This window comes from Meriones unguiculatus, chromosome 20 (assembly GCF_030254825.1).
Source record: "Meriones unguiculatus strain TT.TT164.6M chromosome 20, Bangor_MerUng_6.1, whole genome shotgun sequence".
In the NCBI taxonomy this organism is placed as follows: domain Eukaryota; kingdom Metazoa; phylum Chordata; class Mammalia; order Rodentia; family Muridae; genus Meriones; species Meriones unguiculatus.
This window is the reverse complement of record NC_083367.1, coordinates 22117609-22382500: the sequence shown is the minus strand read 5'-3', so window position 1 is coordinate 22382500 and position 264892 is coordinate 22117609. Positions and strand designations below refer to the sequence as shown.

Below are 264892 nucleotides of genomic sequence, written 5' to 3'. Positions count from 1 at the left end.
CCTTCCTCCTTCCTTCCTTCCTTCCTTCCTTCCTTCCTTTCCTTCCTTCCTTCCCTCCCTCCTTCCTCCTTCCCTCCCTCCTTCCTCCTTCCTTCCTTCCTTCCTTCCCTTCCTTCCTTCCTTCCCTTCCTTCCTTCCTTCCCTCCCTCCTTCCTCCTTCCCTCCCTCCTTCCTCCTTTCCTCCCTCCTTCCTCCTTCCCTCCCTCCTTCCTCCTTCCTTCCTGCCTTCCTTCCTTCCCTCCCTCCTTCCTCCCCTCCCTCCTTTCTCCTTCCTTCTTTCCTTCCTTCCTTCCTTCCTTCCTCCCTGCTTTCTATTCTGTGGAGGCTTTTGATCAGAATGGGAGGCTTCTTGATGGGACAGTTCTGGTTGATCACCCCTTTGTACAAACATGTGTGCAGTCCCGAGCGATGGTAGGTAACACAGTCACCCTGTGCTCAGTGAGTTCTTAGACACTTCGTGTGAACTGCAGCTACCCCTGTGCCCACTGCCTCTTAGAACAGGAATATACATTTAAAACCTTAAATAAAAGCGCAGTTACCGTCTACATTCTTCACAAGTGAAGATAAATCCGGTTATCATGATGGGTTTCTTTCCCCAAATAGCATTGTTTTTATTGTTGCTTTTTTTTTTTAATCACTTCTAGAATGAAACCCAAACTGTCAATACACAGAGAGTTGGGCTTTTATAAAGCAAGTCTAAGATTACCTCTCCAACTTTGTCCTCTCCCGCTTTCCACCGCTTCCACCCTCCGGCAAACATGCTTATCTGCTACCCAGAAGTAGCCATCTGAGAGTAGTTCTGCCCAGAAGGCTAGCTGGAGGTCAGTAGCTGCACCCAGTCCCAGCAGTACTTTATCTGGTCCTCTGAGTGTTGGTGAAGATTTTAGGGTACATTACAGGATTTCTTTATTCTTGTCAAAAATGGAAGATGGGCCACATCAGCCAATATTTGTGCACAGCAGCTTCCAGTAACAGATAAGCAATGGCTGCCTGATTGACAGGAGGTGTGGGCTCTAGTAACCCGAAGTACCTGCCCCTTCACTTGCATCACTTCCTGTCTGGTCATTCATATTCTGTGTATGACTTGTTCCTGTAGGGATGCTTACACAGCTATATTGCTCCCTCAGGCTCACTCCTCACTGGCAAAGTGTCTTCTGGGTTTCCTTCAGATAGCACCTGCCGAGGCTAGCTCCTCTCCAGCAGCCCCTTCCTCTGTCCTCTTGACTAACACTCGACACTGATGACGCTGCTCACACATATTTCAGTACAGTCTTTCCTATTCCTGGCTCCTGGCTTTTTGAGCTTAAGGCGCTGGTGCGCTTATCTCGATGCTGCCAACATGTGGCACATGGTGATGAATGAATAAATATTCAAGGGTCATAATGAGATAGAAAAAAAAATGAGCTGATTCCCACAACAAGGAGTGGAGAGTGGTGTTGTTTTTTCCGAGCCTGGCGTGAGTGGTATTAAGTGGCTGGGAGTAGGGCAGAAAAAGTAGGTTAGGCATGAGAGAATACATGTAGAATCCTTCCTTAAGAGCAAATTTAGAAATCAGGACACAAATTTGTATATGCCCTCAAATACAGATGTATGGAGGGGGGAGAGAAAAAGATTATAGTGAGCTGGGGGAAATGTTGTTTGTGTTTTATTCTCTAACTGGAACACGTCCACATGCACTCACGTTGCTCTTACAGTTGAAGAAAGACTTTCAGGAATCATGTGTAAACTTACTCATATATATATCGTAAGAGTTTCAAACTACCAGATGTGGGTCATGGAGAAGCCTCTCTCTCTCTCTCTCTCTCTCAAGCCTTTAAGAAAGAATGGATTAGGGAAAGGAAGTATTGAAGCCATTACCATTTAAGTTGTTTGACTTCTAAGTAAACGAGATGTCAACTCTATACCTCTCCTTTGCTACCGTTACGTGGCTTTAAAGTCCTTCATGCTTGTGCTATGAGTTAATTCTAGTGAGCAACAAAAATATGGAGAAAAAGGCAAGCACCTGCTGACTGAATGAAACATATAAAAAGTAAATACGTATATAATAAGTATATGTGTGTGTGTGTGTGTGTGTATGAAACTGTAGAAACAAAGCCAACGCCCACACTTGCGAAGGAGAGTAGAAAGGAGTGTTTTCTGCTGCTGCTATTGATGCTCCTGAATACACTCTCCTGAATAACCCAGAGCCACCATTTTAGCTGAAATCCTGTGACAAATGCATACTCGCATTCAGATGTATCTTTATGTTGCCTACTGTCAATCTACTCCCACTTCTTTTCCATTATCTGCTCAGAGGAAAAAGAAAAAAAAATCGTGTAGAAATTGCCCTAGAAAGGCAAGGTGGCGACAGCTTCGCGTGGGAGGTCTGTTCGAATGATCCTAAGAACGCTCCTGTTTGTCTAGTACAGCTGTGAGCTAATGGCACACTCCTGATTTTTTTATAAAATAACTTCTTGCCCTCTTACAAAACCCTTGCTGAAGAAATAAAACATACCCATCCAAGCACAAGATACTAATTTCCTCAAGTGTCTTCTACAGAGTTACAAAAGCGGTGATGAAATAACAGCCTCTTCAAGCACCCTGTTCAATATCTCCCACTTCAGTTTGTGCCGTTAGAAGGCCCCTGCATCAGCTCACCCTCCTCGGTTCTAGGCCTCAGACTTCTCGGGCGAAGAGGGGGTAGAAATGTGAAGAGGAAGAGGGACATATCTTCTGGGAGGAAGAAAGTATGTCTCTCTGTTATCATTCTGAAACATCAATGGCCATAAGTCAAATCCCTTCCTGTCACCAATTTTTAAACCTAAACGCCTCATTTTACTTAAATGAGACAGAAACACAGAGTAACTCCACAGCCTCTCTCTCTCTCTTTCTCCTCTCTCTCTCCTCTCTCTCTCTCTTCCCCCATGTGTGTATGTCTGAATGTGTGTAGGTGTGCATGTGTGCATGCAATACAAGTGTGCATATACCTGCATTTGTGCATAACATATATATATAAATGTATTCTTGAGCTGTGTTGCAGGTCCTAGGGAGCTAAGTTTCTTCTTTTGGGGAAAACTGGCTAAAATTTCACCAAGCAAGTTAAGACAATTTGACATGAATGGCAAGCGTCTTGTCTTCTATTTCTGTTCTCTGAAGTAACATAACTTTTGACGCTTCCGTCTGTCATGTTTGAGACTAGGTCTCAGGAAACCCAGAGTGGCCTCCAATTCACTATATAGCTTAGGATAACCTCAAACTCTTTATCCTCCTATCCCCACCTCGTCAGTTCCGGGATTGCAGGCATGCCCCCACTCTGCCTAGCTTAGCCTTTAACTGTTGTGTATCTGTACATGCATGTCTGCAGGCGTGTGATTATGTTTGCTGTGTTCACGCTCATGACGGTGTGGCCGTGCATGCGGATGAGCAAAGGACAACCTCGAGTGACATTCCTCTACCTCTTCATTTGACAGAGTCTCTCTGGCTGGGAACTCGCCAGGTTGGAACAGGTGCTGGAATGATAGGAGCATGACACAAGCGTAGGTTTTTCACGTAGGTTTGAGTGTGAACGCAGGTCCACGTGTGTGCCAGGTGAGCCCTGTGCCAGATGAGTGCTCCCTCCAGCCCCTCGTGCCCTAGCCCTTGAGAATACTAAGTTTACCATCTCCTTTTCAATAAATTAGTCAGCATGAACTGTTGCCCATCATCTGCCACCGAAGAAACACCTCCTAAATGCAACCGCATCTGCTACGCTTCAGCTTACATCACGTGGCTTGTTTTGAACGGGATGTTTTGGGTTATCATGGAGGCTTCATTCGGTACTTGGCCTCATCACATCACAGGTTACCCATTTGAGTCCAAACCATCTTCACAAGTGGATCTTGTGGATGCACCATAAGTGCAGAGCAAGTGTGTTTTAGTGGACAAATAAGGAGTTGTGAAAATAAGGAAGAGTGAGTGACTATATTGCGCATTAGAAAGTGGTCAAGTCCCTAAAAGAAAACTAAGCAATGAAGGGGAAGAGGGAATGTGGTGGTAGAGAGCCAGAGTGTTACTGTGCCCAGGAAGTTTTCACCAAAAAGGAAAGTTTAAATGCAGACTACAGGAAGTAGAAGAGTAAGTCATGTCACTAAAGGAGGGATGTGCAAGCTAAAGAACAAACACGTGTAGAGCGACCTTAGGTGAGCAAGCTTAGCATGTTTCAGGACCAGCCTGGATGTCACAGGGAGAGGAATGGCCTGGAAAAAAAAACACAACAGGGAATCGAAAGGTGAGACGTCCTTATGGGAGACTAGACTGAAGCCAGCCAATCAGAAAACAGTGCATCATTACAGGTACAGACGTTGAGGCTGCACAGAATGGCAGCAACGGAGTGCTGAGGCGTGGTCACATTCTTAGTAATGCCTAAAAGTGGAGTCAATATGTCTTCCTCATGAATGATGAAGAAAGAAATCAAGGATAACCATAAAGTTTTCGAACTGGCAGAATTTTACCAAGGAAAGACATGGAAAGAGCCAGAGTAGACAGAAACATCCAGCAGCACCTGTGTGAATCTGGAAGTCAAAGACAAAACACCCAAACAAGAGATTCAGTTTCAGAATCAAAAACATACAGAAAATATAACTGGCACATAAAAGAAACTCTGAAGCCACAGAGGGATAAAACAGACTGTGGGTAGAGACGGACAGAGCAGCCTACCTTTAACCACTGAGCAATCTCTCCAGCCACTAGAAAGAATATTTTTTTATCCACCCACTTCCAGTGTAAATAAAATGTTATGCTCCCGATGGCCTTTGTCTGTGTTTGTATGGACTCTTTCTAGGTTTGTACCAGTGGATCTCTGAATGGTCCAACCTAAGTTATCATAACCCATGGCTTGGGAAACCAGGAGCTCAAGGCTTTCTGCCCACGTCCTGTTCTCTGCCACCTTTTCCCTTCTCACCCCAGGAGCCTCGCTCCTCTTTACTCGTTCTGCATATCCTCTCAGAAAAGTAAACACCCCATAGGCCTGTCATGGTATCTATGAACGTCCCTTGCTCATGGCATTCCATTCTGTGAGATCAATGCAGCGATGGTCTTCCTCATCATCTCTTATGGGCATCTCAAAGGCCACACATATCCAAACATCATTTCTTCTCTCCAAACCCTTTTCACATACTTCAGAAATTTCCCTCCCACACCAAACGTTGTCATTGGTGATACCTTTTCAAAGCCAGGAATCTCAGAACAGCCTGATACTCTATCTCCCCTCAGCCCGTTTCCCAGTTGGTATTATTCACTCTACAATGTAAGCGTTACCCACTGTGAGCCATCTCTGTAACGCCCACCTTCTTCTCTCACTGCATATATCACAGGGTTTAGCAAGTTCTTACTTTCATGCCTGTGTCCGCTGTAGTCTGTACATTTCTTAGAGGAAGTTTCAAGAATTTCCCATGGGTGTGATACAGATGTCAGTGGCTCCATACGCCAGGAAAGGAATGAGATGTCCTGTGACAATAAAAGCTTTGCAAAGTCTTTATTAGTGGTGACCATGTGTATGCAGAGATCCTGATTAAATTAATCAGGACTAATTACATTAATCCATTAGATTAATTAATTTAACTATATTTCTTAAATCAGTGGATAACAGATACTGAATGGACGATAAGTGTCTTGGTTAGAGCTACTATCAACAGTGAGCCACCATGACCAAAAGCAACTTAGGGAGAAAAGCATTTATTTGGCTTATGTATTCTGAATCACAGTCCACTGAGGGAAGCCAAGGCAGAGACTCAAAGCAGGTGGGAATCTGGAAGCAGGAGCTGAATCAGAAGCCACAGAGGGATGCTGCCTACTGACCTGCTCATCATGGCTTGCTCAACGTGCTTTCTCACAAAACCCAGGACCACCAGCTCAGGAATGACACCACCCACAGTGGGCTGGGCCTCCCTCTTCAATTGCAAGTACCCTACAGGCTCAGTGACAGCCTGATTCTCTCAGTTGGGGTTCTCTCCTTTCTGCTTGTGTGAAGCTGATTTAAACTCTAGCCAGCACAACAAGCATCCAGCGTTATGAAGCGAGAGCAGTCAGGAAAGTGCTTGTCACCCAGCATAAGGACTCCAGTTTGGTGCCCAGATCCCACATAGAAAAGCTGGGCACGGCACTGAACAGACTGACACAGACAGATTCCAGAGGCTCTCTGGCCAGCCAGCCTAGCACAGTCAGAGAGCTCCATGACAAAGCAGAGACCTCGTTTCAGAAACAAAATTAGATGGCACTGCAGGTTGTTCTCTGCACACAAATTCATACACACACACACACACACACACACACATACACACACACAACACTGAACCGACCCAGTGGTCCTGTCCACAGAAGAATCCCATCAAGCTGGGAGAGGAGGTAGAGAGACGATGCATAACAGTATAGGCACGAAAATTTCGCATGGTCGAGCCCAGGCATGCACAACCCATTCACGGCATGTATCCCAGGGTAGAATGTAGCCCAACACATTTGTAGATGAAAATGTCTTGTAGGTGATTTTGCATTGCCTGGGGCATCCCTGGGCTCGCCTGTGTCCTGAAAGGTAGAATTCAGTGAAATTAGTTAAAGGCTTGAAGCAGAAGGCAAACTTAACAAGGGGTTTAAGTGGGTGATATCCAGTAGAAGTTGAGGTTTAAAACCGATATGAACACATAGGTTTGAGACAGTCCAGAGTCTGGCCTGATTGAAGAGGAAGGTGGGAAATGCATTAGGACAGGAAGAAGAGTGGAAAGGTGGGCGGAGGACAGATATTCAAGCCTACGGGAGTGGTCACTTTTCTAGAGCTGTAGTTAAAATTTGACTCCATATTCTCCCCAAAGCTAATATTTCTTTTATCCCACTTACATATTTTTAGGTCTTTCTTACAGATGAGTGTGATGCCTCAGCTCCCATGGTCTGCCAAATTAAAGAGAGAGGGGGAGCGAGCACGCCTGACGTCAGTCATGGAGACACTGCAGCTGACGCAGGGGGAGAGGAGGCGATGCCTTCCTCCTTGGGAATAAAGAAGGATGGACGGACCCGCGTGATGGGCAGCCAGAGTTAGAACTGCAGGGTAGAGCGCCAACCGCCAGCTCTTCACGCTGGTTCTAAGGAGCGCTGGGAGACTGGCCGCTCCAGAGGAACGTGCTGTGCACCACGGTGATGGAAACAGACGACACCAGAGAAAGAAAAGGCGAGAAAGGAAAAGAAAGAGAGGTTCGAGGCTTGCCAAACCCAAACACCCTCTCTAGTTCTCAGCTAAGGCGACGGCACTGCCCCCCTTGACACAAAACTCATCAGGAAGCCCCGAGCCAGCGGCGGGGCAGCGTGAGCAACACCATTGCTGACCGAGCTTCGTTCTGATGTGAAACTTCGGGAAGGAAGAAAATAGCCGTGAAACCTCCAACAGTTCCACTCTGCCTGCCTGTAGAGGCCTCATGGCTGTACGCGGAAACCTCGGATGTCAATGTTTGCCTTTTATACGCTTGCTTAGACACTGATACACACCAGACTCTAGGAGATATTTTTTTCTGTAATTTGTTGTGCATTATCAGCTATTTACGTAATTACTCTAATTAAGCTAGTTATAGCAGTTCCTGTAAATATGTGAGAGATCACTGAAACGTGTAATTATGTCCTTATATCATTAATTAAACTCTATCAGCTGGGAAAATTACTGTAAATATGTCTGGAGGTGTCATTAGTCTGTGTAATGGAGACACAGAGGTCTTTATTGAACTACAATAAAATGCTCAGCATTAATAATTCATTTAAAACAGCATTTGCTATTTATTTTAAAGTTCTGGATCTCTGTGTAAAAGAGAAAAAAAAATACATTACTCTTTCTCCCCTCATGGTCTGAAACACTGATAGCGTGTGGAGCTTCTTTATTGTGGGTTAAGGGGAAAGGAAACGGTCGGTGTGTTTTCCTCCCTAGTGGTCATTGCTAGAATTGCAGGAGAGGGCCTTAGGAGGTCCTCCCTCCTGGACCACTCTCAGCTGAGGCCAAGGCTGGGGAAAACCCACAGGGGACGCGTCAGCCTTTGACACAGAGAACACACAACTCTTCCCACCTACATGCTCACCTCCAACCAAGCAAGTTTTTTTTCCCCTCAAGGTTTAGGTGTACATCAGCGCCCCAGTACCCTTAGCCAAAGCATCCATGAACACAAAAGAGTGCTTTTCAAGAGACACAGGGTGAGAAGGTAGGAAAATCTCCTCAAAATATGTTTGGTGGAGGTAAGTTACTAAAGAGAGAACTCCAGACAGGGCTAGTATGTCAAAAGGCAGCTGAGAATCTGGGACCTTGTCCCTTCAGGGCAGCTTCTGCCTCCTTTTTGGGGGGAGGGAGCACTGCAGTCTTCACCTGTGGCTCCACCAGGCCAGCAGCCAAGAAATGGTGCCCTGACTCAGTTAAGAAGAATGTGGATGGCTCTTGGAAGAGACGGTCGCAGAAGCCCTTATTGATCCAAAGATGGCCCTTGTGAAGAAAGGCTGCCGGGGAGTGGACAGAGGTGGGGATCCCCGGAGCACGAGAGACACACACAGGAAACCCCCTCCTTCAGAAAATAACAGAGAAACCTTTCAGTTCTTCAAGTGCAGAAAATAAGGGCTTATGACTAGAATTCTGATTCTCTTTAGTTGAAGCTGTAGTTCTGGGAGTGGAAAAGGTTAACTGCTCTTATACAAAACCTGCAAGTTTTTATCTTTTTTTTTTCAATCAACATCTACACATTAAAAGTGAATTCTTTGAAGTAGATGTTTTTTAAGTTTTGGAAGAAAGAATATTTTAGTTTTTTAAACATAAAATATAATACTTCTCTGTGCTTTTTGCTTTTGTAAGTAACGAATAATAGACGTTAATGTCTTTGCATCGGATTCATTTATAGTTATTTTAACAACGAGGTTTGGATTAGAATTTCTGCCTCTTAACTTCACTTCATGAAGCATAATTAAACCCACGTTCAGTTCTCTGCCTAATCACATGTAAAATATGCATAACGACAGGGCCACGGCTTTTCACTCCACCATTCATTTTATGAGCCTATGACCATTGAGGAAATGGAAATGATGAAAATTTGCACATAGGTTTATTGTGCTTCACATAGGTTCCAGGGTTTCCTAACTTCTTGTAAGCCCAGATCTTACTTTGTATTGTGTGTTGGGTCCTCTGTATCAGAACGCTGGGATAAACTGTAAATTACCCCAGAACTCTCCCACCCCCATTTTCCTTTCTTTCTATGTTTTCTGGTGTGTTTCGTTTGTTGTTCGACAGGGTCTGGCCTTGTAGCCCAGAGTGAATTGCTGGACCTCAGCAACCTCCTGTGTTAGCCTCCAGAGTGTAAGTACCAATATCGTACTTGGCAAACAAACACACTGAATAAAACATGGCTGATAGTAATATGCACTATAGAATGCTGACCAGCTCATAGTACGTAGAAATACATGGCCAGTGGTTCCATTTCCCTACCCTTCCTTCACTTGTATGTGTGTGTGTGTGTGTGTGTGTGTGTGTGTGTGTGTGTGTGTGTGTGCGAGCTATCTCCCAAAGATTCCTTCAGCAGTCTCATCTCTCTGGCTTGGCAGTGTGACAGCCTTTCTTGTTTGGCAACCTCAGGAGACCCATTACCCGGCACAGACTGCCAGCTTCTGTCTTGAATTCAACATTACATTTTCTCCCCAAAACAGTCTTGTCTTCTCGAAGTGAGAGATTACTCATACGACAGTCTCTCCCTGGCCCAGCAGAAGCAGAGGATGCTATGGCGAGAAGACAGAAAGCGGGGAGGCCTCACTTGTCCTCTGAACCCCTCGCAGCTGATAACAGCTCCTAGCTGTAACTCACTAAACAGACACCAAGGACTTAGCACAGTCCACCCCTGAGGCAGAACTTAGCTTTCTGGATGTGCCTGTGGCTTTCAACTGGGGACAGCCAAACCATGTTCTCTTTTGGAAGCCCTCAGTTGAGCTGTTGGTCGCTACCATCAAAAATTAAGCTTCTCTTCTAGCTCTACAGAGACAGAGAAACAACTTTTCTGAATAGTGCTCTGGACCTGGATTAGTCATGAGTGAAGTGAATTTCAGGTCACTAGATTAATAGACCTTTAGGGTCACATGCTTGCCTGGCTAGGGGGTCCATCCCCAGAGACTGTGTGACAGTCAGAGTTCCCTGTAATCATCAATGAGTTAGCTCATTCCCCTTGAACACACCATAGTCCAACAAGATTTATCATGACTGTTTATGCTAAAGAAAACAAGAAACTGATACTGTAATTTGAAACACTTCAATATCTGATGAGTATACGGATGGAAACATTTTACAATGTTCACAGTACAGTTTCCTACAGACAGTGAAAATGAAAACACAGGTTCATTGTTTTTACTCCTTCCTAGTCTTCCTAAATGTATGGGATATACTTACTTGGGTTTATATGGTACTTAATACAATTTTTCATGGACCTCTTCACAATGAAATTCCCAGCTCAAAAAAAAAAATGGATGCTCAGAATGATAGTGCATATTTTATGTAATCACAGCACTAGAGAGGCTGAGGCAGGAAGATCACTCCAAAATTGAGCCAACACAAACAGTTCTAGGACAGCCTGGGCTCCAAACTGAGGCTCTGATTCAAGAATAAAAGGAAAGAAAAGCAAATGAATGCATACTATTAATAATAAATAGGCCAATATGTTGTTTTTTTTTTTTTTAAAAAAGCAGTAATTGAAAGAATATTTTGGCTTCCCTTTGGGGTTATTGTCAGAGAGACAGAAACAGTATCTCTGTTTAGGCTGTGGGGTCCTAGTTTGAACTCTGCTACTGTGATGAAGGCCATGGCAAATGCCACTTGGGGAAAGGAGAGTTTATTTCATCTATAGTTCTCAGTCTCACTATGAAAGTCAGGGCAGGAAATTAAGGCAAGAACCCAGAGGCAGGAACTCAAGCAGAAGCCGTGGAGGAACGGTGCTCGCTGGCTTTCTCCCCACAACTTGTTCAGCTTACTTTCTCTTCATCCAGGACTACCTACCTTCCCAAAGTTGGTACTGGTCACAGCAGACATGGCCCTCCCACATCAATCATGAGTCAAGAAAATTCCCCCACATACTTGCTTCTAGGCCAACCTGGTAGTAGCGATCCTTCAGCTAGGGTTTCCTTTCTCCTGATGACTTCAACTGGTGTCAAGTTGACAAGAACTAATCAGCACACTGCAGAAGGAACCAATGTCATTACCAGTGTCAACCAACCCATAACCAATATAACCTCATCTTTCATGGAACTTTGTGCTTGAGAACCACCTGGGTTGGTCTTCCTGAAGGAGCATCTTCAGCCAGAGACTTGGCCACTTAATTTTGACTCCATCTCCTTATAAGTGTTCATCACATGACAAATCCTGGGCAAATATTTCCTATTGCCCTCCAAAGAAGCGATAAAGTCCTGAACATTATTTTCTAAATCTCAAAAGAAAAAAAAAGGCAATGGCATTTCTTTCCTACTATAAAGTGAAAACATGGATATTCTAAGTCACTAATATTGTCGATGTAGCCTTACCTGTTTCTCTCCCCTTTCTTCCTTTCTTTCATAGGGCCTTATTGTTTACCCCGGGCTGGTGTAGACCTCAGAACCCTGCCTCAGACTCCAAAGTACTTCATGATGAGACTTCAGGTGTGTTTTAGCATACTCAACCAAACAGAATCATTTTATTTACCCGAGTGGCTATGATATGGCAAATGCTTAATAAGCAGTAATTATGAGTCTAGTATTTCAGTCTGTTAGTTGACAGCCATATTTATGTTCTTGCTAACTTATTCAGTCTCCAAGACACGTTGACTTACACTGCTATACTTAGAGTTCCCTTCTGTTCGGTGTGGTCCTGCACAGAAGAGGTGCCATCTCTACTACCCAGATGAAGCTAGGATGCTCAAACACTAAGCAGACTGCAATTTGTTTGGGAGTGCTCTGAATCAAAATCAGACGCTGACCTCCTACCCTCATGTTGCCTTCGGTCCCTGGGGAAGATATTAAGTGGTTCAGCAAAATTCTAAGGTTGAATAAAGTGAGAGCTATTGGGAGAAAGTTCCTCATTTGTAGCATCCAAGAATGGATCAAGAGTCTTCATAACTCATATCTTTCAGAGATGTTATTTTCTTTGACTCAACCCAACAGAAGGCAAGAATGTGGGTAGGGGAGCAGGGAAGGGATGGATAAATAGACAAAGACTAGTTCAAATCCAGTTTCAATTCCTGAAACTGGATGCCTCCAATCCTTAGGGAACGCTTACAATGAGCAAGGTTCTAGTTGGATGAGGGTGAACTGAACCCTACATACAGTTTTCTAGGGTACTTACAGTCAAGTATAGTGTTCCTCTGAAAGCATTGCCTCGTTCTATCGACACTACACAGCCCCAGATCTCACTGAGGTCTACTGAATCAGACCTCTGAACATTGATGAGGTATACATGTCACATTATAGTTTTAGTCCATGAAAGCAGATGCCATACTGTACAGCATTGGAGGGATGCCAAGCACACACCAGGCATGATGCTGGTGTTCTGCCAGTCAATGAAGAACTTAGCTTGTCTTCAAAGAAGACATTTTGAACAGTCAAGGCCAGTGAAATAAGCAGGAATTAGTCACTGAAGAAGGATGGGCAGAAGACCCAGATGAGCCAGGTAAGCTGGGCATGGCAAGGCATGTCTTTACCTCACAGCACTCAGGAACCTGAGGTGGGAGGATCTTGAGTTGAGTTCAGCATTGGACCAGGCTGGACTACATAGACAGATCTGTTTCAAACAAATCAACAACTCCAAAATAAAGTACCTGGACACAGAGTTTATGGAATTTGGGAGATCTTATTAGCTATGGTTTGGTACTTATGCATGTTTGAGAGATTTTGAAGAATCTTGGATGCAGAGAAAAGAGCTATCCTCTTTCATCTCTACAGCACTGTAGAGACTGGTTTTTAAAGTGAAGAAGACATTGGTGGCTTGTGAGTTTGGAATGTTCCCAGGTGAACTTCTTGTTCTTCTGGTCAAGAGTCGTTTCTACAAACAAGGTTCTAAAAAACCTGAGTTTTATGACTAGGACTGTGTGACGATGGTTAAGAGAATGATTTTTGAGAAGACTAGCTCCAGCATCAGGAAGGTGGTTAGAGTATAGTCTGGAGTAGTTGGTAGCAGGGACAAAAAAGAGGGACACTACTGGGCAGTTTCAAGGAGTAAACTTAGCAGGAGTTTCTCCTTGATTAAATGTTGGGCAGGGAGAGTTTAGGGTGGCTCCAAGTTCCTGGCTTGACTACAACCGAAAGGGTGGTAATGCCACTTGTTCGGAGAGAGTAGCTACAAGCCAGCCTGCTGTAATTTCAAAACTACTTGGCAAGTTCTGTTCAATGAGTCATCTACACGAGAGCTCTTAATAGTCTGAAAAATGACCAATGAAGAGATAACATGGCACAAAAGCCAAAAACTACTCCACAGGAGTGCCACCAGTTTTTACACTCATAACCTCTGTTTAGATTTTCGGCAAAGGCCTATTTACCACTTTGGGAATCTTAAACATTGTCATCATGAGAGCTCCTAGCGCTACATATTTAAAGGTGTGCAGTGTACCTATCCGCGCTTTACAGTAAGGTTTCTCCCACCCTCTCAAGCTTAGCAACAAATGCTTCCCATGTCCACATGTATGTCAAACTGTTAACTAAGAAGAATGTAGCATGTCATGGTGGTACACATCCATAATCTCAGGCCTGGGCAGACGGCAGCAACAGGATGGGTGGTTGGAGGTCAGCGTGGGCTACAAGAAAAAGAGGAGGAGATAAGGTCATGCTAAAAGTCATTGTCTTTAAAAACTCGTTTTGTATATATGTTGTTCTCTAATGTTCAGGGTGACACCACTAAGTCTCTGTGATTTAAAATAAAAGACAATATCAAAGGATCTCCCTACTTTTATTTTTATTCAGGCGTGCATGTGTGCGTGGGAGTTTGCGAGTGGATGTGTGTCAGAGCACGTGTGTGGAGTTGGACCTCCCTCGGTTGGTCCTTCCACCTTGGTTAAGAAAGAATTACTCCTGCTGCTCACTGCTGCTCTGGTTCGCTGCTGCTACGGCAGGCCAGCTGACCTGGGAGCCTCTGGGAGTTCTCCGGCCTCCATCCCCCATCTTGCCTTAGGAAAAGTTTTCAAACAAAATGCTGCCTCTCCGTGGCAGAGTGTCGCCAGGCCCTGAGCTAAAGTAGAACCAGGTGATCTTCCCCAACCTCCTGACAGAGTTGCTACCTTAGAATATTTTTCCAAGTTTTCGTGTAACGGATGTAAGTACTTTGATCCAGTTTCTTCAAAAAGGGTATTTGATTTACAAAAGTAAAATGCTTGATTAACATAAATTCTTACACTTAACATAAAGACAAAACAAGATAATTTTGGAAACATTTTTCTATCAGCTGGCTATTTTTGCTAAATTTGTATCACTGCTGTTACTTGGCTGTAAAGCAGGGCAGCATCTACGTCACAACTTTGTGGTACTGGCTTTACGTATTCCCACACTTTTTCTATTTCTACTAATAAATTTAAATTCAGAGTGGGGTGATGGAGTACCTTATTCTAACAGGGTTTACATTCAAATTATGTCATTTACGTAATATGAAGGGTCCAAAGTCTATATAACTTCCTTACGGCTACTTTCTCCTTGGACTGTTTGAGTTAAAACATCATGTTTTTAAGACTTTGAACGAAGAGGAGGAGGAGGAGGAGGAGGAGGAGCAACAATAGCGCCCCCAGTGGTTAGGACAAACTAGCAGTTAGGAAACATGCAAGTATACCAAATGGATTTTTACAACTAAGAAATCTCTCTTCAGTTGTTGGAATTAAGCCTCATTCCCATATAAATGTTCATAACTAGCTTCAAATGGATGGCCACTTGAATTTTGATCACATACATCCAACATTACAAAAGATACGTTACAATAAATAAATGGAGGTAAATGTGCAACAGTGGAGTACGAGGGGGAAACAAGATTCAGAAACACGATATGACAAACAACGTGCTTAAAGGAAACCGTTTCTGAGCCACATGGATGAAAGGGCTGCACTCTACAGACAGCTTGGAGACAAAGCCATGCTACTTAGGTCAATTGCAAGCACTGTCTGAGCTTACCAACTTCCACCCTCGGAGAGCAGTGTATCCGTCTGTGGGCCCCGCAGTTTGAGAGAACCTACAAGAATACATAGGCATGGAACTAAAAGCTGGAGGCTCTCACCGAGAGTGACTAGAGTGAAGGACAGTTAATAGAGTTAAGCAGTTAATAGAGATAAAAAGCCCAGGCTTACACGCCAGCTCTGCCATTAGCCATCTGGGAGATCCAGGAAAACCACCTTGTCTTTCTCCGGCTCGGTAATAAGACATGAAAACAGAAACATAATAATTGCAGTGGCGGACTAGGACAGCCCAGTGGTAGAGCATTTACCTGGTGTGTAGAAGGCCCCGAGTTTAACTAGAGGCACTGAAGCAAACCAGAGGGAAACGGGTAGTAGACGGGAGAAACAGGACCTGCTGAATGAGCTGAGGTAATATACCATCAACCTGTTGAAAGTCTAAAACCCAAAGGTGAGACGTTACCATGTTTTCCAAAGGGCTGCACAGATGCCTTCGCAGGTAAGAGCCCGTACTCCTCTCACAGAGGACCCTAGTTCAGTTCCTAGCACCTGAGCCAACAGTTTCACAAGTGCCTGCAACTCCAGCTCCAAGGTACCCAACACCCCCTTCTGGCATCCACAGGCAACTGCACTCAGTTTCACACATTCCCACACAGACACACAAGCATATACATAATTAAGATGAGAGTGAGAAGAAGAGGCTGGAGAGGTGGCTCAGAAGCCAGGCTCAACAACCCATTACTTTAGTTCCAGGGGATCTGACATGGATGTGATACGCATATTCACAATCAAGCAAATCGCTCATATACATAAAATAGAGCAAAAGAGTATCTTAAAGATTTTAAATCTTTAAAATTTTCTAAAAGAAAACAATAATAAAAAAAATGAAACAAACCCTTCAAAGAGGTATGTCTAAAATAAACAAACACGTTAAGTAGTTCCAACTAGTTCCCATCAATTGTCAACAGTCCAGCCAGCACTCGTGTGCATACTGCATCATGTACTCACGTTCCAAGAACTGAGTATGTAGAAAGATTAAAGATAGGACAATTGCTGCCCTCCAGCTTACACTAAGACTCCTTGAGGAGGCTGACAAAACACATTTGTGAAAATAAATAGAGGGGTAAATAAATAGCCTCACGGTGAGGTGGGAAGGCTGGGGGTATGACTTAGTTGCTGAAGTGCTTTCCCGACATGCACAAAACCTTGGGCTGGATCCACAGAGAAGCATAGGCCAGGCATGTCTGCATCTGAACACTTGGGTGCGGGGTAGAGGCCAAAAATCAGAAACTCAAGGTCGTCTTTGGCTTTCCAGAGAGTTTGAGGCCAGCCTGGGCTCCATAGGTACTGTCTCCAAAGAGATGGGGGCTGTGCAGCAAAGGAAGGGCTAGCCCAGCACTCATATGCCAGGGTCAACTATGGGTTACAGAAGTGTGGGGAGGCTTCTGCAGAAAGGTTTAGCTTCAGGGTATGTGGTAGTTTGAATGAGAACTCATGTCACCAGGCCCAGGCATTTGCATACTTTCTCTCTCGTTGGTGGCACCGTTTGGGAAGGATACCCAGGGGAGGTACAGACTTACCGGAGGAAGCACATTGTAGGGGTGAGCTTTGAGAGTTTATGGCCTCACCTCAGTTCTAGTTTCCTCTCCCTTTGTTTGCACTTGAAGATGTGATCTCTCAGCTTCCTGCTTGCCACGCCTCTGCTGCCACTATGAACTCTCCCTCTTGAACCATAAGATAAAATAGACCCTTCCCTAAGCTGTTTTCAGTCATGGATGCCCAGCACATACAGAAGCAGAGAGGTGCAAGGCAGGCATTTCCAGCTGGAGGCATGCTGGAGGCAAAGGCCTCAGAGTGCCAAGGATCATTTTGGGTTTTGATAGGGGAGTTAAGGGTGGAAGGTAAGTTGGTTGTGAGGCAAAATGGCATCCTGCCAGTGTCCCCAGAGAAGCTTTGCAGGCTGTCCACAGCTAAGCCCCTTCTGATTGGCTACTGCATGAGCCATCTCAGTTATTACGTACCATCTCCCCTGGGGGTAAGGTTGTGTAGGCACAGAGGCCAAGCAAGCTCAAGACAGGGATGCCAAGTTAAGGAGTTCAGATCTTATCTTGTCAGTTACAGGCCTTTACCCAGATGACTAAGTCGCTGAAAGTGCTCCTAATGAGACCATCAAGCAGTGGGATGTGGACTGATGGCAGCGAGAGAAGCCATAAGGTGGGGAGCAATTAGGAGGCTGTGAGGCAGCTCAGGGATGAAAAAGAGGTCTCGTGTGTGTGTGTGTGTGTGTGTGTGTGTGTGTGTGTGTGCAGGAGTTACATAACAAAAGGCTTGCTTCTTTCTTTTCAAAAGCCCATGGCTGGTACGGATTGTACTGCTGAGCAGACTCTTCATTTGTTTATCTGTGATAGGAACTATGGGAACAGAGTCGGGTACACAGAGGTGAAAGAAGGGCCTGCGGATTTCACAGGGAGAATATTAAAGTCGAGAAACTCTCTTGGTTGCTGTTGCTGGAGTAAAACGTCATGGCCAACAAAAGTGACGTAGGGAAGAAGGGGTTTATGTTGACCTCCAGATGCTGGGAAATAAGAGTCTGTCGTGGTGGCAAACATGGCAGAAGCGGAGGAATGGTGTCTGGAGCAGGAAGCCAGCTGCAAGCAGAAAGTGGAGAGAGCAAGCTGGAAGTAAGGCGAGGCTGCAAGGCCTAAGAGCTAGCCTCCAGCAACCTGCTTCCTCCAGCAAGGCTGGTTTCTAAGCCTCCGCACATAGTAACACTAAGTGGACACCAAATAATTCAAATAAGCCAGCCCGTGGGCTCCCTTTCTCATTTAAACCATCAAAACTGCATTCTTCAGGCTTGAAGGCATAGAACGTAAAGCCTAGAGAAATTCCATTCTGCCCTTATGTACGATGGATGTGACTTAGGAAACTACTTGCTCACATTATTCACCGAGCCCCTAAATGTCATTGGCTTTTTCTGCTGTCATTTGTAGCTCTTTCTCTTTAAAAGTTGGTGTGTTTGAGTGTTTTGCCTGCATGTCATCAGATCCCCTAGGTCTGGAGTTATATATAGTGATGAGCTGCCATGTTGGTGCTGGAAATAGAACCTAGGTCCTCTGGAAAAACACACAGTGCTCTTAACCACTGAGCAATCCTTCCCCCCACCACACACAATATTTGCATTTCTAAGAGTGAAAGCTTGTATTTCATGGACTGCTATCTTACACTTGTTCTGTACATGGGAGACTTGTAAAGGAGGAAAAACAAACTTAAGAGTGATTGAAAGGAGAGATGGTAGAGATATTTCTTCTGTAAATGAATTTTAGGAATTTCCTTAAAGCTTTAAAAAGATGGTGTGGAGAAAACTTAGTGGCTCTGCAAAGCAGGCTTATAAAGAAAGAAAGAGGTGCTGCCTCCATCACCGTTTGTACCGTGCTCTAAATTGTGGTTTGCTACCTGTAAATTACAAAAGTAATAAGGGGTTCCTGGCGAAGGTATACAGACAGAACAGAGGAGTTCGCAGCCTCAGGAATGAGCATTGCTTTTGTTTTGTCTTGATTTGTTCTGCTTAGCTTTGTTGTTGAGATGTAATCTCCAAACTCATTTGTCGCTGACCTACAACTCACTAAGTTGACCAGGCCAGCCTTGAACTCAAGACTGTTCTCCTGGGATGAGATGAGTTAATCGTATCCTGCTCAGCCTGGGTACGCACTGTTTTGTAAGGGACCTGTTTTGTTTAGTGCCCACAGAGCAAACAAACACTCCACAACTGATCTAGAACCCCAGCCCTAAAACTTATTTCTAAGTGTGTGTCCCTGTGGGCATGTGTGTGCAGACACCCGGGGAGTCCAGAAGAGGGCATGAGCCACCCTGGAGCTGGCATTGCAGGAGCTTATGAGCCTATCAGGTGCGGGTGCTGAGAACCAAACTCCAGTCCTTTGTGAGAGTGGTGACTACTTTATCACCCAAAGATGTGTTCCTTAAGAGACAATTTAAAATGTTTAAAAGCCACTGCCCAATATCATTTTTTTTCTCAAAGCAAATAAGTCTTCTAAATCAGTTAACAAAACTGCATTAAATTAAAAAGTCTTGGCGGGGGATGTAGCTGAGAGGCGCAACACAACTCTAGTCTACACAAAGTCCTGGGTTCAATCCCAGTTCCATACATACCATATTACACTATACATAATATGGTATAAATTATTTTATCACGTTTACATAGTATATATTATTGTATTATATTATTATTGTTTAATTATATATTGTAATATATAACTATTGTTTAATCTTGAGTTCAATTATTTTATATATTATTATATTATTGTTCAATTATATATTATCATATTTATTATTGTTTATAATATGCTTATATTATACATATTATTGTTCAATCTTGAGTTCAATTATTATATATTATGTTAATTACATACCTATCACTATTATATATTTGTTATTATGCTGTTGTATTGTTAATATAATTATATAATGTATTAGTTATTTATCCTCACCTAACCTCTATTTCCCTGTCTCGGTCCCTCTGTCAACCTTCTACGCATTCTCAATGACTTAACCTTGCTCTCATCTTCTACATAGTAGGTTTGCATATCAGCAAGCTTGTGATAGGAGGTGATTGTGGCCTTCACACAAACAAACCCCTGAAGCCAGGATTGCCCAGTGGGGCGCTTGTTTAACAGACATTAAATGGTGAGTTTTCCAAAGGAAACAGCCCCTGAGTGTAGAATGTGCTACTTCCTGTGGTGTGAGCACTCAAGCCATAGCCAATTTCAAGCTAAGATAATTTGCTGAATTCAAAATTAGAAAGAGACAGCGTGTGTATAGTATTTCCATCATGGAGGTGTATCAGAAGAAAATATAGTAAACTTGAAAGGGGTGAAGGCTGAATGTTGTCTTTTAAGGTATGTTACTTATAAGTTATTAACTTGTTTCTTTTTGTGGTGAGGATCTGGCCTAGGGCCTCACACCTGCTGGACAAGTGTTTTTTTCGCTGAGATATACTCCAGCCTTTTGCTTTACTTGCTTGTGTGCTTGTGTCTAACAAGTGGCTGGTGATATTTAGCTCCAACAATCCTGTCCTGGTTCCCCCTCCAGCAGGTTCTGAGCCCTCAGCCTCCACTGCATACCGACAAACCACAAACTTAACAGACTGAAATCTAAAATTCTTCTTTGAAATTCCTAGTTCACAAGTTCCTTCCCTTCTTGACTCCACCATTTCTTGTAACTGTGTCTTCAGAATCCAATTCAATGAGCTACTGACTCTAAAAGGCTCTGCGTATAATCTGCCTCCTGGCTTACTGTTTTCTTCAGACCAGCTAACTGGCCTCTTCCAGTCTCTTTTCATTCCAATCTATCTGATAGTTACGCTGAATTAATATTCCAAATGCACAGTTCAAACAGTATAGATTGTCCATTCAAAACACACACACACACACAGAGAGAGAGAGAGAGAGAGAGAGAGAGAGAGAGAGAGAGAAAGAGAGAGGTCTGCCAAGTTCTCCTCAAGTCAAGTAACTAACCAGCTGGACAGCTCCATGCTCCCTAAGCTTGGAGCATGTCCTGTGATTCATGATTCCGTTCTTTTGTCCAAATCACTCTCCTTTCTTCTGGTTCCTAGAAAAGACTCAAATCTTTGATTCAAGGCTCGGCTCAAGCCTTAATGACAATACGTGTGTTGGTTGTTACGGGACACATAAATCAATGGAAGTGTGCAGAGCAGAAACAAACCAGATGTGCCTGATCCAGTGCTCACTGAAAAAGCTTTCGCTCATCACCCTTTCTGGAGGCTCCGTGATCCCTACTGCTCTGAGGCAGGGCTTGCCTCTTCACCATGATTACAAAGTTTGCTGGGAGTCAACACAAGGTTTATCTCAAGCCTGTGGATGTCAATTATACACGCCACAGCTGTTCTTCATTACCTGGCAGGACCAAGAATTGTCCGGACTTTAACCATTTGGTATTTACTGTAATTATTTCTCTTTTAATGTTGTGAGCGAAATCTGGTTGAGGGGGTGGGGAAAGGTTGGTGGCAGACACGTGGAACCCCTGGACGCAGGGCTGTAACTAACATTGATAACATTCGTCTTTGAGATGCTGATTGAAGTTATTAAGGATCAGAAGCAAAGTGTCAGGAATTCAGATCTTTCTCTAGGCATTTCTTCCTTTAGCCTTCCTCCAACGTTGAAAGCAAAGTGAAATGCTTCTGAGGCTTGTTTTTGTGAGAGGGAAAACCACAAAGGCCTGCAAGGGACCAGCGATTCCTTTTCCTCTGTGCTTCAGATAAGAAGCTGAAGTTCACTGGTATGGGGAGGCGAACAGGTGGTCACAGCCCTCTTGGCCACTGACAACAACCTCCTTACAAAGATGAATAATTCTGAGCCATGGAGAGCTGGAATACTTGGCCAAGGAGAGATGAAAGGCTATGAAAACAAAACAAAAAACAGCAGAGGTAAAAAAGATTATGGATACAGTGGGGATTGTCAGGAGGTGCCCAGACATTTCTCCCAGGGAAACCATTTGAACACTTGTTGAGCTGCGGACTATCTGGTACTGCCCCAAACTCACTGAGCAGAGTCCTCACGGGAGAGATGGGGACTGTGAGTTTTCCCTACGTATGGCCTGGGATTCTGATGCACACTCAAGATGTCAGCATGGCCTGCAGGTGGGCAACAAACTTGGAGTTAAAAAGAAAAATAAGGCTTGGGGTTGGAGAGATGGCTCAGTGGTTAAGAGCACTGTCTGCTCTTCCCAATGGACCTGGGTTCAATTCCCAGCACCCACAAAGCAACTCACAACTGTCTAGATCTCCAGTTTCAAGGGATCTGACACCTAAACACCAATGCACATGAAGTAAAACTAAATAAAAATTATTTAAAAATAATAAGTTTACAAAAAGAAAAAATAAGGTTTTGTTTTGTTTTATATGATTGGGGTTTGGGGAGAAAGAGAAGAAGTCAGAATAAGGGGGAAATACACAGCCCAACCATCAAAGCCTAAACCATCTCCCTTTAACCTCCCGTCCTTTACAGGAACATTCTCCTCTCTGTGCTGTGCCTCCCAATCAAAAGCTGCATCTGAACTGAGTCCTACCCCATCCTGCCACAGGTAAAATACCCAACTCAGGAGATTATAAATGTAAGTAAACAGAAACTGAGAGAAAGGCAATACATAAAGCCGTTAGCTAAAATGCTTTTGCCATGCTCATGAGTGGAGGCGCAAATGGATAAATACATAATATGCATTCTACAACATCTCCGCTCAGACAGGAATTTTGATAGTGACATTTGATTATTTCCCTTCCATAGTTTAAGGTGGCAATATACCACAAATTTGCCTAGTAAAAAGATAGTGCTGTGTTTTTATTGGATTATGCATCTCCTCTGCACTTATTGCTTTGACATGTAAGGAGAGAATTGTAAAATTATAGAGTAAAACATCTGGGGAATAAGAATACTATGACTCCCCAAGCCACGTACATTTAAAAAAAAATGTACAAAGGCAATAAAGAGATGGTGAAATAAGTATCTTTTTTTTTCTCTCTTAAGAATCATAAAATACAGTTGTACCTTTTAAGAACACTGTGTGAAGGAGGCTGTGAAATCGCTGTAGGGAGGGCCCAAAGGCTCAGGAATGGAAGCTGGTCCAGTTAGATGTATGAAGCGACACGGACAGATTACAGCCCCTTGAGCGGTGAACGATTCCTAGATATTGACCTTAGATTTGTAGAAGCTTATTGTCCATGCCCAGAAAGTGCAGTATAGACTCTGTAAATAAGTATTGGCTTCAGATGTACATCAACTTGCAAGTCCCTTGCCCCCACGAGGCAGCGCCTCACAGTAACTTTCTTCTTTCTTTCCTCTTGAAGAAAACACTGCAAAACCCCAGGAGCAACTGACATGTTCTGAAATGTTTTCATAAAGATTAAACTATATAGCTAACTTTAAGGAGCAACGTTTCTAACACCAGATAAAGTCTTGAAACCCAGCTTGCTTCACCATTCAATAAAATTATGACTCATTTCAGTAAGAACATGCTTTTTTAGTAAGAAAAAAAAAAGAGCTTTCTGAGCTATGTTTGAACTCCTAGAGCACTTGAGACAGTCACAAACCCAGTCAGCAGAAGTCTCAGACTTCTAAAAGATTAAAGGCAAAATTAATTGGTGTGTATTGAGAATGAAAAAAAAAAAATCCCCAAGGGTACTGGTTTATAAACAGAAGTAACACTAAAACTCCCCTAAAATCCCCCAATCGCCAATCCTTATAAATTCAGCACTTTCGCACATCGCTCCTTTGGGAGCCTGTAGCTCAAGTAACAGGAATGTCTTTGCTGACTTATACAGCTGGTAAAACTCTCCGAATCACACCCACCGACACTGTTTAGCTCAGTGGTTCTCAGCCTTGCTAATGCTGCGACCCTTTCATACAGTTCCTCATGTTGTGGTGAACCCCCAAACATAAAATTGTTTTTGGTTACTACTTCATAGCTGTAATTTTGCTGGTTACGAATCCTAATATAAATATTGGATATGCAGGCTAACTAATATGAGATCCTGTGAACCAGGCGATCGGCCCCGGAGGGTCGAGACCCACAGGTTGAGAAAGGCTGGTGTAGCTGCGCGCAGAGAGAGAGAGAGAGAGAGAGAGTGTGTGTGTGTGTGTGTGTGTGTGTGTGTGTGTTGGGGGGGGGGGTCCTGAGAATTGCTAGGGGCTGTGTGTTTGGGATCCAGTGGGTTTGTCCAGCAGGTGTGTGAAGCAGGACGCCAGCGCACTATGCAGGAGGCAGAGGTGCGTGGTGGGCATCGCCTGGCGTGGGTGGGGCCGGGCATGTGTCTAAGTGGGGGAGGAAGGGCTTGGGACTAAAGGTTGGTGCTGAGTGGGGTGTAGGATCTGGGGGGGGGGGAGAGCTGAGCCCGAGACCCTGTCTGTCAAGGGCTGCAGCCACCCGTCTGCTTGGATTTAAGTGTCCTCGGTCACTTATCAGTGGATTGAAGATGTCCCTTCAAAACTAAAAGTGAAAAAGTAGAACTGGCCAAAAAACGTTGGCGGGGGAGGGGGCGGGCCGTGCTTCCACTCTCTATTCAACCGGTCATCCCTCATCCCGCTCCCGGGTGTGTTGGGGGCGGGGGGGGGGAGGGCGCAGCCGAAACTGCCAGCGCAGGAGGGTCCCCCACGCATCTGGGTGCCCAGGAGTGGAAGCGCTGCTGCTCGGGGCTCGGAGCCCTCGGCGCCCGCGGAGCGGAGCGGCCGAGCCCCGGGAAGCGGCTCCGGCCGGACCGGGGGTGTGTGAGCCGGCGCCACCCGGCCGAGGAGCGGGGTTGGCGCAGGAAAAGGCGCCGCGGCGGGGCCCGGGCGCCCCTCCCCAGCTCGGGCTCCCGGCCCGCCCGCCCGCCGTCCCGGGCGCGCTGCGCGCCAGGAGCGGCCCCGCGGCGCGGGAGGCGAGCGCGAGCCGCGGCCAGGCGGGCTTGCGGCTCGGGCGAGCGCGGAGGCGGCCGGCAGGGCGCGTGCGCACTGCAGGGGCGCCAGATTTGGCGGGAGGGGGAGTGTCCAAAGCTCTTTGTTTGATGGCATCTGTTTACAGAGTTACACTTTAATATCAACCTGTTTCCTCCTCCTCCTTCTTCTCCTCCTCCTCCTCCTCCTCCTCCTCCGCGACCTCCTTCTCCTCCCCTTTCTCCAGAGAAACTTGGCCCCGGCGGCGGTGCGGAGCGCCGCTGCGCAGCCGGGGAAGGACGCAGGCGAGGCGGAGGGCAGCGGGAGGAGGCGACCGGTGCGGACCCCGGGGCTCTTGGCGGAGCCCCGGCCCGCCTCACCATGGCCCGGAGACCCCGGCACAGGTAACGGGAAGCCTGGGCAGGCGGCCTCGGGCCGGCGCGCGCGGGGATCCCGGTCCCCGGGAGCAGGTGGGGATTGCCTCCCCGGTTGTTTGCGGGGCTGTCAGCGGGTACCAGGGTGGCAGGAGTCACTCTGGACATGGAAGGATGGACAGCTCTGCGAGAAGCGCACGGTGCAGTGAGAAGCGTGCCCAGAGGCTCATTCCTCCTTCTTCTTAGTATTATTTTATTTAATTAATTTATTTTTTTGCAAGTTGCACGGAGCTAGGTTTCTCTTTGGTGGTGGCGGGGATCCGGCGCTTTTCAGTCAAGGGCAGAACGGGTCCCCGAGGAGCCCACCAGGTGTTTGGCTTGACGCCCCGGGTGTCGGGGAGGGAGCCGCAGCCTAATTGCTGCACGCCTTGAGCTGTGTTTGCACTTGGAGTTGAAGAGCATATGGCAGATCTAGGGAGAGGCCGGCTTGCTTAGTGGCTGCAGGTAGTTCATTTAAATTTCATTCATTCATTCCGGAGGCCGGAGAGGTGTCATCTGACAGGCAGCTGCAAAGACTTCAGGGGGGCCAAACGGGGCTGCAGCTCGTTTTCCACCCTGTTTCTGGGGATTCGGGCACTTGCTCTGTGACAAGCTTTTATTTCTCCTGCAAAGGTTGCGCGCGCCCGCGTCGCACATGTCACCGCACCGGCCGGGGTGAAGGGGTGCGCTCGCTTCCCACTCGGGCCCCACGTTGGGAGAGAGGGACCTCGTCGGGAGGTCAGTGGTTGGCCGCCCGGGGGCTGCGGGATCGGGACTGGCCGGGGCGCCCGGACAGCAACGGCTGCTGCGGGGCTTAGCTCGGTGGAGGACGCCCCGGGGTGCAAAGCGCTGCAGGCCAGCGGCCCCCGAGGCAGCGGCGGCGCCCCTGGGCCGGTGTCGCCTTCTCCCGAACCGGAGCTCCCTGCGCCCCGCGCACACGTGGACGCCGCTGCAGCAGGCGCCGTCCCGGCCCTCTGCCCCAGCTAGCTGCCCTCGGTAGCCCGCCTCTGCCAGGGCACGGGACCACCCTAGAGAAGACTCTGGCCACAAATAAAAAATAAAATAAAATACACATATATTAACTTTTCTTTTTTAAGTGCGTGGAGACCAAGTCCATCCTCCCGGCTTCCCAGCCAGAGTTTGATTTTTGCTAAATTTAATCTGGGTTTTCTGTTTTGTTTGGTTCGGTTGGGTTTGGGGGGTTTTGGACGCGGCAGGTACCGGTCCTGGCCCTACCCGGCGCCGGCACTGGGAAGTTGCAGGGCGCGTGGGCGTGGGCCCTGCGGCGCAGCCCCGGGCTAGGCCGGGCGGGGAGCGGCGGCCGCTAGGCGTCGGGACGGGAGGGGGGTGGATTTGGGGAGACCTTGGATGTTGGCTCCCGGTGCCTGGCCCCGGGCCTGGCGCGCCGGTCCAAGGGCCGCCCCCTGAAGACGGTTCGCCTTTCGCTTTTGGGACCCAACCCGACTGCACCGGGGTCACCTGTTCCGCGGAGGAGAGAGCAGGGAAGGGGTGCTCCGAGGAGGAGGCGCGGCCCGGCCCGGGCGCCCCAAGGTTCAGGCTGCGCGGGGCGTGGCCGCGCAGCTTCCCCGAGGCTCCCAGGTAGCCGGGAGCGGGGGCGGCGGGGAGGGGCGGGAGCCTTGAACTTGACTCAGGGGGGAAGAGAAACCCGGCTGCGGCCTCGGAGCCGTTTCTGGCTGGGCGAGCGTCGACTCGGCAGGGATTATTAACCAGGTCAGCGAAATGAGTCTGAACCCCCTTTTCTAGAATCACGTAGCGGCCACAGGCACTTCCTCCCGTTCCCCTCCCTCTTCCCAACCCCCCTCCGCCCCCCCAGCAACTCATTTTCGTTTCTTTGCACAGTTTGTTTCCTTGATAGAACGTAATATTCATAGTTGTAGTCTTGTAACCACACCGGCTCTCGCAGGTGGAGGAGTGGAGGGCGTCTGGCTTGAAATCAGCCTTTGAAAGTCCTTTGACTGTTGGGTCTGAGATCTTGTCAGGGCAGATAAGGAGAAGTTATTTCAGGGTCCTTTGTCGAAATTAATCATGCTACTGAGGAGACCAGGTCAATTTAGAGCAAGGAAATCGCATGCAAAGCTGGAAGGCGAGCCCCTTGCGAAGCTGCTGACAGCACCTGGACTCGCCTTGCTGCTTCTCACAGCCCCTCTGGGTCTGCAAAACTCTCCAGCCACTGTTCACTTTGGCTTTGCACAGCTGCTCAGCGCTTGCTTTTGAAGAGGCACAGGAGGCCGTGGAGGCATGCGCTCTGGAAAGTACCTTATAGATAGAATCCACGCCCTAATGCGTAGGACAGGATCCACGAGGTGGTTGGGGGGGGGGGGAGATTTGTCCAAATCAAACGGCTCTCGGTGCAGGCAGAGCTTTGCTGGTCCCGGTCCTCCGTGAGCCCAGTTCTCCTCACCTGACTGTCGACTGCCCCCTGTGGGCGACTGCGGGTGTTGCTGGATTTTAGCTTAAGTTTTGACCAGAGTAAAAAGCCAGTTGCTTGCTTGGAAGATAACGCACAGTTCTGCAAGTGACATCTCCGTATCCAGACAAACCTAAAAGGCTAACCAAAGGAGAGTTAAGCCTGCAGCCCCACTCTCGGATTCTGTTGGCTTTCTTGGTATCCCTGTTACTTCTTCACAACGAGGCTGCTTTCCAAGTTCCTCAGCGAAAAAGGAATTGTCACCCAAAGACAGTTCTGGGCTCATAACTTTCTTTTTATGCTTTATAACCTGTGTTTCATATTAAGGAGACGTTTGTAATTATTGTTGCTCAGAAGTTTACTGCTCCTGTTTACTGTAGGAAACTAAACTGTTCTTCTTTCAAAGGATTGACACTAAGTGGAAAAAAAATGATTGCACATCCTGAATACAGTTTAGTGGGATTTTTTTTTTTTTGCTGATGTTATTTTAAGGTTAGATTACATCCTGTCATTATGCAGCTTGAACCATCAGTTTGCTTTTTAAAAATAAATTTCATTTTGATATCTTATATCAGTTTATTGGTCTGGGTTTGATGGGTTTTTCAATTTTACAATGGTGAATATTAGTGAAGTTGTTAAGCATATAAATTTTCATACCTTAGGTTTTTATAGAGAATGATAACAAAAACTAAACTGTAGAATTACTGTGTTCAGTGTATGATTGGTTAAGTTTGGAGTTGCTTCAGCCGTCATCAAAATTCATGATGTTACTCAACTCAGAAAAAGAAAAGGGCTGTTTTCAAAACAGTAATTTTTTCAACCTGTAGATTTTGTCGGGGGAACCCCTTGGTTTTTAATTAGACGCATTGTAAGTTATTTTAGACACCATTCAGTCAGAGACAGAGAAAACAAGAGTGAGTAGGATTCTGACTAGTCAGTGCCCCAGTGATGTGCTTAGTTACTCTGGAAACAGCACTGTAAACACAGTTACAAAGTTAGGTGGACCAGACCTTGGGTTTTGAATGATTTGATATTTATGTGAATCACAAAACAGTTTAATGGCTGCAACCCTTCCTGGGTCCTGACACCCTTCCTGCTTAGCCGCCGCCTTCTTCTTCTTCTTCTTCTTCTTCTTCTTCTTCTTCTTCTTCTTCTTCTTCTTCTTCTTCTTCTCCTTCTTTTCTACTTTTATGGCCTTAAAGGGATGGTCACAATTAAGCTTTTGAATGGATTATGTCTTTTTTTTTATTTACTTTAACAGACTACCAGCACTATAAGGGCATAATTGATTGCTTTGTTGTGTTCAGGATTTATGTGAATGCTTTGACACATGCCAAAGAGTTTGAGTATGTGCTTATGTAAAGGACATGGGCTCCTGTTCCTTTTATTGTCCTTAACATTGAATTTTAAACTTCAGCGTCAATTGGTTGGGAGGTTGCCAGAAGTGTCGTTTGTCACTGGTCTAACAGTAACAGCAGGTTCAAACATGCAGAGCGAGAGCAAGCGCCAGGGCTTCCGAGTCTCTGTGGATACCAGCAACAGCAGAGCCAGTTCACAAACACTGCAGCAACAGAATGCAAAGAACAGCCTCATTGCGCAAGTTTGCCAAGTTCTGTCTTTGTAGAACTTTTAAAAGCTCGCTGAAGAGTTTTTGTGTGAGTTTCGATGCTCCAGTAGCTTAGATCCCATGCCTTCAGCCCATGTCTGTCCATTCTTATTTCTGCAGCATATACAGTAGCGATGAGGATGATGAAGACATTGAGATGTGTGACCATGACTATGATGGGCTGCTTCCCAAGTCTGGAAAGCGTCACTTGGGGAAAACTAGGTGGACAAGGGAAGAGGTAACTAGTCATTTTTTATTAAAACATAGAAAAAATGTAGCATCTGTAGTTGGTGAAACTGAAATCTTTGCTTCATGAGCTCATCTGATGCTTGAAGAGGCCCCCCTCCCCCTGCCCTTGGCATGCTATACAGAATGCTCACCCCTCACCTCTCTCAATATTTTCTGTTTCCAAGCCATTTATAGATTTGGGATGTTCTCTCCTTTTCTCCTTATGGTTTGCCTGTCTATTTCTCAGTCTGGAGCCCACTGCTTTTTATTCTTTTTTACCATGTCTTAACACGTTGCCTCTTCTGTGGAAACATTGCTTGCTGCCATCTTTAAGGCTGGACGTGCCTTCCTGGGTTCCCCTGACACTGGGCACATGCTTGCCTTTGTTGTGTTGTACATGTATGTCTTTCCCGACACACTGCAAGCCTACTGAGGGTTAGGACTAAAGTGTTTCTTCATCTTTGTGGGGTTTTTTGTACCCAAAATAACTTGTAGGACAGTAATGTTCTCTAAATAAACTGGTTCATTGCTATTCCCTGAATTAGAGCAGTCCTAGAGCTCATTGTCATAATCTATTCGTGTAATTTCCTTACATATCATATTTCACAGGCTATGCACATGAGAGGTTACTCTAAACACTTCCAATAGTGAGTGACGATATCCCCATTTCAAGAGCAAAATCATTAATGTATGAAGAAAGGGTTCTTCCTTCTTTACTGAACTATGAAATTCACTGTGTGCTAAAATCAGAGCTCCAGAGAACAGGTGGACAGGACTCCCAGGGAGGTACTTAGGAAATGCATACTCCACCTATTAAGGTCAGGTGCTCAGGTGCTTCCGTGGACTATGGAAGTTCCATTGTTAGCCATGGAGTCCCAGTTCCTGTCTGTCTTGTCACTATATGTGAGTGGCATCTTTGCAGAAACCTGTGGAAGGCTTGTGTGATCTGGTAGTCCAATGAGCTGGTAGCATTGAGAATGTATTCTATGCTCTGACACACGTGGTCATCCATAAACCCTGAACACATGGATACAAATCTTAATGACTTTACTGCAGTGAGATCACCTTCAAGTTTAAGGCCATCAAATAGCTTCTGCTTTTCATGTGAAGGAGGTTGGACCCATGGGAGATTGTCTTGTCCACCATTTTATCTTTTTCCAGGTTGAACAGCAACTAAGTCTAGCATTGGAATTCATTTCCCCCCAGTCAGCAAACGTGTCAACAGTTACCATCTATTAAACAGTAACATAGGCCAGGCTCTGCTATTTTATGTAATGGTGTTGTGTGATCTCCAGATAACCACATTGGTATTTATTGATATTCCTATTTTATAGATGACAGTATGAATCTGTTTATATTGCTACTCAACAGCAGTGCCAAAGTAAAAGCTTTACTGTGTCTGTAAATAAATCTATGCCCAGAACAGTATATTACACTGATACTGACTTTATTTGAATAGTTTTGAAAGTTTTTTTTTTCCTGAACTGGATTATGAGGTTGGTTCCTTTGTTCATGATAACTTGGACAGTACTATTCAGTAAACAACTGATATCCTAGGATTGCCTTTAAATGCCTTAGGATGAAAAGCTGAAGAAGCTAGTGGAACAAAATGGAACAGATGACTGGAAGGTGATTGCCAATTACCTGCCGGTAAGTTGGATATTATTTCTTTTTTGAGAAAGAAAAACTTTCTCCGGATTTAAGGAGATGGTCTTGGAGAGTTTATTAAAATATTATGCATTCATTCATGGAGATGTAAAGGGGAGACAGACATCTATAATTTTTGTTTCTGACTGTACAACATATAATTGAGGTTTCTAGATGTACTATCAAGAGATTTTTATTTTTTCCAATTGCTTCTTGTTTTGTTTCCATTTATCCTGATATTATAAGTTAACATTTTGATGGGTTGTTACAGGGTAGAATGTTAAACTTGCTATTTTCTCTAAGCCAGTTTCTAAATTCCTCATTTTCATCAACAATGATTTTTTGGTGTATGGAATTACAGTTCTAGAGTGCCTTTTGACCGTACTCCCCCAGCCTCCATCTCAATGATGGGTTGGGAGCTTAGGGCTCCTTTAAAGTCCTCCTCCTTCTTTTCATTGCTATGGTCTGGTCACAGGCTGGCTGTCCTGCCCTCACTATCGCAGCGGCTTCCTGCCTTTTCACTCTTCCATCCATTCCCAGCACGATTTGCTGTGGAGCTTCCTAAACCGCAGCTATCCCTAACTGCTGTGCTGGCCCGGAGTGTCTGAGTGCCCAGGTTTGGTCTCCTGTGCCACATTAAAACAAACAAACAAAAACCCCACAACAACAAATAAAGCCCCACCACTGTTGACAGAGGTTCTCACAAAGCAAGGGACCTGGCGCACAGAAGCTCTCTCTCCCATCTGGCCCTGACTTACCGCACCGCTGTCCTCTCTCCCTCCACTACCAGCTCTCTTTTCCTCCGCACAAGAGGTTTGCTTGTATTCATTTCTGCTTTTTTTCCTCTGGGCTTTTCTTCCTGGTGATTTCATCTCCTAGAATGTTCTCTGTTTCGTCTCCAGCTAGACATTTGGAGCATCTTCCAAAGGCCACTCAAAGAGCTCCCGAATGCCTCCGAAGGGGGCAATGCTCATCTTCAGGACCCTTCTCTCCTTACACAAGCTGCTCTTGAACTTTTCTTGAAGATAAATTCAGCCTTCTGTGACAATCATTTGTGCGCTCATCTTTTCCTTCTTCTAAGATCATAAGGTCTGAGGAAATGAGAACCCTTTCTTGTTCTCATTCTGTTTAAGGGTGAGGGCCTGTGCTCCTGACCCAAGCGCTGAAAGGTTTGAATGGGAGGTGCTTTAGTTCTTCTGAATAGGTTTTCATTGAAGCCTGGCAATGTGGAATCTCTAACGCGTCTTAAGCCACAGACTGAAGTTAAATTATATTGGCATATATGTCTGTAATATGTCCGTCTAGTCATGTGACAGAATATTCCCTTCAGAAGACACAGACTCCAATCCTAGCTGTAACTTGGGTGTATTCTCTAGTCTGTAAGCAGTGTGTGATAGGTGGACTCTGTACAAGCCTCAAAATGTTCTTGGATGTTTTCGCTATGTATTGTGCACGTGTAATTCATATTGAAAAAGTCTTCATGCGCTCATCACATCTTTTCTTTGTGACGGGGAACACTTTGTCTAGAACCGGACGGATGTGCAGTGCCAACACCGATGGCAGAAAGTGCTAAACCCTGAACTTATCAAGGGTCCCTGGACCAAAGAAGAAGATCAGAGAGTAAGTTCTGTTTCCACAGATGTATGAGTTGTCGTTAAGAATATTACTAAAATGTGTTCCTTACCCCAAGGAAGCAATTCAAACGTACAAATGGGAAGTAGAGGGCTCACTCCCGTATGTCCAGCGCATGAGAGCAGATTTTTGTAGTTCTCTTAAGATCTTGTAACATTGAAGCTGGATGACACTGACTCTTTCTGTAACATTAAAACACAGATTATTTTTGTGTTTATCTGAAGGTGATAGAGCTTGTACAGAAATACGGTCCGAAACGTTGGTCTGTTATTGCCAAGCACTTAAAAGGGAGAATTGGAAAACAATGTAGGGAGAGGTGGCATAACCACTTGAACCCAGAAGTTAAGAAAACCTCGTGGACAGAAGAGGAAGACAGGATTATTTACCAGGCACACAAGAGGCTGGGGAACAGATGGGCGGAAATCGCAAAGCTACTGCCTGGACGGTAATACTTTGTCAAAAACTGCATTGATTGGGAAAAAAAAGGGGTGGCCATTAAACATTCTCTGTGTGTGAATGAACTGCATTCTATAAGCATTTTCTTGGATAAACCAGAACCATCGATATTTAGAAGTGATCTTGGTTTGTTTCATCGGACAGTCTTAGTGTCACAGCATTGGTGAGCCTTGGGCCAAACCTTTCAACTTTCCTCAACCTTCTCCATTTGCAAAATAGCTAACAGTGTATTTCATGAGCTGATTTTAGGGTCAAGTAAAATGAACTTCAAAGCACTTTGTAAGTTAAAGAACTCTAAATGCCTACAAGGAAACCACAGACACATAGATTGCTTTTTGGTCTGAGTTTACGCAGCCAGTTCAGTGACCAGCAATCATTTTGGCCACTCTAGTAATTTCCATTTTCCTAACACCTACATTCACCTCATTTTATCATTATGTTACTAGTTTTTTCCTGTGACTAAAAAAAGGCTGTGCCTACTTCAGGTTTTTAACTAATTTCTATGTGATGTCTTCTTTGTCCCTCTGTGAAGGATAATTGTAAAAGCTCACCTTTGACTCTTTCTCTATTTATATAAATGATTTTATCTATTTTGAGAAATACTTTTACTATAGTTTTTAAAATAAAAAAGTACTAAAAGTATTTTTATTTTTGAGCTTCTTAACCCCAAAGTAGGGAATGGAATGTTTCACAGATGGCTTCCCCAGTATTTCTGAGTGTTGCACCAACACACCTCCTCCCCCGTGGCTTGAGAGCTGTAAGAAGTCATGGATCTGGTCAAAGAAGGAGATCTTTCCTCCCATGTGGCCTCAGAGGATATACTGTAGGCTTTTCTAAAAACCAAAGGGGCAACTGAACTTCCTCTTTCTTTAGCACACATTTCCCTACCCCCATGGAAATAGTAAAAATGTTTTTACTTGAATTTTTTGTTTTTTTTTTTTTTTGAGCTGAGAAACTTTTCCAGAGAATGAAATTTTAATTTAAAAAAACAAAAGAAAACAATCAAACAAACACACTTGGCAGTTTGAAACTCTCCTAGGGAGTCAAGTGTGGTAGCACATGCCTGTAGTTCCACCGTTCAGGAGGTAGAGGCAGAGGGACCTGGAATTCAAGGCCAATCAGACTACTACCCTGTCTCAGGAAAACAGCCGCTACTCCTCCCAAAAGAAAGAAAATATACCTGGGCTAGCATCTTTCATTTGGGATCCTCCTGAGTGTCGTGGTGGAGAATGCCCACTTTTCTCTTTATGTAATTATAAGAATAATCAGAGTGGTTTCCAAGAGGTAAGGACATTTGCTGTTGTTATTTTTGTTTTTGCTTTTCAAGACAAGGTTTCTCTGTGTACCCTTGGCTGTTCTTGACTCACTCTGTAGACCAGGCTGGCCTTGAACGCACAGAGATCTGCCTGCCTCTGCCTCTGCCTCCCAGAGTGTTAGGAATATAGGCGTGTGCCACTGCACCAGCCTGTAAGAGGGATTTTTGACTCAAACTTTGTATATAGAGTTTATGGGAGATAGACAGCCGGTGCTGAAGCTTTCTCACTGCTGTCGCCATGCTTTGCTAAGTCCCTGCTGTGGTGCATCAACCCTGCCAAGCCACGGTGCAAGGGCTTTCTAACAGCAGAGACCTGTTATATTCAAGCCCAGGAGCACTCGAAGGGTGAGAGCCTAGAGAAGGGTTATCATATTAGAAAAGACCAAGACAATTAAAAAGAAAAAATAAGTTAGTGGAACCACAGAAAAGATATCTTTTAGAAACAGTTTTTCTGTCAACCGACTGTGATCTGAGTTAAAAATTTTTGTAACGTTGGTATGTGGTCCATTTCCACACAGGACTGATAATGCTATCAAGAACCACTGGAATTCCACCATGCGTCGCAAGGTGGAACAGGAAGGCTACCTGCAGGAGCCCTCGAAAGCCAGCCAGACGCCAGTGGCCACCGGCTTCCAGAAGAACAATCATTTGATGGGTTTTGCTCATGCCACGAGTTCATCTCAGCTCTCTCCAACGGGCCAGCCCTCAGTTACCAGTGACTATCCCTATTACCACATTTCCGAAGCACAAAATGTAAGCCACCCCTGAGAACCCGGTGGGAGGAGAGAGAGGGTTATGTCAGTCCAGGTCATAGAACTTCTTTACAGTTGTATGCTTTGCATGGAAATTGTACGGTCACAGATTGTCCTCAGCTAGACCCACTGGAGGGGGCAGGAGAAGATACACTTGAGTCTGACTTATGTTTCTGGAAGCAAGAATGAGAAGTCGTTTGTCCTGTGTTCACAGCCCATAGAAGTAATGCTGACTAGAATCTAAATCATTTGATTCTAATTTGCTGTCCCAAATCTGGTTTAAAGTTACATTTTGAATGTAAATGTACTTAAAATGTTGCTAAGTCTTATGAATGGGTGAATGAAGACAGATGTATAATCCAGTAGCTTTCTTTTCCAAACTCCATGTAATGTTACATTTAAAGTCATAAAGAAGAGGTAGCTAAACTCTGAAACACAAAAGGAGGTTGCAGGTTCAGTTCTGGCAGTGATCTAAAGGAAAAGTATTCATGTAGACATCCAGTAAAGGTTTACTTTCTCACTGAGTCACGGGCAGGACTGTGACATCCGTTCAGAGCTGTCTCCCTTTACCCTCGCTTGGATTGGTATGGCTCCTTCCTCATTTCTAGACATTCATATCTGGGGAAAGAAATCCGTTATGGCACACAGGGAGGAAGGCTAAGGAGGAGACTATCAAGAAATGCTTATCATAGGGCTGATGATAAAAAAAAATGACAAAACTCACCCACAAATTACAAAGATCGTATGCAAATGTTATGTAAAACATATTCATGAACAGTTTTTACTTGGCTCTATCTGTTTCTTAGATTTGACTACAGAATTTTCAGAAAGGTCTCTGGTGAATGAATTATCATACAGGCTTCTGTGCTTTTTATTAAAACTGAGCATTATTCTAAGCAAAGTCTCCCTGGTGACAAACAGCTAGCAGTGCAAATGTCTGTCAAAACTTCTTCCACACATCCATGAACACCCTTTCTATTGTTGTTTTCTTCGATTGAGGAATGCTTTCTGTTGGGACAGACAGACCTTTGGGCCTCTTTCCCTATGTTTCTCGAGCTCCTTAGCCACTTTAAAAATATCTGGCTAAATTTCAAGTTAGAGAAGTTTTGCTTTCGTTTTGTAATCATTCAGTGAATCTTATCCACAAAGTACTTTCCCCCTTGGTCCCAGAACAAAACCTTAGGGAGCTGAGACACTTGTGAAGCGTGAATGACTTAGCCTTCGCTTTGCTCTCCGGTCTAGATCTCCGGCCACGTTCCGTACCCTGTAGCTCTGCATGTAAATATCGTCAATGTCCCTCAGCCAGCTGCTGCAGCCATCCAGGTGAGGCTGTCTGATGGGCAAGCCCGTTAGCTGAGCGCCACACCGCTTTTCGGGAGTTCTTTGTGCCTCCCACATAAACACGTAGTTTACAACCTGTAACAGAAAGAAAAGCACACGGCATTGAGGGCCTACTTTGGTCCAGCCATTTACCAGTGGTGGGTTCTGATGCCTCCAGGAGCCCGTGCTCTGGCCTCCGCTTCCCCCCTTGTTGCCTTAAGCCCCATGTCACTTTGAGCAGGTGGGGGTGAATCCTGTGGGGGGTGGTTCCTCGTGGCAGCTCTCCGGGCTTTGGAAGGTACCGCACTCCGACCGTGTCTTTTCCTGCCTCACTTGTAACTCTAGAGACACTATAACGATGAAGATCCCGAGAAAGAGAAGCGGATAAAGGAACTAGAGCTGCTCCTGATGTCGACGGAGAATGAGCTGAAAGGACAGCAGGCGCTGCCAGTAAGCGTGTTCCGTGTGCCGGGCGCCTTGTCCCAGTGCTCTTCTCTGGCTGTCTCTCCTCCCCTAAATATCACATCATCCAAGTTCTGTGTATCCACTAGCAACGCTCTGCACCGGAAACTGCTACTGATTGCAGCCTATTAGTCTTAGAATGTGCAGGAGCTGAACTGGAAGTAGCCGTTTGTGTCCCATCTTCATTTTAACAAAGCTTTATACCTCCCTGCAGTGACCCCGTTTGCTTGCTTCTTTCACTGTTGTTTCTTAGCCTGTGCTTACATATCTTACAACCTCAAACTCCATTTGAAGCATGTTTACCGTACACAGGTTTTAAATACGTGCTACTATCTTTTTTTTACATGTATGAAAGCCGTGTGGGCCATCCCTGTTAGCAGTGGTAGTGTGTTTGTGTACATACATACATGTTCCCAAAGGTGTGCGTACATGTACAGGCAGGGGCGTGTGCCCGCAAGTGTCCAGGCCAGAGGTTGACATCAAGTGTCTTCCTTGATAGGTCTCCACATTAAACGTTTTATTGCGATTGTGTGTGCACGCTTGTATGCACTCTTGGAGGTAAAAGGACAACTTCCCAGAATCAATTCTCTCCTTCTATGGGCTCTGGGGATCAAGCTCTTCTTTAACTTCCTACCCATCTTGCTGGCCATCCACCTCATATTTTTGAGACAGGGTCACGTGAAACCCGGAGCTTGCCCATTTGGCGAGGCTTCCTGGCCAGTGAGCTCAGAGGTCTGCCTGTCTCTCCCCCTCCAGTGCTGGGGTGACAGGCTTGAACTGCTGTGGAAGCTTGGGGATCAATCGCAGGGTCCTGTGCTTACAGCAGGCAGACTGAGACATCTCCCCACCCTCCGCCCCTTCTTCTTTTTCGCACTGACAATTGAAGCAGGCCCCCACACAGGCTACATTGCACTCTGCCCCCGACCTGCAGTCCTAGCCCTTGGGTGAACCATTTCTGAATCCTTGGTTGGGCAGCAAACTGGGAAAGCATCTTGCTCCACTTTGGAGGATTTGTAGTTTAGCCAAAAAGTGAGTTAGGGGAGAAGTGATACCCAGTAGGGATTCTTCAGGTGAAATTTCCTTTTTTGATATTGCTGTTAAATAATAAATAATGCGCACACATGATGGTTCAACCACTTTTGAACTTTAGTTACTGTTTTGCAATTTCTCCTCTTGCATGGTCATGCTGTAAGGGGACTTCTGTTAACTTGATCTACTTTCCTAACCACATAAACTCTGCAGCCCCACCTTGCATTGGTGCAACCTGTAGCCTTAAAAAAAGATAGGAGCAACAGGATATATGCAGATAAAAGCAGCTCTAACCATTGACTCCTTTCAATGGTTTGGCATGCACATTGGATCATTCTGATGTCACAGCAAATGGACAGTTTGCAAACTAAACTCAAATGGGTTTCTAAGACACCTAAGACTTCTGTACTTTGTAGCAGTCCCAAGGTTTAACATTTGAGTAAAATCATAGTGACTGAAGCAATCCTGTAGGTATAAATTGGAGGGCTATTGCAAAGCTGTGAAAAAGGAAACATCTTGACAACTGTCTGCCAGGCCTGAGTTTTGGATGAAGCAACTCCTTTTTATCTTGCCTCCTGCAGCATCTGATGCCTTGTGCAACATTGTTGCTAAGTTTCTTCTTCCTTTCTTCTCCCCATCCTTATTTCTACACACCCCCTTCCTCAGAACCATACTTGCAGCTATCCAGGGTGGCACAGCACCTCCATTGTGGACCAGGCCAGACCTCATGGAGACAGTGCACCTGTTTCCTGTTTGGGAGAAGCCCACGCCACTCCTTCTCTGCCTGCAGATCCCGGCTCCCTCCCCGAGGAAAGCGCCTCGCCAGCAAGGTGCATGATCCTGCACCAGGGAACCATTCTGGACAATGTTAAGAACCTCTTAGAATTTGCAGAAACACTCCAATTTATAGATTCTGTAAGTAGAACTGCTAAGGTGCATTCATGAGTACTGGCATCATAAATCATAGCCATTTTCTATAGCAATATGGTTTGGGCCTACGTGCATGTAAAGTGACAGGATTTTAGTTTTGGTGACTCCACTCTCTCAGTGGTCTGAAAAGGCGGCTTTTGACGGTTTGCTTTCCAAGCATAAATTTCCTTAAGAAATAAAGAAGTTCTGACTTACCACAGGAGGGCTCAGGATAAGAGCTGCGTCTTCCAGTGCTCTGATTATTTTTAAGAGAATTTCTTGTGTTTTGCTTACTTCTTTGTGATTCTCTAGAAATTTTGGGGTTTGGTTTGTATGGCTTTTTGTTTTCTTTTGTCTTTTTTTGTTTTGTTTTGTTTTTGGACAGTGCATTTGGATTTAAGTTTCTCTGGGGTGTTACGCTTTCTGCTCAGGGGCATAGCTTTCTCTACAGAATACTGAACATTGATTAGTAATCTCATTGGTTCTCCAAAATAACCTTCTTCAGTGAAACAAATTTAAGTTCAGCAGTCACTCAGTTCATTTTCTTGGTCTCCTAGTTGGTTAAAAAGCATGTATTGCCTACAAGGGGGTCAGGGCTAGCTATTGCCATAATGTATCGTATAGAAAGGTTTTCTGCTTGCTTTAAATTGCATCCAAAAGAGAGTGTCTGAGCTCCCACAGTAGACGTGCAAGGCCAGTGGCAGAGCAGCCCATGGACCCCGCTGACCCCTGAGCTGGAAGTCCAGGTGCCTGCAGCTCCCTCCTTCGCTCAGTGCTGTCTATCGGGTGATGGTGGCACTCATGCCATGCTCACGCCGTCTCAAAGCTCTGTGCCTCCCACATTGTTTCAGGAGTCTTCATGGTGTGATCTCAGCAGTTTTGAATTCTCTGAAGAAGCGGCAGCTTTTTCACCTAGCCAGCAGCACACAGGCAAAGCCTTCCAGCTTCAGCAAAGAGAGGGCCGTGGGACTAGACCTGCGGGAGAGCCTGTGAGGGTGAACAGACTGCTGAGCGAGGCTTCCCTTGGCCCAGCCAAAGCCTCACCTCCGAGGAGGCACAGCATGGTTCCGCTGGTCATCCTTCGGCGGGGCCAGGCCAGCCCCATAGCCACGGGAGACTCTAGCTCCTTCCTCTTTGCTGACATCAGCAGCTCAACTCCCAAGCCGTCCCCTGTCAAAAGCCTACCCTTCTCTCCCTCGCAGGTAGAGCACAATTCCTGCACAGCTGTTACTAATTTTCAGCAGACACCTGAGCCTCAATAATTAGAAACTAATCTTTTGAACCAATGACTAATGACTGCTGTCCTGGCCGATTTAATTCTGTGCTGAATCTAGCTGGGATGAAGGCAATGGCCTCCCACCATATGGGCTGGCTGCGGGCCCACTCATGACTTTATCACTTCTCTTTCTCTCTTACTCTTGGTGGTTTGGAAGGTGGATGGATAGTTGCATGAGATGTGTTTTCATTTCCTTCTCCATTAGAACTTAACATTTCTGTCCCTCCCATATCATCCCTGCCTCTTTTAAATCCTAACATATTTTTTTGCCTCTTTGTTCGTTTATTACTAAGTGATTTGCTGACCCCGGGGAGAAGGGAACCAAATTATGATTACATAACGTTTGGATTACAACTAGAAAACGAAACCATTACGATCCATCTGTAAATGGAAATGTTTGGGGGAGACAATGAAAAACAGATGCTTCCGTGAAATAATTTAACATTTTCAATATTGGCTCTTTTAAATTGTACCATGATAACTTACCAGGGCACTGTTTGCCAAAGAACATTCTTACTTCCTATAGTGCTTTTAAGGCGTGAAGTACAATGTGTAGCAGAGCCATGAGTTTCTAAATTATAATTAACACACAATTTGGCTTCTTAAAAATAATTTTCCCAGTTATGTCTGTGAGGGTTTTGTACTTTGTGGTTCTGGGACTCTAACCCGTGGCCTCATGCACGCTACGGAAGTGCTCTACCACTGAGCTAGACCCTGGTCATCTTACAAACAGAGCTTTAAGCGTAGACAAATGATCTCCCCATGTCCCAGAACAGGTGTTGCTTTCCCCATAGTCTCCTAAACTGTGCTCTGTGAAAATAGTTCTGCAAAACCTAACAGATGTCTCAGGAAGAAGGAAAAGTCTAGATAGGCACAAAAGTTTGGGAAATGCCACCTCGAGGTTCTGAAAGGATTCTTTACTAAGGATCCCTAAGACTGCATCTGTTTGGATTTCTCGTCTTTTAATTTTTGACTCGCAGACAGCCTTTATGCTGCCAGGCTTTGCCCATTATTCCTGTGCTCAGGGGACAATCTTGCCTCTGAATAACTGTGACAACCAGCAGCAGCCACTGTGCCCGGCTCGCCTGAGCGTTTTAAGTGACTTTGTAGGAGATCGGAGCTGCTACCCTTCCCGCCTTGGGAACGTGAGGATCCTGACAGACAAACCTTCTTCCTCAATAATTCTCCACATGAGGCAAACCTTACATAAGAATAGTCTCGGTTACTAGATCAGCAAACCGAGAAAACCAAATATGAAAGAAAAATCAAATAATGTTGAGAGCACATCTCATTCTCTTCAATGGCGAGTGGCATTTACGGAGGAGATTTTCTCTGAGTTTTGCAAGGCTTTTGGCGTTGACCCTCTACATCTTATAAATAACGCGCCAGACTCTGACTACTCAGCTGAAGTTAATCAGTCCCCTCGCCAACACTGCACGATTGTTAGCGTTTGCTGTGTGGGTGTTTGCTGTGGGTGAGCGCAGACTCATTATTTAATCTAAGGGTTTTTCTTGCTTCCATATTTAGTTTTTGAACACTTCCAGCAACCATGAGAACTCGGGCTTAGATCCGCCGACTTTAACCTCCACTCCTCTCGGCGGTCACAAACTCACACCGTGTCACAGAGACCAGTCTGGGAAAACCCAGAAGGAGAATTCCATGTAAGTCCTCAGTTCAATAAGGAAAACATTTATCTTATCTGTTTATATTAATAGAAGCATAGTTCCAGAAGTCTGACCCTCCTGTGGGCTTGTAAGTCCTTCACTGTGCATTCCCAGAGTGAACAGACCCTGAGAAGAGCACAACGGATAGAAAGCAGGAGCTAAGCTCAGCTGCCTTTTGTGGTGCACTCTAACGTCTCATGTGCGTGCAGTCCTAGTTTTCACACAACACTTCCCACACATTTTCCTTCCCGCTGTTTTTCAATTGTAGTCTTTAAAAATATAGAATAAAGGCTAAGTGTGGTGGCGCATGCCTTGAATCCCAGCACTCGGGAGGCAGAGGCAAGCAGTTCTTGGTGAGTTCGAGGCCAGCCTGGTCTACAAAGCAACTCCACGGCAGCCAGGGCTACACAGAGAAACCCTGTCTCAAAAAAAACTAACAAAACAACAACAAAAACATTAAGACTAAAGCATTCAGAAGAAAATTGAGAGTGGTTCATGGTTTATATTTTTTAATCTTATTTTTTTCTTTTTATAGCATAAATACATTAGACTCTCTTTAGATACTCATAGGAATGAAGATGTAGGTAGTATATGTGTGTATGTATGTATGGTTGTACAGTTGCATAGTTGTGTGTGTGTGTGTGTGTGTGTGTGTGTGTGTATTTCAAAGCCCAGGGATGATTAACTAAAAAGAAATAAATTTTCTGAAAGAAATTCATTCTTATTACTTTCAAGTAAAAACAAAGTTTTAGACATTAGCTTGTTTCCTGGTTTTGGCCCCATTTGAGAGAGTAGATAGGAGTGATTTGTAACCAATACCAGATATCATGGTGCCTTTGGTCATTATACAAATCCAGGGCCATTATCTGTGTCTTCAGGACCATTCTCGAAAGGTGGGAACTACTTTAGTGCTCTTAGTCTTAGGGCATAGTATTCTGAAATATTTGTAAATCTGCAACATAACTTAAAACAGATCCATTTTTCCTTCTGGTTAAATGAGCTGTTCCCCATTCCTGTCACTAACAGCCTTTCGGTGTGTGTGCTGACAGCAATGGAAGGGACAGCCATCTTTCCTATTGAGCCTTTGCTTGTTCTGTTCTTTAGCTTTAGAACTCCAGCTATCAAGAGGTCAATCCTCGAAAGCTCTCCAAGAACTCCCACACCATTCAAGCACGCGCTCGCAGCTCAAGAAATTAAATACGGTCCCCTGAAGATGCTAGTAAGTTCGAGAAAGGCCCTTGGATTTAGTGGGCTTATGAGTGTAGACAAGAAGTTTGCTCTGATCCAGAACTATCCACTCTTCCCTTAGCCTCAGACACCCTCTCACTTAGTTGAAGACCTACAGGATGTGATCAAGCAGGAATCCGATGAATCTGGAATGGTTGCTGAGTTTCAAGAGAATGGTCCACCATTACTGAAGAAAATCAAACAGGAGGTAGGTCACCTGGCTCCTTTGTGCACTGTGAACTGCTTGACATCAACATACTTTTCATACAAAGAAGTTGAAAGGCACTGCCATATGTGGATTCCAACCTTAAATTTGGAAAGCTACTTCTGTCAATTTCTTTAGACAGAAAAGATGCTGGAGAGGAGAAAGGGAAGAGAGGGCAGCAGGTTTCTACTCTACTTTCAAAAAGTATTGATGCTAGACAGTGGGAATCACACAGATGTGAAGAGAAAGACTACCAACCCAAATCATGGCAAAATTAGAACAGCGTGTGTGTGTGTGTCTGAACTCTCCGTAAGGCAGAGTTCAAGAGATCGGCATTAGACATGAGAAAAATAAGGGCTTTTATGGCTCAGGAGTCAGGGGTTGGGGAGTCCAAATGGGGAATTTGGCAGGCACATAGGCGGGGTTATGGGAGCAGAACATAATCATAACAAATTGGTCATAACAACCTCCTGAAACAAAGACATGTTTGCAAGGTGGTCATGACAAGGTGGTCATAATAACCTTTAAAACAAAGGCATTGGTTGCTGTTTCCTTGAAGAAGCAGTACAGTACCATTTGTAGTTAAGGTTACAGGTGAAGCATAGCCCAATCCTTGAGAAACAGATTTAATTATAAACAGGAATGAGTCTAATTTGTTTTTAGTATAAGGTAGCTTTCAAGCCCAAGATGGAGGCAGAAGAGGATGGATGGGTGGATAGATATACAAACAGACGACAGATGAATAGATGGTAGATTCCTTCTGTTTTTGTTTTGTTTTAAGGACCAAGAAATAGTTTGTTCTACTCTAGACCTTGGCCAGAGAATGTAGAGTCAAGTTATCATGAATGGCACGTTCCCTTAGAGAACGGGAATTTACAAGTGCAAAAGAATGAAATTTTAACCATCAAGAATCAAAGCGTTAGCTTGTTGGAAAGAGACTGGTCTTCTTTCATCTAAGACTTTGTATTTGAAGGACTGGGGAGACATTTAGACTTGGGAGTAAATGTTTCCTGGAAATCTCTCTTCCATACAAAGCACTTCCTGTTTGCTTTTAGGTGGAATCGCCAACCGATAAAGCTGGAAATTTCTTCTGTTCAAACCACTGGGAAGGGAACAGCCTGAGCACCCAGCTGTTCGCTCAGGCATCTCCTGTGGCAGATGCCCCAGTAAGTATCACGTTGGAACACTGACTTTCGTGATTTGTGTCCCACAGAGTCCTGTGTGTGGCATGTGGGAGCATGGTGCCTTCCCCACTCACTCTCTAGCGCACCCTGTTTCTAGAGATTCACACCCACATGATCCTTTGGTGTTTACTTTATTTGCCATCTGAATGTATTTCCTTCTAGTTGAGCAATCTGTTGCCTGGCTCCATTTGCTATCTAGCACAGTGGCAATCATGGTGTGTAGCAAATACTTGGCATTCTGGGACCCTAGCATAGGAGTCCTTACCTAGCCGCAGGAGAATGGCCTGATGCTCACATTCCTTAATTACAATGGCACAGCATTTGCATATAACCCATGCAATCCTCCTTTGTACTTTAAGTTGTTTTTGATTAACTCATATCTCACATGGTGTAAATGCTGTGTGAATGACACTTTTGTACCTGAGTGTTTTGATTGGTGAATCCATGGATACCAAGCAGATGCTCTATCACTTTGCTGTGGTCATCGCATTCTAACAGTTAATCTGTGGATAGCATCTCCCACAACTTAGGGACAACCAGAGCCAATGAAAATTGTTAATATTTACTCAGTGTGTACCATCTGGTAAGTACTGTTTCAAGGTCTTTAGATGAATTAATTCATGTAATCCTCAAAAATAATGTTAATAACATTTTCACTTTCATTGAAGCAGCTGAGCAGTTGGGTAACCCAGGGATTTGGCTGTTCAATATTACATACTTAGCTGGGTGGTGCTGCATTAGAACTGTAAAAGTGTGTTTGTAAATGCGACACTTTCACCGCTGTACGGTAACTGCTGTTGATTCATAGATTTCGAATGCCTCTGTGCCAATACGTAACAAAGAGTTCTCATTAGTCCATCTCTTGTTTTTAGAAGCACGGATTAATAAGTTCATTTAGTAGATGGATTTTGTGTACATGCCACATGCTTAAAATTAGGATTTTTATTGTTTTGGTGATATTTGGCGATGTCGATGGGCTGAGGGGCTAGTATAGAGCTGGCTCCTTTTTAGCTCAGGGAGAAGGGACCTTCTGGCAGAGTCCTGTGTTTCTTCATGCTAATGTCTGTCATCTCACAGTAGTCTCTCTAGAGTTGGGTTTGTGTTCACTCTTGTCTTATCCCACCTCATTTAAATTTCAAATGATTCCTTTCCCTTTAGAATATTCTTACCAGCTCTGTTTTAATGACACCGGTATCGGAAGAGGAAGACAATGTTCTCAAAGCCTTCACAGTCCCTAAGAACAGGCCCCTAGTGGGTCCCTTGCAGGTAATGACTGTTCGAACATTTGGTGTCTTAAAATTTCCTGGCCGAAAACCTTACGTCGTCTTTAATGTTTTGATATAAAGGAATGCTGCTTTAAAGCAACTCCATCTCTAGAAGTCACCCTATGGTGTTTTTGTTATTGTCCATGTGAAACACAGGAAATTCTCGTCCAATCAGGGCCCTCAGACATGTTGATGTGAAACATTTTTTTTTTAAACTGCGACTGAGACTAAGATTAAGTGTTGCCCTAGGCCGTGTCAGTCTCTCCCGCTTTTAAACAATCTTTAAAATGTGTATCTCTGTAGTTTATTTTTGCTGTTTCAGAACTTTATTATGTGTGTTCTATCAGTAAGCAACCAAGAACCCAGAGACTAGATTTCCACCGAAATGTGAAATTAGGTAGAAAATAATTACAATGCATTTGACTGTGAGAACAGAAAGGCCGCCGTCAGTGTTGGTGAGCCATCTGTTATCAAGCTTTACTATCAAAAGAGATTTCCCTTGTAACTCTGAAGTGGGTGTGTGTCGCTGAAATGCAACAAGTTCCAAATGAATCCTGAGCCAAGTGTAAATAAGAATGCAAAATTGTACCCTCAAATTATTTAAAGCTGTTCCCAACATTAAATAGCCTAGCACCCCGTCAGCTGCAATTCTCTCTCCTCTATTCCCCTTTCGTTACTCAGAGAGAAACTCTACCTGAGCAGGTAGATAGCCTGGTTAGAAGTGAGAAAGTCATACTTGATGGGGTAAGTGCAAAGACAAGGTAAAGGGATGGTAGACTTTGGGGGGACCTCTTCGCTTATGGACCTCCCCACATGCGATACGCCAGCTCATTCCAAGTTGTGAGAATCCTAAGATCTAGCTGTCTTTAAGTATTTGTGACATTTGCTATCATTCAAAAGTTATTTTTAATTCTTGGAGGGTTTCATGTGGTGTATTTTGATCATACCTGTTCCCAACTTCTCCTCTTAACTCCTCTGAGGTCCACCTCCGCCTCCCTCGTCCCCTACCTCTTGTCTTCTTTTATTCAGTCACCTACTCACTTTAACTTGTGTCACTCAAAATACTTGCGGGAGTGGAGCCACCGCTGCACCATGGTCCACCTGCCGGGAGTCTCACACCCTTAAAGAAAAACTGACCTTCCCTTCACAGAAGCCATCCACTATCCAGAGCTCCGCAGGCAGGAGGAGGGTTTGCAAGCCTCTTCCCGCCTTACAGTGTTGACTGGCATGATCTTGTGTGGTCAGCTTCAGCCTCCATGAGTTCATGAGTGCCATGGTCCTGTCATGCCCAGAAGTCACTATTTTGCTTCAGACCTCCCGAGTCTGTGGCTCTTACAATCATTCTATCCCTTCTTCGGTGGTGGTTCTCAAGTCAAGTTGTGAATTGGGTATTCCATTTGCCACTGAGGGCTCAGCCCCTTACTCTCCATACTCAATGCCCTATTGACTCCAGTGTGACCCCTTGTGAGCTTCTGCATCTGCCACCATCCAGAACACCAAGAAACATCTCTGATGAGGTCTGAGAGCTTCACTAATACACTGGTAGGGAAATATGAATTTAGAGGGCAGCTTAATATACTGTTCCCATTTAGCAAATAGTAGTGGATTTATATGTGGGGCCTGTGTACTCCCAAACCACGTGGCCAAATCTGCAGTCATATGCTTACTTCTATGAAGCAGGACTTAACTTTAATAAGAAAATAGTTGGTTACCCCTATAACATCTGTGCCACTGTTGCAGTCATGGCCATCTCTTGTCATGTGAATCATTCTTGCAGGTCACAGTGTTCACAGCTAGGTAACACTGATGGCAACTTTCTGTCCTCTTAGCAGACTGCCTAGCATCTTTCAGTGCTATGAAAACTAGCCAGTATGGAGGAAGCTTCCTGGTCAGTACTAACCCAGAAAGACAAACATGTCATGTGGATTTTACTGCTGAATCTTTATATTTGTGTGTTTAATTTGGATTACCTGTATAATCTAGGAATCTAGAAAGGGTTCATTGCAGGGGGAGGGGGAGAAGAACGTTCTCAAGGAGAGGAATAGTAGGACAAGTGTGATATGAAGGGGAAAATGGGGAATAACGAGAGGGAGATTTTAGTTGGAGAGAGATGGGAGATAGAACAGAGGATGGAATTAAGAGAAAGGTTTGGAAAAGCCATGTGGATGCCTACTATTTTATAAACTATGTAATAATGTATATAATTTAAGTTACCGCACAATGAGGATTATGCTCATTTTAGAAGCTGTCGGTTGCTAAATTAAAAAGCCCCTCTAGCTGTTGGTCAGAGGTGTCCCGAGACCCCCCAAAAATACAGGCTATTGCCATGACTCCTGGTTGATATGAAGATTCTGCTGGTGGTGATAGCACATGCCTTGGTCACAGGACACGGAGAAATCCTTTGGCATTTGCTATCGCTGTTTAGGTAATACAGACAACTGCATGAGTTGGAGGTACAGTGATTTACTAATTCGGCTGGATCAATTCCCTGTTGCTTTCCTCAGATACTAACTGCTTACTTACTAACAGTATAGTAATTCCATACTATAAGATGGGTGTGGGCAGGAGTAGGCGAGAGGGAAGGCCAATATTTATGCCAAGTCAGTTCTTAAGGCAGTCAGTCTTGGCTTGGCCTAATGTAGAGAAAGCTCAGAAAACCACAAAGGTATGGGAGGTAAAGAAAGGAGCACAATTCATGCAGGCCTAGTGGGACACAGAAAAGGAATTAAAAGGATGGCAGGGCAAGGGTAGCTATGTCATCCAGAGCTGGTCCTTGGTACAGAAGGAACCCTTGCTTTGTTCTTTGGCCCTTTGTTTTCAAAGCATAGAATTTGACTGATGCTGCTTGTACTTAAAAATAAATTAAGTTTTATACATATTTTATAACCTAACTTGAGATTCAGCCTGTGTTTACTGAAGTATAAATAAGTGTCACCTAGTGTGGGGCTGCATGTTTTTAATCTTAGCATTTTGGAAGCAGAGGCAGGCGGATCTCTGGGTTTGAGGCCAGGCTGGTTTACCTAGAGTGTTCCATACCAGCAAAGCTACATTGTGTGAGCATAGCTGAAAAAAAGAACAGGAAGAAAAGGATGAAAGGGAGGGAGGGAAGAAGGAACATTTGAATTTCAGAGTAAATGTGTGAGTATATTTGGTGACAGTAATCATTCCGTATATTGAAAACTCATGATTATGCTCCTAAAATCTAATCCTATCAGTTTTCAGCTTAACCAAACAATGGTTAGGCCTAAGTCTTCAGGGCTGAACATGGGATAGATAGAAAACTCAATGAGAAATAGGCAGGCTTGCTGAGAGAGTCCGTCCTTGCCTTCCTGTCTTGTCGAGGTCTCTATGCCACTGTGTAGCCAGGCTGGCTGGCCATGAGCTTCACCAAGCTGCACCCCACGGTCTCTACACGGGGAAGACATAAGCTTGTGTTACTTCCTCTGGATTTCACGTGCACTTTGGGAACCCAGACTCAGGTCCCCAGGCTTCTGCAGCAAGCATTTTCACCCACTGAGCCAGTTCTCCAGCTCCCTGCCACAGATTTTTTTAATGCTATCTACATTTTAAAAACTAGCACGGGGACTTTCTCAACATGGGTGTCGAGCCTCTGAGACTGCAGGCACACACATGTGATTTCTAAAATGTGTCAAATTCCTGAGGGGTGCATCAAGTGATCCTGAATATTTAAACATCTCTAATATTCGTATTAATCTCAATCCAACATTTGTACGGTGCTCTTCCATACCTGTGAGGATATGCTGGTCTTCTTACCTGAACTGTGGTTGATATCAAACATCGAATATACTGAGTTTTTACATACGTATCATAACTTCTAATTTGTGAATTAGGCAATAAGAGATTAACAACAACAATGAAATGCAGCAAGTATTAAGATACACTGTACTATAAGTTTAACTCTATGAGTTGTTTATTTCTGGCTTCTCTAATATCATCTGACTGCAGCTGCCCCCAAGTACCATAGGGAGATCCACTGTTGTTTCAAGCGATGGTAATTTTGTTTGTTTAAACATAAAGCCATTTCCTGTGTTCCCACTGATAATTCAACTGGATCTAATTAGGCAGGTTTCTCATACATGCTACTGGTGAACATACTGTGCATTTACTAAACAGTCTGGCTGTTTGACATCCTTTCACTGTGAAATATCTGACAAAAGCTAACTAAAGAAGGAAGGGCATGTGCTGGCTCATAGTTTAAGGGTGCCAGCCATCAGGGCAGCCGGAGCTGAAAGTGGCTGGTCACGTCTCACCAATCAGGAAGCACAGAGCAGTGCGCGACAGTGATCAGCTCCCTCCCTCCTTTCATGCAGCCCAGGGCCGCAGCCTGAATCCAGCCTGGATTAGTGCCGCCCATGGTTGGAGTGTGGCCTCCCTGTTCAATTAACTGGTCAGAGAACCTCCCAAAGGCTAGCTCTGCTTAGATAATCCCTCACATGGATGCCCAAAGGCTAGCCTCAGTGATTCCAGATCTTGTCAAGTTGTTGATCACTGTCAACCCTATCATTGAATAAATATCATTTTATATAATCCATAACTTTTCTGATTGTACTTTTAATAAAGTAAATATTAAGTAGATCTTTAGCCAAACCATCTATATATTTTTGTTACAGCCCAATTTTTCATGACTTTGGTTTTACGTTCTTGAAATGGGCTCTTACTATACTATGTAGCCCAAGTTGGCCCCAAATTTATGATGATTCCTCCTGCCTCAGCCTCCCAAGTCTGGGGTTACATATTATAATTCACTGTGCTCAGCTTTCAACTGAGACAACAAAGTACAACTCCCCAAATATTTTACAATTTGAATGTTTTATGAAATGTAAAACATTTGCCACTTATGTAGTATAATTAATTGCAAATATAATTCAACGTAATTTTAATTATCACAGGCTTGATTATGAGGACAAATTTTTAGACAGAACAGTTATCATGTCAAGGTTTGACATGATATATACTGAGTGTTTTATACCTTTGTTTCTAATGGAGGCACTGCAACTGAATAAACACACCTATATGCAAACATCTGACATTTAAAGTTAGAAATACAGGAAGCTGGGGCGGAGGTATATTGATGGCAGAGCACTCGCAAAGCATATGAATGCCCTGGTTCAAGCCACTGGGGAAGGGAGGGAGGAAGGGAAGGAGGGAGGGACGGAAGGAAGGAGAGAAGGAGGGAGAATAAAGGGAAGGAGAGAGGGGAAAGGTGGGAGGGAGAGACAGATGGAGGGAGGGAGAGAAAGGGAAAGGGAGGGAAGGGAAGAGGGAGGGAGAAAAAGTGAAGTGCAAGGAACTAAAGAATTGCATTTTATTATGATAAATGTCTAACATACAGAGATACAGAAACTATTATGTCCTCAGAAGCTGTTACTAGTTTGCCATGCTTATTTTTGTGAACCATTGAATGTAATCCCAGACAATATTATATCTTATTCAGATGTATTTTTAGCATCTAAAAAGAGACATTTTCCTATATAATACCATACTATTACTGTACATTGTTAACAATCATTCCTTAATATTCTGATTCCCAGAATTAAATTTTATTTAGTTTTCTTCATTAATCAAAAGAAAGGTGTCTATTTTACTTGTTTGAGTAAATAGAGGCATAAACAAGTTTCTGAGTTACTGAGCTCAGGCATGTGCTATTTGTGTATTAGATCATAGTTTTTACCCTGTTTTAAGAAGGATTTGTTGAGCTGCTGAAGCATAATTGCTGGGTTCCTTTTTCTACTAATCATTTTCTTTCATTTTAAACTGTAAGAGTGGATGTGCTGATATAGCTCAAGACACATTTGGGCTCTTTGCCTTTCGACTGGTTCTCATTTTGTCTTTATTGGCACTTTGGCTGTTCCCCAAGTTAAGTGGGGTACAGGCCGGAGTCTAGAAATGGACATAGTGATCACAAATAGAGAAGCAGAGAGAATATCATCTTGGAAAGCTTGCAGATTTGAGCAGAAAGTCAGATTTACTTTGGGAGGTCACAGTGTTCTGCCAGCTCAGCCTGATAGAGCGGAGGGCGACACCCCAAGAGAGCTGGGGGAGGATTTACCTGCTTGCCTGTGTTTTCAGTTTCCTTTACAGATTGAAAAGCATAATTTATGATAACAGACATTTCTCAAGGCAAACATTTCTATTGCCAGATTCAAAACCATATTCATGATATAAGCTGCCTGAGCTTATTTTTCTCTTAAATTATAATTTCCTTTTTATCTTTTATTCCTGTTTAAAACTCAAGTGTAAAAGCTGTGTTCATATGCTTTTTTAGCCACTCACTTTCCTTTCTCTCTCTCTCTCTCTCCTCTCTCTTTAGAAACCACAGAATGACAGCCTTAAATTTTAATTTCCTGACTTAATTTGTCAGAGCTTTAGTGTTTTGTTTTTGTTGTTTTTTATACAATGAGTTTAAATAATTTTCTTGCTTTTATTACCTAAACACATTCTCAAAAGATCAAAGAGCTTCACAGGACTGTTACCAGAAATTGAAACTCGCTTTTCTCTTGGCTTTTGGGCTCTGTGTGTTACAGCTGGGGCTCATCTTTGCATGACTTGTGTATAAATGTTTTTATGTTTCAAACAGTGAGGCTGACTCTCTCCTCATGACAGATATTGCTCAGAAGTGCCATGAATTCTCGAGTGGGCAACAGAGCCTGGGCTCTGCTGTGGGCTCCATCACTTCCTAGCTGGGTGACTTGAATTCATGAAAGGAAGTAAATTCAATGAATTAAATTCCTCTTGGCTATAAACTGAGGCCCACGCTATCTCCTCCACTGATCCCTTAAGACTGTTGTGAAGATCAAATGGTTTTGATGTTGTTTCCAAGATGGCACACAAGGCTTGTGTTCCCATGGCATTTATTACCAGAGAAAAACTGCGCACAGTCTCTGCCCTATGAAAAGGACATAGATCAGTTGGTAGAGTGATTACCTAGCATCATGAAGCCCTGGGTTTCATCCAGCACCACATACACCAGGTGTAGTAATGTGTGTCTGTACTCCCAGCACTCTAGAAAGTCAGGAGTTTAAGGTCATCTGTGACTACATAATAAGTTTCTACATAGCCTTGGCTTCATGTGACCACATCTAAAAAAGAAGTCACAATAAATTAACTAAAGGGCAAATGAAGAGGTCTCTCTATCACCAGGTCTTCTTTCTTCTGGCCTACTGACCCCTGCTCCACCTTAGAGAACCATGTCAGTGGTCACTAAAAGAAATAGCTGACCAAACACTCAGAAGTTCAGGTGGTCAGGCCTCTTGGAAAGTGGAGATGGAGCAGCCGGTGGCCTGGGCTGCTTTCCTTTTCTGCTGCTGTGTGGTAGCAGGAAGACAGACAGGGACACACATTGTGAGTGTGTCTCTCTCCTGTGCTGCTGGTCCTCTCCCCAGGGTGCCTTCCCAGCCCTTGGTACTCCGTCTGATCAGCATGTTCCCACTTCTGTTGACGGAAATTCATGTCACTGTCGGAAGTATTTCAGTGACCTGCTTTTAATTGGTGATATGAATTAAGTGAGCTTTCTGTGTGTGTGTCTGTGGAATGGAACTGAAAGAGGCCAAGCAAAAGGTGGCCCTCTGATGAGCTGCCCTGCCCCAGTCATTCCAAGACATGGACTCTTCATATTCTTTGTTTGGTTACATTTAAAATAAACACGAGATAGAATCTGTCTCGGGGAGGCGGGGAAAGATACATTGCTTCAGAGCAATGTGCCGATTGTCTGACTGTTAATAATCAGACTCTAGGAGGAGTCCAAGAAAAGAGCTGTTCTTCCAAAAACTTGGAGTACCACAAACCTATAAGTTATTGGGACACCTATAAACATGTGAGAATAAAAACCTCTAGAGAGACATCTGGGTCAAAGCCCATATCTGCAAAAGATCCATCTGCGCTAATCAAGTATGTACTAGTGAGGGGCGTTTGGTACCAGTGATCTTACCTTAGCAACCTCTTGACTTAAGATACAATGAAGATTTTCTATGATATCCTTTAAACAGATGTCCCTTTGGGAAGGAAGTCTGACTTTCGGAATTTCATTCAGGAGAAGATAAGTTGTATTTTGTCTGGGTGAATTAAATAGAATCAGAGAATTCTGATTTTTCACATACCATCTAGCCATGCTTATTAGTTAAAAACAAAATTTAAAATATAATGTTATCTCACAAGTTTATACATAGTAGATTCATACAGATGTATTAAAATAGAGCTTCGCAGGCACCTTGGCCTCAGCAGGTACTGCATGAGGTTACTGTATGAATGCGATAATGCTGGCACTTGCTTGGCATGATGGAAAAACTATCTGAAGTCTAAGTGAAAATGCTAAGATAATCTAATTCTGGCAGAAAACCACCTGTGGACGTGGCCTTGTCTCCTTTCATTTATTCTGCTTTTGCAAAGGGTCTGGGTTTTGTTTTTTTCAAAGTGTTTTAACAGGATATCCCGGTCACATTTTTGACAGGCTGTTTATAGTTCACTTCTGCCCAGGGGCAGTGAAAGACACATTACAGGATAAGCAAGGTGGCTCTTTCCGTGTCAGAGAGAGGATGGAGGGTAGGATTATTCCCGTTTAAATGAATTCCGACAGGCTGACATCTGCAGAGCACCATGGGCTAGTAACAGAGCCAGAATTCATGCGCAGGGACTGCCGTGCCCATCAGCTCCCTTCAAGTAAATGTAGGGAGCGAAAACAAGAACTCGCAGAGACTGAGGTGACACTATTCAAAAAATCGTCTTTCACAGTAAGACACCTAATCCTGTTTTGTCAGAGCTGTCAGCTGCTTGAGAAGTTGCTGTAGGGCCCTGGCCAGGTTCAAGAAGGGGGAAGCTGCTCCTCTCTCTCTCACTCTCTCTCTCTCTCTCTCTCTCTCTCTCTATCTCTTTTTCTCTGTGTGTGTGGAGGGGGGGCGGAGAAGCACACACGTGCGAATGTAGCAGCCTGAGGACAACCTTGGGTGTTGGGCACTGTCCATCCGACCCTGCCCCCTCTTTTTTGAGACACTGGCCTGGAATTCATCCAGTAGTCAAGTAAGCTAGGCTGGCCAGAGAGACCAGGCGGCCCCTCCGTGTTCCTGCCCGCTTAGTGCTAGGATGTCAAGGACATACTACCATGCCCAGTATTTTTTTTTTTTTAACACAGCTTCTGGAAATCAAACTTTGCTCTTCCTCATTGCAAAGCAAACCCTTTCCTCAGCGGGGCTGTCTCCCTCTCTTGAGCAGTCCTTCCTCTTAGCCACAGCGCTCAGGCATCTGACCGCACTTTGCTTTCACACCATTGGCTTGAGTCCTTCTCCTCGTTTGTTGCACTCACTGTGGAAAGTGCCTACTGTGTGTTCTCCTGGTGCAGGAGTCGCTGCTGGGCCCCTGCTAGCCGGCCTCTCTGCCCGCAGTGATTCTTGCACACAGCAGCTCCTGCACACTCTTGTTTACACACGGGGAACCAGGTGTCCTGGGTCTTCTCCGTAGCCCAAGGCTCTGAGCCTCTGGCAGTGTGCTGAGGAATTCGGTTGTTTTCATTGTTTCGGGTTTTTGCTTTATACGTTCTCTTTTGTAGGAGAACCTGATTATTTGAAAACTTGCCACAAATACACATGAAAAATACATGGTACCTTCTTTGTATATTGATTTCATCTTAAATAACTAGTCCTGAAAGAAGAACAAAATCTGAATGCAGGGATGATCATGTAGGAGTTTTGTCATGATCATATTCAGATTGAATGTTTAGGTTGCTAAGATTCTCCTGAATGTACTTAGACCGTGTAAGTCACCCAAAGTATGACTCCGGTACTACAAAGAATCAGAATGTGGCCAGCATCACGAAGCATAAATAAAAGCAAACATAACTTACATTGTTGTGGGAGGTTAGGACACCTAATCTGCATGTTTAGAAATTTTATTTTGTACTAAGGGAAACCAGGTAGAAAAGTTTGCTTCTTAAGTAGAAAAATTCTTGGAGAAAAGTAGAAATAATCCTTTTCTGCTTCTAGGTTTTCTTTCTTCATTCCTCTTTCTCCTCCACTTTTTGAAGTTACTGTTTTCCTTCTTGTATGTCTCTGTAATTTTAAATCTCCACACAGAATAACATTAGCTTAGGACGCTGCATTAGGTTCCCTCGTTCGCCATTTGCTTTTCAGGCCTGGCCTCTTGTTCTCTTGAGTCTTCACTGGTTGTGCCTGAGCACTGCACACGGCTTCTGGGTAGGAGGTACACCATATTGAATTATTGCCCCTCAATCACTAAATCATATTTTGCTACAAGAACTATAAGCACTAACTCAGTAATTGAAAATGAATCATTAAATTGTATTATTTTAGGTGATTTCATGTGCTGGTCTGTATTTCTGTGCTATAATGGAAAACTTTAGCTCCAGGGAAACATTCATTTCACAGTGGTTCTCAACCTTCCTCTTTTGAGACTATTTATACAGCTCCTCATGTTGTGGTGACCCCCAACCATATAATTATTTTGTTGCTACTTCATGACTGTAATTTTGCTACTGTTATGAATTGTAATATGTGAACCTGTGTTTTGCATTTGTCTTAGGAGACCCCAATGTAAGGGTCATTCGACCTCCAAAGGGGTTGAGAACTGGGGTTTACGGTCATTTCAAAGAATGTTGAAAGTAAGCCTATTGTTTGGGAAATATTAAATGTGGCTTTCTGTTAGGAGTCAGCCCGGAATGGCTGCCATCTTTGCTGTATCGTGTCTGTGGTCCCCTGAAAGCCTGTGGGATAGTCCCTTTGCTATGGAGCACGTCAAGCTGCACCCGAACATTTAGAGCACACTTGTGTGCTTGACTGTTGTGGTGGCACCAAAGTAGGAGGCCACCGGGCAGGCTAAGCAGTGGTGGCTCAGGGCCTCAGAATGCAGCACCGCAACCTGTGAGCAGCTGGGACTTGAGGCCAGTTAGGCTCTCCCTGCTCTCGGTGGGGAAACCTCAGCGCTATGCCAGCAGGATGCTCTCAGAGCTGTCCCAGCTCTTCACCAGCAAGCTCACTGCCTCTCAGTCCACGTGCCCACAGCCCTGTCTGCCCTGGAAGGTCTTGGTGATTGAACCCCATCAACCTCCTTGCTACGTTCTTGACAATGGGTCTCTAGGAGCAGCATCCACACTTAGGGGTGTGGGCTGCCATGTTCCACCTCACTTCAGATTCTCCCTCCACCATTATCTCAGTGACGTGCTCTTGAGCATGTTCTTCATGTGCTTGCTTCCGTGTTAGCTTCCCGGTGTGTGAACCGGTGGGTTACTGCAGGGGTAGCCATACTGTGGGTAGTCTGTGTGAGAGTTAAAGTATGACAGTGTGGGCAGTACAGTGTAAAGGCCCGTTCCATGCTATAACGGCCATATCCTTTGTCTCTTCATAGTTGATGTTGGAGGCAAGGCACAGCTACGTAGCCCACTCTGGCCTTGAACTCACTAGCTTAGACTGGCCCCAGAATCTTAATGTTCCTATTTCTAACTGTTAAACGTTGGGTTACTGTGGTTCACCGCTGTTCCTGGATATGGTCTTTATTTTCTTTTGTTCCATGGAAAATAATTCCTGTTAGAAAGCAACTCCAGGACAGCCAACACTACACAGAGAAACCCTGTCTGAAAAAATCAATAATTAATAATAATAATAATGATAATTCCTGTTAGATGTCAATACCAGGAATAGTGTTTTCCCTAAACTGATGGCTCTGTTTTGATTTGGGGGCTTCTGTTTGTCTTCCTCTCTGAAAGGACTGCTGGAGAGCTGGGTGGCGGTTCACCTGTGTCTAGACACTGAACTGTTCAATGCATGTTTTGTGTGCAAATCGTTCCCCATCTTCATACTTGCTTTCCCATTCATTTCCCTATGCTCTGGCTTTTTTGCCCTTTAAAAAAATGGTTTGTTATCTATTTTATGTGCATTGGTATCCTGCCTGCACGTATGTCTGTGTGAAAGTGTTGGACCCCCTGGAACTGCAGTTACAGACAGTTGTGAGCTGTCATGTTGGTGCTGGGGATTGAACCTGGTTCCCCTGGAAGAACAGTCAGTGCTCTTAATCACTGAGCCATCTTTCCAGCCCTACTTCGTGCACTTTTGAAGCACTGGTGTGTTTATGCTGTGTACATTGTAAATGTTTCTGAGAACTAAGTCGGAAGCAGATTACATGTTTTGGTTTGAGCTGACCTGGGGAAACAGCAGGAGCCAGGAGGTACAGCAGGCAGACCAGGGCTCAGCTGTCTACACATCATGGCACAGGCGTGGGCAAGTTACCTCCAAACCTCACCTCTTCATTTTCCAGTCCAACTACAGTTCGTCTGAACCTTCCTCATTGGATGACTGTCCTATATACATGTGTCTGTGTATGCATGCACGCGTATATGCTCTGTACATGTGATAGGCCCCGAGTGTCTAGACAGTGTTCTTTATTAGTTCTGTCTTGTGACTTCAAGTGTTTCCTTGAAAGTTCAGCTAAAGTATGACTGAAGGTATAGCTCGGTCAGTAGAATACGTCTCTGCCACACACTAGGGAGGTTGAGGTGAGAACATTAGGAGTTCAAGGTCAGCTCAGAGCTGACAGAGCGTTACAGAAGTTAAGTAAGCTTCTTGGCTCCGGCGCCCATCAGCCTGTGGAGTGAATAAAGGCCCAGACCCTACCTTAGAAATCCATGACACCCAATCCCGTCTCCAACCTTGTTAAACTGCCTAGGAGGCAGAAGGCATTCCAGTAACAAGAGGTAGCATCTTCTGAAGCTGTGCTCAGTTCTGAGGGACCAAGGCTTCCTAGCATGGACGGCTTCCCGCCTGGCAGTCCAGTCCGAGGAGGCCGTCGTGCTGGGTGGGGAAGCCCTTTTGGACTGCAACCTGTGTGTGACCCTGTTGTCTCCCTGTCCTCCCCTGTCAGCCCTGCAGCAGCGCCTGGGAACCAGCGTCCTGTGGGAAGACGGAGGATCAGATGGCAGCCTCCGGGCAGACTCGAAAATACGTGAACGCATTCTCAGCTCGGACTCTGGTCATGTGAGACATTTCCAGAAAAGCATTATGGTTTTCAGAACACTTAAAATTGACTTTTGACATATCATTCCTCAACATGGAGCTCTTCCTGGTTGAGAGAAGAATATTTTTGTTGTGGTACAACAGTTCAGAGCAGCACCAGGTGCGCTGTAGTTGCATGAAATCTCACCGGATTTCACCCAACTAAAAAGGATTTTTTTAAAAAAATTAATGAATAACAGTCTTACCTAAATTATTAGGTAATGAATTGTAACCATTTGTGTAATATCAGAATCAGATTTTTAAAGAAATATATAAAATGGTTTATTTGTATTTTAGAGGATCCAACAGATCAGTATTTTTTTGACTGTGGTTTTGAATTTTTTTTAAAAAAAAATGTACACAAAGAAATATCCCAGTATTTCATGTTGCTCAATCGTTAAACATACACATTGATATTTTTATAAACCAGTAAAAGCATTATTATGAATGTTGGCTGAATGGCAAGCGATAGTCAACAGAGCCTGTAAGAGCTCATTTGTGGTTGGTAATATTGGAAATGCATTCATTGTACTAAATCATTTCAGGAGGGGTTTTATTTTTTGTTGTTAGCTTGCTTTAAAAATTATTACTGTATGAAATAGTTTTATAAAAAATATATTTTTATTCAGTAACTTAATTTTGTAAATGCCAAATGAACGCTGCTATGGAGTTAGCCTGTAGACATGCTGCTAGGGTCAGACAGGGCAGTAGAGCTTGGATGAAAAGAAAAGAACGTTGGTGTTAGGTAATTGACTATGCACTAGTATTTCAGACATTTTTATTTTTATATGTATGCCTTTTTTTTTCTTTTGTAATTGAAAACTTATTTGGGAGATTTTTGCATTTGTTGTACATTTTCAGTTTTTTTTAGGAAAGTCTTTGTTGTTATTGTTGGTTTATAAAAGCATGCATTGCACTTCTTTTTTTTGGGAGATTTATGTTGTTCATGTCATGTGTTTTGTTTTGAGTTCAGCCTGACTGTTCATTCACTCAGGCATTCTGAGTTTGTCTGCATTTCCCGTAGTCTTTGAGTATGTGGATCCAGAACTGCCTCATGGTTCCTGTGCTTTCGGGGAAGACAAATATGGAAGTCAGTAGCCAGTTCTGCCTTGAGAACATTTGCTGCAGGGTGGCTGGCCCTGAACTTCTGAAATGACAGTTAACTTACTGCCTGGTAGCAAAATAAAGCTGTGCCCTTATTTTACATACTTCCTGACGTCTCTCGTTTCTGTGATTTGGGGTGATGGTTACACATTCAAGAAGATGAAACAAACTCAAAATACTCTTTTCTTTCAAAAATGTGCTTACTGTTTAAAATTAATTGTGGAGAGTCATGGCTACAGGTAAAGACAAGTGAAGTTAAACATTCACACAAGGATCACAGTGACAATTAGAAGATTTCCACAGTGTGCTAAGAGCACAAAAGCTCTTGAACTGGAAAAAAAAAAAAAAAAGAAAAGCCCTTCTAGAAGGTACTGGTATGTGAGGTGGGGAGATGGCTCAGCATGGAAGGTGTTTCCCACGTAGAAAAGGGGCTGACTTCCCATCTCCAGAAGCCATGTAAAACCAGAAGAGGCACCTATGTCTGTAATCCCAGCACTCCTGTGGCAAGATGGGATATGAAGACAGAGGAGTCCCAGGAAATTTGCATCCAGCAAAGTCACACAGGAAATGGCAAAGAACTAAGAGACCCTGTCTCACCTAAGGTGAGACCTGAAAGCCAAGGTTGCCCTTACCAGCTGTGGTAGGCATGTACCCTGGCCACTCTCATGTAAACTGCTCTGTTCTGCCTTCATAATGGGCTGACACCTCTGAATCTGTGAGCAAAAAAAAAAAAAGCCATCTTTCCTCAAACCGCTTCTATATTTTATCACAGTGCTGAAAAGTAACAAACACAGACATTCCACACAGTCAGTGCTCATAAAGCCAAGGATGTGTTAGCGCTACGCAACCATGTCATAATCTTTTGATTGTCCTGATGAGTAACATGTTTTCTGAGTGTTGGGAGGCACCTGGCAGCTTATGTCAGAAAATGGAGCCTTGATGATCACTTGGTTATCTCTGCATGTCAAACTAAATGCTAGAGATGATGAATGTGTGATAAACGAGGAGCTTTGTCTAGGAGAGGGTTAAGGGTGTGGCTCAGTCGTTGGGCAAGAGCTGAGCATATAAAGGTCTGGGTTTAATCCTCTATAAACCCTTACCTATATGTAAACCACAGTTGTGTGGACGGCAACTCTGGATGGCTATTTTACTACCCAGACTGTTCTAGTAGCTTCAGGAAGGCACAGGTTTCCAACTGATTGCCTTAAAGTATGTTGTTCTCTATGATAGTTCTAGGTGCTAGGAAGCTCAAGACCATTGTCCTGCAGGCAGCTTCAGTGTCTAGTCAGAGCTTACTTCCTGTCTCACACAAGGCACTGTTTCATTGTGTTTTCTGTTTTCACGTAACAGAAGGGCCTGAATTATTTTCTTGATTGGTTAGTTGGTTTGCTTATTTGAAGCAGGATCACCTGTAGCCCAGGCTGGCCTTGAATTCCTGAGCCTCTTACCTGCAGTTCCCAAGTGTTGTGATTGCAGGCATGGGACAGGACACACAAGTCTTGCTTGTTTGTTTTTGTCATCTTCGTGTTTTAGTGACCCTGCTCTCTGTGACAGAAACTGTAGCCAAAAAAAAAAAAAGGAAGTAATGTATTTACTACCTAAATGAGAAGCTGCTCTCCAGGTTGCTGTATAGTAAATTAGCGTGAAGTGGCCTCTAAGGACAGGAGAGACACAGGGAGGACCAGTATCGGAGATGCCAAGGCCCTCTGTCCTCAGACCAGACTGGTAGATGCAAGAGATGCCAAGGGATACGGTCCTGGAGGACTTCAGCATTACCGAGGTCTTCCTGGGACCTGGTGCATCGCCTCTTCTGCTCTGGAGTCTGACAAAATATGGTTGTCCTTCAGACTTTGCCTTCTACCATCTTTCTGACCTCCGAAAGTCTTATTTCACCTCTCTAACTTCATTTTACTTACACTGGACATGAAAGTACACATCAGGGCTGCTGGTCATGATGCAGACGATGTGAAACAGGAAATACGTTCATGGATCTCCAAAAGACTCCACCATGCCTGTCCCTTAGGCACATCACTAGGACATCTGAGCAGACAGGGTCTGTGTCTACTGCCCGGTGATGGGGAAGGAAAGCTTTCTGAGACTCATATCCCTGGCTATAAATTAAATATATTCAAATATAAATATTCTTTCCTAATAGTCTCAGTCATTCTAGCACAGGACTAATCCTTCTTAGATAACATATATGTGAATGATAGGGCAATTTTCCTTCAGTTTCTTGGTTTCTAATGTAGCATGTCTTATATGGGCTCATTCTCATCCACTGCTCGCAGTGAAATCGGTGGCGAGAGAGCGTTGGCCAAGTGCTTACTGCGTGCTGTCAGTGAGGGCAGGAGGGAAGCTTCCAGCAGTGAGAAGCATAATGGTGAAAGCCAAGGGGCCGGAGTGTTGAGAAACTGAAAGGGAAATCTGGCAAAAAAGGGGAAAGATAGGAGGCCATGAATTGAGGCTTGAACTTTGTTCTTTGCGATATGGAGAGTTATTAAAGGCTTTTAGGTAGAGAAATAAAATGATTAATTTATATCTGACTTCTAGAAATCATCCTGTTCAAACCCTTTATTCACATATAGTATAAAATTAATTCTCAGATTAGTAGGAGGACATGATTAGAGTCCAAATTCCATGCCAGTTAATTTATTTTTCATATATTTCCTGCTGCTTAATTTCAAAAGGATGCGCTTTAATCCTAGAAAATCTAACTGCACTCACACACACACAATCTTTGATCTGTGCTTCATGAAAAGTCATTTCAAATTTCATAATCCATAAAGTAAAAATTGACTCAGGAAGAAGGGATTGTACAGAACACTTTTCTCTTTTAGAAGTGAAATATTTTCAACCAGCAATTTATCTAAAACCTCCCATAGCAAACCATCCACTGAATCTTTGTGTGGCATAATCTATGATTCTTTTGCTGTATTGTTATATTATTTGATCAGCGGTTCTCAGGTTTTCTTGTACATCAGAGACTTAAAACACTGTTAGACTGGAAATCATCCTACCCTCAGGAATTTAAGTCAGGGCTGAGTGGTATATGGACCAGTGTCTAGGAGCCACAGGTGGTTCCCACACAGGTGGTTTAAGGGCACTGAACTGCAGAAACCCTGCCTTGTGAACAAGCTGCAGCCTGGCCTTTGTATCGGACCATTCTTCAAGACTTTCTAATGAGAATGTCCACTGATCTACAACAGAACATTAGACAAAACAGTCCACAGCTCTAGGATTTTCTTAACTCTAGAGGTTTAGTATGCTACCAGTGTTGGTAATTAGGTCTGTCTTTTGTCTGGATTTTACAACTGTAGGAAGCGTAATTTCACTCCCAGCACGTTTGGACCTCTTTTATCACATTGCTCATGTTCTATCAAAAGGGAATCTGTGTATTGATGGATTTAACATGGAAACAAAGCATCACCCATCACAGGCTTGGAGTCCTCCATTACAGTTTTCAAACAGCAACGGACTATTTCCGGAGTCCTGCTTCCAACCCCTCTCTCTCAGAGTCAGCCCCTCCTCCTCCCTCTCCCTGGGTTGCGCTGCCTGCTCTCCCTAGCTCTACATGTGTTTCTCAGTTTTCAGTGCTCACTGCATTTCGCCTTTTATCCTGGACACCTACCCGACTGGCAGAGTCACAGGGCTGGTTTCTGTCATCCTACATACCGTAAGCCCTTGATCTTCGTCCTTGATTATATTTGATTTTATCACGAGTGAGAAGGAAGTCCCAGAGGTTTTCTTTTTTCTTAATAAATGGATTGGGGAGCTCAGACTATGACTCAGAGTTAGAACATCAATAAGGAACCTTCTCTAGGCTAGCAGACAGGAGTTGCATTCTTGCCAATCGTTTCTAAGAGCAGGCAGGCAAGGCCTCCAATTCATCCTGCCTAAGTCATCTTGAAACCGAGGGTAGCCGATGCATTTATTGACATCCTCCCTTTGAAGTGACTTTTCAGATCACCGGTGCTTTTGGCTTTTCAGATCCTGGCGATGAGGGGAAGAGGCAAAACTTTGCCCACAGTGCAACATTCTTAGCATGCATGTCTCCTCCGTTACTGAACATCCGACCACGGGTAGATAAAGATGGATGAAGGCTATGACGGTAGACAGATGAGATGACAGAGCACTGACATACAGTCCAGTGTTAATCGTAGGATCCAGACAAGGAGTGTATGGATACCTGCTTTAACTTCAAGTTTTTCCCTACACTCAAAATGTAGAGCTGGGCGTGGTGCTGAACACCTTTGATCCCAGCAGTTGGCAGGCAGAGACAGGTGGATCCCTGAGTTTGAGGCCAGCCTGGTCTATAGAGTTCCAGGACAGCCAGGGCTACATAGAGAAATCTTTTCTTGAAAAAACAAGAACAAAACAAACCCCTCAGAATGTGGAGAGGAAACCAAATACATCAGCAGTGAAAAGTCAGTAGCAGATTAGAAACACAGGAAAGTTGAGCATGATTACAAGTATGAGTTTTTTAAATTAAGTGGCTTTTTTATGATTTTGCCATTCAGTGTTTTCAGGATTAAAGAGATGTTACATAAGAAATAAATCATATTTTGAAGGCCTTTGATGGAACATGCTAGCCAAGATCCACACCGGTAGTCATTTATTAAGATTTGGAAGAGGTGTGGGTTTCAGTGTGTGATGACCACAAGGATTAAACATTGACTCAGTGATGCTCCCTCTGATCTAAAGATCCTGAAACTCATCATACATGAAGTTTTGTTTGTTTGTTCATTGTTAGGTATGTTCCTGTGATTATACAACATGGAAACCCATGCTTTTTCCAAATCTCAATAAATAATCAACTGGTTTGGAATTTGATGGAAGCTATAGTTGTACTATTACAGTAAGATAATTCGCATGCTCTGAAAGACATACTTTACACTACACTTGCAAAGTTCCTGTGAGAATATTGTCCCAGATTACAATTTAATGTCACTAGAAGCAGGGACAATTACAATTACAATAGGATTACAATTACAGTAGGATTACAATTTAATCCACCATTTAAGAAGACTAGAGCTACGGTAAAACAACAGAGTATTCCAAAATTGGCTATCTTTTTCTTTTCAAAGACAGAGCTTCAGGCTGGCCTAGAACTCACGATGTAGCCCTGACTAGCCTTGAACCTGTAACCATCCTTCTGTCTCAGCCTTCTGAGTATGTTTGTTTATGGATGTGGGCTACCAGACCCAACTCAATTTGTTAAAATAACAGCCGATTGTAGTCTCTTGTGAGTCAACAGTCTTGTTGACCTCAGCTGGGTTTCTTCAGGAGTCTGTATCTTGCTCAGTTTCTGGCCGTGGGTGTGGTGAGAGTTGGCAGAGCTCCCCAGGGGTGGGGAGAGGGTACAGTTTTTACTGATAGGGCTCAGAGCACCTCAGCATCCCAGATCAGCTGAGCATCACAGAGAGGGCCCTGGGTTCTACCTCCTATTGGTAAGTAACAGGCTCATATTGCTGAGGAGTCAGATTGGCATCAGCCAGTTTTGGACTCAGTGCAATCACCTCCTCAGCACTTCAGCTTTAACAGAATCATTCAAGGCACTGGAGAAATGGCTCAGTCGTTATGGGACAGTGGTTATGGAGGAAGCGTTCACATTTAACGTTTACCCGTCACAGTGAGAGAGGTGTGATTAGCAAAGAAACACTGACAAATACAGTTATAAATTTAACATCTTTCTACCTCCCCTCCTTCCTTTAAATGTAGAAATAGATGCTTGCATTTATAAATATACAATAGTCTCTATTCTCATCTGTACTTTGCTCTCTGAGGCTTAAGGTAACCTGAAGTCAACCACAGGCCAAGAATATTAAGAGGATAATTCTAGGAATAAACAATTCCCACATTTAAAATTGCTTCTATTACAGCATAGTATAATAATTACTATATGTTGTTAATATCACGGTATGTAGTTTATAACTTTAATTTTACCTAGGTTTGTAGATACTGCGAAGTTATATACTAACCCTATATATATATAGGGTTTCCTTCGGTATGCGGCACCCATCGTGGATCTCAGAACATAGCCCTTGTGGATAAGTGAAGCTTAAAGCTATAAAAAACACATTGCAAAAGATAACACATTCACATGGACATAAAGCCTCTTTAGTACCAAAAAGTTACCCAAAGAGATATGTGTTGTGACTGCCTATTACTACCATGTTAGTTAGGGTAATGCCCACCAGGAACAAGAACATGGTTCTGCCTGCCCGGCTTGATTCTGGTGGACCTGCCTTCCAGCCCTGTCACCACACTGAGTGCTGCAGGATCTCTGCTCTCTGAGCATCTGCTCCCAAGGAAGGTAGACAGAGGAGCCTGGAGCGTCTCTTTCCATCCCTGAGCCCACACTCCCCCAGGCTCCTTGATTTTAGTGCAAAGAGTGTGGTGTGCAAATAAGCACTGAGCCAGAACCAGTGAAAAAAGTAAGAAACGTGTATGAGAGACGGCCACTGTGGCCTACCAGCGCGCGTCCCCCTGTCCTCCAAACAGTCTGTACTATGTGCCGGGTGGGCGCAGAACACGAAGGGGCACATGATGGGGAAAAGGCAGATGCCCTCCAACTGCTTTGAGACAAATGGTACTTTTCTGCTAGACATATGAAAGACTGACCAATGCAAAACCCAGTGGGTGGAACATAAACCATGGCTCCATGGACCATTTACCGCTACAAGCAGCTTCTTCCCTGACAATTATCACCCTGGTGTCGCTTACAGCACGGGTGCCCGGTGACAACACTAGCTCTTTTTTGTTGTTTTATTTTGTTTGTTTGTTTGTTTTTGTTTTTTTTGAGACAGGGTTTCTCTGTGTAGCTATGGCTTTCCTGGAACTCACTTTGTAGACCAGGCTGGCCTCAAACTCAGAAATCCAACTGCCTCTGCCTCCTGAGTGCTGGGATTAAAGGTGTGTGCCACCACCGCTGGACACCAGCTCTTTCTTATGTGACCACATTCCCATGAACTTCCTGTTCAAAGACATTCCCACAATTGTGTGTATGTTCCCAACTTGGCAATGTGTCTTTTTAAAGCTTGTTTATCTGATCAGTTCTGATTTGCTTTTTGGTAACTGTTTATTTGGAAGGGGGATTAGATTTATGTATATATATATATATATATATATATATTTATTTCTGATCTCAACTAGATCATTTCTATTTGCCTGGAAGAGTGATGAGCAACCCAAAAGAGTTTAGTTCTCATAGAACCATCAGCGTGCTTGTGATGTTAACATAGCCTGGACCAAACACATCCCAGAACAACTGGAAAAAGTAGTTGGGGACAAGGTCTGGCCTTCTAGGAGGTGTCCTCGTGACCTCCCTCCTCTAACTATCCACCCCCACCGACCCCTACTGCCTTCTGCTATCATTCACATCATCTCCCAATAGTCCATTCAAATTTTCACTCCATCAGTCGACTGCTCCACTGATGACATCAGTGCTCTCAGGAGCCAATCAACCCCCAAAGCTGATCAGCTGGTAACCACACCCTGAACTGATGAGTCCTGAGGGGGCACTTTATATCTAAACCATAATGCCAACGGTGCGTTTGTGTCTTGTTCTGTTTCCCCATAATCTGGTCTTCGGCATTTGGGAGCTTTGATCTGACGGGACTCTAAGTATCATAAGCACATCTTTCCAAGGGTAGGAGAGGAGACAGCCTCAGAGACAGGTGAAGGCAGAGCCTGCAGCACCATCAGGGTGGTTTGTGCTTCAGTCTGTAGGTCCATCCACCTCCAGCTTCCAAGCCATCAGCAGCTGCAGACTCCCATTCTGATAAGAGTCTGTCCCATGGCTCCAGGCAATAAGCCCAGTAGCTCAGGCTCAGCCACGGCTGAGTCGGTCATAGTCCCCTCGAGTGAAACCTGTGATGAGGCTGTGTGTGCAAATGCAATGTGTAATGAAAGGCTGTTGGGAAGAAGGAAATGGGGAGGGGATGGAGGGAGGGTAAAGGAAGGTTGGATTCTGCAAGGGAATTCTAAAGTGCAAATAGTGTCTGAGTTTCTCAGACACAGGCAACCTCACTGAGTTTTTGAACTCGCAGACCATCCACTGGCTAATGACCACACTGAGAAGCGTAGGTAGCTGGTTCTTTTGAAACCAGTTGCATTTGGCTTCAGATGATGCATCAAGGGAAACTTAGTCTAAGCCAGGCTCGTGAAAGTCACGGGTGGGCTCTCCCAGGTGCACAGGGCTTCATCACTGAAGTGTGCGGACACAGTTTTCCCAGAGGATTAAAGGACCAATAATGCCACCAACCCAACTTTCAGGATCAAACGCTCTGATCAGTATCCACAAAATTCGGGAGTCCACGTACCTCTCATCGATTGCTCTGGACCAGTCAACTGCAGCCAAGGTGGTGGGACTGCTCATGAAGATGACGCAGTTACTACCAACCAGGTCAGCGTGGAGGGAGGAGAAGCTCCCACAGAGGGGGGTGATGGGTAGCTGGCCTGCAGTCATGTACAGCGGCGGAGCCTCCTCAAAGCAAACCTCAACCAAGGGCACTGGTGTCTTCCGAGGAGGCTGCTGCTGCGGGCTAGCATTAGGACGCAAGATCAGAAAGAACCCAGGTCTTCGTGGTACTTGTTCTTTTCAATGTTCACTCATGGAGACGCCATTTGTAAAAAGCGTTTACAGTAGGAACGAACTAAAAACTGTCGTAAAGCATTGATAAAAACATATTTAAACGTCGAGCAATGCTTGAGGACAGGGAGCTTGTCTGACACGTTATTCTGTTTATCTGGAGTTGGATTTCAGAAAAGAGAATACACCTGAATATTTTTGTTGAAAATTCTTGATTCCCTGTGCTTACACTTAGGAGAACGGCACGTGCCTTTTTGATGATTAAAAAAAAAAAAGAGTTAAATGAAAAAAAAAAGATAATGGTAAATATTATTATTATTACGCCACAGTTGGTCCCAAAAGGGAGCATATTTCTGAAAAAAAAAAAAAAAAATGATGATTCTTTTTTTTTTTTCAGGATGATTCTTCAGTTCACTCGGAACGCTGCAGAGAAGCACCAGCAGCGAGCACGCTGAGAAGTGGCGTGGAATCCCCCACACGTCTTTCTGGACCGAGTCCTTGCAGAGATGCTTGGGTACGTTGACGCAGACCATGTCCACAGAATCGTAAGAGCTCGCTGCCTGCTGGCAAAATGTGCAGCCAGGCCCATAGCGCTGCTACCACTACCAGGAGGAAGCAAAGTCCCCACCCGTCCCCCGGATCTCCACCACCGTTGGTTTCCTGAGTTGTTCTGTGCTCCTGGTTTTCCTAACATTTTCCCCACATTAAAGTGTAACACATTCCCCGCAGACCTGAATCTTGACATTTTCCTCTGGGCTGTACTTGGTGACCATCTCTGAGTTCGGGCTTCGGGCTGTTCTGAACAGATATTGGTTCGTCCATCGTGACTCAGGGTCTCTGCTGCTACCCACTCGCCACCTGCTCCAGGCAGCCTAAGAAAGAGCCTCTGAAATGACAGCAGTGCCATCAAACCCCTACACGGTGCTTTCAGAGTTGATGACGTGCTTTCAAATTTTAAGAAAGGAGAGGCAAAGGTATCAGAGAATGTTCTAGGAAAAGAAAGAGCTGAAAAGAAAGCTAGTCCTGACTGCCCTATGTCTTAGCATACCCCAAAGCTAAGCTACATGATAAATACGTATGGAACATGGGTTAGGACAGGTGATGGTCAGTGTTAACTGTCAGCTTAACAGAACCTAGAATCACATTGGTTGACAGGCCTTTGGGCATGCCTGTGGGGAGTTTCCTTGACTGCGTTAACTGCGTCCTGTGAGTGGGACCATTTCCTGCACTCCATCCTGGATGTGTCAAAGGGAGATGGCAGGAGTCCGTGTGCACTCGCTGCTCTCCGAGTCTGTGAATGCAGTGTGGCCAGCTGCTACAACTCCATGATGCACCCTTGAACTGTGAGCCAAAGCAGGCCCTTTCTCCCGTAGATTGCTGTGGTCATAGCATTTTATCATAGCAACAGAAAAATAATCTAAGACGGGAGAGCCTCAAAGTTGTAAGAATTTAGTATATCGTAGAAGAGGCCTCATAAAATGACCGGGAAGGAAAGAAGAGTGGTTAGTAGTGATATGTGGGTGCAGAGAATCTATATTACATCACACAGGGATCTCCATAGCCCAAGATAACCTAGAACCTAGCTGAGGATGACTCCTGACCCTGCTGCCTTCATCCCTGCCTACATCCTCCAAGCCTGGCTGCTGCAAAAATTTGGAGAAAGTATTTTAACAATACAAGTTAAAGAACAACAAAACATTGTGTTTGCCTTGACACTGGCATGCCACTTCAGGTAACTAGGAAGCAAACAGTCAAAATAAAGAAGAAACACTGGAATTTAATATGAAAAGAAATGAAGAAACAGTGGTCAGAAGATAACTGAGACAAAGAAGGAATGGTCCCTGTTCAGAAGTAGCATAGGAATTAAACATTGGCCAGTACAGCCATTTGAAACCCTCTGTAGCCCACAGAAAGCAGGGAAAATGCTTCCAGTGGACTTGGAAAAGAAAGCAGGCTACTTCCTTACACACGCATTCAGTGAGCTCCAGAAAACAAGCATGTCCATTAATGAACTAACCTAGAAAAGAATCCTTAAGGGAAAGCAGCTGGAGTTGACTCTGTCAGGTGTGGTTGCCTGTTTCTTTCTGGTTGTGCCGAGCACAGAGACGGTGCAAACATTAGCTGCCTCTTCTTCACTGTTCATGGAGACAGAAATATCTTTGAACTGTCCGTGGATGTTACTGGAGTAGACAGAAACAATACAATCATGGGAAACATAGGAGAGTCAACTGCTCTGCTCCTTTACACACTTGTCTTGTAATGAGCATAACTACAGCCACCATCAACACACAGAAGTGTGACTCTTGTGCTCCCGTGTGGGCCGGAGTCTGAATCAACACTGAGGGTCTCATAAATTGCAGACAGGCTCTTTGTTATGGTAATTGTCTCCATCCCATAGTAACCTGTTGCCACTCAGGGCTACAAGCTGCCTACTGCCCTTCATCTGGTAGCAATGTACTCCACCCTCAGAGAGATACTTTTTCTAAGAAAAGGGAGGAATTTGACTTCAGAGCTTTGTCCTGCCTCCTATCCGCTGTCCACTTGTCCAGTTGTGTAGGTGACGGGAGTGGTCAGAGGGGAGGAGCCGGGACTGAGCCCCCTGCTGTACTGAGTTCGCTGCTGACATCAGGGGAAATCTTCCCCATTTTCTCCATTAATAACTGCACGGTGGGGTTTTCCCATTGTTCTGCTGTCATCTCTAAGCTCTGCATCGCTGTCACCCTGACAGCCTCCAAGGCCACTGCTATGGCTTGGGATCAATGAGCAGTGCTGTTAAGCTGACAGCTCTGCCTGCAAAGAGAAGTGAGAGTTAGGGCTGTGTACCTCTTCTCTTCTCCCCAACCCTGAAATAGCGAGGGGCTCTTTCCTCCCAGGACCCGAGCCCAGACTGCAACCCACGAAAAGAGTTTCTTATTTTCTGACTCCTGTTTCCGAAGCTGCTAAAACTGTCTTTGTGATGGGTTATTAAAACTTTCACAGTGGATTTAGCTTTTCTTTTCCCTTTTTAAAGACAGCTCTTAGGGATAGCTGACATACACAACTTTCCTTTAAAACATTATTATTATTACTACTACTACAGCTCCTAACTAGGGGTAGGCTCTGTGATTAAAGGCCAGCAGCTCCTTCTGTCTGCTTCACACTGCTGTTAAGGATGTAATCTCTCAGCCACCATGCCTGCCACTTTGCTGCCCTGCCTCCCTTCCCATGATGGACTCTTATCCCCATAGAATCGTAAGCCCAAATATACCTTTTCCCTTCTGCTGCCTTTCTTGGTGTTCTGCCATAGCAACAGGGAAATAATTAATCCACTCTGTCATATAGCCAATAGGATTTTGCTCTTGGTCACGAATTTACTGTCTGCCCAGGGTGCTGGTGAATAGCTGTAGTTATAGCTACTGGGAAGCTTAAGGTGAGAAGATCACCTGGGGCCAGGGGTGTCAGAACAGTCTGGGTAGCATAGCGGTGCCTTGTCCCGAGAAAACACACAGACAAAACCGAAAGCAAGCAACCAAAACGTAACTCTATCCCTGCTGAGAAACTGGTATGGACGGTCAACGAAAACGGAGCAAAACTCATGAATAGATATATGTCCTGAAGCCATGGGCCTTTTAAAATCCATACCGAGGGATGGGATTTGGACCATGCTACCTGATACGGCCGTGAGGAAACAGTAGAGACAGGAGGCCTCTCTGCCTTTCTCACTCTTCTCTACAGCAGCTAATTCTTCCACCCCAGAGGTACTTTCACTCCAATCAGAAGAAAGAAGCATCCTTCTAAGAACAGGGGTCCTGAGGATATCTGCACACACAGGCCTTGCGCAGTCCCCCTGCTAACTGCGTTAGTCTCTCCTCTTTGTTCCCTCGAGCCTATTTACAACTGTCTGCACCTCCAAATTGTACATAAAATATCCTGGTTTCCCTGTTTTTTAGGATTAGCACTTTTGAAGATTCTCCTGTCACATAAAAACTGAACGAAATAAATCTGCCAGGATATTTTCTTATTTACCCATCTTTTGTTATGGGGACCAAAGGTAAAAATGAAAGATGGAAGAGAAAAATAATATATTTTCTCTCCCCTAAAGTTTCTGGTGCCCGACATGGGGGCACTCTGGAGCAGTGACTTGTCGTCGGCGTGAGCCAAAGCCAGCGAACGGTGAGAGCCCTCTCTGGGATCAGTGTCTGAAGTGATTGGTCGAAGATAAAATCAGAGTTCTTATAGCCTTCCTTTAACAGCTCATTTTCTTTCTTAAAGGAGTAAATTTCTTAATGATTTATGTATTCATGTTCGTTGGTGTTTTGCCTCCATGTGTGTCTGTACGAGGATGTCAGAGCCCCTAGAACTGCAATTACAGGCAGGTGTGAGCTGCCATGTGGGTGCTGGGAATTGAACCTGGGTCCATCTGGAAGAGCAATCAGTGTAGGTGTGCTTGTCATCCTGTGCATGTGGAAGTCAGAGGGCAGCTTGGAGGAGCCTGCTTTCCCTTTCCACCACGTACGTCCTGGGGCTAGAACCCAGCTGGTCAAGCTTGCTGGCAACTGACTGCCTGATGAGGCATCTCACTGGCTTCTTAATGCATTTTCTGCTGCTAATAACACAGTTCCACAGACTGGTAAGTTATCAAGCAACGAGGATTGTTTTGGTTCAACCCTGGGTCAGGGTCAAGGAATTATATTTGGTAGTGCCATTTTTTTTTTTTTTAATTTCTGAATCCTCAAACATTGACCAAGTGAACTAGCTAAATCAGCACTTACATCAAACCTGCTGTCAAAATAATCCATTAACCCTTTGTGGAGGTTTGAGAGAGAATGGCCCCCATAGGCTCAGATTTGAACGCTTGGTCTCTTCATTTGGTGAAACTATTTGGGAAGGGTTAGGAGGTGTGGCCTCATTGAGGAGGTGTGTCCCTGGAGGTAGCCTCAAGGTTTCAAAAGCCTATGCCATTTCCCATGAGCTCTCTCTGCCTCCTGCTTGGGGACCCGAGTGTGAGCTGTCAGCTACTGCTACAGCTCTGAGGCTGCAGGCTTCTGCGCTCCCTAGCATGATGGTCGTGGACTCTAACCCTCTGGAACCCCCAAATTAAATGCTTTCTGTTATAAGTTGCCTTGGTCGTGGTGCTTTGTCACAGTGACATAAAAGTAACTGAGACATCCTTCAATGCATTAATCTGTTCGTGGTGGCAAAGCCATCTTTAACCTCTTACTCAGAGCAGTTGTTTTATTTCAACAAGTTTTTGGAAGAGTCAAACCAACATGGCTCAATCAGTGGCACTTTCCAAATTCAGGAGCAAACGTTTATTTGGACTGTGATTGTAAAATTGGTCACTTTTATGTTGCTAATCTGTCTGTGGCTACAAGTCCCTTATCTGAGAACTAGAGGTAGATGAGAAAAAACAAAAAAAAAACCCACCTTGTCTTTTCTCCCTATACTACCAGTCAAAAGGAATTAAAACTTGTGTTTTGTTTGTAGATTAGGAAATACAACTCCACATCAGCCTCACCAAGGCAATCTTTTCTTTTTAGAACGTGAAAGCACGTTCTCATTTTTTTTTAATTCCCTCCTACCCTACAGTGTAAATATTTTATGAGATACCATGTATTTCTAAAAATCAAAAATGTACAACTATAATCATGTTCCTAAAGAGAGAAGTGGTTTTAAGAAATCTGATTGTGTCTCTGGAGTCTAGAATCATAGATAAATGTTTATGTTGCCAGGAGTGATGGCAGAGAAGGACCTGTGGCTGCTGAGATCTTCACCAGAACTTCCCCAGCTCCCCGATCCTGGGCACCAAGTCCTTCAGTCTGTCCTTCCACCAGTCTTTCCACCAGGAAAGGCTGGTAACAACAGGAAACATGCCACTTTGGGGCAAGAGAGAGCCAGGCCATTTCTTGTTTCTTCCTTGATGTAGACAGAAAGCTTCAGTTTCCTCCTCTGTAGTGCGGACAGGGCAGCTTCCACTTTGTGTGACTGTTCTGAGGAATAAAGTAGTATAGTGCCCAGTCTGTACAAATGACAGACAAACCAGCAGGGATGCGTTTTACCTCGTAGGAGTGTTTGTTTGTTTGTTTGTTACAAGCTAGGGCCATTTAGGAAGAGGGAACTCAATTGAGAAAATGCTTTCATCAGGTTGACCTATAGGCAAATCTGTGGGACATTTTGTTGATTAATGATTGATGTAGAAGGGTCCAGTTCATAGTGGGTGTTGCCATGCCTGGGCACGTGGTCCTGGGTTGTATAAGGAAGAAGACAAGGTAAGAGGAACAAGCTAGGAAGTGGTGTTCCTCCATGGCCTGCTCTTCAGTTTCTGTCTCGTGGTTCCTGCCCTGGGTTCTTGCCTTGATTTTCCTTGATGATGTACTGTGGTGTGGAAGTATAAGTCAAGTAGCCATTTTCTCCCCGAGTGGCTTCTGGCCATAGCGTTTCTCGCAGCAACAGAACGCAGACTGGGGTGGAACTGTTAGGTGAGGCCATTGCTGTGCTCAGAGGCAAACCTGGAAGATGTGGGTCACACGCTCCATGTGGGCTCGTGAAGCAGGAGGCTTGTCGGTGTGGTGGAGCGTGCCTGTCTGTCTCAGAGCACGCTGCATCGGCCTATGTGATACAGTCTGAGAGAGCAAAAAATGTCATTAACAAAAGAGAGAAAGAAAGAAAGAACAAAGAAACCGACGACCCAGGACCTAGTCGTCTGTCATGACCTAACACTGCGTGCTGTGCAGGATTCTGCGTGTCGCTCTTGGAGAGTTCACACCAGCCTCCGCCCCAATCCCAGGAGCAAGCGCATAGGGCCATCGTGACACAGCTGCACCGCTAGACAATGGCCATTTGTCAGCTGATTTAATCTTACAGGACCACTTGGGTAAAATGTTGTCATGTGTATGGCATATGTCTGCATTAAGAACATTTAAACACAACAAGACGTACGTGATTCGACAATTTATTTACAGAAACCTATTCTCTATTTCCTACGTCATCAGCAATTTCTACACAATCTTGAATATGGTAGCAGTACATAGGTATACGTAATTCATTCTTATTTTGTACATCTACACTTAATATTCCTTGAACTATTGTGGAGGATTATCCAAAACTGTATCTTACTACCAGAACTCAGGTTCTTTCTTATTAAAAAAAAAAAAAGTACTACTTCCAGACAGTTAGCTGAAAACATAGACAACCCTCTTCACTTTGTCCCGTGTGCCTTTGACTCCATCCCACCAGAGTCACGCAGTTTTTGTGTGAATAAAAGAATAAGCAGGCATCATCTCCAGGCCTTGCAACCTCAACAGCCTCTACTTTGGGACAAGTATGTTCTTCCCCTGTGAGTTTGATGTCTTTGCTCCCTCTCTGCTACCCAAGGCTCTGTCTGCCTCATCCCCCCCTTTACATGTTATAGATACCACGGCACCTTCTGGATCCTTCCAGGATCAGTTTGACATTAAGGCTGAGTTCTGATTTAATGAATTTGTGATTTGCAGTTTTGTGGGGTTTTTGTTTGTTTGTTTTTTTTTTTTTTTTGTTTTTTAAGATCCTTTGGGTATTTTCTTTTCACCAGAGAAGAATTATTTGGTTCACCACCGCTGTAATAGACTTCCTACTCAACCTTCTCCTGGCCTTTAGGGGGTAGCTGGAGAAGAATGCAGTTTGCAGAACGCTGAGAGATGAAAAACATAACATTGCTCAATAAACATCGTTTAATCCAAATGGGTAGTTCTATGAAGCAAATAAAGACCAGTTTAACAGTGGCCTTGCAGTTATGTGTTTATTAAGCATTAAAGCAGAGTTCTATTTCAGTGACCATGGGAAATAACCAATATTATGGAAAAAATGACCCCAGCACACAGTGACTCATTTAAATCAAAGGAGGTGGGGACTTTCAAGCAAGTTTTGTTCAGGTTCCTTATTTCTAAATGTCTATAGTTGTCAATAAATAGGCACTGTAGCTCAGTGGTTCCATGTCGTGGGTAGGGGTCTTAGTGGAGTCACAGTGGCATTCATATAGATGGAGAGTAATTTCTCTCTCTCTCTCTCTCTCTGTGTGTGTGTGTGTGAGAGAGAGAGAGAGAGAGAGAGAGAGAGAGAGAGAGAGAGCTGTGGTCATGAATCTACACCACTTCCGTGGTCTTCATCCATTTCTCTATGTAGCATCTGACCTCAGAGATAACTAGCGTACAGGCCTGCCTTCAGTCAAAGGTAGAGCTGCCTCAGAGGATGAAAGGGAATCTGTTCCAGTGCTTGGCAACCAGTGCAGACAGGCCTCCATTGTAGAGGTCTGTGCACGGAGATCCCGGAGTTCCCGAGCAGCTCTTGCAGGCCTACCCCGGGGCAGAGCCAGCAGCAGGTTGGGGTATCAGGAGAATGTGGGGAGGACACTCCCAGAAAACTAGTGAGACTTCGGTAATTCGAAGTGACAGTGTGCCCAGGGCAGGGCAGCCTGGGGAGAGGGCCAGGAAAGGCTAGTAGTTAGGGGAGGATTTGCATAATTACATTCACCTGAGGGACTCCATTTACTCAACAATGAAGCTCATTGTGGTAAAGCCAGCAGCTGGCCATACTGTTGGAACAATGGGAGCCTTTGGCCTTATTCTTCCAAACCAAATGCTTGGACTCAGGAAAAGAGACACACACACACACACACACACACACACACACACACACACACACACAGAGAGAGAATTAGCATGTCAAATAGAATAGAGTTAGGAATAGAACAAATGTTACCATGAGCTGTAACACCTCATTGTGAGACATGCATTCATGTGTAGCACCTCTGTGAAAGTCAGCAGGTTATAAGCTGTTCATATTGCTGTGCTTGTATATGCGGCGTGAACACTGTATATTTCCATATTACACACATGCACGTGATATTTATACAGCAAATGGCTGTGAACAAACATGATGATGCGGGAAACACACGTTTTTTTCTTGGTGTGTGCTGGCCAAGGAATTTCTATTAAGGGATTTCTCGGTATAGGCCTCTTGCTGTTTGAATTTGAAGTACATTTTTTGTTTTCCATCTCTAGAAGATAGAAGAGCTTGGAACACAGAGAGATGTGCTTTATGGAGGAGGCCTGGTGTGCTCTGTGTCCTGTGTACCCAAGACTCTGGACAGATGTGGTGGAGATAGGCAGATCTATGCAAACATTGTGCCAGGCTCATTTCCTGGTATTGCCCACATTTACATTAAAACAGGAGGTGTGGGGAGTGGAGGCTGGGCAGATTCTGAGCTGATTTTTTTACCTGCTCAGAAATTGTTACATTTTATTTTTTTAAAAACGAGAGCATTGGATGCTTTTCCGAGGGAGAAAACCCCTCAGAGTGTTTGCTTATTGGCAACTTTAATTAAGTGCATCTTCTAACTGGTGTGCTAGCAATGCTGGGTTTCTTTTTTCTCTTTTCCTTCCTTCCTTCCTTCCTTCCTTCCTTCCTTCCTTCCTTCCTTCCTTCCTTCCCTCCCTCCCTCCTTCCTTCCTTCTCTCCCTCCTTTCCTTTCTCTCTCTGTTATTATTTCTATAAAAATGTCATGCACACAACAGCTATTATATGAAAGAGGACTATTGGATGGAGATGGTGAGGTCTATCAGATGAAGAGGGAAGGGGAGAGGGGGGAGCCTGTTGTGGGGAAGGGGTACCCCAACCGAGAGAGGAGAGACCAGGAGATGGGGGAGACATCAAGATCAAGAGAGTAAGAGAGAGAGTGTGTGGCACAGTGGTCACTATGCACCTGGCCCAGATGATGTCATAGGACGAAGGTACTGACATAGGACAGTGTCAGGACTCTAAAGGTCCCTAAGGGCAGGCCAGTTGAATTTCCTGCACAACATAACATTCCTCCCTTTTTGTCTAATTAAAACAATGAGGAGCTAGGGAGGGGTGGAGAGGTGGGAATGAGGACATTGGACTGCTTCTCATGCAAGGCAAGTTAAAGTACAGAAATGTTGGTCCATTGGAAGCAGCTCTTGGTTACCATGCAAGGGAGTTTAGAGAGGAAAAAACAAGAGCACCAAAATGTCCAGATTATATGGTGAGGAGGAGGGGAAGCCCTTACCCTGGAAAGTTCAGGGTAGAGGGTGGGGTTTGCCAGCCATACCCTGCAGCAGATAGGGACTGAGGAATGCTGGGAGAGCCTGGAGCTGTTAGTCCTAGACCTGAAGCACACCTCTCTCTCTCTCTCTCTCTCTCTCTCTCTCTCTCTCTCTCTCTCTCTCAGTTGGGAGACAGCTGGGGAAGAAGACTGGACTGGGGTGGTCCTTTCTTTATTCTTTCCTTGACTAATGGAAAGGGGAGAAACTGTCTGCCTTCGCTGTTTCCTGCTTTCCTGGCAGAATGAGAAGCTGCGAGCAGGAAGGATTCCAGAGCTGGAGGTCAGGAAGAAGTCTGCATGACCTTGGCACCGTCTCTGTCTTCCAGAGCGGTCATGCTGACTTAAAACAACCCCAGTTGGTTTCTATTTTCCTCCAAGAGAGGATAATCAGCACGACAAGCAAAGGGCACCTTGCTGCCAGGGAGAACTGTGTCGGGAGAGAAAGAGTGGTAGCCACACACCAACCCTCCCGGGGGAGGGGGGTGGCAGGGCTGCACACCTGGCACACACAGGAAGCCTCGGCAGAGCCATATCTAAGGCCCCATCAGTTCTCATGACCCAGCCTTCCACTCCAATCTCTGCCCCATCAACCCACTCTCTGCCCCCAAAATGAGCGTTCTCAAACAAAAGAAAGCTTTTCCTAGAACTCCTCCTACTCCCGCTGGTTGAAGGCAGTGGTCCCTAAGCCACAGGAGAACCCCATTCTAAATGTTAGGAACAGTTATCAGGAGCAGACGCGTCACACGCCGAAAGGCTGTATACACAGGGTTCTCCATTCTCTACACTGAAGTTCTAGGGTTCCCGAGGGATACCGGAAGCACAATAGTGTCAAATTCTTTATACATTACTTTTTTTTTTTCCTGTGGCATACACATATGTGATAATATTCAATTTATAATTTAGGCACAGTAAGGGATTAACAACTAACACGAAACAGAACAATTATAATAATGTAATAAAGGTTATGTGAATGAAGTCTCTCTCTGATTGTGTCCTGTACTAACTACTGGCCTTAACAATTTCAGTTTACAGATTTTTTTCACTCTTTAAAATGGAGAACTTTTATCTTTTTCCTTTAAAAGAAGCACTTTAAGTCACAAGTGATTACTTATTGTTCCTTGGGGATATTAACATGTAAAGTGAGGGTTACCCAGACACAAACATCATGGTACCCCCAATTTGTTAACTGAGATGGCTGCGAAATGACGAACAGGGGGGTAGCCTATAAAGCATAGGTACACTGGACAAAGGGATGGCTCACGTCACAGGCACGACAAAGAATGATGGCTTGAGAGATCATCACAGTGCTCAGGGTGGCACGCAATTTAAAATGGATTATCTCTGGAATTTTCCACTCTGCTCTTTGGGTGACAGTTGATGGTGGGCCGCCAGGACAGCAGATTGGGGTGATGCAGATTACTCTTCAAGTTCTCCTGGGTTCCCATCCTCCAGAGAAGTAGCTAGACATATGATACATATTTCCAAAGGAATCTAATTTTCTTCCTATGTCCGCCAAGAATTTGTAGGTTGTAGGAGACAAGGCATCCTTGGATTTTCGTTCATCCCTCTCCTCCCACCTTTCTCCCACTCTGAATTCTCACCCTGGGCTCTCTTCTTGGTCCATTTGACAGGCTTAACCATTGTGTATTTGTACCTTCTCCGGGCCATCATCAGCATCAGGATGACACTGTGTGGTGGTTAGTAAAGCTACCTGGTCACTTGGGGAAGACAAAAGGCGGCACCAACAGGAAAATGGCGTGATGTCACCTAAAGACTTGGCCTTTCACACCTGGAAAAGTTACTGGATGGGCACCACTGTCTTATACTGTGGGTGCATCTACCCTCTGCCCCAAAGTCCTTGTGTCCTCTACTTTCCTGGAGCTACCCCAGCTCACAGCCCTCCCCCTGTTTTCCACCCAGGCCTCTTTCGTAGCTTCTTCTTCCATTAGGAACAGCACAGAAGGTGCCTGCGTTGGCTGCATCTCCCCAGCATCCAAGAGGCAGCTTAACAGTTTACAGAAAGACGCTGCCCTTTATTCCCCATTAGGATCTCACCCTCCGGCCAAGGCCCTTGGCTATTTCAAAGACACTATTAGCAGGCATATGTCTCAAAAATAAAGGTCGGTGTTCTTTAAGGACACATTTTGGAGTTTCTCTTATAGAGACAGAATTTACAAATTGTAAACGAGAAACTATCCTCGTTGGAATTTTAATCAGCTGCCCTGGTTGGTTCCTGTGCAGTTGGCCCGGGTCCCCTCTTCCCAGAGAAGGCCTTCTAGGGACCAGCCTTCTGGAGGGCACAGTCCTGCTCACCTCTGCTCACTGCAGCTCCCTGCCCAGGGCTTTTCTTTGTGGCCTTCCCCACCCCGGCCTCTGCGCTCACCACACATGGAAGTGGCCACGCTGTTGACCTGGGAGCTAAAGTTGTCAGATGGATCTTGTGTCTTTGAAGGCAGATCTTGTTCCAGTTGCCCAGAAGCGTGTGTCCTTGGCACAGAGTGGACTGAATGACTCATGGCTGGATGAGGGACCTTGAGGTCATGATAATGGTCACTCCAGTGGGGAGTGTTCCCTGAGAACAGGCTGCCCTCAGAGTTGCTACCTGTGACTGAACAGGTCAGGAGGTGTGCATACTGCTGTACTAAGGGGGGGGGGGTGTAGGATAAAATCCTGCCCATCACCCACCCCTTCCCTGCTGTCTGAGGTACAGGAGGAGGCACAGAGTCTGCAGCACAGCCCGTCCCTCCCAGGATGGGCCCCTACTGAGTCATTTCATTCCTTTTTCTCTGTCAGTGGAGAAAACCTCTCGTTCAGCTAAATGTAGGTACTTGAGGTAGGCCACCATTGCCCTGAATTCAGAAAATGTTCAAAGAGCCCAAACTTTCCACAGATGTTTCCATCATGTGTTTTAGAAGTTACTAGTTGTCTTGAGTGGATCTCCTGTTGGCTCCGCCAACAGAGAGTCCTTCCTGGCTGTTCAAGCTAGAAGGCCGGGTGAACCACAACCTGCGGTTCCTGCAACCTGCCCCGGCCTTGTTAGGCCCAGTCACCTCAGAAGGAGAATTCTGACTGTCTTCCCTCCATTTTCTACCGCCACCCTCCCACAGCTCGTGTCCATCTGGTCTCTCTCTAGATCCACTCCACAGGTCTTTCTAGAAACAAAGTCTGGTCCCCAGCTTACCTCCTTGAATGTTCCTGTTTTATTCTTAGCCCCACCCCAACCCCCCAATGAATTCAGCCTCCACAGCTTGGTGTATCAAATGTGTACAGTCCTGTGCACACTTACCATCTTCCCTTCAGCTGGGCTCTTCTAGTGGTGGAGTGTTAGCCAGGACATGCCAAACTCCTTCAAATTGCCGAGGTGATGCACCAGCTGGTCCTCCTAGGCCTATACGTTTCCACATTGTCTGTAGAACTCAGCTGCCATGGATTTGACTCTCTAACAAGCTCTTGCCTTCTTCCCCAGACAAATGTGCCTACCTCATAGTCAGACATGGAATCACTTATTTTATTTCCTCATGGTACCTTGCCACCGGCTGCCGTGTGCGCCTCATTTTTCTCTCTCTGCCATTTCCCAGAGGACCGAACATTTTATAAGCTGAAAAACTTTTAAATTGAAAATTGTAGCAGCAGGGACAGTAGCAGCTGGCTCTGGGATGATGTTCAGTTACTGAGAAGAATGAATCAGATCCAAATATATTCATTACAGTTTCTGAGTGATGTATATGGTGTAGTTTTATAAAAGGTAGACACATAATTGTAGGTGTCTTGGCCAATCTGAATACAAAGAGAGTATATTTCACTGTGGGTGAAACCCCATTGTCATCTTTGACATGACCACAAGTGACCCAGCAGGAAGGAGGGGAAGGGTGACTTTCAGTGTAACTCATGATCTGACTTGTCACAAAGCTTATACTGCTTTGGTAAAATCAATTAAGAAAAATAAGTGGTGGCTCGGTGACTAACAGTCTTCAGGAAACAGTCTTCAGGAAAGACATTGTCAGAAAAGGGGGAAGTCACTGCTTTGGGCATAGCTAGCACAGCCAGAGGGAGGAATCCCAAGTCCCCAGAAGCTGCAGCCAGGTATCATCACTCACTTTACAGAGGATTTTTCTCCCCTCTAGAGGAGTAGTCACAGTTTTGTTTTACAAAAGGTAGCTCCATCAAAACCAGTCAATAGGTCATTAAGTCCAGCTCTTCGTATAAGGTTAGGCCTGAAAGAAAAGTCGCAGCTAGTTGAAGATGACTCAATAATGAATAGAAATGCAATTGATGCTGTACTGTAGCTACAGGGGAAAATTGTGGTGTTAAACAGATTAGCTCCTTCTGGCTTTTCTAGAGAAAAGTAAAAGAAAAAGGTAGGAAGGACCCTGTGCAATGACCAAATGCATAGTTGCCACGCCTAAACGTCACATCTTACTGAGGAGCACATTTTCTTCATGAACCTTCCACTTATCAGAGAAGAATGACAAGACGCAGTGACAAAGGAGGAAAAAATTACTTGAGATAATGTAACCTAGGCTGGCTGCAAGCTCTGTAGCTGCGGGTGTCATTTGATGCCCCTGCCTTGACATGTCATGTGCTAAGATTGCAGACCTGTACCACCAAGCCCAGAGGTAAAGAAACCTTCCAAAAGTAAAGGAAGAGGGCAGTAAGATGGCTCTGTGGGTAGTGTGGTGAGAACTTTGGTTTATTTAAAAAACACAGAAATGTTACGGTAATATTTTTTTTGTTTTAATCCCAGGTGTGGGGATGTGGGGCTGCTTGGCAGCAACTGACTATGATTTGCCTCGAGCTCTAGCAGAGGCGTGATTCTGCCAGCTGCAGATAGTTTCTGTGATTGTGTGATGTTTGGAATTACGGGTACTTTTCAGAGAGTGTATAAATGCTAGGCCCCGAGAGGTGGGGTTGGTTGTTGTTGGTTGCAGTTAAGTGGTTGTGGGCAAAGAAGAAACAAGAAGAAATTAGATATCCTGACATCGAAGATTAAACTTGCCCCAAGGAGCTTGATGCCCCTAATCAGCAGGAAGTAGTTTAATGATAATGTGTATGTAGGCACATATACGCCATAGTACATCGTCAGAAGACCACTTTCAGGAGTCAGTTAGTTTTCTTCTACCTTGTGGGAGCCAGGACTCTAACTGGGGTCATCAGGCCTCTACCCTGTAACCCAAATTAGCTAACTAGTGGGTTCTTCTTTCTTCCACCCTTCTCCACCCCTTTTCTTCCATCTTTTCAACCCCTCTAAAGAGAAAAAAAGAGAAGAAAGGAAAAAGATCACTGAATAAAGTCAGGTGTTGGAAAGGGACACTGGTCAGTTTCTGTGAGAACGGGCCATAAAGCAGGAATAGCTCTCATGTTTTCTGTCTCCCACATGTACCTGTTGTCCTTTCATGTTCTTGCCATGCTGCCATCCGCATTGGGCCTTCCACTAGAAGTTGGAACCATGAGTCCAAATAAACTCCTTTCCCTTTGAAGTTACTAATTACCAGAAGAGTGAGAGAAAACAGACTAAAACAGCCTGCAAGCAGGTTATAATTATAGTGGGAGAACCATAGAGCAAGGCAACACGACGGGATGGGGGTTACCCAGTAGAATGCACTTGGACCCCATTGCAGTGTAGGGGCGGACACCTTAGTTCAAAAGGATACTGAGTTTCAGGGGCTGCTACCACAAAGGACCCTAGACAGAGTGGTTTAGAAATAATAGATTTTTATTGCTAATCACTCTGGCTGTTGAGAAGTCAAAACTCAAGGTGCTTGGCAATGGTAGACCCTGTCACTTTACCAGTGGGCAAGCTAGGGGATGCCTTCTTGAAAGAGGGACGTACCTGCTGTGGCTTTCAAGTCTGGGATGGTTTGGTTCACCTGGGGAAGAGATGCTCTGGACCTTCCCAGTGGAGAAGGGACAGTTGGTCTCTGTGCTTTCTCCTTGTCCTTCCAGACTCTGCTTTCTTCTTCTTCTCCTCCTCCTTCTCAATTTTTTGGTAACTCCTTTTTTTTTTTTTTTACTTTTACGTGCATTGTTGTTTTGCTTCCACGTGTGTCTGTGTGAGGGTGTTAGATCCCCTGGAAATGGAGTTACAGACAGTTGTGAGCTGAGTGTGGTGCTGGGAATTGAACTAGGATCCTCTAGAAAGCAGCCAGTGCTCTCAATCTCTGAGCCATCTCTCTAGTCCCCTCTAATGTCCTTTTAATGCTCTCACTTTATTAGGTTTGTTCGCTGACTGAGAAGACAGAGCCTACAAACTCTAGAAAGGTTATTAACTGCTAAGGCAGTAGGAAACATTAACAAGCCAAGAGCCAAGAGCATGCCAGGTTCTTACTGTATGATTATCTGGTCTTGCTGTAACCTGCTGCCTTTGAAACCACATACCACATGGAAGGATTGCTCAGTTCCAACCCAAAAGATGGGGACAGTTTCCCAGAAAACATGACTCAGTTCTCGGCTCATCTCCACCAAGATGGAGCCAATTCTGCTTCCCTTCCCACTGAAACTGCTGTTTGCCATTCAGATAGTATTTGCCAGGTTTGGCAAATAAAAATTTAGGGCAGCTAGTCAAGATTAATTTTTTTTCAGAGATATAGATTTTTTTTTTTTTTTGGACAGCCTCTCACTACCCAGCTCTGGATGGCCTGGGATGTGAGATGTTGACCAGCCTGGCCTCAAACTCCCAGAGACCAGCCACCTTTGACTCCTTTGTCTAGGACTACCACTTCCCAACTCATCATGGATTATTTACTCTTGGTGTGTGACAGATACTACACATTCCAATGTTGCACAGGGCATACCTATACTGAAAATCATTTTCTGTTTACGTAAAACTCATATTCGATTGGGAGTCTGATACTTTGATTGGCAGTCCTACTTATCAAGCGAGCAACTCCACACCTCCATGAAGTCTTTCTCTCATGCTCTTCATCTGTGTTCCAGCCTGTGTGCTGCACACCTCCCTCTAGGAGCGGCTGAAGCTTCTAGAACGTTCCCCACGCGTGGCTTCATCTCCACTTCTGTACATACAGGCACCCTTGCCTGTCTGGGTAGAAGCTTGTTCTCTGAATCATGCATCCAGTGATGGTAACAACGCTCTGTCATAGTTCTTTCCGGCTGACATACAAAAGTCTTGTATATATTTTCTGTTGTTTAAGACATGATCTCTTACAGCTCAGGCTAGTCTCTAACTTGTACCCTCTTAGGCTGGCTCTACACTCATGAGCCTTTTGCTTTTCTCTCCCCGTGCTGGAATCTTATACATTTCTTTGAAAAACAAAGCTTGGGTTTCCCCCCAGTGACCATGCTGAGAACTCCCAAAGACAGTAAAGCTTCCAGGAGAGCTGGAAAAGATTAAGACCAGGGCCCTTCAGTGTCTCCTAAAGACAGGAGTAAGTAGTCAGCCAACCATACTAGAAGCCATTGCTAGCCCTGTTATTCCTAGTTCTGCATTAACCTGTTGAAGCCCAGATAGCAGCTTCTGTATTATGTCATGTTTCCTCTGAGGCAGTTAATCTACGGGGCAGCCAGCTTAAAAAGAAATAGCCAGCTTCTTTGAAGAAAGCAGCCCATGGAGCAATTATAAAAACACACAGGTGGCCTTCACTTCTGCTGCTGACGAAGCCCACACCTTCCCTATGTGCTTTCTAACCTTGAAGGTTTGATCTGGTATCCTGGCCATTCCTGGCCACACACCATCGGTTCTGGACTTTTTCCTCTCCTGTTGAAGCGAAGCGTCCTACTGTTTAACCTTTGATGACAGCCACAGCGCTGTAGTGAAGCAGCCCAAGATGAGCTGGGTTTTAGCTGACCCTCACAATGCAGGCAGTTAAAGGACACCGCTGGCCAGCACGCTTTCTCCCCTGCCCATGTGGGCCTGAGATGTTGAGTTCTTCAACAAGCTGTCCATGCATTGAGCTCCAGGCCCCTACCAGGCCCCCAGCTGGCTCACTGTGTTTACTAGGACTGCTGCATACAATTCTACAGTCTGAGTGGCCTAAGCAACAGGTAAATATTTGTTTTCTTGTTGTTCTGGGAACTTGATATTCAAGATCAAGGTGTCAGTAGCGTTGCTATGAGGCCTCTGTTGCCTGGCTATTTCTTCACAAGGTTTTTTTTTTTCTTTGTCCATGAGTGCCTGGCATCTCTATTTTCTCTCCATTAAAGAATAGCAGAGACATGGATTCAAGTCCACTCTAATAGCTTAATTTTAACTTAATCTACAACTTGCAGGACTTATTTTAAACACAGTCACATCATGAGGTTCTGGGGGTTAGGGTTTCACCAAATGAATTTCAGGGTGTCCCCAACCAGCCTGTAACAACCATGTCCAAAATCTAACTTTGTGCCCATATGCGGCAGACAATGAATGTTTGTTGAATTAATACAGGATCTTTGAGGTTGTCATTGTCAAGGCACATGCATGGGGTTATTGTACTTATTTTCCACCCACATACGACACTGGTTGATGATGGTGGGAAGTCATATGGCCTCCCACTGAGGCAATGGTGCGCAGTGAGCCCACACTTCATAATGGAAGCCACAGAGCCTCTCTCTGTCATGGCTGGAGGTGGCCGGTAAGGTTCTCCAGGCTGTCGTCCTCCAGCCCTTCCTTGAGCAGAACCTCGATTTCTTTCAGGCCACATGTCACCACTTTGCTTTCTTTGTCATGTTTCCTCCAAGCAGTGAATCATAAAGACTCTTCTGCTACTGCAGAGACCATGGAAGACTCACCAACTTACCCACTTTTTCTGAGCTTTGCTCTATCAGTCTTCTAGGAAAGGGAAGTAAAAGGAAAGAAAGAAAGAAGGCCAAAACCTTTGATCCCCAGGGAGGCGAGGCGGAAGTTGGTCTTCACCATTAAGTTTTTTTATAGATAGCAAAGTCCATGCTTCCACCTGCACCCAAAGCACACAGGCAGCTGGCAGGACAATGCACCAGGGAAGAATGGCTGACCAGAATCTCTTAAATTGCCAGGGCACAGGTGCAGCTTGTTTTTCATCTCGGTGGCAGGCACTAGAGATTGACAATGTTTTACCCAGCCAACTTAACCCTTTCTTCTCCTGTTCACACCACAGTGAAGCCCTGTGCTTCAGCAAGAGTTCCTTCCCAGCTTGGGTCTCAGAAAAGCACATCCAGTGTTTGGGAGCAGGGCTGCACACCAGTGCTGCCTGCCAGGAATGGAGATGATACCGAAGAAAAAGTTGATCAGGTCGATGTACTTCATTCTAATGAGGAGACACCTGGGTGAAGAAGGAATGTGGGCCATCATCTGCTGCTTGATGTGTCTGACACTGTTTGACCTAGAAATTCAATTCCTCTGGCTTGCAGCTGCTCACAGCACCATCAAACAAGCTCCTTTGCAGGTTATGCCAGAGCAGGGGCACAACCAGGGTTAGCACTGCCCCGGAGCATGCTGGGATGTCTCACTGGCTCTGTAGTTTGACTGTGTCCCCTGCAAGGCGACATCCTTACCCGGGATTACATTTCCTAGTTATGTGTGAAGACATGGGTTATGGGGAGCCTTCCACAGGCGGGCCAAGTTTGTGTGAAGTCCAGACAGAGAGGTGATCTGCAGATTACTGTCGCTGGCTGCCTGAAGCCATGCTTAAAAGGTGGTCAGGGTGAAAGTGAACTGAGGGGTCAGGTAAGGCAAGCTCAATCTTAGACGATCTCATAAGCGAAAGCTGTGTACTCTCCAACGCCGCCACAGTTAAACATTGGAAAGAGGCCAAGTGCACAGGAGGACTTGCTTCCTAAACACTGAGCCCTCGGAGTGAGAGGAGAGGAATGCCTAACCGTGGATAGTTCCTGACACTCCAGGGAAAGGCCCAGAGCTTGACAGGGCTCTGCTGCAATCCCAGACCTTCTGGGCACCTTCAGCACGGCCAAGAACTCAGAAAAGTGGTTTGTTAATGAGCCGTTGGTATCATGGATGTTTTCCCATTTGGGTAGGTGCATTATAAAACATCTTGGTGCACGAAGAACACTCTTGACGATTTTAATTCTGGGAATATAGCATAGCCTGCACAGCCCACGGTCCTGACTGCTCCCTCTCACAGTCATGCTGTGAGAAGCTGACTTCTGAATGGGGGGCGGCTAACTCTGACATGTCTTTTGAGAGTCTTAATAAACTTCCGGTGATCACATATGCTCAGTAGCTACCATTCTGTGTCTCTGGTCCTAACTTAGCCTTTGAAGAGAGTCCATATGTGCCAGGTAGGAGAAATTTGTCCAGATGTTTAAGTCTCCACACTGAAATCAGCTAATCTTGAGTAAAACAATCAAGGAAAATTTGTGGCTGAGAAAGTAATCTACGCCATTCATAAATCAAACCTGTGGAAATGAGACTTAATAAAAAAAAAGTTTGAATCTTCGTTACTCATTTTGATCTCAGACATAGATAAGAGTGAGTGTGCATGAAATAAAATACCAAGATTGTGTGGTACTAGGGCGGTAATCTACTGAGGCAACGCTTGGGCGCACCACAAGGGCAAGGCTCAGTAGGCGCTGTGAAGCAGCCTGTGGGGAGTGAGGCCTCCTGGAGACACCCCAGCTTTGGTGGGCAAACCTCCTCACCTTCATCAGAGCGAAACGAATCCCCTAGACTGGGCTTCTGCTTGAGTGGAATTCCCAGCAACTCGTGTTAGGAAGGGTCACTCTCATCAGTGCTGACGTCACCACTGCCATGGGGGAGCTTTGCAAGCACAGAGCCCATGGAGAAACAGAGCTGGTGACACATACCTCTTTTTTTTTTTTTTTTTTTTTTTTTTTCACTTGGCTATTCCAAGAGGGAGACTCTTAAATCCCCACCCACATTCTAAGAGATTTGCACACAAAAGGTGATAGCTCAAGACTTTGGATATTCTTGACCTTGGGAAAACTTTTTTTTTTAAGTTTGTAAAGGTAATTACCATTATTTACAGTACTGAAGGTAAAGCCCCACCCTGGGCTTCAGGCCAGGGGATCTCAGAGTAAGAGTGTAGTGGGGTGAGCCAAGTCCAAGACAAAAGCACAATTATGCTCACCTAAAAGCTCACTCTGTTGGGGGGAGGTTAAAGAAACACCCACGGCAGGGGAGGTGTGTGCAGGGAGGGGCTACCTTTGAAGTTCTGTATACATCTTGAATGAATGGGGTCCCCCTACAGTGCTGGGAATAGAGATGCATGCTCCCCACCCTGGGTCTCTTGTTGTTTTGTGCCATAAGGAAATGGACTCACTTGATTTGCCAATTGTTTAAAAGCGAACTTCAAATCAAAGAATTTTGGAAGAATTAAGAAAGTGGGAAATGTTAAGAAAAGTGGTATGAAGTTTTCTTAATTTCTTTACAGAGAGCAATGTCATGTAAAATCTCCGACTCCCTTTTTACTTTTTAATGACCACTTCACTTTTCAACCTCATTTTATTTCTGATTCCCGTCGAGATCTGGAGAAGCAGCCTGATCTGTGGAAGCTGGACTTGGCGACACTGTGATGCATCTGGTTCTACAAGTTAAAATACCACCAGCTAACGGGGCTACTCACATACGTTGTCTTCATGTTCACTATGCTCTCTTTTTCTTCCTGCCATGCTTCAGGCCAGGGATAGTTCGAGTGAATGTCCATGCCTCCACACTCCTGGCAACAACAGCCTTGGGGAGCAGGGACAGGAACTTTTCACCCACTGCCCTAGAGTGTGGATCCCCCAAGGGCTTGCTCCAGAGAGGTTCTTGGGCACCGCCTTAGTTGGGGTGTCTATTGCTTCAAGATCAAAACCAACTTGGGAAGGAAAAAGGGTTTATTTGGCTTCTACTTTCACAGTATTGTTCATCAAGGAAGGAAGTCAGGACAGGTACTCAAACAGGCCAGAAACCTGGAGGCAGGAGCTGATGCAGAAGCCAGGGAGGGGTGCTGCTTGCTGGTGGGCGAACCCTGGCTTACTCAGTCTGCTTTCTTAGAACTCAGGACCACCAGCGCAGGGAAGACTCCACCCACTATGCCTGGGATGAAATCCATCGACAGCAGGATGTAAAAACCGAGCCTACAGAAGCCGCAGTGAAGACAAGGGCTAAAGTTTTGTGGCAGTCACCTCCCTTGGTTGCTTCACACCCCAGATCCACACAGCTAGCAATTTTGTGTGGCTTTCAGCTGTCTGCTGCAGGGGGAAATGGGAATCCCAGCAGGTTGGACTGGAAAGAGTGTGGTCCCCACCTGAATCCCAGGTGCCCTGGGGAGTCCTTCCAGCCACCTGGAACTGACGATGAGTCAAGAGACATTTGTTTGCCTCGCTTTTGTTTGCATGGCTTACCAGCTGGGGTGCAGGAGAGCCTTGCAAACAATTTTGGTGTATCCAATACAGGGGATGTAAGAGTTTAGCTGGTGTGCTGTGCCGGTAAGTTCCAGAGGTGGAAAGCATACAGGTGAAGGGCGGGGGGGGGGGGGAACGAGGAAGGAGAGGGAGGAAAGGAGATAGAGTTGAAGAGACAAATTTCCACAGGAAACAGACGACTGCACAGAATTTGTCATCTTTGCCAGGATGTGTGTTTTCCATGTCATGATCTTTACACACAATTCATCTTCAGGCACTGTGAGTATAGAGGGGCAGTATCCTCAGGATACAATATTTGGAGTGTACCAAGGAGGAAGGAAGGTTTTTCACCCAAGCTTCCTGCCATCAAGCCCACCAAGATAGCCTTCCTATAACAGGAAAATTGAGGCATTCTTTACTTACTCGTTAGAGGCCAGAGTCAACATCTCCAGAGCAAGGTGCAATTTCAAGGTTAGTTTTGATCAACCTGGCTTGTTTTTGCAAACGGCTAGTTTTGCAAGAGGCATCAGAGGTTTGGAAAATAGTAAATTATTCCATGTCTTACTCAGTGTTCAATAGTAGAATGTTTTAGCAAATGTAATAGGAATGAACATCTTAAAAATAAGCAAGTTTCTGTTTAAGGAGAACAGTTCATAGTCAGCTTGGCAAACTCAAAAGAAGGAAATTTTGGAACCTGACAAACTGGAAATCCAATCCTGACATTCTAGCTTAAAAGCCATGCCATCCCAGATATGCTTCTAACCTTAAAGGACAGAAGGAGTTTTGCTTTACCTAGAAGTGGAAATAATACTTACCTTGCAAACTTATTTTTAAAAATGGATAATATTTGGAAAGTCCTTGATAATGAGTTTTTTCCTTTACCTAGCCTGTGCTCAGTGAATGCTAGCTTTTTAAAAAATCAAAATTGATATATAATTATGGATAATTTTAATAATAAATACTTTTCCTTTCCTTTTTCAAATAGGACTGCACAGTAGATGGTGAATTGGAATACTGGGAATTATTTTGTGCATGTAATGGCCATAGCTACTAAGGTAGTTAGTTAATGATGTAACCATATGTGCACACATATCCAAACACACAAAAATTTTAAAAAATGAGGATACAAAGGGTTCATTGGATGATATGAAAGCAACACATAAGCCCACAAAGCCCTGGATTCTTGCAGTGAGATGTAAGATCCAGCAACAATGGTGACGCTTTTATGAGTCTGGAGTCTTTTCTCTTAGAAAACCGCTTAGAGTAAAGCTGCAAAGAATAGCCATGGTGTCAGGTTCACAAGGAGCACTGTACACATTTCAGCATCATTTGAAGGCTTTTTACCCCTATGAAAAAGAAATGCAAAATACCATGCAAATTAGATTCAACCTTCTGGCTCATTTGCCTCAATAAAAAAAAGACCTAAAAGATTACATCCACATTTGCAGATCATGTCTTTATGGAAATAAGGAGTTGTTCAAAATGTTTTAGGGGTGTGAGGAATCCCATCCAAGGTCCCTGGGCGAGAACTAGCTTCTGTAGCACACTGATGGCCATCAGTAAGGCTTATAAGAACTTAACTATTGTTAACTGTGTCTATGCCACTGGCTGATTCAGGCAGAAGAGAAGAAGAAAGGGAGCAGAAAACTGGAAACAGGAGGAGTGTTCTAAAGAGTAGAGAATTGAAAAGGGATGAGAGCTGTGACTATGGACAGAAGTAGTTGAAAGACTTGATACTGACCTTAGGGCCTGTGAGCTGGGTGTGGTGGCGCATGCCTTTAATCCCAGCACTCAGGAGGCAGAGGTGGGAGGATCCCTGTGAGTTCAAGCCCAGTCTTGTCTATACAGTGAAAACCTGTCTAAAAGAAAACGGCAGTGAAACAGTATCCTATGATAATGGACACAGGTAGAAATCTACGGACCATACCTAAGAAACGGATGCTAATGTAGTTACATTATTGGTTTGGTATTACATTTCACTTGATTGATTGACTGACTGACCCATTGATTGCTATCTGGGCTTTGAAATGAGGCCCTCACACATGCTAGAGAATTGCTGTTCCATTGAGGTATATCTGTCCCTGTGTTTCAGCCTCTTTATTGGGATCCACGTCCAGCTTAGCATTTATTTTTACCTCCTCCAATCATGCAAAACCAGTGGTAAGTTCTGGGCATTCAATGATGTCCATGATATCATTCCTTTTTAAAGGTCATCACTAGTTTCAGCGTCATGTGTAAAACAATGAGGGGGGAGGCCACTCTCCCATTTCCTAGTTAGGAATTTGAGTGACATTTGCAATGAAACTGGAATGTACCCCCCAACACACAGAGGTATTGGGAAACAACTCAAGGGCTTGAAGAAGCCGTATCCTATAGCATGGACATTCGGTTTCCACAGGAGAACTGTGACTGGAGATTCCTCAGGGTGGGACACCAAGGTCTTTATTTGCCACAGCTCACCTTACCTTCAGATATCAACCGATTCTTTCTCTGCTGTCACCTCCAAGGGGACTGGAATGCATTTCAGTGCCCTGTGATAGCAGAGGCCCCAGAGCAGCAGAGCTACAGGAATGGCTAAACAAGCATGAAAAGCCCAGTGCTGTGAGGAACAGTTATGACAGCAAGTGTGGGACTGTCTGGGCAGTGTTTGAACACAGGGCTTCATTTTATGAATGTGCCACGGTCCTTCCAAGTTGGTGAGTTGGATCTGATGAAACTTTAGGTCATATGGTAATTTGTTGTCCATTAACAGAATAATTAAAAGAAAGTGTGATTCATTTGCATTTGTACCTCCCCCAGCTGCTTAAGTATATAATGTATGGAAGCAATTTGTTTGACTTTAAGATTTGTTTTTGAGATTATAATTTAATTAGGTTTCTACCATCCACTTCTTCCCTCTCAACTGTCCCACATACACCATCCTGCTCTCCTTCAAATTCATGGCCTCTTTATCTTCAGTGTTACTGCATGCAAATTAAAGGTTTTGGAGAAGGGACTTTTGAATTTTGTGTATCCCCTTCCTTAAACACTTAAAAATGCTCTTAACTGAATTATGTTACAAGTTCACATTTCAAGCGCTTGCACGCTAAAATTAACATTCAAGTTTAAGATCACAAATTTAAGAGAACAAGTACCTTTTCATAACTGACTACCTAAAAGGATTACAAATTGATTCTGAAAGAATGTGTGTAAACAAGTCTTGCTACCCCTTAGATGGGGCCACTGATTGGCTCTTCTGATAATTTGTTTCCATATTTTTCAGATGTCAGTAAGGAGTTTTCCTGTGTGGAAAGACTGGATGTGTGGGGGAGGCCCCATTCTGGTTAGGAGCTGTTGAGTAAGTCAAGACTGGCTTGAAAACATGGTCGCATGGGGTGGGGGAGTTTGGGGGGTAGAGAGGAGGGTGGAGCAGTGTCTTCCTGGTGAAGACTGTTAAGGGGCTCAAGTCTCCTTAATGCATGGGAAAGTTCTCTAAAAACCACTCTGTGGAGGCATTTCAAGGCGCGTCTGCTGGCTCACCTGTACCTGGCTCCTCTCAAATGTTAGACAAAACAGGCATCAGGGTCAGCTGATGAATGAATGCAGATTTGCTTGCACGCATGTATCACATCTAAAAGCAGAGAGACGTGCAAAAATCCTCAAGGATCCTGAATTTATTTATTTTTTACTTATGTTTTTAGCAATGGAGACTGAACCCTAGGCTTTGTATATGCTAAGCAAATGGTCCCTTGATGAATTATAGCCCCAGAGAGAGGGTCCTAAATTATCAATGTATTTAGCAAAGTAGTTGATTCCAGCTCTTGATATGAAAATAGAACCACTCTTTGTATCCAGTTGTTAAGAACAAAAATCTTATCTTCATGTGTGGAAACATCAACTCCTGCTGGCTATTGCTTTATTTACATGTTTACCAGCTTGAACCCTTGTTTAGTCTCTCTTTCCCCCTTCTTTTATAAATTTCAGAAATATGGACTGCATTGCCTCCCCCTCCTCCGTCTCTCTAAGACTATATACATTATATATTGTATATATACATATATACAATACATATAATTACACATATATGTATATTATACATTATATATAAAATATTATATATATATACTACTTTGACTAAACAAGGTTGGGAAAATGCAGCTTTATAAGTCTGTGGCCCATGAAATGCTGGCATTGGAATTAGGAGTGGCCTTGTACTTAGCTGTGTGCACTAAAGTACAGTGGCCCAGGCTATAATTTGGGAGGCTGAGGCAGGAGAATTTCAAGGTTGAGGTCTGGCTGAACAACATAGTGAGAACTTGCCTCAACAAAAACCAGCCAGACAAAATGATCTTCATGTTCACGTTTTCCAACCACCTTCTGATTCTCCACTCCATTTCCATAGTTTTTTTACTCGAGCTTTGGAAGAAGATACTCATGTGAAGAGGAGTGAAGATACAGAGCCTTTTCCTCTATTTATTGGGACCTCTTTTCCCCTGAGCAGGATCCATCTTAACCTCTTCCGTCGGGGACCTTTCCCTCTGACTGGCACTTTGAGAGATACTGGGCTCCAGATGGGTCAGGTTCTTCTGTCCATGGAATGAAGAACTCTGAATTCCTCTAGGAAACCAACAAGGCTATGTACATCTGTACAATGTAACTCACATTTTTCAGGGCAGTAGCTCCATTTTTTCAGCAAAGAGCCTCTTTTACTTGGATTCTCTCTCTCTCTCTCTCTGTGTGTGTGTACTCACCTATGTGTGCACTTGTGGAGGACAAAGGTTGACATCTTCGTCATTTATCCACTTTGTATTTTGAGACACGCTCTCTTGCTGATCATTTCAGTTACACTAGCTAGCCAGACAGGCCCTGGGATCCCCATCTCTGCTCCCCAGCCGTGGGCTGCTGGTGGGTGCCACCTGGCATGGTTCTATGGGTGCTGGGGATCTACATTCATGTCTGTGCTGCACGCACTTTACCTGCTGAGCCATCTGCACCTTTGGATTCATTAGCATCAATTACAGTACCACCTGAATCAAATCAGGCAGTGTTCATTCCATTATCCTGTGAGGGAATGGAAAAGATCTTATCGATAGCATCCATTTTAACAACAACAACAACAACAACAACAATAATAATAATGACTTCTCTGTACTTTCAAATTTCAGAAGAGGGTGTTCTATGAATAGAGGTTTTGTGAGCCTTAGTCATATAAAAAGGTGTTTTCCAAAACTGATTCAAGTCTCCCACAGGACAATCCCATTACATCTAGTGCCAAGCACATTCTGTGGGGAGGGCTGAGCAGACTGTATCACCCCTGTTAGGGAGCTGTCCCGATTCAGGAAGATGACACGCACAGCATGAAGCAAACCAGGCTCATTTCTTGAGGCCAAATCCTTTCTACCATCCAGGCACTTTTGAGATTGAAAGGGGACGAACTGATCCTGGATCCAGGGCGCCCTGAAGTCATGTTTGGGAAGACAAGCTACCTTCACTTGGCTTGCTTGTGGGTCAGCAACCACTGGAGTCTTTAACAGTCTGTTGCAAGCTCAGTGAATGTTTCAGTTTGCCAGACCTGTCACGAAAAATTAATTACAGGATGTTGCAGAAATGGCAAGGCTCCAGCAGCATCTTGCATGGTTTAATATAGACCCATTTCCCCATTTCAATGTATTTGTGGTTAGATAAATCCTCAGAAATTTACAGCTGCTATAGACTGGTTTATTATGTAGTCTGCCTGCACACATGATAAGCATGGTGAGCATTTGATGTTCTGAAAGTGCGTGGATTTGACTGACATTCCTTTACCACTGTGAGGTACTTGGTTGCATCGACACAGACCTCTGAACGTTAACCTCTGTGCAGCAGTCAGGGCTGGTTACAGGCCTCATTGCTTAGCAACCCTTCACCTACACTAATAGTTCAGAAAAATTATGTGAGACATTTATATTTGTTCATATCCCTATGAACAAATTTAGCACCCACAAAAAAGCCAACTGATTCTCTGCTAAAAACACCAAAAACTGAACTGAATCTACCAAGCTTTTCTCCAGGGAACCCTCTTCCTTCAGTCTTCTGATTCTGTTTTTAAGCTTCAGTTGCTTTTTCCTCTTTCAACAAGTTATCTTCCTAGTTGTCTTACTGCTCATTCCCCTTCCCGCTCTTATTTTCATTAAGTAAACACTCTCCATTCCAAGGCCTTCTAAGAAATTGCCCCTTGATTGCCAGCTGTGATTGTCTGTAAGAATTACACTCTTACATCTTCTTGTTTTCTATGCTCTCTCCATTCTGGAGAAGAATCAACTGATGACTTAAGAAATGAGTTGGAACACACCACCAGCAGCTTGCTCTGCATCTTTAGTGCCGATGCTGGTGTATGCCGGTAGTTAAGCCATTTTGAGCTACGTAATGGGAGTTGAAAAAGGAATTATGAATTATGACATATAGGGGTTGTTTTTTTTTTTAGATTGGAGAAATAAAAATGTAGATTCTTTTCAGTAACCATCTCAACCTTTTGAGGCTAAACTAATTCGCCCATAAACAATGTGAGCTCAGAGGTGTTGAAGAACAAGATTAGAAAAGGGAGGTGCTCACAGCTTACTCTTAGATGTGAAGGGGTCCAAAGAAGGCATTCTTTGCATTTACAAAACAAATGTTTTTTATATCATCCAGTTCCCGCCTTAGCTTAGAGTATCCCCTATTCAGCTTAATAACTAGAGCAGAAGGATATGATGAATGAAGTGCCTCATTACTAACTTTACTTCCTGGGTCTCTGCAGAGAGGAGCTGTCTGCTTTTGCCTACTTAGCCCATTGTTAACCCTAAGTGATACTGACATTCAATTCTCCTGCAGATAATTGGGTCCATCCATAGACTGAGTTCTTCAGTCAACACAGTCTTGTGATTGACACTCTGCTTGATGTTTTTATTATCTTTTGTATGACTGGAATGGCGCCTTTTCTGTTTCATGAATAAAATGTTACTGTACATGCAATCAGTTTGATTCTACAGAACCCATTTCCTCAGGAGATGGAAGGACCATGGTATGGAGTAAGGAGTTACTAAGAATAATTATACAACACACAAACGACCAGGTTTAGAAACGATCTCCACTTCAGTATACACAAATTTCTAGACCTGAGTGGAATGTGGTTTTAGTCACTCTTACATGTGTGGGAGTCTCCAACCTGACACACTGACTGGGTTTGTCCTCTACAGCACGTGAGCACCTGCCATGGAGGCTTCTCTTTCACACCGTGGGCAGCATGGGCATTTACAGGCCGTGTGCATGTGGGCAAACGTCAGAGCCTCGTGTTGCCTATTTGTAGAAAAGGGGAGTTTTGTGTACTTCCAAGACCCGATACAAAAAAAAATGGAGATTATGCATAATAAAAATTAAGATCTGGGAAGTATTTCCTGTGGTCAAGTTAAATTGGTAAAAACTGGTAACATAATGTTGATTTAAAAATATTTCTACTATTTAACACATAGGGAGCTTAGATAGAAATCAATTAAAAACAAAAAGTATCACTAATTTTGTTACCATTTTATATTCTTCTTTTTAAAAAAATGTTTTTCTTACATTATTTATTTTTATTTTATGTGTATTGGTGTTTTACCTGCATGTGTGTCTACATGAGGGTATGAGTTACAGGCAGTTTTGAGTTGCCATGTGGGTGCTGGGAATTGAACCTGGGTCCTCTGGAAGAGCAGCCAGTGCTCTTAACTGCAAAGCCGCCTCTCCAGCCCCTGTTCTTATCTTCTTAAAAGTATTTAACATATGACAAAAAGCAACATGTCAAATTAAGCTATATCATGGTGGCTTCTGGATACCATTTCGCTGAAATGTATAAGAGAAAATGTCACAAATAAGAATGTACAATAGCTTATACATAAAGATAAACCCAAGAACACAATTTTGTGTCAGAAACCATGCACAAAATTTCATATGTAGCAAGTGTCATACGAAATTTTACGAATTTCAGTTAAAATGTACATTTCATGCTAAAATTTTACATTTATGTTATAAATATTCCATGCCTGAAAGCTTATAAAAATTTGATTTTTCAGGTGGCTGGGGAGATGGCTTTATGGATGAAGCACTTGCCACGTGAACATGAAAACTGGAGTCTGGATCCCCAGCACCACGTAAATGCCACTAGGTGAGTGTGTCGGCCGTACACAGGCACCTCCACACAGGAGAGCGTATATACAAGCTCGCCCACCACACACCCACGGGGACAATATGTTGGCTTTTTATTATATTATTAAAGTTTTGATACTGCAGACATCACGATCCAGCGATAGTGCCAAACTCTTCATCTGAATGGACAGTATGATAACACCCAATAATTCCGTAATAATAAAACGCATGCGCTGTAAATCAAGTGGACAGCGCCTGAGGCCGTGCAGGACTCTAATGAGGACCTATTACGGGTGGCTGTGCAGACCCCACTTCAGTGTCTTCGCGAGTGTGAAGACTTTCACTGGCCAGCCTGAGGACAGTCCACTTTTCCTGGCACAAGACTCAGCCATTCCTGTTGTCTGCAACAGGTACAATGTAAAAGTAGTCCTTTAACTTTTCACACGGACACGCGGGTCTTAGCAGATGCTCAGCTCTTCCAGTGTGGCTTTTCACTGGGCTGGCTGAAACTCTCTGAGGAATTTAAAGGCAAAGTCAGAGAAATCTGTGTCTCACAATCATGCGCTCTACCGGAGTGCTGGCGGTCAGAGGGGCTGAGCTGTAATTACAGGCTGGGAAGGCAGTCAGGGATCCTCACCAGTGAGCTGTGGGCTGGCTGACAGACCCTGCCTCTGGGAGTAAAGTGGAAGAATGACTGAGGAAGATCCCCGGCCTCAACCCAGGGCCTCCACACTCGCGTATGTGAAAGTATACCTGCATGCCCACACATGCTAACACGCAAACACTCGAAGACACACACACACACACACACACACACACACACACACACACACTTAGAAAAGAAAAAAAAATCGTGAGCAGAAATTGTTGAGACATAAGTCTTTATTTTTTTTACTTGTATCAAGCAGTATACTCGAAAGACAGAAAAGAAGTGTGTACAGCGTGAGTCAGCTCTGGCACATAATACACAACCGGAACAACACCAGCTTGGCACTGAAGCACGGACATACACAAGCGGAACAACGCCAGCTTGGCGTGCTGGCCGGAGAGACTTGGGTGCTGAGGGCTGTGGGCCTCAGCAGCTTTCAGTGCCGCACTGTACGCTTGCGAGAACTACTTTAACAACAACAACAACATTACGAGGTCCTCGCAGTGGGGCCATGTGGCCGTTTTTAAGCGTCTAGAACATGTGCAGGGATGAGAGGCAAACATATTTTTGCTAGAAGCTCCTTCACGTTGGTGCATCTGGACTTGTTTACGCCCCCTGCTCAACACAGCAGCTGCTCTCACTTCTTATTTCTAACAAATCAATTGTCAACTGTGGTCAATGAGTTTGCTAACTTTACAGGCTCTGACCCTGCTGAGGTCAAATGCTTATTGATAGACTTATCATGTAGTTGAGGAAAGGGAGTCAAGAATCAAGAAAGATGACTTTCCTCTGTTACACCCAACTTCAAAACATATGGCCATGTGGTTAATGGCATCGTTATTCTAGAAATAAAGACACAGAGAACACTGTGTAATAATTTAAAAACAAATATTCAGACAAATAAATACCCAACAGTTTATATCCATAAATTACTTATATGCTTAAATATGATCTGCCTTTAAAAAATAGAAGTAAATTTGGTTCACTCTTGCCAGTGCAGGCAAAATCTCTCTTCGCTTCTGTGTGCTGAGTTACACATATGATTCATAAACAGCCTAAACACTGAGCTCCGAAAAGCAGGTTGTTGGTTACCGAGAAGCTGCTCATCTCTGACACACACTTAAGGGCACAAGCAGGTGCTGTGCCCTCTGAGCGGTGAATCACACCCACAGCCACTCGAAGACAAAGGGACGCTGCTTGGTGACTGGGTGGACAGGCCTACGGTGCGCACTTTTATTAACATTTGCTGAGCGGCGTCTGGGGGTTTCTCTATTGGCTTTTCCAACAGCAGCAGTGCAATTCTGATGTAGTTACTAACGAATAGTACAATACTTTGACCAGTAACAGTCACAATGGTTTACGACAATTAAGCACAGAGACCACAGTGATTTTTTTTTTTTAAAGCCAAACCTCAGTTCAGATTTTTCATAAAGTTGGTAAAGAGTGGATACTTGTTTTCATCCAAAATCTCAAAAGAAATCCATTTGGCTTAGGCTTTTCGTTTCTATTCATCGGGTTGTTTCTTCATTCTTTCCCAACTTTTCACTAGGGAGAGAAGCACACAAAGATAATGAACAGCGTCTTCTGGCTACCCCCTGTGCAGCAGTTCCAGTGAGAAGCCCAGCAATAGCACGCACGAGGGCTGCGCTGCTCAGCTATCCAGATCTGTCCCTCCCAGCACACTGTGCACATCTCTGTGGATGATGACAACCGGACTGACTGTGCCTGCACTGACAAGCTAACGAGCAAAGCAGAAAAGTTCTCAGGAGAAGACGCAGCAGCTCCCAACTGCGCACCATATAAAGGAAGCAGCTGGAGGGCAGCCCTTCCCTTCATCAGGAGGACACTTCTGTTTCATGACCATACGAACACAGACCATTCTCAGCAGGATTCAACAGTGCTGGCTGTGTCTAGTTTTCAGGCTGGGCTGATTATTATGGTTTTCAGACTACATGAGCCAAATGAGACAAGGTGTGCTTCATTTTTGACTGACCATGATAGTGATTGCTGAGCAGGGACCTAGACACAATTTTGGAATACAACACATTAAATTATTGCTAAGAATCAAGGGCTGGCATGCAGATGCTGCTTTCTAGAGGGCACAGTGGGCACCGAACAGCTTGTAATGGACAGTGGGGTTCATGCTGGACTGTTTCAATGTCTCCACTCACAGCACAGCCATCATCTGGACTTTAAACACCTCTGACTTCCCTCTAGCCTGAGAGGCCAGAACACTGGGCTGTCCTTAGGAACAAGCTGTAGCCTCAGAACGATGTCAAGAGGTTAGGTTAGCTCTGCAGGCCACCTCTGAGCAAAGCAACGGCTGACACAGTGTGGCGGGCAAGGGCAGGGGCTAGCCATTCCCCTGGCTCTCCTGCCAGCCCTGAGGAAAGACAAACACTTGTGTTTTTCAAAATAGGCCTTATCTTAAGTATGTGGTTACATTATTATTATTTTTCCATGTGAGAAATAAATACTTTCAAGGTTCAGAAAAATTCTGTTGTCCATTCAGGTTTCTTGATTTTAAATTTGTTAAATGTAATTACACAGATAAACTCTTGCTTAGATATATAGACATAGATATAAAGACATGTAGAAGCTCAGAAACAGGTCCAAGTGAAACTCGTGAAAGCAACTGGTTAAGTGTAAACTGAAGCAGACACAACATGCTAAGCCACAATAGTAGCAGGAAGAGTTGGAAAAGCCACTGCTGTTATGAAAGTATAGCACAGGTTCAAACAAATGCAGGGTGTCACACAGAGACCCTAAAACCTGCAAAATACAGACAGGAGAACAGATGCCTGAGAGGAGTAAGACAATAAACAGAAGGGGATGGGTTCATGGTGGTGGAAGGACAAAAAGAAGGAAGGCAGGAAAGAAGGGTGACAGAGGGGCGCACAGCTGGAGGGCAGTGACTGGCCCCTGCACGTGCAGAGACAGACGCAGAGCTTGGGGAAGCAGGCAGGTGGGGACCTGCTGTGAGAAGCAAACAGAGAAGCGGGAGAAACCCCGGAGAGGAAACCCAGAGAGGTTCAGAAACAGCTGAGGCAGCAGCGAAGAAAGTCTTTATGGGAAATCACTGGGGCCATCAAGAGGGAGGAATAGTTCAGTATTTGCACAGACTGCTGTGAGCAGGAGACAGGGTCGGGATGAAGGGAACGGAACAGTCAAGTGTGCACCACAGGCTACTCAGACAGTGGGCCACTCAGTTGCTGACAGACACAGCCCAGCTTTGCCAAGCACAGGGAAGAGGTCCCATCTACCCAGGAACACAACCCCAAGTCCAGGCACACCCTGAGTCACCTTCACACACCCAGAGCTAACAGGGACAGACACAAACAGAAGGCTTCAACTGTCCCTTAAGACAAAGGGAGAGGGAGAGGGAGAGGGAGAGGGAGAGAGAGAGGAGAATCTGTACAGCAAGATTGTGAAAACGAACATGAAGTTGGGCTGATGTCTGTGTAAAACCGTGAGACTGAGTAGCTGGCTGGGCTAACCCCCAGAGCCTGGACTGGCACACACTGCCTCGGTGCCTCTGTGCTGAGCTCCAGGCTGAGTGCCACGTGGTAAGCTTTGCCCCCAAGAGCACTGTTGAGACCTCGCCCTCCGGGCAGAGCCCTCCACAAGGAGGAAGAGGACGCACCCCACTTGGAACAGATCATGTTAGAAACTTGTGAGGTTACACTCATTTTAAAAGGAATGTTAAAGTGAAAAAGGAGAGTAGAAAAAAAAAATCAGGAAATACATGGATGAAAATGAAAAACTATCGCCACAGCCTCACCACTTAGATGCCAAACTCACACCTGCTGATTCACACTGCTCACTGCACACAGTGAACTCACGCCTCTGATGCACTGTTCAAAAAGTACACACCTAGACAGTGACCTCACACCTGATGCACACTCTGATGGCACACACATGCTGACTGTTATACCTGCCTTCCAGATTTATCAACCATACCTTTCCACACACAGAGAAGCAATTTTGTCACATGAGTAACGAGTACCTGAACTGTACTACCTAAGTGTTTCACAATTTAATAAATCCCCTTTAGAAGAGCAGAACCCACCGACCCTGTCCCAGGTGGGCTCAGCCGCTGCCCTCCTCCCTAAGAGGCGAGTCAACGGAACCAGCAGGTTGAGCCAGACATGTTGGTTGCTCATACAGATTGAATTAATCTTTTCCCTTAAATACCTATGTGAAGGCACTTTAGCCGACGCTCTCTCTTGTCCTCAGCTACTCCTCTACTGTCAGGTCAGAGGACATGTCCATTTATTTATTTTTTAATATTTTAAAATTTTATTATTTTTTTATTTATTATAATTTATTCATTTTGTATCCCAGCTGTAGCCCCCACTCTCATTCCCTCCCAATCCCACCGTCCCTCCCTCATGTCCTCCCATGACCCTCACCAAGTCCACTGATAGGGGAGGTTCTCCTCCCATTCCATCTGAGCCTAGTCTATCAGATCTCATGAGGACTGGCTGCAATGTCCTTGTCTGTGGCCTGGTAAGGCTGCTCCCCACTTAGGGGGAGGTGATCAAAGAGCCAGCCACTGAGTTCATATCAGAGACAGTCCCTGTTCCCATTACTAGGGAACCCACTTGGACACTGAACTGCCACGGGCTACATGTGTGCAGGGGTTCTAGGTTATTTCCATGCATGGTCCTTGGTTGGAGCATCAGTCTCAGAAAAGACCCCTGGGCCCTAATTTTTTTGTTCTGTTGTTCTCCTTGTGGAGCTCCAGACCTTTCCAGGTCTTTTTATCTCTTCCTTCTTTCATAAGATTCCCTGTACTCTGCCCAAAGTTTGGCTATGAGTCTTATCATCTGCTTTAACACCCTGCTGGGCAGAATATTTCAGAGGCCCTCTGTGGTAGGCTCCTATCTTGTTTCCTGTTTTCTCCCTCTTCCGATGTCTATTCTGTTTGCCTTTCTGAATGAGGATTGATCATCTTACCCAGGGTCCTCCTTCTTGCCTAGCTTCTTTAGGTATACAGATTTTAGTATGTTTATCCTATATTATATGTCTAATATCTACTTATAAGTGAGTATATACCATGTGTGTCTTTCTGCTTCTGGGATATCTCACTCAGGATGATCTTTTCTAGATCCCACCATTTGCCTACAAATTTCATGATTTCCTTGTTTTTAATTGCTGAGTAGTAATCCATAGTGTAAATGTACGACAATTTCTGTGTCCATTCCTCAGTTGAGGGACATCTGGGTTGTTCCCAGATTCTGGCTATTACAAATAAACATGTTTATTTTTGAGGTTGGGTCTCACTAATTTGCCCAGAGTAGCCTTGAATTCCTGGCTCATGCCATTCCTCCACCTTAGAACAGGAGTAACAGACAAACTCCTCTGGCTATATCATAATTTTGAAAACCACACCCCCTCACATGCCCCCTTTTATGGAAATAAAAACAAACCTCCTATCAAACTTGTCCCCCTGAGAATGAATGGACGGTACCCTGGGACACATGTGCTTAAGAGGTTAACCTACTTCCCCATATCGTCACAAAATTACATTTCCTCAGTTCCGAAACCTACTGGCTTTTCTGTGATGAAAAATATCTAATTTTCTGTTTTACTTCTCATTTCACGAACCTGATCACTTCTAAAGTAAACATTTTTCATGTTTATTGCAAAATATATTTATTCTTTTCATAAAATTCCTCTATATTCTTCACAGTTTTCTTAGTGATATGTTTCCTTTTCTGATAATTTCTTGGAGCTTTCTATATACAACAGGTACAAATCCTTTAGGTAAAATTCGTCTCCAGCCCAGCTATTATTTAAAAACTTTATTGGCTCTTATGTTCTTTTTTAAAAACAAAATTTATTTTTATTTTATAGGTTTGAGTGTTTTGCCTGTATGTGTGTATATATGTATGTATGTATGTATGCATGTGTATGTATGTAGAATGTATATACGAATATGTGTATGTATGTATCTGTGTCTCTGTGTGTGTGAGTGTGTGTGAGTTCCAGAACACGGTACTGGAACTGGTGTTACAGATAGCTGCAAGTTGCTCTGTGCCTGCTGGAACCTGGACCTGAGTCTTGCAAAGCAGCGAGTGCTCTCAACTGCTGAGCCATCTTTCCACTCTTTTCATTCCCAGCATGCATTATTTTAAATTTTCCATTACATAACATCTGTTTTAAAATGACTCCTAGCTGGACATAGTGGCATGTGGCTCCAGTCTCACATTCTGAGTAACTGCTTCAGCCCAAGAGTCTGAGGCCAGCCTGGGGAAACGGGAACTGCCCTTCCCCTAAAAAAACAAACCACCATCACAAAAACAACCAAACAAAAGCCCAGAGAAAACCAGAAATGTTTTCTAATTCCACTATCATGAGTATATAAAAAGCCATTCCCAGGATTATTTAATATTCATCTGGGTTTTCTGTACAAACAGATTTAAGTAATGGAAACTGAGTCTAAAACAAATATATGCATGTGGGTGTAGTTAGGGCTGTAACCCTGAACACGCTTATTTCAACAGCCTTCTGCCTACAGAGAAGACAAGGTGTCCTGACGGGCTTCCCTCTGTTTCTTACGCTGCCCTCCCCCTACCACGTCCCAAGGGCCCATCTCAGAGGTAAGCACAGTCCGCCTGTCCAGGTTAAACTGTCCAACATGCTTGTTTCCTCAGGACCCCAGGCCTCCTCCCATGCCCAGAAGGGCTTTCTAGGGGCTCTCACCTTTCAATTCACAGATAGTCCTGTCATTCCCTCCGTATAACGATCTCTACGCCAAGATCTCTACTAGTTACTGCACAGTCGAGTCTCTGTTCAGAGCCCGAATTCTGGAGAGAAAGACTACTCTGGTGGTCATTTCCTTTCAGGCTGAAGACAGTCTGATTTACACATCTAGGACTCTCCACCAACACTTCCTCTGAGGCCAGTAGTCGCCTGTTGGCTCAGTTCCCACAGCTCCTGTGGTGTCAGCTCCTGTGTGTGTCAGTGTTTGTGCCAGCTCTGCTCTCACTGGCCTCTGTCACTAGTGACTAGGATGTCTGAGGTCTTTTCCTGGTGATAAAATAACTTTTCCCTGATTTTCTCCCACTTGTGTTCTCCGTTGATTTTCTCTTACCTCTATCAGGGTGACTTTCTTCTTCCTCTGCATATTTGCTCTGTATCCTCCGTCCTCCCAGCTCTGTTCTGTGCCCTTCTCAGACCTACAGGAGGATTACAAATGAGAAGCCAGTAAGGCAGCTGCTGCAGTGGATTAGATAAGGCCTGGGTCTGGGGAAGGGACAGTGGGATGAACTGAGAAAAGCCACTGCGCAGAACCACAGGTGAGATTATCCAAAGGAGGGAGAGAGACAGTTGCTCCATGATGTTAGCCATGAAGAGACAAGAATGAGACAACTGTCTCTGAAAAAAAAAAAAAAATCTAGATGCCTATGGAAAAATAAGAAAATGTTATCTTCTTTTACAGGATTTCCTTCCTTCCTTCCTTCCTTCCTTCCTTCCTTCCTTCCTTCCTTCCTTCCTTCCTTCCTTTCTTTCTTTGAGATAGGGTTTCTCTGTGTAGCCTTGGAGTCACTTTGTAGATCAGGCTGGCCTCAAACTCACAGAGATCCACCTGCTTCTGCCTCCTGCGGGGCTGGGATTACAGGTGTGAGCCCCAGCATCTGCCTTATGGGATATTTCTTAATGACAAAGAAAGAGTGGAAGAAGTTCCTGTGTGAGTTGTAACAATAAAACTGTAGAAGGCAAAACTGAGAGCAAAACAAGAGCCATGGTTTACTGCAGCACAAAGTATGTTAAGAAAAAGAGTACACAAACACGAGAATAGAGAAGCCGAGGGTTAGGAAACCAGGCTTTTCTCTAGAGTAGGTACGAGAGCTGGGACTATACTAAACAGAGCAGTTAGCAGCAAAGATAAAGAACATGTGCACAAAAGCTCATGTATGTAACTCGTACTCAGGCTGCAGCGCTCATGTGACTGTGTCTGGAGACCGGCTTTAGGGAAGGCCAATAAGTTCACAGTTAAATCCAGTTAGGACAACACCAGCATCTTAAAGGGAAGAAACAATGCCATGTGCTTGCCTATGGGCACACGCACATATGCTTTCCATGTGTGCACATAGGCCCTGTGTGCCAGTGAGAAGGCCGCCATGTGGCAGTCAAAGAGAGGCCATATTTGGAAGACATAACATCCTCCTGAAGCTCAGTGGTATCTGCTTCCCAGACTCCACATGGTGGATGGAGAGAGAGCCAACTCCTTCAAGTTATCCTCTGAGCGCCACACATTCGCAGTATGCAGCACTGCCCCTCCCCAAATACAGGCACTAATGAAGACAAGTAACAGATAGAAAAACATTGTTTAAACAGACACTTACTTCACCAAAGAAATCTATGGATGGATATGTACCCACACCAACACACACACCACACACACCACACACACCAAATTAGGGATAAGGATATACAAATTCTAAGCATATGGGCTGGGATTCTAATGGCTGAAATTATCACCTGACTATTTTACGTATTGGTGAGGAAGCATAACTCTCTTGCACACAGGTAAGCCAATAAATGTGACAGCATATAGGAAAATGTATGGGAAACCGTTCCAGCTACTCCAAGTCTAGCTGTTCACCCGTGAGAAGCAAATACAAATATCTAGACAATCACGTGCGGATATCTGTAGTGGCTCCAAACTAGACAATTCAAAGATCTACTTACTAACAGGTAATGAATACACAAATTGTGGAACCTGAAACTCTAGGAGAGAGCGGTCATTGGTTATCAAGGGATGGTAGTTACATAAAGGAAGAAATAAGGAAGATATTTTAAAAAAGAGAGAGAAATTCTTTAATTATGGTAATGGCTTACAGTATCTACCTTTCTTAAAATCTGAAATGTGTAAGTATGTTATTTGTACTTTATCAAGTATATTTCACTAAAAGTGTTACAAATACATATGTATACATAAAACCAGACCTATAAAAATATATGCATGGATATGTGTGAGTGTTCTGTATGGGTAGGTGTGCGGACGTGTGGGTTGGTATGTGCACAGATGGGTGTGTGTGAAACCCAGAGGCCAACCTTGAGAGTTGTGCTGGATAGTTTTATGTCAACTAGCCACAAGCTAAAGTCATCTGGGAGGAGAGAGCCTCAGTTAAGAAAATGCTTCCATAAGATGAAGGCAAGGCAAGCCCTAGGGCAATTTTGCAGTTAGTGACTGATGGGGGCCCAGGGGAGAAAGGTGGGCTGTAAGCTACACCCTTACAGAGAAAAGAAGAAACGGAGCTGGAATAGAATTGGTAGTGGAGGGAGTGGGAAAATACTCTGGCTTACAATGACAAAAGCGTTTGATTTTGTTCATATTCAGTCAGTTTCTAAGTATCTAGAAAGGAATCCAATATTGGCTATCTGAACCAATGTCTTTAGCCAAAGCTTTTAACGAAACAAACCCAACTAATGTTAAAAATCTAAAAAAGAAAATCCCAGGACAAAAATCAATACAGAACACAGGAAACAGGAAACACACACTGTATATTAATGATGATAACATATTTAAGAAACTTCATTAGAAACAGACCAGGGTGTTAGGTGACAAATGAAAAACACCACAGGGCATGGGACACAGGGTGGGACTTTAACTTTCAAGAAAATGCTTCAGCTAAGTTTCTTCCTATACCTTAAAAAGAGTTTAGCTTTACAAAAATGTATATGAATTGATAATAAAGTGATCAACATTTCTCAGAAAGGGGGAGGGGGAGAGGGAGAGGGGAGAGAGGATGAAGACATGGTTTAGTGGACAGAGCTTACTTGTGAAACAGAGAGGACTACAGTTTTGACCCCAGCACCACATACAATCTGGGTAGGGACTGTAGACTGCCTGGAACCCCACAGCTTGGGAGGCAGAAACAAGAAATCCTTGACAAAAGCTGGCTATCCAGACTAGCTGATTTGGGCAAGCTCTGGGTTCAACAAAGACCCTGATTCAGTAAATAGTGGGGAGTGACTGAGCATACCAGACACCAACTTGTGGTGCGTGTGTGACACACACACACACACACACACACAGACACTTCACAGACACAAACGTGAAAACACCCACATACACATGACACACACACCCACATACATAAGAATAATTAACAAGATAAGAAACCCAAGCAGAAGGTGCTAAGAACAGTCTATGTGGCTCACTTTGGTTGTTCAATAAATGAGCCAATGTTTGAAATGGAAAGGAAGGGCTTCAGGGAAACAAAAGTGATACCCTGTTCGTGTACTTATGTACAAGGAACTAGGACCTTGCAAAATGAAATAATTTTCTCTGTTTATTCTGGAGAACAGTGCTTCTACCGTTAACTGGTGTACAGTTTTCAAGTTGTAAGAAAATACATCTTCACTGACCTAAGAAAAAGAGTACAGGTAGTTACCAACGGCTCTGGGTGGATGAGCATGGGCACATCCAAACTTAGGAATTTTTCTTCCTTTGGATTTGCAGAAGGTTCTTTTTTTTTTTTAAATTTTTATTTCTCTGAGACAGGGTTTCTCTGTGTAGCCCTGGCTGTCCTGGACCACTCTGTGGACCAGGCTGGCCTCAAACTCACAGAGATCCACCTGCCTCTGCCTCCTCAGTGCTGGGATCGCAGGCCTGGGCTACAGTGCTCGGCTGCAGAAGGTTCTGAAGTGCGGTACATGCAACAGAAGCAGCTGAGCTGCCTGACAATGGAGCCCAAGTGTCAGTGACACTTCCTACACTTGATCTGGAGGTGCACGTGGGTGTGGCATCACCTGAAAAGCTAGCCACTGTGGAGAATATGGAATGTGCCTTTCACTGCTATGTTTACTAAGCAGTTCTAAATAGTTTAAAGATATAAATTCTTAGGCTCCAGTATTTTGTTATTAACTTTATTACTATGTAAAATTTCAATGAAGTGAAAAATGTTCATCAGACAGTAAAGAAAGCTACGCCTGTGTGTAGACCAGGCAGAGAGAGAAGATGAAAAGAACAGAGCTGAATTCCAAGCTGCTGCCTTCCTAGATCGCATTGTCTTTCTTGTAGACATTTTGAGAATCAAATGTGATGATTTGGGCAAATGTGCTCATATAACAGCCACACACACACAATTATCACTAGTATTCATTTTGCAAAAATCAATAAACAACAAAGTTATACTCTCAGGGTAGCAATAAATAACTGTTAAGAGAATGGAACCTCCTGTCTTGGCACAGACCTAATTTTCAGTTGTTCTAGTACATCGTCTGGCAACCACAGGAGGGAAGGAGGGCTCCCCTCCAGCCCCGCTGAAGGGACAGGTGTAAAGAGACCTTTGCGGCACAGAAGCCCCAACCCAGCAAAGCAGGTTGCCATGCCTTAGCTAAGCAGATCTGTGAGACTGCCTGCATTTCTGAAGGAAAGTGCAACTTCTCCTTTTCTTTTTGTCTGGGTTTAAAGCAGCTTCCCTAAGGGCTGGCCTCCTTGCTTTCTCTAGTCTTTCTTACCATGTGGCTGCTTGTCTGCTGCGTGTGCTGAACCCCACACCGGCTTAAATGGCTTGGCTTTCTCTCCTCTCTCCTCACAGCTACAGAGATCCACTCTGTGACTGCCCTGGCGTTTTCTTTCCAACTCTAACACTGTTCTTGACTTGTGTGCAAATTCATTCGTAAATTCTTTTCTTAATGAGACTGAGAACCCCAAGAAGGGACCTCGATTTTTCCTGTGTCATCTGATGGTCAGTAAGAGACCCCCGAAGTCACAGCAGCAATATCTTCCCACAGCAACTGTGGCAGTGAATGTAGCTGAGAAAGAGACATGCAAGCCCGGTGGTGAGAGCTGGAGGCGGGGTCTCACTCAGGTTAGGCACTGACAGCGTTGCCCTACAGCATTAGCACCTGACTGACTGAGGGCCTGTGAAAAGAATTATAAGGAAACTTCCAGAATATGACTGCTTCGCTTTCAAAGTGCCTATTGAAAAACTACACAGCTCTCATCTTTGGAGTAAAATATGTCTTGTAGCAGACTGCATGGTTTCATTTGGTAAGTCCTGTCATCTGAATGAGCATTTTTGAAGTGGAAGAGGTGAATTCTTTTTCAGACTGTGAAAGCATGTAGCATATCTTAACTTGAAGCAACATGTCTGCAGGAAGCTCAGCAGGGTCTGTGTGCCTATGTGTGTAGGTCCCAGAGGAGCTAGCAGGTGCCAGTGCTGTTCATGGATGCTGCACTCAGGCTTTGCTGGTGATACAGACCACACACCCTCTGATGACACCCTGGGGACGTGGCTATTTTCCCTGTAACGCCTCTGAGTAGATATTTCATAGTTCAGTTTTACCTAACCATTTGCTTGTATCAAGTTTAAGTTATTTCAAAACATTACTCAGAGTAAATGAAAAATAAAAACAGGCCTTTTGAGCTTCAGTGTGTTGCTGTTTATACATAACATTATTTTTCTTGATTCTAACACAATCTTAAAGTCTTTTAAATTATTTATACAAAATCCAACTTGTAGTGTGATCATTGTGTTATGAAAAAGGGGTATAGATAGATTATCCTTAAAAACAGAACAGAGGGTTGGAGAGATGGTTCAGAGGTTAAGAGCACTGGCTGTTCTCCCAGAGGACCCGGGTTCAATTCCCCACAACCACATAGTGCCTCATAAACATCTATAATGAGATCTGGTGCCCTCTTCTGGCATGTTGGCATACATGTAGGCTTTATAAATAATAAATAAATATTAAAAAACAAAACAAACAAACAGAACAAAGCACTGCCACTTATCATCACAAGTTATAAAAAAGGAATAGCTACTCACTGTGCCACAGACTGCAAGCCCAGTCTGGAGTCCAGGGACTTGAGGGATTGCTGTGAAGGAGAGAAAAACCAAGCAGTAAGTCACACATGAAGGGACAATGTGGTTATCGTCCACAGGGTCCCCACCAGCTTTCTGCATAAAGACAGAGCAACAGTGTCGATGGCCGTCCTGAACACGCATGTCTATCCCAGTAATATACTCACTCCTGGAAGGCCAGGCTAGTCCACGACATCGTGCACACTTCATAAACAAGGTTAGCTTTCAGATGCTGGCACCAAATAAACCCCCAAACAAACAAAACATCACCATCAACAACAAAAAGCCCACACACAAAAAAGGAAAAAAAACAAGAGAAAACAAAGGGGAGAGATTGTTTGGTAGCTTAAGTTAACACTGTGGTTTGTTACTTAAGCCCCACATATTTCTTTCATCACTGCTTTTCTTTCTATTGTTGTCAGTGTATCCTTATTTTATGAACTGAACTAAAGGCTAGATTCTGAATTTGAACACTGTAAATCTTTTCCAAATTTGTTCAGTAAATCTTGCTTTATTAATGGCACCCTTGAGAAAAAAGGTTAATATACACTTTTGGAGGTACCAACTTACATTCCAAATGCTAGCACTTCCTCTAATTTGGAGCATTAGCTCCAATCCGAAGTATAATGAAGAAATGGTGTTTAGTGTAACACAGTACTTTGTAAATCAACCCAGTGCTGCCATAAAACTGACTGAAGGTGGTTTTTAGAGATAATGAATGTTGCAGAAAAGATCCATTTGACATTTAAAACAAGACAGTAAGTTGCTCAGTTATGTACAGAGGAGAGATGTCTACACAATTATGTAAATTAAAGTCATTTAGGAAACAAATAAACTAGACTGAAAGAAACGAAACCCCGCTTTTCTTTCGCCCTTGTCTGAGAACTACTGCTTTCCCAGCCTCTCTCCACGGAGGACCACTCGGCCGCCATACTTCCTCCTCCCCAGGCAGAGTCTGCAGGACTGTACCCCGCCAGCTCTGGCACAGAGCATCTCTTACAAGCATCACCGTGCTTATGAGAGAGATTTCTTGACTATGGTTATGTGTTTCCTATCAGGTGGCTTTAAAGCAAACCCTTACGGTAGGAATTAAAGAAAGACAAGACAAGGGTAAAAGATGGGTGCTGCAGCAAGTGACCCAACACAAGGACTGATGGCGCCTTGATTGTTCTTCACCACTACATTGATAAGTCTCTGTTAAAATGGACTGAGAAAAAATCCACACCCACAGTCAATTTCAGATTCTAAAACTAGTTCAGATTCCTGAATACCTCGCCTGTCCTCACCCAACAGCACAACCAGCAATGGACTGAACGCAGAGAGCACTGACCCTCACAGAGCTTCCCAGCTCTTTCATGAGCATGTGCGCTCCAAACACACGAGCCAAATTAAACCGGAGGTTTGAATTTTTAAATTCTTCACAATATGTAAGTATTATTTCTACCTCTTTGTCCAAGGGAAGCCAGCATTTTACCAGAAAAATATTTGTATGATTATAAAGCATGGTAAAACGACCAGACTTAATGAGGGAACCGGACACGCAGCTCACAATCTGAAATCTCCTTGACTTGCCCCTGTGCTGGAGCTGCAGGGAACACCCCAGTGCAGTCTCCTTGTTAGCCCTGTGTGAGTCTGAGGAGTCTTATAACAGAGGCTGCTTCTGGGAATTGTTGGGATACCCTCAGAAAGGTTATCTGAAGAACACTAAATAGAGCGAGAGAGAGAGAGAGAGAGAGAGAGAGAGAGAGAAGTCAGAATGCAATGTGTGTGAAAGTAAAAAAAATTAATAAACGATAAAAAGAGATTAAATATGGTCCATGCTGTGTTTCCTGTTGTGTTCTTACATAACTACTCATTCTATTTTTATGATGTAAAGCGGCTTGGGCTATGTTCAAATCCTGTAAGTCTTAAATTAGCAGTGAACCTACACTGCAATGCTGTTCCACTTATTTGCAAGAACACAAGCTTCATCAGGACCAATACTTCACTCTAAGCACCTTTACTTGCTCATTTCTGGGTCTCAGCAGCCACGCCACATGGGCAGTGACTCATGGAGGCAGTGGGAGGGGAAAAAGGAGGTGTCTATGTGAGTTCTTATGTCTTATCTTTCAGCAAAAGCCCCCAAGGATGGAATGCAGTCAGCCCATGAGTGCCCCCCACCCCCGCCAAGGCCAAGGAGCAGGGCTGTCCTTCTTCCCCTTCTTTACACACACACACACACACACACACACACACACACACACACACACACACACCTCAGCTGTTTTGTGACTTCATTTCCTCTTCATGGACCCCCTTGATTTGAAGAGGAGGGGATGAAGAGAGGAAGATGAGCAAAGCGAGATGAGGAATGGTAGCATCAGACTCCAGAGGCGCCTGCTTCCTCAACCCTCACAGCTCCTCTGGGATGATTGTCAATTTAGAATGCCATGAGGTTTAAATTTGAAAGGAATGATAAATGGAGTGATTTAAAGTGACACCACTGATTACGTGGAGATTTACCAAGGGGAAAACAACTTTGGTAAAGAGAAACAGGCCATGCAAATAACTCACCGGCACAGATTTCTCTAAGAACTTGAGGAATGAATGTGAAATCATGTGGAAGTTCAATCAATATACGTTGTATCTAGCACACTAGCATCAGAGGGGCAGAAATGTGAGGGAGTATAACTTCAGTTTACATGCTGTTATTCACTCACTGACACATCTACCTTTCCAAATGTTTCCTCTCTATTTTGTGGGAATTTGTTTTTTTCTTTTAGAACATAGATGCAAGAGAGGAAGGTTGCCAATGAGGGTTTGATGGTTAAATTCTTGGTTCTGTTGTTAACTTTGTGTGGCCCTAACAAGCCACGTAACCTCTCTTAGGTTAGAAGGAAGAGGGGCTCAGCAGAAATGCATAAGCTCTCACAAACCACACTCTTGCTTCTACAGATGAAGAAATGGAGGCCCAGAGTTACCGAGGATACAGACAGAGCTGGAGGGCTACACCAAGTTTTCTAAAACTGACTTAACAGTAAAACTTTCAGGCCAGGCATAATGGCACATGTTTTTAATCCCAGCACTTGGGTAGGTAGAGGCAGGCAGATCTCTGTGAGTTCCACGCCAGCCTGGTTTACAAATCGAGTCCAGGACAGCCAAGGCTACACAGAGAAGCCCTGTTTCAAAACAAACAAACAAACAAACACACACATTTTCGGTACAATTTTGTTTGGAGTCTCAAGCGTAAACATGAAGAAGTAGAATCATTCTGGGCAAAAGCTAGGTTTGTATGGCCTGGCATGCTATGCCACTGGTGAGGCTTCCATGGTTTAAACTGTAGGTCACAATCGTGTGACTACATGGGTATGGAGTGTGAGGTACTTAAGTTAGTGCTGGCTTATAATGCACCAAGCAGCCTTGGTGTTAACCCCACAGCACACACACTTGGCACTGTGTATGCCGTTATACCATATAGTGCCAGCAAACCTGCCTGAACACAGCTCGGATCTGAGGTGACTGTTATGAATGTCACTGTTTATACTGTATACACACACGTATACACACACACACACACACACACACACACACACACACACAATTGTTTGCACTTATAGAACCAAGACATTTTCATTATGGAAAAAAAAACGTAACAAACAGCATTTTCTTATTGTCATTCTTTAGCATGTGACACATTAGCATGTGACAAATCTTTGGATTGTTGGGTTAAAATGTTGGATTTTAAAAGCTGTTGTCTGAGTTTAATTTAAAAAAAAAAGTTAATTGCAGTTTGTCTGGGATTAGAACAGACTTTGCAATCATGTTTGAAAGGTTTTAATGGTTCTTTGCCATGGTGTATGAAGTATTAGGACTTTGCAGCCAGTCCTGAAGATACCTGATAAACCAGGGTCAGATGAAAGGGAGGAGGTCTTCCCCAATCAGTGGACTTGGAAAGGGACAGAGAGAAGATAAGGGAGGGATGGTGGGATTGAGAGGGAATGAGGGCGCGGGATACAGCTGGAATACAAAGTTAATAAACTGTAACTAGTATTTAAAAATTTAAAAAAGGAAAAAAAAGTATATCCTGATAGGAGGATATAGTGTAAGAGTGATACTTGCTCACTCTCCTTTTGCTGTCAAACCATCACTCCTTGTCTCCTTTTTTTTTTTTTTTTTTTTTTTTCAAAATTAGAATGTCTTAAAAATACACAGGAGTCAAGTTTGAAGCCAGCCTCTGTACACAGGGCTCTCACTCTGTATTTCTTCAATGGACCTAAGGACAAGAAACTCTACCAGGCCAGGAATGATAGGGATCTTACGCCCTCTTTCCTATTCTTGTCTCTTAAATAAAAACAAACAAACAAACAAACAAACAAACAAACAGCTCAGGAGACTTTAAGACTTCTCTCTATGGACTTGAACAAAAAGCTGTAAGCCAGGACACAGACAACAGAGGCAACCTGGGCTAACTTGTCTTACAGCTACATTTCCATATATTCTGGTCTTCGTTTTCTGTTTACTGTAAGATTGCCACAGGCACAACAGAGAGGAATTTACATGTCCTTTTCCTTTGGCCAAACTGTAAATAAATTATTTTTCTTTACCAGTTTCCATTTCCTAATTTCTTTGGATTGCAGAGAGACAGAGGGGGCGGTTTTATGGTCCTACGTACTCTGCACCAGTGCCCTTTTCAGCCTCTTCAGAGATTCTAGAGTGAGCTTTGGTTGCTGCTATTTGTTACAGTTAGGGTACTAAATGCTTCTCGTCAGTCGATTAACGTGTTGATGGGTGATGGCATCACTGTGATCTGTGTGGTAAGGCCTTGGTGGAGGATGGGGGACAAGAAGTGTATGTTGTATTTCTAGTCCTTTTCCTCATTTCCTCTTTGCTTCCATGGCTGCCAGGCTGATCCATCCTGACTTCTCTGTAAGAATGTTCTACTGCACCAAGGCCTGAAGACAATGGAAGCAGCAGAGCACTGGCCGAAACCCCAGGAACTGTGAGCCAGAATAAATCTTTCAGCCTTTTAAATGGTTTCTTTCAGGAACTTTGACACAGCAACAGATTCTAACTCACTGTGGGTTTGGAGACATGATGTATTCACAGGCCCAGTACATGCTCTCCTACTGAGGCACTTCCCACCTCTACCTTCAAATGGCCTCTGTCTTTCTCAGTTGTTGTTGGAATCAAACTCAGGGCCTCAAGCTAAGCAAGTGCTTTACTATTGAGCTATACTTCCAGCCCAAGAATGATCTTTTGAAATAGCAATTTAATCATGTCACCTCCCTGCTTTACATTCTACAATGAACGATGACTCCTTAATGCCTCCATAGGATGGCTTTAAAGATTTATTTGGAAGTCTTATTTGGGGTCAGTTTTTTTTTTTTAAGATTACTATTTTTTATTTATTTTTTATTAATTGCGCTTTATTCACTTTATATCCCCCCTGTAGCTCCCTCTTCCCCTCCCAATCCTTTCCTCCCTCCCCCTTCTCCACGTATGCCCCTCCCCATGTCCACTGATAGGGGACAGCTTCCTTTCCTTCCTTCTGAGCCTAGTCTATTAAGTCTCATCAGGAGTGGCTGCACTGTCTTCCTCTGTGGCCTGGTAAGGCTGCTCCCCCCTCAGGGGGAGGTGATCAAAGAGTAGGCGAATCAGTTCATGTCAGAGACAGTCCCTGTCCCCATTACTATAGAACCCATTTGGACATTGAACTGCCATGGGCTATATCTGTGTAGGGGTTCCAGGCCATCTCCATACATGACACAGGGCATATACTCACTCATAAGTGGATATTAGACATATAATATAGGATAAGCATACTAAAATCTATACACCTAAAGAAACTAATCAAGAAGGAGGACTCTGGCTAAGATGCTCAATCCCCATTCAGAAAGGCAAAGATTATGGACATCAGAAGAAGGAGAAAACAGGGAACAAGTCAGGAGCCTACCACAGAGGGCCCCTGAAAGGCTCTATCCTTCAGCGTATCAGAGCAGATGCTGAGACTTATGGCCAAACTTTGGGGAGAGTGCAGGGAATCTTATGAAAAAAGGGGGAGATAGTAAGACCTGGAGAGGACAGGAGCTCCACAAGGAGAGCAATAGATCCAAAAATATCTGGGCCCAGGGGTCTTTTCTGAGACTGATGCTCCAACCAAGGACCATGCATGGGGTCAGTTTTTAATCCTTTAGCTCAAGCTGCTACCATGATGATATTCTGGGCATGCTATGTTCTTCACAGCCTCTTTGTAACATCTCAAAGAGTCCCCCAGTGAGAACTTCTAGTTTTCACAAATGACCCTGCAGTTGCCTCTCACTATCCTTTATTGCTTATGTTTTAATTTTGTGGCTTTATGGCTAATGTCACTTTCAGTCTTTAGGCTATAATGCAGGGACTATTTCTGCTTTATTGGCCATCACCATCCAGACTACATTCTACCACAGTGTTTGAAAAACACAGCAGGCATTATTAAAAGTGTTAGTCAAACAAGGAAGATGCCAAAGCAGGTGAAGGAATGAAAATGGATCCCTAGGTAAGGGGCAAGGACCAGAAAAATGAATGCAGAAAATTATCAAAGCTTGAGGAAGAGTTTTCCACCCAAGGAAATTCCAACCTGTCACCACAGCTGCAGAAAGGGTGCAACTGCAGAAGAAGAGGGAGAACCAGAATGAAAACCTGAGGGATTCACGTTAGAAGGCAATTCAATTCCCCAGAAAGCAGGATCCAGAGTCAGCTTGGAGCCCAAGAGCACAGCTTGGGAAACGCCGCGGGTATTGTTTTCTTTGACTAGGTGTTAAGGAGTGTGGGAGGGACTCAAACAGAACAAACAAAAGAAGACAAGTAGGTGTGTATCACTGTAATCACAGCCGGACACTCAACATGGTGGCGACTTAGAAACACAGTGAATAAACACAAAAGTGGCAAAATGGACAAGTGATTTACCCTAGGGAGACTGAGGAGACAAACACAGACTGAAAGTGCTGTTTATGCATCTGGCATCAAACTGCTAAGTAATGGCGCTTGTGTGAACCGACTTCCTGTGGTCTGAGGACCTGGCTCAGGAAGACAGAAGTGACTGCAGGTGAGCCAGGAAGGAGGTAGATGACATCAGTGTAAACCCCCATTTAAAGAAGTGTACCAATTAGTTAGCTGTGTCTGCAAGTGTGCATGCACTTGTGACTGTGTGTGTGTGCGTCACCGAGTGAGCGTGGAGGTCAGAGGACAAGTGGTGGGGGTCAGTTCCCTCCTGACTTTGTGGGTCCCAGGGGCGGAGCTCAGGTGACCAGGCTCCATAGAAAGTGCCTGTACCAGCTGACTCATCTTGCCCAGCTGACCCACCCCGCAATTTTATTTTTTAACTATTTCTGAAAACAGAAGGGTTATTTAGGTCTTCTACATCCTTGTTTGAGCACGAGTTAGTCCCTAATCTCCCATATTGAGGGAAAAATTCTTCCCAAATCAGGGCTCATAAACTATAAGGAAATCCTCCACATGTAGGTGGTGGCTGCTTAGACACACCTAAAGTAATAGGGAAACAGCCTGGGTAAGACAAAGAGGGCTCATTCAGTGTCAGAGGGTTCAAGTCAAAGAGTGAATACAGCAAATTTCTTCCAATATGTACAGAAAGACACTTGATTCCGAAGAGCCTTACCTAAGAAAAGGTCCGCTTTCTTTTATGTTTCCAAACAAAAGGAAACAAAACAAAAAACCAAACCTAACCAACCAACCAAAGCTGTTAAAATTAGTACCCTGACTGACCACTTACTGTGATTACTAAGTAATAAGTAGAACAACAGCACATGCTTAATTTCCGATGGTTTTCGCTAGCATCGATTCCTAAAGCACAGGAAGCAAGCAGTAATCTATAGTTACCTAAATTTGATTAAGAAACATTTTACAAAGCCAGACATTTTACAAGGCCAGGTCTGGTGGCTTATATATAAGGGTTGGTTGGGTCAAGGCAAATTAGCTAGGCTTTTTCCCCCCACAAAATTTTAACAACAGCAACACTGAAAACAATACCTGACAATGCACACCATATTCCTAAAACGATGCAGTATTAGCCTGAAATGCCAACCGTGCTGAGGATGAGAATCCTTTAAGTAGAGAGGCTGCCAAAATGAGGATGGTAGAGTGAGGGAGTCAGTCAAGGAAGGGCCGTGGTGCCTGTGGAGATGGTGGCTGATGACAGCCATCCCGCGGCCATCTAAAGGACACTTCTGACAGGATGGGTGGCGGGGGTTCTTCCCATCACAGCTTTCACAGATCTCAACAGGTTTTCAGAGAAATGTTATTGATATTCAGATTACCCTTGGAGACATCATCCTGTGCTCCTCTGCCTAACGGTCTTAGTGTCTTGTCAGAGAGCCCTGGGCCATGTGCCACCAGACAGCAGCAGAGTAGAGGGCTGTGCCATTTCCTGTACTTTTGTTTGTTAAGACTACTCACCAAAGAGAAATCAATGCATTTTACAAAAGGAAAACTAGTCCACAGCCCATGATATACTCTGAGAAGAATTGTGATAAATGCCCTAAAATACTTATTTTTGTGTCCTACAAAAAAAAAAAAAATCATAGAATTTTCACTGAGAATCTATATTATTCTATAAATTGAGCTTCTAGTGGAAGCTCACCACAATGAAACGGAATGTGACTAAGACTGAGTTCAGGCTCCAATTAGGAGTGAGCTGCTAAATGGGAAAACAATTCACATGCATTTTTAAACATAAATTTAATTTATGGAATTAGGACGACATCCAGGATCATTTTCTAAACCTACTTTTGGGGTCAAACAGCAGAGGGACAGTCTCATAGGCTCTTTATTCCAGAGCTCCTGGCAACTGACTAGATCCTATCCTGGGCAAGATCATCTGAAAACAAGCTGCACACAGAGCCCCATCCTGTAGAGGCCAGAAGACCCTGGAGCCCCTCACAGAGAGAAAAGAGGGCTGAGGCAAAGGTGCCGACCCAATGGTGGGGGCACAGCTGCAGACCTACATGGAGAAGCAGCTGTAAATTCAGACCTAGCGCTCCAGAGGAAGGGCCTCACGGCCTCCTTTGTAGAACCTCCGAGGGCCATGGGCGTTATCATAACACTCTGTGAAGTGTTTGGAGCCTCAAGGTGGAGGGGCACGGGGTCTGCTCTGGGTCTGTCACATCACTGGGATTCCAGGCATTCCCGCTATGAAAGTGCTGTATATAGACTGATAGATCATTTTCCAACATGGAATTTATGTATTTTATTAAAAGTCGTTTATATTACTGTAACAAGTCATAGGGATGTTAAGAAAAACATCAGCCTGGATGCAATGCAATTCTTTATGGAATTCAATAACTAGATATTTTATTTTTTAAGCTGTAAGGGAAAATTTCAGCTCAAGTTTATGAATTCCCTATTATATATTTAGTCAGTTCTTTCCAGATAAAAGAGAAAACATTCCTGAAACTTTAAAGCAAATTCTATAGATACATCACTACATTTCTCTCTCAAAATAAACTAAAAAAAAAAACAAACACATATCTTTAGGAACACGAAACAGGTAATAATTATAACTGTATTTTCAATAACTTAAGTGTTCCTGAATTCTATATATTTGGATACCATACCAAAAATTACCACAGCAAAAGTTTCTTCATTGGATACTGGACATAAAAAAATAAAATCATATTATTCTTATGTTAAGAATAATTAAAATTCACCCTGGTGTAGGACTAACATTTTTTTTGCATATATAAAGTGAGTTTTTAAAAAAATGTCATATAGCATAATTATAAGTTTCTCTGAAGACTAAGAGATATAAATACAAATTGAAGGCATCCCGTTTTTTAAGTACCTAGTGTTTTCATGAGAGGCTCACAGGACTCACTAGCACAAAATTATGTGTGTGTGTGTATGTGCATATGTGTGCGTACGTGTGTGTGTGTGTGTGTGTGCATGTGTATAAGAGTAACTTCCTGGAATTATCTGCTGCATTGGGCTTCTCTGTTCTTACTTTAGACTATTCAAAAAAAATCCAGATGCTACTGAATATAATATATATCTTATCATATGTAACATGTATAATATCTGCATATACTATATAGACCATGTACTCTTGCTTAAGAACTGGCCGTTTTTAATTAAACCAGCTTGCTCTTACTGACTCTGCATGCCAGGAAAACACTGAAAATAATTAAAGCACATTCTTTTCACATGAAGATGAGCTACACTGTATATTTTTAGAATTACTCTGGAATAGCAAAGCTAATGATTACTTGTTTGATTAGTTTTTACAAGTGATATTCAAAGCATCACAGTGATGTGCTGTGTTCTCACAAGTAAGCCAACATTTCTGTGTATACGTCTCACTAAATCTGGCAGCTATGCAAACCACATCATAGTGTCAATGCTGAACCGCTTAGAGAAGATGAATGGTACTTTTCAATTTTAAGTACTGTTTTTTAAATTTTAAAAAAGAAAACAAAACAAGAGCACTTACCAGAAATACAACAACCATAACACCCACACCATTTTATGAATTAAGACTATTCTGGGTATTTTAGTAACTCAAAATGGTCTAAAAATAGAATTTTTTGTGTTAATAAAAGACAATGTCCAAGACCTAATAGTTAGAGAAAAAGGAACATTAAGTATAATTAAGACAAATCAACATGAAGCCATGTTTGCTCACATGAAGAATGTACTTTAGAGAGCCTTGGAACACTTAGCAGCAACAGGATTTCCAGTGTGCAAGACTTATTTTTAACCCTGTATTATTTTCTTTGGTTAAATTTTATAAAATATAGGGACATATTACTTTCATAGTGTAACTAATTAAAAATGTCTAAAACACAAATGAATAATAAGACCAAGTTGGTAGAATTTTTTCGAAGCCTCCAAGTTTTTTAACTCCCTGATAGCATCAGCATTCGCTTTTCTATCAGATACGAGTTGGTACCGAAGGCCTCGACGAGCCTGGAGGAAAACACCTATACAGGCAACAAATGCTGCTGCCAGCCACCTCCATTGCCAGGTGCCAGGAGATGTGCTGGCAGGAGCCTGGCACCGGAGCAGGCACCACTGGGGAGATCTGGGAGATCGTGTGGCTGCCAAACCACTGACAGGCATACCTTTGCTTTTTTTGTATGGTTTGGACAGAAATAAACTTAAAAAAGGGCAGATGTTGAGGTTTCTTTCTTTTTATTCCTTGAAAGTGTAGAGAATAAAGTTGAGTGCATTAGCATATGCCCGTAGTCCCAGCCACTTGTGAGGCTGAGGTGGGAGAATCCTTCAACCCAGCGGGTCATGGCCAGTCTGGGGGAGGATACAGTGAGGCCACCATCTCAAAATCAGAAACAAAACCCAAACTGAAATACACAGAACACAGTTCTTACAAGTTCCACATGGAGAAGGCACAGGGAAGCAAACAGTAGGCAGGGCTGTAAAACCCCCAGCAACACGAACCTGGCTGTGGAGGTCCGTCTGTTACACGGTGGCAGGGGTTAGGGGCATGGCCACGCCCCTAGCCAGCAGTGCCATCGGAATGAATGCCTTGCAACCTTAGGGACCTCAATTTGCTCATCTGCACAATGAATCAGCTACGTCGCAGCCTCATTCCTGGCACCAGCCCCACAGTGCTATGAATCAAGACCTCCCACAAAGCTTAGTAACTTTCCATGTTCTTTAAGAGGCTTATCTTATATATGATGATAAGAAAAGGATTACATGAGAAATTAAATCTCTGGTGAATTTTTATGGTGTGCTCATAAGAAGAATCGTGATAAAATCAAACCATATGCATTTTGATAAAGAATTAATTAGGAAACACAATAAACCAGGTGCTGTGGCTGTCAGCTTCATGACTCCAGAGTGTTCAAGGCATTTCAGTGCGTGGGGTGACATTATGTTTTCAGGGACTTCTTTTTACATTAGCACATACTCTCTCTCTCCACGAATTAACATACTGTCTAATATATGTATAACACATTCCTCAGAGGAAAATATTTACGTATAGTTATACACACCCCTATATATATACACACATATATATTCCTAATTTTTAAAGAGCTGGAGGTCTTGCAGAGCTGCTCTCTTACAGGTCTCTAGTCTGACCCATGGCTTCACCTATGACAGATCACTTTAACTTTAGAGCCTGGTATGACCTCCACCCTGCCTATGGGGATGTCCAAATCCTGCCCCAAATGGCTCCTCACCCGGGCAGCACTTGCTTTATGCATTGTGCAGTGCACCCTTGCTTCGGCAGGGATTCAACCCAAGGCTGCAGGCATGCTAGGCAAGTTATCTACAACCGAGAGCCACATCCCCGGCCTAACTACTTCATTTTAAAACTGTTTGAGTTTGCATAGTGTATGTTCTCTGGGGACCTATTAGGGCTGGGGTTTGGACATGAGCGAGATGAGCCTGCAACAGCTCTTAAGGGCTAAGCTGACACTTGAAGAATGATTATGTTGGGAGATGAATGTAAAAGTAATGTTTGCAGATGGAGACCAAAACTGGAAAATCAACCCCAGTCTAAACTAGACATGGTGCGGTGAGTCCAGATAAGGAAAAGAGGGGTACAGGCAGCAAGTGTTCTCTTCAGGAAGTGGTGCCTTAGGAACACAGGCACACCAGGCAGGGGAAGGGCAAGACCAGTTTCCCAGGAGTGGTCAAGTACAGGAAATGCCTCTTCTCCAGCTGACACAGGGACAATGGAGAAGAATACAGACTCAAGAGTTACATGGCCTTAGTTTCAATGGTCAGCATGCAGCAAGCTGGGGACACCAGTAAGGCTTGATCTTTCACTGCATTTCATACTAAATCAAAAACCTTATTACTGCCCCGTACTAACTTATATTTCCACTGCAGTAATTTTATCCAGGAAGTTTGGAATAAAACTGTTTTGAGTTGGTGACTTGTACCTTTTCAAAGTTACCATGCTAAATTTCTAAGCCTCACCGTGATGGTTCTTGGAGATACGTGATGAGGACAGAACCTTCACAAGTGGGATCTGTACTCTTTTAAGACTGGACACAAGAGATTCCTCCCTGTGTCCTCCGTCTTGTGAGGGTGCAATGAGCTGCAACCAGAAAGCCAGCCCTCAGCAGACAGCACACCTACTAGCGCCTTCACCTTGGACTTCCCACTCTCCACACAGTGAGAATTATTCGTTATTTAAGCCACTATGAATGACTGCATGTCTGTTACAGTAGCCCTGAATTAAGACAGACATTTGTTAATTTCCTAAGTCTGATGCTGAACAGCAGAACGGTTCTCCACTGTAACCTAGTAGAGAACCATGCTTTCTGAGTCCCAGCCTTCTCGTGCTTCTCTCCATATTCTCCAAGCTGGTGCTGCATGCAGGAAACCTCATTCCTTATTTCCAGACTTTGACTTTATCCGAGTCACCCCCCCCTTTGAGAGGGATGAGGCTTTAAGCTTGATGGTGTTGGTGTATTTTGCTGGTCACGTCTCTGTTGTGTAGCAGAAGGGTAAGTGATGAGCTCTACATATGGCCAAGAAGCCAGCAGTCTCCCACACCCTGATGTAACAACAATCTCTAGCCATTGCCAGATGTCTCCTGGGAGGGAAAACCACTACCAGTTGAGAGGTGCTGGTCTATGCCAAGACACATGTACCATTTTGTTTTTCTATTATAAAACAAACTCTCCTGCGTGTTCCACAATGTACCATGCCCTGACTTTGCCTCCACAGCATAGAGTTTATGTCTCTTCAATACTCGAGAAGTAACTGGAGATCTGGTCTTCCTCCAGCAACTGCTCACTCTCCCTTCCTCCCTTCTTCAGAGTGAAACTTTGAGAATGGCTTCCACTTGCTTGTTACTTTGATCCTGGTGCAAAGCTATCAGGGTCCTCTTGACACCAAATGCTCAGATAACCCAACTGCTTGATAGCAGTTGTGCTACTTGCAACCTGACACCCACATGTCCAAAGATAGCTAAGAGGGTGGTCCAACTCAAGATGGTAGATTTGCTTAAAACATAAGAGGTTTGTATGTGTGTGTGTGTGTGTGTGTGATTTTTTTTCTTTTCTTTTTGTAATCCAACTGCATGGTTTTCTGCAGGACCTTTGCAGATGTCAAACTAGTGCCACAATGTCAAACACTTGGACGTGCCTAGAATGTTCTTCCCTTCACCTTTGGCTTCCAGGGCACATCTCATACTCTGGTGTTTCCAGCTGTTGACTCTCTTAATATTAGTATCATCTGGTTCTGCCATTGGCTTCCTTCTCTTCTCACCCCACAGACCTCACTCAGGGCCAGTGCCTTCACCACAAATTCTGCTTTCTGGCACAGTACCCTAACTACAGTGATTTCTCTTCATTTGACTTTGGAGCCCTACTCTCTCTGATTCCAGTTTTTGAAACATCCCAAACTATGGGTTCTTATTGTCCACCCTGCCTCACCTCCATGCTCCAAATCCTCCTGGGCCATTGATTTTGTGGTACTGTCACCTATTCAGGTAGACAATAATCCAGTGACCTCAGACTTATCTTAGGTTCTAATGTCACTATTAGCTGAACCAAGGAAAGGCCTGGCAATCACGCTTCTTCCTCCCTTCCACCCATCCAGTTTAGTCTTGTATTTCATTTCCATGTATCCCTAACTAATTTCCTTGTGCTTGGTTTAACTTGCTTCTATTTAACCACCTGTGATAATGCTTTAAAATCTTTTAATATCATTTCCTGAGGTCACCTCCACCAGGGGGTCCCTTGTCTGGAGGATAAAATATAAGCAAGCTGGCAGAGTGCACTGGGCTGCTTGTGGCCCAGTGCCTGCATTTCTTCTATAACTTTTGCCCTTTAAATCTACATTCCCCAGACATGATCATAACATCCTATATCTTATTCAAGCTCTTCTTCTTAGGGCATGTTTTTTCCTAACTTCATAGAGTACTACCTTTTAACTCACAGAAGCTGCAGGCTACGCGTTTTTCCCTTGGGAGCGAGTCCTGGTTTTCCTGGTGTGTTCTCAGCAACATGTACATTGTCTCCACATTATCTGGTTCCAAGAGTCTGTTGAAACTACCTACTCACAAGTGGCTTGCCACCAGTCTGTCAAACCCATCAGGGTAAGTACCCTGTTATACCAGCTTCATTTTGGGCTAAATGAATGGTCAGTATAGAAGAACTAAGTAATTACACGCTGAATGGCTGATACAGTGTTCAATTACCAACAATTTTACCATGACATTATAATGATATATGCAAGATATATATTTGTTTAACAATATATATTGCTTCATAGTCAAGAATTAATGGGGCTTGTCAGCCTAAGGAAAGAGCGGATGTCACATAATGGAACAGGTCTAATAAGCAATATCCATATAAATTACTACCCGCGTCAGAGAGCTACAACAGCATTTCTCACAACAGCTGAAAATCTTCAGTTACTGTCAGGTGAAAGAGATGGTCTAAGAGAGCTAGGTAAAAAGAACAACTTTTTTCTGTGACTCCTGCGACCTTTGGCATCAGTGTGAGCACCTAAAGCCACAGCTCCACTTCTGGGCTGCGCGCCATTACGGGCTGGGACGTGGGGGTTTAGGACTTTATCCTCTCTGAGCCTCCTTGGTTTCCTTATCTGGAAAATGGCTGTAATGTTTGCTTTATATATTTCTCATTGGTGCCCAAGACAAAAGAAGTAGCAATGTCAACAATGGAAGACCATAAGCATGAAAAAAAAAAGAGATATTTTATACAGACGGAAAAAAAATAGAGCATCTTACATATAGCGCACATTCCTGACACACATACCTTTTGAGAAGCCCAAGGTTTTTCTGTTTTAGTTTTCTCCTTGGGAGTTAATGGAGGGGATCGCTCCTTTACCTGTGGAGGTGAGTCTCGATACAGTGCTGGAAGTAAAAAAGGGATTCATTTAATTAATCCAGGAGTACTCTTCCACTTGGGAACAAACTACAATGGAGGGCAGAGGCTTCAATTTAAAGAAATGGACATTCAGTTCTTTGCTGTGAGAGCAATTGATGTGGCACTCACTAGTTAATGCAGTTTGTAGTCTGACCCATAGTTATGACTAGAATTTTAATCATGAGGACTTCAGAAGGGCAGAAGGTGTTACTTCACATACTGTTGGACACTTATTTTAGTTTCTCTCATTACACAGTGGTCAGGAGCCTGCTGTATGCAAGGTTATCTGCCAGGCAACAGCAGCCGCTGCTCCCATGGAGCTCCTGTCTGCCTAGAGCTGGGGTGCTCACCCTTCCTAATGCTTCAGTACAGCTCCTCCTGCTGTGCTGACCCCTAACTATAAAATTATTCTGTTGCCATTTCATAACTGTAATTTTGCTACTGTTATGAATCATTATGCAAATATTTATGTTTTCCAGTGTTCTTAGGTGACCCCCAAAGGGGAAGAGCTCCACAGGGTGAGGACTACTGGCCAAGAGGCAGTCATGTCCATAAAAGCAGCATCATTCAAAAGGCAGCGAATAACAATGATAAAGTGGTATGGGGATGGAAAATCCTGAGCAGAAGGAGGAGAAGGTGTGTCAAGCTCTGAAGAACAGGTAGTACTGTGACTAGAAGGATAATTTGGGAACAGGGAAATGAATAAACATGGATTTAGGATTATATCCAAGATATAAACTTAAATCCCCTTTAATCTTCGATGATAATCTACATAATCTATACAAAGTATGTGTATGGAAAAAACCCATATGGGAATCTTCAAGGGCTAAAATGAAAATCTATTTTAATGGCGAGTAATTTGGAATTGAGAAATTCCAGAGATGGACTGAATTGAAATTGTACAATTAAGATTATGAGATATTAGTGGATGTGGGTTGGCATCACTCTTAGGTTTCTTTACATGGCAGAGAAAGGGTGTTGGATGTGACTGACAGAGAGTGATCCTGCCGCCTGCCCAGCAGCTCACAGCAGAGCCAGACTGTGCAACATGGGTACGTTATCTTCTATTTGCCGTTCTCATTAAACAGTGTAGAGATTCTGTTCATGTACAAACTCTCTTACATTCGCTTTGCACACACGGCTTCAGATAAAGACCGAGGAAAATTCCTCCCTCCATTTTAGAATAGAATATGCTGCTGAGAGCCATTTTCCTTGTTAATGCTAAAGTCTGGTAGGTGAATTTTTGTTAAATTTAGGCAGCAAGTAGGATAAAAGGGAAAGAGAAGCACCTGCTGACATGTGAGATTCAGCTATTATGCACTCAGGTATTCTGAGATTTCCCTCCTGTTTGTTCTCACCCGCACAAGGCCCTCACAACAAGCAGTGGCTAAGGAAGGCATTAATTATTCAAGCGCACAGTAAGCAGTGACAGTTGCAGGATGGTCATGACTTGAGGCAAGGAATCAATTCTGAACAAAGCCGTCAACCATCACTGTAGAGGTTTCAGAGTTACTAGACACAGAAAATAAAGTCTTCTTAGACCTTAACTCACTGCAGATCCAATGTCTGTGGCCTCTCAAGAGGGCAAGCCTACAGGTTTATTTCTGCAGAATGTGCTGAGAGCCACGTGATATTTTCATATTGTCAAATAAAAACCTATCTGTAACATTCCCCCCGCCCACACTGGTATCTGAAAGGAAAAGGCTGTATGTCCTAGTCAAGTCACAGACATCCTTCTACAACTCTACCAGCAGCCGGCCACTGCCACTGAAGCTCAGCAGGCCTGCCCAGGGCTGGCTCACCAAAAGTGTGAGGGACATGTGGATGCTGTGGCAGTCAGGAAGCTGGAAGTGTTGAGGGCGTGGGAGAGGATTTTAACACTGTCTTCAGTCTACCGGGTAGTTACCTGGTCCTAAACGGCTTCTTTCCACTCTGCCTTCAGCTTTCTCCATCATGCATTTTCTTTGAGAGACGGAATGTACCGCTAGGAGAATTTACAAGCTACTAGTTGTGCTTTAGAGATACATAAACCAGGGACAAACAGAAAACTAAAAACTGTGTCATAGGAGAGAGAAGTGGGCAATTTTTTAATTCTTGGCATTCTTAAGGGGCAGAGTTTGCTGAGGCAACAGACAGGGTGAGGAAGGGGGCTGTGGAGAGACACCAGAGTGGGGCTCTGGGGACACGTGGGCAGCAAAGTGGGGACAGTAAAGGGAAGTCACTTCAAACAGATGTAGCCTAGCACAGTAATCAAGGAAAAACATTCTTCTTCCTCCTTTTAATTTTTTAAATATATCCTTTTACTCTCAAAATTCAGAACTTAAGCCAGGAAGTAATAGTAGTTTTGTTCAGTCACAATTTGGTTTAAATAGGGGTTTCAAAGCTTAGCATGAAAATCAACTACTAGGAATAAATAATTCTTTGCAAAAACAAGACAATAAATATTCAGAGCAGTGTTTCCTACTCCATTCTCTCAGAGCCACCACATCAGTGCCTGTGTGAGATAGCTTTGTTGCCTGCAGTGCACCGTGCTTATTCTAAAGGCGACTCCCACAGGCCAGTGTAAGCTGGGCATGGGCTTGAAATCTCCTTCCTAAGTGCAGGGTCTCCAGCATGCCACCAGGGCAGCTGCCATTAGGACTCACTCTGGAGAAGCAGTGCTGTGTGGCCTGCTGTGACAGCTCACCTCACGCGTAGGCTTTCTGTGTTAGTTTCACCTTCCCGGGCTTCACAGTAAGGCTACAGCTTTTAGAAGGCCTTGTTAGGAAGCTGTCTGTTCTCTTTTCTTTTCACTTAATGAACCTGAGATTGAGATAGCCCCTTCACTCCTCTGTCAGCAGGCACCTGGCCAGAGTTGGGGTATACAAATAGGAGGAGTGCGGGCAGAGGGGCTGGAGGTACTTAAGATGCTAAGAGTTACTCAGGAGAGAGAAGAGCTGACAAGACAGAGCAGTAGGTGGGAGGGAGGAAGGAGCTGAAGGAAGTGGCTGCTGGAGGCTCCCCAGGAATGAATGACAAGGGCAATCAGCAGACATTCCAATCTCAGAGCAGAGTGGCTCTCTGGCTTACCAGTGCCTCTTCCTTTCAGCTTTTCCATTATGAGAATGAAAAATGTTTCAAACTGGTAAACAGAAGCAACGATGATACAGACAGTGCACTAAAGGGGAGAAAGTGACCAAATCCTGGGCTTGTATATCACCTTAGTGTACCAGGAAGAGAGCACACACTTACTTTCACTAGCCACATGATTAGCTGGAAAGAAACCTTCCTGTCCCTTTCCTAAGCTGCCGTACCACCAGTCTTCATTATCTTTGAAAAACACTCGGATAATGTCTCCGCGATGGATGGTTAGTTCATCTGATCGGCTTGCTGTGTAGTCGTAAAGAGCCACTACCTAGGAGAGAGATAAGACCACCACAGCTTTATCACAACTGTGCCACAGAAAGAGCCCCAACACTCACTTCCTCTTGCAGAAGAACAGCTGAAACCAAAGCAGGACTTTGGTAAGTCTGAGGCTGTGTCAGGGGTTGCTAATAGGATCAGGGGTGGTGGGAACACAGCAGGAGAAGCAAGATAAAAGACTGTGGGATTGAGAAATGGTTAAGAACACTCAACACACAAAGATTAGCTTCAAAATACCAGATGTTAAAGTTTTAAAGTAAATTACTTTGAAGCAAATTAAAAAAAAACAAAAAACAAAAAACAAAAAACCCAACAACCCTCGCACTCTGCCGCCTCTCTTAGAAGGGCTTTATAGTACCCCTTCAGGTTCCATTTTCTGCGTTAAGCAGATGCATCTGGAAGAAAAAACTTCAGCTTATCAGTTTTTCAACAAAGGAAAGCTCCGTGGATCACTGATTATATAACCCTGTTATCATCACAGAGTTTATTGCTGAAGTATCTTTTTGAGAGAAATATTTCTTGAAAAACAGCTTTTGATATTTTTATACCAACAACCTAAATCTTCTGACTTACCTTTAAAAGCTGATCTTTTCTGGACACAAATTAAGAGGAAAGGTCTTTCTGTGAGAATCCCCTTCTCTGTTTTATAACACTACTCATCACATTTGATGTGTTTTTTCTTAAAAAATATGCAAGTCAAAACTGATGTTTAACAATTCTTTGTAGCATTTCAAAGGACAGCACGTGTGCATCCACCTCATACCTGGAGCCCTACACAGGGTAGGGCATGATAACATGGTGACATGAACACACTTTACCACTGTGCCACCAAACAGGGCTTCAAGTGTACCAATGATGGTAATGAAAGCACACCATTAGAGCGCTTTGCAACTAGGCTGATGGACTCTTTCACTGAGTAACAATTTCAATCCCAATGTGCTGCACAGTAGTGGTAAATAGGATCATCTCGAGAAGAGGCACCTCACTTAGGCTTTGTAGGAGAACAGAGCGCAATCAGGAAAGAGAAACCCCAGGAGTTCAATATGGTGAGGCCCAGCACTGAGGAACAGCCAAAGGCAGGGGAAGCCCCCTGAGGGAGCCAGGATAGTTAGTGGGGGTCAAAGGAGGACAGCCGTAGTGTGAGGGCAGCATGCTTGCTTGTATGAGCCCTAGAGAGCTCTGGTTCCTCACAAGGATGGTGGGCGCTGCAGTCACAGGCACACGCATCACAGCAGGTTAATGTTGCTGTATGGACCACCCATCATCTAGACGTCATAAAAGCGACAGATTAAAGCTTGCGCTAAAACTTCCACAAGAGTCCATTGATTAAAGACTCTCTTGACAGACAGTGTTCCACAAAGCCTAACAAGATTACCCACTGCACTTCAGTACCCATTGATGGTCTCTTACGATCCAAATGAGGCAGATCAGATTTTACGCTTAGGTCAGTGGTTCTCAACCTTCCCAATGCTGGAACCCTTGAAGACATCCCTCATGCTGTGGTGATCTCAAACATGAAACTATTTTCATTGATACTCCACAACTGTAATTTCGTTGTTATGAATGTTCATTTGATCTTAGCTAAAAGGCCAAGAAGTGATGTTGTTTTGAATCTTAATGTGAATATCTCATATGTAGGGTATCTGGTATGGGATCCCCAAAGGGGTCATGATCCATAGGTTGAGACCCACTGTACTAGCTGCTGTGACCTAACACCGTGTTACAGTTCCACAGCTCTTGTTATAGACCCTAGTGCGCTACTCAACACGTAAAGGTCGAAGCTCCTAGTTCCTAATGTGAATATATCTGCAGATAGCCTTTAAGGAGACAACTGAAACTGATGACATTTGTAAGTCACCCTGATCAACAGAATCACTATGCTTGGGAGAGGAAGAGATGCCAGAAGCACACAGGCACACAGAGAAAAGGGCTCTGTGAGGACACTGTGAGAAGGTGACTGCGTGCCAAGAAGCAAGGCCTCAGGAGAAACCAACACTGCTAACTTGATCTTGGACTGCCAGCCTCTGAAACTATGGGAAAGCAAATGTCTATTGTGTAAGCCGCCTGGTCTGTGGTATTCTGGTATGCAGCTCTGCAGACTAGTGCACTTCCACAACTTGATGGCTTCAGATAAGCCTCTCACCACCATCCTGTCTTGGAAGCACATGAGTAATGCCTCCCATGTGACTATTTCCAGCCCTGGTGAGCTCAAGCTCTGTCTCTACACTATCAGAGTGCTACGCCCCGAGGCCAAAACAATGTTTTGTTGGTGTTTTGTTTTCCATCAAATTCATAATGAGCATCCTTAGGAGGGTGGTGGTAGATGAAGCTTCCGCCTCTAATCTGTGGGTACAGACCCCTTTGACAGGTGAACAAACCCTTCCACAGAAGTTGCTAATGAGCATCAGAAAACAGCTATTTACAATATGAATCATAACAGCAGCAAAATTACAGTTATGAAGTAGCAACAAAAGAATTTATAGTTGGGGTCACCACAGCATGAGGAGCTGTACCAAAGGGTCACGGCGTTAGGAAGGCTGAGAGCCACTGCTCCACAACAATGGAACTATCTTTGAAGCATGTCATCACAGTATTATTGACATTTAGGCACACACTTGCTGTACAACGAGGAACTATGACTCTTACACTGAAAGTCCGCTACAGAAACGTTGCTCAGGAGAAGGTGGTGGTGCGGTATCCAAGCCTGCATTCCTATCCAAGATGCTCTTACCTTCCTGTTTGCAACCTCATATTCTCTTCTAGTAAGTGAAGATTAATGGTAATCTTCTTTGGTTGAAATCAGTACCAAATTATGAATAAATCCTGACCTTTCTATCTACAAGATTTTATTGTCCTGAGTATTCAAACAAAACTGTAAAAAAGACAGCCAGCAAAATCCCTACAAAAGGATTGTCTCCAATGGACAGTATCCAGACCACCCTTTGGTTACAGCAGGAAGGACCCTCTGGTTGCAGCAGGGAACATCCTCTGGTTGCAGCAGGGAGCACCCTCTGGTTGCAGCAGGGAGCACCCTCTTGTTGCAGCAGGGAACACCCTCTGGTTGCAGCAGGGAGGACCCTCCTGCTGCAGCAGGCCTCCGTATACACAGTTTGTGAGTGTGTGTCTTCTGTACCATGACATTTGGTGTCTCACTATGTAGGGCAGTGTGTGTGCCTGTTCCCTGCATGTTGTTTTCTGAAATATGATTCAATTCCTGAACTGAAAAAGTAGTAATGAAATCTTTCTATGTAAAATGCTTAAAGAAAGATATGTACTTATATGTTCAGGTTAGTAATAAAAGTTCTGGGAAATGAAATGGTTCATAAAATCCACTTTTTTCATTCAAAGACCACAGGGTCTTTGAGTTTTGTTGGTGTTATCTCATAAGAGATCTGGAAATTGAAATATCATTAACTGAAAAATGTACTTAAAATACCTAATCTAGCCAATATCATAGCTTATCCTACATACCTTAAATGTACTTTAAGAATTTGTAGTAAGCCTATAGTTAGGAAAAACTATTTAACAGTGGATATTCAAAACAGAACTTCTCTTTTTTTAAAGCCAAATTGATTAAACACAATCTTGAGTAAAGTGCCATGAACAGCTCTTGTTTCTATTTGTTTGTTATTTTGAGGCCAGGTTTTACTACATCATCAGGATGGGCTCAAATGATCCTCCTGCCTCAGCTTCCCTAACGGTGGGACGCCAGGTATACAGCACCACCCTGAGCGAGGCTGGTCTTTGTTCTGTCTGAGTCTCCCCTCTTCTCTTTCCTTCTTTATGTGGAGGGGTGGGTCCTGAGGCTCACACACACTTGCCAAGTGTTCTACCACTGAGCTACATCTCTAGTCATAGGGTTTTCCTAGGGATCCCATGTTGGACTTGAACTCATGACCCTGCTACCTCAGCCTCCCGCAAACTTGGATTATAGATGTGCACTACTCCAGCTGGGGCTTAACCTTTGGTTATTGATGCACACATTTCAAAAAATTAGTCTGTATAAGATGCTACATAGAACTTTCTTTGTAATATCATCCAAGAAAGTAAGCATTATGATAGCTAACTGTGAAGGATCCTCACGACCCTGGCAGGAACACTGAGCAGTCAAGTTCAGCAGTCTACTTGTTCCTTGTACTTTCATCTAGAACGGAAGCCAACAGTCAATAATCATAATGTCCTCAGGCAATTTAGCAAGCCAAGTTATGTTGAATAAACTCTTACATCTGAGCACCTCCTCCTAAAACAGAGCTTCTGTTGGCTTCATCGTCACTGCAGAACTTTCCTCTGCCAGCCGAAAACCAGAGGGACACCTGCCCTCTACCACCTCCTCTATGATTTCTCCCTTGATTTACTTGATCTCACGCTTTTTGATTTCAGAACTGTGAGAATGAATTTTGCTTATTTTAATCACCACGCCTGCAGCTACAGCTCTCCCAGAGAATTACAAAATGTGCATTTTGCTTTGCAAATGAGCTGGTTTTTCCTGTATTCCTTTAATGTGAGTTGGACCTTGTGGTGCCATACAGCGACCTAAGGTCATCTCGACCCTTTCCAGGTTGACTTTTAAGTTTTGTCAGAACAATTTAAGAGACAACTTCAGGGCTAAATTAGCTTCACTGCTAATGATTCTATCTATGCTTTTCTACTGTTACTATGGCTATCAAAAATGTGAATTTTTTTCCAATCCTACTATTCATACTGGTGACTCTCATCATGATGGTCCTTTGTCCTGTGTATGGACAGGTGGGCATAAAGCCAAACACTTAACGGTACATACAATGGTTACTGCCCGGTTATTATCAATTAAGTAATAAAAGATAAAATTTAAAGTACTTTTTCATATTTATCTTAAAATTAAGTAAACTCTGAGAAAGTTGTTTATAATACTAATTAAGGAATACTGTGTTTTTTCTATTAAAACAGAAATAAGAGAATAAACTATACTAAAAGTAACATTAATGATAAATCCTGAATTGTATAGAAACCTATTATTAAGTGTTATATGAGCCCGTCCGACTGAGTCACACTGGATTCTGTTTTACTTCACAAGAAGAATAACACATACCCTATGCCTAGCATAGCACAGCAGAATCAAACTTCTTCTAATTATGTATATGAATACCACATGAGAGAACCCAGAGAATACTTATAAAAAGTAATCAAGCTCCTGTTACTTTTAACTAATCTTATTTAGATAATAACAGATAAAAACCAAGCAAATAGTTGCACAAAGCATATTGTTTTGTAGTCATCTGAGCATTTATAATGCTGGCATATGCAAAACTGGAAACATTTAGTCAAAGAAGTATTAGAAAGCATTTGATTTAAATTATCTTCAGATAAAGTGACAACCATTCTTTTTATTTACTAATAAAAAGAATAAAATTACTAGGAATCAAGAGAGCTCCAAGGTAAAGTACACCACAAAACATCTGGTTTTTATGACTTTAAAATTAAAGTCTGTATAAGACAGAGTCTGGAGCACTTATCCTTCAACTTTAGAATTTTACTCTATGTGTTCAAATAATTATTCCAAAAGAAAAGCATTTGTAGACGTGAAAGTGAATGGAAACTAATCACATGCTGGGCGCAGGTGCTGCAAAATCCTGTCTGGTAGCTGCAACTTCACAGCAGAAAAGCCCTTAGTGATAGTTAAACAACAACGAGAAATCCCTAACAACAAATGAACATGGAACTTAATGAAGTTTACTCTGGGCTCCAAAAATAAAGCACGTTACAGGTTCAGGTTTACAGTTACAGGATGACGACAGCTTTCCTATGAATTTCTGTAGCCCTTCAAGTCAACATTTTGAGACCCGATGGCCAACGTTACGGTTATCAGGCTGTAGGGTCCGTGGGAAGTAAGGACAGCATGGGGCAAAGGCACCCTCAGTCTGTGACACCACTGGGAGATGGAACTTGTAACAAGTGAAACACAGTGGGCTACTGGTCTCTTTTCTAACCTCTCTGCTTCCTGGCTATGATGAAGGGAGCAGCTTCCTTTTCGAAATGTACTTTCTCCATGTTGTACTGTCCTACACAGCCCCAAAGCAACAGGAGACCAGATACTCTTGGAAATGTTCATGTGTATGCATGTATTGGCTGTGGTAGGGAAGAAAATAAAGATGTAGCAGAGAAATGTGAGTGAGCTTACAGGAGCTTTTACTTGTAAATCTTCTTCTGATACACAGGGATGGCTACTACTGGGTAAGGGACTATGACAGGATGGAAAATAACTAACAGGAGCTGAGCCACGGAACACTCTAATCTCTACAATAAATGAGTATGGAGGAGCTTCTAGCAAAGCAGAATAATAAAAATTGGCTGTTCTCATAAACAGGCAACCAACTGCCAAAACACTGCCAAAAACTGTGGAGAGTAACTTAACCAAAATTGTAAAAACGAAACAAATGCTTGTAACAATGAGGACTGTATGTTTAATAAAAACTGTTACAAACAGCAGCAACAGCTGAAGCATTAACTTGCCGTACTCAGTACTCAGCACTTCCTCGCAGCTCCCAGGCAGCCCTGACAGCCAGCAGGCTCAGAGACACAGTGGCAGGAAGCAGTAGTCAGCAGGGTGGTGGGCGCCTCAGAACGCCTTTCCCACGGAGGCAGCGTTCTATGCAGCATCTCCAGGAAAGCATCCATTTTGACGGATGTCCATAACTCAGAGAACAGCATGCACATAAGAGAGGTGTAACTCCAGAGGATCCCCCGAAACTACAATGGACTGTTAGGAAGCAGTGCTGTAGGCAGTAATAGGAGTTAGGCCCAGATGACTCAGTTTCCAGGTTTGATGCACTACATTATTTCAAAGGTGTAATTAACAAAGAAAACTATACAAATGTAAGGAAAGAGGAAAATATGATCACAGAGAAAGCAAAAGGTAGACAATGTTCCTGAGAATGTATAGATGTTAGGTTGACTAGACAAAGATTCCAAGTCAGCATTTAAAAAATTAAAGGAAATTCGTTTAAATAATTACAAGAAAGTGTGATGATGATACCTCACTGAAATAGAAAACAGCAATAAAACAATTTCAAAACCCATGGAATTCTGGCATTGAAGAGCAAACTATTTGGTAGAAGGACTGATCATCAGATACAAATTGACTGAATAAAAAAAATCATTCAACTGTAAGATAAATAAACTTGAATTATCTAAAGTAAAGGCAGAAATGACGTGCAACAATGAATAGACTTACACAGTACCTTTCAACGCTCACTTGTTTGAGTCGGAAGAGCAGTAGCAGAAAGTGAAAAAAGAGTATCTGACACTAAATGAATCCTAAGTAGGAGACATAGGTACAATGCTGAAACCAAAGGCAGGCAGTCAATTGTGAGTGTAACGAGAAAAGTGTGACTTACTACCCATATGGGATTCCCAACAAGGCTGACCCTCCATAAGGCTGACCCTCAACAAGGCTGACCCTCATTAGACATCTCATTAGAAATGTGAAGGCTAGAGTGAAAAGGTAAATGGGATGCTACAAGCACACTCACCCAAGAATTCAATAGCCAATGAAACTTACTATGAAAAGAGAACACACACACACACACACACACACACACACACACACACACACACACGGGAGAGAGGGAGAAGAACACACATGAAAAAGGGAGTTCAGGCCTATAATCTCAGTTCCTCAGGAGGCTATAACAGGAGGCTCAAGAGTTGTCCAGCTATACAGTGAGTTCAAGGACAGCCGAGGCACCCTGTTCTGAAACAAAGCAACATCAGAGAGGTGGCTAGGAGCATAGCTCGGTGCTGGAGGACTTTTGTTGAACAGCCAATTTTTTTTGTTAGAAGACCTAACGTTTGATGCCCCAAAACAAAACAAAACAAAACAAACAAGCCAAAAGAAGGAATACCAACAACAAATCCACCTTATTTATAACTTTTTATATCCATCAAGTTGGAAAACACCTGACATAGAAACAATTATAAACACATGTCAATAGGCTTACAACATATAAAGACAGAACGTGCATGAAAACAGCCAATGACAAAGGTGGGAAGAGTGATACAAAAACTTAGTTCCTAATCCAAACTAAGTTTTATTAAGATGTTAGCTGCAATTCTAAGGGTAATTACTGAGGAAACAGCTCAATAAAATTACCAAAAGGAAAAAGGGAAAGCAATAAAAAAAGATATGAATTTTTTTTCTCCCAAGTGTGTAAGTATAACAGAACAACAAACAAAAATACATTAAAAATTTAAGCCAAATTGTGGACTTAATCATACATTATCAGTAATTGAATTAAGATTTCAAAAAGAAAAAAATTCAGGAACTAATGAACTTCATGATTCAACAATAAGCTGTGCAAGAGAAAGGCTTCAGATGTAGACACACAAGAGTCGGAAAGGACGTTAACCAGATGAGCTGGGGCAGCTAACCTGGTGGCAGAAAATGATGTTTTATAAAAATAAAATGACCAGCCAGCCAGAAATATAAAGTAAGTGTTAGCATGTATGTAATGTGTATGGCCTCTCAAGATACCCAAGACAAAACTGATGGAATGAAAAATGACACAGAGAACCCAGTCAGAAGCCTGTATTCGAATCCTAGGGACCACATGGATGGAATCCAGCAGAAGATCAACTTGAAAATAGAAGACTGAATCAACGCTACAAACAAATTAAATGGAATCATTTGTATAACATATTCTACACCATAAAAGCAGTACATATGTTTCTAAGTGTTCATGTGACACTCTAGGATAAACAGTATGCTAGACCCATAAACTAAATCTTTTTAAAGATATAAAATTTTAAATTCCAAATGCATAGAAAGTATGTTCTACAATTACAACAAATGGAAAACAGAAATCAGTTACAAAGTAAAATTAAGAAAATTCACAAATATGTGGAAATTAAAGTATTTCAAGTAACCACTATATCAAAGAAGAAAGCACAAGGATAAATTGAAACAAGCAAAAAATAAACAGTGACAAGTGAAAATGCACAGAAATTTAAATCCTTAATCATGTCTGCTAGGAGTTAACAATGATTCAAACATTTTGGAAATCATTTGGCAGCTCCTTCAAATATTATACGAAGATTTGCCATATTACGATCAGCAATTGTCCTAAACGTCTTCTCCTTTCTAGGAGGGAATACATGTGTGTGTGCACATGGTGCTTGTGTGCACGAGCATGTAGGTCTGCGGCCGACGGCAGGTGTCTTTCTCGATGGCTCTCCACCTTAGAGACTGAGGCGGGTCTCTCATCTGAACCTACAGCTCAGTGATTGTGCCGGGCTAGCTAGCCGGTTTTCTCTGAGGACCCTGCTTCTGCCTCCTGCGTGCTGGGATTAGAGATGGGCCACCACACTTGTCTGTCATTTTCACCGGTGCTGGGGATTTGAACTCTGATCCTCTGGCCTGCATAACAAGTAATTTATCAATCTACAGAGCCATGCTTCATCCCTTGCTCTGATATTTGAAAAAAAAAAACAAAACCCTGAAGACTATGTTTGAATTACCGTATGTGACATACAGTGTTACTATACTCTAGTATATACTATACACTACACATGTATAAATTTACATTTAATTCAACACACACATGTATATACAGTATAAGATACCATATTGGATAACGGCCTAAAAACAGTAGCAAGTCAATCAATGCCCATCAGTGGATTATTAGATAAATGTACCATCCCCAAATAACACAACACCCTTTGGCCATAGGAAAGAATACATTATGACACACTTTACGCGGTTGAATCTTAAAAACTAGACACAAAAGGCAACACAATATATGCAAAGACACACGTAATAAAAGGCTAAATTTTATGCAATGGGAAGCATATGAAAATGAAGCTGTTATAAAAAATTATAACTTGAATTATTATGGGAGGTAAAGTTGCTTATGATAAGCAAAGCAATACTGCAGGTAAAATGACAAAAACGGTGGGTTGGAGAGATGGCTCAATGGTTAAGAACACTGGCTGCTCTTTCTTAAGTCCTGAGTTCAATTCCCAGCAACCACATAGTGGCTCACATCTGTCTGTAATGGGATCTGACTCCTTCTTTTGGTGTCCACGAAGACAGGGCATTCATATACATAAAATAAATAAATAGATCTTTAAAAATGCATTAATGAAGCCCCAGCTTTCTGTCTCAGAAAGGAGACTCTCGATTCTGGCTACAATAGTAACTGTGGGCGGTTAGTGTAGAAATACAATGGACACCAATTGGTTACTGAGCTACCACAGGCTACATCTGAGTGGAGGTTCTAGGTTATATCCATACATGGTCCTTGGTTGAATGTCAGTCTCAGAAAAGACCCTGTGCCCAGATATATTTGGTCCTTGTGGAGCTCCTATTCTTTCCCCATCAGACTAACTCCCCTCCTTTCTTATGATTCCCTGTACTCTGCCAAAGGTTTAGTCATGAGTCTTTGCTTTGACAACACTGCTAGTTAGAGTCTTTCAGATGCGCTCAGCAGACTCCTGTCATACGTTCAATGCACATCCCATCTGTCTTTCTAAACGAGGATTGATCATCTTACCCCATGTCAACTCTCTTGATTATCTTTTTTAGGTGTATAGATTTCATTATGTTTATCATATCTCATAGGTCTATATAAGTGAGTATATACCGTGTTTGGGGAACAAGGACTATTTCTAACAGGAACTCAATGACTGGCTCTTTGGCCTCCCTACCCCCCAAGGGAGGAGCAGTCCTGTTAGGCCACAGAGGAGGGCTTTGCAGCCAGTCCTGAAGATACCTGATAAAACAGGATCAGATGAATGGGGAGGAGGTCCCCCCTATCAGTGGACTTGGAAAGGGGCACGGTGGAGATGAGGGAGGGAGGGAGGGACTGGGAGGGAATGAGGGATCAGGACACTGCTGGGATACAGAGTTAATAAAATGTAACTGATAAGAAAAAAATAAAATTAAAAAAAATCAGAAAAAAAAAAAAAGAAATACAATGGACAGAGAAAGCAACATGGGCGAGACACAGGAAAGTACGTGAGCCTAACAATTACTAAGCATCTATTTGTAGGAACCAGCAGGCTGGAAGTACTGTCACAGAAAATTAGAGTGAGTGGGAAGGCCCTGGAGAAGACAGGAGTATTGAGCAAGACTTATCCTTAGTTTTTTTTTTTTTTTTTTTTTTTTTTTTTGTAGGTTTTCATATGGCAACACCCTAAATCTTTTTCTTGAGTAGAATGGAAGAATTTGTATTAAGATCTGAATACCAGCTGGAGAATCATTCACGCTTAGGTGTTAGATGCATGCGTTATAGTGAGCTCTCAAGATAAGACTCAAGGAGTGCAAGAAGACCTGTCCCCTGTCACTGGTGGCTCTCATAACCACCTTCTCATTCCTCCACTCCCATCTTTCAAACAGCTGTCTGTGGCATGTGGGTAGCAGAGCTGTGGGGCAGCAGGTGTCTGTAATTTCCTTTCTCAAGGTCACAGGTGACTGTGCCTATGCACTAGAAAAACCACAGCTTCTGGGCCTCACTCTTCCCAAAAAACCCCAAGCTGCCCTCCTCACATCCAGATGGCTCTGACTATGTGTCTTTCACCCCAGCCACTGAAAAAGCTCAAGGCAACTTTTCCTAGGAAATCACGGAGATTATATCCACTAACCTCAAATCATTATCTGCTTGAAACCTCTTTGTGGGTTGACAGAATGTCTTACAAGAAATATTTTAGAAATCAGCTCTCTTAGGAAGCATCTAGGTCTTCATGGCCCTTTTCCTGGGTGGTTCTGCTCAGCCTTTGCAGAGGTGCTCAGGGTCTACAGACCTTGTCACCCACAACTCTCCACCTGCTTCGGAAGTGTTACAGTTACAGTGATGGTATGCAGCTTAGCAGGGGTGACACTTTGTAGCAGATATTTAAAAGTATCAACTGTTTTTTTTTTTTTTAAATGTATGTGAGTGCTATATCTGCATGTACACCTCCATGCCAGAAGAGGGCATCAGATCTCATTATGGATAGTTATGAGCCACCATGTGGTTGAGTGGGAATTGAACTCAGGACCTCTGAAAGAGCAGCAAGTGCTCTGAACTGCTGAGCCATCTCTCCAGCCCCAAGTATCAATTGTTTTATATAAGTAACTGCCATTGTTACCTGAGCAAACCCTGATTTCCACAACCCTGTCTTGTGCTATGGAGTAACCCAGGAATTTAATGACTTATTAATGTAGACTGACTCTTCTTTTAGACTTAATGTTACTGGCTCATCTACCACAATGCATTAACACATTAAATTGAAGTGTTTGTAGATGACCTTAAGTGATTGCCTCAGTTTCTTCTTTGGCAAATAATAATGTCAATGAGAATAGCCTTATTTTACAGAATTATGATAGAAAGTATAATCATTAAACAGTGATTATGACAGAAAGCAAAAACACTGCCCACAGTGCTTGGCACACAGAAAGTGCCCATATATTGGAGATAATTACTATCATTCAATTTTTCAAAAACTCTTCAAATCATAGTGGAATATTGCTTCAACTAAAATATTTCTGTAGAACACTTCAAGTTATAAAGATGACCTTATATATAAATCTGTTAACTCCAGCTACATATCTGAAAATAATCAATGCTTTATTCCCATATTTGGCAAAATATGCCCTAAGTCCCCAAGGTACAGCTAGTGAGGCCTGCCTAGGCCGTGCTAGGGTATCAGAAGTGGCAGACTCTGATAACTCTCTAACGTTTCAATACAGTCACGGGATAAGGTTTTTCTTTTCTTTTTTTAAAAAGGAGTTTATCGAAATCTCTAAGCATCTAGCTAACCTGTGACTCAATTATGTGGTTCTACCAAGGGTGTCTGTATTTTTACAGCAGTGCTGCCATCTCTGGCCAAGACACACCTTGCTGTTGGCTGATGAAGGCAGAATTAACAGCACCCAGGTAGTTGGAACTTGGTCAGCTTCTACGAAAGAAAGGAAGGAAGGAAGAAAGGAAGGAAGGAAGGAAGGAAGGAAGGAAGGAAGGAAGAAAGGATGGAGAAAGAAAGAAAGAAAGAAAGAAGGAAGAAAGGAAGAAAGAAGAAAGAAAGAAAAAAGAAAGAAAACAAAAAAAAACAAACAAAAGAAAGAAAGAAACCTATTGTCTGAGCATTAGTAGTGGCAGACAAGGCATTATAGTACCAGCTTGATAATCTTTATTATTATTTTTCATGGCTGGGGAATAAACCCAGGGCCTTATCAATGTTAGGTTTTATCACTAAAGCTGGGTTCCCTGTCTCTAGTTGGGTACTCTTTGACTACATTTATCCTAAAATAAGAAATTTTTCATGTTAATTGTTTTCTTTTATTCTCTCTTTCTCTGTCTGTCTCTCTGTCTTTCTCTGCTGGCTTTGGATGCACAGAGATTCTCCTATCTCTGCTTCCCAAGTGCTGGGATTAAAGGTATGTACCACCACTGACAGGCAATTGTTTTCTTTTCTAAATGAATGTTTTCTTCACTTTAACAACATGATGATCTTCTCGTTTGATTTTTGCTGTAGAATATTTTGATACTTCTTTAAAATGATCAAATTTAATTTTGCTTTTATAAAAAGCAATTTTAACTAATTACTAAATTTTTTTAAAAAGATCTGCAATTACAACTCTGTAAAACACAAAATAAAAGTGAAAATACTATTAACTGATAATCTCAAACAAAACACAGAAAAACCGTAAGTTGACTACCACTAAAGCAGTAATGCCAGCTAACTGTTTCCTGTTCTCCTAATGTTTTGAACAGAGAATTCAAAAAGGGACACTATAAAATGTGCCAATTCCATAGAGACAGTAGAAAGCGATAAACAATGGGAAAAAAAATCAAGATTTAGAATAAATTTGAATCCTCCCTCTGACTTTGGAGCTAATATCAAATGCAAAACAATTAAAGCTAGGCAGATAAAAAAACAAACGGATGAAGTTCAGTCAGTTACCAGACAACCCCGCACTTGGTGGAGCAGTGCGGTGAACGGCCGGGGTCGCTCTGTGCCACACACTTCCTCAGCACACAGGTCCTGTACGTTCCACCAGCTACACCAACAAGACACCTCAGGAAAAGGCTAGTATCGAAGGAGTTCAGTTTCTTTTGGTTTTCAGTGCTGATGTGTGATGTTTTGAAGTACTGCTTTTTAGAGTTTTTTGATCTGCCCTTGCTTTATGGTTTTGGTTGGCCTGTCTCTCAACTTCCGCCAATATGACTAAGTCTTCCCTTTTATTGTGTTAAAATGATGGTTTGAAAGAAAGCAAACAATTACTAGATGTCTACCCAATAGGCACAGTGTGTCTGAACAGCTGTCACTCTCCATGCCCTGAGGGGCTGAGGCACACAGATGGACGTCTTCTGCCAGTGAACCCAGACCCCTTGCTAGGCAGCATGGAGGTTGTAACAGCAATGGCGATGTTCCACATTTGTTGAACTCAGCTGTCTCACGTATACTGTCTGTGAGGAATTGTGATTAGCTCTGAGAACAGGAACAAAGACTGAGATGGGGAGCATCCAAAGTATGACAAGAGTTTTACTTTACTTTTCTGTTGTAATGTGTCTTAGAGCAGTAAAAGCAAGCAAGACATATTTAGAAGAGCTTTTGATCAAACAGAAGACTGTCAGATAAGTTTCTTCAAACTTTTCCATGGCTTAAATTAGAAAACTACAATTGTTCTGCTATTAGGCAAATGGACTTTTCTTTCTACTCCAAACATATTAATATCAATGAAATACTGTTACATAACTGCCAAAATTTTATTTTTACACCTAAAGACGATGAAATAAAGATAAAATTGCTTCACACTGTGTACGGATTTAACTCATGGCACCGTCTTTGATACCATTATTTACTTACTAAGTCAGTAGCTATGTAACTGTTGTTTTGTTTCCAGCTTCTTCCTCTAACAGGCTTTCTGCACTTCTTCTGGTTTACCTCACGCCTGGTGTGACTCCTCTGCTAACCTCACGCCTGGTGTGACTCCCCAGGCTCACTCTCTTGAGCTCTGCTTCTACCCTTGCGAAGCTCTCTGCTTCCATGTGGCAGCACAGAAGCTCCCTGAACCTTCAGCCCCCTGAAGTGGTTTCCTAGATGCTACTGTTCCTTGCCTCCTCTCTCTCTCCTCTCCCCTGGTCACATTACGAGGATCTTCTTCCACTCTTTGAAATGCACGCCACGTAAAGAACAACAGCTCCTTCACTTTAGCTCCATTCTGTCTTTTCACAAGCAGCTACCTGTCTCTCCCCACGCCTCCCTCAGACCATGTCACCTCAAGTGTGAGCTGTTCTAGCTCCACAGCTCACCACCCTCCCAAATCCAGCTGCCTGTTTTCATTTCACAAGCTGCTTGAACTGTGTTCCCCTCACAGAAGAATTCTCCCAGAGACTTCTCCCCATATTCAAATGCTTTGTCACTCTTGTATGTTAACCTAATGGCCAACGGTTGTTAGACTCACCTTCAAAGTGCCTTCTCCTGGTCTTCCCATCTTATCTACTCTCCTCCAGCCAAGCTGGTCACGAGCCTATAAACTGCGTCCTTGCTCCTGTATTCTTTGGCCACACTGCTACTTTGCTCTAGAATATCCTATTACTTTTAAAATTCTCTCTCTATTAAGATCCTGGTTAGCACACACTTAAGCTAACCAGCATTTCCAAGTGATTCCTGGCCTGGGAATTCTTAGAGCGTTCAGGCCTATTCTGTATTTCTATGTTTGTGTGCACACTACCAGGGAGACATGAAATTCCTTCCATAATTGCTCTGAGCCTGGCCATCTTATACTGATTTAGCAGTATACAGTCCACCTTTCTTACAAATGCAAGAACTAATCCAAGACACGCTTCCTAGTTTACAAAGACATGGATTAAATATTTGCTTGATTTTTGGTATTTCTATAGTACTTGCCATATTATTTTCACATGTACAATGTATATCTGTTGCTACATTAGAATTAAGTTCATAACACTTACTTTACAGTGATCCACTGATAGAAAAATTTTAGAATAAGTTTGATTGATTTAAAACATTTAGTAAAGCAACAAGAGAATTAAGAGGGAGAAATCTGGGGCTGGAGAGATGGCTCAGAGGTTAAGAGCACTGGCTGCTCTTCCCAGAGGTCCTGAGTTCAGTTCCTGGCAACCACATGGTGGCTAACAACCATCTATAATGATATCTGGTGCCTACTTCTGGCATGCAGGTGTATATGCAGACAGACATTATATTAATAATAAATAGATATTTTTAAAAAAGAGGGAGAAATCTACATAAAACCATAAATGTCAGTGAAGTGACAATGGAAAAAACTAACACAGGCTTTATAATTTACAGTGTTCAGAGGAGATAAAAATGTGAAGATATGCTTGGATATGGCCCATGGTAGCTCAGTATCCAAGTGGGTTCCCTAGTAAGGGCCTATTTCTGACATGAACTCAATGGCTGGCTCTTTGATCCTCCTCCCCCCGCCCCACCGAGGGAGGAGCAGCGTTGCTGGGCCACGGAGGAGGACATTGCAGCCAGTCCTGAAGAGACCTGATAAGCTAGGGTCAGATGGAAGGGGAGGAGGACCTCCCCTATCAGTGGACTTGGAAAGGGGCAGGGAAGAGATGAAGGAGATAGGGTGGGACTGGGAGGGAATGAGGGAGCAGGCTACAGCTGGGATACAAAGTTAATAAACTTTAACTAATATTAAAAAAATAAAAATTTAATTAAAAAAGTGAAGATAATAAAAGTGTTTATTATGGACAGCGATATACGGTTCTAAAAGAGATCACATTTTGCATTTGTATTTGAGTTTCAACAGAAATTTTAGTAGAACTGCTTTGGATTGCTACTTCATCGATAAATGAAAACAACACCTTTTACAGCAAGTTATAAAAGCGTACAGTTTACATGTTCCCTCTCCACCCTGCAATTACCTACAGGAAGAAATCTGCCACAGGTTCTATTTTATGAGCTGTACAAGGGCATATTCACCTCAGTTTACATACTATGAATTCCTGGAAAATGCTGTACATCAGAGGAGATAAAGTGTGCCCTTTGAATCAAGAAATTTCACTTAAATCTATACTTTTATCTGTAAATATGATATTACAAATGATACATTAAGCGTGAAACAGTCCTATTTTACATAAATAAAGAACATTCCACAAAATATAGAAATGCAACGTGCAGGAATCTTGTGGACATAAATGGCTAACCAATGATAACAATGTAGCATAATGACTCAAAACCCTGCAGAAAAGAGGTTATCATAAAATCCCAAGGAGACACAATAAAATTTAGTTTGTATGACTCAATCAGTAGATTTACAAACAAACTTAGTGTTGAGGTCAAACAACACCCCGGACATCTCAAATAGTTCAAAAGTAACAGAGTAAGGTTTTGTTTATAAAACATTTAGGTTTACTATTAATAAGTTGCAACACAAATATATCAATTAAGTTGATACAGAAGGAATAGAAGAACAACAATTGAGCTAACACTTAAATTTCAAGTCAAACTAGGATAATTTAAATTCCAGCGGTGAAAGGGCCACTTTGATGAATGTTAAGTACTTCAGAATGGGTATAAACCTAATGAGACACACTGTGCGCTGTCTGAAGCTGTTATGGCAGATGTGTGAATATAAACTTCTTAAAAATATAAGCTGAAATTCTATAAACTACCTCAAGTCCATTTGTTAAGAGAAAATGTGTTCTCAGTAGCTGAATGTTCTCACTAACAGGATGACTGAGCAAATTAAAAGCAATGCATATTAGTAATTGTTACAGATTTTAAAAGCAGAACTTTGCAACAATTCACATCATTAATCAGAATAGGCCAGGTGAATATTATTTGGATTTTGCATTATCATTTTATTGAGGAGATTAAGAAACAAACCTCTAATCACTAAGAAGCGTGTGCATATTTGGCATGGCTTACCATGTTTGAATGTCTTCTGCAAGCATAACAGGCTGTCACAGTACTTGAAATGATATGCTATGCATATGACATACTAAAAGGCAGATATGTTTTAACTGTGTTGCTGAGGAACATTTACTTACATTAGGTGTTGCTTCTCTTTGATTTGCAAATAAACCCTCATTTAAAGCAAATAAAGAACTCACACATTGGCTGACTTAACTATTAACTAACCCCTACACCTGCCTTTCCGACAATGACCTCTTAATCTGAGGCTGATAATCCACCCTTACTCGACACAGGCGACCAGCAGGTGCAGAGACTAGTTTCTAAAGGGCATAATCTAATTATTTTCATATAATCTACTAATGTGATCAACTTGTGCCTTGTTTGCTTTTCACTACAGTGTTCAATAAACATTGCTCATCAAAAAAGTCAACCAAAAGAAAGTTACAGTTTTAGCCATCAGGTCAGAATTAGGATGTCAGGTACAAATAAAATAAAATCTATAATATACATGCGCTCCTAACAGGTTAGCTATATAAAAGGATATTAGACTAATGTCCAATAACTTGCCTACAACAGAAGTGATCAATTTCTACCACACTTTAAAAAGCAAAAAGGTTATATTCTGACTATGCAAAGACAACTGAGGAACAGTTTTTAGATATGTGTACATGAGTAATTCATCTCTTTTGTTTCTTTGCTTCTTGGAAAAAAAATACTTGAGAATGTCCTCTTAGGTATGAACAAAAGCAAGAACTCGGCAGGTGCAGGGCTGGGAGTGTAGCTTAGTGGTGGAGCACTTTCCTAACGTGTGACGACACAGATTCAGTCCTCAGGTCTAAAACAAGGCAAACACCAGCTCAGCATGAAAATGGAAAGGGAGGCTGGAGTCACTTTGAAGGAAGCCATCCATCCATCCAGGCCCGGCTTTCACTTTCTGTTAAAGGGTGTGTGAAAACAGGGTACTATCTACAACAAACAAACACCCCCGTCCCCAAAATCAAAGTTCATGTAACACATGGAAAATGAAAAAGTAAATAAGTACGTTGAAAAGAGAGCCAAATTATACAGAAGAAAGAGACTGAGGTAGTTTTGTTTTCAGGCTAATCTATATTTACTTATTTGACACAAATACATTAAAATAACAAATTTCCTCAGTTAAGGATCTAATTTTACTAAAGAATGAAACTTAGAGAACGCTGTGGCTCCTTCTGCAGTGCACATAAAGGGAAGTGGATCACTCTACAGTTGAATACTTTTGATGGTTACGTGGTGACTAACAGCTCACCCATACCATTCCTTACCTGACTAGACACATTGAACTAATCAAGTAAAAACTGGTCACTTTTCTAGGAGAAAACTATTAATCACTAGGAAATATCCAAATTCAGATCAATATTGTCTTTATTTAAAATTATGAGATTGTTTCATTTTTTGGCAATTTGTCCTTTTTTTTTTATTATTATCATTTAGTCAATTTGTGTCCTGGCTGTGGTCCCCTCCCTCATCTGCTCCTAACCACATCCTCCCTCCGTCTTTTTCCCCTATGCTCCTCCCCTAGTCCACTGACAGAGGAGGTACTTCTCCCCTTCTATCTGACCCTAACCTATCAGGACTCAGCAGGACTGGGTGCATTGTCTTCCTCTGTGGACTGGCAAGGCTGCACCTTCCAGGGAGTGGTGGTCAGAGAGCCTGCCACTGAATTCATGCCGGAGAAAGTTCTTGCTCCCCTTACTAGAGACCCCATTTGGAGACTGAGTCTATGGGCTACTTCTGAGCCTCAGTTTTAGGTCCTCTCCATGCATTGTCTTTGGTTGGGGTATCATTCTCTTCAGGGACCTCAGGGCTCAGTTTTTATGGCTCTGTTGCTCTCCTGTTGGAGCTTCTGCCCCCTCCAGGTCTTTCTATCTCATCCCTATTTCAAAAGATCATCCTAAGTGAGGTATCCCAGAAGCAGAAACACACACACAGCACATACTCACTCATAAGTGGATATTAGATATATAATAAAGGATAAACATACTAAAATCTGTACACCTAAAGAAACTAATCAAGAAGGTCATCTCTGGCTAAGATGCTCAATCCCCATTCATACAGGCAAAGAGGATGGACATCAGAAGAAAGACTCTACCTAGCAGTGTATCAAAGCAGATACTAAGACTCATAACCAAACCGTCGGCAGAGTGCAGGGAATCATATGAAAGAAGGGGGAATTAGTATGACGTGGAAAGGATAGGAGCTCCACAAGGACCAAATACATCTGGGCACAGGGGTCTTTTCTAAGACTGATACTCCACCAAGGACCATGTATGGATATAACCTAGAACCTCTGCTCGGATGAAGCCCATGGTAGCTCAGTAACCAATTGGTTTCCCATAGTAAAGGGGAACAGGGACTATTTCTGACAGGAACTTAATGGCAGGCTCTTTGACATCCCCACCCCCCAAGGGAGGAACAGTCCTGTTAGGCCATAGAGGAGGACTTTGCAGCCAGTCCTGAAAATACCTGATAAAACAAGGTCAGATGAAAGGGGAGGAAGTCCTCCCCAATCAGTGGACTTGGAAAGGGGCAGGGAGGAGATGAGGGAGGGAGGGTTTCGGAGGGAATGGGGGAGTGGGATACAGTTGGGATACAGAGTTAATAAAATGTAACTAATAATAGAAAAAAAAGACAACAACAACAACAACAAAAAAATAAAAAATAAAAAAAGAAGAGGGAGAAAACAGGGAACAGGACAGGATCCTACCATAGAAGGCCTCTGAAAAGCTCTACCCTGCAGGGTATCAGAGCAGATGCTGAGACTTATAGCCAAACTTTGGGTGGAGTGCAGGGAATCATATGAAAAAAGGGAGAGATAGTAAGACCTGAAGAGGACAGGAGCTCCAAAAGGAGAGCAATAGATCCAAAAAGTCTGGGCACAGGGGTCTTTTCTGAGACTGATACTCCAACCAAGGACCATTCATGAAGATAACCTAGAACCCCTGCACAGATGTAGCCCATGACAGTTCAGTGTCCAAGTGGGTTCCCTAGTAAGTGGAACAGGGGCTGCCTCTGACATGAACTGATTGGCCTGCTCTTTGATCACCTATCCAAGGGGGGAGGGGAACAGCCTTACCAGGCCACAGAGGAAGACAATGCAGCTACTCCTGATGAGACCTGATAGACTAGGATCAAAAGGAAGGAGAGGAGGATCTCTCCTATCAGTGGATTTGGGGAGGGGCATGGGCGTAGAAGAGGAGGGAGGATGGGATTAGGAAGGGAGGGGGGAGGGAGCTACAGGGGGGATACAAAGTGAATAAACTGTAATTAATAAAAAGAAAAAGAAAAAAGAAAAAAAAAAGACTCTGCTTCAAACTCTGCCTAAAGTTTGGCTATGTATCTCAGCATCTGCTTTGATACCTTGCTGGGTAGAGTCTTTCAGAGGTCCTCTGTGGTAGGCTCCTATCCTGTTCCCTGTCTTCTCCTGCTTCCAGTGTCTATTGCATTTGTCCTGAAGGAGGATTGAGCATCTTACCCAGGGTCCTCCTTCTTGCTTAGCTTCTTTAGGTGTACAGATTTTGGTATATTTATGCTACCTTATAGGACTAGTATTCACTTATAAGTGAGTATATACCATGTGTGTCTTTCTGTTTCTGGGATACCTTACTCAGATGACCTTTTCTAGTTCCCACCATTTGCCTGCAAATTTCATGATTTCCTTGTTTTTAATTGCTGAGTAGTATTCCACTGTGTAAATGTACCACAATTTCTGTGTCCATTCCTCAGCTGAGGGGCATCTGGGTTGTTTCCAGATTCTGGCTATTATTAATAGAGCTGCTACTAACATGGATGAGCAAATGTCCTTGTTGTGTACTTGAACATCGTTTGGATATATGCCTAGGAGTGGTAGAGCTGGATCTTGAGGTAGCACCATTCCTAATTGTCTGAGAAAGAGCCAGATTGATTTCCAAAGTGGTTGTACAAGTTTACACTCCCACCATCAATGGCGGAGGGCTCCCTTTTCTCCACATCCTCTCTAGCATGTGTTTTCACTTGAATTTTTGATCTTAGCCATTCTGATGGGTGTAAGGTGAAATCTCAGGATCGTTTTGATTTGCATTTCCCTGATGGCTAAGTACATCAAGCATTTCTTTAAGTATTTCTCTGCCATTTGATATTCCTCTACTGAGAATTCTCTTTAGCTTTGCACCCCATTTTTTAATTGGATTACTTGGTTTGCTGGTGTTAAACTTCTTACAACAGGAAATGGTGAGGTAGGTAAAGAGCTTAGAAGATTTATTATGTTGAAGAGAGAGTAGATGTATTATAGATTACAACGTCTTATAAAGTTTCAATTGGAAACTACTTACTGAGGTTCATTTCATACAAGCATGTTCAGAGACTAAAAGGAAATACTATTTTATGTATGTTACTATAGTAAATAGCACAATTAAGTACCTTTTGTCTAGTACTGACAGAAAAGGCAAAATTTTACTTCATAATAACACAGTACAATGACCTTTAAGAGAAATGATGCATTAGGAATTCTTTTACTATTATAAGACATTCATTCTAAATAATACTTTTCCAGAAAATAATTCATTTTAAATGCAAATATTATATCTTATACTTACATTATTAAGAGCACAAAGCATTTTAGGTTAAAATATGAACAAATGGCTGTAAAAGATTGTATTTTATTTTCTTATTTTGGCAAAAGTTATGTTTTCTTTAACTTGAAAACATGAAGTTAATTTTTTTGTAGGTCTATAACTTTGGTAGAGGAAAGTTACAAAAGTTTTCAATAATAGCCCCATTTTGAAATTTCTCATCAATGTTAACAATTCAGAGAGAGAGAACATGCCTTACCATTGGTGGTGCATCGACTTGATGGATGCAAGGCCTTCTTTCTATGCCTGTAAATGCTGTGGAGAGGAAAGAACCACATTTAGTTATTATGCCCATTTTATTTTGAAGAAATTTATGTCAGCACGACATGCCTCATAGAGTTTTCAAAAAAGAAGCCTTCCTCAGGTGGCAGCATCCTTCCAAACTGTCACAAACTCTTTGGTCAGGAACAGTTGGTGAGTTCAGGGAAGATACCTATTTAAGGACAACTAAGCCAGTTTTCCCATTCAAGTGGTGTCTAGCAATAGTTCAGATGTATTCATACCCTGTTTTCAGCACAAAAGTTCTACCATTATTTGGTCCCAGCTGTGGTTCCTCCAGGGAAGGTTTATTTCTGAGTTGAGGCCATCGGATTTATAATGCAACACCATAAAAGCTGTGAAAGAATCACTGCTTCCTTATTTTCTCAAAGGAATAAATAAATCCATTAGAATTTCTCTTTGATGTATCCTACTGTGATATATTCTATTATTTATTCAATCACCATCAAATGTCAGAAAGAAAGTTCTGATTTTTCTCTCTTTACAATAGTAACAATGAGGGCTAATCTTGAGAAATATCCCTTTATCGGATGCGGATTTATCCTTTTGTTCCTCGTGTTCTTTATTGCACTTCTTTGTGATAAGTAGCCTGTGCAGCATATAACCTCCACATCTGATTTGTAAGACACTAGTTCAAAGTCGGCTTGAGCTTAAGTGAACACAGGTGTGGGTCTCATTTACTTTCTAATGTCTGTTCACCAGCAAACATGTTGAGTATGAATATTTTAACAGCTAACTAGAATGGTTTTTGTTCAAACAACACCAAGGATGTCAAGCAGACCTTGGAGCTGAGAACTAGTGCCTATTATTAGCAATTAGAGAAATTCCCAGTTTAAGCAAAAGGCTCCATTCCTCTCTTTTGTAAGTACTTATCTAATCCTTCTTAAAGTAAAGAGGATGAGGTGAGATTAAAACTATAGCTTTATATCACTTTGAAATACCTCTAAAATAAAGAATAATATATCTGAGAATACAGCTTTGCTTCATTTAAAGTTATTATTATTATGTTTTAAAGAGCTGGGTATGGTGATGTGTGCCACTAACCCCAGCACTGAGGAAGCTGAGCGTGTCTATCACAGTGCTCTCTGCAGGTAGGAGAATTAAGAATTTGGTGCATTCCCAACTATCCAGTAAATCCCAGACACAAAACAAGCCTTCAGGCAACACAAAAACAGCTCCCTCATTGTCAGTTCCCACTGTTTGCCCATAGCATATGAAGTGCTCCTTAGCCTTGGTCCAACCAACTAATACTTCCTGAGTGGTTCTCAGGGATAAAAGATAAAACAGTGCAATAAAACAGAACTCTTCTGTACTGAAAAAAAGTAGAGTAAACGAAGGTTTTTTTTTTTTTCTTACATGTAAAGTCTTTAAGGTAACTCTGAGAAGACATTCATTCACAGACTAATCATACCTTTGAGGGAGAAAAGACAAAAGTTGCAAATTATTTAAACACTTTGGTTCTTGTCAATTTGTGTAAGGTCTAGTCTCCCATGTCTTCTAACTTTCCTAGCTGCAACTAATGAGAAGGGTTTGGTATGGCTCATTTGCTTTCAAATGAAAGTGATCTCGTTTATTGAGAAATATAATGTAATTTAAAATGAAAAAACAAAACAAAACAAAACATTCCCCTCATTTACATCATTAGAGTTTACATAAGGATTATAGTAAGAAAAAAGAAACCTCTAGATTTCAGTTTTCAATTTCAAGAGTAGAATGTGTTAGAAGTTACATTCTTTAGTGTACTCGTGCATGTGTGTGTGTGTGTGTGTGTGTGTGTGTGTGTGTGGTGTGCGTGTATGGCAGGCCAGTGTGTGTATGAGTGTGTGTATGTATGTATGTATGTTTGTATGTAGTATGTGTGTAGAAGGCCAGTGTGTGTGTAGTGTGTAAAAGGCCATGGGTGTCTTCCTCCATGGATTGCTACCTTCTATAGAGTAGGGTCTTTCACTCAAGCCCAGAGCTCACAGATACGAAGGAATGACTGAGCTAGCTAGCCATCTTGCTCTACGATCTCCTGTCTCTGCTACCTGGGTTCTGGGATCACTGGCAGGATGCCATGTCCATCTGACATAAGCTTGGTGCTGGAGATCTAAACTATAGTCCTTGGGGCTTGCCTGGCAAATACTCTAACCATTGAGCAATCTCCTCAGACCCCATAAGAGAAATTTTAGAAATGATTACCTAATCTTAGTTTTACATTTCAACTGCACAAAGAAATAACAGCTTGGAAGCATGGTAGTGCATGTCTGTTGAAGGCTGAAGTTAAAAACATATACAAAGGAACAATCACAGAGGAAACCTGAGACACATTCCTCTACGCACATCTTACTCTCAAAGTCTACATTTGGCTTTACGTTATCATACAACAACTGAAAACACATACGTGGTTTACCGTGCTCGTTAATCTCACAGGTCAATTTGGGAGAGTTGATGGTATCCAGATACTGAGTCAACACAACGACAGGTATTTCTTTGAAGACGTTTTACTGGATGGTAGCAATATTTAAATCAGCAGAACACAAATAAGGCAAATCACTGTCCACTGTGTAAGTGGGCCTCATCTCATCATTTGACGCCCTAAAAAAAACATTGACTTTTCTTGAAGGAAAGAAATTATGCCAGCAGATTTCCACCAGCCTACACGGAAGGCACAGTGCGTAGAGAGTGAATGAATTGTGCGTTGGGTACTTGCTGTGGTGGTCTGAATGGAAATGGCCCTCACAGGCTCAGAGAGGGGTTATTAAGCAGTGTGACCTTGGTGGAGGAGGTGCGAGGTTGGAGGAAGTGTGTCACTGGGGCGGGCTTTGAGGTTTCAGAAGCTCCAGGATAGGCCCAGTGCCTCTTTCTTCCTGCTCCCTGTGGATCCAGAGGTAGACTCTGCTTCTCCAAGCGCCATGTCTGCCTGCACACCGCCACACTTCCCACTATGACGATAATGGAGTAAACCCCTGGACTGTAAGCCAGACCCCATTAATGGTTTCCTTTATTACAGCTGCCGTGATCATGTATCTCCACACAGCAATAAAACCCTAACTAAGACACTTGTCTAGGAAAAGTTAATAAAAGTCATTATATTCCAGTAGAATACAGTTTTAGAAGGCAGAGGGCTTTTGTTAAGTTTAATAAGAAGTTGTATGTTCTAAAACTGCGAGTGCTTCTGTTATGTACAAGGCAGTGTGAAGAAGCAGTGTGCTGAACACCAGGCCCAGCCTCACTCCCGGCAGGTCAGTGCTGACCCTCTGAGCTCAGCAACCAGCCCATCATGTTGTATGGACCAGAGTTTACCTGTGTTTATTTTTTCTAGTTTCTCTTTTTTTCCTCCCCATCAAGATTTTTCTCAGTATTCTTTCATGATCCACCTGTCTAATGATGCGGAAAGGAACCTCAATTTCAACTGCAATCTTATTAAACTCACACATTGTTTTGAGCAGAACTAACAACATAGTACTACATTGGTCACAAAACATGGGATGTCTTAACATTTCCTCACGATAACTGTGCATTTCAGAAATATATGAATGCTTTCTTCATCCTGTTTTGGACATTTCTTTCATTGTCACATATTTCACCTTTGACACTGCTAATGGTAAATGGGATATTCTCTTTCATCATCTAATTTTTGAATATGTAAAAGATATTGGTTTTATATACTGAATTTTATATCATGCTCTCTGAGTTTCTATTCTGTTACTATGTTAGTTTTAGCACTGATTTGGGGATGTCTGGTTTAAAGTTATATTATCTAAAAAAGTTTCACCTCTTTTCAAAAGATCAACCAACCAAATAAAACAAAATAAAACCCATAAAAGATACTTAAGGATGAAGAAAGCCTCTTCAACTAAAACAACTCATCACTTACTTGATTTGGCATATAGAAATGTTTAAAATATTTTTAAAAAGAGCCAAGTGCATATCAGCATATGAAAATGAAGAGGTTGTTTTTTGGTTTGTGGTGTTTGACAGCTAGATGGACATTTTGGAAAAAAAATGATCTATATCTCACAATTTATACCAGTATAATATATTCAAAATGTATCAAATAATTAAAACGAAGCCACTCCAATCTTAGGTAAACACAGGTAAACTGTGCTCCAAATCAGGTATGGGGAAATCTTTCATAAACAATTTTTTTTTCTAATTTCAAAGTTAAATGGAACATGAAAATATTTGTAACCTCTGTCTTTGATAAATGACAAGATGATGTTAGGAAAATCCAAAGTCTACAACTAAGAAGGTGATGTAAGTTGAAGTGGCAGTTTCACTGTAAAATCACTGTAAGAACTCTCCCTTCTAGGTATGTTTACTCAGTGAGAGGGTCTGGGGTGATGACTCACTGGCAGTGTGCGTGCACTGAGCCCCAGGATGGACCTTCTGAATTCCATTATTCATTTAGAGCCTCAAAACTTGAAAGCACGAAAGAAAAGCACAACATGAACCTTGGACATTACAAGCAAGGAAGCATTCAAAGGCCAACTGGTTCATCCCACAGGACATAAGAACAGGCACAAGACACTCCCTAATCCTGTTTGCACAGATCCTGAAGTCTTAGCTGCAGCAGTATGACAATGAAAGACATAAAGGGGATACAAATAGAAAAGAGGAGTCTTAAGTATCTTTATTTGCAGATGATCTGATTCCATATGTAAAAAAAACCCTAAAGATGTTACCAGAAAATTTCTACAACTGATAAACACTTTTAACAATGTATCAGAATAAAAAAAATTAGTAGTGTTTATATATACAAGTGATAAGCATAACAAGAGAGAAATCAAGGAAACAATAATATCCACAATAGCCTCAAAAACCAAACCAAACCAAACCAAACCAAACCAAACCAAACCAAACCAAACCAAACCAAAACCTTGGACTCAGTCTTACCAAAGAAGTGAAAGATCTGTCTAGTGAAAATTTTAAGACACTAAAGAAAGAAATGGAAGATGCCAGAAGATGGAAAGACCTTTCATGGTTATAGATTGAAAATGGCCATCCTACCAAAAGCAATCTACAGATTCAGTGCAATCCTCATCAACATTCCAACGCACTCTTGCACATAAATTGAAAAAAAAATCTTTTATATGAGACTACAAATGACCCTATATCTGACTCTGACAGAGGAGAAAGTAGAAAATATTTAGAGAAATTTTAATCCCCAACATGGCTACTCTGGCAAGGGACCACATCTAAAGATCTTCTAGGTCTATGTGATCTGCTGGAATACAGACACGCTCTGAATTATGGTATGATTTGATGAGAATACAGACATGTCCTTAGGACACACCTTTAATCCCAAAGAATGAAGGTAAGGTTCTTTTATAGAAGGAAGCAGCCATATTTGAAAGTGATGTCTCATTGAGAGACAAAGGGATGAATCATAAAAAGATTTGACAAAGATAGGATACACCCAACTCTCATAAGAACAGAAGAGGAAAGAGGCTACTCAAGAGCAGTACAGATGGAGAGAGAAGGGAGTTTTTACCAAGAGTTTCTCACTGGGACAGTTTTACAGAGATAAGTTGCTAGTCACAGGTGGAAACAGAATTAGCCAGAGAATAAAGAATGAGCCAGAAGATTAAAACATATTGCCAGAATTAGGTTGAGGTAAGGCAGAACAACTCAATCAGAAGTCAAGAAAAGCCAGTTTGAATCAGTCAGCTTGGAGAGTTTAGGCCAGAATAGCTGAGTTGAATCAGTCAGCAAGAGTTCAGAAAGAGCTAGAAAGGTTTGGGAACAGCTCTCATCTCATTCTCTCATCCGAGGAAATAAAAACATTTACAGAAATATGCTTGAGTTCACTGGCATAAGAAAGAGTTTTCTGAACAGTATCTTGACAGCTCAGGCATTATAACCAACAATTTTAATAAATAGGACCTCATGAAACTAAAATTTCTATGTTACAAAGACACCATCACTGAAGTAGAGAGGCAAATTAAGAACTGAAAAAAATCTTTACCAGCAACACAGAGGGTTATTATTTAGAATATATAATGAACTGAAAACACTAAAATGGGGCACAGTATTAAACAGAATTTTCAAAATATGAAATACAAGCCACTGAAAAACACTTAAAAATGTTCAACATTCTTAGGTATCAGGAAATTGCAAATTAAAACTTTAAGTTTTTATCTCACTCTAGTCAGACAGCTAAGGGAGAAGGAGGAGGAGGAGAAGGGGGCGGGGACAACAAAAGAGATGGCAAGTGCTGGCATGGATGTTGCAGAAAGAGAACATTTACTTGTTGCTGGTGGGAGTGAGAAGTGGTACATTCATGATAGAAATCAGTGTGGAGGTTTGTCAAAAAGGTCGATCCAGTTATATATGATCCAGTTATGCCCAATCCTTTGGGAACACACTGACATATTCCATATCCTATTCTAGAGACACCTGCTGATCCATGTTCCTTGCTGCTTTACTCACAACAGCCAGGAAACTTAATCAGCCTAACCATATGGTATATTTATACAATGGAATGCCATTCAGCTATTAAGAAAAATGAAATTATGACATTTTCAAGTAGATGGAGCTTGAAGCAATCATCCTGAGAGTTGTGCCACAGACAGACAAACATCACATTTTCCTTCATCTTTGGATATGAGCTTTGAAGCTTCAGATATGTGTGTAGATTGGAATATCCATAGAGGCCAGAACATTACCAAGGGGCCACGAGGGAGGGGCTTTCAAGGAGAAGGAGATAGAACACGCACTGTAAAAGGCTGAAGGAGATTAATGGAACAGGAGAGTTATACTGGAGCTTAGAATTACAGTGTAGGGGAGAGAAGGGAGGCTGGAAATGGGCTTGTAAGAACAAAGACTTTTTTTTTTTTAACACCATTTGTGTGCTTGGTGGTAAGTCTCTATGTGTGTGCTGGGAATAGAACCTGGGTTTTTCAGAAGAACAAGTGCCTTTAACCACTGAGTCAACTCTGCAGCCCAACACTTCAAAAAACACACATGGAAACCCACTACTGTAGAAGCTGACACATACTCGCAGACACACACACACACACACACACAGAGAGAGAGAGAGAGAGAGAGAGAGAGAGCAAATAAGAAGCCCAGGGCCAGAACCAGTTACCTCTTTTAGAATTTTTCAACAAGGTCCTACAGACCCCACAGACATTACAGATTACTGCCATTGCTCTTGGTTTCTCTCCCAAACCTTATGGGAAGACACAATTGCTGAAGGCACCACATATTTGTCACACAACATGGCAAACTAAAGCTGGTACTGACCTGGAAGCCCCCTTCTAACCAACCAGTTTTCCTAATGCTGAATGGTGCTAAGCAAGCTACCAGAGGAGAAAAGTAACCATCAGCCAGGCCCAGCTGTGAAGCCTGAGAGCGGCAAGAATGACCAGCCCGGCAAGACATTCCCACTGGTGCAACCGTGGCAAAGACATCAAGGGGGTTCCTGTCCATTCTCTGACAGGATTTAAGTTTCTCTTCGCAAGAATAAACCCGTAACTGGCACCATTATCTGACTAAGAACCTATGGCTAGACAGGCCCTAGGCTCTAGGGAAGAACCTAGGTCTATTATGCTGTTAAATGGACACAGTATTAGACTAACTTCTAGTGACTTATCGTCCCACTCATAGACCAAAGCATTGCTAGCATCATTAGAGAAGCTCATATTTACAGCTGGTGACTGTGGCAACTTAAATGAGAATGTCCCTCATAAACTAATTTGAATACTTGGTTCCCAGTTGGTAGAACTGCTTGGGAAGGATTAGAAGGTAATGGCCTTGTTGGAGGAGATGCTTCATCAAGGGCAAGGTTTGAGGCTTCAAAAGTCCATGCCATCACCAGGGTCTGTCTCTCTGTCTCTGTCTTGCGTGTGAGCTCTTAGTTACTGCTCCAGGGCCATGTCTGCCTGCTGCCATGATCCCCACCATGGGAGTCACAGACTCTACCTATGCTCAGCCCTAAAAGGAACAAAACACACACACGGGTGCACACACACACGGGTGTGCACACACACGGGTGCGCACACACACGCACACACTCACTCACTCCAAGGTGCAAAGATCATTGTAAAAGAGAGAGGAGAAAAAGCCTAAAAGCCAGAGGTGGTGGATGACTCCAGGATATTAATTCTGCACACACTGGGGCAGCTTCACATACGAAGTCAAAAGGAACAGTTGTGTTTCACTGAGGAACACAAGCCGAGAAAGTAGGAGGGAATGGTTACTTAGGAAAAGCAGCTTTTTGTATTCCCTCTCACGAGGACAATTAACGGAGGAAAATCATCAATGCATCCTGAAACTACCAAGCAGGCCTGTTGGGAAGAGGGCATTCACACGACCTATAGAATGTGCAGTCACTGGAATAAGGAACTTTTATTTCCATAATGGAGACATCTGAGGTCCACCTCCATAGTCAAGGAGTAAACTCAGCAACAGCAGTGGGGACACCCTGACGACACATGACACCTGATAAGATGTGCAAAAGTGATTATCACTCATAGTATCGCCACAAGTTCTCCCTGAATGAAACCGCAATGAAAAAGATAATCTAAAACACTGACATTTTAAAAGACAATTAGCCCAGGCAGTTTTTTTCCCCTAGGTTCATTGAAACTGATACTAATATAGTTGATACTAGAATAATATAACAGTCAATGCAAACATGAACCTTGAATGGATGATGGAGGTACAATGATCACTTATGGCATTTTGGGGCATAAGCAGGGATATCTAAATGTGAGTATTTGTTGTTTTACATAACCACTATTACTTTTCCTGCATGACAATGGTATTGCTGTTACACAGTAAAGTCTTTAGTTTCATCACATGTATGGTGAAGTTTCCAGAAAGAAGAGCAGGTATCATAAACTTACAGAACTATTTTAGTTTTTGTCTCAACATTGTATTTATCAGCCACATGTCTATAGTGACATATAGGTCAAATACGTATGAATGAATAGTTGTTTTGATATATATTTATATTTACATGTTGACTGCCTTGTTCAAAGGTAGTATTTGGGGCTGGCGATGTGGTTGAGTGGTTAAAAATCCCTGCCTGCTCTTCCAGATAACGTGGGATCAATTTCCAGAACCAGGGACACTTGCACTCTCTGTAGCCCTACTGCCATGGGATCTGACGCTCTCTTCTGGTCTGCACGGGCACTGCATACACAGGGTGCAGAGACACAACAGGCAGGCAAAACACTCACCCACGTAGAATACAAAGTAAAATAAAGAGTTACTGATGTGGAAAAGTAGTAATTTTACCAAATCAGACAGCGAATTATTTATAATCCTACCATCAGCTTTCATTCCTGGAGTGTTGGCTCAGGGTTAAGAACACTGGCTGCTGCTGCAGAGGACCCGGATTTAATTTTCAGCACCCACATGATGGCTCACAACCTTTTGTAACTCCCGCTCCAGGGGATCCAACACCCTCTTCTGGTCTCTGAAGGCACATGTGGTACAGACATGTACATTCAGGCAAAACATTCATGCAAAATAAATACAAATAAAATAAACAGATTTGAGGAATAAAATATTCCTATTTCAATAAACTGACCGATGACCTGATTTTGGAGACATGGCTTGTACTAGAAGACTGACATGAATTTATGAGGTTTGTGAACTCAGGTGCTTGGTCTACTCACAGCTTTGGGAAGAGCTCCCATCTATGCCACTCTTACATGATATGTTCTATTTTCTCTCAAATACTAACAAAAATTAAATTCGCACCAGAGATGGTGTTATACACTTATAATTCCAGCACTCAGAAGGTTGAGGGAGAAGGATTGCGGAGACTGAGAATAGCCTGTTATACACCAAGACTCTTTCTTTCACTCTCACTCTCTCTCACACGCATGCATGTGCGTGCACACACACCCCCACAGTACATTCCTGCCTTGGCTCTTGCTTGGAGACACTGTTTTCTAGATAACATTTACTGTTTTTCATCTGTAAAACTCTGATCAAGTGTCAGCTTTTCCTCTGGTGTGTTCCTCGGCTAATCTATTTAAGCTGCAGCTGTTGAGCCAGTGAGAGCTTATGGGTAAAGGCACTTGCTGCACACACCTGCTCACTTGGAAGCCATGGAAAGATGCCCTCTGACCTCCACACAGGCATCCCCACTTCAAAAAGCATACGCACAAACACATGTACCCATAAAGTTAAAAACAATATCAATAAACAGCAGCCACCCTAACCCTGCATGTGGTTCCAGTCCTCCTGCGATGGTTGGGATCTCAAATTCGCCCCTATGCACCATGTGTTGAAAGCCTGAGCAATGGTTTAGGAGGGTCCAGTGGAAACAAATCAGGCTATTAGTACTGTGTGCTGGAAGGTGGTAACAGGTCCAAGGTCACCTTCCTTTCTCGCTACCATCAGGCGAGCAGCTGTGCTCTCTCGTCCACGACCTGCCATGTTCTTCTGCTTGCTTATCACAGGCCCAAAAGCCACTGGAGCCAACGGTCATAGCTTCTGAAAACTAAATCAAAACAAACCTTTCCTCTTTGTTCATTCATAATCTCGAGTACTTTGTCATTTTAATGAACAGCTGACTAATACATCCTCTCTACATTACTTGTCCACACTTATTGCATGTCTGTCTGTCTGTCTATCTATCTATCTATCTATCTATCTACCTATCTATTTTCATTAGTTGACTAAGATATGCAGAGCATTTATCTATGCAGGAGCAGCTGGAACATGCATAAAAGATCATGATTTGCTTTTTAAGTTTAGACATTAAATGGATCTGGTGCCACGAAAGGTACTACTGGGTCCTTATTTAATACATGATTGTGATTTTAGATCCTGAATGTAAAGGAATAAAATACTTTTATAATTAAAACCAAACAACTAAAAACAAGATCAAAGCTTAAGCTTAAAAAAGAGTCAATGAAGAAAAGTTTATTTATTAGGTAGGTGAGAGACTGACAATGTTGGAAGGTGGGAATCTAATTACATTATTTACAAATAAGGGTAATAATATCGTTTAATCTCTAAAGAGAAATTATAAATTAAAATCTTAAGCAAATCAGGATTTAGAAACGTCTTATACCTTGAATTAAGTCAGTTTAATAAAACTATTTATTTTCACCATACGAGGTCAGTGACACGGACTGGGAATCAGATCTGTGTCTCACTCAGCCATCACAGAAGTGTTGGCAGCATGCAGAGTGAGCGACCTCCACCACGGATCTCCTGTCAGGAAGCAGGAAACTATACAGCAGAGGTGGCAGAAAGACTGTAAGAGGCAGCAGTGATGGAGAAGTCCAAGGAAACAGTGTTTTCCGGATGCGACAGGTCCGATGCACACATGACCTCACGGACACGGTGGCAGCACCCACAGGTGCAGGCCACATGGGGGCCGTGTGGAGATGGGAGGTGGACGCAACCCTCATCCCTAACGCAGAAACTTCTCAGCTGATAGCTGCTGCTAAGGAAAAATGACTTCTCTCCCATGGAGTCTCACTGAGTATATGAACCACATTCAGGGGCACGGCCCACGCCCAGCAGTAGAAGTGTGTGCGCGTGCGTGCGTACACATGTCTCAGAGTCTTTCCTTTCTTTTCTCTCTATTAGTCACTTTGTAAACCAGCTGTAGTCCCCTCCCTCATTCCCTCCCAATCCTACCCTCCCTCTCTCTTCTTCCCCTATGCTCCTCTCCAAATTCACTGACAGGGGAGTTCCTCCTCCTCTCCCATCTGACGCTAGCTTATCAGGTCTCATCAGGAGTGGCTGCATTGTTTTCCTCTGTGGCCTGGTAAGGCTGCTTCCCCCTCGGGGGTGGGGGTGGTGGTCAAAGAGCCAGTCACTGAGTTCATGTCAGAGACAGTCCCTGTTCCCCTTACTAGGGTACCCACTCAGATACTGAGCTGCCATGGGCTGTATCTGTGCAGGGGTTCTAAGTAACCTCCATGCATAGTCCTTGGTTGGAGTTATCAGTCTCAGAAAAGACCTCTGAGCCCAGATTTCTTGGTTTTGTTGCTCTCCTTTGGAGCTCCTGTCCTCTCCAGGTCTTTCTATCTCCCCCTTCTTTCCTAAGATTCCCTGTACTCTGCCCAAAGTTTGGCTATGAGTCTCAGCATCTGCTTTGATACCCTGCTGGGTAGAGTCTTTCAGAGGCCCTCTGTGGAAGGCTCCTGTCCTGTTTCCTATTTTCTCCCTCTTCCTATGGCCATCCCATTTGCCCTTCTGAATGAGGATTGATAAATTACCTTGGGTCCTCCTTCTTCCTTAGCTTCTTTAGGTGAACAGATTTTAGTATGATTATCCTATATCATATGTCTAATATCCACTTATAAGTAAGTATATACCATGTGTGTCTGCTTCTGGGATGCCTCACTTAAGACGATCTTTTCTAGTTCCCACCATTTGCCTGCAAATTTCATGACTTCCTTGTTTTTAATTGCTGAGTAGTATTCCACTGTGTAAATGTACCACAATTTCTGTATCCATTCCTCAGCTGAGGGGCACCTGGGTTGTTTCCAGATTCTGGTTATTACAAATAAAGTTGCTATGAACATGGTTGAGCAAATGTCCTTGTTGTGTACTTGAGTATATTTTGGATATATGCCTAGAAGTGATATAGCTGGATCTCGAGGAAGCATTATTCCTAATTGTCTGAGAAAGCGCCAGATTGATTTCCAAAGTGGTTGTACAAGTTTACATTCCCACTAGCAATAGAGGAGGGTTCCCCTTTCTCCACAGCCTCTCCAGCATGTATTATCATTTGAGGTTTTGATCTTAGTCATTCTGATGGGTGTAAGGTGAAATCTCAGGGTCGTTTTGATTTGCATTTCCCTGATGGGTAAAGATGTTGAGCATTTCTTTTAGCGTTTCTCTGCCATTTGATATTACTCTACTGAGAATTCTCTTTAGCTTTGCACCCCATTTTTTAAATTGGATTACTTGTTTTGTTGCTTTTTAACCTCTTTAGTTCTTTATATATTCTGGATATCAGCCCTCTGTGAAATATAGGGCTGGTGAAGATCCTTTCCCAATCTGTAGGCTGTCGTTTTTTTCTGACGACAGTGTCTTTTGCTTTACAGAAGCTTTTCAGTTTCCTGAGGTCCCATTCATTGATTGTTGATCTTAGAGCCTGTGCTGTTGGTGTTCTGTTCAGGAAATTGTCTCCAGTACCAATGAGTTCAAGATACCATTAGTTTTTAAGCTGTTTTACTTTCAACTCTTTGAATATTTATTTCAAAATACTGACAAAAAGACAAAGATGACATCAAACTTCATAATGTTATCACCAAAGGCAAGGGAAAGAAAATAAGGTACCCCCTAAGAGAAATGAGCTCAGTGATTATTAATTAGCAAAACAAATAGGAAACCTGATCACTTCTCATTTTTCTCACATTCAACAGCCGTGATCATGGAGAACTCAGTCTCGTCTACAAAGAAGAAGCATGCGCATGAGCACACTTACCTATCTCACATCTATCTGTTTGGTCCACGAATTCCCAGCATTTGTTCACTCTCAGAAGGCTACAGTATTGTTAGCACCTCTGTTTTAAAAAGTAGAACAGCAGTGAAACAGCACAGGACTTGTGATGCATTGGTACTGTAAAAGGCCTGCAACAAAATTCATGGCCTCAGCTCTCAACTACCGTTTAGAAAATCCCTGAACAGACAATAGTACTCTGTATTGTACACACAACACAGATTTCTAAATAGGACCATGAAACTGAGAGCATTCAATAAAGGTTTATACTTAATCAGATTGTTCCTCTCCTTCTTCCCCACAGTATTATATGCCTGCTCCTGTTGAACTCACGGCTGCCATAGTACTATGATTTCTGGGCCTGCTGGATTCTCTGTTAAACTGGGAGAGCCTGGGGACAGCCTTTCATGCCATTTTACCATGTGCTGGCCTGGGCCTCTGTACAGCCTGACAGAATGCATGGACTAGTTTTTAGATATAAAAAAAGTATTTTTTTTTCCTTAAACCAAGGAACAGGTTTTATTGGAGCATTTCTGTGAAAAAAATAAAGTGTTTCTGATTCTATTTCTTTTTTTTCTTTCTGATTTTACTTCTTAAAAGAATATAATTATTCAAAGGTCATTCTTAAATTTACTTTTTATGGAGATATCTTTTCCGAGAGAAATAAATGCTGAGACAAAAGTTACACCGCAGTGAGCACACAGTCTACTTAGTAAACATTTATAATACAGCACCTTCTACATTATTTAAAATACTGACCAGTTGTTCCATGCAGTCAGTTAGCAGTTTCTGTATTTCTCATCACCCTGGCTCTCAGTCTGGCAGCAAGGTGCTGACTCAGAACAACACAAAGAGTGTTTCTTTACATTTCATTCAAGGAAAAGCTCCCTGAAAATGTACATTTAAAATTCTGGAAAATACAAATCAACACTGCCTTGACCCTGAGGTCTCTATCCTTACCAGAAGGCCTGCCTCCTAAACCTAGTTTCCATTGTTAGCTGGTTACTTTCAATGAGCGATAGACATTCATTTCCAGAAAACACTACCAGGAACCTTTATGATATCATAGACACTATTCAACCCAAACTGACTAAACCACAAAATGCAAAAGCACGCAATTAAGTTCTTTCAGGGGGGCCCTGGACTATTTCGGTACAGACTCAGTGGATGGCAGCCTGAGCAAGAGTAACTGAGAACCTAACACAGGCAGCTTGTGGCCCACCAGAGCTTGTCGTGGCTGCAACTTAAGATGCTTAAGAACCAAACTTTAACTTGTCTTAGATCAAATTAAGAATCCCCTCGAGTCATGGGAATTTACAAAGGAGGCAAGAATTATTATTTATTCCATATAGATTATATTTCATATCCCCCCTTGTTGGAGAAGGAAGCATGAAGAGCTGCTTACTTGGTTACAGAAGTGCCCTCTCTAAGTAAATTAGCAAATGTAGTACTAAAAAAATTTACCTTTTATAGAATCATAGAAGAGTTGGGACAAACACTGATTTGAAACTGCTATTGGTATATAACTAGGAGAAATGAGGTATTCCTGCACTGGTTATAACAGAACAGGAATCACTGTACTACTGAGCAATTAAAGAATAGCCTCATAATGATGGCATACTCATTTTCTTTAAAAACATGCATTAAGTTTATTATCAGAAAAAAATTAAAGAAAATTTTGCCCTAAATCTGAGTATTTTGAAATAAATTCTAATACCAGTTTATATGCCTTTTTATGTGAAAATATTAAAGGTTGCCAATTTTAGTTTAAAAACATTAAAAATAGTAAAATAGATGGTTAACAGTAAACTATATTAAGACAGTCAGCAGTCTTATTCTCAAGGAATAAAAACAATGAAAAGAATTTAGCCATTACCCTCTCCTTGCTCTTCTTTAGTCCTCATCCCCCACACACCGATACCCACATCTCCCTCTCCCTGGAGGTACACCACTACCTTACAAACACACAGCACTTCAACCATGGTACAAGTTATTCAGTCTGATATAACAGAAAATGCTTTTGTCCTGGAGGTATTTTTGTCAGCACTCCTAAAATGCTCTCTTTTGAAATAATACACATGTACCAAAGGAATAAAATTTTTAATAGTTTATTATTTATTTATTAATTTAAATTTATTTACTTTGTATCCCAGCTGTAGCCCCCTCCATCTCCTCCCAGTCCCACCCTTCCTCTTCTCCCCCTATGTCCCTTCCCTAGTCCACTGATAGGGGAGGACCTCCTCCCCTTCTATCTGACCCTAGCCTATCAAGTCTCATGAGGGCTGGCTCCATCATTTTCTTCTGTGGCCCTGGCAAGGCTGCACCCCTACCAGGGAGAGGCGATCAAAGAGTTGGCCATTGAGTTCATGTCAGAGACAACTCCTGTACCCCTTACTAGGGAACCAACTTGAAAACTGAGCAGGGGCTCTAGGTCCTTTCCATGCATGGTCCTTGGTTGGAGTATTGGTCTCTGCTAGGTCCCTTGGGCCTAGGTTTTTTGGCTCTGTTGGTCTCCTTGTACAGTTCCTGTCCCCTTCAGGTCTCTCTATCTCCCTCTTCTTCCTGCTCTCTGCTCAAAGTTTGGCTAAGTCTCATCACCTCCTTAGATACACTGATGGGTAGAGTCTTTAAGAGGCCCCCTGAGGAAAGTTCCTGACCTGAATCTTGTCTTCTCCTACTTCAGATGTCTATCCTGTTTGACCTTCTGAGTAAGGTTTCAGTGTTATTTAGCTTCTTTAGGACTATAGATTTTAGTAGGTTTATCCTATATCATATATCTAATATCCACTTAAAAGTGAGTATACACACTTAAAAGTGTGTGTCTTTCTGCTTCTGGGATACCTCACTCAGGATGATCTTTTCTAATTCCCACCATTAGCCTGCAAATTTCATGATTTCCTTGTTTTTAATTGCTGAGTAGTAATCCATTGTGTAAATGTACAAAAGAGATTCACTGAAGTTTAAGTCACTGGAATTTCCCACTAAAACTTAGTGGAGAAATGAGAAAACTTCAAAAGAAGGTTCACTCATTAGAATAATTCTGAATGTAGTCATACAATATACTCTTGTAACTTCCACTGTATTAGAAGCCACATATATTTTGGTATTTAAATATTTCTACTTGTAGTAAACTACATATAAACACTACTTTTTCATCACTAAGATGAAAAATGTCCCTCAAGGCCATAGCATAAGAAACAGAATATATATATATCTAAATTCTCTTGTCTAACTGCTACCACAATCTTATGCACTGACTTAAACGAGAAAAGTAATAATATACACAATCTCAGTGAAAGTCATTTGGCTTGCTTTTTTTTTCTTTTCAAAACAAGGTCCTGGACAGAGCCAGGCTGGCCTCAAACTCCCTATGTAGCCAAGGCTGAGCTCCAACTCACGCTCCTCCAACTTTAACCTCCTGAGTACAGAATTTATAAACAAATGTCACCATGCCTAGCAACAAGATTTCTTTTAATAACACTGTCAAATTCATGTTGATAAAAGATTCTAGACCCTCAACTACGGAAGTCTGCTATTAAAAGCATTACTCATATCCAATTAAAAACCGACAATAATAAATGATTTAGTTGGAATCAGATAATAAAGACTTAAACAGAAGTAATTGACCAGAACTGAGTTCTATATGGTACCTACAAATCATGTATCGTTCTATATGATACCTACAAATCATGTATAGTTTTAAAGTTGAAGTCACATTAGTGATATTTTCTGTCACAGGAGGCTCAGGGGCTACAATAATGGTCTGTGCACTGCTGGAGTTCAGGGAAGACATCTAGGTGGACTATAAAATGTCAGAGAGTCACTGATGCCTGAGGCTTATTTAAAGTCATGCAGTTACCAAAGGTGTCAGCACATTCATGGAACAAAAGAGTTGAACTAGGAGAAATAGTCTATTAAGACAGGTCAGCAACCAGGAAGCATCTAGCATAAGATAATAAGGCTGACTAACAAGATAAGAGAACCAAGAGAGTATGGTGTCCCGGAAAGCATGTATTAAGAAGTAGCCAAATGTATCTAGGCTGATGATCGGTCAAGTAAGATAAGGGTGAGGAACCCGCCAGTGGGATTAGCAGCACCAGGGCCACTGTTGAGCTTGAAAAGAACAGATTAGAAATATCAACCTTTTCTACAACGGGAAATGACTACAAACATCTGCTATAAACATTCTTTGGGAGTGGGTGCTGCAGCTGGCATGGACACTACCCTGGACATGATAAAACCTATGAACATGGAACCAGGGCATCTGGTGGAAGTCAAACTAAGTGAAACCTGGAACAAATACAGATTCAGAGATGATTTTTTTTTTTTTTTTTTTTTTTGCCAAATAGCTGCACACCCTAAATAACAGAGGTGGGGGTGGGGATGCTGTTGCTCAGCATTAACCACACGCCAGGAAAAGAAGAGTCAGTCTCCAAAGTAACACTAGGAAGAGGGAAGGCTACTAGAGCAGAGACCCTGACCTAGGTGCTGTCATCCTGGCAAGTCTCCTGACATCTTTTTCCTGTTTATCCTAAATAAAAATTGGGCATTATATGTCCTAGCCACAAATGTAAAATGTTTGTGCGTGGGCAAACAAACTAGTGAGATTACAGTTATTCACACAAGAGAAGAGCCAAGTCATACTGACATCTAGTTCTTCCTCTTTAGAAATGAAAACAAAAGAAGAAAAGCCATTGGCAGGAAGGAAAACACAGGACACAGGAACAAATGCAAACAACTGAAGACAGGAAAACTCACAGACAGAACTTTGGAACACTTAGGCAGATGTGATGGCCCCACAACACAGGACTATGACAAGAGGTCATCAGAGAAGGCACAACCCATCAGTTGTGGGAGATTTAGAACGAGGAATGGAGGAATGAGGAACTCTGAGGGACACTAAGTACAGAGGTGGGAGGGTTCAAAGGTCAACCAGCCATGCTGATCTCTGCAATGAGACCACAGGGTGAACTACGGGAACCTCTCTGAGGCCCTCACAGGCACTCTGGGCAACACTGCCTTCTGTCATATCCACAGAAAGTATCTTGCTACAGTTGTGAGGCTGAACATTTTCTGTCAGATTAGATTTTATATTCATTTCAATCATATGTACAATAGCTCTGTTCAACTTGTCCTACTCTTACAATTTTACATCTCCATTTCCTAGTAAGAGATGTTATAGTCAGATAATTTCACAAATCTTCAGAATATAAATAGGAGAAGTCAAAATAACTAACACATTAACTAGAAAACTTTGGAAAAGCTAAATACTTTTAGAAAAGGTAAATATCAGAGTATCATTAAAATTTGAATTCTCATTTTGGCTATGTAGGGTTACATGTTTTTTTTTTTAATATTCATTGTTCAATTAGACTTTATTTAATGTTTTTCTACAGCTTAAACTTTTCAGTTGCGTGCTTTTATTTTTTTCACCGGCTACATATCACTGGGTAGATATGCCACACTCTCCTAACGCTCCTGAAGAGAAGAAACATACACCACACAAAGGTGACTGAGATGTAAGAGTTTAGAATAAATTTCTTATTTTGAAAAGATGATGGGAAGGTTGAAAATTCTAAAGCTAAAACCACAGGTAGCCTACAAACATTGAATACAATGATTTTTTCTTAGCACATACATGGCTAGGAAACAAGGGGCAGACCCACACTCATTTGAATCTGCTGACTTAAATGAGAAAAGTTTGCACTCATATTCTACCCCTGGAAGCACTGGGATGAATTTAGTAACTCACGGGTGTAGTCATGCAAATCTCTGTGCACGATAATCGCTCATGAGGTGGCAAAAATGTTCATAAAACTACGAAATGACATTTAGAATATATTTTAAATTAACAGCAAGTTTAGAAACAACTGATGAACTCTAATGCCATTATTAAAATTAATCACTTAGAAAGGGAGGCTAAGTTTGAATACTTAACTAGCAGAATGACAGCAGTCACTGGAGACTTACTTAGATGCTCTTCTGGGGAATAAAACAGTAACTCACACTTTTAATGTACAGATCACATACAAGTTTCAGAGACTCCAGCTACACAGGAAACTCTGACAATTGAAGCCTGTTTTTGTGGAGAATATAAAGAATGACCTGTTAAAGGACAAATCCAGGCAATTAAGATCTGAGCAGTGTTTAGAGAAACCCAAATACAAAATGTGCCCCATGCTCTGGCCTTTTGTGCTGACTGGTGACTAGAAAAAGGGTTAGGAACAACATGAACAGTAGCTTTGGAAGGAGTCCATGACCTTGGGTAGACCTGAGGATAGCAGAATTTAAACAACTAAGAAGCCATGGCCAGCTGTGTGGCATACACACATATTCATCCTGACTTTATTTTTAATAACAAAAATTATGCTAGTTACTTTTAAAAAACTCAGTTTAGAAATTACCAAATATTTAAATATTTCTTGTCTAACACACAGAAAATGCTGATTCTTTGAAGGCAAGCTCTCAAAAAGCAATTATTTTAAGATATGAGGAATCAAATATACCAGGCACGTACTGTCAGCTGAGTAATCCCAGCTTTTTACATTTTTTCTTAATAATTGCAACATTTATAAAAATAATTATTATTAATAAATTATTTTAATAATAATTACAATAATTATGATAATATATTATAATATAATTATTATAATTATTAACTTTTTGCTTTTTTGTGAATTTTACATCATGTACCCCAATCCCACTCATCTCCCTGTCCATTGCTATCCACCCTCTGTCCTTACAATCCTTACTTCCCACCCTGCCCTCTCGAACAAAACATAACAAACACCAAAATCCATCTCGCGGAAGCTGTAGTGTGTCACAGGTGTCCATACAGTATACCCTTTTGTCCGCACATCTTTCCTTGCAGGTGTTCATTGCAATGAGTCACTGGTCTGGTTCAATGCCTGGGCTTCTGTTACACTCTCTATACCGACTCCACACAGGGACTCCTCTCAGATACCCTGTTGATGCCTGGTGTCATGGAGACCCTGCAGCTTTGGATCTGTTGCAGTGGCCCTTCATGCATTCTTGTAGTTAGTAGATGAGGTAGATGTTGGGGCGGGCCAACTCTGTGCCTGGTGGTAGCTGGGTTGGTCAGATCACCAGCTCTCCCTCACCCACACCACCTAGGGGAGCTCTCCAGCCCTGACTAGTTCACCCAGTGCCACAGCCAGCAAGGGGAAGGGCCAGCTCTGCTGCTCTCATGCCCTGGCGGACAGCTCACCTGCACCCACTCCACCAGGGCCAGCTCCACTCACCTGCCTGGGTGAGGAACAGGGCCCACTCTCCTGCTTGCTCTCACAACCTTGGAGCACCTCTCCTGCCTGTGCAGATGATAAGGGGTGGAGGCAGGGAGTGTGTGTGGGGATGTGTGGAGGTGTGGGGAGCATCCCTCTCTCTTGCCCACAGTACCACAATACCATAGGAAATGTAAAGTTTTAATCTCAACAACAAGCACCGGCATACTGTTGGACCAGCCATAAGCTTTTTAGAAGAAGGTAAAATAGTTAAGTGAAGATAAAATAGTTATTGCTGAGCAATAAAGGCAGAATTAGAAAAGTAATGTTAATTCCTAACCTGAAATTGATTATTCTATACATTACTACATCTATTAGCCAAAAGATGTAACAAACAATTTAGTAAAAACAAAATGCTTTTCCTCCGATTTTGATGCTACCTACTACAGAAGGAGATTTCCTTTTTCTTTTCTCTTTCTTTCTCTTTTTAATTTTTTTTTTTTTAATTTTTCGAGACAGGGCTTCTTTGTATAGCCTTGTCTGTCCTGGACTCACTTTGTAGACCAGGCTGGCCTTGAACTCACAGAGATCTGCCCCCCCCCCCCAAGTGCTGGTATTATGCACCATGGCAGCCTGGCAAGACATTTTAAGAGGCTATGGGGCAGGGTACTGTAAAACACGCCACGTTCTTCATGCTTCTTGAGATGATGTTTCTGAAGACAGTAACCCAAGAGATGCCAGCAAATGGAGGGTTTTGTTTGGTGGCTGTTTTCTCATTTGTGGGCAAAACATGACGTGATGTAGTCAACACAGATTTTGACGTGTTACCTTTGCTTTTAAGTATTTTATGGTCTTAACGCCACATTCTAAAGATTACCGAATCGAGTTCTACTGGACACGTGTTCCTTCCTCTAATCACCACTTAACATAGCTTATTCAGCCAGGTCTTAAGATTTCCTCTATTACTCTGGCCAAAATGCAAAATTAACATGATTTCAAAATGAGGATAGGGAAATCCTATATAACCTCATGTTATTTAATCTCAAAATATTTTGAGTATTTCAAAGTAAACAAATATTTTTATGACCCTAATACTCTGAAATGAGAAATGTAGGTGCCTCTAGCTGGAGAGAGAGGCAACTACCTAAACAAACAGCTACCAATAAAAATTAGGAATCAGACCACAGACAACAAATACCAAAGCTTTTCTCACACGATATATATGCTGAATTCGAAAAAGTGATTTTTTTAAAAAATAAAACCTTTCTTTCAAAAACCATACAGTAAAAACATTTTTATTCTTTTAAATACCCTAAAGTGCAACTAAAAATGTATGCTTACAGGAATCAGTTAATCTTTAATCTATGACAATTAATTAATTCTTTTCATTTATCTCACCACTGAATGGAAATTCTGGAATTATGAAAAGTTTGAAGGAGGAATTCAACAGACTCTCTTTCAATTAGCAGCTTAGAGTTCGTTAGGTAACACTACGAAGCTCTGCCGATGCTGAGGGCTGAGGAAAGTCTTTGAAGCTTAATTTACTTTCCTTAAAATGGAAACCCCCTTTAAACATCAGCTGTGTTGATTGAGTCATTCTATTTCCTAATTTTTGCCAAAATGTATTTTTCCTTTGAAACGCAAGAATCATCATGTTTCCAGCTTAGATGTAATAAAAACCCAAGTTTATAATTAAAAAAGATATGAAGATTAAATGAATAAAGTTACTTTATCTTGCTTGACTCATCTATTTAATCTGAATTACATTTAATTTAGAGAAATGATATAAGAAATACACGGAACACACAGAACATTCTCTTTGAACAATAACTTGTGCAGACGATACAAATATCGCACTGCCAGCAATGAAAATTGTGATATCTTTCCCTGCATCTACTTATACCAGTGACTGATTCTTTTATTAAAGAGTCCACATTAGGGTCTTGCCATGTGGTCCAGACTGGTCTTGAAGCTATGGGCTCGGTGTTCTTCCTGCTAAAGTCTTATGAGTTGATGGGACTACAGGTATGGACCAGCGCGTCTAGTGTCATATTTTTAAATCCAGCTCTACAGTAAAGACTTCCCAAGGTGGCTGAAAGGAACTTAGACTTATGCAAAGCAACACTGAATAAAATTTCTCTCCAGACAGCCTGTTGATTTCACTAGAAATCAAATACCACATTACACTAGAATCTGGGCCTTTAAAAATCAAAAACACAATTTTAACTAAAGATCAAAGAAAATGTGACTTCATTAATAATCAAGAATTAAGATATCTTGTTTGATACCTCAGTCTCAAAAACCACACTCTCCCAAAGTTACTATTTTTTTTTTTTTTCAGGAAAACCTGGCAAAGTAAAGCGACTGTATGCCACTGGCAGAGAAACAGCTACAAGCACACGTCTCCAAGACTGCTTGATCTCCTAACCTTGACCCCTACTCCCTGCGGAGAGACTGGCGTCTGAATGGTGAGGATAGTGTAGAGTCCGGTGTGGCTGCCACAGGCCGCAGGACTCACAGCAAGCCAGCCCCCTGCTTCGCAGATTCACTCTAAGCTCACTGAGTGACAGAATGGTTTATGCTCTTGAAAGATTTACATGATTTTACTCTATATGTTCATGCTGAACTTCTGTAGAATTGTTCTGAGGAAACGAAGACACATACAAAATACTTTAAATGCTTATCAAACACCAGCTGGCATTGCTTGGCATTTCCTCACTGCACTAAGAAAGAATGGAAGCAATTCTGATTTTCCAGTTTAGGTCTATGACTCTCTGGGGATCTTCAGTGCCTGCTGTTACGTCCCCCTTTTCATCTCTAATTCTGTTAGCTTGCATCTTTTCCCTTCACCTTTGTAGTTAAGTTGGCTAAAGGTGTGTCAGTCTTAATGATTTTCTGTAAGAACCAACTCTTGTTTCATTGATTATTTATATTGGTTTGTTGTTGTTCTATCTATTTTATTAATTTCAGCCCTGAGCCTGATATCTATTCCTTTGGGCATTATTTCTTCTTTTCGTTCTAGAGCTTTCAGGCGTGCTGTTAACTTACTAATGAGAGGGTTCTCTAAGTTCTGAAAGCGATTAGAGGTGTACATGGCCTGCTCACTATGGCATAAAGCACTTACATGAGCTGTAACCTGTAAATTTTATCTAAAATGTCAAAGTTGTAATTGTAGTTTTCAAATTCCTTAATAAACACCTACTTTTAATTTTTAAAAGGTAAGCTTATTTATTATTTAATTATCAGGGAGTTGGAGTAACAGGTCAATGAATAGTATCTATAATGTTTTATGGGAGCTCTTCCTTTCTTTAGCTTGCCTCTAAACAGATTATCAGTAATATTTTTTTAAAAACATATTTTATATCATAACATATGGTATACTTTTCATAGCAATACCTTGGGTAATTCTATTCTTTTTTTAATTTTAAGTTTTATTAATTACAATTTATTCACTTTGTATCCCCCTATAGCTCTGTCCCTCCTCCCCTCCCAATCTCACCTTTCTTTCCCTTCTCCACCCATGCCCTTCCTCCAGTCTACTAATTGGTGAGGTCTTTCTCCCCTTCCTTCTGATCCTAGTCTATTAGGTCTTATCAGGAGTGGCTGCCCTGTCTTCCTCTGTGGCTTGGTAAGGCTGCTACTACTTCAGGGATGGGTGATCAAAGAGCAGGCCAATCAGTTCATGTCAGAGACAGTCCCTGTTCCCATTACTATGGAACCCAGTTGGACACTGAACTGCCATGGGCTACATTTGCACAGGGGTTCTAGGTAATCTCTATCAATGGTCCTTGGTTGGAGTATCAGTCTCAGAAAAGACCCCTGATTTTTTGGTTCTGTTGCTCTCCTTGTGGAGCTTCTATCCTCTCCATGTCTTACTATTTCCCACTTCTTTCATAAGATTCCCTGCACTCTGCCCAAAGTTTGGCTATGAGTCTCAGCATCCGCTTTGATACCCTGGGGTATTTCTATTCTATACAGAAAATTAAAAGTTAATTCCTAGCCAGGTGGCAGTGACACAGGTCTTTAATCCCTGTGCTTGGGAAACAGAGGCAGGTGGATCTCTGAGATTGAGGCCAGCCTGGTCTACAAAGTGAGTTCCAGGTCAGCCAGGGCGTACAGAGACCTTGTCTCAAAAAAAAAGTGATTTTTTTGGCTGAGTATAGTATGACTTCAATCCGTCTCTGCCACAGCGACTTGGAGGTGGGCTAAGAATGAGATACTGGGCGGGAGTGGACGCGCAGGCAGGAAGCATGCGCTGTCTGAGGAGCCTCTTCATGCCCTGCTTTCCTGGGGCAAGTTCTTGTCTGCACTTTCATAGTTTACCACACTAACTTAATTTGCTGCAAGCTCACCTGTCTCCCAAGCTTCTTAAAGGCAACGACTATAATACTAACTAGACGTCTTTGAGAGGCCACAGTAAAGAATACTTTTAAGTTTAGAGTAAACGAAGAGGCATTTTACAAACTTCAAGGTTTATAGACCACTTAAGAAATGCTTACTTTTCTAGCAGTTCCAATTTCCTAGAAGTTGCTCTGAGCAAATAAGGTTAACATAAACCCTCAGCATGCAAACACACTTATACAGAGTCTAAAACAAAGTCTCTGTGTGAATACAGGTGGCCATCACTACAGCTCTGGACAAATAGCTCTGTCCCAAACTAAGCTCTGCAGGGACTACAGGTTTTCATTAAGACTTCTATTCATGTGTGTGCAGTATGCATATGTACGTATGTGTGTGTATAAAAACATATTTTAAGGTTTCTTTCATGTTTTAGTCATGCGGCTGTGTATGTACACACGGGTCTGTCCGCTTCTGACTGCAGGGACCTGTGGAGTCCAGAAGAGGGCACTGGATCCCCGGAGGGAGCTGGGGTGGTTGTGAGCTTCCTGTCTTGTGTGCTGAAAATTGAACTCAGGTTCTTTGCAATAGCAGTACTCACTCTTAAACACAAGGCCATCTCTCCAATCCCCAAGATTCCAATTTTAAACATATATGTACATTGTTTGATTTGGTGTTCCTATATTTCATATCCTAACATATTTGTATAATTACTTATCCATATTTAAACCTATTTAAACATTACACAAATATTACAATCTTATCTAAAATATTTTTATTAATTCCTTAAGAGCAGTATATAATGTATTTTGATCCTGTTCAGCACAACTCCTCCCCCTATCTCCTCCTAGATATACCCTACAATTACAGATTTACAGATAGAAACCAAATGCCTCAACTGCCTGAAGGATTATGAAAACTAAAGCATGAAGAAATTGCTCAAGACTCTATAGTCATTTGCAAGTGAGGCTATAGTTGAACATCCGTTTGCCTGGCTGTTGAGCGAAGGATTTCTTCTAAAAGACTAATTGTTAATGAAAAAAATTAGTGGCCATTTTACAACTGATCACATTTTTATTTTATAACACATGAACTCTCTAGGAAGACTGTGACTTAAAATGACGTTAATCACATCACTGACCAAAACCAAGTCAGGTGGAGCCGTGCTGCCTGTGCCCCATGGCTCAATGGCAATGCCTCTGAGACAGCGTGACTCTGAGCAGGCATTGAAGACACAAAACTCATACTCTACTGCTATGAAACTTTATGGTAAATGGAACGACCCCCATCTAAGTTTCTCAAGTTTGTAAGATTACCTTTATCAGATCCAGTTGTTTCTCTACTGTGAATCTTTATTTTTATCTGTTTCTCTAATAATCACTCTTTCCACTGCAAGAATCTTCCCAGCAATTCTTTCTGCTCTTTTACAGAACATGAAAGTGCTTTTATATTATCTATATCTTATTGGCTGACAGACATACTTCTCAAATTGATTTAAGATAATATAGTAATACAACCAGAAATTCAACTTCTATGCCTTTGAGAGAATTGAAAAGTTTCTTCTCAGAAAAATATGGATCTCAGCATTAAAATGGTAAGAGTTGATGGAGAGGAGAGGTCCCTTATTTCTAGTCGTTAAAAGAAAACCTCTCAAGTCAAGCCAAGTGTTTCCGTGGAGCAGAAAGAACAGCCTGATGTGCACTACACGGTACCCTTTCTATAATAACCAACAGCGATTGTGTTATTGTTATTAATCCTGCTGGACATCGCAGCACTAGAAATTTAAAGCTTCCAAGATGTGAGACAACTTAGTTACTACAGTGATTTGAAAACAGGACTCCAGGTATTTTTAAACTTCGCACATAAGTGTGTTTATAATGTAATTGTCAACTTTATATCATACCTTAATCTTATATTTTCATGTCACCTCAACAAAACCATTTTCATTTTTGAAATAAAAATTAATAAAAGGTACAAGCAAAAATACACATAATATTTCCAGATCCAAGCATTTCCTCTTTAAGGTATATAGTTACATAGAGACTAATAGAACTTCTATAATGATAAATCCCATATACTTTCACAGTGGGAAAGTAATATGATCCTCAAACTTCAAAATAAATTACGTCCATCTAGTCAAGCTAAACGTTTTTGTCATAATTTCTTCATCACAGATAAGTATTTTGTGATTGTTCAGTTCTTATAATTTGGTAGTAGCTATTGTAAAAATAGCTAATAGACAGAAAAGGTCATTTTTCAATACAAAGATTATCATTTCTCATCGATCTTTTAATATCTTTTGAAAACCTTGTCTAAGCACATTTAAAACATTAATCTAAAAATTGCAACTGTACAATTAATTTCAATTCTATGATTAATGTAGATTTTTAAAGTAGACCTTTTGTATTTTCTACTAACTTGCTAACTTGAAGGGCTGTGATATCGTTCAGGCTATAACTTTTTTTATCCATGAGGTCACACTGTTTTGGCTTTATATAAAACTTAAAAACAGTAAAAAATAAAATTATCCATAAGCCATGGCTCCTTTATTCAAATAAACTTAATCAGATTTGATATTATACATGTTTAGAATGTATAGTTTTTGGTTTTAAGTGATCTCTTTAACATAATGTAAGTTCAAGTTAGCTGATGACAACGTCACCAAATCTGAACTTCAGCATCATTTCTATGACTTTAGAAAAAAAGAGATGCTAGGATGGACTTTGTCAGGTGTGCAAACCGACCACTGCATTGCCATGAGTGTTATTTCTGCATAGAAGTAAGTAAATTCATAAAAATAGCACTGAGCACTTAAAAGAACATTCAAAGCAAGAAAGCTGCTCACCGGTCTGAGGGAATCCAAACTGATGTATGATCTCATCAGTGGTCAGCACAGATGGCTGTTTCGCCCTTGGCGTCTTTGTAGGGCCTGGTGGTGGTGAGGTTATTGAGAGATTTTTGTTGACCTGCAACAGAAAAGGCAATCAGAAAGTACCTCAGATTTCATAGATTAGTGGTACAAAAACTGGACGAGAAATATTTGCTCACTACCCAAACCAGGACACGTAACAGGTCAAGGGGAAAGTAGCAATTCAGATGGTTGGTTTTTACAGTTGGAAGACAGGACACATTTTTATTAAGGAAAAATACAAATGGCAATCAAAACAATTTACCTTTTTAACCTACTTACATTTTAACTGATATTATGCAATAATTTAAAATACAGAGGTCTGAAGTTTCAAAGAAAGGTAAATATAAAAGTGACTCCTTGATTGCTTCTCATTAAGAAAGAGTGCCAGTGTTTCCAACCCTCATTTCTCTGGTGTTTTAGTAAACTAGCAGAGAAGTCCTTTTTAGAACACGAAAACCCTTGTGTTACTCATGTACATGGTGATAAATGTAACACCCTACAACATCATGTGCCAGGAGAAAGTTTCCATCGCATAAAAAAATCTTTTTCTTAAATACCAAACACAGAATGACTGTTTAAAAATGATCACTGAGCAAAATTTCTATATAGTCTATAACAAGTAAAACCAAAACTGAAATGCGTAACAAGTGCATTTTCATTAGATTAGTTCACTAAAACAGTTAAAAAGTTTATTAGTAATTTTATCTTAGAAATTAGAATAAATTTCAGGAAAAATTTAGTCTTGTTCATTGTGAACCTTTTTCTTTAAGAATCATAAAATATGATTTTTTAAACAATTTGAGATAGCCTGATTTTAAAAATTCACTGCAAATAAACTTTGAATTAACAAAATAAAAGGACAACATACTCTATATAAATATTAATATATAGAGACTTTTTTATTTTCGTTACTTTGCTTTAAATAATCAAACCACACAGACTTCACTGGGGACTCCACTGTGCTAATGTTTAACTGTGTTCTATTCAGGACAGTTACGCTGTAGCTACATGCATTTTGTTTCTTTAGCTGCATGTTTGTAAAAACAGAAGTTTTTCAAGCAATGACTGTACATCTAAGATGCACTTCTTTTCTTGCAGCGAAGAGCTTAAGCATGTTAGGGGAAAAGTCAATGAAGACCATACAGTAGAACAGCTCTAAAATAGTAAAATTATTATGCTATGTCCTAAAACATAAAAAATAACCTTTTTGTGGGTGTGAGTATGGGAATCAAACCAGGAATTTACACATGCTAGGCAGGTGTCCTACCCCAGAGCTATATTCCCAGCCAAAAAATTCTTCAAAATAATTAGAAGGAGTTAAAACCACATCAGTGTTAACTTATTACCAAACCTGAAAACTTCTCAGGATCCATTATTAAGCTCTGGCCAAAAATAATATACTATAACTATATGCTACGAAAATAACAGAGAAAGCCGTTGAACTTCATTATTCATCTCTAGGTGAGGATCGCAACAAAAGTCCTGTCTGTGCTTTAATAAGAGTGTGCCAATAAAGATGATGTGAAATTATAATATTGTATTTGCATGTTAAGTATCAGGTACTGGGAAATGCAGTGACTAGATTGAATAGTGCAGGTGGTACTGTGCAATGGCAGCACCTTTGTCTGTATTATAAAAAGTCAAACACATCTATCTGCAGAAATAAACGATAAAGAGTGATACTAAGGAAGTACTGCATAAATATTAGATATCAGTACCATCTCTCAGATCATCAGGCAAATCTAATGTAGCTGATGCAATTGAAGTTCTCTTGGCGTTCTCTGCTTTTAGTAAAAATTCTGCATACAAAGAGACACATCTATCACTTAACTAATTAACCTCTTGTTAGAGCCACTAGTCAGTTTTACTTTTGCATTCTTGAAAATTATTTTCAAACACGTTAAACAGCGTCAAGTGTGGTGCAGATGGAGAGGTGTATAATAGGGCTACAATTATATGATTCTATGCTCACATCTATGCCCTGGTGATGGACATAATCTTCCTCTTTAGAGCTCTGTCTGTGCTAAAACAGAAACAAACAGAGAAAGTTACAAGGCGCTTCAGTGCCTCTGCTCAAACAAGAAGACTCAATACTTTAAAAAACACATGAGTATTGTGGGGGGGGGGTGCAATAATTACATGTTTTCCCTAAGCAAATTTTATGGTTCTGATCTTCCTTGACATCTTTTCTGGATACCATTCAAATGTTAATAAAGTGATGAGTAGCAACATTATAGAGCAGGTGATTCAATTTCTAAGATTTGAGATAACTATCAATTATTATTAGTGGGGATATTAGAAGTCAAACGACTTTCAAAGTGATCTGACATACATTTATAATTTAATCTAGAGGAAGAAATTAACAATAACCATTAAATAGAATGAAGCAACGCGTGTTTCTGAAATATATGCTACGGAAAAGGATTGCCTAATAACTTTACAACAACACAAAGGTTGGCCAACGTAGTCTGCCCCACACCAATCTACTTTGTTCACAACACATTTTTCTCCTTGCTTCATACAAAAACCACAGTTTGCCAAAGTCAGTTTAATACTTCCATAATGGAGAAAACTAAAAGCAAAAAATTGGAATGAAATTTATAATAAGGAAAAATAAAACAAAATGACTGAGAACTTCTGCCAAGTTAGTTAAAAAAACAACAACAAAAAACTGTTTCCCTTGCTCTTTCAGGCTGTAAGCATTGTCATGCAAAACTCGCAAGCACTAACGTTTTAGGACTGGGTTAATTTTCTTGATAAAAATCTCACTGCCCAAACACAAACTTGAGCGCAAATGATTAAACAAGCTAATGATTAGTTTCTGTTTTAGCAATTAAAAGGTAAAATCTCTGGGAGAGATGTAACATTCGCTTCCAGACAGTTACAAGTCTATCACTGCAGCCCATTTTAGATCAGATGCTACCTGGACCAGTGCTAGAACTTTATGATGGTTCAGCCTTTGTTGACTCTTCAAAAACTGGTTTAAAATTATAACTGAAAAGACACTGATGATATCTTGTTAAGAGTTCACAAATTCTTGTCTTTCCCAGATAGGTGTCATTTTTTTTTTTCTATATCAGAACATACTTTCCATGTTGCTTTGCAGGATAGTGAGAAATATAAAGAAGTAGTTTATAAAAACAAACAAACAAACAAACCAACCCTAAACATGATCTAAGGACTCAGATGTTTTTTTTTTTATGAAGCCAAGACAGTGAAATGAGAAACAGAAACACCAAAAGCATGTTTTACAGCTGCAAAGTGCCAGCTATCCTTACTCTCTAACCTCTCATACCATTCAATAAATTATGAAAACAATTCAAACACAAAGCAGTCATGGTGAAGCATTTTAAAAATAACTTTTAATCAGGATTGTCTGAGCCTGTCACAGCTACAAAGGACCTGTGGTTCACAGATTACTGCTGTGATTCTCCTACATGAAGATCAAAATTAAAATTAGTCTGGCTCAAACCAACAGTCCAGTAAGGCATTCTGCCGCAATGCTTCTCGGATTTCTCTAAACTTTCCTCTCCTTCCTCTCTTAGCATACTGTCCTGCTTCACAGAGGAACCTTATCTTGAATGGCCTAACTTCCTTACTTCTTAATCTCTGAAAATCTACACTTCTTGAACCTACCCTGTTTTTTGTTTTTTCTTTCAGCACCAGAAGCGATGGTTCTGCTGAAGTCCTCACAGGTGTCAACAAGGCTCCTCCAAATTCTACAAGAGCCTCTCCACATAGATCCGTCTACTTGGTACAAAAACACAACCACCGAAAGCTCTCCCTCTACCTCAGAAACTCCCTCATGCTTCATTCAAAGATAAAGTCTTCGAAAAGCACCACAGAAAGCAATACCTCAGCTTCACAGAATGCTACAACGTGTGACTGAATTCAGCATACTGTTTAGGCCTCTGTTGCTGTATACCACTCTCCACTCACTTTTCCCCTCTTTCTTCCTGCCATTCTTCACATCTACCCATTTTTCAGAATGTTGTTTGCTGGGTACATCCACGTCTTCCTCCTTAGAGAGCCCTCTTGGTAGGAACATCCATGTCATCACTTCCTGTGATATCACTTCCTTTGCTCACTAATTCTGTTTCTTAACTCTATTTGACTCTGTCTCCTGGTCATTAAGAACAGCGATGTCTAGCCTTTCCCTAGGAAGCACAGCCACTCTTTCTCAGTGAACAGCCCAGAATGCCCGCCTCATCCCAGACTGCTCCTGACCTGCACATGGGAACCACCAAGTACCATAGTTGGTCCTTCACCCTAGCCAGCCTTCCACAGATCTTCAGGCCAGTAAGGCTTGATTAGTGCTTTTCTAGTTTCCAAAAGTTAAGAAGAAATTACATTTTAAAAATTATTTTTAAAAGCCTTGCAAATAACTGAAATCAATTCTTGAAATATTCTACTCAACTCAATCTTGCCTTTTTATGCTGATCGTATACAAATGGATACATACAAACATTATTTTTAATTTTTTGAGACAAGTTCTCATAAGTCCATGCCTTGAGTTTGCTATGCAGGTGAGGATGGCTTTGAACCCCTGATCCTTATGCCTCTACATCTCAAGTGTAACATCAAGATCAGCAACCATATATGTAATTTATATATATACATACACACATATACTTACTATATATTAAAAAGCTATATTCTCTGAAATTTCTATCATTTAAATGTTTTTAAAACATGTTTTTGGTAAATAATAGATTTCAAGATAGTTCTGACTAAAGGTAAAATCTCTGGGAGAGATGTAACATTCGCTTCCAGACAGTTACAAGTCTATCACTGCAGCCCATTTTAGATCAGATGCTACCTGGACCAGTGCTAGAACTTTATGATGGTTCAGCCTTTGTTGACTCTTCAAAAACTGGTTTATAGCATTCTCTCTGTGTGTGAGCATGTATGTGTGGTCATGTGTATGTATGAGCATGTGGGTGTGTGCTCACATGTGTGTCTGTATGTATGAGTTCATGTAGGTGAGTAGACATACATGTGCAGTGGCATACATGTAGGATGGAAACCAAAGGGAGACAGTAGGTATCTCCCTCAGTTGAGCTGCAGCTTGTTTTCTGGGCCAGGATTCCTTACTGCACCATGAGCTCCAGCGGCCCCGCCTGCCTCTGCCTCCACAGTGCCCAGAATTTTAAGAGTGCTGTGCATCTTCACTCCTGTCGTCATGCTTCTGTGGCAGGCATTTTACTGAATGAGTCACCTCTCCAGACCTTTTACACTTTTCACCCATATTCTTGTATTAACCACAATCTATGCCCACATCACCCTTAACATGCCCAATCTCATCACATATTTAACCTAAGAACTAAATTACACCTGACTTATTTCTTACTGATACAGACTAAGAGATGATACTATTTTTGAAATGATCTGGTTCCCTGGCTTCATGAAGCTTATACAGAAACATGGAAGGACACATAGGAGTGAAAACAACATTATAAAAACTTATGCTGCTATGATTTACAGGTTAGTAAAAAACAAGGTGCAAAAATTGAAGGGATTGGCAATCTAATGTTAGAAATAGGATTAATTATAAATAAAGGAATGGAATATATATAAATAAATGGAATATAAATAAATGGAAACATATCCAGGTAAAAATTGCTACTGCTATACTTCGATCCAATTCTAAACAAAGAAAAGCACACGGCAATTTGTAAATTATAAATTCATATGAGGAAATTCTAATCCTCATAAATTCTATCACATAGAAATCAATCAGCTGAGAGCCCTTTCGTTTTCCTCCCATCCCCTCCGTGCGCTGACCTAGTCTACCTGCCTAGCAGGAAAGTAAAGCTCTCTTTTCCGAAGGCCAGCTCTTCTGTGAGAACCTATGCTCACATCCCCTCCCACACTTTAAAGAACTTCATTCAAATAATTACTACTTCCATGGTGCATGATCAACGGCTAAATAACCACTGACTGCTTCACAATAGCAAATATATGTGCTTACATGCACATATACATGTAGATATGCTCCAATGTCCAGCGAATGTCTGCCTCCAGTCCTCACCCAGTTAGTCCCCAGTGTGACACGCAGTTTTTAAAGACTGGCACACCACTGTATTCTGGCCTTGTTTGTTCCATTCCGTCTCACTACTAATGTGTTTTGTTCCCATTTAAGGAAAGTAGCCAGAGGCTATTACCTTGCCAAATACAAAGGTCAACTCTATTCTCTCTTTACCAATTTTCTCCACAGTATGTGATAGTTAACCACTCCTCTTTCTGACGTGTTCTTCTGTAAAATCCCCTTGACTAGCCTTCACAGGTACCTCAATAATGCCGTGTCAGCAGGAGCCCTTGTCCGATTTTATTACTATTTTAAACAGGACTCTGCCCTTTTCTCTCCTGCACACAGGACTCCTGTAGCCATTCTCCACTTCAGGTATCCTCGTGCCCCAAACTCTACTTCTCACACCTGTGTCCCCCACCTCAGCATTCTTCATCTCACTAAAACCAGGGGCAGCAGCTGCAGTTTCCGAAAGCCTCTCCTCATTTCTTTAATCACACTGGTATACCCAAAGGCCTATTTCCGAAACATGTGCCTCAACCAACAGACCAAGCCTTGTCTTCAGTCCATTTACATGTGCACTCATGCTGTCCACATGGGTCTACCCTGCATTTCTTCTGTCTAGGAGCAGTGTGCCTGTGTGCTCACCACTATGCTTGCAAAACCCTCGTTTGCTAACATCAACTCTCCCATTCACCTGGATTGTTTCTCTAGAACACCACACTAGCTCCCTGTCATGCTGACGAAAGTCTTTAAAAAGCATCACTACCAGTTAAGCAAAGCAACTTTTTCTGATCCGTTTTTTTTTTAAAGTTTTTTTAAATTGATTACAATTTATTAAAATATTGGTGAAGATAAGGAGAGACTGGAACCCTTACACCTTTCTTGTCAGGTTCTAAACTGGCTTATCCATTTCGGAAATTAGTTTGAGAGTTTCTCAAAAATGTTGAAAATAGTTATCATGGGATCCAAAAAACTGCCCACTGCCACACAAATCCCAGAGAAATAAAAACATAGGTCTACACCAAACCTTGTTTGTGCCACCACATGGTCAAAACAGTATTAGTCTTAAAGCTAAAAGGTGCTGATAAAGTGATGAGCAGGTAGAAAAATGCAACACATACATATTTGGCAGAAAAGTACTGGTGCATAGTGTAACTGGGTTAATCTTGAAACCCTCAAGTATAGAAGCCAGTCTTAACAGGCCACACACTAAAGCTACAGGTGGTGGCTCATGTCTATAATCCAAGCACTTTGGAGACTGGGATAAGAGGATTACAGTGAGTTGGAGGCCAACCTGGGCTACATAGTGAACATCAGGGCAGCCTAGATTATAGAGTAAAATCCTGTATAAAAATATAATGAAAACCCCAACTCCTAAACCCAAAGACAACATATTATATGACTCCATTTAAAGGGAATCTCAAACATGCAAAAATCTACAACAAGTATATTAATGACTACAATGAGTCCATATAAATACATGTTTACAGTTTGGCAAGGGCTGCTAACAGACACTGGGTTTGTGTGTGGGGACTTGCATAATGCGTGAACATAATTAAAACCGTAAACTACACACTTTATCACCCATGGTTTCTGTATTATCGTTTATGATGTATGCAGGGCTGCAGAGCGTACATGTAAAGGCCAGAGCACAGCTTTCTGGAGTCACTTCTTTTCACACGCTCTGTGGATCAAGCTCAGGCTTTTATGGCACGTGCCTTCCTCCACTGAGCCACCTTGCCCACTGTATCTTGTTATGCTTGCTTGGTTGACATCCCTGGGAGGCCTACTCTTCTCTGAAGGGAAATGGAGGAAGAGTGGATCTGGGGGAGTGGGAAGGAGAGTGTGTGCAGGAGGGGTGGAGGGAGGGGAAATGCTGTCAGGATGTATTGTAAGAGACAAGAATAAATTTTCAAAAAGGGTATTATGGTGTGTGAATTATATCTCAATAAAAATATTTAAAAGAGTACAATAAAGGCATCAATGTTAATCTCTCCTAATTTGAATTTCCAAATACATAATTATATTTTGATGAGTATTCATCCTACTGTACAAATGTACAAAGATACAGATGCTACCTGTCATCCTCAGAGGTTTCAGATTAACAGAGGACATACTCCCTAACGACTGTACACAGAATATCTGACCGCGCTGAAATCTAGAGAGCAGAGGAGAGAATGCTATGGCACATGTGTGAGAGAGAGGAGGGAGAGGGAGAAGAGAGAAAAGAGAATGGGAGGAGAGGTCAGAGCTCATCAGAAACCTGCGACCAGCTTTATTTCTGTTACACTTAAGAAGACTTAGCAGCCATGGGGCCATAATCACTGCAACAATCGCTGCTATCAGGAAGTTTCCTGACCATCTGCCGCCAAGTCAGAACACAGCTTGTTCTGTCCCTCCCCATCTTCCTTCCCCTTGTCTGTGTTCAAGATCTGGTGGACTAGTGATAATTAGGTAAAAATGAGATGGGTCCTGAATGATACCGAGCAGCGTAGTGACGGGGGCAGGGTGGTACTTTCTGGCATGCCTCACGGAGAGGAAGATAACGAATGGGCTCTTACTCCATGCTTTTGCCCCGCAGCTGCAGCTGCCTCTTCAACAGAACACTTTCTTTCTCTGTGGGACACTGTGTAGAGAGCTCCTCTAGCCACTCTAATTCTTTCCCTCCATGTGTCGCATTGTTTACTATGTGATGTGTAATTCTGTTCAGTAAATGACAAGATGTTTATTCGGATGAATTTTAAAAGTGGCAGAGGAAGAGGGAAGGATGGCTGGAACTTGCACTCTGACTCTTTGCTTAATGGTGGCATGTAAAGCTGGGCTTGCTTGTAGAAGGAGGATGCCGCCCTGTGCCGGACCTGTGCTAGGACTTGAAACTTCAGAGCTTTGGCACTACTTGATAAGTACTTTTCTTATCAAATTCTGGGGTCCCAGTGTTATAATTTTGGTAAGATGGAAGCTTGTTGGGCAGCCGCTGTAGAAGCTGTGAGCTCTACAGTGGGGCAGTCTACAGTTTCTTGGTGTATCACAACAGAAACTTAATTTTAAAGTTGTCTTTCTGGTAATGAAAGCTACTTACTTTTGCAGCACAGGATCGTATCACCTCCTGAAAGAAATACAATACAATGAAGAAGTACTCATCATTTTATTTAAATAAAGCGTTGACTCTTTTTAAAACATTCAGATGTCAATATTCTAATAACAAAAACCAGCATTTAAGAGTTTCTTTACCACCTTGTAATGTCATTCTGTATTGTTTCCAATGAGCTACAAATAGTATAAATTCAAGATACTTAATGACATTTAATAGTAAGACTAACTTGCCAATGCCAAAGGCACTGACCAACACTTGTGAAGGCACAGTTTTGGTGTCTCAGGGAAGATTTGTCTCCTTAATAAGCCTGGCATAAATGTCAAAATCCTGTCCTACATCAGAAATAGGCCTAAAAGATAAACTCTGAATTACCTAGAGAATATAGTTATTACTGTGAATGGTATCTATGTCTATAATTTCCACATTAGCAATTTTATCTAGTAAAAATCTCATAAATAACACAGATGATTAAGAATGTGACAAGCAATTTTAAAAAGCAGAAAAGGGGCTGCTTATAAATCATAGGATAAGGCCATAATTATCATTTTTTGATAAGAAAATAGTAGAAGTCAATGAGTAATGGATAAGTTGAAAATCTGCTACTATGGAAACAATAAAAACATTCAACTTCAGTTAGAATTAACCAGCATTTATCATCAACCTAGTACACTGAAAAAACAATAACCAATCTCAAGTCTAGAACAAAAAAATGAACAAGCAAACATGTAAAAGAGTACTGGATTTTTCTTCCAAAAATGTAAAAACAGACGCTATGTTTCAAGGATAGAGTAGTTCAGTTTCTAAAGGGAGAGTTGGGAATCCCGCTTCCTGGCCTGAACTGCAAGTCCAGCCCTTACAGTCTGTTGAGTTCCATCACTAGTCTATAGGCTTCAAGTTCTTCTCTGGAAAGCGAGGGTACTGATACTCTGTACCATCCTAAAGTATTACTGAAGGATTAACTATGACAGCATGAGAGGTACTTAGAAAAGTACCAGAAATACAGTAGAACAAGAATTACTAACAATGGGACATACTACTTATCAGTAATCTGTATAGGATGAATTGTTCATGCAATAAAAAAAAAGTAGCTCTTCTCGAAATGGACATAAATAATATTTAAAGCCATTCTGTTCTCACTTCTGCGGTTCCAGTTGGCAAACACCCCTGCAACCACTAAGCTGGGCTACTGTGGGAGTCAGGGCAGTCTTGAGGGGTCTAGGGACAGCTAGGTCTGCCGCCATCAGAAGGCATTTTCTTGTAGGTTCAGACTGACAGATCAACTGCTTGTTGGACTGGTAGGTCCTAAAAGGTCCCCAGGATTCTGAGCATCTGTGTACTTGTTCAAGGTAGTCATGAGGGCAAATCTCTGAATCTAAAAATTCAGTGAGTTATGTCTCTAGGAGATTTCACTTCGGCTGTGGAATGCTTTTTAGAAATTCTGTGAGACTGGGAGTCAGGTCTGCAAACTACGAAACAGTGGTTTATATTATGACTGGATGCCAATGCTCTAAGGATCAGATTATTATCTACTTTTATGTCCTTTCCTAAAGTATAAACACTAAGTGCCTGCTGAGAGGACTCTATTATGTAAATTAATATATATAAACCATCACTTAGACTTGAGTTTTATTAGAAACTATTCCTCGTGTAGTAACAAAGGCTATGCTGAGTAATTGACTTTCTATAACTAGAGGTACCTTTAAAGAAAATGGCATTTGGAATCTACTACAATATAATTATAAGAAACAAGAAAAAAGACACTGTGACAAAAGGTAGGAAATCCTACCAACCTAATGAGTATAAAATACCGGAAGAATAAAGCTGCCAATGTAGGAATGGCATGGCATTTTTGTTCCATTCCTATATACATTACTTTATATTCAAACTGGCAGAAAATGAGTCATATGTAATGTGGAAAAAGTTTAGTAAAATCTTGTTACATGGGAACAATAATGTGCTTTTTGTTTTGTTTTGAAACCACAGACACTGGACAAAAATGTATTTCCAGAGGCAGTTCTTATATCAACATATGCAGTCTCTAATTTAAAATGAAAATATGTGCTGAAAGTTGAGGAACTAAGGAGATACAAACTCTCTTTTGCAAAAATTATTGATTTATTTCTCCTATCTTTGATTTAATTTCTTAAAAATACCTTTTGACATTTTTTACATTTCTTTTTCTTTTTTAATTGATCTGAATACATAATATAGTATCAGAAAACGTGCTATAAGAGTTAGGTACAGGGCTAGAGAGATGGCTCAGAGGTTCAGAGCACTGCTTGCTCTTTCAGAGGTCCTGAGTTCAATTCCCAGCAACCACATGGTGGCTCACAACCATCTATAATGAAATCTGGTGTCCTCTTCCAGCGCTCAGCTGTACATGCTGGCAGGACACTGTATACATAAAAAAAGAGCTAGGTACTTCAGGATGCCAAGTCTCAGTGTGAATCTGGGAGCATGGAGGAGAGTGTCAGCATGTGTATGTGTGTGTGTGTGTGAGCGCATGCTGAGTTGTGTGTCCATAGGAAACCTTGCCATACGTAACGTTAGGCATGGAGCCTTTATCTTTTCTACTGGAGATTTTTCTTCTCTAAATTTTGAAAAGCAGCGTATCTATTACAATTGCTTTTAAAATATGGAACACATCTGATTGACTATCTTAAAAACACTAAAATATAAGAACTAAATCACTGAAACAAACATAATTTACAGTAATATATTAATTTTAACTGACTAACATTAAAAAACCCACACCATTACTCTAGTTTCCAACTGAATCTCAGCCCAGTAAAGAGTGCACTCTGTGCCCTGGTGCCTTGTGCAGAAGGGGGTGGGGGAATGGGCAGGACTAGGCTTGCAGAGACAGCCCTTTCAAGTCTGGTTTATAGTGGTCAAGGTTTGCACCAAGGGAGGAGAGGGCGACACATATCACTAGCCAGGCTCAGTGAAAACTGATGAGGAAACTGTAGTGTATGAACTGGCTGCAGAGCCCCATTTGCCAAGGAGCCCCAGGACCATGGTCAAAGAGGACACATATTCTTAAGAATGTTAAGCTTCTGAACCTGTCCTAATACTTCTTTTTTAGGAAAGTGAGCCTAGCAGTCTATACTGACAGCACAGTGCGTGAACAAAGCTGTCTCTCCTAATACTACAGTTCTTTTTTCTCTTCCGATGCATCTTAGTTTTTTGAACTTGCATCATGTTCTTTATCAACAGTGACAGTTACCATAACTGTACTATACTACACTTAGACACCCTATGAAAATCCACAGTTAGGACCTCACTGAGTCTTGACAATTCAGTACGATGAGGAACGCCAGAACCCTCACTTAGAAGAGAGGAAAATTAAGCTTCCTTACTGTGCTCAAGAATCAGGCACAGCTTAGAGCCTGTCCACCTATGCCACGGCCTAAGACACTGGCTCTTGAGCTGCTGACAATGCTGCCTCACTGTAGTGCTTTCCCAAGCATGCTGCTGAAATTAGTTCTATCTTACCTCACTAAGTGGGTATTTTAAGTATAAACTTTCCCTTTTACATTTGCAATGCAGAGTTTTAAGATTTGTCTGTGAATTTTTTAATTTTTATCTTAACAAGGGAGTCTTTTTATTTCTTTTTAAATAATTCTCAGACTACCTTTTGACTTCACTAATAAAAGTTCGGATTTGTTCTATTTGCTAGAACACAATTTAAATCAGTTAATGATATATTTTGCCTGTATTGCTCTCTTCTTGTTAATGCATACAACTGTGTGTGTGTGTGTGTGTGTGTGTGTGTGTGTGTGTGGCATCCATACATTTGTAGGCAGATGTGTACACCCCTGTGTGTCCATCTGGAGGTCAGAGGTCAATGGCAGATTTCTGCCTCTACTGCTCTCCACCTTATTTATTGAGACAGGGTCTTCACTGAAGCTGAGTGCACGGATTACGGCCAGCTGGTCAGTGATCTCCAGTGAGTCGGTGGTCTCCACTTACTCAGCACTGGGATGCAGAGACACTCCAGCACGCCAGCTTTAAGGTGGGCGTTGAGGAACTGAACTCATGTCCTCATGCTTGTGCAGGAAGCACTTGATCCACTGTTGTGAATCCACAATTCACATCTACTTAATGTCTCTCTTGCTTTAAATGGGATTACCCTTTCTCCATGAATGCCAAGCCATTTCCACACTCTGACTGCAGTTGACCAGCAGGTTCTGTGGAGCTCCATGTCTGAGTTTCATTTAGAACACCAACAGAGCTAGTAGCGAGTAGTGGGTGGGGCAGGGCAGGGGGTGGAGGTGGGGATCTTTCGAGGAAAGGGAACCAGAATATAGCGTTACAAAGGGATAAAGTAGAAATCAGAAAAAGGGGGTTAAGTGGGGTGGGAAATGGGAGGTCAAGATGGAGAGGCAACATGGGAAGGGATAGCTAACACTTTGGCCTTTTAAGAAGCCATAAGGAAGCCCACTATTGCAGAGATGTCCCAAAATATGTACTTGTAGATCATGGAATTTACATGAAGACATAACCTTCCAAATAAAACCTCCCACGAATGAATTACATTTTTAGGGTCATGACCCAAACTTCTTTTTATGGTTGAACTGTACTGGAGTTGGGTGTCCTTCTGTCTAGTTTTTACCTAAGTGCAATTTACCCTGACATACCTAACATTGTTGACCATTCTTTCTTCCCATTAAAGTCTCTATAAGTTTGGGAATTACTTTTTTCTGCTTCTCTCTTTAATGACTTCTTGGTCTGTTTTTTTGTTTGTTTGTTTTTGGAGGCAGGATTTCTCTGTGTAGCCTTAGCTGTCTGGTCTCGCTTTGTAGACCAGGCTGGCCTCAAACTGAGACTTCCTGGTCTTATATAATAGTTTACATACAAATTATATCACATCATTTAACACAAGCAGCTTAACAGTTACACACAGCAAAAAGGTTACATAGCTTTTCAAGTAGAAATTCTTTAAAAATAGTAATAGATTTTGTACAATATTTATACTTGCAAAATCTATGAAACCTGTGTTTGAACATAAATAGTTGTTTTGTTTATAAAACAAGGACACCAGCCACTGTACTGTCAATGTTGCATAACTGCTAAAGTAAGAGTCAAGTCAGCACTTCATAGGTGTACTATTAAGACTGCCTCACATTTTGCAGTTCATATGTGTATGTGTGGATACATATGTACACATATTATGGTTTACTATTTGTGCTCTCTGGGATATCTTAAGTGTACTTAACCAACTAGTTACTGAGGTGGCTCAGTTCTATTTGTTCCAAGTATTACAAGCTACAGCTGGCAAACGCTTTCTGCAAAGGAAGCATGCAAGTGCAGAGGTGCTGCCATAGGCAGACGCCATTAATACATTATCAATACATGGTGGCAACAGTGCAACACCAATCAGAGAACAGTAAGATAAAGAGTCAGGCAAAATGTCAAAATGGGGAAACTGAGCAAAAATTCAGGGTACTGATTTATCCTTTAAAACGGAATACAGAAAAGAATAAACAGAAACAAAATTATCATATTTATAATTATAATATACATTATAATAATATAACAGAGTCTCTATAGAAGGGAAATTTAGGAATTCAAATGTCCTCTAGGTGAGCCGCCTATATTAAATTGTGAAAATCAGCTAGGACATACTATGCTAACCCTGATCAGAACTGCCTTCAAGAAGCTACCGTGCAGACAAGACAGCAAAATGCCAGTGTGTGATATTCTTACGTGCTAGGGACTGAAGCAGACGAGCTGTTCTCACCACAGTGCTCTGACCAGCACTGGGAAACCTGTCAGAAATGACCCATGCACTAAGCCAGGCATGGGATCAAAAACCACAGGAATGGAGCCCGGCACACAGCGCTCTGTCAGGCCAGATGACTCCAGTGCACTGGAGCTCAGGAGACACTCAGAGTTGTCCTTTCACAGACTTCTGTTCCTCTAAGAAGCCCGTGGAAGAGCTGGCAGTGAGCACTGGACTCCAGGTGAGGGTCTAGCCCTGCTAATAGGCCTCCCCTCAGTGATCTTACCATGCAGGGCTGCCAGGGGCATGGCTTCTCTTCTCTTCCTAGGAGAGTAAATCACAGGTGCTAGGTATGCTTTCTTGTTCAGAAGCCTTAGATCTTGACTGGTGTTTAAGGAAGTGTAGACCTATAGCATGATGAGTTAGCCAAGGTGTTGTTGGCATGCTATGTCAACTAGTAGAACTAGTAGAAAGGACTACAAATGCCTAAGGAAACCGTGTTTAAGGAATTAACTAACTTCTTTAGGTTGAGCCTCATTGTATAACAATGGAAATGGCTTTACATTTTCAACTACAAAAAAATTTACGTAACTAAAATGAACATACCGTGACAGTTTCGAGTCTCTGTTTCACAAGTTGAATCTTTCTGGATGAATTATTTTCAGTGTTGACAAACTCATCAATCTGAAAAGAGCCTTGGTACGGCAGTTTGGGACAGGTGCACAAAGCATCCTGGCTCTGATGTATTCCAGGTAATGGGAGTGTCCCATTATAGCGTTTGAACATCTCAGCCTCTTGCTGGGCTACTAAAAAATAAAAAAACAAATCTAAAATTAGTACATATAATCACAGCAAAAAAAAAAAAAATCAAAGATTTAAGCCATGAAATGATGATATTTAACAAATGGTCAGAAACTAAACAGTACATTTTAATTGCTAATGAGCAAGAAGGCATCATGACTGGGAAGATGAAAAATTACAGGAAATAAAAAGAATCAAGGAAAATTGATAATTTTACAATTTCATGTCAAGCATTTTTATAATTGAGCTTTAAAGGAAATGTAAATTGAGATATAAGTCTAATACAAATTTATATTCATATATTTCAAATGCCTCCTAAAGATACAAAAATGACAAAGATTCAGAAATCCATGCACCTAAACCTGGTTTAAAATTTCTATCTCCTTCAATTTTATGCATACATCTATTCCATGCAAAATACCAAAGTGTAAGTAGCGTAACTAAAATTTTTCTCAGTTTAAACACAAATTTCTATAACATGACTACCATTTTAAATGTTTATAATACCTAAGAATCATAATTTTAAAATACTTGTTCTCCTGTCACAAGATGCTTACAATGTTTTGTCTTTCCATGTTGTAGATGCTGCATGAAAAAGTACTTTCCATGGCTGTCTTTGTTTAATGGAATCTTTGCTTTGGATTAAATCCTGACAAGACAGAGGCTTAAGTGGTGGTGTTTGTTGACAGTGGTGGTGATCAGTTTAGAGAGCAGCATCTCCACCATCCTTTATTATTCAAAAGATGGTCAAGGACTCCACAAGAAGACCCACAGAGACTTAATCACCAACCAAAGAGCATGCATGCATGGACTGGTCCTAGACACCCTAACATATTTAGCGGATGTGCAGCTTGGTCATCATGTGGGCCCCCTAACAAGGAGAGTAGGGGCTGTCTCTGACTCTACTGCCTGCCCTTGGATACCTTTCACACAGCTGGGCTGCTTTGTCAGGCCTCAGGGGAAAAAGATGCACTTAGTGCTGCTGTGACTTTAGGTGCCAGGGTGGATTGATACCCCTTAGGGGCCTCCCTTTCTCTGAGAAGTGGAGGGCATAGGGTAGGGGTGGGGGAGAGTGGGGCATGAGGATGCAACTGGAGGGAGAGGAAGGTGGGGCTGGGATCAGGTTGTAAAGTAATTAAATAAATAATTTTTAAAAAGATGTGCATTCCCTCACTTGACAAGAAAAATGAATCTGAAAAAAAATACCCAAAAGGAGATAAATACATAGTTATTATTTAAAAAAATATTTCTTAATTATACAATATTGAAATGGAGGGCTTTCTAAAAATGACACAAAAGGAAATGAAAACACAGAATCAATGGACAAGCCATCATATTCCGTGTACTCTTAAAGTTACAAACAGAAACATGAGGTGGTTGTGTGTTATGTGTGTAAATGTTTCAGAAAAAAACATTTATTAAATTTCATAGACTATCCATTATAGGGTTATGTCAGAACAGGTCAAGAATTATTAATTATTTTTATAAAAAACAGGATTGACTTTGTTTCATGAACATTTAAATACTTATTAAAAACAGATGAAGCCCTAAAATAATGTAAATTAAAAAGTAAATGACAGGCAATGAGTTTTCATATTTCTGGATAAAAATGTAAAAAAAGGAACCAGATTTATTTTCTTGGTCGAAATCACTAGATAATGAACAAAATGTATAAAAGGAATAAAAAGGAACTGATCTCTTGGCAAGATATTTTTCTATGTAATGCTAAGACAGAAAGGAGAGGAAGATGAGGCAAATTTAAAGAATAAAATTTAAGGAGGCATTTACTCCAGAGAACTAGGCCTGTATCTCTATAAAAATAAAAACAAACAAACAAGCAAGAAAAAATACCTAGTAAGCCACCAGAAGTAGGACCTGACTTCAGTTAGGTTCCAGCACACGAACGGCACATACAAAAGTCACCTGGACGGCTATACAGTTAGCCATTTGCACAACGGTGAGCGGATCAATGGAACAGAGAAACCAGCACGTATACAGACGAGGGAAGGCAACCATAAAGAGCAAACGTCATCAAATGGTGCCAGGACAGATGAACATGCAAATGACCTTTGATCCATGCTTCACACCATGTACTAAAATTAAAATGAGGTAACATGCAAATATAAAGCACAGAGCTATGAAAGTTCTAGAATGAAACACAGAACAACAGTTCTGGGAGATTGGAGTAAGTAAAATTTTCTTAGATACAAAACTAAGATCCATGAAAGAGCAAACTGATAATCTGTACTTGAAAATTTAAAACTCCTGTTCTCCAAAGTGTGAATGTAATCAGGAGGAGGACAGACACTGGGAGGAGTGTGTGTAAATCATACACCCGAGAGCATCCATCATAGGGCTCTCACATTAAGACTAAGAAAAGAAGTCAACTAAAAAAAGCAAACAACCCAGCTTAACCAAGGACCATACACAGAAGAGACCTGGAATCCCTGCTCAGATGCAGCCCATAGGCAGTTCAGTCTCCATGTGGGTTCCCAAGTAAGGGGTGCAGGGGCTGGATCTGACATGAACTCGGTTGTCTGCTCTTTGATCACTTGCTCCTGGTGCAGGCCACAAAGAAAGAGGATCCAGGCAGTCCTGATGAGACTTGATAAGCTAGGGTCAGATGGCAGAGGAAGAGAACTCCCCCTTTTAGTGGACTAGGGGAAGGCAGGGGGGTGAGAGGGGAGAGGGCAGGACTGGGAGGAGTTGAGGGAGGGCACTACAATTGGGATATAAAATGAATAAATGGTAAAAAAAAAATTAAAAAAATCTGTGTTCCTACTTCTTTATTTAAGGGGTCAGGGAGAAGGAAAAAACAAAATCAAAAAACAAAACAAAAGAAAACATGGTTAGAATGTAAACAGACAGTGCAGATGCTCCAAAGATGGCACTCAGCGCCTGGGAAAGCACTGGGCATCCCCAGTCAGGCAGGGATGTGCAAAGCAGGACCAGGGCAAAGCGGCAAGTCTGTCTGTTAGAACGGCTAAAAGAGAAAGTCTTGCCATGTCAGCCCTGCCAAGGATCTGAAGAGGCTGGGGCACTTGAAAGGTAAATGTGAGGTAGTCTCTGTACAGTGCAGACCAGCTTCAAACTCATCACGTTCCTGCCTCAGTGTCCCAAGAAGCAAGATCACACGTGTACACACTTGTACACTACCATGCTCAACTTGGCTTAGGAAAGTACACCTGCAATATGACCCTGACCTTTTACATAAGGGAAGGGACAACATTTTCCCAAATAAACACTGGCACTTGAAGACTCAGCAGCTCTATTTGTAAAGCTACATAGCCATCAGTAGACAACAGATACACAAATTGTGGTAAATCTTTAGGATGAAGCAATAGCAGCCATGGAAGGCACTATTGATACACGCTAAAACATAAATGAACTCCAAATAATTAAGAATTTAAAAAGCCAGACATAAAAGAATTCAGGGTCTATATAATAGCTTTTATTACAGACAATTCTGGAACACAGAAACTAATTCACAGTGCTTTCGAAGAGTGACAAAGGGAGAGAACAATTAACATGGGGCATAAAGTGACTGAAGAATGATGGGTATATTCACTGTTTTGATTTGAAGTGATGGTCTTGCAAGTATGTAAATTATCAAAGCATATCTTAAAATTTGTACAGTTTATTGTATGCAAACGATCCCAATAAAGCTGTATATATACAAAGCAAATTACAAAACAATGTTGAAATTGGCCAACTGCTCTGCACAAGCAGGCCAGACCCACAAATTCCATTTTAGATGGTTAATTCAGGAGGGAGCCAAAGAGCAACTATAAAAAATCCACAAAAGAAGAACTATGTAGCCAACAGCTAATGAGGAAGAAACAGTAGCAAAAGTGCAAAACACAGTAGAAAAACAACTGAAGAAAAGTGCTCTTCACGCTAGCACTGGGAAGGTCTGCCTTTGGGTAGGTTTCAGGGCTCAGAGGTTAAGAGAACAATATGGAGACTCATGATCCCTGCTGCCTCTGCTGTGGAAAGTGTTCTGCGACCTTTCGCTGTGTGCCTGCTGCAGACAGAGCAGCACTAAGAACAGTCTGGCATCTACTTGCAGACTCTCTGAGACCTGTGTCTGCCAAGCACATGCCTCTGTAATCTGAGTGAGTGAGCGGTCACAAGAATGGCTGGAAGCACACACACTGGCATCAGGAATGAGTCAACAGGATTTAACTACATTTTCTCTTACACTTTCCTATACTAAATATGTGTTGCTTTTTCTCTTTTAAAGAAGAATTTTTAACTGGTAAAAAACAGAAAAAGGCACTGATTAAATACATCTTTAAGCTTTTCAAAGTATTAAGATATATTTCACAATGTGTTAGAATATTCCAAATGGTGTAAAACAACAAAACCCCATTTATTTATTTATTTATTCCTGTGCTGCCCTTTTAACATTTTATATAAAAACTTGGATTTCAAGCAGCCAGCTCAATACCCTACTACACTGTTAGCACCTCTAGACCTCTGCAGACCACCTTCACCAGCAGTTTGCACACATATTCATGAAGTGTGCCATCTCAGAGACCAGAAACAGAGACTGTAAGTTCTCAGTCCCCACCACACACACATGCATGTATGTGCACGACACACACACACATACACACACACACACACACACACACACCTTAGAAGGTCTGCCTAAGGCACACCTATTTCTTACTGTAATAGTTGGTGATGGATGACTTTTGGGTTATCTTTCAAGCTCTACACTTGTATCCATCTAGAGGTTTCCAAGTTACTTCCAGGCTCTAGCTCTAGATATCATGTTTCTACACTTTTCTTCTCTGTGTTAATTTAATTTTAATGTGTAAAAGTTAGCTCTGACCTAACCTACGTTTAAAGCTCACAATTTTAATATTCTCATCCTCACTGTTTCATGTCTTTTTGAGAAATCATCACATGTGTGTATAATAGCAGGCTTGGGGAACACAGAGACTCCTTTTGGGGTTTGAACTTCCTGGAGGTGAGCCAATTCCTGCAGGAAGCTAAGTGTCAGAGCAGAGGAATGGACAAAGTGTCAGGAGCACACAGGTGGCAACTGGATCTGCTTAAAAGAATTGTCACAGGCACCAAAATGCTCTGAAGCTCATCCCCACAGCTGTCTGCAGACCCACTGCAGGAAGTGCTGTTCCCTTCCTGGTGCCTTCCTGTCCCACACTACACTGTTCGGCTGAAAGTGTGTGACACGTGCATTTCTACAGAAAAACCGAAACATTTCCTACTGCAGCCTGGTTCAAGAACTGTTAATACCTAGGTTTCACGCCTTGCTTATAGTTTCATTTTATCTTTCAACAAACTATGGAAGTAAAATAGAACATGTATTATTTTTATTTCACAGCTTAAAAAAGAGGATGCATACATTAATTGAAATTATTTACTGAGGGGTAAATAATTTCCCCACTGAGGGGTGGGCAGAAAGTGTTGCAGGATATGTGACCACACTGTGTACCCCAAGATTGTGTTATTGACTGGAAAAGCCTGTTTCTACTTGTGGTATGGCTCAGCCCTAGCACACACCTTTAATCCAAGAACTTTTTACCTGAATATAAAAAACAGGATTAAATAACGACAACCATAGGTCAAGAGGTGGAACAAGCAACCAGTTGACAGGAAGTGAACATAGGAAAAAAAAACCACGGAGAGTAAGAGGATGCACAGGAAGTGGAAGGGAGGGACATTTAGTTTGAGGTTTTTTATTTTCCTTTTTTGAGACTGTGTGGGAGAAGAAGAGATTCCTTCTCAAGTATCTGGGACATTGGCTGAGGAGGAAGGTCAGCTGGGTACTTAGAACTGCCTATCTGAGTAGCAGGTTTCGCCTCATTGTCTGGCTCCCAGGTCCTTATTGGTGAAATCGAATGACTGAGATTTGTTAGAAACAACAGAGTGACAGCCGGAGAGGCCTGGTCTCCGCACTGCTGTCTGCTCTGGGTCACATCACTGCTTCTGCTGAACTTTATAAAGCACCATTTCAGCACAGAAAAGGCCCAAGGGAGGACTGACAGTTCTTGTTTACATTCAAGGCTATCACGTAGATGAAATTTTTTCATATATCCTTAGTCTCTGAATGGTCTGGGCTTTAATAGTCAAGAATCCATTTTATAAGGAATAATAAATACTCCAGAACAAAAGCAGTCTCATCAGGCCTTCAAATATGGCAGCTTTAATTTTTAATTCCTTATACTAGGATAAAGACTCAGTATTTAAAACCCCGCCCTATAATCAGTACTACCTGTTATAGTATAAATTCCGGATAACATGAGAATTGTAATATCCGAGTGTGACTTTGAATCACACGTGGAAAGCATTAACTGACACATAAGCTGTGGATGTTAAATTTATATCACTCAAGTATCCTCTTACTGGGAAGACATCAGTCGGACAGCCTAGAACCAAATGACACATTTTACCAAAGACATGACCTTACTTTACTCTTCCAGTGCTACAGCGTCATAATCTTCAAAGTGGTGACGATCATGGGCTCTTATCAAGCATTCGGAAGTGGTGCATAAGAAAGTGCTATGATTGCCACTGTTTTCATTATGCAAATATACCGATAATGCCTTTTTAAATTCTTATAAAATTTAAGGAACAGTTCTATGGTGAAAAAAATTTAATTCTTAATGTAAACATTACTGCACAAGAACTATGTTAAACAAAGTACTTTATAAACACTAAAGGCAATTAGCTACTTGAGGGATGGGGTCTCTTCTAGCACAGGCTAGCCTTGGAAGCTCTGTGTACCTGAGGATGACCTAGAAGTCATGACCCTCCTCTCTCAGCCTGCAAGTATTAGAATCTCAGGCATGTGCCACGCTCAGCTACACCAGAATCTATGAATTTAAAGGTGCATACTTTCTTGAACTATGGGAGAGCATGCCACACTGTGAAAATAAAGATCCCAAGGTGACAATGCAGAGCACTGATTCCTCTCTGACCTCTTTTAGAGCACTGAATTCTACTTCTAAAATCCTACCAAGTGTAGCAGCGGCCTTTTAGTCTGACTGAAGTTTGTCCAGTATTTTACTCAACTATGTGAAAAGCATACACGATTGGCAGTGAGCAGGTAGGCAGAGCCTGACCCCGGGTTCCCAGCTCAGGTGCAGCTGAGGTGCATGGAAAGGCCTGCACAGCCACAGAAAGGCCAGAACTAATCCTCCTTCCGAGGCGACACTGCCACCTAGTTGAGAGCTCTGTCACTGCCAGGGTTAGCAACAGTTCCAGAGCTCAGCTTACAGACCCTTCTTAACCTACTATTGGCTGTGTATGTCGCTGCTCACGCTAGGTGCTGGTAATATACAAATGAACAAGCCTACACCTTCGCTTCCTACAAGGTATAAAAACATCACAGAAATTACATATTCCATAGAGAAGCTGATATTTATATAGAAAAGTTTTGTTATTTAAAAGCTAATATACCAGGTCATTTGCTAATAAGTAAATTTAGTAGGCAAGTAAGAGTATAAATTTTGGCCAGGAGGTAGTGACACATGCCTTTAATCCTAGCACTCAGGAGGCTGAGGCAAGCAGATGTCTGAGTTTCAGGCCAGTGTGATCTACAGAGCAAGTTCCAAACTAGCAAGTTTTCAGGCTACACAGAAAAACCCTGTCTCCCCAAAAAGAGTATAGACTCAAGGCCATTCAATGACTCAACACCTAGATCCTGTAAAATTGTGGAAAAAAAAAACTGTGAAAATTCAAACATATATATATATATATATATATATATATATATAAACATATATATATATATATTTATAGAGTGTTTAAAGTGCTATGTAGGCTCCATAATTGTTCTTAAATGTACAGCCACACCCTAGAGACATAAGCAGACAAACACTGTTTAATAACAAAACATTTATTGCTCAAGTCTGGCTTCATAAAGCTAGTTCAGCAGGAACCGTTTCTCTGAGTGCTACTTTGCGCCTTTGTTATGGGAATCCTCAGTGGACATCACTTGTGGCATGCTGTGACTAAACTTTGTATTACTAGATGATTAACTCTTTCAACATCAGGCAAATAAAACTGCCTTCTGAGAGTGAAAATCATATTTCTTACCAAAAAAAAAAGCAAAGAGTCAGTAGAATGAAAGACTCAAGACCACAAGCTGAGCACACTTAGCAGGGAAAGGCATTTGCCAACTCTTCACAGACTGCTAGAATTGAGAAGTGGATGATGCATTTAGCTACCACTGTGGTCTCATCTGCAGCTATTTCATTTACAAAAAAAAAAAAAAAAATGAACTTGCTTCTTTTTCCTTGAAAATTTCAGAAGTTATTTTTAAAGTAACTTAGATGTTCTGTTTCTTTAGAACTTTTTATCATTAAAACTCAGTAAAACCACATGTGAACATCATTCTGAGAAAACATATTTTTGAGCACGATATCCTTGTGTTAAAAAATAAAATATAGGGCAAAAGTATAATAGGTTAATTAAGTATTAAAATTTTAATGAAAATTTTAAAGATTATTGTAAGTAATTTAAGTAATCTTTAAATAATTTAAAGATTATTTTAAGAATGTGACCTGCATTTCAGTGACTGAAATAACTCTCATTTCTTTTTTATCTATAGCAGCCAAAAGAACTGTGACAAATCCTAAAAGGCTTGAGGTTATCTAACTTCTTCCTAAGCTTCCCCTTTTAAAAATAGGCAACAAAGAGTCTGGAAAATATGGTGAAATACTTTGAGCTTATTTTTTTTTGTCAAGGTGCATGCATTATTTCAAAAACGAGGTTTTAAGTATGTTGCATAAAATGAATAATTTCATGCGCTGTTATTCACCTATCCTCATCTCTGAGGTGCTCACATAAATATTCCTCCCTCCTGCACTCTAAGACAATGTGGACATGACACTTTTAACCTTATGCACTTAGGCTGTAATACAGTTAGCTTGGTATGGCATGTAGGCTGATAAATAAACAGAAAAGGTTGACGAATGGAGCAAGGGAGGAGGACTATCTTTTCAATTCCACAAACAGGTGCTGACTGGCACATTAAAGCAAGAATTCCTATAAAGTTACTGGCTACTGGAAGAGAAACACAAGTATAAAAATACGAAGATAAAAACACATGTTAATTTTGGTTTCCTCTGCTGGAACACTTATCATTTTACAAGGAACCTTTAGAGCGACTGTCTCCTAGTATCCTTGGCGCTCTTTGGTAGGGCCTGCACTATTATTAGAAGTACCTTTCAAATGATGAAAGAAAGGCAGGAGGCATTAGCTAAGGTCACTGAAGTGAGCAGGACAGGAACACGAGTTGAGTTCCGTGCTATTGTCCAGCTAAAGCACCTTGCTCTTTCTGAGACAAGAAGCCCTGATAGCAATGGGAAGCTACTTAAAGACAAAAGACAGAACGGAACTTAACGAATCTTTTCAGTGAAAATTTCAAAAGTCTGAAAAAACCAAATTATGAACTGAATGAAGATGGTTGTGAAATCTCCTCAGAGTCTGAGGCAATAACTGTGCTCCTTTTCCTGGAGTGTGGTTCCAATCATAAAGTAATTGGGTGTAATTATCCTTGTCTATGGGAAAACTAGAATGGGGCAAATAACTGTGTCAGGGAACTTGTTAGGAGACAGACTGGGGCCCTGGAGGACCTGAGAGACTCGCTTACCTTTCTCTGTAAGAGGGCAGCAGCATTTCTGCTAATAGTTGCTAGTAAATGTAAGTGGTATCCATTGCTTGACAATGAACTAGCAACAGTGCGACAAAAATGTGAATGTAAGTTGTATGTACAAGTTGTAAGTACAAGACGATGTATATGCATCATCAGCTTATCAAAATATGGAACGATGTTATGTCATAATCTAAAGCCATAAAACCTAGTAAAGACCCTTCATCCTTATACAATTAATATATGATTACAAAATACTGATTTTGAGAAAGATGTCTAATTAGAAAAGCAAAATCCTAATTTCAGAATAGAAAATAAATACTTAAAAAACATAAATCCAAATAATTCTCAGAATGCCTCTTGAGTCCTAAAAAGTAGATCCAAAGTTTTATCTTCCTCATTATTTTTAGAATGGCAGGAATATGTAATCTTTATAGTTGAAAATATTAGATTTCTTTGCCAGTTTCCATTTTCATTGACATTGAAATTTTGCTCAAATTTTATATTAAAAAATTCTCAAATACAATTTACCAAAGCTATTTGCTTTAAACAAACAAACAAACAAACAAACAAAAAAACAATGAGAAATTAGCTTCAGCCAGTCTGCTATCTCACACTTGTAACCGCAAAACTCAGGAGACAGAAACAAGAGGGCTGCCTGACGTTCAAGGCTTCCTAAACTTATCAGTTCAAAGCAAGCATGAGCTACAAAGATCCCGTCTCAAAACAAAATAAAAAAAGCCAAAACACATAAATAAAAACCTCCAAACCAATCAAACGCCTAACATACAAACAAGACCCAAAAAACAAAATAATTTACACAATATTCATCTAACACATTAAATATCCATATTTCCTGCACTATTTACCATTTAAATTAAATTGATATGGCCCAATTTTATATGAATTTCATTTATTTACATTTATTTAGTAATAAAATAGTGGAGACTCTATGATTCTGACACAGCACAATCATAGTTTTTTATTTTTTTGGTAATCTAAGGTTGGCTTCAAACTCAATAAAAAGCAGAGGATGATTCTAAACTTCTGATACTCCTATCTCCACTGTAAAGCTATGTGCTAGGTTTACAGGTATGCACAACCACATCTAATTCACGTGGTGCTAATAGTCAAAGGCAAGGCTCCATGCATGCATGCTGGTAAGCACTTCACCACTGAGCTTTACTCTCAGCCCCAATATGTGCACTTTTGATAATATCTAAATTACATGCTCACAATGCATAAAAAATAACGAAAGGAAGCTGGGTGGTGGTGGCGCATGCCTTTAGTCCCAGCACTCTGGACACAGAGACAGGAGGAATGCTATGAGTTTGAGGCCAGCCTGCACTACAATGTGACAGGCAGGCTACACAGAGAAACCCTGTCTTGATGAAACCAAAAGTAAACAAACAAACAAACAAAAAGAATGAAATGTTGAAACATCCTAATAACAATCTATGTTAGCTTTTTGGCTCTTTTATATAGTATATTCAAAGAGATGGCTAATTGAAAGGATTATTAATAGATTTTATAGTACTCAACTCCTGGCCCATTCGAAATGAAAATACTCTTCATTTACATTAAGCCACGGGCTTACCCTGGAAGTCATAAACATAGAGAAGAACCGGCTCACTCTGCCCAAATGCGCAAAACGCAACCATGTTCTCAAAGGGATGGTAAGCTAGGTCTCGGATAGTTGACTTGAATGGCAGGTCAGAGTACATTGCTACTTGTTCTCCTAAAGAAAAACAAAAGGCAACAACTTGTACCATGCCACAGATTTCTCCTTCCAAGATTATTCTGTATCTTATTTGAACACACTTAGAGTAACGGTGAGGTCCCATTACTTACATGAAAACCTGAAATACTTCCAGGTGTTTGAGCACCACCGTGACTGAATAGTTATCGCCACTTTGCATTTTGTTGGCTTCTTTGTATGTTTTAACCCAATCTCTTCAATGTTTTGGGGAACAAAATAAACATGAAGTGTTTTGGTGGAAAAGGAGAGATATGTATGGCCAAGATCTGAGAACAGTGCAAATTGTAACTAACAATGATTTTGGCAGAACTGGGGAGGGATTACAGAACTCTGTAACTGAAGAGAGTCTCGGATTGGGAGAATTGTCAAGGGCTCATTTTTTTTTTTTTTAATTTTAGTTTTTCTCCTAGAGGCAAGGTGCTAGCTGCTTGAAAAGTACCTGTAATAGAGTTTGAAGACACCACTGAGAGAAGTCACTGAAACCTAGGAAAATCAGCCAAAGCTAAAAGGCATCAGAAACTTTGACTGGAAAGTTTTGTTACTAATCAAACTGTATCATCAATGTTCATCATACATCTATGTAGCCACGACACAGCTGATAGTGTCTGTATTTTCTGTTACAGTGTTCATATAGTACCTTTCCAACATCTACACTATCTCATAGGCATAGAGAGAACGAATCTTGATTTATAATGTGAAATTCAAAATTCACAATGATATTAAAACAATCAAGAACAAATGTAGTATGTATTTAGAATACAGCTTAGAATACAGCTGAGTTTCATCACCAGCTATCTGCTGTGGTCTGTGTAGGCTGTCCCCATGGGCTCATGTGTTTAAATACTTGGCCCCAGCTGGTCCCGTTTCAGATGCCCAGAGACCTTTAGGATGTGGAGCTGTCATGGAGATGGAGGGGTGTCAGTGAGGGTAGGTTTTCTAGTGTCCTAATTCCTGCTCGCTCGTCGTCTTCTGTGTGTGTGTGTGTGTGTGTGTGTGTCTTCATTTTACTTCTCCTTGGAGAGGCCAGGCTAATTGGTCAAAGAGCTTCTCTGGTGCTTTTCCACTGCTTCCCATTCTGCCACAGTAATGCTGGGGTACAGCTAGGTGTCGCTGCTTCTTGATTTGCATGGTTTCTGGGGGTTCAAACTCACATCCCCACACTTTGATGGCAAACACTTACTTTACCTACCCACTAAACTGTCTCCCCAGCCCTCACTCTCTGCTTCCAAATTGCCAAGGCAAGTGAGCAGCCGCCTCTGCTTCTGCCATTTTGACTCCCTTGGAACTGAGCCAAAAATACACCCCTTCTCCCTTAAGCTGCTTCATGGCAAGCATTTTGTCACAGTAATGAGAAAAGTAATGAATACACTGCCTAATTTCAAAACATATTGTTAAAAACATGAAGTCAGGCTTTTTCTAACAATATCAAAAACTGTAGTTTTCACATACTTTTAACTTTCTATCTGCATTCCCCAAAAGATGTTTTCAAGATTAATAACTACTTACCTGTCTCTGGGTTCCAAACATACACTATTCCATCCTCACTCCCAGAGAAAAGGAAAGTCCCACATGGTGTCAAAGTGCTATGGATCTTCTCCCGATAATTTGCCGCACCAACAAATTTCCTGGCTGCTAGTCTATACACAAACAAAAAAAGTGCAAATATAACCCCAGTTAATCCTTCAGAGGACTAGTGGGAGAGAAACGTCATTTGTAAATACTGAATTTGGGTTGGTTACGATGTTTCGAGAATCTGTGACATGGTAGACCACATTCTGTGGTTGTTTGCTTAGCAAACAAGAGCTAATTTATGTGACACATTTCTTCTTTCCTCTGCTGAATTATAATAACAGTAAATATAATAGATAATATATAGACTTTTTCATTTACAGCAACAGCTGACACTGTTCCAGTGCTCACAGTGTAAGATAGGAGACCAGATATACTACTCTGTAACCTTTTTCACTCAACAACAAACTCATCAACAATGGCTTCTGTGTCAGATAACAGACTACGTCATTATTCAATGGCATATGCCACCACCATCTAAATGTACCTTAAGAGATGTTCTATTGCTGGACATTTACTGTATGTCTTGCTTTCTTCTATACATGGTTTCCATAATAATCTTGTTGCATGTGTGTACATACATATGTATATATGTGTGTGTAAATAAATGAGCAAATTATTGTACATTTTAGCTCACTTTGTTTAACCAATAATTTACATCCACCCCATTCTTGCTTTCTACAACAACACGGTATGTGAGTGAGGCAACAGTCAATGACACTCACATCTTAGGAGTGACCCTAAAGGAAGGCTCTGGAGAAGACTGGAGGTTTCATGTACAGCTGCTTTCAAAAGTAAGGTATAAAATAAAACCTTTCCATCTTAGCAGAAATCAAATATATATACATATATGTGTGTGTGTATACACGAATACATATACATACATATGTATATATGCATACACACGTACATATACACTTTCCTTTTAGATCTCTAGGCCTGGAGCTATTGAGTGAAACATTTATGGACCCCTTACAGTGTGCTTTTATTGCTGTAAGCATTCTACTTACTAACTAGTTTATTCCTCCACAAAACCCTTCTGGATGTGGTATATTATTTCTCCGTCTGAGAAAGGAAGAAGGAGTAGAAAAAGCAGTATTTGACTCTTTCAGTAGCCCAGGTATGGTCGAACAGGGCTTATACAGACTTGGCCTCCTAATCTAGTCCTAGTTTCTACTTTTGAAACTTCCCTCTTAGTATCCCTGTCAAGAGACCTATGCTCAGGCTACCTATCTGTCCTGAGCACATATCCCACTTTGAACTGTACTTCATATTCTACCCTCTGAAAACCTCTATCTTATCTAAGGTCTATCCATCCTTCAAGACAGACTCATATGCTAGTCTTTAAACAGAACCTTTATCAGAAGGCTAAATCATAGCTGTTACCTTTCTTGTTGCTGTAACGTATATAGTAATTATACCATACATTTAGATTTATTTACCTGGCATGCCATGGTACTACGTACAGAAAAAGAATATTCCAATTTCAATACTAACTCTCGTGTTGTAATCTAAATGTTTGCTGGTATGTGAAAGGTAAGGACTAGACTATAAACTTCAGACGTGCTAATTCTGCTACCAGTTTTCCACACTCCCACGCTGGGGTCTTGAGCTATTACACCTAAGGGATAATGTACAAAAAGATACGCACAGAATCAACTCATGCAGATTACTGTGTATATTTCTAAGTACGGTAGGAGACCCATGAAGTAGCTTTCTCCTGTTTGTTTCACATGGAGTCCCAACACCAGCAAACAGTGCACTAGCAGTGTACACTGCCTTGGGCAAATTCGGCTCTGCTTGCTGTCTATAGTAAGGTATTTCCTATCCATTTCCTTGCTGGAGTAAAACAAGCACAGAGGACCTAACCCAGTGACAGCAACTTCAGTTAGACACTGAATATCTGTTGTTCATTGCGAAAATAAAACCAACCAAATACATTTCATCCTCAGAGCTATTTAAACAGCGTCAAGTATTTCTGTTGTGGGGGTTGTCTTAGCCATAGCATGCTTAGCAGCACCTCTGATCATTGCTTATCAGCTGTAAGAAGCAACATAAAAGATCTCTACAGATGGTGTGTCCAGGACACAAAACTGCCTACTTGAAAACATGGCCGCATTTTACAAACGTAGAAGAACCACGAAGTACTCATCCTGTTTCTACTCAGACACGCACATCCGCAGGTCCATGATCCTCAGTGTACTGTCTTTGGTGTGGATTAACAAACGCTTTCCATTGGGATGAACCTCCAGATAACTTATGGGAACTCCCCTGAATTCAGTTTCCTTAATTTCCTAAAATGGAACAACAACAACAACAAAAGTCAAACTTGCTACTGAAGTGTTTCTGTCACACTGTTCACAAGGGACAGATGAATTCTGAAATGTCATCTGCAGCGGAGAAGTACGTCACTCACGCAGTGCCAGCACTTGGAAGGCAGAAGCAAGAGGACTGCCATGAGTGTGAGGCCACAGCAAGTCAGGCTGCCATGACCTACAACATAAGAGCCTTTCTCAACAAAATAAAATACAATTAAGAAATGAACCAAAAAATTTCAATTTTACTGTATTGACTGTTTTAAAGTTATTAGCAGCAAGAATTTTTAGCATCTTGAATTTAGATTTAAAAAATAAAAACGGCAAACTGTATTTTTGTATTATGTAATATTTTAGTTAATTATGTGTTTTATGTTATTCACTTTCTCAAAATATAGTCAATCCTAAAAAACAATTTCACATACATCTTCTCACATTGCCTTTTCTGTTTATATCACATAGGAAAAACTTCGATATTTTATAAACTCAAAACTGACGGGGTAAGCCAGATTCTCTCCTCACAAACATCTACTAGCCATAAGAAGGTGTGTCACAGGCATAATGTTTGCATCATGTGACATGGATTACGATCATTTTTGCAGTTTGACTCCACCCCTCCTTCCTCCCTCTCTTCTAGTTATCTGCAGCAACTAGTGGAGAGAGAGAATTCTCAATGCCTTGAAGACAGCAACACTGAAGAACCAATCTGCTGGAGCCTTGTGTGACAACTGCCCTCACACAATGTGGTAAAATCAGCTTATGGTGCACAAAACATATACAGGTAGACCAGAAACTAGAAAGCTGTCGGCACCTGAGGGAAAGCTGTTGAGCACTGGCCTTGGCCATTTTGGGGGCGGAGGGGGGGTTTAAAGAGTCAACGCCAAAAACTTAGGCCACAGAAGTCTACACAAACCGGACTCCACTGCACTAAAAAGCAGCTGTACTGCAAAATAAGCGACAGCACACGGGGTACAGCATACATACTTGGGAGAATAATCTGCAAGTCATCTACCTGAGAAGAGATTAATTGCTAATGCATAAACTCAGGATCAGGAAAACAAATAATTTGGATAAAAATAATGGGCAAAAGACTGAATAGATATATCTCCACAAAGGACATAAAATGGCTGAAAATACAGGAACAGATGTTCAACATCATTCAGCATTAAAGAAATGCATCCATTCATCCCCCAGCTCTTCTCTCTTCTTCAAGTATTATTAATCCCCACAAAACAAAAAGATTTTCATTTGCCACAACAAGGATGAGCCTGGAAGACATGCTGAATAAGTCAGACACCACAGGAAAAACATTGCAAATACTTCAGTTTCACTTATGCGGAATCTAAGAGTCAAATGCATCAGAAACTGAGTTGTGGAGAGCAGGAAGCTTCAGGTCAGAGCACACTGTAGGTGACAGCTGCAGCCATTCAGTCGCAAGGAGAGGTCATGAAATTGTACTGAATCATGCAACGTGTACACATTTTAGCTTCTCTTGTCACAAAAACAAAAGGGCAGTGTAATCTGTTGGTTTGTTACTTTGATTCACTACAGTAAGTAACAATTTACTAAATATGTGTACTCTCATAACCATTCTATAACCTTTAATGTACATGATTTAAAAAACTTAAAAAATGATAGAGCTAACTCCCCACACAACTTTGGCTAAGGTCCAGAGTCTAAGGAAAGTCCCTTAAGCTGCGGCAAGGATTCTCAGTCAGCTTTCTTCTCACTTGAGCTTTATATGTTTTGCCTAGAGGTTTTCTAAGATCCACCAACTCTTCCCAAATGCTACAGAAAACAGGGAATGTTGATGCCACTGCCAGCATTTAGAGAGCTCAACCACAGCAAGTCTGAGATGGAAAGGTGCTGAAGGAGGTCTGAGAAGAGATGCAAAAGGGCAGGTCAGAAACAATGAGGGGCCAGTGCAGGTACAAATTTCAGAAGCCAACGGCAGAGTGCAGCCGTCTGGTGGTTCCTTCTGCTACCGTTTCTGCACTGTGACCCCACTCAGACTAAGAGCCCTTGCTCTGCAGTCAGTGTGATGCAGGAGGGCACATGTGTGAGTCTGCACATGGCAGACCAGTGCCTCTCAGAGCTCCCCACGCACAGTCTCTAGCTTCCCATGTACACTCACTACTGAAAAGACACAGTACCTCATTTCCTAACTCAATTGTTAACTGTTGCACATAACATGAAGATTTTCACAATATTAAGGCAAAAACCACAAGAATAGCCAATAACCAATCCTACATTGTATATTCGAATCACTGAAAGCGAGGCCTTTACCAACTTATCACTATATCAGGTGTTTGTGTAATGAGAATACTTTTCTCTAGAAGTAATGTATGGGACGAGGCCCATGACGAATCTTAAGGTGTTATCTGTTGGCCCACAGGCCAGGGGGGAATAACCAAAGACAGAGGTTTCTGGACGGACTTGCCTGAAAGTCAGAGAACTCTTTGTTTTCTCTCTCTCTCTTAAGGTATCTTTAGTCAAACAAGAAGAAATATATTGTCAAAATTCATTAGGAAAAATTAAAAAAATATGTAACATGCTCTACTACAATAACCTAACACAAAATGCAAGTTCACCTTCACAAATTCATTTATATTTTTGACTACAAAAATAAAACTAACAAAATTGCTTATAGACCATAATACTCTTTCCCAAAAGGAATGCATTTCCTTATTTGTTTCTCTCAGGAACACATTTTCTTATTTATTTCTATTATTAGCAAATTTCAAATATTGTGACTTAACAACCGCCATCACTGCTCTGAAACAAAGCACTGATACTATTTTTAGTGACTGCTGCACTGAGGAGAACATACAGGGTACAAATATACAGGGTACGGAAAATTAGCTGTCAGCTACAGGTGCTAACAGGATCTATGTGTTATTTCAACATGAATTTCAGCTAATGCTATGCTGCAAATTGGGCCTCAAAAGACTACAAATGGGACGAGGTTGTAGGTTAGTGGGAGAGTCATTACCTAGAATGTACCAGGCCCTGAAACAGTAAAGAGTACAGTGTGGCCAAAATGAAAACTTTAAGTTGATATCAATCACTATCAGAAAGATGTGACTACAAATCAATGTCTACTGACTTTAGTTACCGGGAAGATGTGATGGCTGGCTTTTGGACTGAGAGAAAGGTAACTTTTCTTTTTTTTTAATTTTTAAAAAATTTATACAATTTATTCACTTTGTATCCCAGCTATAGCCCCCTCCCTTATCCCCTCCCAATCCTGCCCTCCCTCTCTCTTCTTCTCCCAAGCCCCTTCCCCAGTCCACTGATAGGGGAGGTTCTCCTTCCCTTCCCTCTGACCCTAGCCTATCAGGTCTCATCAGGACTGGCTGCATTGTCTTCCTCTGTGGCCTGGTAAGGCTGCTCCAACCTCAGGGGAAGGCAGTCAAAGAGCTAGCCACTGAGTTCATGTCAGAGACAGTCCCTGTTTCCCATACTAGGGAACCCATTTGGAGGCTGAGCTGCCGTGGGCTACATCTGTGCAGAGGTTCTAGGTTATCTCCATGCATGGTCCTTGGTTGGAGTATCAGTCTCAGAAAAGACCCCTGGGCCAAGATTTTTTTCATTCTGTTGTGCTCCAGTCCCCTCCAGGTCTTTCTATCTTCCCCTTCTTTCATAAGATTCCCTGCACTCTGCCCAAAGTTTGGCTATGAGTCTCAGCATCTACTTTGATACCCTGCTGGGTAGAGTCTTTCAGAGGCCCTCTGTGGTAGGCTCCCTTCCTGTTCCCTGTTTTCTTCCTCTTCTGATGTCTATCCCGTTTGCCTTTCTGAATGAGGATTGATCCAGGGTCCTCCTTCTTGCTTAGCTTCTTTAGGTGAACAGATTTTAGTATGATTATCCTATATTATATGTCTAATATCCACTTACAAGGACAAACTACAATGTCCTTACATCTTTAACAGTCCTGCAGTCAATTCTCCCGCGATCTACCTCGTGAAGCCTCAACGTTATGAGCTATGGTTCTGTACCTTATTTATCGTCCAGTGGCGCACGGAGTGTTGCAAGTCCGTGACTTTCACATAAGTGTCCCAAACAACAATGACACCGATGCAGTCTCCTGAGTACATGTGGTAACCTATTCAAAACAGCAAACTACTAAGATTATCACAGAACTTATAAAAAATGAGAAATGTTATAAAGTTAGGGGAAGCCCCAACCCAGACAAATAGTCAAAGCACTGAGTTGCCAATGAAAGAGTTTTCAGTTTAAAAGTTAAAAAGCAAAATGCAGCTCACAATATAATCTCAACTGTCTTTAAGTAAATTCTTCACTTTTAAAAAGCATTTTTATAACCTTTCCCTTTGTCACTAATATGATTCCGAATGCAAAAGGAAATGAGTGATGTAGTCTGTATGTATAGCACTCATATTCCAGATGATCTGAAGTATCTAACATACATCTGTGTTTATTATTATTAGCATATACAATCATTTATATGCCTAGTAAAATACCTGTTCTAATATACACTATAAACATAACCATAGTGACCTTAAATTTAAAATGATCAGATAATTAAAAAAAATCACAAGTAACAAGTGTTAATATCAGTTTTTTAAAACCTGAATGGGACTCAGATGACACAGGTTCAACCTCGGAGACATGCAGGAACACATTTTATATCACTGCTAACAAATATGGTCTTTTAAAATCATGAATTTAACAGTTTACAAAAATTTATTCAACCGTTGAACACTGCCATGTATGAGACTGCTCTTTCTAATTCCAACCAAAGACAAAAAATGTCCTTAAGTATTAGAATCTCTAAAGTTGAACTAAGTATACTGCATTATTATTATTATTTTCTCTGAATATTATTTTAGTTACTTATAGCTACAGTTGTCATGTCTAATCTCTGGGATAATATAAAAATGACATCTTAATAGATAGGTTTCCTTACTCTGTGATCCAATAAAAACCTATGTTTTATTTTAAAATGTCATTTATATTATTCAAATGCTGAGAATCTTTAATAATTTGCAAATTCCCTTCGATGTGTGTTTTAAAAACCCTGTCAATATATTCAGCATACGTGATTACACCATTCTTTGGGATTTCCCCCATCTCTTTTATTCTGTACCATCTAACTTTAATTGTTCTTCAGGGCAATTACTAAGAATAATAATCACCAACAAGAATAAACATATTCACGAAATGCAGTGCATGAAGGGTGTTTAGAACAAAGGTAACGGAATATAAAACTACAAACTTAACAGACAGACTGCTTCCAGTGTCAGACCTATCCCGTTACATGAAACTACGAATAACTTTAAATGTGCACAACTGTTAATACAGCAAATGTCTCCAGCATCAACAACTATGAGTGAAAGAAAGAAATCAGTTCTTCAAGCAGCCACCCTTGATCAAAGCACATCCCGTGACATACCTTCCTCATCAAAGCAGACAGAGTTGACAAAACTCTTGTGCGTATCAAGCTGGCGGACTAACAGGGCAGCATCTTCTCTCACGTCAATCTTCCACACCCGTATCATAGAGTCATAGCATCCTGTGACCACCAGCTCCTGTGTGGCTGGATGGAACTTGGCCGTGTAGACAAAAGAAGGATGCGGCAGGACTCTGAACGTACTTGTACTGTTTATCTCATTCTTCCAAACCCTGGGGAAGAACAGGAGAGAGCAGACTGCTTGAAATACAAACTTTTCTCTAACTGTTTTTAGAAGAATATAGCCTACAAATCTTCGGAAAGCAAATGCCAAACACTGGTAGGCTAATGTTAATCTGTATTTATAAAAATGTGATAATGATCACATACTGTGTGGTCAGATTATTATTTTTTTTAACAAAGCCATTTCTCCTGAAATATATTTTCATCTGTAACTGTAACCTATACTGTAATATTACCTTTTTTGTGTTTGGACATCATCTACTTTTAATGCTATTTTGACATCGAGTAGATGCACACTGGGTAGCTGCTAAAGTATCATTTAGCACATTAAGAAGTAGTGAAGAAGGCTAAGAGGCACTCAGGCTGAGAGCACTGCTCCTCCTGCAGAAGACCCGGGCTCCCAGAACCCACAGGGTAGTTCATAACCATCTGTATCCCAGGTTATGCAAGACGCCCTCTTCTGACCTCAGCAGGCCCCGGGCCTGCATGTGCACATACATTCAGGCAGAACATTCAAACACATAATTAAATAAATGCATGCATAGATAAATAATTTTAAAAGACAGGAAGAAACTTTTAATGATTTTTTTAAATGAGGTTGTATGTACTAATTCTGAAAGTGGAGGCCAAGCGAATTAGAGCCCAGTAACGTTTTAATTTGCATTTCAAAGCCAAAATAATATGCATGTACATCCTAAACACTTAAACATCATAATTAAATAAGTGATTTCCTTTTTAAAAATTATATGTGTCTGTGCCCATGTGCACACATGGAGAGACCAGAGCTTGACCTGGATGTCTTGCTCTGTCATTTCAGAACCTTATTTTTTTGAGACTGAAGCTCAGTGACTGGCTAGACAGGTTGTCCCGAGAGCTCCAGGGATCCTTCTGCCTCCTGTTGTCACAGGCATGCAATGCTGTGCCCAGCTTCTGTGTACAGGCCCTGGGGACCTGAGGTCCTTGTGCTTGCACTTTTATGCAACACTTTATCAACTGACCCATGTCCTACCCCGTGTGATTAAAATGATGATGGTATGCTGGCAGAGGACAAGCTCTCACATAATGGCACTATCTCTGTGCTTGCCACTTCATTTCCCTGCAATGCTGAGTGTGCACATGCAGATCAATGGAGAGTACCTCCATGATACTAGTCCCTAGGTATAATTAGGGCAGTATAGGAAAAGAATACATTTGAAATGGAAATTTATACCGATTTTTGAGACTTATGTATCAAGTTATAAACAAAGAAAAAATTACAATTAGCTATTTCCTAGAGACATTTTGAGTTTTCTCAGAAGCTTATTAAAATACATACCTAATGGTAGAAACTAATAATGAAGGGATGAAAGAATGTTCTCAGGTGAATTAAAGCATATGTGTTATTGTCAAAACATTAGACCAATTTCAATGTATATATGCTACCTGAGATAGAATTAAGACAAAAATAACAAAATTGCTAATTTGAAGGGAGTATTAAGATAGTTAAAAAGTAAAATCCTCAGTTGATTGCTAATAAATCTTAGTGTCATTTTTGAAATACTATACATAACAATGAAATGAAGACCTTCAAACTGACTCCACACAGTATTGTATATATGTATTTAAATGAAGCCTTTGTGGGAAAACTGAACATCTTCATTCACTTTTAAAGGGCACACTCCAACACCAAAGGAAGTGTATTAATGAAAATTTGAAAACTGTTCATAAAAAACAGAGAGATAAAATTACTAAAGAGTAAATGAAACACAAAATGTCCTCAGACTTGGGAAAGAAAAAAACCACATACTGAAAAAGTTAAAACAGCACTGTAAACTAGGATGTAACTGAGGACATCCGGGCCTCCTGCAGAGACATTACATGCAGTTTTGTCTCTCCAACTGCATTACAAGCTGTTGATCCTAGAGGACCAGACTATGCAGGAAGCAAGCAAAGAAGAAAGGAAGCCAAAGCCATGAGCAAGGAGCTAGCTGGTCAAAACCAGGAAAATAGGAAGAACTAATGAAGACACGTGGAAGTGATTTCAGAAAAGCAGAAGTCAGAGGCAGAAAATCCACAAAGCTGCGGCTGTGAGCAGCATCAGCCCTGCCTGCCTGCTTCCTTCTGGCTACAACTTACTCATTACTAAAATTCTCCTGTTTCTTCCAAGGGCCTCTTTGTCCTGTAGTTTTAGTTTTCTCTTCATTCATCCATGGTCTTCACAAAACTCTGTATGATATATAAAGCTCAAATTGGTGTCGATTTTAAAGCTACTTAGAGGAAACCACAGTGTACAATATGTTATACGTGAATACTCAGAGTGGCTCCAAGAAATGATAAATATGAGTTGGTTTTAATATTGCATTTATTTTGTGTATGCACACCAGTGTATGTGCATACCTGTGTGTGTGTATGTGTGTGTGTGTGTGTGTGCGTGCACGTGTGGCTACACAGGTGCCACTGTGCACACGTGAAGGCGAGGGTGAGCTGTGCCTGTGCGTTATCTCCCTCCTCTCTGTGTACCCAGATGTCTCAGGGTCTCAGGCTTAGCTGCCTTCACCTGATAAACCACTTCACCACCACTCTGGGTTGGCTTTTAACGGACTGAATAGCCCACGCTCACACTGCGTGGTTGACAGTGATGGACACATATAAAGATGGGTCAATTTCTAGACATGGAATTGAGCCACATGTCCAGTAAAATTTTATCATAAATTGAAGTCAGTAAATAAGAGATGAAAGATGATGAAGCGGGTACTTTGAAGGTCTGGATCTGCTGCTACTGGATGGGAAGCGGGAAGTGAAAGCCTGAAAGATGGCTCAGCAGGGATGAGTGCTCGGGTGACTCAAGACCTCAAAACCCACAGCCGCAGCTCAGCAAACCTAGGCCTTTCTCTGTAGCATTGAGAGAATGTCTGTGCTGAAAGAATATGCCGGACAATAACCTTAGTACGTTTATGAAAGTAAACTAAAAAATGGTGATCTCATGATCGATCTTTAACTTACATGGGAAGGGAAGGTGATACGACTAGCAGCAGAAAGGGACTAGGCATTAGAAATCACATGAACAGCAAGAACAGGAGGAGAGAAAGTGAGAATGAAGTTAGTGCAGGTCTCGAAATGATTGCAGTAAATTTGTAGAGAATGCTGTATCTACTTAACCTATATGACACAGGTAGAAGCATCATTAAAAATGTTTATTTTATCATGTTTTGTTATATTTCAAATATCATGAACAAACAAGAAGCTAAAAGATGTAAATAAAATTTAAAAATTGGCTTTTAAAATGTTATTGAGCCATGTGCGCTGGCCATGCCTGTAAGCCCTGAACACTGGAGGATGAGGCAGAAAGAGTGCTCACCGAGTCAGTCTGGGCTACAAGGAAGACTGTGGAAAATTTTAAGAAGCAGACAGTCTGTAAAATGTTTTATTGTGATACATATTAAATTGAAAGGGGATAACTTAAGACTGCCTTCGTGAAAATGCAAATATTTAACAGTCTACAAAGCTCTAAGGTGCTTAACTGAGTCATCCGCTTGGTGTACACCTACCTACTGAACACCAATGGTTCACATCTAACCTCCAGACAGAATGTACACTCACAGTATAGTGTGCACAAATCTCAAACATTTAACCTTTTGCAAGATGCTAATTAGCAGTTTATGTATAATCACTTAAAAGCACCAAGGGCCAGGAATTACGCACATTACACAAATGACAGACAGTCAAGGGAACTGCCGTCGGGTTCTGCTGCTTTTTATCCAGTCAGCACGCACAGGGCCCAGCTGTGATGGGCCGTGGCATCACAGATTTACACTCACCTGGCAGTGCCGTCAGATGATGAGGTAACCAGGTAGCGATCATCTTTTGACCAGTCAAGGTCATAAATGATATTGAGGTGGCCACACAATTCTCTCATGAAACGTCCAGAAGGAATTTCATATACTGATAAAAATATTTAGAAATTAAATTTCTAGATCTTTAATTCAGCAGATATATAAACACACAACTTATAATAATTTAGACAAAAATTAAGCACTATCTGAAAAAATAAAACCAAAAATATTTGCAATATTAACAGTTTAAAAATATACTCAAGAACCATTTCATCTGCTTTAATTCCAAGAGTTTACACAAAATTTTATATATGCTAAAATTTGACAATATTCTATCAATTATTCACATTGCTAAAACTCCAAAGAACTTCTGATAATCAATCTATTAGAAAAAAAAAAACATTTCCATTGCAATTCACTTTAAATACTTTACAACTTGGGATTTAATGAATAAGGTATTACTTTCCTCTAAAATCTCGTAAATTTCAAATATTTGTGGATATAATGAGAAATGTACACTATTCTACTGTCAGAAAGCAATTCTAATAGTAAAATGATAGAGAGCATACTGGATTCAGCAGAGAATCAGCCGGACAGACAAAACAAGGTATTGTTAACCTAAGGAAGGCTAAGTTGATGTGGACATGTGTGAGTCTCCACTCCCACCTAGTGGTGAAATCAACCACCTTCTAACTACTAAGCAGTTCGGAACAGAGAGCAAAGGACTCTGGGATATCTACTCTCCTCTAAGAGGAAAGAGAAAACTGGCATGAATTCTCAAAATAGTGTGACAGAATTCTAAGAATTAACTCCCAAAGCCTGAGAGGGCTGGGGCAGGACTTATGTGAGACAAGGGCTGAGTCTCAACAAGAATACTGAGCTTTGTGCTGTTACAACTACCTAATTCCTCCTTCCTACACACTGAAGCAAGCACAAAAACAAGCAACAGCAGAAGCCTAGAAGCCACTCAGTGACATAGAACAGGCCAGGAGCTCCCTAAAGATTCCAGCCCCAAAGACCTTTCCCTGTTTGATGCCATGCTAGCTCCCGAATAGGCCCTGAGGCTCACCCAGCACAGCCTTGCACAGGCTTTAAGCAAGCATCCTGATTCTAGCTTGTATTTTAAAACAATCAGTGGCATCATGTGACGTTATGGCTGCTTAAAAGGGCGGTACCAGCTGGGATAAGAAGTTGTTTACTCACAGAACACAAAATAAAAACAAACAGAACCTGTGTTATGGGGAACTATAGACAGCTTCAAAATATAGCTAAGAAGCGAGTTTCCTCACATGTAAATGTAAAGCCAATGTGCATAACCAAGAAAAACCTGAGAGGCTTTATCTCTGTGTGGGTGACCTGAAGAGGCTCAGAACAAACAGGAAGTGAAGGCTCAGAGAGTTTTAAACTGTGAGCTGATGCACAGAGAATATTCCAGAGTAGTGCTGCCTGGCAAAAGGCATCATTAGAGCCATGCAGAACTAACATCAGCCAGCTGACTACACAGTCGACAAAAGCTTGATAACACAGCAGACAATAAAGATGCTACAGACTCGTGCAGGGGACTCACTGAATAGCCAGAAGCAACAACAAAACTTAGGTGGCTGATGGGAGACCAAGGGAAACAGAGCTATACTGCACTATATTTCTTCAAATACCCAGGTTTCAGCATAAAGTTGTCATGTAAAAGACATACAAACAGGAAACTAGAGCTTCACACAGGAGAAAAGTCAGTTATCAGAAAGTGTACATATGGAAACTGAGGAAGCCCAGTTCTGATTGTTCCCTGCAAGATCACTAACCTTTCATTTATCAGTCTGGTCCCCTAAAGAAACCTAAAATTAAAACAGAAGAATGGCTCCTCCCCTTCTCCTCCCCAAAGCATCTATAAATAAGTGAAAATGCTAAGAATGAACCCAAAAGAAGCTTTAGAGGTGAAGTGCATGATAACTAAGATAAAGAACTCAGGAGAATGTCTCAACAGCAGACTTGCAGAGGAACCGCTGAACTTGATGACAGTCACCTGAGGCTACCCAATCTGAGGAACAGAAAAAGAATGAAGAAAAATGAGTAAGCATCAGACATCCACTGAACACTAAGTCACAGAGTGATCCCAGAAGAAAGAGAAAGGGAGCAAACAGAATATCTGAAAAATAACATTTTCAAAATTTATGAAAGGCATTAATCTGCACATGGAGTAAGGTGAACTCTAAGCCAGACATCCCATAATCAAATGGTACAAAACCAGACACAATGATTCTTATTATATCTTTTGAGATTTGAATAATAAATAGATGTAAGTCAGTAATTGTTTAAGTACAGAATAACATTTAGCATGACAAGTCTAAAGCACACAAACTGGAATGAGGATAATCCTTTCATTACCGGAAAGAGGAAAGTGACTGTTGATGTCTGGGAATGCCATCAACACTGTGACTGGTGTGCAGTGAGGAAGTCCAGCATGGCCCAGGGCTCAGGCACATGCCCAGAGGAGCTGGCTTCTTCTAGCCACGGAGAGTCAGTTTCATTACCAAGATAAAACAAATTACTAAGTCCAGACAGGAAGTGCTTTTAAAACCTCCCAGACTTCCCTACGGTAGCGGGAGCCTTCTCTGAGGTGCTGCAGGATTACTTATTAGAATTCTAGCATAGGAGAAGTTGTTGCACTCTGGTAATTCAGATCATCACAGCTTTTAACTAAACTCACAATGGACTAAGGTTTTCTTTTCCATGAGGTTTACTATTTCTTCCTATACAGTAACTATCCCTTTATTTAAAGAAACTTGATTACTTTATTAAGGACTTCTTACATTAGTATTTTCTACAATGTAAAAAGCCAATATTGACTATACAGAAGATAACCAGGTTAAATAGGCAGCATTATTTCTCACGTATAATCGGATATCCATCTCGGCTGGCACAAGCTGCTGCTAATATCCTTCCATTGTGGGAGAAACCAAGGCAGAAACACCCTCGTTCTCCAGCGTTCAGTGAGAAGAGATGCTTGTTGGGGATACGGCAAGCCTAAAATGAATATATGAAACTATATAAATCAGAAAATATCAAAATAAAATGACCTGGTAATTTCCATTACCATAATCCCCCCTAAAGTTCTTCTATTGTAACAGGAAAAGAAACATGTATATTAAAAAAAACTACAGAAAATTATTTTTTAGTACAGAATTAGTTTCTCATGAAATTAATATGTCTAGTTAGCACTTGATTAATCTAAAACACAAAGAAAGAATTTCAATATCTAATGCCCCAACACCATTCCAGCTGCACTGCTTTTACACAGCACAAAACAATGTTTTTGGCCTCCTTACTCCAGGACAACAGCCACTTTTCCTAAAGTCAGAAACATTTGAAAGCTACACGTACTGCAAACGTCCTAGTTTAAATTCAGGATTTATGAATGGTTATTCTCAGTTTTCCTCTCCTAAAATAACCATCCAGATTGTCAGCTCCAAGGCAGAGCACAGTCCTCTGACTTAGCCTCAGTTTTGCTTTCTGTGGTTTCAGTTATTTATAGTCACAAGGGCCTGAAAATACTGTGAGAAATTCTGAAATACACAATTCCTAAGTTTAAAATGTGTCCCACTCTAAGCAGTGTGCTGGAATTCTGCCATCCCACATCCTACTGCGGGCCTGCGTGATCTCTGCTCACTGCCGGATATCATGTCCTTTAACGCCCATGAGTACTCAGCAGTCGACAGTTACCAGACTGTCACGACACTGCAGGGCCTGTGCACAGTGAACCCTATTTTCACTCACGGCTCCAAGCGTGATGGCAGTGGTGCAGCCAGCTCAGACATCCCACCCATAAACTGCTTCCTTTCACTGTACAGGTGAGACGGCCTCGCTCCCCAGTTAGTCAGGAGGCTAAAGTGAGGGCACTCTGGGTCCTAACTGTGTATCATGATGCTGCACCTCATTACAAATGTCTTTAAACGTATTCATCACAATAGCCCTGGGAACAGTTACTGTGAGCTGACAATAGATATAATTAACTAAATATAGCTAATAAGGATTATTCAGAATGTCAAGCCAAGCTTCCTGGAAGAAGGAAGGTTGAGCCAAGTAAGCCTTTCCTTCAACTGCTTTTCTCTGGCTTTTTGTCGCAGTGATGTCAAACCAGCAACTGCAGTGTCACTAACAGCTCACCTGGCCAGGCAGACGTTTCCACTTGACTGTCTCCTTTGAGTCCTCTAGACCCGGCTCTGTGTCCACTGAACTCGTCTCCCGGTGGCGCTCACAATACAGTGGAGTACCCCTTTCCTCCTGAAGGGCCATCGTAGAGCGGTAAGATGGCTTTATCTAGACGCGTGGAAAACGAGAAAGTGCACATGAGGACAACTGTCCAAGCAAGCACGTACACACACAGCACAAGCCACGCTGCTCTTGTGGCGGTCAAGCTGTGGCAGCTGTTCACTCCCTCTTCCCCTGGGGATCCCTGGGGGACAAGAGGAGGCCAGGAGGCTTGTCCACAAGTTGTTTTTAGTCTTAACATAAATTGTTTTTAAAATACTGAGATAGAACCTGGTGTGGTGGCATGCACCTTCAATCCCAGCACTTGGGGGACAGAGGCGGGTGGAACTCTGTGAGTTTGAGGCCAGCCTGGCCTACAGAGTGAGTTCCAGAACAGGTAGGGCTAGAGTGAAACCCTGTCTTGAATAAAAACAAACAAATAAAAAACCCAACTAAAATACTGAAACAAATGGTATGGAAACCTTTCTGAAACACAAGCCAGAATGTTCTTCATTTGTACATTACTCTAAATGGAAGAAAAAAAGCTATTTGCGCTATGTCCCTATAGCCGCAGAGCTGTAAAAGTCTGGGTGAAAACAGTAGACTCCACTGGGATGATGGCTTTACTTATTTGTTTTTGTTTTTGAGACAACGCTTCATACAGTTTGGGCTGCCTCAAACTTGCTATGTATTTGAAGTGGCTTTGCAGTCTATATTCCTCTTCCCATTGCTGGGATGACAGGTTTGCACCCACACTCAGATGCATAATTTGATAGTTCTGTCACCTTGTGTCTGCTTCTTTACAAATGCCTACCCAGTGATATTGCTGGCTTAAAAACAATCACAAGTCTAATATAAAAAATCTGAAATTAAAAACAACCCTATCCTTTGATAGATTTTATATTAGTCCATTTAGACCAATGCAAATCAACTCTGTGCTCACAGCATACAAAATCAGCTGCAGAATGTGCAACACACCTGAAAGACTAATATAAAAAAGGCAACAGCAAAATATTTTTATTTTAGAATAATTTATGATGAGATCATTAATGTTTATCTATAGAAAATAACAGTAGAAATGTTACTTTCTGGTTATCTGAATACCTCTCGTGTGAAATATATAAATCAGAGGTCTGCAAAGTACAGCTCACATATGAAATTTGGTTTACTACTCGTTTCTGTAAATAAACATGTACTTGACACAGTAAGGCATTCCTTATTGTGTAAACTCTCTACAGCTATTATCACACTATAACAGTGAGTAGCTGTGACACACAGAACCTGGCTGCAAAGCCTAACACATTTTATTTTTTGCCCTTTATAAGAAAACATTTCCTAGTACCAACTTTTCATCCTTTTATTTTTAACTATAATACAAAATTATGCCAAAGTGGTTTTCTTAACAGTGAAGTCTAATTTTTACAACTTAAAGTTCATCTAACTATTAACTGTTACAGACTCAATACATAGTCTTTGCAGGCATCTTTCCAGTTCAAAAATCTGTTAAAATAATGCTGAAAGCTTAGCTTTTAAATGTGGAAAATACATTACGTCGCCCTTAGTTTACTATTAACTTACGCAGTCTGGAACTTTCAAGCCTCGGACAGTCACGTACAGTGTTGACGGGTAACGATTTCTTGGACACTTGGCCCACCATTCAAACACCTCGACAACATCTGACTGGGACCGCGGCTTAGAGGGCGGGCAGTAGAGCTGCAGACGAAGTTTTGAGTTGATGTTTGCATTCCCATTGGCTCCTAGAAGCTTGAAATAAAAATTGTGTAAATGAGTATCTTCTCTAAGAACATACACATCTAATCAAGCTGTCCCTGTGCTCATGAAGGGTAACGGATTGTTCGCCATTCTTTAATATCAAGTGTCTTCTTCTTCACTGTCCTGGAAGCTTTACAAACTCACCGCTCATTTCTTTTGGATCAGTTTTAGTTTCTATTTCACATAGGCTGCTCTGTCCCTCTCTTTCTCTTTCTCTCTCTCTCTCACACACACACTTGCATTAAATTTATCACATAATTTCCTTGGATTTTCTCAAGATCACTGTCTCCCAGCACATACAAACAAACACACACACACACACACACACACACACACAAATGCCTACTGAAGGATTTACTAAAATGAGTGGAAAGTGATTAGGATAAACTTAAACTCTAATAACATGACATGAAACAAGTTAAAGTGTAAATGTCTCACTATTTATACTGCTGGATTCAGCAATATCTAGTTCCTGCAATGGTCCATAAACTGCATGTTAATTTTTATTTGTGCCTTTGGTCTCAGGTACTTTCAGGTCATCTAGACTATATTTGTAACTGTTTTAAGCCAGAAAATAATGAACCTGTGCATTAGAGCCAGTTCTACATTATATAATTTATAGTCATGACATGCTCATTATGGATTTCTTAGCATGAATTGTTTACTTGGATGAACAGCATGCTAGCATTAACTATATTGTCTGGAGAATATTAAAACAACTTTTAAAAGTATGAGTTGGGAGCTGGGGGATCCTTAAAAATCTCTGTGGGGTGCGTTGGGCTATGGGAGAAGGCCTCTGCAGAGTGTGGATGCTAGAACTCAGTCTTAAACTGTTCTTTCCCAGCCAGTTCAGCAGAATCCCCTAAGCTCATGAACTCCATGGTCTTTCCGTCCTTCCCGGAGCTGGAGGGAATGAGCTGCGGACTCTGGTTTTTCATCCTTCCTGGAGCTGGAGGGAATGGGCTGTATTCGTCATGTGTGCTTCCTTGTTGATAGACCTCAAACAGGCCAGTCTGGATTTTGCCTCTGCCATTAAAACTTCTCCAACCAAATCACTGAATTTTTTTCTGTTTGCCAAATGAGAACGTTTGCCACTTGCTATTTTGTCACACTTTCAATGTTAATAGGGTGTCCACTGCGTCTGCTGCCTTGGCAACACCTTGTGTCCTTAGTCCACCCGGTCCTTCAAGATCGTTCCCGCCTCTTTAGATCGTTCCCCGCCTCTTTAATGTGGCTCCAGCTCGCAGTTTCTTCTTCAATTCACTTTTGATTGTGTTTGTGAATGCAATCCCTTACTGAACATTTCAGCTTAGAATATCCTGCCAAATCTCTTAACCCTTCTCCTGTCTCGTAGTTTTCTTAATATTGTCTGCCCAGTCTCATGAGCTTATAACCATAACACACAGCAGGTTTATTTCGAATTAACTGAAATTAAGTATGACTAAAAATTCACTTTTATAGTTGCAACAACCACACTTAAGGACTTCACAGTCCCCATGTGTTAGCACAGGTGTAGGGCATCGGGAGGAAATGTTTTCAGTTATTCGTCAAAATTATCTCCAAGTGCCTAATCCCATACGTTGATCTGTCTTTTTCCTTATAAATCTAAAGAATTTCAACCTACTCCTTCAATCTTTTAAAACCTACCATCTTCTAACAATGGTTCAATACGGATAAATTAAAATCTGTATTATCTTTAAAAAATAAAATGTTGTGACATCTATTGTATTCTAACTGTAGCTTATGACTCATACAGTGGCTCTGTACAACCCTTAACAAAGAATGAATATGAGCAGTTCCTAATAAACTGAGTTTTGTTTACATATTATATTAGGCATTGCTCTTAAACCTTAACAATGGCTCAGATGGCCCCAATGCTCACACTATGAGATTCAGGGCTGCTGACTGAACAATGGCCGACACACTGAAAGGGCTAAATAAGCATCTCATAAATTGAACACAGACAGCAGGAATACATGCAGCTTTTTTACAATATCCTCAGGCTCAGAGAGTATAAACGGTAAACTCTGAGTAATCAATAAGTATTTTAGACTCTTAATAAGCCTCACTAAGACTTAACATCTCTTTGAGACAGAAACAGCTTGCTGGAAAATCAAACCTAGAAAAGATAATTTTAAATGTGCTAAAACAAAACAAAACAAAACAAAAACAAAACAAAAAACAAAAAACAGGTGAAAAGATACCTTAAGAAATGCCCAGGCAATTTTCCGAAAGCCACATTCTTGGTTTTTAACCTCGGAGTTATTCTTAATTTCATCCATGCTTAAAAAGTCAAGAATCTGTAAATACATTTTAAAAATTCACAGAATAACAGACTATCTAAATTGTAATATTCTTTATTGATACTTCATCATCAAAATATTTAAAATTTCTAGCTCATAAGGAATAAAAATATTTATCTCATTAACTTACTTTCAAGTTAATTATTTCATCCAATATTAAGGATTTATTTTTGATATTAATAAATCCTTTGATTAGGATTTATTTCAAAAGTGTTAACTACTTCAGATACAGGAACTCTACCTGTTAATCCAATTTTGATTCCTACATATTGTATAAACGTACTTAAATGTTACATTTTACCATATAAGTACACATGGTTTTGTCTTTTTAAAATTGCCATAAATACATTCTAGACATAAATAAACACAGCATAGAAGCCTCAAGCTCTGATAATTTCCTAGATGTGAGAACATTTTTAAATGTTTATTTTAAAAACTTGGGGTCCTATTTCTGATCCTTATTTAGACAGGCTCCTGAAGTTGGACACCTTCCCTTTGGATATGCTTTAAAGGCTGCTCAAGGTTTTCTTATCTCCATCCTGCCCAGTATTAAAGACCAAGGACATACTCCAGGTGCCTGTCTGAGGCTCTCACTCAGAACCTGATAATTCTGATTTTATGGAGACTGTGTAGGAAGCACCTGTCTCTCTACCCTCCACTGCTATGACTAGAGACACAAACCTCGGGGCTTCAGGTTTAAGTGGGTCTTGGGGAGCTGGGCCGAGCTGTCCATGCTTCACTTCCTCACCCCAACATTTGTTTTACACAAATGTAATCTTTTCTGTGCATTCTTAAGTGCATGTATGGATGGAACTACAAATGCAATAAATACTGTTTACAACCAATTTTCATACAGAATGAAATGGTATTTGTCTTTATGTCAGTATGTAAACATAAATATTATTTTAACAGCTACCTAAAAGTTCTGTAATCTCTTAAAGTAATCATAAAAAAAAACACGGATAAAGAGCAAATGGCAAGTTTCTACGACAAAGTTCCTTGAGATACATTATATCCTTTGAAAAATAGCTGTAGATAAATCACACATAACATGTTCACATATATTGTAAATATATAGAAATGATCACAAAAAAGTCTCTGAAATGCATCATTAGCTCTGGCCACTGCAAGTCTCTTGCTCTTCTCATCTTGGAAGCCCCCAGCTTGGTTCTACTGAATGAGAGGCCTCTCTTCCCGCACAAGCTGGGGAAAAGGGCTGGGATACTCTAGGTCTGAGCTTCTGTGAGGAACACATTACCTACACAGACAACTGGCGTAACTGGGAAAATCACTGCACCCCCAACCTGATATCCCTCTCAGTTAAAAACAAAACTAGAGCAAGGGAGCTCAAAGTCTACCACAGAGCTTCCTGACTGTTCACCCTTCGCTTCACATGTAGGAATTTCCTTATCGTCTTTATTATATTACAGTGTATTTGTTAACAGATCTGTGTGTACTCGTCCCTTTTTCCAAGTGTACCTACACACATGCTCACGTTTTGGTTAATGACTGTGGTTAATGGCAGAGTTAATGACTTTGTTCCTGTGAGAGGGATCATACCAGAGGATTACAGTCAAGTGCCTGGAATCATGACTTCAGCTCATAGCCACTGGGCCAATGTAAACAGACATCCTAGAAAAGGATAATGACTTTCTCAGCACGTGTAAAGAGGTTAGCAAAATCACGTCTGTTCCTACAGGGCTTCTCACTGGCTCCCACAGAGCACACTGCAACACTAAGTTCTAGGTGTTCAATTCTCACATGATCACATTACAAACTACTTCAACTTGTACAAATAAATATTTAGTAAATTATTTTTTTCAATTCATACCTCAAAGAACAGGATGACTTTTGGACACTCATCAAACTCTTGAAGCAAATAGGAAAAATTTTCATTAAATATAATTTGTTCTTCCCACTCTGGAAGTCTTGATTTCAGCTTTTTGAAGTCATATGGCTGAGTCATAATAGGAAGAATGTAGTCCACATTTTGTGTTTCATAGTAAGATGAAACAGGACGCTCACTGTGCAAAGACAAACTCTCTATTACTACAATTTATTTTATTTTTTTTAGAGGGTAACCCTGAGGAAAAAGTACAAACCACATAAAAGCAGCAGAAATAATAGCTATAATGGCACAAAAGCAAAAAATAGTCTTCTTTACCATCCAAAAATTTTAAATTTTATAAAAAATTAAAACAAATGGTATCTTATTACATATTTCTTTGGATCACATAGTATATTTTAACAATAGAAAGTGAAAGGTATGATTAACCTTTAATGTACAGAGCTAAAGCCCCGGAACTCCTTCAGAAGGTTAAATGAGCTCATGATGAAACGTATAATAAACCCAAACACTAATGTAAAAGAGCTGTTGTACCATCATATTTTCTTTGTATTATTACCACAACTAAGTGAATGTGTCTTCTTCTGTAATAATCTTTCTTCTTAATGTATTGATTTTTTCACTTTACATTCTGGTTGTAGCCCCATCTCTCCTCCCCCCTCCCAGTCCCACTCCTCCTCCGTCTCTCTTCTCCCCTCGCCTATTCCTCAGAAAAGGGGAGCTCCCTTTCCCATCCACCCCAGCTCATCAAACTTCTGTAATAATCTTAATGCTCTCCTCCCTCCCAACATCCTTTCAAGTAAACCCTTTCTTTTAATTAGTGTAATATAGTATAACAATTTATTTTACTGCTTTTAAAACCTAGACTTTCAAATATGTAGTCTCTCTAGACACAACCTGAGGAAAAGACATACACATTTACAGCATCCCAGGCCCACCTAGTACATCAATTCAAAGGAAAAGTAGGAGGCTAATGGTTAGAACTTGTACCATATTTATAATGCAAACTCATGACCTAATTAGTAAGTCTCTTTATCCAAGATGGCTGCATTTCCTCCATTTTTCTGTAAAGCCTACTGATCAACCCAAGAAATGCCTGCAGCTCTAAGAGTGTTCTCGAACCCTAGTGCACAGCTCCATGCCTACTAACCTTCAGCCGCCAAGGGCAGCTAAGAGGATTTCTGCTGCAGACAGTTTCAACCTAAAGGTGGTATAATGTTTAAAATTACCTGTCATCTTTCTTGACATACTGACCGGTATGCTCATCAACCACGTGAATTTTTACCATTGGGTGAGAAATCATAAAATCCGATTTAAGCCGGTCAGTCCGGTGGATGTAGACTCCCATGACAAGATCATCATCAAGCAAACACTTGGGGTAGACTGGACTGTCTCGGCATGTTACCTCATGAACACCATCACCATCAGTGTCTTCATTACCAACCGGAACTAAAGCAGGGAAGGAAACTCAGTACAGTAACTGCTTTTCCAGTTAGGTTTACATAGAATCAATCTTACAATCAAGGATTGTCTTACACTGTTAATAAAAGCATAATTAAGATACACCAAGCATACCTTGACTTATATTAAGTTATTTAGTTTTAAGAACTAAAGTTTTTAGAGTAGAGTTATTCTACAAAGGTACATAATTTTCATTTAATTTGCGTAACAGACCTGCTTTAGTCTTCTTTTTGATCTTCTTGGGTTTGGGCTTTCTGTTCTCTGGTATACTGTCATGTGCATTCTGCTCCGCGGAGCATATTTCCTCATCGTGGTGAGATCCTGAAGTAACAGCTTCAACACGACAGTCTTTCTCTTGCTCACCTTCAACTGCACTATCACAGGCGTCCGAGGCACTACAAATACAGCCCAAGATGAATCATTACAAATTACTTCTATGATTATTATTCATGGTATAACAGAGTGAGTAGTAAACAAAAGCAAGATTAAAATATCGTTTTCCTTTTAAAAATACCACTATTTATTTTCATATAGACTCACAGACAATATATTATACCTGATGAAGAGTTAAGCATCTTAGGAGCCAACTTTAATATTAAACTCCCATAATAAGCTCAGCACTAAGCAGGCTCAGGCATGAGGACCACACATTTGAGGCTGGCCTGGCCTACAAATTGTGGTGCTCTCTAAAAACAAACAATGGTAAATAAAATAATATGTTACAGTTATGGATCTAAATTATATAGAATTTCAAATCATTCTCATTCTGCTGCTGGATAAATGGTTAATGAATACATTTCTAAATTATTCAAAAGGTAAAAGAAAATTTCAGTGTTCTAAGAAATTTCAGCCATACAACTTTGAATTCTGGGTAAAGGTTCACTAGATTTGTTTCCTAGAGGTTGGTATAAGACTACATTTTTTAGAAGTGTTGATTAAAATAAAATTTATACCATATGCAAACAACAAGAGGAAGTAGCCAGGAACAGAAGCTATGCTAGAACAGTTTGTTTATAATTTATGACATAAAATACCTTTAAAGAATTAAAACTTAACTTCCAACATATTCAGTTATCTTTTAAAAAAGAGCACTGGGAAATAAGATTAGATAAACACTTCATCATAGTTGTTCCTGAAAACCCTGCTATTAAAGAACAGCTACCCTGCATGGCACCAGCGTGCACTGCAGTCTGAGTCAAAGCAGCTCTTTCTGGTGAGACTGCCCACTTCCATGTTGGTGTGTAACAATCTACACTGAACTCGGGACAGCCCTGCTGACCTTGCTTCTTCATGTTCAGTTCTTTCCAGAAACTCCTGTGTGAGAAACAGCTGGGCCTCACCACCCACTTCCAATAGGATATGGGGGAATGTTCGCCCTTTTTGGAGATTTGCTTCTGTCTGCTATGACTCTCTCGGAACCTTGAGCTGGGGAAGAAACTGCCACCTGGGTGAGAAGTTGACAATGGACTGATCCATATGGCAAAGGCCATATGTCCGACTAAAGGCCTCCTAGGCCCCGAGGCCTGCCAGCGCCCGTGATTATGCACAGAAGAGTTCTGAGGCCCACTAGGAAGAGCTGGGTGTTACTTGTTACATCTTTCCCTGGCAAGGCGCCACCCTAGCTAGCGTCCTGACTGAAGCTTAGGAAACTCTGTGAAAGCCAGAGGTGCCCAGCCAAGTCATTCTCAAGCCTGAACAAGAGCAAGCGTGAGGCAACAAATATCTGCTCTAGTAAGCTGCTATGTTGTGGTTTAAGTTTTTTATTTTGTTATTGTATTTTTTTGTGGGCTAACTTTTTAAAGCACCAACAGATAGGTAATCCTTATACTAACTTATCCTTGAAGCACTGGTCATCCAGATCATGGGATTTCTTTTTAGCTGAGAGCTCAAGAGGACTGCCAAAGGCTAGTCACATAAAGACTGGTGAAATAGCTACCCAAATCTAAGCTGTTTATGCAAATGATGGTTGGAGGGGAAAGGGATTGTGCCACCTGGAAGACATTTTTAAAATCTCACTGCTTCTTATAAAGAGAGAAATTATAGATGTGAGTATAGTCTCAGGAATACTTAATACACATAAATATGTGTGTATATAAGTATGTATAAAATAGACTAAAATATTAAATTTCCAGTAGTTATTATCAATGATAATTTTCTACAGTAAACAAATATTATCTGTATAGGAAGAAAAATATAGATTAACCTATTTAATTAAAATAAAAAAACTGTGTGTGTTTATGTTTGTGTGTGTATGCAGAGGCCTCCTGAGACAGGGTTTCTCCATGGTGCTCTGGTAGGCCTTGATTCCACTATGTGATGCAGGCTGGGCTTGAACTCAAGCTCACCCTGCCTTAGTGCCCAAGTGCTGGGATTACATGCATGAACCACCATGCTCAGCAGGCCTGATATTTCAAAAGCAGTTCTCAGTGGGTAAATGCAGACACTTTGAAGGAGACTATCCATGTCTGGCTCAGCCTCTTCCACCACTCAGCTTCTTAGAAGAAAGGGGACAAGGTCGCTGCTGTCCCTCCAGGGCTGTTGTAAAGGTTCTGAGTGAACTCTTGTAAAGATTCTAGCACACAGCAATGACTGCATAAAGGTTGGCAAGTATCACTTCAGTGGCAATGTTTCCAAACACAGCACTAACTTTCTTTGCTAAATTCTAATTTGCACCCAGAACCTGAAGACACTAGAATATGTCTATTTGTCAGTGTGAAGTACCTTGTTTCAGGTTTTGATGGGACTGGCACTTTCTTCTTTTTCTTCTTCTTCTTTCTTTTTTCACTGCTCAGTTTGTCATCATACAACAGAGTACCTGAAGGAAAGTAAGTCAGCTGCTCCTTCAGTTTCTTTCTGATTTTCTTCTTGATCTCCTTGGCCATTTCCTCAGCTACCTGGAGCTGATACGTTTCCATCAGTTCTTCCTTCTCTTCTGCTTCAGCCTTTTCTCTTCCATCACTTGAGTCATCCCCTGGATGTGACTTCCCTATGACTTTCTGCTCTGCAGAATCCGCCATGTCTGGAGTTTCTTGTTCCATTTCCTGCGTGGTCTGGATAACTTTTATTTGGCTTTTCTTGTTTGGCTTCCTCTACACTAATGCTGTTCCCCAAATCTTCAGCTGCTCATCATGTGCTCCCCAGCTCTCAGGCTCTTGGTGTTGATTCTAGGATAGCCTGACAATTACTCTGAAGGTGGCAGGCTAGGAAAAGAACACATAACAACAAACGTTCACTTCAGCATAGTTTAAATCTTAAAGGTAAAAGTCTAAAAGGGAAGATCGATGCCCACTACTACCAAGACAATTAGCTCCTTCTTGGATAGAACTATATCTCTCCAGAGCATTTCATGAGCACTCCCAATTCACACCTGTAGATTTCGATCAGAACTCTCTAACAGTGATTTCAGATTAGGAGTTAGTTTGTTAAGTGTGCTTAATGACGTTCAGAAATAAGTTACTTGCTCAGTTGCTATTTCCTCACTGGTAGAGTGATCCAAATTCTGATTTGTCTAAAATGTGTTTGAGAAAACTTATTAAAAAGCCATGGAGTATAAAACATTTCAAGTTTCCCAAGAAAAAAACACACACAAGTTATTAATATTGTCCATAATTATACACTAGAGCAATGGTTCTCAATCTTCCTAATGCTACAGCCCCCTAATACAGTTCCTCATATTGTGATGAGTCCCCAACCATAAGATTACTTTTGTTGCTACCTCATCATTATGCAACTGTTATGAGTAGAGAGTAAATATCCAATATGCAGGATATCTGATCTGCATCCCCTGTGAAGGGGCCATTTGATCCCCAAGGTGTCTGCAACCCACAGGTTGAGAACCACTGCTATGAAGCCAAGACTATACAGAAAAGTCGTCCTGTATTTTTCCCAGCCATATCACTGAAATGCTAAATATTAACTAGAAGGTTAAGTGATAAATTAATAAACATATACCTCTTTGTCACAATTATGTAAGAGAATTTTTAATAAGGCTATAATTCACAAAAGAATATTACCAGTTAGAAAGTAAATTAGAGAAATTCTCTAAGAATTTAAAAAATAAGCAAGATTACAATGATAAGGTTATTCAGCCATTAAAAAAAAAAAAAAGGAAATTTACAAGAAAATGGATAGACCTGAAGAACATACAAAATGAGTTAGCAGGCCCAGATGGACAAACACTGTGAATCCTCTCAATTCTGTAGGACCTGGCTTTTAATGATTTAGATAGTGTGTGTTTTAAATGGAGCATTTGTAGAGGAGGGTGCAAGCAGGAACCCATAGAGTGAGCAAAAGCGATAAGGATATAATGACATAAGTACAGAAGAGAAGACAGTAAACATACAGAATATTAAGTAAGGGGAAAATTCAAGACATGAAAAGGTTTAAGTGGAGATGAGAAAAAGATGGGGCTAGAGAAGAGAGTTAACAAAAACTAAGTCTATATGAAAAGGCCATATAGAGATGGGCCCTAGAGAACAGGCTCATTCCACAACCAGTATATTTTCTAATTGCCTTCTTCTTTTTTAATTTTTTTGTTGACTCTTTGTGAGTTTTACATCATGCACCCCAGTACTGCTCACCTCATATCCGCCCTTTGCCCTTGCAACCTACCCCCCAAAATATAAAACACACAAACCGATAAAAACAAAGCATAGAAAACATCTCATCATAGAAGCTGTAGTGTGTCACAGTGTATCCCATACTACATCCCTCTGCCTACACATCTTCATTTTAAAATGCTCATTGAAATGAGTTATTGGTCTGGTTCCAGGTCTCTGGCTTCTGTGACTCCATCAATATTAGGTCCTCACCCAGCCTCCTCCCAGTTTTCCTGTTGTTGTCTGTGTCATGGAGATCCTGTAGCTTTGGATCAGCAGGACTAGCCCTTTCACATGTCCCAACCATTCGCTAATGACATAGGTTTTAGGGTGGGCCCACTCAGAGCCCTGGCTCTGGGCCTGGGTGGTATCTGAGCTTGTCAGCTCACTGGCTCTCATTTATCTTCACCACCATGGCAGGCTCTGTGGCACTGCTCTGGCTGGGCCACCCGAGGCCACCATCAGCAGGAGTCAGGACCAGCTCTTCTGCCCTTGCCCTCCAGGCTGGCCCAGCAGTACTTTCACTGTAGGGCCAGCTCCACTGTGCTGCCCAGGCAAGGTACGGGGCCCACGTTTCTAAGTGCTACATCCAGCTAGCAGGGCTAGCTCTCCTGCTCTTGTACCCTTAGAGCCAGCTCACCTCCCACACCCCTACCCCAGCCCCTTGCCACCAGGGCAGCTCCACCGTGCTGTCTGGATGAAGTGCAGGGCCATTTCCATGAGAAGTGTCATGGGGTGGGCCAGTTCTGCAGCTTCTGGATATCCACATAGTCCTGGGTGGCTGCCCTGACCAGGGATGTCCCCATGTTCTCTAGTGATAATATGAGCCAGGGACATCAACACCAACCCCTGCTGGGACCTCAACATGGACCCTGGGGGTGGGGGCTGTCCACTCATAACAAGCTACCCCTCTCTATCCAGTTCCACCTCTCTTCCTAACAAGCTGCTCCACGTCTCTTTCTCTCCTACCAGTCCACCATACACTCATACACTGTGGTGGCTCCCGATGCAGGCTGGGCATGTGGATGGCAGGCCCCTGGGTGACATCCTCTGGCAAGCAGGTGTCTATAGCCCTCCCGTGTGATCTTTAGAGGACAGGTCTCTATCTGACTTCCTCCTCCTGATCTGATCTAATCTGATTTTTATGAGTTCCAGGCATGAAACAGTTTTGGCCACCAAGCTAGGCATCAGGACAGGATGAACAAAGGACTGCCATCTGTTCTGGTCCTGGCTGATAGAAGAACACCACCACCAACAAGGTGTCTCTTTGCCCACTGCCAGGGAAGCTCTACTTACATTCTAATGCTTATCCTTATGCCCACAGACAATTATACCCCTCACTCCTTATCAAAGCTCCTTTCTGAAGCAAACAGAAACCATTATGTAAATCAAAACTGGTCAAAATGCCGAGAACAAGTAACTGTGAGGACTGCTACCTCTACAGTGCAGTCCCTGCTCTAAGGCTCAAGGAACATCACAGAAAAGATGAAAAGGCTGCAAACGCCAGGGAACAAGGACAACTGCTTTGAGATAGTCTTCTATATACAACAGGGAAGCTCCTGTTGTAAATCTTAGCAATACAGCTGCCTGAACGACATCAGCACAATGACAACACCAGCGGATAAAGCAGCGGACAGGGAGAGTCTCCCAAGGCCCTCCCTTGATCAACAGCTGCAGACAATCAATGGCTGCTAAGGAGGGGGACTAAGTCTTTTCCAGGGATGAGGCTCCTGACAGACTATTCAAGCCCAATCTCAACGGGTCAATCCTAAACTCTTGTACATACGAGCAACACTAAACAGACTCAGGAGGCTGTGTGGATGTGTGTGCACGCAAATACGAGAAACAAAAGGTCATAAATTTGAGGGAGTGGAGGAGACATAGGGGGGAGAGGACGCATTTATAGTTTTTATGTGTGGAATTCTTAGAAAAATTAAATTTTAAATAAAAGGAGTTACTCTGTATGCTACTCCCACAAGTCATGTCTTTAAATGAAAATCCCAGTGCCTATGAGCTGCTGACCACACAAGTCCCAGAAGCCCCCAAACGACACAGGCTGTGGCCACTGTTGCGGGCTGTCCACCAGAATCAGGTGGTGTATCCCTGCTGCTGGGCATACCCTTCCTGATGGCTAGTGTATCCAGCAGATGCTCCTGTGCAGGGCGCTGAAGAACAGTGTTACCAGTGGTCTTGCTCAGCTGCGGACCCTGTGTGCCATCACACTAAATGGCCAGGTAAGGTGTGCTACTGGAGCAACAGCGTCATGAGTGCTTCGGTGGTAAACTCTTGGACTGGGTCTGAAGCCCGCCTGGAATGCGGTTGACACCCAGTGCCAAACCATTGAAAAAAACTGACTTTCCCACTTCGAGAATTATGAATAGCTTTTTGGCTAGAGATGGGATTTCAAACCCACTTCCCCTTCTCTATACTGAAATTTTGTTTTTTCTTTTTACTTGAGCTTATGCAGGTTCTGCACATGCTCTCACAGTCTTTGTGAATTTGTATGTGTAGCTCCCTGCTGTGTCTGGAAGACACTGTTTTCCTTGAAGACATCCACAACCTATGGATCTTCCTATCTTTCCACCTCCTCTTCTGCATAGATCCTCGAAAGGAGGGACATAGACATCCCATTTAGGATTGAACATTCTAAAGTCCCTCACTTTCTGCACTGACTAGTTGTGGGTCTCTGTGTCAATCACCATTTACTGAAAGATGTTTCTCTGATGAAAGCTCACCAATGCCCCGAGACCTGCATCTACATGTGTCGTGAGGTATCATTCTATTGCTCTATTCATTCGGCAGAGTAACAGTGGACTGGTTTTCTCCGATGACCATGACCCGTCTCACTTCATGTTCCCGCAATGTCAGGTGTGGGTTCCCTATCGTCGAGTAGGGCTTAAACGCCACCCAAAGGAGCTGCTTCCTCCCACAACACTCTTGTCACTGTTGCACCAAGGTGCTTACTTTGCAGGTAGGTCACTACTGTAGCTCTTAAGGGTCCACAGTTTAGTGAGACTGATGATTACTTTTCTACTCTGGCAGTGTGTATAAGCACCTTCTGGCACTATGAACACTAGACAATATGGATCAAATTTCCAATTGAGAACTGATCTCTACATATTCTTTAACTCAATGTGGTGTCTTCAACAACAGGATATCACTGCTAAATGGCAGAGTATAACCAATAGCATTGGCTAAATCCTATAATGCGTGTGAGAACCTAAGGAACTCCATGATCTGTTTCTTTGTATACACGTATGAACGTAGTGCATATACATGTAATGTGTGTATCTAGGGGCCAGAAGACATCAGCCGTCGTTTTTTCAGGTGCCAACCACTTTTTTTTAAAGACAAGATCTCTTACCACCTTGAAACTTCTTGAGGAAGCTAGCCTGGCTCACCAGAAAGTACTGAGATCTACCTTTCCGGTGCTTAGATCACAAACACATGCCACAGATGGTTTTTCTTAGCGTGGGTGTTGGTGGTTGGTCTCATGCCCTTGTACTTGGAATGTTTACTGAGTTATCTCGCAGTCTTCTTAAATGTTTCTTGTTATTTCCAAAACTTTATACGATTAGCGTATTCTATATGGACGTTCGATGGTAACAGGACCCTTTGTTGAGATTTCTTTTTCCTCACTGATAACTTCGCTAATTTTATAATGAACCAACTGACCAGGTAGAGCTGAATGGTAGAGCATGTTCTTAACCACGAGCAAGACACTGGTTTTCAACCCTCAGCCTAAGAAAGACAAAGAGGAATCAATGGACCAAGTACACAATGGACCTATTTTTGAATTTCACTCATCTCTACTATGTTATATGCGTATACTACAGCTTTATAATGGGTCTTATTGTGTAATTCCTTAAATTTTGCTTTTTCATATTGTTCAGTCTTCTTTTCATATTTGCAAGTATTATATTTATATAATAATATATTATAATATAAAATTATGTTATAATATATATTATCCAGTTTTTAAAAATATATGTATTTTTACTTGGGTTGAACTAACTCAATACATAATTTTTTGCAGAACAGATGTTTAACATATTTCTATGCTATAGAAAGAGCTAACTATGTAGATCTTTATTTTCATCAACTGAAGAGTTTTGGGTACTTAAATTTTAAAACATTTATCCTTCGCTATTATACATTTAGGTTGTTGTTTCTGTTGTTTTGCTTTGCTTTGTTTGAAGCAGAGCGTCATTATGGAGCTCTGCTTAGTCTGAAACCTGCTTTACATATCAGACCAGCCCTGTCTTGAAATCCTTCTGCTTCTGCCTCCCAAGTGCAGGAATTCTAGGTAATAACACCAGGCCAATCCTATTTTGGGTGCATATATATATATATATATATATATTTGAAATATCAATATATATGTATATATTATATATACACACATATGAATATATATGAATATATTAGAATATAATATATAATAATATATAACTATAATATTATTAATATTATATATATTATATATACATGTATACATATTAAGATTTCAAATTATTCACTACTGTATCAAATCTATTTGGTCTTTGCAGTTTGACTTTATATTCTGCTAAGCATGTCATCTGTGAGTAGAGATATTTTAATTCTTTACAATCTTCGTGTCTCTTTTTAAATTGCCATTGTCACTTTGGTCAATATCTCTAATACAATTATTTGAAACAATGAGAGACCTGCTTAGGGCACAATGATTCCTTAGTTTTAATCTTAAGAATTAAATGATGAGCTGGAGATATGGCTCAGAGGTTAAGAGCACTGGCTTCTCTTCCAAAGGTCCTGAGTTCAATTCCCAGAAACCACATGGTCACTCAAAACTATCTATAATGAGATCTGGTGCTCTCTTCTGGCATGCAGGCATACATGCCAGAACACTGTACATATAATAAATAAATATTTTTACAAAAATTATGAAATGAAGTATAGATTTGTAAGATTATCTTTACAAAGAAAAAAAAATAGATCCTTTCTATTCTTGATTTCTCAGAATTTCAGGAGATGGCGATGAGTATTTCCAAGTATTTTTTCTGCATTTGGGATGACTGTGATTGTCTTATTTCCTCATGTAAGATGGTAAATCCCTGACAATGGAATTTCTAAAATAAATGCCACCAAGTCATGTCTTAGAACACTAATTTCCTAGTATTTTGCTGAAGATAGCTGAAACTATCTTCAAAAGAGATATTGCTTCAAAGTTTTCTTGTTACATATTTAGTTTTGTTATCAGGGCAAATTCATAAAAGGAACTGGTTAAGTATTCTCTTCATATTAAATTGTAGGTAAGAAGCTGTATGGAGTTGCTATTATGTCTTCTGAGTGAAATTTGCTAACAAAATTACATGGAGCTAGTTTCCTTTCTAAGAAGGTTTTTAAGAACACATTCAAATAATTTAAGATACACAGTATTCATTCAAGTTATCAAATTTTCAAGTTTTTTCTTTTTACAGGTATTTTATGTAATTTAGGTATTCCATCTCATCTACTAAACTTCTTGTTAGAGATATTCATATTCTGTCTAATTTCAAAGTCTGAAGACCCACAGTGAATCTCTTCTTAGAGCCCAAGTAATGGTGACTTGTGTCTTCTTTCCTTTTTCAAAGTCTGGCTAAAATTCACGAAGAAAATAATTAATTTGCCCAGAGCTGGTGAAATGGCACGCAGAAAAAAATGCACAAGCTGCCAACAAGCCTGACCATGTCAGTTTGACACCCAGTAGCCACATGGAGGAAAGAAAACTCCTACATGTTGCCTTCTGACCGCTACATGCACAACACATATATACACATACAATAATAAACGAAAACAAGCTATGATACACAAATACAATTTAGAAATCAAGTACAACAAACAAAACAAAAGATAGGCTATGGAACATCACATTCTAACCAAGATAGAGCCATTGCAATACCAACCTTCCAGGAGCTGAAGCCCTAGGCCTGCACGAGTGAGCTTGCCTGCCAAGAGTGAGCCATGGGACCCACTGCTTCCAGCTGGACTGCGGCTACTGACAGAATCTGGGAGAAGGGGAGTCACTGCCTTCAGTTATGTGCCCTAGGCTCCAGTGGGTAGGTTCAAGCTCAGGGTCACATGAGTAGTCCTGGTTAAATTCAGTGAGTCACAAAATAAAACAAAAAATTTAAGTTTGTAAAAAGAGATTTGTAGAAAAAGGAGCTGGAAGGTAAGAGGAAGATATGAGAGGGTAGAAGAAAAATTATAATGCATCATACCTACTTTTAAAATTGTCAGAGAAAAAAATGATATAAAATTTATTAATATAAAGGTTTGTTCAAATTGTTTCATGTATATTTCAAATCCCAAAAAAAGTTTATTTAAGGACTATTAAGGGCAACCTGTTGGCAGGATGCTAGAAAAGAAACACGTAGCCCTCTGGACGTTGTATTAAGTTAGAATTTTATATATCTGAAGCCTTGAGTCATACTATATCACTATGGCCAAAGAGTTACTGCTCACAATATGATTTATAGTGTATATATATATATATGTGTGTGTGTGTGTGTGTGTGTGTATGTGTGTATATATGTATACACACACCTGTGTGTGTGCCTTTGCCTAGGTTTCTGCAATTAGGGTAGCTATAGTCAGTCACATAGGCACTGCCTACTCTCTCATGAACACAAAGCAATGGACACCAAGACTTTAATAGATGTATCAGGATTCTCATGAGCTGAGCCTCATGTTCTGTTTCTCTCTGATCATTTTAATCTGTACCGTTCTGAGCTAAAACAATCCAAGTACAAGTAGCTTTCATCTTCTATTTATTCTGGGGTTTCTTATCCATAATACTTTCTTTTTTTTAATGTGAAAGTTTCTATGACTGAATATAAACATCAGTGCATGTATTAGTTGGTTTTCTGCTGCAGTGTAAACTAGAGGAGAAAGGATGTTTCAGCTTACAGATATGAAGAGGATGTCCACAAGCAAGAAGCAGAGTGAAAGGGCCACCCAAAGTGACAGATTTCCTCCAGCAAGGTTCACCTCCTAAAAGTCTTGTAATAGTCCCAAAGGACCAAGTTCAAACCCTAGAGCCTATGGGTGAGATTTCTCACCCAAAACATCCTAGTGCCATTAACCTCCCTTTAAATATTGCTTAAGAACTGTATGTATTTATTATTTAATTCTAAGTGAGTTAAAAGTATTTTCTAATTTACCTTGTGATTTCTTCTTTGATATATTAGTCACATTTAAATGCTAAAAAAATAGTTACTATGTATGTCTTTTGATTATTTCCAATATAATATCTGTTGTCTAAAGATGTGCTTTGCATTCTTTAAAATTTTTATACTGAGTCTATATTTTTCTTTATTTAACATGTATTCATGGCCCTGAAGAGTACTCAGCATAGAGAATAGATTTTTACAAACTTTCTCTTCACTCTTGGTAATTCTTGTATTTTAAAATATGCTATCATCAACAGAACACTTCAACTTTATTTGACAGGTATTAGCATGCTATCTTCTCTTCCCTCCTTAAATCCTAACTTCTGTGTCTTTTAGCAGGTTTTTTGTAGTCAATGTATACTTGTAACTTTTATTTGCCAGTTTTTAAGTCTCCACTTCTCAAATCCTCTTGACTTGATCTTTCTCATTGTAAGTTATGTGATCTTTGATATGGCAGACTTTAAACATATACATATATACTAATATATATGTGTATATATATGCATATATATATGTACAAAGCACATTCTCAGACAACATATATATGCATATTTACATAAATGACAGCCGTCATAGCATTAATAAAATAGGATAATATTATGTTCAGTAGGCAGTAGACTGCATGAACGCAGGTTTGGGCATCACTGTATGGCTTCAGTAGCATAAGATGTAAAACGGTATAACTCTGGACCCCACAGAATTTTAAAAAAATACAGGAGACTGTTTTAAAAGAGAAACGAAGAGCAGGTGTGACTCACTTAGGCCCCTGATAACATGGAACTGACCGGTGGCTTGGTCATCTTGTGGACCTCCCACAAGCTGCCTCGGTTCATGTTGGATCACATTCCGTGCGCTGAGCTGGGCTGCCTCGCCTGGCCTCAGTGGGAGAGGATGTGCCAGGGTGGGTCGGTACTGCACGCGGGGGTGGATGTGGGTGACCGAGAAAGACAGTGGGGTGGCAGGACACAGTGGAGGGAGGGGGCTGCGTTTGGAATGTAAAGTGAATACATTTAAAAAATTAAATAAGAGTGAGAGACAGACACGTGTGTGTGCACACACACACAATCTCTCTCCCTCTCTCTCACACACACACACAGAGCCATCCTGTGTAACGGTAAAAGATGCCGTAAGATTTCGAAGATGGCTACTAGATTTACAACCATGAAGTCACTGTGTCTTCGCTGACAGTCTCAGTGTTAAAGATGTGATATGTAGAGAAGCATAAAGTCTTTCTAGAATTTTCTTCCACCTTGGAAGGACAAGTCTTCAAAGTATTCTTAGATTCAAGTGTGTGCGCCTGCGCGCAAACCCAAGTTCTCTCTTAAACACACATACATACACACACACACACACACACACACACACACACACACACACACGTGCGCGCGCGCACTTGCGCTGTTAGGATTCAAGTGTGTGCGCCTGCGCGCGAACCCAAGTTCTCTCTTAAACACACACACACACACACACACACACACACAGACACACACACACGTGTGTGCGCGCGCACTTGCGCTGTTAGGATTCAAGTGTGTGCGCCTGCGCGCGAACCCAAGTTCTCTCTTAAACACACACACACACACACACACGTGTGTGCTCGCACGTCATATACGTACAAACACCCGTGAATGCGCGCATGCTCCAACACATGAGTCCCATGCTTTTTTAAACAAACACACACTCATAGCAGCACGCACACACGCCCACGCTGTCTTACACACGCACACACACACACACCGCCCACAGGTGCAGAGCGCATGCGCACTACACAGCTAGCCTCTGGAGGGGCGATCTATGCCCACAGAGATGAAGGTAGCTAATGATTCTAGTACCGTTATGTTATTTATTGATAAGTGGCTTTGTGTAAGGTGTTAACGCCACTAAGCCTGGTTTCTTAATGCCTGAGATCTTAAAACCCCACCTACTTATTGAAAGGAGAAAAGGAAAATTGCAGGTGCTCAGTAAAAATACTTTATGTGCATTTAACAAATAGTTAAGAAATAAAATTCGTGATTAATTAAACCTATACTTATATTTTCTAATCTTATTCGAGATTTCCAGGCACAACTGGATAAACACTAATTTTAATAGAACAGCAAATATATTACATTAATAACCACCTTTTAATGATAAACACAGAGCATTTGTATCTCAAATTTGATTAACAACGCTACCAAAATTTAAGGTTAACATCGCCGAATTTTGTAGGTATCATTTTATAGAATTTTTTTTAAAATTAGCATACACGATACTAGATGTCATGACACTATTTTTAAAAGACTTTCCATCAAAGAAGCTTTACGGGAGCTTCTAAGAGAGACTACGCAGAAAAATTAAAATTGGACTCCGCTTCCTCCCCTCTGAAAATCCTGCACTTGCAAGACTCACCGTGTAACAAAATTTCATAGGAAAGATATAATAAAGTTATGTTTGCATAAATCGACCGATAAATCAGCGACAGCCCTTATAAATAAATAATAATCTAAATATTGTTTTAAAATTCTTCTGTCGTTTGAATGGATTTCAAATATCGCTTCAGGCACTCCCCATCTCCCTCATAATGGACGATCCTCTCCTGAGAACTCCGTGCAACAGGTGAGAAACCTGTTAGCATCTTTTTCTTTAAAAAGAAAGAAAACGGAGAGGAAACGTTTCCTCGGTAGCAAGGAAGACCGAGCAAGCATCGGCTGCTCCGGGAGGCTCCGCTCGGGGCGTTAGCGCGGTCCAAGGACCCGGTGGACAGAAGGGGGTGACTGAGCAGACGAGCCCCAGCGCCAGGCCCGCAGCGACCCGGAGGGAGCAGCCCCAGCACCGGCCGGAGCAGCCTGGACCAGCGGCGGGGGGAGGAGGAGCTCGCGGGCATCCCCCCGGCTCCGCGCAGCCCCCTCGCCGCCCCCAGGACACCAGCGAGGCCCAGGCGCCCGCCCCCCGCGGGATACTCACCGCAGGAGCGATGGCCCGGCGGCGAGCGGGACGCCGGGAGGCAGCAGCGTCGCCGCCACCTCCGCCGCCGCGCGCTCTCAGTTACCGCAGTCCGCGCGCGCCGTCCGTGACGTCAGGCCCGCCGCTGCCGCCGTTCCCTAGGCAACCCGGTCCTGAGGCCCGGGAGCTCCCCGCGGGACCGCGGCCACGCCCCCACCGCGGCCGCCGCGGCGCGTCCCCCGCCGCTCGCGCCCGCGCGCTCTCGCGCTTCGGGCCGGCTGCGCGCGCAGCGGGGCTGGGGGCGTGGCCACCGAGATGGAGGCGTGGCCGCAGCGGCCGGGATAGAGGAGTGGCTGCGGCGGGCGGGGCTGGGGGCGTGGCCGCGGCGGCCGGGGATGGAGGCGTGGCTGCGGCGGCCGGGATGGAGGCGTGGCCGCGGCCCGGGCCGCGGAGCCGGAAACCAGTCCCGAGCGTTTTTTTTTCCTTTCTGTTCTGAGAACAGGTCTGGTCCCACCTGGAGCAGCGCCGAGCGCCCCAGGTCTCCGCAGAGTGCGGGGAGGAGCATCGGTGCGCGAACGAATGAATGCGAATGAGTGACTGAGGGAGGCAAGGCAGCCTGGAAAGAGGGGTCACCCTCGACGTGCTCACGAAGTGAAGCAGGGTCTCGGGTGTTGCGGGGATCCTTGCGAGGACGGGCTCGCGGTCCCGCCGGCGCGGCGTTTGCTGCGTTGAAAACAGTTAGCGTCGTCCTTCCCAGCGCCCTCTCCCCTGGGCGGCCTCGGCCCCAGGCGCGGCCTTCGGCAGTGAGTCACCAGCAGTGGGGAAACCCTGGGCGCGTCGCCCCTCGGCGAGCCTTCGAGGCCGTCCTCTGCCGCGGTGCTCCCACACAGCCTGTCCCCTGTGCTGCGGCGGCATTGTTTGGAGGCCTCTTCTCGCTGGTGCTATACCTAACAAACCAAAGGCCGTGGGAGGAGAACACGGGAGATGTCCCTGCTAAGTTGAGCTGCTGGGTATTCCACTAAAAAAAACCCCTCAGAATTCCCCTTCTGAAGCTCTTACTTTGATTTAAGCTGTCACCATCCCTGCAGCGTCTTACCAAACCTGTCTTTAATATCCCCAGTGTGTGGCCACCATAACCGTCTCGTGAGACGAGCTGCCAGGAATTCTTTAGGGGACCTGGCCTCCTTACCTGTGTCCTGATTCCAGTTCCGAGTACTAATTTTCTTTCACGACACTACTAATGTAAAGCTATAATGCTACCAGTTCCCTTTCATAAAAATTACTTCAAAGAGGCTTGAGAGATGGCTCAGTGGTTAACAGCATGGATTGCTCTTCCAGAGTTCCTGAGTTCAATTCCCAGCAACTCTCACAACCGTCTATGATGGAATCTCTTGTCGTCTTCTGGTTGTGCAGATGTACATGAACACAAAACACTCATATACATAAGCAAGTAAATCCTTTAAAAATTACTTCAAATGAGGGAAATCTAGTAACATTGCCATGGAAACAGACACACCACCTCACGGGGATTTCTCATTACCTCCTTTCTTCAGTTTTACACAAGTTTTTGAGTTGTGTACATCATGTAATAATCCATATTTAACATTAGTTACCCATAATTTTATACAATATTGATTATGCATACCATGCCAAACAGTTGTACGTATGTCCCCGATCCTTGTACATATCAAAAAATCCTTCCTTGTAAAGTGATCCCGAGTGGTGTCCCTTCTGTGACTCTTAGTAAGTGACCTCCTAATACTCGGAGCATTCCAAATTTGCTCACCTCATTAGACTCTGGGTACTGTATTTTAGTATTTGTATCCACAGCATAGACTGAGGTGTCGAATGGTACTTAGTGAGCGTGTGTTAGATGAATAATGAGTCCTACAGCTGTGCACTGTCTTTTCACATACACTATAACTGACATTTAAGTTCCCAACCTCGCAGTTGTAATGCTGCTTGTGTATTCTGGATCAGCTGTTGTTTTCAGGACACAATGGCTTACATCCATACCAATGACCACTCTGGGCTTCCTCCATCTTTGTGAGGTATATATGTTTGCAGAGATGTCTTATGGGGTAAAGAGAGTATTTCTAGCAGAAATAACATTTAAAACCTAATCGCATTTACAGTTGTTTCTATTGCAGAGAATTTCTGGGGAAAATGATCTATGTGTCTGCCTATCTATAGCTTTTCCAGAGCGTTGTCTGCTGAGGAGCAGTGGGACACTAGAGCACACAGCACTTGCAAGATCTGTTTCTTGAGCACCATTCTTTGCGGTAGTGCATGCCTGTAATCCTAGCACTCAAGGAAGCAGACACAGGTAGATGGCTGTGAGTTCTAGGCCAGCCTGGTCTTAAAAGCAAGTCCAGGACAACCAAGGCTACCCAGTGAAACCCTGTCTCAAAAAACAAACAAAGAACTATGACCCTTTGGAGAAATGGTTGATTGTAGAACAGGGGCAGATCATGTACAAATGGAATTGAAAAATATTGTGCCAGAAATGAAATATGTTCTTAGAGAATGGTGAGACATATCAGAGAGTGCCTGAAGTCATCTGGAAAAGGCCACAATTGACTACAGATGGCTCAACCTAAGCACCGGTATAATATGTTATAATGTACTAAACAAGAATATTTAAGGCCACAGTGACATAAAAGAATATTTTGAAAAATTGAAATAAGAGTTCTTCCTTGCATTAAAATTCCAACTAATAAATATAGAAGGAATGAGGTGAGAAATATCACCATTTGGCAAACAGTGGAATAATCATTCATTTAGGAAAAAGTGGTCACTATATGCTAAAGCCAGAGAGTAAGAGCCTAAGAAGCTCATAACTTTATTCATACACACACACACACACACACACACACTAAGTAGCCCATTAAGTACACTTTTGTTATAAGCACAAACTTGACACTGGAAATCTACTAGTGGTAATGAAAATTACTATTACAAGTCAGGCCAACATCAACATCAAACCCCACCTGGAAAGAGATAGTATCTATCTATCATCTATCTATCTATCTATCTATCTATCACTCACCTGTTTATGTATCTAATGTATCTATCATGTATCATCTGTGATACTATATATCTATCATCTATCCATGTATCCTCTACCTGAGGTACTATCTATCATCTATTACCAATCTACCTACCTATCACCTATCATCTATCCATGTATCATCTACCTGCCTATCTATCCACCTACCTATTGTCTACCTGCCTACATATGTATGTATATGCATGTGTATGTGTGCATGTATTTGTTTATATATCTACCTGCCTATGTATGTATGTATCTATCTATCTATCTGTGATGTTTTCAGAAAAGCACAATCTGAATCTGAAAAACTATACAACCCCGAACAGAGGGACAGTTAACAGGCATGGACTTGTATTCCTCAGTATCAAGGTCATGAAAGACAAAGTAAACCTAACCAAACTTAGATTGTGAGTATAGCTCAATACTTAACAGTAGTGATTTGTAGAAACAACAGTTCTATTGAGTAGCAGGTTTCTGGCTCAAATGAAGTAACTGTATAAAGATATATGTTAGATAATCAACTTTTTAGGGTGGTCTATATATTACATGCTATTAGGACTTGTGGATGTGCAAGTGTTTTAAGTGTGTGTGTGTGCCTGAGAATTTCCTCTGCCCTTCATCAGTAATTGATATAATTCTGCTATCATTCAAAATGACTTTTAATTTCCCTTTCAGAGTATCTCTTTCACACACTGAGCAACATGAAGTTATTTCTATTTAATTCTGCGTTAATTCTATTTAATTAACGATAATTCATTTGTAGTAGTAACTTTCATTCAGACTTAGAAATGACTTCTTGAAATAATTTTAATTCTGATATGCATTATTTGGAGTGTAGCTCTGAGAAAATGATATTTAGCCGTATAGGTTAAACACATACACACTTGGCCGGGATCCTCTCAGCTTTCCATGGTCCGTAAAGGTGTCCGTAGATTTGTTTGCCTACATGTGAATACCACTGTACGAGGAAACATTTCCACTTCTCAGGACCTTTCATGGAAAACTGAAACTTCTGCAGAGAGTACAAGAAAAAATTAAATCATCACCATCACCACCACCATCATCCTCACCCAATCGTTTTCATCCCTGCTGGCCTGTGCTGGAGCTAGCATTCTGAGGCAAGGACCACTAGAGGGCAGCGTGACAACACATATCCATACCTGCGCTTGCACTAAATTGCCCTAAGAGTGTATTAAGACTTCTTTTCCAGAGTGGTTGTACAAGTTTACATTCCCACCAGCAGTGGAGGAGGGTTCCCCTTTCTCCACAATCTCTCCAGCATGTGTTGTCACTTGAGTTTTTGATCTTGGACATTCTGGTGGATGTAAGGTGAAATCTCAGGGTCGTTTTGATTTGCATTTCCCTGATGGCTAATGAGGTTGAGCATTTCTTTAAGTGTTTCTCTGCCATTCGATATTCCTTTGTCGAGAATTCTCTGTTTAGCTCTGTTCCCCATTTTGTAATTGTATTACTTGGTTTGTTGTTTTTCAGCTTCTTTAGTTCTTTATATATACTGGATAGTAGCCCTCTGTCAGATAAAGGGTTGGTGAAGATTCTTTCCCAATCTGTCGCACATTCTCAGATGATTAGGAATAACGCTTCCTCAAGATCCAGCCATACCACTCCTAGGCATATACCCAAAAGAGGCTCAAGTACACAATGAAGACATTTGCTCAACCATGTTTGTAGCAGCTTTATTTGTAATAGCCAGAAGCTGGAAACAACCCAGCTGCCCCTCAACTGAAGAATGGATACAGAAATTGTGGTACATCTACACGATGGAATATTACTCAGCAATGAAAAACAAGGAAATCATGAAATTTGCAGGTAAATGGTGGGACCTGGAAAAGATCATCCTGAGTGAGCTATCCCAGAAGCAGAAAGACACACACATTATATACTCACTCATATAGACATATAATATAGGATAAACCTACTAAAATCTGTACATCTAAAGAAACTAATCAAGAGGGAGGACTCTGACTAAAATGCTCAGTCCCCATCCCGAAAGGCAAAGAGGATGGACATCAGAAGAAGAAAACAAGAAACAAGTTAGGAACCTGCCACAGAGCAGAGGGCCTCTGAAAGGCTCTGCCCTGTAGACTATCAAAGCAGATGCTGAGACTTATGGCCAACTATTGGGCAGAGTGCATGGAATCTTATGAAAGAAGTTGGAAATAGTAAGATCTGGAGAGGACAGGAACTCCATAAGGAGAGCAACAGAACCAGAAAATTTGAACACAGGGGTCTTTCCAGAGACTCATACTCCAACCAAGTATCATGCGTAGAGATAACCTAGAACCCCTGCACAGATGTAGCCCATGGCAGTTCAGTGTCCAAGTGGGTTCCATAGTAATGGGAAGAGGGACTGCCTCTGACATAAACTGATTGGCCTGCTCTTTGTTCACCTCCCCCTGAGGGGGGAGCAGCCTTACCAGGCCACAGAAGATGACAATGCAGCCACTCCTGATGAGATTTGATAGACTAAGATCAGAAGGAAGGAGAGGAGGACCTCCCCTATCAGTGGACTTGGGGAGGGGCATGCGTGAAGAAGGGGGAGGGAAGGTGGAGTTAGGGGGGAGGAGGGAGGGGTTTATTGAGGGATACAAAGTGAATAAAGTGTAGCTAATAAAAGTTTAAAAAATAAAAAAGATATTAAAAAGCAACCTAAAAAAGACTTCTTTTCCATTTACTATGCATTGATTTGTTACCCAGATGTGTTCACTGATGTTTAATCTACTAGCTTGAATTTGTTTTCTTTTTAATATCTTTATTTCTCTTTTACGTGGAGGAATGTTGGCCTTCGCATGTATATGTGCCTCATCTGTACCTGATTCCCTGGAGGCCAGAACAAGGTGTCAGACCCTGGAATAGAGCTACAGAATGTTGTAAGCTACCTACCCCACAGGGGCTGGGAAGTAAACTCCGGCTCCCTTTGAGAGCAACAAGCGCTCTTCACCATGCAGCCATCTCCTCAGCTATTCAAGCCTTCGCTCATTTATTCGTTTTGAGGCAAGGTCTCAGTGAATGCAGGCTGGCCTTGACCTTGCTATGTTGCTGGGGATGAACCTGACCTTTTCGTCTTCCCGAATCCACCTCCTAAGTGCTGGAGTATAGGTTTGCGGCACTATGCCCATTTGTGACATGGTGCTGGGATGGGGGGTCCTACCTGAGTCATTTACCAACTGTGTGACGGAAGTACATTGCTCTCGTAAGCCTCCCTTTCCTCGTTACTAGATGGACATAAACATTCTTAGAGAAGTGATCATTGTGAGGATAAATGGTTCAATACTTAAAAGTATGAGATCGTTATGACTTTGCTATCTTTGTGTCTTTGTGTCTTAATTATGTTAGTCTGTCACTGTCTTTATATGTTTAAGAGATGTGTTAACTACCCCCTCCCCCTCCACCCTTCAGACAGGGTTTCTCTGTAGACCAGGCTGGTCTCCAACTCAGAGATCTGCCTTGCTCCATCCCTCAATTGCTAGGGTTAAAGGTGTGCACCACCACTGCCTGGCTTGATACATGGCGTTGTAAGACAGAAATTCACAATCTTACCCTGCTCCTCACTCTTCTCTCTGCCTCAGTCCCACTCTGCCAGCTTTCTATTGCTGGTAGACTTATTTCACGTTCTAGGGGAACTTATTAATTTTCTAACCATCTGATTTATGTTTTATGGTACCTAAAAAATGTATTTATAACTTCGAAGAGTTTTATCTGATCTCTAATATTCAGTTTTACAGGATTGTAAGGACCCAGTTTTATACTGAGTATTACACCAGAGAAGGTTCAGTCAGAAAACAAAAAGCAAACAAACAAGAAGCCACACTAGTGTTTGAAGAGGGAAACTAGTTGTGAACTTAATAGGTACTAAGCTCAATAAAAGATGTATTGATGACTGAAGGGGCAGCCTGTGATGTGCAGGGAGAGTAGCTGCAGAAAGCTGATGCTCCTGACAGAAGGAATAGCGCCCGAGGAAGGAACTGAAAAGGAGAAAACCTACAGAGGCCTGGTTGCCACAGAAACAAACAGGCTGCTGCTATGACAACTGAAGCGACCCTTGCATGTAAGATGAGGGAGAAATTAATGAAACTCACCCCTCGTCTATATTGTATGATACTCTAAATGAGATGTTAAATTTGGTTTGCTGTGTTTTGCTGAGAATTATTTTGCATCCATTTTCACCAGGTTTATTAGCCTATAATCTTCTTTCCTTGTAACGTCATTGTTTGGCTTTGGTATCAGAGCAATGCTGTTCTTGTGAAATGTCCATCGAAGTGCTCCTTCCATTTCGGTGTTTTTGGAGCGGGCTAAGAAGTCTGGCACTTGTACCAATGAGGCAGTCTGCCTTGTTTTGGGGGCGGAGTTGATTCCTGTTCAATATTTTTACTCAGTATTGCCCTGTGCAATTCCTTTTATATGATTTTTTATGATTCTGTATTGTCTTAGTACGTTTCTAGGAATGTACTCCTTTCTTTGAGGTTATCAAATCTGGGATAGAATGTTCACGGTAGCCTCTGAAGATTTCTTCTTTGTATTTCTATGATGCGTACCTACTTCAATTCCTTCCTTTTTGTCTACAGTTTCATTTACTTGACTTTTTCTTTTTCTTTTAGTCTAGTTAAAGGTTTATCAACTTTATGTTTCAAAAGACAAATTAGTTTTAGTGATTTTTTTCCCCTAATGTTTATTTTATTTATTTTTGCTCTAGTATTTCAAAGTGTCACACATTGGTCCCTCCGGGCCTCCACTCAAGGAGTCCCTGTCACATACTTGGTCTCAGCAGCTCTCTTTAACTGTGGAGGAAGAGCCCACAACTTCTTTGCATTGTCCTTCTTGACTCATAAATCCAAAACTGCATGGCAAAAGCTGCCAAGTTCTTCTCCTTGCTGGGGCAGGAACCTGGGCCCCTCCTTGAATTCCATTTGCATAAACTTTCTGTTGTTAGTTAGGCCTAGGAAATCCCTTAGACCAGAGGTTCTCAACCTTCCTGATGCTGTGACCTGTTAATACCGTTCCTCATGTTGTGGTGATCCTCAACCATAAAATTATTTTCATTGCTACTTTATAACTGTATTTCCCCAGTGACAAACCCTCCTCCAAGGCCACACCTCAAACCCTTCCCAAACAGTTCCGCTAACTAGGAACTGTTTGCCACTGTTATGAATCGTACCGTAAGTACCTGTGTTTTCCGATGGTCTTAGGGGACTGCTGTGAATGGGTCACTGTACCCCAAAGGGGTCTAGGCCCACAGGTTGCTTTAGACCTTTTTTTCTCACAAATTGCAGGGTTATCTGGGTGGGGTCTTGCCCTGAGGTTACCTACCACTCTTTTCTGTAAACTCATTTCCTTGAGCACAAGACTTGAACATGACATTTCCTGTTGCTCCTTTTCTCCTCACACTGTACATTTTGTATTTCTCCTTGCCTTTCTGTGCTTGCCCTTCTTGCTCCTTTTCATTGTCGCTCTCTGTAAGAGAGATCACTAATAACCATGCCACATGGTCAACACTATGCTATCTTAAAATGGACTCTGCCAATGGTGTTAGTCTAAAACTCTTCCAGTTAGTCACTGGCAGATTTTTAGAACAAGGGCGGCCACACTGTTTGCCAAAATATCACAAGGACGGTTTCCAGTATTACTCCTCTCTGGAACCTTTTGATCTGGACTGCCATAGTACACATTGCTCTCAGCATTATTGTCTTCCGTGGTCCTACTATGGTGGCCCAATGAGTCCCACGTAAGGCATTCAATACTTTTCTAGTTCAAAGTCTCAAAATCTTCCATATATCTCCAATAAACAGCATGGTCAGGTCTGTCACAGCAAAATCACACTCTGGTTACCAACTCCTGTCTTAGTTACTGTTCTGTTTGCTGTGGAAAGACACCATGACTAAGGCAACTCTTAAAGAATGACGCATACTGGGAACATGCTTACAGTTTCAGAGGATTGTTTCATTATCATCATGGTAGAGAGTGTGGCATCAGGGAGGCATAGTGCTAGAGAAGCAGTTGTGAGTCCACATCTCTTCTGCAAGTTGTAGGCCAAGAGAGGGTCACTGGGCCTGGCATGGGCTTTTGAAACCTCAGAGTTTTTCCCCAGTGACATACCTCCTCTTCCAAGACCATACCTTCTAATCCTTCCCAAACAGTTCCATTAACTGGGAACCAAATATTCAAACATTCTCATTAAAACCACCCACAGTCCCTGTTAAGTTCTTTATCAACTTCTCACACAGATGCAGGAAGATCAGCTTCAATGATTGTTTTCAGTTGTTTGGTCCCTGCCAACTTGCAATGGCCAGCTACTACATTGCTCTTTATATTCAAAGTTCTCCTTTGCAAACCTTCTGTAACTATTGCTACACTGTCTTCTTGTTAGAAATTTATGGGCCGAAGAAGTTATTGATGAAGCAGATTGTCTCCATCGCTTTAGGACCCTTTAAATGTGAATAAGAAATTTTCTCAAAATTAAATTTGGTTTAATGTCATTGAAATGGTATAAAATAAAGATTAAGTAATAATTCATTAGCAGGAAAAGCTTAAAGTGGGAAATTATCATTAAAATAATATATAAAATAGCCATATTTATTAAAAATATATTCTGATGCCAGGTGACAAATTTCAACTATGCAAAAACCAAAATTACTCTTTCACCAACTTAATATTTCCATAAAGTACAAAGTTAAGTTCTTTATTTGATATCTTTCTTTTCCACATGCTTCTTTGCTATAAACCTCTCTACTAGATTGTTTTTCATTCCCTTAAGTTTTTGCATGTTGTGTTTCTGTAGGTCTCAATATAAGTTTAAGTGTCCCTTTTGTTTTCTTCTTGATTGAAGGGTTGCTCAGGGTTGTCATCAACCTAAGTGTCCACTGACCAGGATGACATAGGCTTTCAGGTGAAAGCCTGAAACAGACCAGCAAGGGATTGTTCCTTCCTCTTGAGAAAGAGAAATCTTTCTATTCTTCACAACATGGGTGGACCTGAAAGATGTTGTGCTAAGTAAAATAACAGCAAGACAAATATGTATGAGTCCACAGGATCAGGAAGCAGGGGTAGGATGGTGGCTGCCAGGAGCTCAGGATAGAGAGAAGCATAGAGGTAATTAATGGTTAAGAAGAACAAAGTTTGGGGAAACATAGGAAATCATACACTGCGAAATGCCCATATACAATAATATACTCTAGTCTTAAATGGACTGACAAGGAGGCTGTGGTTTTTGGTTTTGTTTTGTGTTAGACATGGTTTCATGGTGTAGTCCTGCCTGTCCTGAAACCTACCCCGTAGACCAGGCTGTCCTCAAACTCACAGAGATCCACCTACCTCTGCCTCCCCAGTGCTAAGACTAAAGGTATCCACCACCATCTCCTGGCTGACAAATAGGCTCTTACGCCTGGTGTTGCAGCCATAAAGGATGAGGGTGGAAGGAGATGAGCATTTAAGTGCTTTAATGGATTTACAGGTGAATAGTTATTTCCAGACCAACCAAATCATATCAACATATATATATATATATATATATATATATATATATATATATATATACACACACACACACACACACACATTAAATACCAGTCATCCTTCAATCGAGGGATTAAAATAAAAAATAAAATATGACAGAATATTTCCTCAGTATTGACATTGTCAATGCTCTTATTTTCGCTGTTGCGTTCAGTTGCAGCATCAAGCAGGGAAAGAGTGTTAGAATGTCTTTAGCTGGAATCTGATGTCTAAGGGCTTACTTTCTAGACTCATTACACTTCCTTAATTTCACAAATGAGTCTTCATCCTCTCTTTCTCAGTAATTTGCAATGTTTGCTTATATGTGTACATATGTGGTTATGTCCAGTATATATGTGTTGGCTTATTTTATGAACACTTACTGTGTTACTCAGAAACAGAGATGATAAGTGTGTGTGGTCACTCTACAATCTTAACTTGGCATATATTTGAAATAATTTTTAGAAGGTGATATTTCAATAAATCACATTAAGCTAAAATTTGCAAAAGTACAGTACAAGCCAGGTAAAAGTGCTCAACAAATACATTTTTCTCTCTTTTTAATATCTTTCTTTTTGCTTCACCACGATCCACTAAATAATCAAGTTCTTCAGGTTTCCATGGTAACAATAAGCATCCAGCAGTTTATCTGACACCCCTCATTGATGGCTGGAATTACATAATAGAAAAAAAATCACTAACTTATGCAACACTGGTTATTATGACATTTTTGGATATGCATTTTTACCTTTTCAAATATTTTTACTTCCTTTGAATGGCAAACACTGAAAATTTCTGGCTATTGGTAGCACTAAGTGCCATATATATGCCCATCCTGCTGTTTCCATAACTGCTAACCTGTCATATCATTTCTTCACAATAAGCCAGGCTGTGTATTCATAATATTTTCAATGTAGTCCTCAGGCATCTCTACTGGAGCCATCTCTGCTCTTAAGTTCCCTTCCCTACAGCACTCATGATTTAAATGTAACTTAACACTGTAGGTCCATTGTAAGGTTATAATTGTGACATTTCTTCTGCTTTGACTGGGTGTCAGAGAGGCCAACACAGTCACTTGCATCCCATGAGGATGTAGTCTGTCCCCTCCTCCACCAAAGAGCACATCAACAAATTGCCACGGTTGCAGCAGAGATTGGTCTCCCAAGCAGACACAGAATTCTCACTTACCTTCATCTTAGGCTATTTCAAAGCTGCAGGGGGTGACTTAAGGACCCAGGAAAGTCTATGGTATGTCTAGCCCCAGTCCAAAGGCAAGCTGGTCCAACAACCAGTGTTTCACTTAAAATCCAAAGGCATGGAATGATCCTATCACAGTTTAAATGTGGTGAGATGGGAGGAGTTCCCCCTTGTTCAGAAAATGGTATTTTCATATTGCATTTAGTTCTGTGGTGGTTGGTTTGTGTCAACTTGATGTAAATGTAAACCTATCTGGGAAGAAGGATCTTTATTGAGGAAAAAACAAATGCCTCCATAAGATTAGCCTGGAGGAACATCTGTAGGACGTTGGCTTGGTTCGTGGCAGAGGGTCCAGCTCACTGGCCATTGTGGCTATTCTATGGGAAGCAAGCTAGTAAGCAGTGATCTTCCATGACCTCTGCATCAGTTCCTGACTCCTGCAGGGTCCTGCCTGGAGTACCTGCCTTGGCTGCCCTAGTGATGGATTGTAACCCATGAGCCAATAAATGCTTTCCTCCCCAAGTTGCTCTTGGTCATTATGCTATCACAGCAACAGGAGCCACAAAGTCTTTGAATAAATTATTAAAACCCACAGCTGTTAATGAGATCAATGTATTTGATGTGGTCTATTTATTCCAAAGTTTAAGTTGTCAAAACTACCCTGATAGAAACATCTAGCAGTGTTTCTAGACCCACAATAGTTTCAGGGTTACTCAGATGAGACCCAAGTTAGGCAAGATGGTGGGAGTTCCATTTCTAATCATGAACAGAGTCTGGGATTTGTCACCCCCTGCAGCTTTGAAATAGCCTAAGATGAAGGTAAGTGAGAATTCTGTGTCTGCTTGGGAGACCAATCTCTGCTGCAACCGTGGCAATTTGTTGATGTGCTCTTTGGTGGAGGAGGGGACAGACTACATCCTCATGGGATGCAAGTGACTGTGTTGGCCTCTCTGACACCCAGTCAAAGCAGAAGAAATGTCACAATTATAACCTTACAATGGACCTACAGTGTTAAGTTACATTTAAATCATGAGTGCTGTAGGGAAGGGAACTTAAGAGCAGAGATGGCTCCAGTAGAGATGCCTGAGGACTACATTGAAAATATTATGAATACACAGCCTGGCTTATTGTGAAGAAATGATATGACAGGTTAGCAGTTATGGAAACAGCAGTTATGGAAATAGACCCACAATGGACCCACAATACTCAGCTGAGCGGACATGTGTGTGTGTGTGTGTGTGTGTGTGTGATAAAAATCCAATAAAATACAAAATTTCCCGTTTTTAATGAAATGAAGACAGGAAATTCTTTGACCCCTCTCTGTCTGTGGTTGATGTGAAACTGCAGGTGATATGAAAAAAAAAATGAAGTGCAAACAATACGAAAAGGGTTTTGCCTTGCAGTGGTGGTACATGTATTTAATCAGGAGGACGAGGTAGGTGGATATCTGAGTTTAAGGCCAGACTTTTCTACACAGTGAGTCCCTGGACAACCAGGACTACACAGAGAAACCCTGTCTCAAAAACCTAAAAAAGAAAGAGAGGGCCTCATTGCCAAGTTTTACCAAGCCATGACAACAGTGTTTGGTAAGCCCCTATTAAAATGCCAGCTAAGCACAGTATATACCCATGGTGGGGAAAAAAGACATTGTTAAAGAGCTGATAGTCTATTATATAAGCGAATGAAGAGTGTAATGTAGATTTAGATTTATTCAAGTTTATTTCAGGGTTTTAAAAAAAATGCCTACAACAACAGCTCTTGTTTAGTGTTGCCTTTTGGCAGACGCAGATTCAGGGTTACTCAGATGAGACCCAAGCTAGGCAAGATGGTGGGAGTTCCATTTCTAATCATGAACAGAGTCTGGGATTTGTCTGCTGCCTTAGGCCTGCTACCGAGTGAGTCCTGTCTACACAGCCATTGTGGCCACTGATACTCTGAGTTCCCTACCCCGACCCCACAGTCTACGCAGACTGTTCTTTGTGTGCACATTATTCTCCACTGGAAATGGATTCCAGCCTCGAAGCCCAGCCAGACCATCTGGCTCTGAGAAGCCAACTAGCCTTGCCAACGTCTTCTCTCCAGGGGACTTGGAACTTATCCCAGGGTTCAGCCCACCGATCTTATCACAGGCCAGATAACTCCTCCTACTCCAAGCATGAAACTATCATTATCACCACGTGGAAACCCGTCCCTGGCGCTGTGCTCCCTCCTGGCCCACTCCAGAGCATGGCTACCAACCTCAATCTCATTTGGACTTGGGTTATGTGTTATCGCTCAGATGTGAAGTTGGGGAGTTCTGTGGTCATACCCGCAAGGCTGACCCCACTCCCACAATCGTTGGCTTGCTTCCCGGCTACAGAGCTACAGCAGGGGTTTTCTTCTGGCTCTCCCGCCAGAACCCATCAGAACACAACACCAAAGAGTAAGAATTTCTCGCAGTGTGCACAGTCTGGCTTTCTGAACCAGCCTTTAGATTATGATGTATCTTATTCATGCATTTTATCCTTTCGGTAGAATATTAGGCCTCCTACAAAATTGTCATTTTTCAAAAATTGCCTAAGATTCAACGATTGCACCCAATGCGTTTTCCTTTTTGCAAGCAGTTATGGCCCTATATCCAGCAGGGTTCCCATCAATGATTCCTCTAACTTCAACAGTGATAACTAGTTGCAAGCTTCTACTATGTTCATGGTACTAGAGCACATGCTACTCTAAAGATGCAATTGTTTTTATTTTTTCCAGAAAAATTTCAAATATGAAATAAGAAGTCTAAACTGAAACTGGACTGACTTTGGGTCTTAGAAATTCAACACCCTGCATCTCTGTGCTTAAACCTGGTTCAAACAAGATGATAAAACAAAACATTAGTATGTTTGGGAATATATTATTGTTTCAATGAATAGCCACAGTGAAACTGCTTTTAAAAAAAAAACGTAGCATATGTACTTGCAGGCTGTAATTAAGTTATATATTCTCCAGCTATTCTGTGATGAGGCCAGTTCAGAGTGCCTTACCATTAATCTTAACAATACTTATGATGGTCAGTTTTCCAACTCTTTCCCTTGGAAAGTGTATGGGAACTTAATTTGCAATAAAAAGAAACATAACATTTTTACGACTTTTGATGTGCTGTTTCTATTGAATGATACCTGGAATAAATCAGTATATATATGAATAAATCAGTTTATATATATATATTTAAATAAGAAATGCTGCTTTATAGTGGTAGTCATTGTAGAAGATATTTAGATATTTGCGTTTTCTAGTGTTCTTACTATAGAAGATAGAGATTTATATGTGTGTGTGAATAGGACAAGGGCAAGGCTGACTGACTCACCATGGAGCTTCTTCCAGAAGACTTCTGCTGTTGAATTTTAATTATCCTCTTGAACAATTCAGAATTATTATTACATTTTATTTTCCAAATATGTAGATCAGAAAACAGACTGAAATATGGGTGTACTTTAAAAGTACATATCTATATGATGTTTGAATTAGAATTATTAATATTCAGATTTTATGCTTCAAATGTTACACATATGAATGAAAAAAGCCACATGGCTACAACCACCCAAGAAGACATTTTTCTCAAAAAATCAGTGATCTAAGTTGCAGATTGTCTTGACATGTTTATTTCATAGGCTTTTTGCTCCCCCAAGACTTTTGATCCAGACATTATAAGGACCAAATTTAATAAGTCAAAAGATAATTTTTCAAAACAAGATATTTGTTCTTGGGCAGTGTCCAAAGCAAGCGAGAGGTGAGCAGTTGTATGATAAACATTTCTTCAGATAAGGGATCTGATTTTTATGGTTGATTTTCCACAGATAGTAACATTATGGTTTAAAAGACGATTTTCTATTTTTAATGAAAGTAGAGGTTAGTAGGGAGAATTAGGTTAATAATATTGTGAGTTCAGTAATCTGTCTTGCTGTCTCTGTCCCCTCCTCTATTCTGGAAACGGAACCTGTAGTTTCACACATGCTAGGAAAGCGCGTAGCCACTAAGTTTATACCTCACCCTTTTGGCTTTTATTTGAGACACTGTCTTACGGATTTGCCTTTGCCAGCTTCGAATTCACTCTGGGATCCTTTGTCTTAGGGTTTCATTGTCACGAAGAGACACCATGACCAAGGCAACTCTTATAAAGGACAACATTTAATTAGGGTTTCAGAGGTTTGGTCCATTGTCATCATAGTGGGAGGCACGGTGGCCTGCAGGTAGACGTGGTACTGGAGAACCTGA

At 42.0% G+C, this 264892-nt stretch overlaps 2 protein-coding genes and 1 non-coding gene across 7 annotated transcripts; 1 reads left to right on the top strand and 2 right to left on the bottom strand.

The window, feature by feature from the left end:
• The first annotated feature begins 24744 nt into the window (after nt 1–24744).
• Nucleotides 24745–59795, top strand: Myb (MYB proto-oncogene, transcription factor). Of its 4 annotated transcripts, XM_021656695.2 has the most exons (16): nt 24745–24963; nt 29127–29244; nt 30813–30884; nt 32409–32501; nt 32738–32958; nt 34803–35037; nt 36279–36359; nt 36702–36806; nt 38514–38762; nt 39608–39958; nt 41560–41693; nt 42801–42915; nt 43006–43131; nt 44184–44294; nt 45471–45578; nt 58457–59795. In XM_021656695.2, exons 1-16 carry the CDS (start codon nt 24941–24943, stop codon nt 58571–58573), a joined length of 2259 nt encoding a protein of 752 aa, XP_021512370.1. In that variant the 5' UTR covers nt 24745–24940; the 3' UTR covers nt 58574–59795. The 4 variants fall into 4 exon arrangements, with proteins under 4 accessions (XP_021512370.1, XP_021512374.1, XP_060229272.1 ...); XM_021656699.2 differs by lacking the exon at nt 39608–39958 and having other exon boundaries at nt 24752–24963; XM_060373289.1 differs by lacking the exons at nt 24745–24963; nt 39608–39958 and adding an exon at nt 26598–26703.
• Nucleotides 59796–99617: 39822 nt separating this feature from the next.
• Nucleotides 99618–249150, bottom strand: Ahi1 (Abelson helper integration site 1). Of its 2 annotated transcripts, XM_060373693.1 has the most exons (25): nt 248914–249150; nt 236904–237382; nt 234396–234577; nt 233951–234170; nt 232707–232899; nt 230777–230872; nt 228378–228563; nt 226716–226868; nt 225443–225575; nt 222540–222663; nt 218503–218732; nt 217088–217194; nt 212950–213068; nt 210712–210842; nt 209044–209184; nt 197624–197823; nt 191278–191304; nt 184140–184190; nt 182102–182222; nt 154187–154242; nt 131300–131462; nt 127958–128055; nt 112191–112240; nt 106502–106586; nt 99618–100947 (listed from the first exon to the last, which is right to left on the bottom strand). In XM_060373693.1, the coding sequence occupies exons 2-25, from the start codon at nt 237218–237220 to the stop codon at nt 100945–100947; spliced, it is 3186 nt and encodes a 1061-aa protein (XP_060229676.1). In that variant the 5' UTR covers nt 237221–237382; nt 248914–249150; the 3' UTR covers nt 99618–100944. The 2 variants fall into 2 exon arrangements, with proteins under 2 accessions (XP_060229676.1, XP_060229677.1); XM_060373694.1 differs by lacking the exon at nt 184140–184190 and having other exon boundaries at nt 248914–249148.
• On the bottom strand, nt 239923–240066 carry LOC132649656 (small nucleolar RNA SNORA48). Its single transcript, XR_009588135.1, has one exon. It is a non-coding gene; the product is annotated as a small nucleolar RNA SNORA48 (small nucleolar RNA).
• Nucleotides 249151–264892: the final 15742 nt, after the last annotated feature.

Coding starts and splice junctions, on each gene's coding strand:
- Ahi1 (XM_060373693.1), bottom strand. CDS start 237,220: ATGGAACAAGAAACTCCAGACATGGCGGATTCTGCAGAGCAGAAAGTC. Junction 226,869..228,377: donor GCTTGAAAGTTCCAGACTGC/GTAAGTTAATAG, acceptor CCACGCGTCTAG/ATAAAGCCATCTTACCGCTC. Junction 131,463..154,186: donor AAGTCGATGCACCACCAATG/GTAAGGCATGTT, acceptor TCTCTCTCCTAG/GTAGTGGCTCTTTACGACTA.
- Myb (XM_021656695.2), top strand. CDS start 24,941: ATGGCCCGGAGACCCCGGCACAG. Junction 24,964..29,126: donor GCCCGGAGACCCCGGCACAG/GTAACGGGAAGC, acceptor TTATTTCTGCAG/CATATACAGTAGCGATGAGG. Junction 36,807..38,513: donor AAGGACAGCAGGCGCTGCCA/GTAAGCGTGTTC, acceptor CCCCTTCCTCAG/AACCATACTTGCAGCTATCC.